Source organism: Stomoxys calcitrans, chromosome 5, assembly GCF_963082655.1.
Source record: "Stomoxys calcitrans chromosome 5, idStoCalc2.1, whole genome shotgun sequence".
Taxonomy (NCBI): domain Eukaryota; kingdom Metazoa; phylum Arthropoda; class Insecta; order Diptera; family Muscidae; genus Stomoxys; species Stomoxys calcitrans.
In genome coordinates, this window is record NC_081556.1 from 121,969,147 (window position 1) to 122,248,833 (window position 279,687).

The following is a 279,687-nucleotide window of genomic DNA, read 5'->3' on the forward strand; positions in this document are numbered from 1 at the left end:
GATCTTTCAGATGGCAATACTAGGGTTCCGTCAATCCAAGACTGTGCCGATGGCAGCAGTGCCTTGCACTCGACTCCAAGGTTCATCTCAGGTATCCGATCGGAAACCTCTTCCCTTCCCTCCAGGTTTACTATCGTAGCCTCGATTATACCGCGATGGTATGAGCTGCTCCCATCCTCAATCCATTCTCCCATCGCCTAAAGTGTCATAGCCACAATGGCTGCCTCACACTTAATCTGTATGTCAATGGGTCGGATATCTAGAATAGTCTCCAGTGCCCTAGTGGGCTTGGTCCTCATTGCCCCGCCTATGCCAAGACAACATGTTCTGTGAACCGGTTGTATGGTCCTTATGTTGCACTTTTTTTCATAGCAGTCCACCAAACTACTGAGGCGTAAGTAAGTATTGGTCTGATATATGTAAAAAACAGATTTAGCCCCCATATAAACCGATCCCTGCATTTGACTTTGTGAGCCCTTTGAGGCCTCAATTTTCATCCTATTTGGCTGGAATTGGGAATAATGACTTGAGTTATGACTTCCAACATCCATGCTAAGTATGATTTGAATCGTTCCAAAAACTGATATAGCCCCCATAAAAATCAATCCACGGATTTGACATCTTGAGCACTTAGAGGCCTCCATCTTTATCCGATTTGGCTGGAATTTGGAATAAAGACTTGGCTTATGACTTCCAATATCTATATAATCCGAATGGGTCTATAAACTGGTATAGCCCCCATATAAACCGATTGTCACGCAAAATTTCAGCCAAATCGGATAGGAATTGCGCCCTCTAGAGCCTCAAGAAGTCTAATCGGGAGATCGGTTTATATGACGGCTATATCAGGTTATGGACTGATTAAGATCATAGGCTTGGCAGAGTTTTTGAGAGTCATACCAGAGTAATTTCGAACAAATCGGATAAGAATTGCGCCCTCTCAAAGCTCGAGAAGTCAAGACCCAAGGTCGGTTTATAACCGATTTAGACCATACTTGGCACAGTTGTCAGAAGTGATACCAAAACACCACATGCAAAATTTCTATCAAATGGGATAAGAATTGCGCCCTCTAGAAGCTAGTAAAGTCAAGACCCAAAATCGGTTTATATGGCAGCTATCTCAAAACATGGACCGATTTGACCCATTTACAATCCCAACCGACCTACACTAATAAGAAGTATTTGTGCAAAATTTCAAGCGCCTAGCTTTACTCCTTCGAATGTTAGCGTGCTTTCGACAGACGGACGGACGGACTTAAAGTGTCATGACGATCAAGAATTTATATACTTTATGGGGTCTTAGACGCATATTTTGAGGAGTTACAAACGGAATGACGAAATTAGTATACCCCCCATTCTATGGTGGAGTGTATAAAAATTATTGATTTCTTCAGAATTTTCTAATTTCTTCAAGATTTTAAAGAAATATTTTCGTTTTAAAATTTTCTTTTGGATTTTTTCTTAATTTTCAGGTATTCTTTAACTTGTACTTACCAATAAGTAATTATTTAATTCGTTATAGGTAAGCCATTATTATGAGGTACTAGCCGAACCGGGCCCGCTCCGCTGCGCCTTCTTTAACTCTTTAATATCTTTTTAGGATGGGGACACTTCGCCCTGAATGCGGATATCGAATTCATGCCATTGTAGCCTATGACGCTGAACGCGTTCAAATCCTGGCGAGAACATCGGTCAAAGCGGTGTTTATCCCCTCTTAATGTTGACGACATTTGCGAGGTACAATACCATGCATGGTCATTTAAAAAATTTTTCCCAAAGAGGTGTCGCACTGCGGGACGCCGTTCGGACTCGGCTATAAAGAAGGTGCATTGTCATTGAGTTCAAACTTGAATCGGAAGCACTAATTGTTATGTGGTTCCTGGTGGTAATGTTCTTCTTTAGAGTAATGTTCTCATTAGGGGAGGGATGGCACCTCAGACATTTCGACTCAAATATGGATATCAAATACGTGCTGCACTTCCAAATACCTTTAATTTGAGCCCCATATTGCCATGGCCTGTAAATGTGAACCGTTTGGAGGGTATTTCGAGGTTGGGGCTGCCACCGGCGCTTTGCACTGAAATGAGATATCAAATTCGTTCTTTATTCCCAACGGAAATGAAGTTCAGATCAAGGGGTGCTTTAGGGCGTACCCCAAAACACTTGGCTCCTAAATTGGATATCAAATTCGTTTTCTACTCTCAAATACCTTTCATTTGAGTCCCATATTGTCATAATGGGTCAAATGGCCCATTTGACGTATCGTTAGGAGGAAAAGCGCCACCTAGACTTGAACGCAAATTTTAATGTCATATTCATAATCTACTTCCTAAAATCTTTCATTTGAGTTCCATATAGCCATGGTCGGCTTATATGCTCATATGGGTGTATTTAGGGGTGGGCGACCTCCTATTACTTGGACTAAATGTTTTATGCCATATTTGTAATCTACTGCAAAAAAACTTTTCATTTGAGTCCCCTATAGACATGAACTTCGAATATATCTGTTAAGAGTAGTTTTGGGGGGAGAGGGGTCCCGCCGGGACCATAATATTCCTTTTCTTTACTGGTCTCCAATACCTTTCATTTGGTACCCTTTTTGTGCCCATCGTACCACTTTCGGATGTGGGTGCCGTCTTTGGGGTAAAGGGGAGGGTCCGCCTCCATCCGATATCTAAAAATTATATAGCCTATGTTTCCTTCCAGACAAACGTATACAATCTATGAAAATCTAAAAAAAAAAATCGGTTCAGCCAAGTATCATATAGTCATAATGGGTCTAATGGCGTTTTTGAAGGGTGGCATTCGATCTGATTTTGTATGCCAGATTGGAAATCTACTCCCGCATACTATTCATTTGAGTCCCATATTGAAATCAAACGTCCAATATGTCTGTTTGGGGAGTTTTGGGGTTGGACGGCCCGATGGGTACTTAGACTCAAATTATAATACCATATTCGTATTCTACTCTCCACTACCTTTCATTTGATACCTATATTGTCTCGATCGGTCCACTTTTGATTTTGGGTGGTATATTTGGCATAGGGGGGAGGGTCCGTCCCCTTTCCGATACCGAAAAATTATATAGCCTATGTTTCATTCAAGACCAACCTACACAATATGCGAAAATTTCGAAAACATCGGTTCTGTTGTTTTTCAGTCTATACGGAACAAACAAACAAACCGACAAACAAACAAACAAACACAAATTGAATCTTATATTGGGTTGCCCAAAAAGTAATTGCGGATTTTTTAAAAGAAAGTAAATGCATTTTTAATAAAACTTAGAATGAACTTTAATCAAATATACTTTTTTTATTCTTTTTTTCTTAAGCAAGCTAAAAGTAACAGCTGATAACTGACAGAAGAAAGAATGCAATTACAGAGTCGCAAGCTGTGAAAAAATTTGTCAACGCCGACTATATGAAAAGTCCGCAATTACTTTTAGGGAAACCCAATATATAAAAATAAATGTGTGTGTTTGTTTGTTTCTTTGTTTGTTTGTTTGTTTGTTTGTTTGTTTGTTTGTTTGTTTGTTTTTTTGTTTGTTTGTTTGTTTGTTTGTTTGTTTGTTTGTTTGTTTGTTTGTTTGTTTGTTTGTTTGTTTGTTTGTTTGTTTGTTTGTTTGTTTGTTTGTTTGTTTGTTTGTTTGTTTGTTTGTTTGTTTGTTTGTTTGTTTGTTTGTTTGTTTGTTTCTTTGTTTGTTTCTTTGTTTGCGTGTTCCTTATAGACTCAGAAACGGCTGAACCGATTTTCTTGAAATTCACAGATGGTGCATAATGACTCCGTGGTGAAAATAAGGTACTACATATTTTCATATCTGAAGGGGGGGCGGACCTTACCCCTTACACTTATTTTCCGAAACGCCATATCTCGGAGATGGGTGGTGCGATTTAAGCTAAATTTTGTGTGCTCTCATATAGTATGGTATAAAAATTTCGGATGGGGTACCTAGGGGGGCTGCCCCACCCGAAAACCTACCAAATATATATTTAGACCAATCACGACAATATGGGACTCAAATGAAAGGTATTTAGGTTAAGAAAATGTATCTGATATCCAATTGTCGGACCAAGTTCTAGGGGGACCACCCCAAGCCTCAAAACATCCCTAAATCGGCAATATGGGACTCCAATGAAAGGTATTTGTGAGTAGAATACGAATCTCATATCCAAATGTGGGACCACATTTCTGGGGGGCCGCCTCTCACCAAAAATATCCCCCCAAAGGGGACAAATTTACGACCATAGCAATATGAGGCTCAAATGAAAGGTCTTTGGTAGAAAAGCACGAATTTGATATCAATATTCGGGAAAAGTGTCTATGTACACCCTACATCCAAACTTAAATTCGTGGACCAATAAAGATCATATGGGATTCAGATAAAGGCACTTATATTGTTAAAATGTTAGTCAAGCGCTGTAATATTTTCGAAGCATGGTATTTCATTTAATTGTCGAAAATAAATATTCCAAGGAAACTTTTGTTCCATATAAAGTAAAAGAAGGCGCAGCGGAGCGGGGCCGGGTCAGCTAGTTTTATATATAAGATTCCTACGAGTAACAAGAATTCGCTTACTGGTATGCATGTGTGTAATGACCTGTCCTTACCTAGTTTTTGCTAGGTAAGTTAACATATAGCCCAATATGATATTCAAATGTATGATATATGGCAGTAGGGTAAAATTTGGTTCCATCCACATGTAAAAGCTTAACAGCGTAAGTATGTTAAGCATCTGAAATGGTTATATTAAATCAAGTTTCTAGCGCTCGCCTCTCTTTCAATTCCTACCAAACGAACGAACATATAACCCGATAATAACAATATCGGGCATAAATTAAAGATGGGTACGAATCCTACAAATATTAAATAAAAACAAGTAAAAGCGTACTAAGTTCGGAAAGGATACAAGAAAAGATTTGCTCTGCTATTAGAGCGATATCAAGATATGGTCCGGTTCGGACTTTGGAGACTTGTGTAAAATGTCAGCCAATTCGAATAAAAATTGCGCCCTTTGAAGTAAAATAGAGAGATTGATTTAAATGGGAGCTGTATCAGGCTATAGACCGATTCAGACCATAATAAAAACGTATGTTGATGGTCATGAGAGCATCTGTCGTAGACAATTTCAGGCAATCGGATCAGTCAAGATCCCAGATCGGTTTATATCGCAGCTCTATCAGATTATGAACCGATTTGAAACTTATTTAGCACAGTTGTTAAAAGTCATAATAAAAAACGTCATGCAAAATTTCAGCCAAATCGGATAGGAATTACGCCCTCTAAAAACTCAAGAAGTCTAGTCCCCAGATCGGTTTATATGACAGCTATATCAGGTTATGAACCGATTTTAGCCATACTTGGAACAGTTGTTGGATATCATAACAAAATACCTCGTGCATTCATTCAAATCGGATAAGAATTGCGCCCTCTAGTGGCTCAAGAAGTCAAGATTCAAGATCGGTTTATATGGCAGCTATATCAGGTTATTGACCGATTTGAACCTAACTCAGCACAGTTATTGGAAGTCATAGCGAAACACATCGTGCACAATTTCATTCTAATCGGATAAGAATTGCACCCTCTAGAAGCTCAATAAGTCAAAACCCAAGATCGGTTTATATGGCAGCTATATGAAAACATGGATCGATATGGTCCATTTACAATCCCAACCGACCTACACTAATAAGAAGTAGTTGTGCAAAATTTCAAGCGGCTAGCTTTACTGTTTCGAAAGTTAGCGTGATTTCGATAGACTGACGGACGGACATGGCTAGATCGACATAAAATGTCACGACGATCATGAATATATATAAATATACTTTATGGGGTATCAGACGTTTATTTCGAGTAGTTACAAACAGAATGACGAAATTAGTATACCTCCATCCTATGGTGGAGGATATAGTGAAAACACACAAAAACATTTCGGTCAAGATACACCCATGAGACCCATAAAGTTTAGATTATATATAAGTACATTTTTATACCCTACACCAGTACTGTGGTACAGGGTATTATAACTTAGTGAATTAGTTTGTAACACCCAAAAGCAAGAGAGATAAGTGTACCGATCGACTCAGAATCACTTTCTGATTCGATTTAGCTATGTCCATCTGTCTGTCTGTCTGTCCGTCTGTCTGTCTGTCAGTCCGTCCGTCTGCCTGTCCGTCTGTCCATGTTAATTTGTGTACAAACTACAGGTCGCAATTTTCATCCGATCGTCTTCAAATTTGGTATGGGCATGTTTTTCGGCCTAGAGACGAAGCCTATAGAAATTGGAAAAAATCGGTTCAGATTTGGATATAGCTTCCATATATATGTTCGTCCGATTTCCAGAAATAATGAAATAAAATAGTCATTTATTAACCGATTCTTTCGAAATTTGGCAGAAAGACTTTTTTTATAACTATCAAAATTACTGGTAAATTTCATAGAAATCGGTTCAGATTTGGATATATCTCTCATATATATTTTCGTCCGATTTCCAGTAATACAGCAGTAAAATGGTCATTTGTCAACCGATTCTCTCGAAATTTGGCAGAAGGTATTTTCTTATGACTCTCAATATAACTGGTGACTTTCATAAAAATCGGTTCAGATATGGATATAGCTCCCATATATATGTTCGTCCGATTTGCAGTAATACAGCAATAAAATTGTCATTTGTTAACCGATTCTCTCGAAATTTGGCAGGAAGGATTTTCTTCTGACTCTCAATATAACTGGTGAATTTGATGAAAATCGGTTCAGATTTGGATATATCTCCCATATATATTTTCGTCCGATTTGGAGTAATACAGCAATAAAATGGTGATTTGTCAACCGATTCTCTCGAAATTTGGCAGAAAGTATTTTCTTATGACTCTCAGTTTTGTTGGTGAATTTCATAGAAATCGGTTCAGATTTGGATATAACTCCCATATATATGTTCGTCCGATTTGCAGTAATACAGCAATAAAATTGTCATTTGTTAACCGATTCTCTCGAAATTCGACAGGAAGGATTTTCTTATGACTCTCGATATTACTGGTGGATTTCATAGAAATCTGTTCAGATGTATATATATATATATCGCCCGATTTTCACTCCTAGACCCACTGCAAGCGCATTTATTGATCAATCTTGCCAAAATTTTGTACAACGCTTTCCTCGACGAATTGCACAATATCCATAAAGTTTGGTCGAAATCGGTTCAGATTTAGATATTGCTCCCATGTATTTGTTCGTCAGATTTTGGATAATTTGTTGTCATTTGTAAACCGCACTCATTGCATTTTGAACTTTGCTTTTGCTTTGCTCGAAATTTGATACAGGAATTTTAATAATCTATCTGGATACATCAAATTTGTTTCAGAATTAGATGTAGCCCCCCCTTTTGTGTTTATAGGGTAGGTGTAGACTTTTGCCTTCCCTTACTGGTTATTGAGTGTATTGTACAAGACACAGCACAGCCTGCTTGGGTGGTCTAGTGTTACTTAATTATCACCATATTCCACTTAAGATTATTTTGTACCTAGTATTTGAGGTTTATATACTTAATTATGCCAGTTTTTGATCCAATCTTTTTGATATGATATTCAACATCCGATTTGTATTTTGAAATCAAGTCCAAATTTGCAAATATTGAATAGCAAAAAGTGATTGCAAACAATAGTAATATTTGTTTTAATGCGATTACAATCAATTGATAGACAAAAAGAGTACCATAAATAACTTCATAGATCGCTATCTACACCCCACATACATAGCATAAAGTCAAAACATATCAAGGAAATTAGCAAAATCAAATGATTGTTATCTGATTTGGAAATTATGCATGTCCAAAAACCTGAAATTGTATTTAAACCATGAGAATGAATCACATATTAGTCATTATGTCTAGTTTGCGGTTTTCTTTCTTTTTTTAATTTTAAGTGTGTTTTTTGTTTGTTAAATAATAGAGAAACACCTTTAAAACGCTTACAAAAAAAAAATCGAAAAAAATCTAAATTGGTTAAGTGCTTGTGTTTGATAAGATATTTGGCGATTTAAAGAATTATTTGGATTGATATAATCGGTTGCCCAAAAAGTAATTGTCGGTAATATAATAGTAATATAGTCGGCGTTGACAATTTTTTTCAGCGGCTTGTGATTCTGTAATTGCATTCTTTCTTCTGTCAGTTATCAGCTGTCACTTTTAGTTTGCTTTAGAAAAAAAGTGCGCGAAATTTTGTTTACATTTGTTTGTTTGGCGTCAATTTTAATATGGGTACCACATGTATTGAAAGAAATTCATTTAACAAACCGAATGAACGCTTGTGATATGCACCTTAAACGCAATGAATTCGATCCGTTTTTAAAACGAATCATAACTGGAGATGAAAAATGGATTGTTTACAACAACGTTAGTCGAAAACGATCATGGTCCAAGCATGGTGAACCAGCTCAAACCACTTCAAAGGCTGATATCCACCAAAAGAAGGTTATGCTGTCTGTTTGGTGGGATTGGAAGAGTGTGGTATATTTTGAGCTGCTTCCAAGGAACCAAACGATTAATTCGGATGTTTACGGTCAACAATTGGACAAATTGAATACAGCCATCAAGGAGAAGCGACCAGAATTGGTCAATCGTAAAGGCGTCATATTCCACCAGGACAACGCTAGACCGCACACATCTTTGGTCACTCGCCAAAAACTAAGTGAGCTTGGCTGGGAACTTTTGATGAATCCACCATATAGCCCTGACCTTGCACCATCAGACTACCATTTATTTCGATCTTTGCAGAACTCCTTAAATGGTAAAACTTTCGGCAACGATGAGGCTATAAAATAGCACTTGGTTCAGTTTTTTGCATATAAAGGCCAGAAGTTCTATGAGCGTGGAATACTAAATTTGCCAGGAAGACGGCAAAAGGTTATCGAACAAAATGGCAATTATATATTGGATTAAAGTTCATTCTAAGTTTTATTAAAAATGCATTTAATTTTTTTTAAAAAAATCCGAAATTACTTTTTAGGCAACCCAATAGTTTAGTCATCGATGTTACACTGATCGAAGAAAGATGTTGCAAAATCATGTACCAATGGAACTCAAGCTCTAATATAGAGCTTGGTTTTATAGCTATGTTGTGTTAGTTTTCAAGCAAAAATCGAAGTTAACCAGTGTTGCCACTCAAGAAAATTATTTCCTACCAAAATTTAAGAAAAATCCTACCAAACCCTACCAAAACCTACCAAATGTTCAACAAATCAAAAATACATTGGCCATTTTGTCATTCTACAATATTTGCACCCTTTTTACACCCACCACCGAAGGATGGGAGTATATTCATTTCGTTTTGCAACACATCATTCCGTTTGGAAAACATCGAAATATCCATTTCCCACCCTATAAAGTATATATATTCATGATCAGCGTACAAATCTAAGACGATCTAGCCATATCCGTCCGTCTGTCTGTTGAAATCACGCTACAGTCTTTAAAAATAGAGATATTGAGCTGAAACTTTGCACAGATTCTTTTTTTTTTCCATAAGCAGATTAAGTTCGAAGATGATCTATATCAGACTATATCATCGTATAGCCCCCATATAGACCGATCCGCCGATTTAGGGTCTTAGGCCCATAAAAATCATATTTGTTATGCGATTTTGCTGTAATTTGGCACAGTGAATTAAATAAAGCCCCTCGACATCCTTATACAATTTGAATCAGATCGGTCCAGATTTGGATATAGCTGCCATATAGACCGATCTCTCGATTTAAGGTTTTGGGGCCATAAAAGGCGCATTTATTGTCCGATTTTGCCAAAATTTTAGACAGCGAGTTGTATTAAGCCCCTCGACAACCTTCTTCAGTTTCGCTTAGATCGGTCGAGATTTGGATATAGCTGCCGTATAGACCGATTTCCCGATTTAAGGTTTTGAGCCCATAAAAAGCGCATTTATTATCCGATTTCGCCGAAATTTGGGACAGTGAGTTGTGTTAATCCCTTCGACATTTTTCTGAAACTTGGCCCAAATCGGTCCATATTTGCATATAGCTGCCATATAGACCGATTTCCCGATTTAAGGAATTCACTGAAATTTTGTCCTTAGAGAAAATTTCAATGAAATTTTGTCTTTAGAGAAAATTTTATAGAAATTTTGTCTTTAGAGAAAATTTCACTGAAATTTTGTCTTTGGAGAAAATTTCAATGCAATTTTGTCTTTAGAGAAAATTTAATAGAAATTTTGTCTTTGCAGAAAATTTCATAGAAATTTTGTCTTTAGAGAAAATTTCACTGAAATTTTGTCTTTGGAGAAAATTTCAATGCAATTTTGTCTTTAGAGAAAATTTAATAGAAATTTTGTCTTTGCAGAAAATTTCATAGAAATTTTGTCTTTAGAGAAAATTTCATAGAAATTTTTGTCTTTAGAGAAAATTTTATAGAAATTTTGTCTTTAGAGAAAATTTCATAGAAATTTTATAGAAATTTTGTCTTTAGAGAAAATTTCATAGAAATTTTGTCTTTAGAGAAAATTTCATAGTAATTTTGTCTTTAGAGAAAATTTCATAGAAATTTTGTCTTTAGAGAAAATTTCATAGAAATTTTGTCTTTAGAGAAAATTTCATAGAAATTTTGTCTTTAGAGAAAATTTCATAGAAATTTTGTCTTTAGAGAAAATTTCATAGAAATTTTGTCTTTAGCGAAAATTTCATAGAAATTTTGTCTTTAGAGAAAATTTCATAGAAATTTTGTCTTTAGAGAAAATTTCATAGAAATTTTGTCTTTAGAGAAGATTAGAGAAGAATGCCGATCGACTTAGAATCATATCCTGATTTGATTTGGCTACGTCTGTCTGTCCATATATTCTTATGATCAAGGCATAGGTCGCATTTATTGTCCGATTGTCACAAAATTTTGCACATGCCATTTTTTTGGTTCAAGGACGTACGCTATTGATTTAGAACAAAATCGGTTCAGATTGAGATATAGCTCCCATATATATTAGTCATCCGATATGGCCTTTTGATGCTGTAGAAGCCACAATTATGGTCCAATCTTCCGAAAATTGTTCATGAGGTATTTTATTTGACGTCCTCAAATGTGTGCAAAATGTCATTAAAATCTGTTCAAATTTAGATATAGCTCCCATATATATGTATATCTTTCATCAGATATGGCTTTGTAAGGCTGTTGTGGTCACAATTTTATTTAACGTCCCAGTGCGTGCGCAAAATTTTATTAAAAACGGTTAAGATTTAGATATGGCTTCCATATATGATTTTTTTAACCGGTATAACGTCTAAGGCTGTAGAAGCCACAGTTTTGATCCGATCTTTACAAAATTTTGTTGAGATGTTTTATTTCCGATATGGGCTTTTAAGGCTGTAGAAGCCACAGTTTTTGTCTGATCTTTACAAAATGAGATGTTTTATGTAACATCCTAATAGGTGTGCAAAATTTCATTCAAATCGGTTTAAACATTTCTGTCCTTATTATACCCTCCACCATAGGATGGGGGTATACTAATTTCGTCATTCTGTTGGTAACTCCTCGAAATATTCGTCTAAGACCCCATAAAGTATGTATATTCTTGATTGTCATGACATTTTAAGTCGATCTAGACATTTCAGTCTGTCCGTACGTCCGCCGTCTGTCTGTCTGTCGAAAGCACGCTAAGATAGCTGGTTGAAATTTTGCACAAATACTTGTTATTAGGGTACGTCGGTTGGGATTGTAATTGGGCTAAATCCGTCCATGTTTTGATATGGCTGCCATATAAACCGATCTTGGATCATGACTTCTTGACCCACTAGAGGGCACAATTCTTTTCCGATTTGGCTGAAATTTTGCATAAGGCGTTTTATTATGACTTCCAACAACTGTTTTGAGTATGGTTAAAATTGGTCCATAACCTAATATAGCTGTCATATAAACCTATCTGGGGTCTTGACTTCTTGAGCCTCTAGAGGGTGCAATTCTTATCCTATTTGAATGAATTTTAACACGACGTGTTTTGTTATGATATCCAACAACTGTGCAAAGTATGGTTCAAATCGGTCTATAACCTGATATAGCTGCCATATAAACCGATCTTTGGTCTTGACTTCTTGAGCCTCTAGAGTGCGCAATTCTTATCCGATTCGAATGAAATTTTTCACGAAGTATTTTGTTATGATATCCAACAAATGTGCCAAATCGGTTCATAACCTGATATACCCGATCTTGGGTGTTGACTTCTTGAGCCTCTAGAGAGCGCAATTCATCTCCGATTTGGTTGAAATTTAGATTGACGTATTTAATTAAGGCTTTTAACAACTGTGCCAAAAAAGGTTCAAATCGGTTTATAACCTCATATAGCTGCCAAATAAACCGATCTAGGATCTTGGCTTCTTGAGCCTCTAGAGGTCGCAATTATTATCCGATTTACCTGAAATTACGGATCCCCTCATGACCATCAACATATATGTTTATTATGGTCTGAATCGGTCTGTAGCCTGATACAGCTCCCATATAAATCGATCTCTCTATTTTACTTCTTGAGCCCCTAAAGGGCGCAATTCTTATTCGAATTGGCTGACATTTGCTCTGCTATTTCTCTAATAGCAGAGCAAATCTTTTCTTTTATCCTTTTTTTGTCTAAAAAGAGATGCCGGGAAAAGAACTCGACAAATGCGATCCATAGTGGACGGTATATAAGATTCGACCCGGCCGAACTAAGCACGCTTTTACTTGTTCTTTATCTTCTACTCTTCGGCTTACTTCTAGGGTGAATTCAATGGGCCGAGTGAAGTCTACAAAAAAATTCACTGAAATTTGGGAACATTTTACTGAATTTTTGTCTTCAGAGAAAATAGTGCCGAAATTTTGCTTTCAAGGAAAATTTTACTGAATTTTGTTCTTAAAAAATTCACCGAAATTTTGTCTTTAAAGAAAATTTCACTGAGAAAATGTCTCTGATATTTTGTCTTTTGTCTTAAGAAAAAATTTCTTTAGAAATATCAGTTTATAGAACGTTTACTTGCTATAGGAACTAATTTATAATTCAAGCTTCCAGCTTATTTTAATTCGATTATCTTATTGATCCCATAAAGAAAAACAATTAAAAGAAGAAAACAGATCTTAGCCATTATCCACTCCATAAAATGGTAACCAATGCATCCCATCCCAAAATTTACGTTCCGGTCATTTCCATCGTTTAGAGTCTCCTTATATAAGAAAAGATCACAAGGTGGTAGCTGTTAACACCAACTTCATTTGAATGTCCACTTTCCTAATGCCAAATGTTGTCAGTTTATAAGACAAAAATCGTAGCGTCCAATAAAAGATTTGTGGAAATAAAAGCGTTATGCTGGTTGGTATTTAATTTGGATATCTTTGTGGGTCATTAATTTATGCACAGCATAATGTTCCATGGGATCATTTGAATGAACGAACGAACGATCGATCGAACGATCGATGGCTGGCTGCTGTGCTATGGCTTCTCTAATCATTTCACATGGCTTTTCTACCGTTAATCGTTAATGATTTTCGATTTATTTTCTTACAACCAGTTCTTGGTCTTTTGTTGTAGTTTTTTTTTTCATTAGAATTGAATTAATAGCACCAGTCAGTCATGGCATATGTTTTGTTTGTATTGTAGTTTGTATTTGTGCTTCATTTGATATTAAAAGTGTGCGTGTGAAGATATATTTTAAATTTAGCATAAAAATAGTCAAATTTAATTTAACGGTCTTTTTTGTGTTTAAAATTCATTGAATATCCCCATGTGGCTATTGTAGCAGACAAAACAGCACTTAATATTGCAAATTCTCTGATATGATAGTGATCCAAATTATGATGCCAACCAAGACAATGGCCAATCATTAGGAGGTCCCTTTTGTCATACATCAGAATGGAAATGGCATTAATCTGCTGTAGCACTCATTTGTGAACATATTGGTCATGGTTGCATAGAACCGTAAATTATACAGCGACAAAGGGTATTTGGGATTTCTACAAATGTGAAAACAGATCAATAAAAGTGATTATTTGCCAAAGATTAAAAAATTGTATTAACACTAAAACAAGGGAGAAAATCGCCACCGTCCCCAAAACGTTGGGGAAATTTCATGTTTGACCAAAACTCATCACCTTTAATCCTATGCTATTGTGCTGGTTCTAGTAGAAATAATCTTTTTAATGAGATTGAAAAGAAACAAGTAAAAGTGTGCCAAGTTCGACCGGGCCGAATTTTATATACCCTCCACCATGGATCGCGTTTGTAGAGTTCTTTTCCCGGTATCTCATTTTGGGCAAACAAAGGATAAAAGAAAAGAATTGCTACTCATATGCTATTGAAGCTATATCAAGTAGTGGTCCGATTCGGACCATAATTGAATTGAATATTGCAGAACATAGTAGAAGTCATTGTGTAAAGTTTCAGCCAATTCGAATAAGAATGGCGCCCTTTAGGTGCTCAAGAAGTAAAAATTCATACTATTGGTTGCCCAAAAAGTAATTGCGGATTTTTCATATAGTCGGCGTTCACAAATTTTTTCACAGCTTGTGACTCTGTAATTGCATTCTTTCTTCTGTCAGTTATCAGCTGTTACTTTTAGCTTGCTTTAGAAAAAAAGTGTAAACAAAGTATATTTGATTAAAGTTCATTCTAAGTTCTATTAAAAATGCATTTACATTCTTTTAAAAAATCCGCAATTACTTATTGAGCAACCCAATATATTTAACAGGTATGTTTTAGGTCATGGATAAAGTTGTTGTACAAAATTTCAGTCAAATGGGATAATACTTGCGCCCTCTATAGGCTCAAGAAGTCTAATCGGGAGATCGGTTTATATGGCAGCTTTATCAGGTTATGAACCGATTTGAACCATAATCGGCACAGTTGTTAAAAGTCATAACGAAACACATGGTACAAAATTTCAGCCAAATCGGATAGGAATTGCGCCCTCTAGAGGCTCAAGAAGTCAAGACCCTAGATCGGTTTATGATACAGCTATATCAGGTTATGAACCGATTTGAACCATACCGGGTAAACTTGTTGGAAATCATAACAAAACATCTCGTGCAAAATTTTAGCCAAATCTGATAAGAATTGCGCCCTCTAGTGGCTCAAGAAGTCAAGATTTAAGATCGCTTTATATGTCAGCTATATCAGGTTATGAACCGATTTCAACCATACCAGGTAAAGTTGTTGGAAATCATAACAAAACATCTCGTGCAAAATTTCAGCCAAATCTGATAAGAATTGCGCCCTCTAGTGGCTCAAGAAGTCAAGATTTAAGATCGCTTTATATGGCAGCTATATCAGGTTATGGACCGATTTTAACCATACTTAGCAAAATTGTTGGAAATCATAACAAAACATCTCGTGTAAAATTTCAGCCAAATCGGATAAGAATTGCGCCCTCTAGTGGCTCAAGAATTCAAGATTTAAAATCGCTTTATAATGGCTGCTATATCAGGTAATGGACCGATTAATACCATGCTAGGGAAATTTGTTGAAAGTCATAAAAAAAAACGTCACGCAAAATTTCAGCCAAATCGGATAGGAATTGAGCCCTCTAGAGGCTCAAGAGGTTAAGACCACAGATCGGTTTATATCACAGCTATATCAGGTTATGAACCAATTTCAACCATACTTGATAAAGTTGTTGCAAATCATAACAAAACACCACGTGCAAAGTGTCAACCAAATTGCGTAAGAATTGCGCCCTCTAGAAGCTTAAGAAGTCTAATCAGCAGGTCGATTTATAAGGCGGCTATATCAGGTTATAGTCTAATTTAGACCATAGGTTAGATTAAGTTTAAGTGGCAGTCTGCCATCAGACTCACTTAGACGTTTTCGTCCATGGTGATACCACAGGAACAGAAGAAGGAAAATGCTTTCTATTGGGTTGCCCAAAAAGTAATTGCGGATTTTTTAAAAGAAAGTAAATGCATTTTTAATAAAACTTAGAATAAACTTCAATCACATATACTTTTTTTACACTTTTTTTCTAAAGCAAGCTAAAATTAACAGCTGATAACTGACAGAAGAAAGAATGCAATTACAGAGTCACAAACTGTGAAAAAATTTGTCAAAGCCGACTATATGAAAAATCCGCAATTACTTTTTGGGCAACCAATAGTTCCTACCGTTCAACTATGCAGATGGCTTTAAAAAGTCCAATAATTTGCGAATGTTGACATCCAACAAATCAGACAGGTTCTCAAAGAAATGAGAACCTAAACTCCTTCTGACAGCCAGTGCAGGACACACACACAGATCTTCGATGTCTTCACAGCTTCTGCAAAAGTCGTTGCTGGCAACCTCCAATCTGTCAGCACGTTTTCCGATTAGACAGTGACCTTTCATGACGGACACATCGACTGAGACGTCTGTTCTGGCCAGTGACAGCAAAGCAGCAGACCTCTTCAAGTCTAGATTATGCCACATAATTTTGAAATGCTCACAGCGACCATCTATCATTCGTTGTCCCTCGGGCCTGCTCCTGAAAACTTAGCTTACATGTCGCTAGAGGCATACTCACAGATTCCAGTATCCCTGGAATGTGTAGGAACGTTCCTAGTCTAGCAAGCTCGTCCGCTTTGCAATTCCCTGGGATATCTCTGTGGCCCTGCACCCAGAACAGGTGAATTTTAAACTGTTCAGGAATCTCGTTAAGAGATCTGCGACAGTCGAGGGCGGTTTTTGTGTTCAGAAATACGTTTCCGGTGATTTAAGTACACCCCAAAGCCCACCTGGTCGTCTAGTTTGAAACCATCCGTATAGAAGTCTGTTACCAGGGATATCGTTGTTCCAATCGGCTCTGTCAGGAATAGTGGTACAGTTCTTTTTATCAAAAAACGGCTCAGGTAGGGTGTAATCCACACTGCCTGGAACATCGGATATTGTATCAAGGGTAACACAGTGTCCGAAGCCGCCACATGAACAAAGAGAAAATTCCCTTAGCCTTACGGCGGTGGTCGATGCAATTTGTCTGGCTACAATGTCCGGAGGCATTAGATGTAGCATTAAATTCAGTGCCCTAGATGGTGTCGTCCTCAGTGCGGCTGTGATGCACAAACAAGCCATCGTTTGAATCTGTTTGTCTATTGAACATTAAGTGGATTTTTGAAGCGCCGTCCACCGGACCACAACAACATATAGCATTATGGGTCTGACAACTGCAGTATATACCCAGTGCATAGAGCGCGGTCTAGACCCCCAACTTTTGCCAATGACTCTTTTCAGAGTTGATACCTAGAAACTCCAACTCCTTCATGGTTGACGTCGGTTTTACATTATTGAAAGCACCTTCAATGTCAAGAAATGCTATCCTTTTATATTCCTTGACAGCGAAAGAACCCTCTATGTAGCGGACTAGGTCATGAAGGGCTGTTGCAGTGGATTTGTCTTTACTATATTCATGTTGCTACCGCGACAGGCTATCTCCAGGGATTTTTGCCCTAAGATATGTTTCTATCAACCTCTTAAGAATCTTCAGCATAAAGGATGACAGACTAATAGGACTAAAATCTTTCGCCTTCTTGTGGTAGGGGTTTCCTGCTTTCGGAATGAAAAATACCTTCATGTCCCTCCAACCCACAGGTATATATGACATGCTGATACAAGCAGAGTATATCTCTCTACACCAAGGAACCAGTCTATCAGACACAGCTTGTAATCCAACCGGTGATACTTGTACATCATCTGGGCCCGACGACTTAAAGGAGTCGAAACTTTTTATCACCCAAAGGCTCAGACACAATTTCCCCAATATACTTCGACGAATGCATGCCAGTGACAACCTCCTCTGGCGCCACGTGGTCCGTTAGAGAATGTCCCGGTAAATGTGTAACAACGAATAGTTTTAGTGTTTCCTCACTAGACATTGTCCATACATTCTCTGACTTCTGAATATATCCCACCGTAATAGGCCTCGACCTTGAAGTTGAGTGTGAGGCACTTCTGCCATCGGCACGGAACCCCAGTATTGTCATCTGGAAGATCATGTTACACGGATGGATCAAAGCTGGAGGACAGAGTGGGCCTGGGGGTCTACATTGAGAACCCAGGGACTGAGATCTGTTTTAGACTGATTGACCACAAGACGCTCCTGCAGGCGGAGATCCAGGCGATCACGGAATACGTGAAGTGGTGAGGTGCTAACGCGAGGACGTCGAGTGTGAACATCTTTACCGACAGTAAAATTGCCATAAGGGCAGTAACAACCAGGACGTTAAGGTCACGAACAGTGTTGCAGTGTAAGGAGATTAACGCCTTCTCTGGGGATGGCAAAATCCGCATCGTATGGATGCCGGGCTATAACGGAGTAAAGGGGAATGAAAGGGCAGACGATTTGGCGGTGAAGGCCAGAGGACTGGTTAACCCGAAGCCTTTCGGGTCGACGCAGTCCGAGTTAAGGGAGTGCGCGATAAATGCGCATGCAGCATTGTGGAACAGCGAAACGGTCGGTAGGACAGCGAAAATCCTATGGGGGGATCCAGATCGTGAGAAGACGAAGCTATCACTGAAAGGAAATAAGAAGGAGGTCAGTATAGCTATTGGAATCATAATGGAACACATAGAACTACGAGCTCACTTATGTAAAATCGGTGTGGCAAGTGATAGCATGTTTAGGGCATGTGGGGAAGATGATGAGACGTTGGAGCATTTCCTTTGTCACTGCTCGGCTTTCGCGTCTAACAGATACCGGCACTTAGGTGGGGACACTACACCAGACATAAACCAACTTAGGGGAGTGGGAGTGGAAAACAATTAAGGATTTTGTAAGTAGAACGGAATTCCTAACTTAAAATTTTCTTTGTAGAGGTTACTGGATAGCCGATTACTGGCTGTGTGTGTATGTCCATAGTGGCATGGGACGAATTAATATCTGCACCCTCTTTTCAACCTAACCTAACCTGATAGGCCTCGAGGACAGAATCTTCCTTAGTATAGAGACTTCAGATGTATCCTCCACGTAGCTGCAGAATTCCACGCAGGATTTCTTCCTTATAGATGTCCCAATCGTGTGGTGCTCTTGTTGCTTTCGCTCTGTTGAAGGGTTTCTACAGTTCTTCCTTAGACCAACTAGCTCTGACGTCCACCATAGCGGTCGCTGTTTGCCCCTTGACACTAGGACATGTTGAGAGCGAGTGCACATAAAAATGATTCCTTTTTAACCACTGACATTCACACCTACACAAATTCACGTTATTTCCAAGCCCACTGGCACAATAATTTGGAACATTGTGTTTGTATTTGCCCATCGCTGATTTAGACTATTAACTCAATGCCTTTCAAGCCCTTTGCGAGTTATTTACACTGAATTCCACCAATACCCTACATGCACACATGCCCTTTGGACGATAGAAGTACGAATTGATATCCAGACAACCTACGAGGAACACGTGTAGACAACATTGCATCTGATGACTTTGAATCTAAGCTATGATTAAAATCAGCAGATTTTGTCTTGGTTTTATTAAACAATTGGGATGGTTGGATGATTCATTTCTATTGAAACTCTTCAAAAAAAAAAATAAAATAAAAAAACAAAACCACTGCGATGAGGACTTCACTAGGCACCTAAATAAATACCCATGACTGCAGGCAGCACACAAAAATACACCGAAACTCAAATGAATGTCCGGCGTTCATAATAATTTTCGCTACACCACGAAAGGAACGTGTTCTACATTTTTAATTTCCATGTGAGCTATTAAATAAGCGTTCAGAGTTTCACGAATGCTGCGGCACGGTGGACAATAGGCACGGTGTATGGTAAATGGATTAAAAGCACAAATTTATTTTAATATGGTCCAAGCTGAACCATAATTTGAACGGTTGTCGTAGGGTCGAATGCCACTCTTAGTGTCAAATGCCAACGAAATTAGGTATTAATTGCGCCTTCTATGGGCCCACGACCCTAAATTGGCAGAACGATATATATGGCAGCTGGAAGACTACGATGGAGGCCACCGTAGCGCAAAGGTTAGCATGTTCGCTGAATGCCTAAATTCGAATTCTGGCGGAGACCATGAGAAAAAAATTGCAGCGGTGGTTTCCCCCTTCTAATGGTGGCAACATTTGTGAGGACTATGTCATGTAAAACTTCTCTCCAAGGAGGCGTCGCACTGCGGCACGCCGTTCGGACTCGGCTGTAGAAAGAAGGCCCCCTTATCATTGAGCTTAAACTTGAACCGGACTGCACTAATTGATATGTGAGAAGTTTGCGCCTGTTCCTTAGTGGAATGTTCGTGGGCAAAATTTGCAATTTGGAAGACTAGGATAGGCAAAGACCCTAATATTGGAACATCAGGCAATGCAGGGACGGGAAACTCAATACAACCTAACGAACAGGGACCCGACGTTGGAATCATTACCGACTTTCTCAAGATTCGGAAGACTAGGATAGGCAAAGAACCTAATATTGAAACATTAGGCAGTGCAGTGACAGAAAAGTCAATGCAGCCTAAAGAACAAGGAGCGGACGATGAGATTATCACCCACTCCAAAGAAGCCCATTTAATGAAGGACCCATGATTGAGGTCATCCAAATAAACCTTCTCCGGAGCGAGACAGCTACACACACTCTGATGGAGAAAAACCGCAAGTGCAAGATTCATATTACCTTAATTAAGACCATGGACGACCCGGACTGGACTGAACAATATCAACTACCAATTATTCTACGCTAACACTGGTACTCGGTCGAGGACCTGCGTAAATTGTCATAAAAATTTTATTTATATATTTTCCCTAGAGTTGTCAACGTCGAATGCAACATTGGTGAGAGAGGAAGACGGTGGAGCATACTTGGAGTCACTATATTTGCCTTTCGACTCTGCGACACCGCCACCCATGTCGGAGTTGCAACGACTGGTGAGGAAAGCAAGGCAGACAGGAAACAAGGTACTAAGAGGATGCGATGCGAACTCTCACCACATTTCGTGGGGTAGTGCCAACACTAATAAGCGGGCCAAGCCCTGATGGAGTTCTTGAATACTAACGATCCAATAACACTTCATATTGGTAACACCGCTACCTTTGTTAATAGGATTAGGGAGGAGGTTTTAGATATGACAATATGTTCGGAAAATCTAATCGATGAGGTTCAGGGTTGGAGGGTTTCCATGGAATACTTTTTCTTTGAATCGCACGGCCAGTGCCGAATCCGTTAGGTTAGGTTAGGTTAGGTTGAAAAGAGGGTGCAGATATTAATCCGCCCCATGCCACTCTGGACATATACCTAAAGCCAGTAAAAAAAGAAAATTTTAAATTAGGAATTCCGTGCTACTTACAAAATCCTTAATTGTTTTTAATACCACTCCCCCTAAGTTGGTTCATGTCTGATATTGTGTCCCACCTAAGTACCGATATTTGTTGGAAGCGAAAGCTGGGCAATGACAAAGGAAATGCTCCAACATCTCATCATCTTCCCCGCATGCCCTACACATGCTATCACTTGCCGCACCGATTTTACATAAGTGTGCTCATAGTCCTATGAGTCCCGTTATGATACCAATAGCTATACTGACCACCTTTTTGCTTCCTTTCAGTAATAGCCTCGTCTTTTCACGATCTGAATTCCCCCCTAAGATTTTCGCCGTCCTACCGACCGTTTCGCTGTTCCACAATGTTGCATGCGCATTCGCCGCCCACTCCCTTGACTCGGCGAATCCGTTATGCTTCCGGAATAAGTTGAAACCCAACTGGACAATATTCGGAAGACTATTCAGAAGAAGACTTGGGCAAGATAATTTATACTGTCCAAGCATAGAAAACACAGAAGACTGCACTGGTGGGGTCTTTCGAAGATAGTTGTCCCCTTCGGAAAAGGAAATTAGCCCAAGAAAAACCCTGGATGACCGGGGAGATTCGCAATATTGGGTAAGAGGTCCGCAGACTTTTTAACAGAGCACATCGCAAAAAAGCGGAATTTTATTGGGATGTGTATTACACACGGCTCAAGGGATACAATAAAATTACTGACCACATAACGTCACAAGTTTGCATTAATAATCCTGACCCATAGCATATCCTTCGTGTACTGGGATATAATTGGGTGGTCTGCTCTTTGGTACAAGGCAATGTCTATCGACTCCACTTCCAAGTTGAAGAATGCCCTTTGGTATCCAAGAAGGCTGCTACGCAATCCTTCGGTTGGAGTGACGTCTTGGCCTCTCGTAAAACTTCATGGTAGACCGTTTCCACCCTTAAGATATGTGTATTGTGCCCCACTAAAGTTCTCCGGTATCAATTCCTCCCTTATTTGCCGCTTGTTTAGTCTTTTCACTGTTTTGAAAAAAAAACGATGTTAGCCCGATGGTTCAATAATCCTTTGTCGTGTTGTGGTTTATTTTTCCCCCCTTATGGATAAAGACCATCCGGAACACCTTGAAAATTCTTCTCTATCAGTTAAACTCTTTCTTGACCATCCCCGGTGAAAGCTCCACCTTGAGAGCTAATGTGCTCGGATCCTAAAGGAACGCTGGAGGCCTAAATTTCGCCCATGAATTCCTTTTCGATTATCTGGTCTCCTTCTTGAACCTGCCCATGGCTTCACGATATTGTCCCATTCCTTTGTCGTGCTCTTCTCTTTGCATTTAAAAGAGCCCTCCGCTTTCCTTCCTTGGTAAATTCAGTTCTAGTATCCACCATGACTGATTGATCTTACAGGGAAATACCCAAGCGGTGGTATTTGGTATACTTATAAAAATGCGGTGTTATTACGTATCGCCACCGCAATTGATGCGATGTTATGCTCAACACACTGATATGAGTGACGATTGTTTGAATACTCGTATATTCATTTTCGAGCTTCGTGTATCACTGATTTTAACATTGTCTTTATCCATAAGAAGTAAATATAAGAAAAAGGAATGGAAACACCGCATCAAGACTCAAATCATAATTATGGTGTTACTTTTACAACGTTGAGAAAGCTCATTTATTTTAGAAAAATATATTTTTCGTATTTTCCATAATTTTTTTGAGTTTTTTAAAAATTTTTTTAGGTTAAAAACAAAATTGCGATGTTTGCATTGTTTTTGGCACACACTCATCATATCACCACAAATACAAGAAACTCATGAGAATATGTATTTGTTTTGGTAAATTTAACTCGGATGTCGCTCGTAAGCTTCAACCGATACATACAAACGCATTAGCACTACCTCAAAATCATTTTTTGTTTTTATACATACCGTTTGCGTTGATTAGAGTTGAATGGTTGCATTGGTTGCGATGATTCAAAAAGACAGATATGTATGCGGTGCATCGCAAATGCGACACACCCCTGCAGATCTCTGTTCGGCATTCTGTAACAATTTCCACTTCTGCATATGTTACTTCAACTACTCCCAGTTGGCCTTTCATGGACTTCTATAGGGCCATATCCCTCCTATCTCGTGTTCAACCTGAAAACGTATGGGAGGTGAGTGAGGTGAGTTTGAGATTCGAACCAAGACATTAATCGTTACAAGCTTTATGTCTATATCTTGTTCATTAATCCGCTTGCAGATTACCAAGTTCGTCAAAAATTGGTTTTGATAAATAATTTCGCATAATGAAGACCCATGCTTCTCGGTGTAACCACACTGAGTTCTATAAAAGTTTTTGATTAAAAAAAATCAAAATTGTATTTTTATATAAAAATTTCCTCAAAACTTGATTTTTGTAATATTTTCTTATGAATGGGGAATTAAAATTTCGCAACACTGTTCCCTATTCAAGTTGTTATTCTTTGCTGTTGTAAAAATTCACAACGAACATTTGTGATTTTATTATGTGTTCGACCAACAAGTGACAGCGCCTGACTATTGAGGCACAAGAAAAAACACTGTGACTGCCTGTACACAATGCCTAGTTTTTGCGTTGCATTTTTTTTTTTGTCTCAAAACAAATATTTTTTTTGAGGTAATGCAACAATATCTCATTGGAAGGCAAAAAACCAAAAAAAAAGAAGCCAAAACTATTTAATGCACCCCAAATGTGTGTACAAAAGCAATGCATTTTGGTTTGGTTTTTTTGTGTTTTTGCCCCCATGGTACACTACTGCTCCATTTTTTAAACATTTTGTTCCAAAATCCCCTCCACTGGGGGAAAACATGGACAGTTGGTAGATTTTTCTTTGACTTGAAGTTTCTTTTGTATCGAACGTGGGTGTCTCTTGTCTATTCCGGCGACTGACTGGTTTCTTTATACCAGTGGTCGTACGTTTCTGTTTTTTTTTTTTTTTTTGGTTTACTACATGGACTTTAAAAAATGATGCATTTCAAAAAATCTTTGTTTTTGCTTCTCCACTAATTTTTTAAATCAGTTTGTGTTTTTTTGTCTTTAAAATTTTTTTTTGACTTGGGCACGGAGACACATATACTCCGCACACAGAGGAGGATTGTAATTTGTTAAACACTATAACACTATGCATAGTGGTAGGGGGTATGGTGTGGCTAAGTGAATCACCTGGTAATATTTTGAAGGAAGCATGGAATTTTTGTGGGAAGATTCAACATTTCTGCAAAATTAGCAAAATATGAATTTTTTTCAAAAGACAAAATTTTGATGAAATTTTTAAAGGAGAAAAATTTGTACAAAATTGTTGTAAGGAAAAAATTTCCCTTAAGGCAAAATTGCAGTGAAATTTTTTTAAAGTCAAATTTTAAATGAAATTTTCTCAAAAGACAAAATTGTAAATAATATTCTTCAAAAAAGAAATTTTAATAAAATTTTCTTTAAAGCCAAAATTTTAATAATTTTTTTTTTCTAAAATTAAGGGTGCCTTGGAATTCTGGGGAGCTACACACAAGCTGCTTTTGTGGTAAGAGATGACATTTACGTTTATACATACACCAGCTGTACTCGGCCCGCTCTGCTGTGCCTTCATTATAAGCACCACGCGAAAAATAAGTTTTTTACTTACTACCATATGTATCTCCCCAGAACAATTTGTTTATCTACTACCAAATTCCTTTTATTGAACTCCATATAACCAAGATTGACAAATTTTCACATTTTGGAAGGTGTTTTGAGGGGTAGACAACCTCCTATCACTTGCACCTAATTTTTAATACCATATTCGTAATCTACTCCCGAAAAACGTTCATTTGAGTCCCATATTGTCATGATGGTCTAATATGCTCACTTGAGACGGTTTTGTGGCGGACACCTTGGTAATTTCACCCAATTTTTAATATTCGATAATCATATTCGTACTCTACTATCAAATACCTTTCATTGGAGCCCCATTTGGTCTACGCTCGGTCTACTCTCGAATACCTTTCAGTGGGATCTTATATTATGGCGATCGGTCCAATTTTTATTTTAGGCGGTGCTCTTTGAACAACGCCCTAGGTACGTGGATCCAATTTTGACACCATATTTCTATTGCACTCCCGAAGAACTCTCATTTGAGTCCCATATTGTCCTGATCGTTCCACTTTTGATCTTGGTGGTACTTTGATGAGGTTTTAGGCTTCGAGAGGTAACCTAGGTACTTGGATACAATTTTTAACATCATATTCGTATTCCACTCCCGAATACCTTTCATTGGAGTCCCATATGTTCCCGATCTCTTCATACTTGATTTTGGGCGGTACTTTTGATGCGGGCATGGGCATGGGGTGGCGATTTAGGTACTTAATTCTCTTAACATCATATTCGTATTCCTTTCCCTTCCGAATACCTATCATTTGAGTCTCATATTGTCCCGATCGGTCCACTTTGATTTTGGGCGGTTTTGGGCTTGGGACGGCTCCCCAGATACTTGGATCCAATTTTTAATATCATATTCATACTCTACTCTCGAATACCTATCTTTGGAATCCTATATTGTCCCGATCGGTCCACTTTTTATTTTGGGCGGTACTCTTGGGGCGACTCCCTAGGTATTTGGATACAATTTTTGACACCATATTCATATTCTACTCCCGAAAAACTTTCATTTGAGTCCCATATATAACCTGATCGGTCCACTTTTATTTTGGGCGGTAATTTTGGCATGGTTTTGGGCTCGGGATAGCTCGCTAGGTACTTGGACCCAATTTTAAATACCATATTCATTATCTACTTCCAAATACCTTTCATTTGAATCCCACATTGTACCGATCTACTTTTACTGATCGCTACTTTTTGGGCGGTTTTAGGGCTGGGGCCGTTTTGGGACTGGGGCGGCCTCCTAGGTACTTGGTCCCAATTTTTAATACCACATTCCTATTAAACTTCGAAATAACTTTCATTTGAATCCCATATTGTCCCGATCGGTAAATATGTCCTGCTTTAGGGTTTTGGGGGCATGGAGGCCTCTCAGGCACCAAGGAATACATTTTTATGTCAGATTTGTACTCTAGTTTTTAATACCTTGCCCAAAGCGGTAAAAGTGTCTTGTTGGGTGGTGTTTTTGGGTGCATTTAGTGTAACATTTTTATACCAAGTTTGTACTCTACTCTCCCGGCCGATACGGGATAACTATGAGCACCACACAGGCTGGAACTTTGAGCTCCGACTTGTGTGGTGTCCATCGTTATCACGGGAAGCTTAGCTGAAAGCTACCGGGCGCGTCCACAGGTTGCGGATGGTGGAAAGCTCCGTTTTTATGCGGAGTAGCTGCAAATGCGGCCGCGTGCAGTCAGTGATTTTCGAGAGGAGAGACTCAGCGAGGAGTCAAGTGGCACTGGCTCCTAATTAAATACTGAGTGCCAATGATACTCGAGATGACAAGGCGAGTTATTGGCGCCTTTAAATAACCAATGGCCTACATCAGCGTCTGTTCCCGGCTAGGGGCGGCTGGCGGCGAGCGTCAGATCTTGGAGCAAGCGGCTCGCCACAACGAGGGATACGTGTGCAATCCCACAGAACCCATGCGGTTGGGGCGCTGGGCCAGTAACCCGCCCCCGGAAAACTAAGAACTACTATGAGAAACAAAGGAATAGTAAAAACGGACCCCCCCAACGTTGACGACCCACGCCAACGAAAAAAGGACCATGATTTGCGGATCTGCACCTGGAATGTCCGCACTCTTTATAGAGAAGGTCCAGTATACGCGTTGGCTGATTATTAGAGAAGTACAAGGCAGATATTACCGCCTTACAGGAAGTGCGATGGACTGTGACGGTGAAACGGTGACGAACTATACTATAGCTGTCATAACACGAGGCATGAATTTGGCTGTGGATTTGTGATTAGCCGAAGATTGAAACACCTTGTCTCCAGCTTTACTCCGGTGGATGAGAGGCTAGCCACAATCCGCATAAAAGCCAAATTCTTCAACATCAGCCTTATTTGTGCCCATGCCCCGACGGAAGACAAAGACGAGCAGACCAAGGATATTTTCTACGAGCGCCTAGAGAGAGAGTATGACCGCTGCCCCACCCATGATAGGAGATTTTAATGCGAAAATAGGGAAGGAAGACATTTTTGGTCCAACAGTCGGAAAGTTTAGCCTCCACGAGATAACGTCCAGTAATGGGTTGAGGCTGATAGATTTCGCCGCGGCAAAAAAACAAAAATAAAATAAAACAAAATAAAATTAAATTAAAATTATTATATCCTCCACCATTGTATGGGGGTTTATTAATTTCGTCTTTCTGTTTGTAACACCTCGAAATATGCGTCCGAGACCCCATGAGTATATATATTCTTGATCGTCATGTCATTATAAGTCGATCTAGCCATATCCGTCCGTCTGTTTGTCGAAAGCACCCTATCTATCGAAGGAGTAAAGCTAGCTTGAAATAATTTTTATTAGTGTAGGTCGGTTGGGATTGTAAATGGGCCAAATCGATCCATGTTTTCATATAGCTGCCATATAAACCGATCTTGGGTCTTGACTTCTTGAGCCTCTAGAGGGCGCAATACTCGTCCCATTTGACTGAAATTTTGCACGTGGTGTTATTGGTATCACTTCCAATAACTGCGTTAAGTATGATTCAAATCGGTTAAAAATCTGGTGTAGCTGTCACATAAACCGATCTTGGTTCTTCACTTCTTGAGCCAATAGAGCGCGCAATTCTCATCCGATTGTGCTGAAATTTTGCATGAGGTGTTTTGTTATGACTTCCAACAATTGTGCTAAGTATGGCGGAAATCGGTACATAACCTGATATAGCTGCCATATAAACCGATCTGGGATCTTGACTTCTTGAGCCTTTAGAGAGTGCAATTCTCATCCCATTTGGAAGAAATTTTGTACAACGGCTTCTCTCATGAGAATATCGTCTGAATCGATCAATAGCTTGATGCAGCTCCCATATAAACCTATCTCCCGATTTTGCTTCTTGAGCCCCTTCACGACGCAATTCTTATCCGAATGAACTAAAATATTACACAATGACTTCTACAATGTTCTGCATTCATTTATGGTCGGAATCGGACTATAACTTGATATAGCTCCCATAGCATAACAGTTCTTATTCAATAGTCTTTGTTTGACTTAAAAGAGATGACGCGCATAGAACTCGACAAATGCGATCCATGGTGGAGGGTATATAAGATTCGGCCCGGCCGAACTTAGCACGCTCTTACTTGTTTTTAATAGTTTTCTTTTTTTGGTCATTAGGGGGTAGAATAATCAATCACGGGTTGGTACTAAAACCAATAACTGGCTGGTGTTAAAACCAATAACAGATTGGTATTAAAACCAATACCATTTCGGTAATTAGGCTAGTGCCAAACGGTACTAAGCATTTTATGTTTCATCCATACCATCCGGTATTGTTTTTGTACCATACGTTGTTGCTTGCGGTAATTAGGCTAGTACCAAACGGTACTAATCATTTTATGTTTCATCCATACCATCCGGTATTGTTTTTGTACCATACGTTGTTGCTTTACTATCAATACCGTATGGCACTAAAATGAGCACGTTTGGTATCAACTTTTCTTTGGGTGTACAACCGTAGCCTCAAATTATAGATGCTGGGCGATATAGAAACTTCTTTTTTGCTTAAAGCGGCCTACCCATCTTTCTCAACCTAGGTGTTTAAGGGTATCTAAATGTCGACTTTGCTTGACTTCAAACGTTACATATTCGTTTTCCATGGCACACATGTGTGCGTGTGTGTCGATGTGATCGTATTTAAGTCTGATTGTATGACAATATCTGGAAAATTTGATAATATTTTTTAAAGTTTTATAATGCCAACAATAACAACAACAACAACAGATGCAGTGGCAGCACTAACAACAACAATAGCCTAAATGACAGTCACAACGACGATTGCCATTTGTCTAATTGGATTTGGTCACCACATAGGCCATGCATCATGACATCTTACAGCCTGGCGGCAACGACTTACGTATATTGAATCTTTCCTTTTGTCCGACCCCACATTCATCTATTCCAATCGACTGTGTCTATCCATGCCGACTGTGTCTATCTATGCATCGCATCGCGTCTCTTTAGCATTTAGCAGTAGTGGTCAATTGGAAATCATCTATGTATGTAACCGGTTGCTGTAACCGATACGACACTGCACTCCTCTATTATGCATAGCAGCATATTTAGCGCAACATTACGACGAAATTTGATATCTCTTGGAGACATTCATTCGACTAACATGATATAGACATTCATGTTGCATATTTAGCTAAAATAATCGGCGACACTAAAATTACATGGACAACTTTAAATGCAAATACATCCATTGAAGTTTTTTAATAAAATGAAAGAAGACTTGAAAAAAAATGAGATACCTACTGATAAAAATATTTTTGGGTAGGTTCGGGTGTCTCCTATGGATGGATACAAATGTATGGCTATTGAATTGAATGTTAGTTCATCTTGGGTGGGTTTGAACCTTTGAACCATTTCGGAGGGTGAGTAAGGTGGGCGAAGCCAACTCGGGATTGCCCAACAATGTTTCAGTAACAACTGTGAATGTTTGGGCTTGAACCTTTGAACCATTTTGGAGGGTGAGTAAGGTGGGTGAGGCCAACTCTAGATTGCCCAACAATATTTCAGTAACAACTGTGAATGTTGTTGGCCCCAGTCCATTATTAACATTTGCAACTGAGTTCAAATTCGGGGGCAATTAAAGAAATGGTGGAATGGCTATGAGGGTAGGTATATTCTAAGCCATGTAAGCCCCCATAAAAAATCTGGAGAACGGTTTTCATATATCATCTCCCTGACACATTGTCTTCTATGCCATTTTCTTCAAGTCATTCTGTGTGGACAACAACTTTCTTCTTCTTATGTTGATTTGGCCAGAGAAGAACAGAACACATCAACTGACAAATGAGTAGAGAACTTCCAATTATTTTCCTATCATTTGTTTTGATTCTATACCTCCCGACCCGGCGTTTTTGTTGATGATGCAGTTGAGAAACAATATAAAAATCATTAGAAACATATTTGAGAAAAACAGTAAACATTTTTTCTTACTTTTTAACTAAATTGGACACCAGAGAATCGTGTGAACATTTACTTGCCTCAAAGCTGAAGGTATTTCAGTCAAAAAAAAAATAAATCTAAAAGTGAATTTGTTGCCGAATGGCTGGTTATGGACAGACTGCCTGAAAAACTTCTTAAGCTTCCGTGTGTGTCAAATTCATTGGAAAAAGTAGAAAAAAAAAGATCCCCAACAGTACAGCTGATATTTTTAATGAACACACACGACCGATGAATGCTTCTAAAGCACTACCGGCAAGTCATCCACAAAAAAAAAAAAAATCACATAACTGACAAAAACTTCGTTGAAACAAACATCCGTAAAAAAATTCTTGTCATTTTGTTTGCTGTCTTCTAACAAGTTTTGTTATTTTTTGATCCACATTCAGAGAAACATTCATAACATCCCATTAGGCTGAGAGACTTACGAGGTCAGTTAAAAAATTATGGTGACCAAATTGCGTAAGGAAATAAAATTTTGACAAAATCTGTTAAAGAGCTAAAATTTGATATTGGAAACTCTCTAGAAATTGTGTGGAGAGTTGTAAGCCACAAAGAAGGCAGCATTGCTTCCTAAGGAGGGAGGTTGGGATTTAAGCCGACTTCAACCAGGAGACAGTTGAACTACATATGGCGACGCATTTTCCATGCAACCAGTTCAAGGTCGACAGTCTATACATCGCAGTAGCATAAGGATCGCCTGTCTAATCTCATCGGTAACCTTTTTGGTTGGCGATTCGAGCCATTTAAATCGGTCGAACAGGATGGACTTATACCAGCACTAATGCTTAGCATTAGTCTGACTTAGCAACAACGAATTTTGAAGGGAAACATGGCTTGGTCTATATACATGGCTTTTATCTCCAAGGTGTGAAAATTAAATCATAGCACTACAAAGTCTCTTATCAGAGACCATCAGGTGTCTTATTGTTTTATTAAAATCACTAGAAAGACTGATCAAACAGAACATGAAAGAGGGGCTGATAGATAAACTTTACTGATCACATTTTCGGTCACAGGATTGAAAGTAAGTTTTATTTTGAAAAATGACTGATAAACTCTTCCAAATTAACCCTTGTGTCTATTCATTGTTATGTTGGAGATGTTGTTGTTGCAACGTCAATCTGCAACTACTTTCGTGACGTCCACACAAAACGTGGCTAACGCTGAGTATAAAAGGGAGACACCCAAGCGAATATTGACAGTCCCCACATTTATATTAATGATGGTAGAAACCCCTTAACGCTAAGATTTTATTTCATAAAACGGACGAAGTTAGAGCGAACATAGGTACCGACTCCTGAATAGTAAATCGATGTAGCGGTCAAAGGAACTTAAAAACTTTGTAATAATATTTTGACAGCCAGTGCCCAGCAACGAAGCAACCAACATCAGACAACGGTGAGTACGAATGTTCCAATATATGCTTACTGGAGTATTTACCACGGTCTCCTGACTATCCTGTAGAATTCTAGCATAGCCTTACTGGAGTGCTTATCACGGTCTTCTCGCCATCTTGTAGTATCCTAGTATATCCTTACTGTCTCCTGGCTAAACTGTAAAATCCTAGCATATCCCTACGGGAGTACTTTCCACGGTATCCCGCGTATACTGTAGAATCCAAGCATATCCTTTCTGGAGTACTTTCCATGGTATCCCGGCTATCCTACAGAATCCTAGCATATCCTTACTGGAGTGCCTACCACGGTCTACAGGCTATCCTGTATAGTCCTAGTATATCCTTTCTGGAGTACTTAACTCGGTATCGTGGCTATCCCGTAGAATCCTAACAAATCCTTGCTGGAGTACTTTCTGCAGTCTCTTGCCTATCCTGTAGAATTCAAGCGTATCCTTACTGGAGTATTTTGCACGGTCTCCTGGGTATCCTATAGAATTCTTGTCATTGTTTGAATACTAAGATCTCTTGCCGTAGATTTCCTCCTCGTCCTTACTTGAGTACTTACTAATTAGGTCTCTTGCCGTTATTTTCCTCCTCATTCTGGCTTGAGTACTTACTAAGGTCTCTTGCCATAGTTTTCCTCCTCGTCCGTGCTTGAGTACTTACTTAGGTCTCTTGCCGTAGATTTCCTCCTCGTCCTTGCTTGAGTACATACTAAAGTCTCTTGCCGTAGATTTCCTCCTCGTCCTAGCTGGAGTACTTACTAAGGTCTCTTACCGTAGATTTCCTCCTCGACCTAGCTTGAGTATGTAATTAGGTCTCTTGCCGTAGTTTTTCTTCTCATCCTGGCTTGAGTACTTACTAAGGTCTCTTGCCGGAGTTTTCCTCCTCGTCCGTGCTTGAGTACTTACTTAGGTCTCTTGCCGTAGATTTCCTCCTCGTCCTTGCTTGAGTACTTACTTAGGTCTCTTACCGTAGCCTTCCTCCTCGTCCTTGCTTGAGTACTTAATTAGGTCTCTTGCCGTAGATTTCCTCCTCGTCCTTGCTTGAGTACTTACTAAGGTCTCTTGCAGTAGATTTCCTGCTCGTCTTTGCTTGAGTACTAACGAAGGTCTCTTGCGTAGGTTTCATCCTCGTCTTTGCTTAAGTACTTACAAAGATCTCTTGCCATAGATTTCCTCCTCGTTCTTGCTTGAGTACTTACTAAGGTATCTTGCCGTAGATTTCCTCCTCATCCTGGCTTGAATACTTGCTAAGATCTATTGCCGTAGTTTTCCTCATCATCCGTACTTGAGTACTTACTTAGGTCTCTTGCCGTAGATTTCCCCTCGTTCTTGCTTGAGTACTTACTTAGGCCTCTTGCCGTAGTTTTCCTCCTCGTCCTTGCTTGAGTACTTACTTAGGTTTGAGTACTAGGTACTAAGTACTAGGTTGAGTACCTACTAAGGTCTCTTGCAGTAGATTTCCTCCTCGGCCTTGCTTGAGTACTTACTAAGGTCTCTTGCTCTAGATTTCCCGCTTGAATCTTGCCGTAGATTTCCTTCTCGTCCTAACTTGAGTACTAACTAAGGTCTCTTGCACTAGATTTCCTCCTCGTCCTTGCTTGAGTACTTACTAAGGTCCCTTGCAGTATATTTCCTCCTCGGCGAAGCTTGAGTACTTACTAAGGTCTCTTGCTCTAGATTTCCTCCTCCTCCTTGCTTGAGTACTTACTTAGGTCTCTTGCCGTAGATTTCCTCCTCGTCCTTGCTTGAGTACTTACTAAGGTCTGGTGCGCTAGATTTTCTCCTCGTCCTTGCTTGAGTACTTACTTAGGTCTCTTGCCGTAGTTTTCCTCCTCGTCCTTGTTTGAGTTCTTACTTAGGTCTCTTGCCGTAGTTTTCCTCCTCGTCCTGTCTTGAGTACTTACTAAGATACCTTGCCGTAGTTTTCCTGCTCTTCCGTGCTTGAATACTTGCTAAGCTCCCGTGCCGTAGATTTACTCCCAGTCCTCTCATGAGTTCTTATTAAGATCTCACGTTGGAGCATCCAACCCCAATCCCAACAGTTCGACCACACGTCCTCATCTTGGTTTGCTATTGTGCTATTCCTTTCTAGATTAAGTTGCCTTAAGCCATCTCAGACACATAGCCAAGTTTAAAACGAGTACTCTCCCGTCTTTCTCTTTTTGTCTCAAAATCAACAAATTTCTGTGGCGAACCCCAGGTCACGGCATTCGACATTGGATATCAAATTGTCATCTGTGAACGTAACAACTCTGCAGGAATGTCAAGGAAAGAAGAAGAATGGCAATGGTCGGAGGGTCGATGATAAACTGATGTGGTGGATGATTTACTGGATGCACACAGCCATTCTGAGACAATGGTAAGGTGGAAGGTTGCTTTTAGGTGGACTCTTACCAGGGAGTTCAGGAGGACTCAAAGATTGTCCTCCGACGATATCACGCAAGAGTTAAGATCCACATCACAGATAAGAATGGAGGTGATGCTGAATATGCAGCTTATTGAGATCTATATTCGGATCTATGTAGCCAAGGTGGGCTCAGGCTGAGTTTGCTGGGCATGTTAAAGGAGGACAGTTATGTCCTTCATAAATTTCTGAATTCTTTATATTTTGGGAGTAGAGGGAAGTCTCAGACTACAGATTTGAGATAAGATCTTCAGAGATCGATTTGAGATAAGATCTTCAGAATTCACTTTGGGTGAACGAAAGATTCCGTTTGTATGCTGTGTTGGAAGACAATGGGACATCGGACTCCACTGATGTCTCCATTATGAAAACGGCAAGATCTATATTTGGAAGGAAGCTTGCGCTCAGTCTGAAAGCTGGACATGTGGAAGTAGGACCGGTACAGCCACAGTTCAATTCTAGATATAATTGGAAAGGGTAGAGGGAGACCTCAGACTGATAGCCACCGAAACCGATTCGAGATAAAATCTTGAAGATTCGTTTTCCCGAATGAGAAGATTGGTAGTTGAATTCTGTGTTTGAGAACGATAAAATATTGGGTAGGATTTTTTTCACTATCGAAACCCAAGGTTTATGTAGACAGTGTGGCGCCGCTCAAGCCACGGATTCGTCTATAAAGCTGAACGCCTGGGTTTGAATCCTGGCAAGAACACCAGAAAAAATTGTTGCGGTGATTATGCCCTCCCAATTCTGGTGGCATTTTTGAGGTACTATGCCATGTAAAAACTTCTCCATAAAGAGGTGTTGCATTGCGGCAGGCCGTTTGGACTTGGCTATAAAAAGAAAATCCCTTATCATTTAGCTAAGATTTGAATCGTACAGCACTCATTGAAATGTGAGAAGTTTGCCCCAGCTCAATAACAGAATTTTCATGGGCGAATTTGCATTGTATGAACTTCAGGCTCAAGACATACCGCTGATTTGGGTTCCATGACACGACGATATTCCAGGAAAGAAATGGTGGATGAATATGTTATAAAGAACAAATCCACGGCGAGCATACCGGATGTCTGCCCAGCATACGTGCTATTTGTTGAACTACTGAGCCTTGTACAATGATATGATCAGAGGAGCAATGTTAAGGTGGAAATCTATGCCGGGTGACCACTACTTCGTGGTTTGCCAACGAACGATTTTTTTCTATTTGCATAAGTCGCTGAGTAGTACAGCACAGCACACACACAGAGTAGACACTTAGCTGGAGTGGATCAGTGCTCCTTCGTGGGGAAGATTTGGAAGATACCAGGGAGATATGTTAGCTGCGCAAGGTTCTCTCTCAGAAGAAGGTGGATTCTCTTTACTTGGATAAAGAACTGTCCGGACTCCAAGGCCTGCCGTCAATCTAATGGGGGCGAAATATGTTGTTGCTGGCTTTCCATAATAGGTAACTGAGCATTATGATAGGAGTTATACGCCGACATTGGCGGCATATATGGGAATCCCGCATAGCCATTACTATAGGAGCCATTTTAATGAGGTTGAGAACGAAAAGTAGATGTCGAAAACTAGTTTTGTTTATAGCGAGGCTTAGGCACATCTTTGAAAGGTGATTTTACTCCTGGCTAACTTTGCCGACATATTTCTCTCTGACAAGAGAAGTCGAGATGATTCTGATAGTCGAGGATATGAGATCCTACACATGGTCATGTACATATGTGTAGACATAAAGATTGGCGAGGAATAGAGTTATTCCAGGGATGTACGTGTACGTGACCGAAAGGCTATTGCCTCCTATTTTTTATCTCTTTATCGACCTATTTTGCCTATGGGTCGGATCTGGGGACACTTTTCTAATTTCCTCAAATTCAAGGTTATGGTAATGGTCCAAGCTGGCCTACTAGTGACCTTTATGGTGGGCTATCCATTCAACTCTAGCCAAACCATTTCACACTAAATTTGGACAAAATTTCCCATAGAGATGAAATTGTGACAAAATTTCCTAAGATATGAATTTTTAACAAAATATCCTATAGAGATGAAATTTTGACAAAATAACCTATAAAAATATGTTGACGAAAATTCTCTTAGAAATGAAATTTTGACAAAATTTTCTATAAAACTTAAATTTTAACAAAATTTAGTATAGAAATGAAAATTCCCTATAGAAATGAAATTTTGACAAAATTCCCTATAATAATGAAATTTTGACAAAATTTTCTATAGAAATGAAATTTTGACAAAATTTCCTATAGAAATTAAATTTTGAAAAAAATTCCTATAGAAATGAAATTTTGACAAAATTTACTACAGAAATGAAATTTTGACAAAATTTTCCATGGAAATGAAATTTTGAGAAAATTTACCATGAAAATGAAATTTTCACAAAATTTTCCGCAGAAATCAAATTTTGACAAAATTTCCTATAGAAATGAAATTTTGACAAAATTTCCCATAGAAATGAAATTTTGACACAATTTCCTATAGAAATGAAATTTTGACAAAATTTCCAATAAAAATGAAATTTTGACAAAATTTGCTATAGAAATGAAGTTTTGACAAAATTTCCCATGGAAATGAAATGTTGACAAAATTTCCATAGAAATGAAATTTTGACAAAATTTCCTAAAGAAATTAAATTTTGACATAATTTCGTATAGAAATGAAATTTTGACAAAATTTCCCATGAAAATGAAATTTTGACAAAATTTCCTATAGAAATAAAATTTTGACCAAAGTTCTCATGAAAATGAAATTTTGAAAAAATTTCCCAGGAAAATGAAATTTTGACAAAATTTCTCATAGAAATGAAATTTTGACAAAATTTCCTATAGAAATGAAATTTTGACAAAAATTTTCTATAGAAATGAAATTTTGACAAAAATTTTCTATAGAAATGAAATTTTGACAAAATTTCCTATAGAAATGAAATTTTGACAAAATTTCCCATAGAAATGAAATTTTGACAAAATTTCCCATAGAAATGAAATTTTGACAAAATTTCCCATAGAAATGAAATTTTGACAAAATTTCCTATAGAAATGAAATTTTGACAAAATTTCCTATAGAAATGAAATTTTGACAAAATTTCCTATAGAAATGAAATTTTGACAAAATTTCCTATAGAAATGAAATTTTGACAAAATTTCCTATAGAAATGAAATTTTGACAAAATTTCCTATAGAAATGAAATTTTGACAAAATTTCCTATAGAAATTAAATTTTTGACAAAATTTCCCATAGAAATGAAATTTTGACAAAAATTTCCAATAGAAATGAAATTTTGACAAAAAGTTCCTATTGAAATGAAATTTTGACAAAATTTCCTATAGAAATGAATATAGAAATGAAATTTTGACAAAATTTACTTCAGAAATAATGTTCAGAAAATCTCTTACAAAAAAAAATAATTTGTGACAAATTTTGTCCTCTTAGCTTTCTGTTCCTTAACTTTTGTACCACACCTCGTTTATTTTCAAAAGTGTTCCAAGAAATGCGTTTTTCCATGGACTTCTGTTCTGTTTTTGTTTTTTGTACATTTAATGTGATCTTTTAACAATTTTCGGTAGTATTTCGTTTTTTTGTTGCTGTTATATTTTGATTATTCATCCGCATGTCTGTCCGTCCGTCCACCAGTTCGTCAGTTAGCCGCTTGATACGTTCATTTTTAATTTATGACAATCTGGCGTAATTTGATGTCATCGCTGGTGATTTATAGACGATAAAACAAGTTAGTAGTTGTCACTCGTTGTGGCCCAGTCTCTGGGGCCAACATCAGAGTTGGTGGTGGTCGCTTGGAGCAAGTTTTTGGGGCACAGTGTTTATTTTGTTTCCACTTCGGGAAGAGGTTGGCTGGATAGATAGTTTGGATAGATGGATGGTTGGATAGATGGATGCTTGATAAGCATCTGTTGGTGTTGTAGCAAACTTGTAAGCGAAAGTGGTGCAACCAATGTTACTTTGAGAGTGAGATTTTTGTTTTCTGTTTTTCGTTAATTTTGAAAAATCTTAGAAATTATCATAATTTTGTTGCAATTAAAATTCACTTTGAATTGTGGTTATTCCACTTAAAGTGGGGATTTGGGGATTTATACTAGCACACACTTTCAACTAACCATAAGCATTTACCCATGGGATACCGTGACATATTATAAATGTATCACTACTAATTTAGCGCTTCATTTGGGAAGAGAGAAGTATATTTAAAGTGTAGATTTGGAACTGATAGTATCTATCTCTAAGAGTGAAAGGAAAATGAAGCTTTTAATACATATGAAGTGTTGATCGCTTTGTTTGTTGTGTTCGTTGTTTCATGAGATGTTAAAATTCTAAGAAATTATGAAAAATTCAAAAGTTTGTTCTAATTTTGATTTTTTACATACTCAGCCAAATATTTTAATGCGATGGTTGAGATACATAGGTTAGGTTGAGGTGGTAATCTATTTTCGCTACCAACTCGGCTACTGGGGTGCCTATACATGAAGTAACACAGAGTAAAAAAAAAAAATTTATTTCAGAAATACTGTTGGTATCAACCACAAATGTTCATAAATCAACAAGAGGTTTTTGTGAAGGAAATGTTCGAACATGTTCCCAGACATCTACTTTCTGACATAGTCTAGTTCGTAATTACATTATATCTTAGCATTCTCCCACTTCCTTAATTGCAAGGATCTCTGCTTGATACACACTGCAGTGGTCGGGTAACATATTCGATATGACCAGTTCTAAAGGGTGATTTTTTTGAGGTTAGGATTTTCATGCATTAGTATTTGACAGATCACGTGGGATTTCAGACATGGTGTCAAAGAGAAAGATGCTCAGTATGCTTTGACATTTCATCATGAATAGACTTACTAACGAGCAACGCTTGCAAATCATTGAATTTTATTACCAAAATCAGTGTTCGGTTCGAAATGTGTTCATTCACCGTTCAGCGATGAGGCTCATTTCTGGTTGAATGGCTACGTAAATAAGCAAAATTGCCGCATTTGGAGTGAAGAGCAACCAGAAGCCGTTCAAGAACTGCCCATGCATCCCGAAAAATGCACTGTTTGGTGTGGTTTGTACGCTGGTGGAATCATTGGACCGTATTTTTTCAAAGATGCTGTTGGAGGCAACGTTACGGTGAATGAACACATTTCGAACCGAACACTGATTTTGGTAATAAAATTCAATGATTTGCAAGCGTTGCTCGTTAGTAAGTCTATTCATGATGAAATGTCAAAGCATACTGAGCATCTTTCTCTTTGACACCATGTCTGAAATCCCACGTGATCTGTCAAATACTAATGCATGAAAATCCTAACCTCAAAAAAATCACCCTTTATATCTTTAGAGTACACTCAAAGCCCACCTGGTCGTCTAGTTTGGAACCATCCGTATAGAAGTATATGTAACTTCTATTTCAAGGGAAATCGTAGTTCCAATCGGTTCTATCAGGAATAGTGGTACAGTAACGAATGCATACCAGTGACCACCTCTTCTGGCGCCACGTTGTCCGTTGGAGAATTTCCCGGGAAATGTGTAACAACGAGTAGTTCTAGTGTTTCCTCACTAGACACTGTCCATACATTCTCTGACTTCTGAATATACTCCACCGTAATAGGTCTCGAGGACAGAATCTTCCTTAGCCTTGAGGCCTCAGATGTTTCTTCCACGGAGCTTCAGAATTCTACCCAGGATTTGTTCTGAGCCTTTCTACGCTCGCTCTTATATTATCTCTCGTGGCTTTTGCTCTGGTGAAGAGTTTTCTACAGTCCTTCCTTAGACGAACCAGCTCTGGGGTCCACCATGGCGGTCGCTGTTTGCCCCTTGGCTTGGCACTAGGTCATGCTGACACATGCGAGTCATTCAGGGCCTTCATGATCCGCTTGACCACTATGTCTATATCCTCCGTAGTTTCCACTTTATTTTCTAGTCTAGAAGGAATAGACGTACAGAATTTGTGCCGAAATATATCCAATCCACCTGTCTTCTGTTTAGCCGAGGGACAACTACTTCACTATTTTCTCCAAGGCTGAAAGTAGTATAACGATGATCAGAGAAGCTGTGGTCATCCAACACTTCCCAGTCGCATATTCTTCCACTTAGATCTTCCGATACAAAGGTAATATTTAGTACCCCACGCCTGTTCCTGGTAATAAAGTTCGGTTTATCCCCTTTATTACAAATTGTCAGATTGCAACTCATAATATGATCAATAAGAAGCTCACCCCTTTCGTTGACATCCGAACTTCCCCATATCTGGTGATGTGCATTAGCATCACTTCCTACTAAAAAATCCTCTCTTAACATACAGAGGAAAGGAGTCAAAACATAATGTGGCAAACGGCATATTTTTTTTAGTTTTTTTTTCGATTTTATCCCACTGTGCGACGGTAGGCCAGAGAGTTATACGGCATCTATGAGCAGATTTACCGCCGCCTTCTCTCTGACCACCCCCTCTACTATGTACAGTAGTTCGACAAGTGGCACTTATGCAAGTCCGGCGACTGACTGGCTACCAGTGTAGTAGCCACTATCATTCCTGGACCTTCGTATCCGGGAACGCAAGTTAGCGCTATGTCGTGAGTTTATTCAGGGATTTTAAACACTCCGCCACGCACTTAGACCTCAATCTCCTTAAAACTATGGCCTTGTGGATCCACATTCATTAAATGGCTATGACAGAACATTTGTCCTACTAGCCAAAGGCCTCGACCTTCTGCTCTCCTTCTCCAATTTCTGACATATAGTTTCGAGATTTGTTTTCCCACTTGATCCTTCCATAGGAGATTTGGCCGAGATTTGTTGAACATCTAGTCTTTGGTGAATTTACCAGTTCAAAAGTCGCATTGATAGGGCCCAATTATCTCATTGACTTTAGATTTTAATCTGTAACACAGTACGTTCGAGAATATTTTATATGCGATTGGTAGGAGATATCATTGTCTCATAAAATATATCCTTGTTCTCTGTCGGGGCGCAGACAAAAATGCTTTTAAAGAATTTGGTTTTATGGGGATTGAGTCTAGTCTCTCATCCACCGTAGTAAATCTGAGGGCAAGATGTTGGAGTCTCCGAATAACCATAAATCCACAACCAAATTCATATCTTGTACCATGACAGCTGTAGTAAATCGTGTCACCCTACGGTGTTGTTGTGACGCTTCTCCTAATCCATCGCACTTCCTGTAGGGTGGTAATGTCGCCTTTGTACTTTTCCAACACATCCACCACTGCAACTTCTCTGTTAAGAGTTCAAACATCTTTAGCCACAAGAGGGCGCAATTATTTTTAAAGTTGTCTGAAATTTTGCATTTAGGGATTTGCTATTGTTTCAAATATCTCTTTGGGCGCAATTTTCATTTGATTTTACTGAAATTTTGCACTATGACTTCTATTACGACTTTCAACATTTATGCCGATTCTACGAGATCTGAAAGTCAGGTTTACATACAAAGAATACGAAATCATCAAAAATATTGGGGAAAATGTTTTTTATATCCAAGATATCGGCAAAATTATAAATACCCAGCTTTTGGGTATATATGGGAAAATACCCGGGTTTTTACCCAATTTACCGGGTAAACACCTTTTTAGGTATCTACCCATCGCCCATCTCTAATCATGACAGCTATAGCACATCGTGTCACCCTACGATGTTATTGTAACTCCTCTCCTAATCCATCGCACTTCCCGTAAGGCGGTAATGCCGCTCTTGTACTTTTCCAACACATCCGCCACTGCACCTTCTCTGTTAAGAGTTCAAACATCTTTAGCCACTAGATGGCGCAATTAATTTTTAAAGTTGCCTGCAATTTTGCATTTAGAGAATTTGCTATTGTTTCAAATATCTCTTTGGGCGCAATTTTCATCTGAATTAACTGCAATTTTGCACTATGACTTCTATTACGACTTTGAACATTTATGCCTATTATATTATGATCCAACTCGGTCTCTGATCTTATACAGCTCCCATATAAACCAATCTGAGCAAAAGTGCAGATTACGGGGAAAATGGCAAAAAAATCAAATTTTTTGCAAACCCCCTAAATTGAACCCAGGGACACTAAAATGAAGTCTGTTTTTGGGGCTCGGTCCTGAGGGTCACAAAACGGGCCTTCCCCCCCATCAAGTGAAAATGTACGGAATATAGGCAATATGGTACTCAAATTAAAGGAAATTTTTGAAAAAGATGTGTATATGTGAAAAACAGTTTACCCAGGGATTACCGATTGAGGTTGATAGTCAGATTTTAAACCCCCTTACGACTTTTATTATTGTGAGTTCCTTATAATCTGACAGAACTGGTTATTTTTGTATGAGTTATCACTTCTTATTGGTTTGGAAGACTCTAATTTGGAAAATTTAGTTTGCTGGACTTTTTTGAACTTTTTATACTCTCCACCATAGGATGGGGGGTATACTAAATTCGTCATTCTGTTTGTAACTACTCGAAATATTCGTCTGAGACCCCATAAAGTATATACATTCTTGATCGTTGCGACATTTTATGTCGAACCAGCCATGTCCGTCCGTCTGTCTGTCCGTCCGTCTGTCTGTCGAAAGCACGCTAATTTCCGAAGGAGTAAAGCTAGCCGCTTGAAATTTTGCACAAATACTTTTTATTAATATAGGTCGGTTGGTATTGTAAATGAGCCAAAACCGTCCATGTTTTGATATAGCTGCCGTATAAACCGATCTTGGGTCTTGACTTCTTGAGACTCTAGAGGGCGCAATTCTCATCCGATTTGACTGAACGACGACTGAAATTTTGCACATAGTGTTTTAGTATCACTTCTAACAACTGTGCAAATTATGGTTCAAATCGGTCCATAACCTGGTATAGCTGTCATATAAATCGATCTTGGGTCTTGACTTCTTGAGCCGCTAGAGTGCGCAATTCTTATCCGATTAGAATGAAATTTTGCACGACGTGTTTTGTTATGATATCCAACAACTGTGCTAAGTAAGGTTTAAATCGGTACATAACCTGATATAGCTGCCATATAAACCGATCTTGGGTCTTGACTTCTTGTTTGATATTCGTATTCCACGCGAAATTTACTTTGATACCAAATTGTCTATGTTCGGTGTCATTTCGCTTGATGAGGGGGGAAAGAAGGGGACCCCCCAATCCCGAGCCCCAAAAACAACTTCATATTCGTATTCTTAGGGAGATATGCAAAATTAGACTTTTTACGATTTCCCCCGTAAACTGTCCCAATCTGCATTTAGACTCTTTAAGCCCTTGGAGGGCCTTACTATTATTCCTGTATAAGATTCGGCCCCGCCGAAATTAATGCCCGTTTACTTATTTTCTTTGAAACATTAAAATTCATTATTGAAAAATTTCATATTCAAAAGCGTTTCACTTTCCTTAACCACCAAATATGGTGAAAAATGTTTGAAACAATAAATTTCAAATTTATTTCAATCTTTGTCGGAAATGTAGAGCGGTCACCAAACGTTTTTCAATATCTTCAAATAATAGATGTAACACAACAAAAACGTCTACATTCAGACAGACAGACAGACAATCGGACGGATGGACGGACAGAGGTGGCGGAAAAAACCCAACAATTCCAAACAGATTCCAATAATGATTAATTACATAATAAAATATGAATGCTGGCTTCCATAAATAAGGTAACATTTCTAGTCATTGTTGTTTGCTGGTGTTGTACTCGCTGTTGCTGTTGTATGTTGGCCATGGCGATGGTGGATTTGCTTGGATGAGTTGCGACGCTGTGCGATGCATCCGCGTCATATGTTTTCTTAAATGTTAACTACTGCTAGGCCAATGCGTGTGCCCCTCTGTGACAAAACTTTCCGGGCTGACAGCGACTTTAGCTGTGCTCTTTTCCAATGACAATGATTACATTATGGCCCATAACCGATTGTCGACCATGTCCATGTACAACAAACAAACACTGATACCGACCAACAGAGATCAGTGCTGGGCCATTGGCATGCGTGCAATAAGACTTATGCCAACAGTGCTGCCCCCTCTGTTGGCAGCTGTCTTCTACTGCAGCGACATTAGATGTCGATGGTAGGTAGGTAGGGAAGCCACCAGCATCAGACCATCCGCAAGAGAAATGGGAGCTACTGGCAACAGCACACATTTCACATTTGCTACATTTTTCGCCTTTTGAAGTGGGCCATTGGGGGGGGGGGGGGATTTTTGATATGCTTGCAGTCAGTGGCCGCCATTCCCGATATGCATTGGCCATTTAATAAATTGATGAAAATTACAACATTGTAACAACTACAAAAGTAACAACAACTGGGGGAGCAACAGCATCGAAAACAACGGAAAACAAAAAAGCAAAACATGTTATGGCAGCCTAAGATTAACAACGAATGTCGACTTATTTCCAATCAATAGTCAAGCATTCAAACCCCCAGCCAAACGAATTCAGAATAACAAGAGCAATGCGAGACACTAGTCACAAGAGGCTTTTGTTAAACAAAAACTAAATCCTTATAGTTTTGGAAATTTCAAATTACGGAAACCCAAGTAGTGAATGAATGGAACCCCACTGGCACATTGTAATCTCTACTATGGTATGGGGGTATACTAACTTCGTTATTCCGTTTGTAACAACTCGAAATATTGGTCGGATATCCCATGAAAAGTATGACCCCAATCGGTCTATAACCTGATATAGCTCCCCTATAAACCAATCTGCCACTTATACTTCTTGAGCCGCTAGAGGGCGCTTATCCAATTTGGCTAAAATTTTGAACGTTGTTTTATCTATGATAAATATGGTCCAAATAGATTTACAACCTTATATTGCTCCTATACAAACTCCCTAAGCTGCCTGTTTTGGACATTCCTCGATATTTGTGCTCGCTTGGCCTAAATCGGACTATATCCGATCAAAAAGTTTCTAGAGGCTGTTTTTCGTTTCTATGCCATTTTAACCACTGTGCCCATTATTAAAAATGTCAGCAAACAAATCTAACAACAGCAACAGACCAAAGTTGCAACAGTAACGACAACAACAACAACAACAGCAGCAGTAGAGCCCAAACAACCGGCAACAGTGCTCTCAGTGCGATAACAATGTCTGGACGCGCCATAGGTGACATACAACCCACATATATCCACACCGCATGAAATTAGGTGGTCAAATACTTCGTCTGACAATGATTTAAAGAAAACATTTTTGAAATTTTTTAAACTCAAGATTCCGGTTCGATGGGCATATAGATGTGAAGAGGTAGAGAGGAAGCCGGGAGTAGACGACCACGAGAGCAGTCTCAGCACTGTGGTATGGGCAGAATAACCCAAATGCCAGTCAGTCAGTAAGCCAGGGCGTTCAAATGCGACAAATACACCAACATGGCACCTAGAAGAGACCAGTGCGGCTGCATAAGCCATGGTGCGGCGAATTGCATGGCTGCCAAGCAAATGGGCGCATTTGTGAGTAAAATATGCATTTATGCAAAGCAACAGCGAAGGCAGCGTAGAAACATGAAATTATTATGCATATGGCCAAGTGTGCCGGTTAATGCATTCATTTTTCCCCACCATCGATTCCATGACGTACTAACCCAATATGCTGTGGCCATAAAACACTTTGTTGAGTCGCCTGGTTGTTGGTGGTGCCGCTTCTGATGATGATTGCACTCATTTTGATAACGACAATGAATTGACTTTTTGAACTTGAGCTTCCACATGCATTTCCCCCTTCCTGCTGGCAGGCATGTCGGGTAGAGAGGGAGGAAGGTAGGTCTTTTCTTGGGTGTCACACATGTTTCGCTTTGGCGAAAGGACGCACGTTGGTGGCCTCTGTGAATATTGGATTTCTGTCATTCGCCACGCATGGTTTCGTTTAAGGATGCGAAATTCGAAATCCGATATTGACGGCTTGGAAGGTGGGGAGTCGACATTGCCAACATTGCCTTAACGGTATTTGTGACAACATATGGGCCAATGTTAGTGTCGGTAGCAGAAATTCCAAAAAATCATTCAAGTTTTTCATGCGATATGTAAACAAGACAGGCGATAAGTCAACGATCGAGTGATCGTGGCTTGTTGTTCTTGAATCTCCAGTAGCAGTTGTTGCCTCCCCCCCCCCCCCCTTTTTTTCCCATGTGTCCATGTCACTGCAGGAGGGCTAAGAACCATTGTTGTGTGGATTTTTTTTTTTTGAAAGCTAATTAAATGTGATTATGGAACAAAGAAACTGACCTTCTCATCTCAACTGAAAGAATCAGGCAACATAATGTGGCATGGAATGCAACCATGATGTTTTCATAACACATTGCAAGGACAACACCATATTAGGTTACAAAATAAGATTTCAGAAAAAGGCCATTGGCATTCAACCTCGGTGCAATTTCGGATGGGGGGGAGGGGGCATTCCATAAATGAAAATTAAGGTTTGACGAACTATTTGTTCAATGAAAAAAAATTATATCTGTAAATTTCAAATGTAACCAAATTCAGAGCAAAATAAATTTTGAAAAATTCATAAAAATTAAAATTTTTGATGAATATCGAATGGGTAAGAATTTATATTGGGTTGCCCAAAAAGTAATTGCGGATTTTTCATATAGTCGGCGTTGACAAATTTTTTCACAGCTTGTGACTCTGTAATTGCATTCTTTCTTCTGTCAGTTACCAGCTGTTACGTTTAGCTTGCTTTAGAAAAAAGTGTAAAAAAAGTATATTTGATTAAAGTTCATTCTAAGTTTTATTAAAAATGCATTTACTTTCTTTTTAAAAATCCGCAATTACTTTTTGGGCAACCCAATATGATAACTAAATCTATGAATGGGCACCCCGGTAGCCGAGTTGGTAGCGTGCTTGGATCGTGGGTTCGATTCCCGCCAGAAGCCTTGGTCTGTCGCTGCTGTGGTATAACAATGGACTTGAAATTGTCTAAGTGAGTCTGTAAAGGACTGCCCCTCTTTCCTAACCTAAATCTATGAATGCACCACCCAGATGTTTTCTTCCGCACGAAGAGCTATCTGATTATATTTTCTTGAGAATATTTACGAGAGAACCATTTGTGGAAATTTCCAGCAGTTCACTACTACTGACTAGGGATTTAGTATTTCCTGATTTTGCTAACTTATATTCTGCCTAGAGGGATTAGCAAAAATGTAAATTTTGGATTAGCAAAAAATCGATTAAGGAACAGGGTGAAACTTCTCACACATCCATCAGTGCTGTCTAATTTAAGATTAAGAACAAGTAAAAGCGCGCTAAGTTCAGCCGGGCCGAATCTTGGGAACCCACCACCATGGATTCCGCCAAAATATGGGAGCTATATCTGGTTATTGACCGATTTGGACTGTACTTGGCACAGTTGTTGAGAGTTAAAAAAGAACACTATATGCAAAATGTTAGCCAATCGGATAAAAATCGCGGCTTGTAAGGGCTCAAGAAGTCAAATAGGGAGATTGGTTTATATGGGAGCTACATCATGTTCTTGACCGATTGGAACCGTACTTGGCACTTTTGTTGAGAGTCATAACAGAACAATACATGCAAAATTTATCCAATTTGTGGCTTCCAGGGGCTCAAGAAGTCAAATCGGGAGATCGGTTTATATGGGAGCAATATCAGGTTATATACCGATTTGGACCGTACTTGCCACAGTTGTTGAAAGTCATAACGGAACACCATATGCAAAATTTCAGCCAAATCGGACAAAAATTGCGGCTTCCAGGGACTCAAGAAGTTAAATCGGGAGATCGGTTTATATGGGAGCTATATCAGGTTATATACCGATTTGGACCGTACTTGGCACATTAGTTGAAAGTCATAACAGAACACCACATGCAAAAGTTTAGCCAAATCGGACGAAATTTGTGTCTTCCAGGGACTCAAGAAGTCAAATCGGGAGATCGGTTTATATGGGAGCTATATCAGGTTACATACCGATTGAGACCATACTTGGCACAGTTGTTGAAAGTCATAACGGAACACCACATACAAAATTTCAGCCAAATCGGACAAAAATTGCGGCTTCCAGGGGCTCCAGAAGTCAATCGGGAGATCGGATTATATGGGAGCTATATCAGGTTCTTGACCGATTTGAACCGTACTTGGCACAGTTGTTTGAAGTCATAACGGAACACCACATGCAAAAGTTTAGCCAAATTGGACAAAATTTGTGGCTTCCAGGGGCTCCAGAAGTCAAATCGGGAGATCGGATTATATGGGAGCTATATCAGGTTCTTGACCGATTTGAACCGTACTTGGCACAGTTGTTTGAAGTCATGACGGAACACCACATACAAAATTTCATACAAATCGGACAAAAATTGCGGCTTCCAAGGGCTCAAGAAATCAAATCGAGAGATCGGTTTATATGGAAGCTTTATCCAAATCTGAACCGATATGGCCCATTTGCAATCCCCAACGACCTACATCAATATAAAATATCTGTGCAAAATTTCAAGCGGTTAGTTATATGCGTTCGGCCGCTATCGTGATTTCGACAGACAGACGGACGGACATGGCTAGATCGTATCAGAATGTCGAGAGGATCCAGAATATATATACTTTATGGGGTCGCAGATCATTATTTCAAGGTGTTACAAACGGAATGACTAGGTTAGTATACAATGATAAGGGGCCTCTTTTCTATAGTTGAGTCCGAACGGCGTGCCGCTGTGCGATGTCTCTTTAGACAAGAACTTTTAACAATGCAAAGTACCTCACCAATGTAGCCAGCATTATGAGGGGATAACCGACGCTGAAATTTTGATACCTTCCATCATAGGATGGGGGTATAATTATTTCGTCATTCCGTTTGTAGCTCCTCGAAATATGCGTCTTAGAACCCATAAAGTAGCCATGTCCGTCCGTCCGTCTGTCTCTCGAAAGCACGCAAACTTTCGAAGGAGTAAAACTAGGCGCTTGAAATTTTACAAAAATACTTCTTATTAGCGTAGTTCGGTGTGGATTATAAATGGTCCAAATCGGTCCATGGTTTTATATAGCTACCATATAAACCGATCTCGCGATTAGACTTCTTGAGCTTCCAGAAGGCGTAATCCAATTCGGTTGAATTGAGTCATTGAGCTTAAACTTTAAACGGACTGCACTCATTGATATGAGAGAAGTATCCCCTGTTCCTTAGTGGAATGTTCATGGGAAATTCAATTTGTTTAGTACTCTGGTTTGCCGGGGGAGGGTTAATTTCTTCAGGTACAAATGGTCGTTCTCCTAGGATCACATTGTCCCGGTTGCTATTCACCGTGTCTGCATGAATGTTGTCAAGAACCGCTTGATTTAGAGGTTTTCTCTTGTAGCGCTGAACTTCTCGCTCTCGATCGTGTAGATCCACCTTAAGGCTTCTGGTCGGTAGGTACCTATCCACTAGATGATGATTTTGATGGTCCCTGCGATAAGAGCCCAAAGGGTTTTGCTTGCTAGTTTTGTCTTGTCTCCTGATGAAGGTGGTCCACATGAGAACTGAGGAGACAGTCCGTCTCAGTTCGAAGAGAGGCATTCTGACAGATCTGAAAATAATTCCACAACATGTCAACGTATGATACGATCTCTAAGCCGCCTGGAGTGGATGGAATGGAGGAGAGGTATAGGATGAACGGTGGCGCAGATATCATCTCGTCTTGGAGTACTCCCATTTTCTCTCTACGATGTTTGTTGTTGTTGTAGCCATATTGGCATGTGGAGGTGGCGTTTCTCGTTAAGCTCTTATAGGCGAGCAAGCTCGTTCCCGTCTATACGACGTACCAATCTTCAGCCTGTGGACTCGCCCGGTAGCTCTCAGCTAAGCTTTTCATGACAGCTATGGGATACCACCCAGATTGGAGCTCTAATTTCCAGACTGTGTGGTGCTCACAGCTATCCCGTGCAGATGTTTGTAATTTCACAAATGACCGACGACCACACAGCTAAATCGCTACCCAGCGTTTCAGGCCTGACTGGAGGCACGTGTTGGCGATGTACTTAAATAGTTTGGCATCAAATGCTTTCGATAGGTCCAGTGCCACGAGGACCATCATATCACATGGCCTGGGCTGATTAAACCCACGCATAATGTATGCGGTAATGGCATGTAAAGCAGTTGTGGTGGTATGCAATATTCGAAATCCATGCTGTTGCTCGACGAATGGAAATTCTCCAACGAGGCCCGGGAGAAGTACTTCCTCAAGCGTCTTGCCTACTAGTAAGAGAAGGGAGATTGGTCTGTACGACTTCCCCTTATTCGGGTCCTATCCAGGCTTCAGTAGCGGGATCATTCTATCCATCTTCCAAACATCGGGTACTATAAGAGTGTTCAAAAACATGTTGAGGATGGTTTAAGGTACTCGACTACAGGTAGATTCGGATTCGTCAGCATCAGTGTGGAGATTCCGTCGAGGTCGGATGACTTGGCGCCACGTATGACATTCACAACTTCGTCTACGGTAAATTGTGATGGCTGTCCATCGGCTCGGAGACCACGGATACGACAAATAGCCCTCCTCGTAACCTTATCATTCTCAGGATGCTCAATAAATTGACAGTTGAACAGCCCGGCGCAACTCTTCGGATCAATCACAGTTATGTCGAAAAAAGTTTCTGAGGTTCTGTCATCCCTTCTACCGGGAATGACTTAACAGTAGACCACAGCTTGCCTAAGCCGGTACCTAAGCTACATTGCTTCAAGTGTTCCAGCCACAAATTCCGCTTATGTGCGTTCACTACCCTGTTAATTTCCAGATTCAGCTCGCAGATTCTGAGGTAAGTTGGGTCCATGCAAATGATCCCATTACGCTCGTCTGCGAGTAACGCTGCATGCGCCAAAAAATTGGGCCGCACTTGGGGCATTCGGCCGGCTGGTATATAACGAGCGGCTACTGATGTCTCGGAATTTCCTTTCGGCAACTGGCACATTTGCGGGGGGTGTTAGCTCACTGAAGCAGCAATTGGTATACTCTGAAGTCGACACAATTGGCCTTCTTCTGATTGATAAACAGCCGGCGCTCAGAGGTTATGAAGTCGATTGGTCGGTTGATGGTGAGTATTATGGGGAGGTGGTCTGATCCTAAAGAAATAATGGCATGTCAGGGTACCAGGCGTTTATGGCCAGTCATTAGACCAATAATGTGGGACCTCTAAACTTGCCCATTAATTGGGTCACAACAACCAACCGGCGGTATGTAAACGTTGTATAGCTCTACTCGTATCTTGCTAGTGCCGGACGAAAGCGAGATGGCCAATTCCCACACCTTCACTCCTTAAGCGATCCTTATGCAGCACATTGTATCCGCGACAACTGTGCAGGCTGCAGGTGTTGGTCAACTTTGTCTCCTGGATCGCTGCAACCAATATGTCCTTCCGACTCATAAAATCCACAATCTCGTCAATCTTGCCACGGAGACCCTTACAGTTCAATTGCAAAAATGATATACTTCCCGGCACTGGCCTTGCAATATTGGGGCTGGAATGCTGCTGCTGCGTTTATTGCCGCATGGGAGAGGTCTTGTCGAAGATGACGACGTCTAGTGACCCACAGCTGTCTATGTTCCCACAGCATAGACAGCTGTAACATATTCAGCGCGACTTTACTCCCGTAGTGACGTAAGATCTGAGCAAGATCAGAAATGCACCCACTCCACCGGTTATAGCTTACCGATACCGACCGACGATGGAGGCGGTTCTGGCAAACCGAACAGAACCTGGATCCGGAGTTCTTCTCAATCCATGCACGGGCCAAAAGCGAGAAGGCACTCCGGGATGTATCTCTGCCATGATGAAAAATGTACGAACACGTACACTGAGGCGGCACTCCTTACTGATGGAGGACTACATCGGATCAATCCGGTACGTTAAACTGCCATGGTATTGTGATTGTGTGTGAGTGAAATCATGTTTACGACCCTAATCAGGAGACTTCTTAAGGAAAAAGTTACGACTCACGAACGTCATATTCGTTTTTATGAACGAATATGACGTTCGATCGACATTGTCTTCAGTGCTTGAAAGACGCTACAGCCGCCTAGAAGTTCATATGAATCCCAAGTTTGAAGGGAATTAATTTAGACTCCCTATCGCCGCATTCACGACACATCCTCCCAGCTCAGAGACCCGTTTCTGGGAAAACGACATTCAGCCCATCAATAGGAAGGACTTTTCTGGTAAAAAAAAATCCGTTGCTCCACATATAGCCTCCCGCCTCGACTCATCGCTGGTTCACATTACACATTCGATTATCATTGGTACAGTTGGCCAGAGCCTGATGACATACCAGACATCTAAAGGTGACAATCAGCTGAAACAATTGCACAGTGGCCGATATGCCCAATCTAGCGGTGCTATGCCACTAGAGGGCGCTATTCTTATCCAATTTGCCTGAAATTTTGCATCAAAACTTCTGTTATGACCTCTAACATATGTGCAAAAAATTATCCAAATCGGCCTATAACCTGGCTAGCTCCCATATAAATCAATCCCCGATTTGTGTTCCTTTGCCTCTTAAAGATGCAATTGTTATCCGATTTGGCTGAAATTTTGCGCATTATGTTTTATTATGACTTCCAGTAACCCTGCTAAGTATGGTCCAAATCGGTCCATAAACTGATATAGCTCCCATATAAACCGATCTCCCGATTTCTTGAGCCTCTAGAGGGCGCTGTTCTTAACCGATTTGGCTGAAATTTTGCGTGATGACTTCTGTTATGACCTCCCGACATCTAAAGAAGAGAATCAACCGAACCATTGCTCAGTGACCGGTATGCCCAATGTAATGGCGCTTTGCCTATAGAGGGCGCTATTGTTATCCGATTTGCCTAAAATTTTACATGATGACTTCTGTCATGATCAACATCCGTGCTAGCCGGTTATGTTTAATTGGCACTCTACCATTAGACTCACTTAGAAGTTTTTGTCCATTGTGATACCACAGAAACAGGAAAAGGAACATCCGTGCTAAAAATTATCCAAATCAGTCAGTGGAAGAGTTTTTTTGTTGGCACGGGTTCACATCCGTGCTTAATATGACCCAACTCTGTCACCATATTAAACAAGTAAGAGCCCGGCACGGGATAACTATGAGCACTACACAGGCTGAAGGCATTGTTATCACTAGAAGCTTAGCTGCGTCCACAGGTTGCTGATAGTGCAATGCTGCATAACGACGTATGGAGCTGCAATCAGTCGTGGACAATCAGCGGTATCGAGCGGAGAGTCTCAGTGAAAGCCCGGTTAGCACCGACTCTTAGATAAATACTGAGTGCCCATGATGCTCGGTATGACAAGGCGAGTTATTGGCGACTTTAAATAACCAATGGCCATCACGTTCCTGCGACGATCGGACTGGAACGAGCTTGCTCACCTATAAGAGTTAGACGAGGATCGCCACATTCACATATAAACATGTGGCTACAACAACAACAAAAAGCAAGTAAGAGCATGCTAAGTTCGGCCAGGCCGGATTTAATATACCCTTCATCATGGATAGCATTTGTCAAGTTCTTTGCCCGTTATCTTTTTATAGGCAAACAAGGGATAATAGACAAGAATAGCTATGCTACTGGACCTATATCAAGTAATGGACCGATTCGGGCTATACATGATTGGGATTATGATGGATATAGTAGAAATTATTGTCAGAATTTCAGGTTGGAGCTATAGGGCCAAATCGGATAAGAATTGCGCCCTCTAGAGGTTCAAGAAGTCAAGATCGGTGATCGGTTTATATGGCAGCTATACCAAAAGATGATCCAATGTGGCCCATTTACAATCCCAACCGACCTACACTAATAAAAAGTATTTGTGCAAAATTTCAAGCACCCCGCTTTACTCCTTCGAAAGTAAGCATGCTTTCGACGGACTGGCGGACATGACTTAGAACGTGAAGACGATCAAAAATGTATGTACTTTGTTGGGTCTCAGATCAATATTTCGATGCGTTGCAAACGGAATGTCAAAATTAGTATACCCCTATCCAATAGTGGAGGATATAAACAAGTAAAAGTGTGCTTGGGTCTGCTGGGCCGAATCTTGGGAACCCACCGCCATGGATTCTGCTAAAATATGGAAGCTATACCTGGTTATTGACCGATTTGAATCGGTCTATATGCAAAATTTCAGCCAAATCGAACAAAAATTGCGGTTCCCAGGGGCTCAAGAAGTCAAATCGGGAGATCGGTTTATATAGGGACTATATCATGTTCTTGACCGATTTAGACAACACTTGGCACCGATATTGAATGTCATGCGCAAAATTCCAGCAAAATCTGACGAATTCAAATTGGAAGACCGGTTTATATGGGAGCTATATCAGGTTCTTGACTGATTTGAACCGTACTTGACACAGTTTTTGGAAATCAAAAAAAAAATCAGACACAAATTGCGGCTTCCAGGGGCTCAAGAAGTAAAATCAAGAGATCGGTTTATAAGGGATCCATATCCAAATCTGAGCCGATATGGCCCATTTGCAATCCCCAACGACCTACATCAATATAAGGCATCTGTGCAAAATTTCAAGCAGTTAGGTTTACGCGTTCGACCGCTTTCGTGATTTCGACAGACAGACGGACGGACATAGCTAATTTGACTCAGAATGGCGAAACGATCAATAATATATACTTTATGGGATCCTTGATGAATATTTCGAGTTGTTACAAACAGAATGACTAGATTAGTATACCCCCATCCTATGGTGGTGAGTATAAAAAGGGGTGCGTTTATAAACATTCGTTGCGCCCAATAAATGGGCAAAAAACAGTAGATAATTTTGGACTTTTCATAACAATAAATAACCAAAGTAACAAACAAACCCCTATTTAGACCGAATCCAATTGAACTCAAAAGATGCACTCCACCAAACTATAGTATGTAACAGTTCACAGATCATAAACATATTTGGTTAGTTAACACATAAATTCGACTTTAAATAAAAATCTTTATTTATACAATTATTAATCAAATGATTTAATATTGCCAAAAACCATGCACTGTGTAATTTGGCGCCAAATTCTTTCAATGCACTTGCTTACTATGCGAACATTGAAAGCAATACATATGTAAAAACGTAAATTTGCGAGTATCGGTTATCGATACAATGCAAAACATTTATCGATTTTAAAGTTTGAAAATTGGAGATCAATGATTTCGACCACTGTGCATTGGCGTAAACATCCTGTGTATCACCTTTACTTAAATGCTTTCATACCTACTGCAGCGAGAGCACTCTTCATAACTCCGCCTGCATTTATGTTCAAAAATAACGGCTTTTGAATTCCCTGGTTTTAAAACACCCTGTGACCATTGTGACTTTGTGGTTATTGTGAATGAATATGCCTTTGATTGGCCACACATCTGGTCATCACCAACCTGTCATCGGTAATCGATAGTCTTTAGCAATTATTTTTATTATTTGCAATTGAGGGATCTAAAAATGGATGAATTAGTCGACTTTTTATGATGTTTGACTTTTTTGGCTAGTTCAAAAAGTCAACTTTTCCTATTTTATAGGCCTAACATAGCGGTATTTACCTTACTTGCATATGTGTGAGCCACATGCATATGTTTTGGATTGGCATTTGTGAGTTTAGTTGACTGATTTTATGAGAGGGAAAGAAATGTCTTTTGTGGCATCAACGTTTTCTTCTTGCAGCGTTTTAAAGCTATCTTCTTGCAGAGTTTTGCATTATTTGATGAGACAAAAGATATAATCTGGGAAGGCATACGGCGAATTCGGCAAAAGCGGTCCGTTTTTATTCAAGGATGGCATATCACTATGTAGATGACACTGGTCGGTAGTGTGTCCACCACTTTCAGTTTCTGTTTTTCCTATTCATGGATCCGACGTTCTTTCTACTAGTTTCTGGGTTTCTTCTTCTTTGTTTGTTGTTCCAGTTTGTTGATGAGTGGTGGAAGCCCCCTTTCACCCCTCAACTTACCCCTCTCATTTCATTCAAATGTTGACCGTGACTGCGTCTCAAATGGTCTATCCGCTTAGTCCAATTTTGACATACTGTTCTTAACATTTTGGCCGGTATCTCATGAACAAATGCTTCTACAATATGTTGTCTTCCAATGCGTCAAGGAAGCGGGCTTGTCTATATACACATGAGCTGTAACAGAGCCCCATAAAAAATAGCATAAAGCCGTTAAATCGCACGATCTAGGCGACCGATTGACCGATTCCGAACATAAAATAAAATGTTCACCGAACTTGCCACTCACTAAATCCGTTGTTCCGGGTGCTGTGTGGCACTTGTCTTGTTGAAACCACATGTCATGCAAATCAAGCTCTTGCATTTTGGTCAAAAAAAGTAGGATATCATCTCACGATATACTAAGAAATCACTCTTTACATAGTGCTGCGCCCGCTCGTTTAAAAACGGCCCGCTGTAAACCAATTCACCGTGTGCCTTCCTAGATTAAAAACCCCTCAGCAAACGAAAGAGGTTCCAATACAACCAGCAGTGGCACCGACTGTGACACATACGACTTGTAGTCATTACTTCACTTGTATTCATTATGTGGGTCGTTGTATTGCTACATAGGGAGAAGCTGCAACTGCAGTCGCGGACAATCAGCGGTATCGTGTGAAAAGACTCAGTAAGAGGCCGGGAGGCACCGGCTCTTATTTAAATACAGGGTGCCTTTGATGCTCAATATGACAAAGCGATTTTTTTTTGCGCCTTTAAATAACCCATGGCCATTACGTTCCCGCAGCGATCGGTCCTATGGACCGCAACGAGCTTACTCCTCCTTAGGAGTTTGACGAGTATCGCTAACACCACATGCAATGTGGCGACAAGAACAACATCAAAAAAATAAACAAAAAAAGTAATTTTAATAATAGTTTCTCGGAGTTCATAAACGCGATTTTATTAAATTCCTAGCAATTTGGCCATTCCAGAACGATTAGTCACTGAATAAACAGATTGCGTTCTTTTGTTGTTGATGTAGCCACATTTTCATGTGGAGGTGAAGATCCTCGTCAGGCTCCTGTGTAAGCAAGCCCCGGTTCAAAGGACCGATCGCCGCGGGAACAATGTGGCTATTGGTTATTTATAGGCGCCAATAACTCGCCTTGTTCTATCGAGCATCATAGGCACTCGGTATTTGTGCAACAGCCGGTGCCACCAGGCCTCTCTCTGAGACTCTCCGCTCGATACCGCTGATTGTCCGCGACTGCTGTTGCAGCTACTTCGAATGGAGCATTCCACTATCCGTAAACTTCTCGTGACAGCAATGAACACCACACAGATCGGACCTCAATGTTCCAGCCTGTGTGGTGCTTACAGTTATCCCATGCCGGGCTTGCGTTCTTTTGAATGGTGACATCATATCTTTTAATAAACGGCGCTTGTAAGCTGCGATAAGATTAGCCGCATAGCTAATCAGGGCCAACATTTTTCTCCTTAAAAACTAAGCGAGAAAACCCGCTTAATGTGTAAATAAACCACCTCTATTATATCAACAGTCTCATTAGCCTAGCACCCTACGGGATATATGCCGCCGGAACGGCAATCAGAAGTAAATTAATAAATCAAACCACAGCCCTTGCCTTCCGCGCAAAACAACGGATAATTTTATCTATGTTTGCGGTGGCCAACTTCATATGTCAGAAGAGTCTGGTTATGGAACAAAGTTTGTGTGGGACCTATGTAATAACAGCAGTGAAGGGGCTCTGGTCTTAAAGCTTAATCAGCTAGAATGTTGCCTACTGGCTGCCTGAAGGAATGTCATATTCAAGCAAAATTGAATATCTATCAAACAGATGTTGGACAGTATTGGATTCTTTGGGTCCAATTTATGGTGAAATCATTTTTTTCTGTGTTTAGATGCCATTATGACTGATTGGAGGGCAAGAATTTCGAAATCAAAAGACTATGACTAGACATGAGCTCTAAGATTGAAGCAGAGCACACCAAATGGGCTCAATTATCTTTCTATGAAAACATGAAGCGAAAAATATATTCAAATTTTTGTTTTCAATGAAAGCATGCTGACAAAATGTCTTTTGGTTTTTGTGTTAATCCAAAGAATCAAAAATGCTATGAAAACGTAAAATAAAAGTTTTTAAGTACTCACTTATTCTGTTTTTGTTAGAGGTTTGTTGGATTGCTGGATGATCAAAGGAAATACACAACACAAAAAATGCCCGGAAATCAACTTAACTTATCAGCGCCGAAGTGGAGAAACTATAACAAGACAGGATGCACTTAAAAGGTAATGCGAACAGCTGAGTACCATTTTTTGTAAACACCACTTACACTGCTCCTTAAAGCCGGATTTAAGACTCTAGGCAGCTGATTTTATAAAGGGAAAACAAATGATCGAACCATTAAATCCGGATTTAAAGGCAATGTAACGGGATTTTAGATTTTCCAATAAATCTGAATGTCAAATGCTTGTTAACACTGCTGTATATTTTTTTCTTGAATCGATGTTTTATATGATCCAATATTCCACACATAAGCAACAAAACAGTGTTCTTATGATGAAAATACTACTTTCACACTCATTTGAAGGAGATAAATTATAAAACAACGTTTATTTCTAAAACCACTTTCAAATTTGCATTTGCGGTATTTGCAAACCAAGGTAGTTTCTTTGGTGGTAGATTTTTATTGTTGTGCTAATGACACTACCTCTTATTTGTACCACGATAACAAGACATGAACGAGTCGGAAATTGTAAGTGGAAGTCCTACACTAGATAAAAAAATCAAGGAAAAGAAAATATCGGTGTACAGTTTCTGGCAAAATCTGTAACACTATGTGCCATGTAAAATCCCCATTACAAGCTATGATCGATATAATGGAAAAGTCGACTATTCGATTTTTTAGCCCCTTATAGTCGACTTTGGTTTATAAGTCGATTAATCGATTAGTCGAAAATCGACTTTTGGATCCCTATTCATTCATTCATTGCAGAAAGTCGATTTATTCCATTATTTCTCCTAGGTGTAAACGCGAAGTGCATTTATTTTAACAAGAAGAGTAAATGATTTAACAATTTTACGTATATTAATAATTAATCATGAAAATAGTATAAATTGCGTTGTATCCTAACAAATGTTGTGTTTTTCTTCATTTAAGGGATGGCTCAAAGTAAACTTAACGATTTGGCTGGTAAATTCGGCAAAGGAGGCCCACCCGGTCTGACCACTGGTCTTAAATTCTTGGCCGCCATAGGAGCTGCTGCCTATGGAATCAATCAATCACTCTATACCGGTATGTTGCAACTAAACAAAATACTTATGGTTAAACATAAAAGAAAACATGAAAACTAGAAAACAGTAAAAGGCAATACCCTAACCTCAAAAATAGTGCTTAGCGATAATTGTCGGCAAATTTCATAATGAAAACGTGATATTGCAAGACACAGTTTAAGGTGAATGTATTACCAAGAACTTCGCTGAAATTCTAAAAACTAACATTTTATCCTTAATACTTACGTTTGAATAAAGGATTATGTTTAAATTTTGTGTTTTTCCAAAGAAGACATTCAGATTGCATAACATTTAAACCATGTCTAACTGCTATCGCCGCTTTGAATTTCATATAGCATAGTGTTTGTGTGTGTGTGTTTGTTCTAACATTTTGTTTTGCTTTTAATGTTCTCTCTTCCAGTTGATGGTGGTCACCGTGCCATTATCTTTAGCCGACTTGGCGGCATTCAAAATGATATCTATTCTGAGGGTCTACATTTCCGCATTCCATGGTTCCAATACCCCATCATCTATGATATTCGTTCTCGCCCTCGCAAAATTTCATCACCCACTGGCTCCAAGGATTTGCAAATGATCAATATCTCATTGCGTGTACTTTCACGTCCCGACTCTTCGCGTTTACCCTCAGTGCATCGTCAATTGGGTTTGGACTATGATGAGAAAGTGTTGCCCTCCATTTGTAATGAAGTGCTCAAAGGTGTAGTGGCCAAATTCAATGCATCACAGTTAATTACCCAGCGTGCACAGGTGAGTTCTTTGTTTGTTGACTATAAAAGTGGCAGTGTTATTAAATTGATGTTTGTTTCCAGGTTTCCTTATTGATCCGCAAGGAATTGATGGAACGTGCTCGCGATTTTAACATTATCTTGGATGATGTCTCCTTGACCGAATTGAGTTTTGGCAAGGAATACACAGCTGCCGTTGAAGCCAAACAGGTTGCCCAACAAGAGGCCCAACGTGCTGTGTTCTTTGTTGAACGCGCCAAACAAGAGAAACAACAAAAGATTGTTCAAGCTGAGGGTGAAGCCGAAGCAGCTAAAATGATATCCTTTTTTAAAACAAAACTAACGAAAGAGTTTCAAAGGATCATGGTAAATTTTGATTTTAATCGTTGATAATACAACGAGAAATAATTCTCCACTTATAGTGGAGACCGAACGGGAATAGCAAAACGATATCAAATGTTGAAGAGTTTTTCATAACATAATGCCGAGGTTCTCACTCCACTAAGAGGTTGGTTATGGCTTTGTTTCAAATTAATCTATCCCTTCGAAGACAAAACAAGGAATACCAAGTAATTCTTCAAACACTTTGTTTATTTTGAATGCCCGAAAACCATTAGCACGTCAAAGAGCCAATAGGCCTAATTAGAATATTGAGTTTGTAGAAGTAAAAAACCAGACAATCCCATGGCAGCCGGTTGTATGTACCGGGTTGACCCGATGAATTCATTCGTCGGCAAGTGCTGCCGCCTCAATGTGCAACATACTGATACAACAACAACAACCAAACTTCCAACAAACTATGCCTATAATTTGTCTTACATAAAATTGATGCATGTTTTGTTGATAATTCTTTATGGAAATTCTTTCTACTGATTCTAAATTCATAGGTTAACACGTTTTTAGATCAAACAAAACTAAATTTATCGATAAGTATAGACGTTATGAGCATATGTGGATACACATTAAGCTGAAAACAAAATTTTTTGAAAACTCTTGGAGATGTGCGTTCATCCACTAATCGTTCGCTAAGTTCCTTTATAATATCCGGAACTAGTTAGCCTGTTACTTGGTTAAGGTGATTTCGGAGTGTTCTATTTGAAAAATGCGTAAACTGGTTGGAAAAAAAGCAAAAAGTGTACCACCGTAACTGAGGTTAGCATGTCCGTCTTTAACGTTGAAAACTTGGGCTCAAATCCTGGCGACAACGAACATCAGACAAATTTTTCAATGGTGGTTGTCCCCTCCTACTTACCTTACGTAATTAGTGTAAACTTCTATACAAAGTATTGTCGCTCTGCGGCAAACCTTTCGGACTCTGCTATAAAAATGAGGTCTCTTATCAATAAGCTTAAAAACTTCGGACATCACTCATTGATATGAGAAAAGTTTACTCGCTGTTCCTAAATGGAATGTTTATTGGCCAATTTGCAATTTGTGTGGTGTGGCACCATGTTACAAGCGAGATACATTTGAATAGTACAACTATGAGCACAACATAGTACAACTATGAGCACCACACAGGTTGCAACTTTGAGCTCGGATTTATCTTCACTCCTTCCGCAAAACACCCCCGAAAAAGAACTTATTTATTGGCCATGGCAATATAGGGCACATATAAAAGGTATTTGGGAGTAGAATACGAATCTGAAATCCAAATGTTAGACCAAATATTTGGTCACCGCCCCTCCCCCAAAGAGGACAAGTTTATCGACCATGACGATCTAGCCATGTCCGTCCGTCTGTCTGTTGAAATCACGCTACAGTCTTTAAAAATAGAGATATTGAGCAGAAACTTTGCACAGATTCTTTTTTTGTCCATGAGCAGGTTAAGTTCGAAGATGGGCTATATCGGACTATATCTTGATATAGCCCCCATATAGACCGATCCGCCGATTTAGGGTCTTAGGCCCATAAAAGCCACATTTGTTATCATATTTTGCTGAAATTTGGGACAGTGAGTTATGTTAGGCCCTTCGACATCCTTCTTCAATTTGGCCCAGATCGGTCAAGATTTGGATATAGCTGCCATATAGACCGATCCTCCGATTTGGGGTCTTAGGCCTATAAAAGCCTCATGTATTATCCTATTTTGCTGAAAATTGGAACAGTGAGTTAAGTTAAGCCCCTCAACATACTTCTGCAATATGGCACAGATCGGTCCAAATTTGGCTATAGCTGCCATATAGACCTATCTCTTGAATTGTTCCAAATCGCAAAATATTTCGATATAGCTGCTATGGGGCATAAGGTATGCATTTCCCACTGGATTTTGACGAAAGGTGGTTTACATATATACCCGAGGTGGTGGGTATCCAAAGTTTCTGGCAAAAATATTCTATAAAAATAAAATTTTGGCAAAATTTTCTATAAAATTAAAATTCTGGCAAAATTTTTTATAAAAATCAAATTTTGGCAACATTTTCTATAAAAATAAATTTTTGGCAAAATTTTTTATAAAAATAAAATTTTGGCTAGATTTTCTATAAAAATTAAATTTTCTATGAAAATAAATTTTTGACTAGTATTTCTAGAAAATTTGCCAAAATTTTCTATGAAAATTGAATGTTGAGAAAATTTTGACGTTTTTATACATTTAGCCATATTTTCTATGAAAAAAAAGTTAATGGAAATTTTCTATTAAATAATTTTTTTTTTTTTTTAAATTTTGAAAAAAAAAACAGGACTTTCAAGCAACAATGAACGTTTGTCGTTAGAGCAATAATGAAGATTGTCTGTGTACCCTGTCAGCAATTGTAGGTGTGTGGACAAGAAATCCATCGCTACAACAAACGTTTGCTAGTGAGACAAAGTGTCGAACTTGGTTAGTGTTGTTAAAATTCCGTAGAAGAACTTTCGCAATTTCTTGATAAACATGTGTAAATACAATCTACCATGGAAGACCTTTGAAGCCCCCACACGTTAAGATTTCTGATGATGACCAACTTGCCTAAAGGTCGAAACGCATCAAATCGTGCTTGGTGTAGTGTATCTCCTATTTCTTTCCCCTAGCATAGAAATTTTCGATAATTTACCTCATCTCGAAAGAGAAATGAATTCAAAATTTCAGCAAATTATTTTAAAAAATAAATTGTTGGAAATGTTTACTAGAAAATCAAATATGGTTATGATGCACAAACAAATCTCCTTTCGATGGAAGTGCGGTTTATCAGACCACAAAATTGTATACTGATATAGGTTTGAAGTATGCCGCCAGATGCTTGCAATAAATAAGCGATTAATCCCATGGCAGCCGGTTGTACGTATCGGATTGACCCGATGAAATCCTTCATCAGCATGGGCTGCCGCCTTCTACAACAACAACAACAACAAGCGATTGTTGCAATAAAATTGCAGGTTTATTGGGCTAGTAGAGATCGTTCCTTCCAAAATGTCGGATTTGAGTTTCCGGCCAAGAAAATCAATAAATGAACATTCTCTCCTGCCAAGGGAACAGGAGGCACTGTAATACCAATGTAAGACCATTCGAAGCCCCCACACCATTATAGGTTTAATAACTGGCGTGAACAGCCAGTTGCTGTCAATAATTAACGATTGCCAAACGTCCTCTTGCAAGTTTATTGGGTTAGTAGAGATCGTACTTTCCAAAATGTCGGATTTTAATTATCGAACAAGAAAATCAATAAATGAACATTCTCTCCTCCCAAGGGAACAGAAGGCATTGTAAGAACCTTAAAGCTATTGTTCAAGCTCAATGCAACTACTGTTTAGACATATTTAGGCCTAGACGATTTTCGAAAGCACGCTTCTCTGTCGAAGGAAGTGCTTCTTGAAGGGTGTGTAGTTAAGTTTCCCCTAAAAAAAACTTTAAACCTGTAAGAGAAGGGCTATGTTTGCAGATGGAGGCGGCTAGGAATTGCGAATGCATCTATGAAATTTAAATTTACCATGCGTCTTTACCTTTTATAATTGATTTTAAAATACATACTTCAAAATATTGGTTTTCCATAACTGCTAAGTTTACTTAGGTCTGGCTGTTAAACAGAATCCCGCTTACTTGAAACTGCGTAAATTGCGTGCTGCACAAAGTATAGCCAGAACCGTAAGTTGCAGACATTCTATTTTGATGTTCTTCTTCTATAATTTTTATGTTCTTCTTCCATACAGATTGCCACCTCACAGAACAAGGTCTACCTCTCGGCCGATAGCTTGATGTTGAACATCCAAGATTCCGGTTTCGATGATATGACTGAGAAAGTTTACAAAAGTAAATAAACGTTTCTAAAACTACATATGTAACAACAAACAAACAAACAAAAACTAAATCTTATCCAAAACACCATGTGTTATACTGTTAACAAAAAAGTTGAAGAAAAATTCATTATTTTAAAATGATATTGGCATCATTTGGCATTGGGCAGATTTCTCGAAATTTTACTTTGAGCAACTATATAAAAGAGATATACAAAATGAAAAAATTTTCTTGTATTTTCTTTATCTCTTCTTCTCTTTTTCTGATGTTTCCTTTTTTTTACCTCGACATTGCGATTTTTTTGGGTTTTAACTCAATAATTCTAGCTCTCCCGGATGATTTACTCACACATCAGCCCTATTAACAGCAAGAAAAGGGAAATGCATTTGATAAGCCATTTGATTTTTTTCATTTTGAATCACTTTTTTGTTAATGCATATATCTTTTTTTAATACTTTTAATTTTAAAATGGTTTTTTTTTATATATAACTGCTGAATCCATATATAGAGATATGTTATAAACCAATGGTAGCAGCTTCCTTATAATTCATGGATGTAAATTACTTTAATTTCATCATCATAGTTTTTAAGTTGAAAAGAGAAACTAAATTGTTAACCCAAAATTTAAGATGCTTTTGAAACAAAGGCTTTACACCGAACTGAATAATTTGTATTACCCTATTCGCATTTGAAAAGTGTCAGGCACTTAATACAAAAGCATACTTAATAAGATCTTATTGTTAAATACAAAAATCCTATAAACAAAAACAATAACCACAAAATGTCTTCTAGTTGTTTGATAGCGAAAAGGCGAATAAACGTAAAGCAACGATTGAATAAAAGTTTTAATTTCTGTTTAAAGTATCCTTGTCGAGATAACTTTTTTAATTTTGTTATTTTATTTCCCAACATTTTTCAGTTGGCGTCAATTGGTTTGGTGGCACCACGAATACGCTAATCAAGAATTCTTCGGCAGCGGGTTTAACGGTGGGGGCACTAGCTCACCATACCGCTGATCGTATGGTTTAGCAAGTTTCATTACTATACCAAGAGACCAGCCAGTGACTTTTTTAAACTGCTACAATGTGCCTTAAGTTAAAGTTAGAAAATAATTTTTACCAATTCGCATTACTGTTTTTGAACAATCAATCTGAGCGAACGATGTGTTCGTATGTTATTTTTGTATCGCTGCGCAATGAACACTTTGGAAAAATGTCAATCCCAGTCTTCAGTTGCAATAAAATTTTGTACCGCAAGAACTAGTACAAATAATAATAAAATGTAAGTGATTTTCGTTTTTCTTTCCAAATTAAACTTCAATTAATACAATACAATCTATATATTTTGATATAAATGATACTATTTGGGACATTTAGCCATCACAGTAATCTTCGCTTAAAGAAAGAATTCTTGTGTTCTAGAAATGAAATATAGGAATAAATAAATATTTCCTGCAAACTCTCTAGTACTCGTATTAGGGCTAATCTCTCCTTTTTATGGTCAAGTCCAAATGGCTCGTCTAACAACGGCGTCTTTAATAAGACATTTTTAACGGATGATATAGTTACAACTTTCGCCTTCGCTGAAAATGTATGCACAATGATGATCCTATCCCATTGGAGGTTTTGCTATTTATAGAATTTTAGTTGTAGCCATGAGTTATTCTGAATCGATCCCGGTACGTAAAGTGGAAAACAGTTACAAATTAATTTTTGTTCTCAATAAACGAAGTCGAATAGTAAGGAGTTGTGTTGGCTCCAAGAAACAACTAAAAATGCTGAATTCCCTGGCAGCCGGTTATACGCACCGGATTGACCCGAAGGAGTCCTTCATGGGCAAGGGCTGCCGCCTCAGTGTACAACTCATTGCTAAGACAACGACAACTAAAAATGCTTAAAGTTAAGGCAGGCTGAATCTTATTAGCCTTCAACTAGGGTTACCACTGTGACTTTTTTCATTTAGATTTCGTAAGGAGTAGCTGCAATAGCAACAGGAGCATTCCACTATCCGCAACCTGTGGACGGACCCGGAAGCTCAATCCTCAGCTTTTCGTGATATCAATGAACAACCCATAGATGTAGTTGTTGTAGCCACGTTTTCATGTGGAGGTGGCGATCCTTATCAAGTTGCTGTAGGTGAGCGTTCGCCGCTGGAGCTTCTCGTGATATCAATGAACACCCCACAGATGTTGTTGTTGTAGCCACTTTTTCATGTGGAGGTGGCGATCCTCATCCAAGTTCCTGCAGCTGAATGATCGCCGCTGGAACAGGGTGACCATTGGTTATTAAAAGACGCCAATAGCCTGCCTTATCATATCGAGCATCATAGGCACTCGGTATTTGTAAAAGAGCCGTTGCCTCCAGGCCTCTCACTGAGACTCTCCGATCGATACAGCAGTCCGCGACTGCCGTCGCAGCTACTCCGCAGGGAGCATTTCATTATCCGCAACCTGAGGACACGCCCGGTAGCTCGCAGCTAAGCTTCTCGTGACAGCACTAAACACCACACAGATAGAACTTAACTTTTCCAGTCTGTGTGGTGCTCACAGCTATCCCGTGCCGGACAGACACAGTTATAGTTATCCCGGGCCGGGAGATTTAGACTTTAGTTGGCATGTATGTTGAAGGTCCTAATAGAAGTCGCTGTGCAAAATATCAGCTAAATCAAACAAGAACTTCGCCCTCTATGGAATCAAGAAGTGCATTCGGGAGATCGGTTGATACGGGACCTAATCAGAGTTAAGATATACTTAGAACGTATGTTAAAGCTCATAGAAGAAGTCGCTGTGCAGCAAAATCGATAGAAATTGTGCCTTTAAGAGGCTCAAGAAGTTTAATTAGGAGGTCGGGTTATATGAGAGCTATATAAGGTTTTGGGCCGATTCAGACTAAACTTAGTACATCTGTTGAGTGCCATAGAAAACCTCATAGCCAAATCGGATAAGAATTGCGTTTTCTAGACAATCAAGAAATATAATCGGTAGATCGGTTTATATGGGAGCTATATCTAAAGATGGACCATATGGCCTATTTACAATCCTAACTGACCTCTACTAATTGGAGGTTTTTGTTCCAAGCGACTAGCTTTACTACTTCATTCTTCGTCCAACGAGGGAGGAGTAGTGCCTCAAGCGCCTTGGTTCCTGGTGAGAGAAGGAAGATGGGTCTTTTTTTTACTAGTTTTTATCGATTTTCTCCCACTGTGCGACGCAGCATTAATATGTGCAAGGCAGGTTCCAAACTATGCCGTGCGTAGCTCAAAATCACTCGATGTGCCGATTTCACTCGACTTCATTGGTTTCATTGCCTTGTGGTTGTGATCGGTCATCCGTGTCCGAAATGTTTTGCGTTGCTCTCATAGTAATGAGTGCAGTCCGAATAAAATGTAAGCTCAATGATAAGGGGCCTCATTTTTTATGCTGAGTCCAAACGGTAGAGAAGTTTTAACATGGCAGGATACCTCACAAATATCGCTAGCATTAGGAGGGGAAAACATTGCTGAAAATTTTTTCTGACGTTCTCGACAGGATTCGAACCAGCCGTTTAACGTCATTGAAGGGCATGCTGAACTCAGCGCTACGGTGGCCTGTGGAGAAAGGGTGTTCATTATAATTCTCCTCATGTTCTCCGTAGTTTCTGGTATTCATGTCATGTCTCGGTTTGAGTTTCCTAGAGAAACCTTCTTTTGCAACAATAGTAGTAGCAACAGAAGTGAAGTAGTAGCAACAATAGTATAGTAGTAGCAACAATAGTGTAGTAGTAGCAACAATAGTGTAGTAGTAGCAAAAATAGTGTAGTAGTAGCAATAATAGTGCGCGATTCTTGACAAGCTCTTGTAGGTGAGCAAGCTCGTTATGATCCATAGGACAGATTGCCGCTGGAAATTAGTGGCCATTAGTAATTTAAAGGCACCGGTGAGTCGCTTTGTCATATCGGGCATCATAGGCACTCCACTCGATACCGTAGATTGTCCACGACATCGCCCGCTAGCTCTCAGCTGAGCTTATCGTAATGACGATGAACATCATACAGTTCCAGCCTGTGTCGTGCTCATAGTTATTGCGTGTCGGGAGAAACACTTTTTATTCCCACCACCATAGGATGGGGGTGTACTAATCTTGTCATTCCGTGTTTAACACCTCGAAATATTGATGGGCGACAGCAGGAGGCCACCGTAGCGCAGAGGTTAGCTTTTCCGCCTATGACGCTGAACGCCTAGGTTCGAATCCTGGCGAGACCTGACTTTCCCTTCCTAATGCTGGCAACATTTGTGAGGTAATATGCGAGGTGTCGCACTGCGGCACGCCGTTCGGACTCGGCTATAAAAAGAGGGCCCCTTTAGTATTGAGCTTAAACTTGAATTGGACTGGACTCATTGATAGGGGAGAAGTTTGACCCTTATCCTTAGTGGAATATTTATTTGACCTCATAATGTATATATATATATATCGGTTCAGATTTGGGTATGACCTTCAAATTTCATCCGATTTGGCTAAAATTTGGAATGAAGACTTAAGTTGTGATTTCAAACATTCATGTCAAGAGTGGTTCGAATCGGTCGAATCGAAGTAATTGCTGATTTTTCATATAGTCGGCGTTGACAAATTTTAAGCAAATTTTAAGCATTAATCGAATTGGATCGTCATGTAACTGAGCGTGAGATAGGAGAGAAGTTAAATATACCAAAATCAACCGCTCATTATCACATAAAAAGTCTTGGACTGGTGAAAAAGCTTGATATTTGGGTACCACATGTATTGAAAGAAATTCATTTAACAAACCGAATCAACGCTTGTGCACCTTATGCACCTTAAACGCAATGAATTTGATCCGTTTTTAAAACGAATCATAACTGGAGATGAAAAATGGATTGTTTACAATAACGTTAGTCGAAAACGATCATGGTCCAAGCATGGTGAACCAGGTCAAACTACTTCAAAGGCTGATATCCACCAAAAGAAGGTTATGCTGTCTGTTTGGTGGGATTGGAAGGGTGTGGTATATTTTGAGCTGCTTCCAAGGAACCAAACGATTAATTCGGATGTTTACTGTCAACAATTGGACAAATTGAATACAGCCATCAAGGGGAAGCGACCAGAATTGGTCAATCGTAAAGGTGTCATATTCCACCAGGACAACGCTAGACCGCACACATCTTAGGTCACTCGCCAAAAACTGAGTGAGCTTTGCTGGGAACTTTTGATGCATCCACCATATAGCCCTGACCTTGCACCATCAGACTACCATTTATTTGGATCTTTGCAGAACTCCTTAAATGGTAAAACTTTCGGCAATGATGAGGCTATAAAATCGCACTTGGTTCATTTTTTTGCAGATAAAGGCCAGAAGTTCCATGAGCGTGGAATACTAAATTTGCCAGGAAGATGGCAAAAGGTTATCGAACAAAATGGCAATTATATATTTGATTAAAGTTCATTCTAAGTTTTATTAAAAATGCATTTACTTTTTTTTTGAAAAAATCCGCAATTACTTTTTGGGCAACCCATATATCCCCCATATAAAGCGATCCCCGGATTTGAATTCTTGAGCCCTTAGAAGACTCAATTTTCATTTTAATTAGGTGAAATTTGGAACAAAGACTTGAGTTATGACTTCCAAAATGCATGACAAGCATAATCCGTATCGGTCTATAAACATACATAGCCCCCATATAAAACGATTCCCAGATTTGGGTTCTTGAGCCCTTAGAAGCCTAAATTTTCATCCGATTTGGCTGAAATTTGGAACAAAGACTTGTGTTATGAATTCCAACATCCATGCCATGTATGATCCGAATCGGTCCATAAACAGATATAGCCCCATATAAACCGGTTCCCGGACATGACTTCTTCAGGCCTTAGAAACCTTTATGTTCTCCTGATTTGGTTGAAATTTTGCCCAAAAACCCATCATATAAGTTTATTCGAATCGGTCGATATGGTGTTATAGGCCACCCTAAGTAGAGGCTCCCCTAAGTATAGGATCCCCTAATTATAGGCTCCCCTAAGAATAGGCTCCCCTAAGTATAGGCTCCCCTAAGTATAGGCTCCCCTAAGTATAGGCTCCCCTAAGTATAGGCTCCCCTAAGTATAGGCTCCCCTAAGTATAGGCTCTCCTTAGTATAGGCTCCCCTAAGTACCGATATTCCGATATGACTTCTTGAGACCAAAATAATCCAAAATTCAAACTTAATTGTTAAGGTTAAATTTTTAGCGGAATCGATGGTGGTGGATACCCAAGATTCGACCCGTCCGAACTTAGAAAGCTTTTAGAGGAGGAGGAGGAGGAGGAGCCATGCCTTCCCGTTCTGGTTATCTTGCGGTTTTTTCCGTAGTATTCGTTCCTTTTCCTATGACATATCCCACGGACTCCTCTATGTTAAGTTAAACACATTTTTTTAATATTTGAAACACTTCGTTTTTTTATTTGAAATATCAATAAATTACGAATAAATTTTACTTAATACGTTATTACAATTAAGAGCAAATCTTAAGTATTTGCTGTTATTTAAATCAATTATTAATATAAGTTTTATATGAATTTCTATATGTGTATGTAATTAATGAATAATGTTGTTGTGTTTTTGGGCGTTTTTTTCTTCCAAAATTTTTATCAATTAATTTGTTTCCATTAAAAATATTGTAAAAAATTGTCATAAGAGCAAAAATTTATACTATTCAATATTCAATAAATTTTTTATGTGGGTTTGGTAGGTTAGGTTTTTTGTTGTTTTATAAATTCATTCATTTTATCATCATCATCATCATTCATTCAATAAGAGCCACGTAAGAAACAAACTCTAGAGCCACATCATTATACAATGTGCTGTCAAAGATATTTTCTTGCAAATACTTATTTTGTTGTAATGTAACTTTTGGTAAAACTATTTTCCATATTGTTTTTTGAATAATTGAATCAATTCCACAAATATGCAATTGTGTGTGTCTGTGTGGAGATAAGGTTTTTATGTGTGTGTGTGTTTGTGTGTGTGAGTATGGTGTTTATTATAGATATTCCCTAATAAGATACCAGTATTTAGCAGACTGCAACTTCAGACCAGAGTTTTTTTGGTATTGGCGGAGGACCTACAGCATAGAGAAAGGAAGATACGGGAGCCTTGAGGAGAATAAGTGGAGGCAGTGTTCACTTGGGGAATGTGTCAAAACTGTAGGTGAAATGGCGAATCTTATCTGAAGTACATGTATCAGGCAGTGGATGGCTTGCCCCCCTCATCGCTGTTGGGTCTTTCGGTGCGTGGACTGGGTTCCGGTGCTGGATTACGATCACGATGACGCCTCAATGTCGAGGTCGACGATGAGGGAGCCGAAGTACTTAGAGTGTAATTTGAAGGCAAGACAACATTCAGCAAATCTCCCGTCAACATGCTGCGTCCACTGACCGCCCGACCCGGCAAGATGGGATTTGTGTTGCTGCCATTACTTGCAGAGGCTGAGGTTGACGACGACGTTGAGGACACATTAAGGGAGGACAAGGCAGAGGTAACCGAATTCGAAGAGGTGGTGGCAGTGTTAGTCAAACCATTGGTGGCAGTAGGTGAAGCACTTTTCGATAGTGTTCCCCCGTTGGCGGCATTGGCAAAGGACTCAGCTATGGAATTCAGTGGGGGTCATAAGTTTGTAGTTTGCACCAGCCCCCTTTCCAAATGGAAACAATCGAGCACTGCAGCGCCCACAGAGCTACGGCGGGCCACCATTGAATTGACTATAGTCCATTTATTAAGGCGTATATCATAGCGTTCCACCGAATTCAAAGAGGACGAACCATCATTGCCTCCCAGGGCGAAGAGAGAACCTTCTACCTCCACCACTTCATGGGTGGAGCGCCGCGAATGCATGGCCGCTATGGGCTCCCAACTGTTGCGTCGCAAATTGAAGCGTTCACCACTGGACATGCACATTGTGCCATCATTGCCACCTATGCAATAGAGATAGCCATCCGAAGAGGCCACACCACAGCTGCTGCGTCTGGCTGTCATGCTGGGCACTGCATACCAGCGACCAACGCGTGGATCAAAACGCTCCACACTCGACTGATAGTTGGTGGAATCAAAGCCTCCCAAAGAATAAATGCAGTTGTCCAATACCGCCAAACGGCAATAGCGACGCCGCGTATTCATGGCCGGACAAGAGCTCCATATAGAGGTTAAGGGATCATAGCGCTCAGTACTGCTAAGACAGGAAGCTCCATCATAGCCACCACAAACATAAATGAGGCCATCAAACGAGCAAATACCCAGGCAAGAACGTTTGGTACCCATGGGGGTGATGTAGGTCCATTTGTTGGTCAGCGGATTGTAACATTCGGCAGTGGCCAAGTCATTGACCCCATCATAGCCTCCCACCACATAGAGACTTTTGTGTAGTGCAGTAACACCGGAACGTGAACGACGCCACAACATGGGTGCAATGCTGGACCAGACATTACCGCGAGGATTGTAGACTTCACATTCATTGTGTATGGCAAATAGGCTGCCACCACCCACCGCAAATACATAGGGTTTCATGCCATCTGGCCTACGTTCATGAGTCCGCTGGCTGCTCATTAAGCTTCTTTGCTCCGGCAAAAGATGATATTTCATGGCTTCCAGCAATAGCTCCTTGCATTGCGAATCTTCGCGTATAAGTGACTCTGTCTCCACACAGGTCATCAAGAAGTCGCGACTCACCAGCGGCAAGCGCACATGACTCATTAGCTCGGCTATGTGGATTTGTCGCTCATCCATGTCATGTTTAATCCAATTGAGCACAGCATGGAAAACTTTTTCCTCCGAAGAAATATTCAGCAAATTGTTGGATATTAAATCTTTCACCTGAAAGAAAAGGAAAATACATTTAAGTTTTATTGATCTACACAGAAAAAAATAAAAATCGGTTTCAATCATGAAATTAATCGATCCAATTAATTTTTTAATTGAAACTGCTTCAATCACGAAAATGGCAATATCAATCACAGTTTTTAAAAAAAGCAATTAAAAAAAAATATTTGAAATTTTCCATGAATTTTTTAATTGATCCAATTAAACAAATGATTGAAATTGTTAGAAATTTTTCATTAATTTTTTAATTGCGCCAATTTACAAAATGATTGACAATTTTTGAAACTTCTTTTTTTCAATTATGGTTCCTAGAATCGGCTTCTATGGGATTGTTATAAGTTTAACTAAATGTTGGACATATAGATCTTTGAAATCTCCTTACTGATATATGGTAGGGGACGACATGTAATATGGTGCTTAAATAAAATCAACTGAAGGCTACATTACAGCTTTTATAAAAGTAGGGATATGGAGTCTAACACCAATTTGTAGTTCAAACATTTTTCGATTCAATTGAAAAAATGATTGATTCAATTAGTTTTTTAATTGAAAATTAAGAAATTTTCAATCACGACCGTGATTATATTCAATTAAAACAATGATTGAATCAATTAATTTTTTAATTAAAAACGATTTTATTTTCAATTAAATTTTTGATTCAAAAAATTTTTATGGCTTTTTTTTCTGTGTAAAGGTTGAGATGTATTTGAGATGCTTTGTTTCAGATATGCCAGGCAAAACTATGAAAAATTTCAAGTAATTGCTCAGATGTGGAAAAGTATTGGTTTTTAAGGGTCAAGAATCTGAATGGCAAATTTTGCCCATGAACACTCCACTAAGGAACAGGGGCAAACTTCTCACATATCAATGAGTGCAGTCCGATTCAAGTTTAAACTCAATGATAAGGGGCCTCCTTTTTCTAGCCGAGTCCGAACGGCGTGCCGCAGTGCGACACCTCTTTGGAAAGAAGTTTTACATGGCAAAGTACCTCACATATGTTGCCAGCATTAGGAGGGAAAAACCACCGCTGAACATTTTTTCTGATGGTCTTGCCAGGATTCGAACCCAGGCGTTCAGCGTCATAGGCGGACATGCTAACCTCTGCGCTACGGTGGCCTCCGTCTGAATCTGAATTAGCTGTGCAAAAAGCCCAAAGGGTCTTGGAGATAGCATGCGACTGGGTTAGACCTAGGAGTCTGATTAATTCAGAGAAGACTGAAGCCTATTATTTATTAAGAGAGACGCCTCGCTTTCTCTCCAGATCGATTTCTATATCCGACAAGGCCGATACCTGAAAGTAATCTTGGAATGAACTGGAAGTTTAACAACGGTGGGCGTACGGAGACGGCTCACAAATTTTGGGCCCTATTCAGCTATTTATCCTTGGGGTTTGATTAGACCAATACTAACATACACCTATGTAGTATGGTAGACAGTGATGGAGAGGAAGTGCAACATAACGGAATTACAACAGGTTCAGGGAATGAGCTTTTAAATGCCCATTACAGAAAATGTATTCCTCTAGCCGAACATATAATAGAATAGACGTCCAAGCGTTTCGATCTACTGCGCTTTTTCTCCAATCTCTGACACCCAGTTTCGAGATGTCGCTCTCCAGTTGGTCACTCCATCGGAGTTTAGGTCTTCTATTATGGTTGCCTTCAATAGACTTATTTGCTGGAGATTCTTCATGCAGGCTGGTCCATATTTTTTACGAAGGATTTTTCTCTCAAACACTCCAAGTACCGCCTTATTTGCTTTCGCAAGTATCCAAGTTTCGGAAGCATATACCATCATGGGTATTATCAGTGTCTTGTAGAGTGTAATTCCGTCTGTCGAGATGTGGCTTTGCTCTTCATCTCCTTGCTCAATCTAATGTAGCATATGTTAGTCAATAATATCTTTCGTTTTATTTTAAAACTGGTGTCATTTGTTTCGGTTACGGCGGTGCCGAAGTAGATATAGTTGCTGACTATCTCAAGTTGTAGCTCCCAACATACTCCATTTTCTCTATCTGCTCGGGTTTACAGAACTTTGGGGGAGTTGGTTTGCTGGAGCTTCTTCATGCAGACTGGTCCATATATTTTACCAAGGATTTTTCTCTCAAACACTCCATCCTCCACCCTCATCTGCTTTCGCAAGTATCCACTTGGTTTTATTGCCATTTACTGCAAAATCCATTTTCGTTGATTCTCTTTCGACACTTTCGAAGACTGCAATGCTTCTTTCGGTGACCGATGTCGTCGGCATAGGTCAGTAGCATATGTTCTCTTGGGAGTCGTATGCCATGTCTATTCACACCTCGTATAATCTTCTCCAACAGGATATTAAAGAGATCACACGATTGGCTGCTTCTTTGTATCAAACCTCGTTGGGTACTGAGCGGTTCGGAGAGGTTTTCTCCTATTTTAAATGACGAGCGTGTATCAGTAAGCGTCATCCTGCCAAGTCGGACATGGCTTGAAATTAAAATTTAAACGTATAGGGCTGTCAAAGGCGGCTTTGTAGTCAACAAAAAGATGATGGGTGTTGATTTGTCCTTTTTGGGTCTTTTCTAGGATTTGGTGCAGTGTAAATATCTGGTCTGTGGTAGATTTACCAGTTCTAAAGCCACACTGATAGCACCCAATTATTTCGTTGACTTAAGACATTAATCTTTTACATAGTACGCTCGATAGTATCTTGTATGCGATGGGGAGGAGACTTATTCCTCTCTAGTTCTCACGGGTGTAGTTGGTCTTGTCCCCTTTCTTGTGTACGGGACATAGTGTGCAGAGGTTCTAATCATCGGGTATGCGTTCTCTACACTCAGAAAAATTTGTCTGCTGATATCAGCAAACACTGTCGGTGGATATTTAAAAAAAAAAAAATTTAAACTTTCAAATAAATTAATTCAAAATTTTTGAACTTCTAAACAACATTTGAGGCATTTACTACATAATAATAAAAAATTTTGCAAATTTTTAATTTTTTTTTTCAAAGTGTAAATATAATGGTGGTATTTATTTTGTCTGCTGTTATTTACATTCAATCAAAAATTAGCAAACTGTAAAAAATTAGAAAAAAAAATTACGTTATACGCTTGTAAAATGAAAGATTAGATGGGATATATAAATTTTTGAAATACTTATGACAAGTTGAAACTTTTTTTATTTTTTATCGTTTGAAAATAGTAGAAAATGTTTGCTGTTTTAGCAACAAATTACTGCTGTCCCATTTTCAGCAGACTTTCTGCTGTTACAGCAAACATTTTTCTCTGTTTTTACAAACAAATTTCTATGAGTGTAGCCAGATTGGGCAGACGATCTAATGCATACGCCTTATCAGCGTGTCGCATCCGGTCTTAAACAGTTCAGAAGGCAACCCATCGGCTCCTGCTGCCTTATTGGTTGTTTGCCGGATTACTGCTACGTGAACCTCGTGGTATACTCATAACCACCATCATCGGATACTAGCAGCTGGGAAAAGTGTTATTTCCATATCCTCAGAACACTTTCGGTATCAGTTACCAGGTTTTCTTCTTTGTCTCTGCAGGAGGACGTGTCTGTACCAAAGCCATCGGTTTGATTATTTCATATTTTATTATTTGATTCATTCTGGCTCCTGAACATCACGTTTCGCTCACACTCACGTCTTTCCATTTCCCTCTCCTTCCTGTGGAAGAGACGTTTGTCCTCTCTCCTTTCTACCGATACTTCTGCTTCATTTGCTACTAGCAGCAAAGTTCCCTTGTACGTCGCATTCTTAGCTTTTTGTCACTCCTGGTTGTACCATGGGTTCCTTGGGGGAGGCCTTTGGCGCCCAAGTACGGATGTTGCGGCACGTATACCGTTCCTGTATCTAGATTTCTTGAGCTTATAGAAGACGCAATTATTATCCAATTTGTCTGAAATTTTGCTTGAGATATTTTCTTATGACTTTCAACAACTATGCTAAGTATGGTCAAAATCGGTCCAAAAATCGTAGCCTGATAAAGCTGCCATATAAACCAATCTTGGAACTAGACTTCTTAAACCTCTAGAGGGCGCAATTATCCGATGGGTCTGACATTTTACATGAGAAGTTTTGTTTTAACTTTCAATAACTGTGCCAGGTATGGTCCGAATCGGTCAAAACCTAATATAGCTCCTATATAATCCGTTAATAATACTTGAACCTCTATAGCTCCCATCCAAACCTATCTTCCTGTTATACTTCTTGAGTCTCTTTTCACAGTGACTATTTTTATGACCTCTAACATACATGCCAAGTATGGGCTGAATCGGTCCATAATCTGATATATATAATAGCCCCCATATTAACAGATCTCCCGATTTAACTTCTTGAGTTTCTATAAGGCGCAATTTGAATCCAATTTGGTTGAAACTTTCCACAAAGGCATTTACTATAGTCTTCAACATCCTAGCCAAGTATGGCCCGAATCGGTTCATAATCTGATACAGCTCCAATAGCATAGCAATTCTTATCGAATATCCTTTGTTTGCCCATCAAGAGATACCGGGCAAAGAACTTGACATATGCTATCCATGTTGGAGGGTATACAAGATTCGGTCCGGCCGAACTTGGCACGTTTACAATTGTTTTTTGTTTATCAACTTACCTCTTCAAATGGTAAAAGCAAAAATTCCTCTGTACCAACAACCTGCTGAAAATTCTGCAAAGCATATTTGTGGGATCTCGTATGTAACTCCTTGCATGAATGGGCATCTGTAAAATTCCAAATTAAAAAAAAAAAACAAATCGATTTTAAATTGTTTTCATTTCCTGACTGCATTTCAACAGTTCAACTCACCCGCAAAACTTCGTATGCCCAAACAATTCGATGGATGCAATTGGCGAAGCAGAAATTTACAGCAGGCCTCTCTAACCGAATGCATTTGCAGGAGACTAGAGGCAGGCAATAGAACCTGAACATTCTGTTCGGTTATGGTTATCTCACCGGTATAAATGTAATCGATTAAATGTTTAATGGCAACCACATCGATGTCATGCAGACGCACTATGCCCTGGGTACGCTCCAACATGTCATCTGTAGGAGGGAAGCATAAATGGGCGGAAGGAAGGTCAGCAGCGTCAAGGTTCGATGGTAGCAAAATTTATGGTTGAAGGCATAAAATATAATGGAAGTTATTAAAAGCATTAGGTGGAGTGTGTCTGGCTGGGAATAGATAAGGATTTACATATGACACATACACACACACACACACATGAACACAGAGGGTATGCCATAGGCATACGCTAATGCCTACTATGTGTAAGGGCATGCAACCATTTGATGTGTATGCGTCTGTGTGTGGGAGTTTTTTTTTTGTTCTGTTCATTTTTAAGGACACTCCAATACACTTACCATTGAACATGGCATAGAAATAGGGTGAGACTGAAGCTAAAACCACTTTATGGGCATGCAAGGTTTCACCGCCAACTTCCAGTGTAACATCGCATAACTATAGACAGTTTAAATGGCGGATATACACATACGCCAAACGACAAGCGTGGGTGTGTTTGTATGCAGGAATGTGGTTGCATGGGACGAGCATTGCCAAAGGTTGTTGAATATGGAGTTTTGTCATAGACCGAACAAAAACAAGGCAGACAGAAAAAAAAAGAAAGAGAAAAATTAAATCTTGATTAATTTTATACATATCACAAAAACATTTGCTGTACAGTGACAAAAATAGAGATAAGAAATGCATATTTATTATTTTTGTATATCATAAAGTAATTAAATTACAAAAGGGGGGATATATTGGGCTGCCCAAAAAGTAATTGCGGATTTTTTAAAAGAAAGTAAATGCATTTTTAATAAAACTTTGAATGAACTTTAATCAAATATACTTTTTTTACACTTTTTTTCTAAAGCAAGCTAAAAGTAACAGCTGATAACTGACAGAAGAAAGAATGCAATTACAGAGTCACAAGCTGTGAAAAAATTTGTCAACGCCGACTATATGAAAAATCCGCAATTACTTTTTGGGCAACCCAATAGATATGTTTTGCTTGAAGCAGCGCTGCTGATTTTAATTTCTTAGGCTAGGTTGAAAAGAGGGTGCGGATATGAATCCGCCCCATGCCACTAAACCAGCAGTTGGCTTGTTGTGCGCTCAAAAACTAAAAAGTAACCTCGAAAAAGAAAGTTTTAAGTTAGGAATTCCCTGCTACTTACAAAATCCTTCATTGCTTTCCACACCACTCCAACTTGAACCAACTTGGTTCATGTCTGGTATTGTGTCCCCACCTAAGTACCGGTGTCTTTTAACCCCGAAAGCCGGCAATAGGAAATTCTTCAACGTCTAACCATCTTCCCCACATGCCCTACACATCCTATCACTTGCCGCACCAATTTCGCATAAGTGAGCTCGTAGTCTAAGGTCTTATTTCATTTCAGTAATAGTCTCTCTCCTCTCACGATCCGGATCAATCCACAGGATTTTCGCAGTACTACCAACTGTTTAGCTGTTCCACAGTGTTACGTTCGTCGCCTACGCCCTTAACTCGGTCTGCGTCGACCCGAAGGCTTCTGGTTAACCAAGTTTATTGACGGCAGTCCTCTGGCCTTCACTGCAAAATCGTCTGCCTTTTCATTCCACCTTACTCCGATATGGTTACGTTCGTCGCCTACGCCCTTAACTCGGTCTGCATCGACCCGAAAGGCTTCGGGTCAACCAAGTTTATTGACGGCAGTCCTCTGGCCTTCACTGCCAAATCGTCTGCCTTTTCATTCCACCTTACTCCGATATGGCCCGTCACCCAAACGATGCGGATTTTGCCATTCTCAGAGAAGGGGTTAATCTCCTTCTTACACTGCAAGACTGTCCGTGACCTCACCGTTCTGGTTGTTATTGCCCTAACGGCCTTTTGTTAAACACAAAAATCCCGGCACGGGATAGCTGTGAGCACCACACAGGCGGGAATAGTGAGGTCCGGTCTGTGTGGTGTTCATTGCTGTCACGAGAAGCTTAGCTGCGACCTAACCTACCGGGCGCGTCCACAGGTTGCGGATAGTGGAATGCTCTATACGCAGTATCTGCTATTGTAGCCGCGGAGAATCAGCGGTATCGAGCGGAGAATCTCAGTTAGAGGCCGTGTGGCACCGGCTCTTGCACAAATACTGAGTGCCTATGATGCTTGATATGACAAAATGAGTCATTGGCGCATTTAAATAGCCAATAGCCAACCTGTTCCCGTGGCGATCTGTCCTTTGGGCCGGAACGAGTTTGCTCACCTACGGGAGCTTGACGATGATTGCCATCTCCACATGAGAATGTGACTACAACAACAACAAAATTTTAATAAAAAAAATTCCTTAGCACAAAATTTCAATAAAATGTTTTCTTAAGGCAAAAATTTAAAAAAATTTCCTTAAGACAAAGTTTTAATAAATGTTTTTCTAAAGACAACTTTTTTATTTAACTCTTTATTTTTTTTTTTAATTTCAATGATATTTTTGTAAAAAAATTATTGAAAGTTTGTTTAAAAACAATATTCGATAGAAGTTTAAGAAAAATGTTCTTGAAATTTTGGCTCTTTTATTTCCTACACCAGAATAGGGGTATACTAATTTCGTCATTCTGTTTGTTACTTCTCGAAATATGCGTCCAAGACCCCATTAAGTATATAAAGGGTGATTTTTTAAGAGCTATAGCAAAGTTTTTTAAAAAAAACATAAAATTCGGAAAAACTCATGAAATCTTTATTTGAATCGAAAGTACGGCCCATATAATTAAATGTTTGAAGACTATTTCATGCAAATGTTGACCGTGACTACGCCTCAAATGGTCCATCCGCTTAGTCCAATTTTGGAATACACTTTCCAACTTTTCGGCCAGTATCTCACAAATAAATGCTTTAATGTTGTCTTCCAATGCGTCAATTCAAAGCGGGCTTGTCTGTATAGACATGAGGTTTAACATTGCCCTACAAAAAATAGTCTAAAGTCATTAAATCACATGATCTAGGCTGCCACATGACCGGTTCCGCACGAGAAATAAAATGTTCAACGAACTTGCCTCTCAATAAGTCTATTGTTACGCGTGCTGTACGACATGTGGCACCGTCTTGTTGAAACCACATGTCATGCAAGTTAAGCTCTTGCATTTTGGGCAAAAAAAGTTGGATATCATCAAACGTTAGCGCTCACTATTCACAGTTACGTTACGATTCGCATCATCTTTGAAGAAGTACAGTCCAATGATGGCACCAGCGCATAAACCACATCAAACTGTGACTTTTTCTGGATGCATTGATAGCTCTTGCAATGCTTCTGGCTGATCTTTACACCAAAATCGACAATTCTGCTTACCAACCTACCCATTGACCCAAAAATGAGCTTCGTCGCTCAATGGAAGAAGCGCGCGATGAACTTTCCTAACAGAGCACGCATTTTGATAATAAAATTCAATTATTTGCAAGCGTTTTTCGTTTGTAAAACGATTCATGGTTAAATTATAGACCAAATTGAAGATGTTTGACAGTGAAACAAAACACGAAAAGTGCGTGAGCTAAAAAATCACCCTTTATATTCTTGATCGTCATGACATTTTAAGTCGATCTTGTTATGTCCGTCCGTCTGTCTGCCGAAAGCAAGTAAACTTTCGAAGGAGCAAAGCTAGGCACTTGAAATTTCACACAAATACTTCATATTAGTGTAGGTCAGTTGGGATTGTAAATGAACCAAATCAGTTCATGTTTTTATATAGCTGCCATATAAACCGATCTTGGGTCTTGACTTCTTGAGTCTCTAAAGGGCGCAGTATTTATCCGATTTGGCTGAAATTTTGTTCGAAGTGTTTTGTTATGACTGAAAAACAGTGTTAAGAATGGTTTAAGTCGGTCCATAAGCCGATACAGCTGCCATATAAACCGATCTTTGATCTTGACTACTTGAGCCCGTAGAGGTCCCAATTCTCATCCGATTTGGCTGAAATTATGCATGAAGTGTTTGGTTATAACATTCAAAAACTGTGCAAAGTATGATTTAAATAGGTACATAACCAGATATAGCGGGCTTTGGTCTAGACTTCTAAAGCATCTAGAGGGCGCAATATTTTTCAAATTTGGGTGAAATTGTTTGTGTTTTGGTATCACTTCACTGGTATCACTTCACTCCAACAACTGTGCTTAGTACGGTTCATAACCTGATATAGCTGCCATATAAACCTATCTCCCGATTAGACTTCTTGAGCTTCTAGAGGGCGCAATTTGTATTCAATTGGTATAACATCCAACAACTGGGCCAAGTATGGTCTAAATCAGTTCAAATCCTGATACAGCTGCCATATAAACCGATCTCCCGATTAGACTTTTTGAGCTTCTAGAGGGCACAATTCTTATACGATTTGGCTGAAATTTTAAACATATCGTTTAAGAATGACTTCCAACAACTGTGCCAAGTATGGTCTAAATCAGTTCATAACCTGATAAAGCCACCATATAAACCTATCTCCCGATTAGACTTCTTGAGCTTCTAGAGGGCGCAATTTGTTTTTTTCGTTTTGGTATGACTTCCAACAACTGTGCTAAGTATGGTTCAAATCGGTTCATAACCTACTATAGCTGCCATATAAACCGATCTACCAATTAGACTTAGCTTCTAGCTTCTAGAGGGCGCAATTCTTATTCGGTTTGGCTGAAATTTTGCACAAGTCTTTGAGGAATCACTTCCAACAACTGTACCAAGTATGGTCTAAATCAGTCCATAGCCTGATAAAGCCGCCATATAAACCGATCTAGCGATTAGACTTCTTGAGCGTCTAGAGGGCGCAATTTTTATCCAATTTGGTTGAAATTTTGCATATGTCCGGACCTCGAGCTGGAGTCGAGATAATTTTCTCGACTCCGGGCAAAATTGCTTGACTTGGAACCCGCAGCCCCGGTTTGAAGTGATGGTTAGAAAGTATTGTATAAACCTCCATTGCAAATTGGAAATTTTGCCTATGAACATTCCATTAAGGAACCGGGACAAACTTCTCACATATCAATGAGGCAGTCCGATTTAAGTTTTTTAGCTCAATGATAAGGGATCTCCCCTTTATAGCCGAACGGCGTGCCGCAGTGCGACACCTCTTTGGAGAGAAGTTTTACATGGCATAGTACCTCACAAATGTGGCCAGCATTAGGAGGCGAAAGGTTAGGTTAGGTTGAAAAGAGGGTGCAGATATTAATCCGCCCCATGCCACTATGAACATACACCTAAGCCAGTAATCGGCTTGTTGTTGCTTAGGTGTATGTCTATAGTTGCATGGGGCGGACTAATATCTGCACCCTCTTTTCAATCTAACCTAATCTTTCCCCTCTTAATGCTGGCAACTTTTGTGAGGCCCTATGCCAAGTAAAACTTCTCTCCAAAGAGGTGTCGCACTGCGGCACGCCGTTCGGACTCGACTATAAAAAGGACCGTACCTAACACAACCTAGGAGGGGAAATCCACCTCTGAAAATTTTTTCTGATGGTCTCGCCAGGATTCGAACCCAGGCGTGTAGTGTTAGTGCTAACCTCTGCGCTATGGTTTCCTCTACCTTCATTATGAAACTATAAACGGACAGCGCTTATTGATATGAGAGAAATATCACCCTTGTTACTTAATGGGTTGTTTAAAGGCAAATTTGCAAATATCGCCTCTACTTGCATCTTTTCTTTGGTACGCCCTAATAATCTTGTAAATGCTACCTAACTATCGCTCAAACTACAAAAAATTTACAGTTTATTTAAAATGTGCCCATTTTTCAATTTGGTAAGAGCTGCCATTAAATGGACAACACGTTATCAATGTTGAAGGTATCTCTATTCCAACCTCAGTGAAATCATAGTACCTTGTCTGCAAATTTGCCTTTTATGCGTGTGTAATGAAAAAAGCATTATCAAAAGATTAATTTTTACATACTTTGTTAAACACTATTATGGGAGATCATGAGCCAGACAACCTTAATGCACACCTCCTAAAGCACCCATTAAATGTTAATACCATTCTGGGAGATCCTGTGGCCCATAACCTTAATACTCACATCCTAAAGTTCTCCCCATTAAATATATCCCAGTGCGTGCTCAAGGCAAAAAGAAGCCTTAAAAATTTCGTTTAAGATTTAAAAAGATTAAATTTCCATAAAAATAATTAAAGTTTTGCTGCTTTTTTTCTCATCGTCTTCCTCTTCTTTTTGGTCTATGCAGATAGCAATTAGTTGTGATTATGATGCAGGGTACATCATACCCGGATTAGATGGATTTGTAACAGAGCCTACTGGGAGCTCCAAATGAGCTTGGCCAACGTCAAACCACTGTTCGGTCCCTAAGTGCTAGACGGCAGGCATGGAGGCCTAAAAAAGTAATAAAAAAAATAAAACAAAACATTTAAGTCTCTCAAATGTGTTTGACTTTTGCATGACCCTAAAGCAATGAAGCAGCCAACCAGACCAGCCTAGGCCAGCACACAAGCCATGCAACCATAAACATTTTGTCAACCTCTTTGCCTAAAGAGTTGTAGGCATAGTCTTTTCTTGACTAACTAATGGTCTTAGGTTTTGTAGGCAGTGTTGCCATTGTAAAGAGAAATTTTCTTATGGGCAACATTTTCAACTTTTTTAAAGATCAGCGAAGAGGAACTTAAAATGACATCTAACGTTTTTTTTTTAATATTAAAAATTAAAAATTTTGTCGATTTAAATTTTTATGGAAAATTTTGCCAATATTTGATTTTTTTTCCAACCATCGAAGGGGTAACCCATTGTAACCCATCGAAATATCGATTTCCGACCCTATAAAGTATATATATTCTTTATCCTTGTAAAATTCTAAGACCATCTTGCTATGTCCTTCCGTCCGTCCCTCCCTCTGTTGAAATCACGCTACAGTGTTTAAAAAAAAGTCAATGAGCTGAAATTTGCACAGATTTATTTTTTTGTACATGTACAGAAAAGAAATATAAATCGGTTTTAATCACGAAATTAATTGATCCAAATAATTTTCTAATTGAAACTTATTCAATCACGAAAATTATAATATTTATCAACGTATTTAATTAAATAAATAATTGAAAGTTTTTAAAATTTCAATAAATTTTTTAATTGATCTAAATTTAAATTTTCAATTAATTTTTTAATTGAATCAATTTTTAATTTTTTGAAAATGTTTGACACCTGGATCATGAATTTGAGGTGTGTTGGTGGGAGAATCGATTAAAAAAAATGATAGAATTAATTAATTTTTTAATTGAAGATTACAAAATTAATTACGATTCTGATTGAAAAAATTTGCAGATTTAACTAAAAAATTAATTGAATCAATAAGTTTAATTGAAAATGGCAAAAATTTCAATCACGGCTGTAATTGAAAAAAATAATATTCAATTACAAAATGATTAAGTCAATTAAATTTTTTAATTAAAAATAATTTTATTTTCAATTAAATTTTAAATTGAAAATTTTATTTCGAAATATTTTTGTGTTAGATGGGTTAAATTTTTGTTCGAAGATGGGTTATGTCGGACTATATCTTGATATAGCCCCCATATGTATTGTAGAAGACGCATTCATTACTCAATTTCGCTGAAATTTGGCGCTGTGAGTTGTCTGAGGATCCTCGACATCTGTGTCGGGCATAGTCCAGATCGGGTTTTACTTGGATATAGCTGCATTATAAATCCATCTCCCGATCTAAGGTTTTGGGCCTTAAGAAGCCGCATGAAGCCGTTAGCATGTCTGCCTACGACGCCGAACGCCTAGGTTCAAATCTCGGCGTGAACGTTAGAATAATTTTCAGCGGTTTTCAGTTTTGTTCGAAGATGGGTTATATCGGACTATATCTTGATATAGCCCCCATATGTATTGTAGAAGACGCATTCATTACTCAATTTCGCTGAAATTTGGCGCTGTGAGTTGTCTGAGGATCCACGACATCCGTGTCGGGCATAGTGCAGATCGGGCTTTACTTGGATATAGCTGTATTATAAATCCATCTCCCGATCTAAGGGTTTGGGCCTTAAGAAGCCGCATGAAGCCGTTAGCATGTCTGCCTACGACGCCGAACGCCTAGGTTCAAATCTCGGCGTGAACGTTAGAATAATTTTCAGCGGTTTTCAGTTTTGTTCGAAGATGGGTTATATCGGACTATATCTTGATATAGCCCCCATATTTATTGTAGAAGACACATTTATTACTCAATTTCGCTGAAATTTGACGCTGTGAGTTGTCTGAGGATCCACGACATCCGTGTCGGGCATAGTGCAGATCGGGCTTTACTTGGATATAGCTGTATTATAAATCCATCTCCCGATCTAAGGGTTTGGGCCTTAAGAAGCCGCATGAAGCCGTTAGCATGTCTGCCTACAACGCCGAACGTCTAGGTTCAAATCCCTGCGTGAACGTTAGAAAAATTTTCAACGGTGTTTATCCCTTTTCTAATGCTGGCTACATTTGTGAGGTATCCTGCAATGTTAAAGCTTCTCTATCAAGTGGTGTCGCTATGTGGCATGCCGTTCGGGCTCGGCATTGAGAAGAGGCCTCTTATCACTGAGCTTAAACTTTAATCGGACTGCACTCATTGATATGAGGGAAGTATTCCTTGTTCCTTAGTGAAATGTTCCATAGTAGTGTTAGTAGTATGTTGTCTTAGGACCGCGACATCTGTTTCCAATATGGTCAGTTCGGACAATACTTTGATAGTCCCTAAACAGACTGATCTCCCGATTTAAGACATTAGGCCCATAGAAGCAGTATTTACAAACCGATTTCTCTATGAGTTTTGTTAGGTCCTTCGTCTTCCGTGCGGATTGGTCCATATTTGGATATGGATACCATAAATACCGATCTCCCGATTTTAAGTATTACAATATTTCACCCATAAAATGCGTATTTATTACCCTATTTTGCTGAAATTAACTACAGCGAGTTGTATTTGACCCCTACACATCCTTCTACATAGCTGCCACATACACCGGTCTCCCTATTTACGATCTTTCGCCCATAAAGGGTTTATTTATTACCCGATTTCGCTGAATTTTGAAACAATAAGCAGTTTAAGACCCTCCTCTAATAAAATTTTTTAAATAAAAAAAAATTTATAGAAATGTTTTTTCCATAGAAACTTTTGTATATTTTTTTCTAACAAAAATTCTATCCATGATACGTATAGAACACTAGCCGAATCGGGCCCGCTCCGCCTTCTTTAACGCTCTTATACATTTTAGTTGAGCCCTATATTGCTATGGTCGATTTAAAAGTCCTGTTTTGGTAGAGTTTTAAGATGGCGTCAATTTTTGCTCTACTCCCTTAAACCTTTCATTGGACTCCTATATTGTAGTGGGTAAAAAATATGTCCGGTTTGGGGTATATTTTTGGAGTGAGGTGGTCACCCAGACACTTGGCCCTTAAAGAAAATATAAGCTTCGTGCTAAACTCTCAAATACTTTTTATTTGAGCCTCATATTACCATAGTGGGTAAAAGAAAGTCCTGTTTCATTTTTGCCCTATAATGTAATTGGTCCGTATATGCATTTGACAGGCAGTGCTTTTTGGGAGATGGGATGGTACCTCAGACATTCCGCCTAAATATGGATGTCAAATCCGTGCTCTACTCCCAAATACCTTTCGTTTAAGCCCAACATTGCCACAGTTGATAAATATGTACGGATTGGAGGACATTTTGGGGCTGGAGCTGGCACTCCGCCACTTGGCCCTCAAAAATAGGTATCAAAATGGTTCTTTACTCCCAAAAACCTTTTATTTGAGTCCAATATAACTATGATCGGCTAATATGACCACTTGGGATTTTTGAGGGTGGGGACACCTCCCATTACATGGACTTACTTTTTTTTACATATTCGTAATCTACTGCCGAATACCTTTCAATTGAATCCCATATTGATATGAACATCCAATCTATCTGTTTGGGAGATTTTTGGTTGGATGGGCCCGCTGGGTACTTTGACAAATTCGTGCTCCACTATCCAATGCCTTTTATTTGATATCCAAATTGTTCCGATCGGTCCACTTTGAATTTTGGGTGGTGTTGGGAGGGTGGTAAGGAGGAGGGTGCGCCCCTCTTCTGATATCGAAAAATTATATGGCCTATGTTTCCTTCTAGTCTATAAAAATTTCAAGAGAAACGGTTCTACTGTTTTTGAGTCTATACGTAACAAACAAACAAACCGAGACCCATATAGTCGTGGTTTTCTAACACGCCCATTTAGAGCGTTTTTGGGGGTGGGGTGACCGCCTATACTGATTTTGTATGCTAGATTCGCAATCTACTCCTGAATACCTTTCATTGGAGCCCCATATTGATAAGAACGTTCAATTTGTCTGCTTGGCGGAATTTTGGGGTAAGGGCTACATGGGTCTAATTTTTAATACCATATTTGTATTCTACTCTTTAACTCCTTTCATTTGATACCCACATGGTCCTTGTCGGTCCACTTTTGATTTTGGGTGGTGTTTTTGAGCTAACGGGGGAGGATCCGCACCTTTCCGATATCAACAAACTATAAAGCCTATTCCTCCTTCCTGACCATATTCGTAATCTACTCCCGAATGCCTTGCATTTGAGTTTTGGGGTTTGGGCGGCGCCCCAGTAACTTGGACCCAATTTTTAATTTCGTACTCTACTCCTGAATACCTTTCATTTGAGTCCCATATTGTCCCTATCGGTCCACTTTTATTTTTGCTTAGTACTTCGACTCACTTGTCTCTTTGGGAGGGCGGCCTAACAGTTTGGACGTTTTTGAGGTAGGAGCGGCTACGAGAATTTTCCCGAATTTGAATATCGGATTTGTACTTTACACCAAAAGATCTTCCATTAAAGGCCCATGTAGTCCGATCGACCCACATGTCAGTTTAGGGTTGGAATGGGCCAGGCACTTGGCCCAAATTTTCATATCAAGGTTGTAACCAAGGACCTTTCTTTTGAGTCCCATATTGTACAGATTGATACACATGTCTGTTTTGAGGTACTTTTAGGGCGTTGATTCCTAGATACTTGATGCCGAATTTTAAATTCAAAGGCCCTTTATTGGAATCCCATATTGTCCCAATAGACCCACATGGCTGTTTTGGGGTTATTTTAGGGTGATGGCTCCTAGATACTAGGTGCAACAATTTGAAAATCAAAGACCCTTAATTTGAATCCTGTAGTGTCCCAATAGACCCACATATTCATTGTGAGAGTGGGGTAGCTCCCTGACCTTTGGCCCCAAATGGACATATCAAATTCGATCTCTACAACTAAAGACCATTCATTTGATACTCTATACGGGTCAAGATCGTGTAAAATGTCAATTTTGAAGGTAAGGAACTACCACCAGTGACTTGGCTTCAAATTTTTTAAATCAGTTGTGTTTTCATGTAAATGTGAGGAGGCAAACAAAAATTGGCTTCAATCGGTCCACACATCCCGGAGATCTGGCGTTTTTAAAAATATTAAGGGGGAGGGTCCGCTCCCCCTTCAGATATCAACAAATAAAGTACCCTACTTTAATCAACATTTTCCAGCAATTTCATCGCAATTTACTGTTATTGCGTGTGTATGGTAAAAACAAACAACAACACATTGACATTTATGGCTCTGGCGTTTTTAAAAATATTAAGGGGGAGCGTCCGCTCCCCCTTCAGATATCAACAAATAACGTACCTTACTCTAATCTGTCTTCTCCAGAAATTTCTTTGAAATCTACTGTTATTGAGTCTGTATGGTAAAAACAAACAACAACACTGACTTTTATGTATAACCAATTCTTAAATACAATCCTACATTTTTTAAATTTTACAGAAAACCACAAAGTATGGCAACACTGTTTAATCCATTCGTCGTCGATCTATGCTATGTGTTCTTCTATACTGATGATGTTAACATTTCCCATACTTGACGACGTATAAGGAAAACGAATCAACGAATGCTTGTGTTCTAATGGAATTATATGTGGATTTGGTTGTAGGTTTCTTAGTAATGCCTATAGAAACTCGGAAGCCATTGATGCACCCTGCCCTGCCTTCCCACCTGCCAAATGTTATGATAGGTGCTAAAAACAACATGGCAAGTTTCGACACTAGACTGTTCGTTCATACCATCCGTCCGTCGTCTGTCCATGTTTCCATGGATAGTGACAATTCCAGCCGTCACTGAAAAGTAAATGCCCCAAGGCATAGTCGTCAACATATGGAAGATGATACGAAAAAGGCTGGCAGTGAGCGGAATGAGTTGGGTAAGTGGAAATAAAGTCAATAAACCCTACATGTATATAGAGAAGTGGAGGTAGGGAGGAAGGGGGTATAGCAAGCAGAAAAGTCTTTAAATCTTGGCCTGCCACCCAGCCTGAATGGGACTATCACTCACCCACTTGCACACCCTAAAATGTTAAAAAAAATACAACTGACAACATAATATGTTACTTTCTATGAGTCCGTCCAACGTAGAACTGTCATGGGGGCTATGGGATTTTGGCTGGTTCCTACATGCATCGAATTCAATAAAAAAAAAACATTTGCCCCAAGAAACAAGCAGCCATTCGCGTCTTCATGTCTGGCACGTATTGCCGGCTATTCGATATCACGGCAGCATATGATGATGATGATGATGAGGTGTTGATGATGATGATGGCGGTGTCGATGAAGGTAATGTGTGTGTTTGAGCTTCCAAGTGTTTATATGAACTTTTTTTGCGATTAACTACAGATTACCAACAAATATGTTGTGGGAATTTTGCTTTTGAAGGGATTTATAACTCGCTCTGTGTTTCTTTTCATATGTTTCTATGTTTTGCTTGCAAAGGACACTCTGGGATTATCCTTTGCATTACAACTGTACTCGTGAGTGAGTTGTCAGTTTTTATTTTGCTCGTTTCGTTTGTTTTTTTTTTTTTTTTTTGGTATCTACATTACCTGAGCATTTGTTCGCATTTGGTTTATAGCTGCAAAGGAGGCCACACAATGTCCAGGATTTTGATGATGGGCCTGTGGTAGAATTTCTTCATTTGGTCCCGGTGGGCTAAGATCACTGGGTGTTTGTGTTGAATTATTGCTGGTGGTAGTGACATCTTCACTATTGGCAGTGTTGTCGGTGGAACTGAAAAGAGTATGATAGGAAATTATACAAGGAAATGCAAATGGATGATAATTAAAAAAAAATCGTTAATTACACTATGAAAAATTTTAAGCTGGAAACTAAATAATTGCCGTTTGTTTCTCTTTCGAGATCCAGGCGATCACGGAATGCGTGATGTGGTGTGGTGCTAACGCAAGGACATTGAGTGTGAACATCTTTACGGACAGTAAATTTGCCATAAGGGCAATAACAACCAGGACGGTGAGGTTATGTATGCCACAAAATTTGTATTGCGCCATCATTTTTTGAAATTTTGAAAACCGGACCACAAGTGAAGATTTGGCAGTCCGAACAATTTTCGAAATATTGAGGTGACCAAGTTTAGGGGCCTGCCAAGAGGCGCCCGATAGTGATGCGAGCAATTATTGCAGTCACAATGTCGAGAGGCAAAAAATGCTCCATTGAAATCAGAGCATTTGTGGTTTCGTCCACGGTGAGCATTAAACAGTAGGCGGATTTTGTAAGTACCGTCCACCTGTCTACAGCACCATACAGCTTTATAGGTGTGGCAACAGCCATACACAGCCAGTGCATGACATGCGGTTTAAACCCCCAATTCTTTGAACAACCTGTTCTGGTGTACACCATGGCGGTCTCTGTTTGTCCTCTGGTTTGGCTTTAGGGCATGCTTGCTTAAGCGAGACATTGAGATGATCCGCTGGACCAATATGTCCTTCTCCAGTTTCCACTTTCTTTTTAGGTCTAGAGGGGATAGCCATCAGCGCCGAAAAAGGATACATATCTAGATTACTCTATGCAAGAAAATAGGCTGTGTGTCTCCCATTCATATCCAGAGTTCTTAATCCACGAACCACTCCTCCACATTTATAAAGTTCTTGGAAAAGAACAATATAAAATCCGGTATTAGTGTCACCGAAACTGCTTTACAATGTTCGAGATTTATCTGCAGAAATGGGACCATTGTTAGGGGTCGGATTTTCCATCACTTGATCTGGCAAGCCATTTTGCATGTGGTGTTCTGATACGATTTTCTACATCATCGAAAAATTTTCATCCGTATATTTGACTTGAGGTCACGAAAAGTCTTGCAGTGTAAGAAGGAGATTAACGCCTTCTCTGAGGATGGCAAAATCCGCATCGTTTCGATGCCGGGCCATAACGGAGTAAGGGAGAATGAAAGGGCAGACGATTTAGCGATGATGGCCAGAGGACTTGGTTAACCCGAAGCCTTTAGGGTCGACGCAGTCCGAGTTAAGGGAGTGGGCGACGAATGCGCATGCAACTCTGTAGAACAGCGAAATGGTCGATAGGACGGCGAAAATCCTATGGGGTGACCCAGATCGTGAGAAGACGAGGCTATTACTGAATGGAAGTAAGAACGAGGTCAGTATACCCATTGGTATCATGATGAGAAATATAGAACTACGAGCAATGCAAATTTTGTCCATGAACATTCCACTTAGGAACAGGGACAAACTTCCCACATATCAATGAGTGCAGTCCGATTGAAGTTTTTTAAGCTCAATGATAAGGGGCCTCCTTTTTATAGCCGAGTCCGAACGGCATGCCGCAGTGCAATACCTCTTTGGAGAGAAGCTTTACATGGCATAGTAACTCACAAATGTTGCCAGCATTAGGAGGAGAAAACCACCGTTGAAAATGTTTTTGATGGTCTCGCCAGGATTCGAACCCAGGCATTCAGCGTCATAGGCGGACATGCTAACCTCTACGCTACGGTGGCCTCCACTTATTAAAATCGGTAAGGCAGGTGATATCATGTGTAGGGCATGCGGGGAAGATGATGAAACGTTGGAGCATTTCCTTTGTCATTGCCCGGCTTTTGCGCCTAACAGATACCGGCACTTAGGTGGGGACACTATACCAGACATGAACCAACTTAGGGGCGTTGCATGGAAAACAAGGATTTTGAAGGTAGCATGGAATTCTTAACTTAGATTTTCTTTGTCGAGGTTACTTTTTGTATTTAGAGCGCACAACAAGCCGTATGTCCATAGTGGCATGGAGCGGATTAATATCAGCAGCCTCTTTTCAATCTAACCTAACCTTACCTTCTCTTTCGAAACAATCTCAATGGTGGATGATTTTTTTTTGCAATGGAAAAGGAAAGCCAGAGATCACAGCACCCCAACCGCTTTGGTGGAACGCGTTTCGTCCTTGCTAAGGGGGCTTATTCAGCTACAATAGGTGTAGAGGATTCAAGAGCCATATATTGGCAGCTCGTACTCGTATCGCATGTACCACAAAAAGGCGTTTATGATGCAAGTACAACACTTACTTAGTTTGAGACCTTTCACTCTAGCTGTTCTTATACCCTACACCGCTGTTTATACCCTACACCACTACTGTGGTGCAGGGTATAATAATTTAGTAAATTTGTTTGTAACACCCAGAAGGAAGAGAGATAGGCCCATTGATAAGCATACCGATCGACTCAGAATCTCTTTCTGATTCGACTTAGCTATGTCTGTCTGTCCGTCTGTCTGTCCATATTAACTTGTATACAAAGTACAGGTCGCAATTTTCATCCGATCGTCTGCAAATTTGGCACAAGCATTTTCCTGGGTCTAGGTAAGGTTAGTTTAGGTTTAAGTGGCAGTCTGCCATCAGACTCACTTAGACTCACTTTTCGTCTATTGTTATACCTCAGGGACAGAAGAAGGAAGATGCCTTCTAGTGCCTACCGTTGAACCATCTAGATCGCTTTAAAAAGCCCAACAACTTGCGAATGTTCACATCTGCTAAATCAGACAGGTTCTCAAAGAAATGAGAACCTAAAATGGAACTCCTACTGACTGCTAGTGCTGGACACACACAAAGAAGGTATTCTATAGACTCTTCTTCTTCGATGTCCTTACAGCTTCTGCGAAAGTCGTTGCTGGCAACTTTCAGTCTGTCAGCATGTTTTTCGATTAGACAGTGACCTGTTATGACGGACACAATGACTGAGACTTCTGTTCTAGCTAATGATACCAAAGCGGTAGACCTCTTCAATTCTAGATAAGGCCACATAGTTTAGGAATGCTCACAATTCCCTCTTTGTGACCATACATCATTCGTTGTACTCGGACTTGGTCCTGAAAACTTAGGTTACATATCGCTAGAGGCATACCCGCAGATTTCAGTACCTCTGGAATGTGTAGGGTAGTTCCTAGTCTCGCAAGCTCGTCCGCTTTACAGTTCCCTGTGATATCTCAATGGCCCGGCACCCAGAACAGGTGAATTTTGAACTGTTCAGTCATCTCGTTGAGAGATCTCCGACCATCGAGGGATGTTGTTGTGTTCAGAAATACGTTTTCTTGGGCCTAGAAACAAAGCCTATTGAAATTGGAAAAAAATCGTTTCAAATTTGCATATAGCCCGTCCGATTTGGACTAAAATTCCATTTATATCGTCATTTGTAAACCGATTCTCACGAAATTTTGCACGAGTGATTCTCCTATGAGTTTCGAAATTATTAGGGAATTTGATAGAAATCGGTTCAGATTTAGATATAGCGCCCTTAGGACTTCGTCCGATTTGGAATAGTATTGCAATAATTTGGTCATTTGTTAACCGATTTACACGAATATTGGCTCTAAGGATTCCCTTATGACTCCCGGTATTGTTATTGAATTTAAAAGAAATCGGTTCAGTTTAAGATATAGCTCACATATATATGCATCTTCCGATTTTCACTTTTATGGCATTTGCCTTAATCTTCTCAAAAAAGCAAATTTAAGCAAATTTTAAATTCGCCAGCTTAGCCTGCATATCCAATGTGGTGTAGGGTATTTATAGGTCGGCTTCGCCCGACTTTAGCCCGTCCTTGCTTGTATTTAAGTGAAATATCATGCATCAAAATGGAAATCGAACCAGAATGCAATCTTGGGCAAAATTTCAAAAAAAAAAAAAAAAAAAAAACAAAAAGTCGACTATCCCCGAACCCGGTGGAGATTATGTATACCTCAAAATTTGTATTGCAGGGATTTATGAGCACTATCCATCAATTTTTGAAATATTGAAAACCGGACCACAAGTGAACATTTGGCAGTCCGAACAATTTTCGAAATATTGAGGTGACCAAGTTTAGGGGCCTGCCAAGAGGCGCCCGATAGTGATGCGAGCAATTATTGCAGTCACAATGCCAAGAGGGAACAAATGCTTCATTGAAATCAGTGCATTTGTGGTTTCGTCCAGGGTGTGTATTAAACAGTAGGCGGTTTTTTTAAGTGCCGTCCACCAGTCTACAGCACCATACAACTTTATAGGTGTGGCAACTGTCATACACAGCCACTGCATGACACGCGGTTCAAACCACCCATCCTTTGAACAACCAGTTGTGGTGTCCACCATGGCGGTCGCTGTTTGTCACTTGGTTTGGCTCTAGAGCAAACGCTGGACCCTTATGTCAATGTCCACCGCAGTTTCCACTTCCTTTTTAGGTCTAGAGGGGATAGTCTTCAGTGCCAAGCGACGAAAAAGGATACATATTTAGATTACTCTTTGCAAGAAAACAGACTGTATGTCTCCCATTCATATCCAGGAATTCTTAATCCACGAACCACTCCTCCACATAAATAAAATTCTTGGAAAAGAACAACATAAAATCCTGTATTAGAAAAACTTTTAGTGTCACCGAAACTGCTTTACAATGTTAGAGATTTATCTGCAGAAATGGGACCATAGTTAGGGGTCGGATTTTCCATCACTCGATCTGGTAAGCCATTTTGCATGTGGTGTTCTGATACGATTTCCTACATCATTGGTAAATTTTCATCCGAATATTTGACTTCCTATTAAATATTTCGGTTACCATTCATAAAAATTTATATTCAATCAACAGAGCTTGCACATGGTATATAAAATTCGGTCTCACTGATCTTAACGCGTTTTTATACCCAACACCATAGGATGGGGGTATAGTAATTTCGTCATTCTGTTTATAACTCCTCGAAATATTCGTCTCAGATCAATAAAGTCGAACTAGCCATGCCCGTCCGTCTGTCTGTCGAAAGCACGCTAACTTTCGAAAGAGTAAAGCTAGCCGATTGAAATTTTGCACAAATACTTCTTATTAGTGTAGGTCGGTTGGGATTGTAAATGGGCTATAGCGGTCCACGTTTTGATATAGCTGCCATATAAACCGATCGTGGGTCTTGACTTCTTGGGCCTCTAGAGGGCGCAATTCTCGTCCGATTTGACTGAAATTTTGCACGTGGTGTTTTGGTATCACTTCCAACAACTGCGCTAAGTATGGCTCAAATCGGTCCATGTTTTGATATAGCTGCCATATAAACCGATCTTGGGTCTTGACTTCTTGACCCGCTAGAGGGTGCCATTCTCGTCCGATTTGACTGAAATTTTGCACTTAGTGTTTTGGTATCACTTCCAATAACTGTGTTAAGTATAATTCAAATCGGTTCATAATCTGGTATAGCTGTTATATAAACCGATCTGGGATCTGGACTTCTTGAGCCTCTAGAGGGCACAATTCTTATCTGATTTCGCTGAAATTTTGCACGAGGTGTTTTATTATGAATTTCAACAATTGTGGCGAGTATGGTTGAAATCGGTCCATAATCTGATATAGCTGCCATTTAAACCGATCTGGGGTCTTGACTTCTTGAGCCGCTAGACGGCACAATTCTTATCTGATTTCGCTGAAATTTTGCACGAGGCGTTTTATTATGACTTTCAACAAATGTGCTGAGTATGGTTGAAATCGATTCATAGTCTGATATAGCTGCCATATAAACCGATCTGGGGTCTTGACTTCTTGAGCCACTAGAGGGCGCAATTATTACCCGATTTGGCTGAAATTTTGCTTGAGGTGTTTTGTTATGACTTCTGTATTAAAAATGGTTGAAATCGGTCCATAACCTGATATAGCTGCCATATAAACCGATCAGGGGTCTTGACTTCTTGAGCCACTAGAGGGCGCAATTATTATCCGATTTGGCTGAAATTTTGCATGAGGTGTTTTGTGATGATCCAACAACTGTATTAAGAATGGTTGAAATCGGTCCATAACCTGATATCCTTTGTTTGCCTAAAAAGAGATACCGTGGCAAGAGCTCGACAAATGCGATTGATGGTGGAGGGTATGTAAGATTCGGCCCGGCCGAACTTAGCACTCTTTTACTTTTACACGCTTTACCTTCTACAGTTGTTATTCAATTCTTTGCAGACACCATTTATAAAATAAAAACAAAAATTCCTTCATCAATCTACTCAAATTTCTTAAATTTGATTTTATCCTTGATTATTTCATAACGTCACATGTTTATTGATGGCTTCCATTTAGAGCAAGCTGTCAAATGTCCTTGCTAGAAGAACTTAGAATTTAATGCTTGCCCCATAAAAGTCTGCAAATTTATTTTGATGGCTGTCATAAATGTTTATTCGCCATTTCTAGCAACTCCACCCTTGAGCCACTTTTCCAATATCGTTTCATGTTACTTAAACAACAACAACAACAGTGTTTGCGTTTAGCCAAAGCTTAATAATCAATTGTGATTGCTTTCATTCTCAGCTTTTTATGTGGCAATTAACCCCATTTCCGGTGTATAAAGCGGGGGGGATGTTTTTGGGTTGTGTTGAGTTTTGATTTTTTATTTGTTTTGCATTGTAACCCCAAATTGCATTCATCCATTTTGCACTTATCTCGAAAATGGGGCCCAGAGAACTCGTAAACACATGGTCCAAAGTACTCCCCCCAAAATGGTCATTCGGAAAGTCATCATTTGTGGTAATGGCTGTCGCTGGCGATGATGAAATCACAACCATATCTGCTATGGCAAGGACGCACTACAGGAAATAAGCCCCCACCCCACCCGCTCATATACACAGGAATAGTGGTGGCGACTGAATGCGTAAATAAATGCATGAATGCTTTGTAATGACACCGAGTTGTTAGCTTGCTTGTCCTTGGTTCCCTTAACACTACTTCGGTAATGATGATGACGACATCAGAGACGCCAACAAGCCGGACAAATTGTCTGTCTGTTCCTGCAGGCTTCCGACTGTGGCTATGTCTGAGTTTCCATGTCCCTGTCGCGACAATGAATGTTGAATGGGGTCTCTGCTGCTGCAACTCCAGACTTTGTTGTGGGGCAAAAAGGATGTAGTGGTAGCTGTTAACATCATTGTATGGTGATAAGCATAACAAAGTTAGAAAGGCAACAGGGATATGATGCAACCCCCCTTTGGTTGATAAAATTCTTGTCTCCCTCAGAAGGGGGAATTTGGGAACTTGACCTCAATTTCTATACTGTCCATTACTCATGTAGTTAAGCATTTTAGAACTTTAAGCAATTGTTAGTAATGGTAAGAAGAAGAACAGCTAACAGAGAATAATACGCCTTAGCCATGCTCCATGCCCGTCCCATCTTGTCATTCATATCGCAATGGAGTGAACAGCTCCACAATTCTTGAAACTGAACAAAAAATTTAACTAAAATTTCATAAACAAAACCAGACTTGGTCATGCACATCAAGGGGGAAAATGGACAAAAGGGGCCGTAAATTGATGGCTGTAACCTCGAACTATTAGGTAGCAGAAGCTATGCAAGGTTGCTTAGCTTAGAAGACCGCATTGACTGATACTAGTCATGCAAAATGCAAATTTTTCCACTAAGAAACAGGGGCAAACTTCTCACATTTCAATGAGTGCAGTCCGATTCAAGTTTAAGCTCAATGATAAGGGGCCTCCTGTTTATATCCGAGTCCGAACGGCGTGCCGCAGTGCGACACCTCTGTGGAGAGAAGTTTTACATGGCATAGTACCTCACAAATATTGCCAGCGTTAGGAGGGGATAATCACCGCTTAAAATTTTTTCTGATGTTCTCGCCAGGATTCGAACCCAGGCGTTCAGCGTAATTGGCGGATATGCTAACCTAGGCATATAACTGTTAATTGTAATTCTCAGGGGACTTTAGTTTCAGGCGGGCTTTGAAAAGACCCCTTTTGAGTTTTGCCATTGAAACATAAATCGCAGTGTGCAGTAACGTTCTCACACATTTACCCTAACCCATGACGCATAGAAAGACTCTATCCTGGACCCAAGGACCAAGCATATATATATGTGCGAGTTCTACCCAAATTCTTAGTGTTTGGCTTTGAATTGATGTCGCTTAGTATTTGTTCAATAAGCAGTGTGGGTATCGCACAGTCGCTAAGGTCTGCCATTTACTCTTTCCACAAAGGACTTTATTTTAACGTCTGCTTTTCCTGCACTTTCAAGCGATTTATCAAATGTTTGTCATGTGTAAGGCCAAAAACATTTTCAAGGGTATTTTCTCCTTCGGCTTTCACCATGATGTCATGGCATCTCCCATAATCCATGTTAGCTGGAAAGTTTAAATGAAATTTATTTTCAAATACTCACAGATTCGATTTAACCGGCAAGAACATGATGGTGCTTAACTTTATTTGAATTTGTTTATCCAGGGTAGCAGATTTTTTTGTTTCCACCCTAATCTTTAGAAACACATTTGGTTAAGTTGGTGGTGGTGTTGTTAGTTGTTGTTCCAATTGAGGCTTCACACGTTGCGTCAGTCTTTAAAGCCAGTATGGAGAACTGTAAATGAAAAAAAAAATAATTTTTAATAAAAAATAAATTTTTCCCAAAATTTAAAAAAAAAAAAATGTTAAAAAATAAAATAAAGTAAAAGTAAAACAAAACAAGAATCGAATGGGAAGAAATGTTGACAACCATTTTTACAAAGTTAAATTTTGAAAAACTTTCTATACAAATAAAACTTTTTTTCTATAGAAATGAAATTTTTAAAATTTTTTTTAAAAATGACATTTTGACAATATCTTCCGATTCTTCTTCTATTATATAAAAATGAAGTTTTTGCGCTTTGTTTGTTTGTCTGTTTCGTATGGACACAGAAACGGCTGAACCAATTTTCATAAAATTTTCATAGATGGTAACTCCTTAAAACACCTCAAAATTGTAGTTTATTACACCCATCGTGACGACGTGGGACTCAAATGAATGGTATTTGAGGGTAGAAAAGGAATCCATTTTTGGGGTCAAGTGTTTGCGGGTGAGCCCCAAAGTTCTTATTTTCCGAAAATATCAATGTGGGGCTCAAATGAAAGGTTTTTGGGGGTAAAAAAAAACGATACCTATAATTAGGGCAAAGTGGCGAATTTCCAGACAAAGCCCCAAAACGCCCCCCAATCCGTACATATTTATTGACCATGGCAATTTTGGGCTTAAATGAAAGGTTTTTGGGAGTAGAGCAAGAATTTGACATCCATATTTTTGGGCGGAATGCTTGAGGTACCTTCCTATCTCCAAAAAACACTTCCCGTCAAATGGATATATAGATTAGTGATGACAGAAGGCAGAATTGAAGCATGACTTTTTTTCCAACTATGGTAATATGGGGCTTATATAAAAAGTATTTGAGAGTATAGCAAGAAGCTTATATTTACTTTAAGGGCCAAGTGTCTGGGTAGCCACCTCACTCCCAAACCGGACATATTGTTTACCCACTATAATATAGGAGTCCAATGAATGGTTTAAGGGAGTAGAGCGAAAATTTGCCCATAAACATTTCATTAAAGAACAGGGACAATGGGTCTTGCCTGATTCAAGTTTAAGCTCAGTCATAAGGGGCTCCTTTTTGCATAAGGGGGACATAGTACCTCACAAATGTCGCCAACATAAGGAGGGGATAACCACCACTTAAAAGTTTTCCCATGTTGTCGACATGATTTAAATTCGAGCGTTTAGCATCATTGGCGGACTTGCCTTAGAACTCTATCAAAACAGGACTTATATATCGACCATTGCAATATAGGGCTCAAATACGCTGCGGAGCGTCTTCTTTAACAAAAGTTCCTATGGAAATTAAGTTTTGAAAATATTTCCTATAGAAATGAACTTTTGACAAAATTTCCTAAAAAAATAAAATTTTGACAAAATTTCCTATAGAAATGATAATGCATTGAAATAAATTTTTGGAGAATTTTTTTTATAGAAATGAAATCTTGAAAAATGTTCTAAGAATGAAATTTAAAAAAAAAATTGCTATAAAAATGAAATTTTAAAAATTTTTTCGAAATGAAATTTCCGCTCTACAAATTCCAAAGTCACTGATTTCATTTGTCCGCCGCGAATATTGCGCGTTGACATAAGAACTTTACCAAAGTCTCGCTTCGCAAATTTCCATCACACATCCTCCTATATTAACGGTGTACACTCCGAAAGCCTTATTGATCTCTTTTTACACCCTCGCTCACTGTCAGGTGTTCCTGTTACTTTATGTGACATGAGCATACCAAATGTCGCATTGATTTCCTTTATTTTATCCTTTAGTATTCTCCCTACTTTATTCCGGTCTGGATCCCCGATAGGTTTTTCGCTGTGTGTAACCCGTGTAGACGCGGAAGGGCTTATTGATCTCCATCCTATTTTCTCATAGTATCGACCTTATCCGTTACCGGTCTCAATCCCACTTTATCCCGTGTAGGTGTACCTCTTATCCTAAGCACCCTGTGTACACGGCGAAAGTCGTACTGATATCCTTCCTACTTTCCGTAAGTCTTCGCTTCATCTTGTCCTGGTATGGATCCTCCCATTTTTTTTTTTTATTTTTTCCTATCGACAGCCCCTACGTTCCAACAAGTGACATGGGTGTTCCTCTTGTTGTTTTCACTGAGTCTACTAATACTAATATTTTGGCTATATTTTCCTAACCTTTTTCCTCATTTTCACCATGTGTCTTTGCTTTTGGCCATTTGAAGCTGTTTGTAACATTTTTGCCGACTATTTGTTTAATTTTTGTTCGTTTTGTTTTACTGTACCTTGGTTTGTGCAACCCAGCTCCGAGCAATATTTAGATAGCAAAGTAACAAAACCACTCTTTGATTTGTAGGTGTCTGTCAACCCAAGACCAAACACAAACAGACCATTGCACAATCTTCAAACCCATCACTCAGCGGTTAACAGCATTTTTACGTTACAAATTAAAGCGTAAACAAGCGTCAACCACAGGAAATTGACCGAAGGCCAATTTCAAAATATGTATGTGTGTAGGGCTGAGAGAAGTCCTTTTTGGTGAAATGGTCGCATGAATAACAAGATTGCCTGTGGCTGTTATTGTAATAACACCAAGCTGCAGAAAAAAGAAAAATTAAGGGGACTAGAAGGAAGTAACATATATTGTATGTTGGTATAATACATCTTTGTCCGAAACCTTTTAAAAGACATGTAGTCCTTGATGACCAAATAAATCAGATGTCATTCCAAAAGCTAACCTTAGACTCTTTGCCGTTAGTTTTGCCGGAAATAGCATCAAACTGATGGAAATGCCATCAATCTTAGACTCTCACTCTGAGCCGCCAAATTCTCAGTTTACAATAGAAGGGTGCCATCTGTTGTAAGCATTTCGTATAATTTCAAAATTAATAATTTAATTCTTATTTTTTACACTTTCTAACACCAATTGCTTTCAAAAGTTGAACTTGTTCTGGTTCAATGACTTTACTTCCAATTGTTCATATTTATTGGAAAGGGTTTGTTTCCAAGTGTTGTCAGTATTGGCCTCTCAGACGTACTCACACACACAATTAGCCATATACCTTGCCTTGAAAGTTATTTTGTTTGCAAGGCATGTCAAGGCTTATTAAAACGGAAGGGAATGCTCGTGAGAAACAGGTTGAGGGGTGGAGATTGTGGTGGCATGCTTTAATTTCACTTAAATTATTCTCACTCTCTTTCACAAATGTGTTTTCTTCTGCATTACAAAAACGATAGACTGTACGTGTGTATGTGTAGTTCTCCTTTGAGATGTTCAAGAGTGTGTGTGTGTGTTTGTTTGTGGTGAGCCAAGTCAATCACTTATCAAGCGGAACAACAAAAACACTTGGATACACTCGGTTACCTAAACTTTTGACATAATGAAATTATTGGCGTGGGATGGGCTCACGCACGTACTCAGGAATAAACGATCATCCAGACATACACGAACAACCTAATAATGAGGCAGACATCTGACACTTATACTGACGTGAGTTTATAAATTACTTTAAGAAGAAGAAGAATAAAAGTAAAGAGCAAATAGCATTGCCGTACTTGAGTAAAATTAAAATTAAATAAGGTAAAAAAATACAAAAAAATATGATAAAATAAATCAAATAAAATAAAAGAAAATAAAACAATATAAAATAAAATAAAATAAAATAAAATTAAATAAAATAAAATAAAATAAAATAAAATAAAATAAAATAAAATAAAATAAAATAAAATAAAATAAAATAAAATAAAATAAAATAAAATAAAATAAAATAAAATAAAATAAAATAAAATAAAATAAAATAAATAAAATAAATATAATAAAAGTAAAAATATAAAATAAAAATATATAATAAAAGAAAGTGTAATGGACATTTTGTCTGTGGTGAAAGTTTCAAGGACATTAAAATAAAATAAAATAAAATAAAAAAAAAATAAATATAATAAAAGTAAAAATATAAAATAAAAATATATAATAAAAGAAAGTGTAATGGACATTTTGTCTGTGGTGAAAGTTTCAAGGACATTTTGTTTTAAATAAAAATTCGTAGGAATTTCGTTTTTGAAGAAAATTTAAAGGAAACTTTGTCTTTAAAAAAATTTAATGGGAATTTGTCATTACAGAAAATTCCATAGAATTTTGCCTTCAAAAAAAATTTCAAACTAATTTTGTTTTAAGAAAATTTTTCGTACAAATTTTGTCTTAAAAAAATTCCATAGAATATATTTTGTGAAAATTTTGGTATGGAAAACAATTAGAGATTTTGTAAGTAGCCCGGAATTCCTGACTTAGATTTTCTTTTTCGAGGTTCCTTTTTATTATTTAGAGCGCACAACAAGCTTAGGTGTATGTCTTGTCTATGGCTGAGGTGTATGTCCATAATGCCATTGGCCGAATTAATATCCGCACCCTCTTTTCAACCTAACCTGGAAATTTTGTCTTTAGAGAAAATATCATGGAAATTTTGTCTTTAGAGATAATTTCATGGAAATTTTGTTTTTAGAGGAAATTTCATGGAAATTTTGTCTTTAGAGAAAATTTCATAGAAATTTTGTCTTTAGAGAAAATTTCATAAAAATTTTGTCTTTAGAGAAAATTTCATGGAAATTTTGTCTTTAGAAAAAATTTCATGGAAATTTTGTCTTTAGAGAAAATTTCATGGAAATTTTGTCTTTAGAGAAAATTTCATGGAAATTTTGTCTTAGAGAAAATTTCATGGAAATTTTGTCTTTAGAGAAAATTTCATGGAAATTTTGTCTTAGAGAAAATTTCATAGAAATTTTAAGAAAATTTCATAGACATTTTGTTTTTATTACTTTGTTGTTTCTAATTACTTTGATCGGGTTTCCAAAACATTCTATTGGAAACGCTGTTCGATTGTGCCAACACTGCTTCCTATTACCTTAGTACTTAAAATTCAATTGAAAAAAATTACGCCGCTTAAGTAGCTGTGTGTTCTTTGATGCGGCTGCATGTGTGAGTGTTTGTATTTGCAATATAATTGAGAAAGCTTTGCATAGAGGCAGCCCATTCGTAAACACAACAGCTATCAGGAAGGTGTGCGTGCGTGCATATTAAACTTGAAAAAAAAAACTTGAAATTTATAGCGTGAGTCGAGAGTGTAATTCAATGAAAGTATGAATGAATGAAAGGCGCCGAACAGTTTGAAACAGCCGATGAATGAATGAGTGAAGGCAGAGAGAACCTAACAAACAAACGCAATGCCAAACATACTACGGAATAATAGCAGCAAACACTGCTATGTCATGATGAATGACGTCGTAGAACATATTAAACATCGTTTGCTTTGTTCAAGGCGCTGTTGTTGTTTAATGTGCATCATAATCGCCGTCGTCATCGTCATTGTAATTACAGAGAGCATGGGAGAGGGCGGTTTTTGTAGGTGGGTGGTTGGTTGGTGTTGTTTTATTGCTGTTCTTGACATGGGGGGTGGGGGAAGTCTGAATTCAGAGGGTGTATGTACTACACAAAGACATAATTACTACTAAGTATACGATTAAGATAAGGAAGGTTACGATTTTTGTTTTTCGGTGGAGAACAAAAAGCAACAAAAACAATTAAAAATACACAATCACGAACATACAACTAACTAGTCTGTATGTACATACAACACACAAAAACATTCTTGTGATTAATTTTATTCGAAACAATAAAAGTGGGTGGTCTGAGAAATGCGATTAGCAAATTGAGATAAATTTCTAGACAGTTTTTGTTTGCTATGGCCAAGGTCTAGGGATATTAATAGGATCCAGGATTAAATTTACTTAATTTTTTCTTGACGTTTAAAAAAAAATGAAATTTTTGTAAAGACAAAGCCTTTATGATTTATACAATAAATACAAAATTTTCAAGATTTTTTTCTAGACAGAATACCCATGAAATTTTCTCTAAAGGCAAAATTTTTATGAAGTTTCCTTTAAAGGCAAATTTTCTATGAAGTTTTCTCTAAAGACAAAATTTCTATGAAGTTTTCTCTAAAGGCAAAATTTCTATGAAATTTTCTCTAAAAACAAAAAAATCGATGAAATTTGCTTTAAATACTATGGTAAATTAATTTTGGCATTCCGTTTCGCCGATTTCGCTAAAACTGGGAGTCTTAGAACCCATGACAGGTATCGAATATGGTCTAGGTGGGTCAATATCTTGATAAAGCCCCTATATAGACCGATCTAGAATCCCCGCTTGTATGTAACGGAGTCCTTAATCGGCAAGGGCTGTCGCCTTATGGGAGAGCCACATCTCGGAGTGCCTTCTACGCACGTTTCTGGTCCGTGCAGCGATTGAAAAGAACCCCAGACCCTGGTTCTGTTCGGTTTGCTAGAACCGCCTCCATCATCGGTCGATGTCGGTGAGTTGTGACCGGTTCATGGAATGGGTGCATTAGCGATTTTGCTCTGGCCTGACGTCACTGCGGGAGTATAGTCACACTGGCTGTGCGAACATAGCAGTGGGTCACAAGGGTTGTCCTCGTCGTCGGACTTTGTGACCCCTCCGACCTGTCCCGCGCGTTACTATTCGCAACTGCTGCACCCCAGCCACAATATATTCGGGCCAGTGCCGGGAAATGTATCATTCTTGCAATTGAACTGCAACGGTTTTCGGGGCAATATCCACGAGATAGTAAATTTTATGGGTCGCAAGAACATATTGGTTACAACGAGCTAGGACACAATGCACACACGGTATCAGATGAGGTGAATAGGTACAGGGTGAATGCGATCCTTGGAGAACCAACGCCTCCTGCACTTGAAAAAATAAACCTCCCCAGGCAAAACGGAGTAGTTCTGGCTCAATTACGATGCATGCAGCCGCTTCAATTCCTACAGAGCAAGGATTGATGGCAATTTGAAGAATGTGTATCCCAATTGTGACCTGGTAACATACGCTACCTGTTTAACTGCCCAGCCAGACGCTTTCGACTCAGACCCAGATCCCTCTGGAAGTATCCCCCTTATTCGCAGGGTTCTTGGATCTGGATCTGGATAACTTGGCTACAATTTTTGTCTTAGTATTGGATCGAAAATCTCAAAGGCTTGCCAGTTACAGAATATCAAAAAAAAAGTGACAAAAGTCTGAGTAGAAAGTCAAAATCTGGAGGCTCGATTTTCACCGCAGTCGTATGGTCTAGTGGACTTTTTTTGCTCAGTACAATCCCGAGAATGAGAAACGCGAAGGGTCCATTAAGATTTTTTTTCTTGCATACTAATCGCCCATCACTAATGAACACACAGCGTAAGAAATTAAATCGTCCAAAAAAGGATGGTATACACTGATCGGTTAACCATGTCCATCCGTTCGTCTGTTCATAGTAATGTCTGTCTGTCCAACATTCTCTCTATCCAACTTTCTGTTTGTCCGAAATTGTCCTCTATGGAAATTGTTAGGCTATTCTATGAAAATATTGACCTGCCTGTTTGGTTGAAATCTTTATGCTAGGTACGGATTAACTATTATGTTGATTACATATCCGCAGGTACTTCTTCGACAGTCGGAAATTGCCTAGCTGGATGGTTAAAATCTTTGACTTTTCTATGAACAACAGCTTTTCTGGTTTACACAGTATGCACATTACTATTGAGTCATTTACTCTAAAGGGTTACAAATAGGTTAAGGATTTACCTCGCTATGTTTTGGCCTTGCCAGCTCATAAAGCAAATGCTCCTAATGGAAAAATATGGCCAACTCTCACCTCAAATATCATAATATTTCTTAGTATAATGGCTTTATTTCCATTAAACACTTGTAGCCATGGAAAACGTATTTTACGTGATACCGGAAAAGAGCTCTTTAGTCTTTTAGAAACTTTTTAAAAATTTTTCCAATTTATTATCTTTAAAAACTTGAAAGTAAACATCATACAGATATATTCACATAATTCTTAATTAGCATAAAAGCCTTGTTTGCAAACTGTATCTACAACAAAATCTATGCTTGGGCAGTTCCCTTTGGAAAACACTTTCAGAAACACTCCCAAACGCACACACACACACCCTCTATCCCATCCTAACCCTTTTATGACTTACTTACCTCAAAATATATAGCCTCCCCATTAGCACTGAGAGAGTAGTAATTCTAAAAGCAAAAATGTTTGTTTGCCCCATTTAAAGCCTCTTAAAGGTTTTATAAAGACCCCAATTATGTTGGGTAATTTTCCATTAGGTTTGCATGTCTTCTTCCCTTTTATTTAAATACTCGATAGCTCTATTCACAGGCCAAGCCATGTATCTTCCTCACCTAACCCTACGCACCAACCCATCCAACTTACAACTACGCATTCACTTTTTCATTTTAGCCCCCACTTACTTGTCACTCACATTGTTCTACGCTGCCTTTTGTGGCTTCCTGTTTTTTTTTTGTTATTGCTTTCTGTGTTCCAACGGAGTAGGTTTCTAATTACCACCCTTAAGTAAGCAAGTAGCCGCTTTTTTTTGCCATCTCTTCTAAAGCCAAAGAGAAACACAAAACTGAACATATGTTTGAATTTCTTTGCCTGCATGAAACCCGACCCACACCTCATCCCCTGCGCACTATCATACATCAGGAGAATTTATGGTATACTTGTATTGCAGTCACTGATTGGGGAATAGAAGAAATTGGTAGGAAGTCTTCAATCTGATGTTCAAAAAAAAATTGTCCTCATTGATTTGCTTCTCCATTTTGGAGTCCCTTTAAAAGGCAAAGTGTCCCGAATAAACAACATTTGTTTGGATACTTTTATGGATGTTTAGATAGATAAAATTGAGAAGGAAGAGAGGGTAAAATAACAAAAAAAAAAGAAATTATCAGAAAAATCAGGTCAAGCCAAGAAAAAACTTTGTAGGATATATATGTGCGTATATATATAGTGCGTATGTTTAATGCTAAAGAAAAATAATTATCATACGCTCCAGAGTTCAACATATTTGGGAAACAAAGTAATAGCAACTACAGTCGAACTTCTCTATAACGAACTTCCCTACAAGGAATTGTTCTTCGTTGAATATAAAATTCAATTTGTGTTTGTTTGTTTATTTGTTTGTTTGTTCCGTATAGACTCAAAAACGGTTGAACCGATTACCTTGAAATTTTCACAGATTGTGTAGGTTGGTCGGGAAGGAAACATAGGCTTTATAATTTTTTGATATCAGGAGGGGGGCGAACCCTCCCCCTTACCCCAAAAGTACTACCCAAAAATAAAAGTGGACCGATGGGAACAATATGAGATTCAAATGAAAGCTATTCAAAATTAGAGTACAAATTTCATAATAAAAGTTGGGTCCATGTACCTGGGGGCTGCTCCAGCCCCAAAACCACTTAAAAAGGGGTTATTTGACGATCATGACAATATGGGACTCAAATGAAAGGTATTCGGGAGTAGATTACGAATATGATCAGGAATAAAGAATAGGCTTTATAATTTATTAATAACGGAAGGGGGCGGTTACCCCAAAAACACCACCCAAAATCAAAAGTGGACCGATAAGGACAATTTGGGTATCAAATGAAAAGTATGTGGGAGTAGATAGCGAATCTGGAATACAAATTCATGTAGAAGTATTGGGGGTCACCCCACCCCCACAAAAACGCCAAAAATGGGCACATTCGCCAATCAGGTATATATGGGACTCGGTTTGTTTGTAAAGCTATATAATTTTTCGATATCGGAAGGTGGACGGACCCTCCCCCTTATCTCAAAAACGCCACCCATATCCGTAAGTGGTCCGATGGGCACAATAAGGGTATCACATGAAAGGTATTGGGGACCAAAAAACGAATATGGTATTAAAATTTGGGTACAAGTACCGCCCCTTCTTTTACTTTATATGGAACAACATTATCCTTGAAATAATTATTTTCGACAATTAAAGAGTTAGTGAAATATCATCCTACGAAAATGGTATATGTATATCACTTGACTAACAGTATAACGCTATAAATGCCTTTATCTGAATACCATATGATTTTTATTGGTCTGTGAATTCGCTCGGCGGTTATAGGGCCATCTAAGTTAGGATGTTAGCTGTACTCCATTCTTAAAGACTTTATTCTAATTAGGATTTTGGCTGTGCGAGCCCTATATTGCCATGATCGTTAAATACGTTTGTCCGATTTAGGGGTGTTTTTGCGGCGTGAGGTGGTCCCCCAGATACTTGACCCTAAAAAAGTTATCAGAATCGTGCTCTTCTCTTAAATACCATTTATTTAAACTCCATATTGACATTGGTTTCAGAGGAGTTTATAGGATGGGGCGTTTCCCAAACGAATTGGTCCTCTACTCCCCAATACCTTTCATTTGAGCCCCACATCGACATGGTGAGTAGAAATGCCACTCCTGGTGGTCCCCCAATTGAATTGAATCACATATTCCCATTTGCCTCGAAATTGGATATCAAAGTCGTTTTCTAATCTCAAATACCTTTCATTTAAACCCCTTATAGCAAAAGTCAGCAAATATGTCCGGTTTGGGATATATACATATGCATATTTTGCCCATGAACATTCCACTAAGGAACAGGGGCAAACTTCTCACATATCAATGAGTGCAGTCCAATTCAAGTTTAAGCTCAATGATAAGGGGCCTCCTATTTATAGCCGAGTCCGAACGGCGTGCCGCAGTGCGACACCTCTTTGGAGAGAAGTTTTACATGGCATAGTACCTCACAAATGTTGCCAGCATTAGGAGGGGAAAACCACCGCTGAAAATTTTGTTGTGATGGTCTCGCCAGGATTCGAACCCAGGCGTTCAGCGCCATAGGTGGACATGCTAACCTCTGCGCTACGGTGGCCTCCTAAATGGGATATGGGCCCTAAAAACTATCAATATCGAGCTCCAGTGTCTTGAAGACTCAAATTGTCTTGGTGACAAAATTCATCCTATTTACATTTGGTCCCGAATGTTGATATCAGATTTGTGGTCTACTTCCAAATACCCCATATTTCCATAATCGTCAAACATGATCGGTTTGGGGGGTGTTTTGGGGGATCGGATGGCCATTGAGTGAGTTGGCCATGAAAATATATATCAGGTTCGTGTTCTACTCTAAAATACCTCTCATTTGAGCCCCATATTGCAATGGTCAGCAAACACTTCGTATTTGGGTTGTGTAATGGCGGTGGGTTGGCCCCATAGACACTTTTTTCCGAATATTGATATCAGATTCGTGCTTTACTCCCAAAGAACTTTAATTTGAGCCCCATATTGCCAGGGCCGTAATTTTTTCCTCTTTGGGCATGTTTTTGGGAAGGGGCGGCCCCCCAAACACTTGGTCCCACATTTGTATATCAGATTCGTATTCTACACTTAAATTCCTTTTATTTAAGCCCCATATTACCATGGTCAGTAAATAAGTTCTGTTTGGAGGATGTTTTGGGGATGGGGTGGACTCCCAGACTCCCTCATTTGGATATAAAATTCGTATTCTACTCGCAAATACCTTTTATTTGAGTCCCATATTGTCGTGATTTGTCTATAAAAATATTAGGTTGGTTTCATGGGTGGGGCGGCCCTCCTAGAGAGCATACAAGATTTCGCTTACATCGCACCACCCATCTCCGAGATCTGGCATTTCTGAAAATTGGGGTAAGAAGTGGACCGTTGGGGACAATATGGAACTAAAAACAACTATTTTGGAGAATTTGAAATGTGTATCAAAATATTCGGTCAGATCTCAGGGGGCAATCCTACCCCAATAACTGACCCCACAAACCCTTGGTCCGCCATTTGTATATCAGAATTCTGAACTCAAATGCCTTTTATTTAAGGCCCTTATTTCCATGGTCAGTAAATAAGTCCTGTTTGGGGGTGTTTTAGGGAAGGGGGGGGGGGGGACCCCCAGAAACTTGGTCCCAAATTTGGATATCAGGTTTGTATTCTACTCCCAAGTGTCTTTCATTTGAGTCCCATATTGGCATGGTCGGTAAATATGTCCGATTGAGGGGTGTTTTGGGGGGTCGGGGTGGTCCCCAAAAACCTTGGTCCCACATTTTTCAGATTCGTATTACACTCGCAAATACCTTTCATTTGAGTCCCATATGGTCGTGATTGGTCTATAAACAAATTTGGTTAGTTTCGTGGGTAGGTTGCCCCCCCTCGAGAGCACACAAGATTTCGCTTAAATCGCACCATCCATCTCCGAGATCTAACATTTCTGAAAATTGGAGTAAGAAGTGGACCATTGGGGACAATATGGAACTAAAACCAAGTATTTTGGAGAATTCGATATATGTAGCATAATATTCGGTCAGATCTCAAGGGGCCATCCCTCCCCAAAAAACCGCCCATCCCATCCCTCCAACAGGCATTTTAACCGACTGAGGCAATATGGGATTCAAATGAAAGAGAATTGGGAGTAGAATGAGAATTTTATATTAAATTTGTGCGGCCGCCCAACCCATAAATCACTCGTCAAACGTACTATGGAGACTGATCGGGACAATATGGGTAACAAATTAAAGGTATTTGGGAGTAGAACGCACAACAAGCCGATTACTGACTTAGGTACATGTCCATAGTGACATGGGGCGGATTAATATCTGCACCCTCTTTCCAACCTAACCTAACCTGGGAGTAGAACACGTCTCGGGAGAGCCACCCCTGCTCCAAAACGGAAAAGTAAACCGATAGGAAGGGAATGAGACTCAAAGAAGAGATATTTGGGAATAGAAAGTGATTTTGATATCAAAGTTTGGCACCAAATATAAGAGGTCACCACTTTCCTAATAATCCCTCGCTCCTAAGAAGTATGATTGGGGTAATTTTGATAATTCAATTAGAAGGTATTCAAGTTTAGGGTAAAAATTTGGATTCCAAATTCGAGATTATGCGAGGGATGGCCGCCGAATAATCCTCCAAAGAAACTTGTGAGCCTATCGAGACAATATGGGACTCATTCAAAAGTTCATTAAAAGTGGAGTACGAATCTAATATTAATTTTAGACACCCGACTCAGAAAAAAAAACCAAAACTGAAATTTAGATCGAGCGGGACAATATAGGATATTGAATTTTAAATAGCCTGGGGTGTTGCGAAGCACTCCGGGCCATCCAGTTAATTATAAAAACACAAACTGTACCCTGCACCGCAACTGGGGCTGTGGTTAAATGTAAAGTTCGTCTCATAAATTCCTCCTGATTCGGATCAGCATATCCTTTTTGCCAGCATATCCTTTCTGTGCCGTTTTTCCGTTCGGCGTTTTTTGTAATCAAGGTGAAGAGCGCATTTGTTACCCATTCAGCACAAAATTTTTCACATCTCACTTCTTAAGGCCAAAGGCAAACACTATGAATTTTGGTAAAAAACGGTTTAGATTTAGACATAGCTCCCATATAGACATTTCGTCCGATTTACACTGATAAGGGCTTAATTCCCATAGTTTTCTGTCGATTTAAAGGAAATTTGGTATAAAATGAAGTATTACTCGATTGCAACCCTCTGATAATTTTTATCAATTTGTCAATCATTCGAAGCCACTGACGCAACTATTGAAAGATACACAAAAACATTTGTATACCATGGAAGTCATTGTAGTCGCGTGGACAAAAAATCCATCACAGCACACAGACAGGGTGTAGCGCTTGGTTAGTGTCGTACTTACATTATGAAGGCGTTTTCGCAATGAATTCAATATGAGTACAACCTACCAGCGTATGGCCCTTAAAGCCTTCACACCTCAAAGTATTCGATGAGACTTACTTAACCAAGAAGTCGAACGCGTCATGCTATGGTTGGAGTTGTGTAGTCTTCTGGCTTTACATTTCTATTGCAAAAAATGTTTCGATCATTAAATTCATTTTTATTTCCCCAGGAATTCTCTACTTTTGTTCTACAAAATTTAATACTGCCATATCAAATCAAACTCAAGATTTTCAATTACCATGCACTCTTTTTTTTATTGAAAATTGAGTTGTATAGATGGACAAGATCAATAAAAGCAACCCAAATAAAAGTTAGAAAAACACAAAAATCATTGAGGGCAGTGTTTCACACGTTTTGTGTTTGCTTGTAAATTCGCACAATGACCACCGCATGAGAAATAAGTTAAGCAAGAAGTCACGTTTTTTCAAATAGCCCATATGTGCTTGGTTTTCTTTTCGGTGATGGGAAGGGGAATATTACTTTTGCTTGACGAGAACAGAAGGGGAACTTTATATTACTGGTCATGAGATGTCGGTGAAATCCAACATTGATTGTGTGATTTTAAGCAAGTTAAGCCAAGCACAATAATAAAAATTAAAAAATAATAGGCGTGTTTTTTCCAATCCATTGACCTTAGAATTCCCACTCAGACAGACGGACAGACCGACGGACAGACAGACGGACAGACAGACGGACAGACAGACGTATGAATGATCTTCAAATAGATTATACTATTCCCAGAAGAACCTCTATGATTCAACAAAGATTGTTCCTTGTTTTGTGCCATTCTTATTCTAATCTACCTTAAACTACTTTCCCAATTTTTGGTTTTTTGGTAAAACAGGTCTATTATAAGAAAAGTGCATGCGAAATGCAATCGAGTTGCTATAATCTTGTCTCGCCAACATGTTGCTGTGGTCTGCTCAAGCTTTTAATCGGGTTTTCCTCGATAGCATTGCTCGTGGCTTTGGCTACGCCCGTGGACAACCGTTTATTGTCCACATTTTACACTCCATTTCTTGATTTGTAATGCCCCGTTTCGTTTCATAGGCGATTTATGTTCCCTATCTCTGCCATGTGCCATGTGTTGCTTTGTGTGGTCGTTTTGGTTGACCCGAGTGAATTTGTTCGTTGGCTACAATTACTCGACTCACTCGTCTGGGGAATGCGGTAATGAATGGGAATTATTTTTTTTTTGTCCCCACTCTTCTTTGTCTATTGGAAACAGCTATGCAAAAATCTTTGCCATTAATTTGCATATGGAAATGTTAGAGTTAAGTATCACTGCTACTGCTGATGAACGACTTTCCCTTTTAATGGTCCCATAAACACTGGCGGCGACCTGATAATAGTCACAATTGTCATGTGCGCTTTTGCCCGTGCTACAAGCCACAATCGTCCACATTTGTTTGCCAATAAAAGAGCATTGAAACATAACCCTAACCGAAAGACAAAACCACTGCGTTATAAAAATAACATGACGCGCATTTAGTGGATTGTTTCATTTGGTCAGAATGGTCATGTAAAGAATGTTGAAAATCTCTGGGTTTTTGTATTTCGTTTTGGGTTTCAACGAAAATGAACAAAAAATTGGACAAACTGTTGAAATTTCAAGTGATACTTGAGCTGATATGGGGGCGTTTTGGGAAACAAACTATGACTCAAGCCACTTTAAGCGACAAGAAGATTTTCGCCCTTATAGGTGTTGTTGGTAGTGTTTTTTTTTATGGTACAACAATTGTTTATTTTGGCGAAAGTTGAAGTCAGTATGGGATTTCTAAAAGAAATTTGGAAAAAGATAAAATTTTTGTAGGAAAAATTTTGCTAACATTTCATTGCTATGAGAAATTTTGTAAAAATTTAATTTATGTAGGAAATTTTGTCAAAATTTCATTTTCATGTCTTGCGCTAAATTTATCCGATTGTATGAAATTTTTCATTTTTATAAGAAACTAGCTGTAACCGTCGGTTAATCCGTCTGTCTGTCTGTCCATTGGTCCGTCTGTCTGTCTTACCGTCGGTCTATCCGTCTGTCTGTCTGTCCGTTGGTCCGTCTGTCTGTCTGTCCACCTGTCTGTCCGTCGGTCTGTCTGTCCGCCTGTTTGTCCATTTGTATGTCCGTCGGTCTGTACGTCTGTCTGTCCGTCTGTTTGTCTGATAATCTGTCCGTCGGGATGTCCGCCTGTCTGTCTGACCTTCCATCTGTCCGTCCGTCTGTCTATCCGTCCGTCTGTCTGTCTGACCTTCCGTCTGTCTGTCTGTCTGTCCGTCTGTCCGTCTGTCTGTCTGTCTGTCCGTCTGTCTGTCCGTCTGTCTGTCCGTTTGTCTGTCCGTCTGTCTGTCTGTCCGTCCTTCTGTCTGTCTATCTGTTGAAATCGCGCTACTGTCTTAATAAATAGTGATATTGAGCTGAAACTTAGCACATATTCTATTTTTGTTAATAGGTAGGTTTAGTTCGAAGATGGGCTATATCGGACAATATCGGAACCCCATATAGACCGATCCGTCGATTTAAGGTCTTAGGCCCATAAAAACCACATTAAGTATCCAGTTTTGCTGATATTTGAAACAGAGAGTTGTGTTGGGCCACTCGATATCCTTCTTCAATTTGGCTCAGATCGGTCCAGATTTGGATATAGCTGTCATTTAGACCGATCTCTCGTTTTAGCCGATTAAGGGTCTTAGACCCTTAAAAGCCACATATATTGTCCGGTTTCGCCGAAATTTAGGACAGTGAGTTGTATTTGGCTCTCCGATATCCCTCTTCAATTTGGGCCAGATCAGTCCAGATTTGGATATAGCTGCCATATAGACGAATCTCACGATTTAAGGTCTTGGGCCCATGAAAGGATCATTTAGTGTCCGATTTCGCCTTAATTTGGGACAGTGAGTTGTGTGAGGCCCTTTGACATCCTTTTTTAATTTGGCTCAGATCGGTCTAGATTTGGATATATCTGCCATTTAGACAGATCTCTCGATTTAAGGTTTTGGGCCCATAAAAGACCCATTTATTGTCTGATTTCGCGGAAATTTGGGACAGTGAGTTGTATGATGCCCTTTGACATCCTTATTCAATTTGGCCTGGACCGGTCCAGATTTTGATATAGAACGATTTCTCGATTTAATGTCTTGGGGCAATAAAATGAGCATTTATTGTCCGATTTCGCCGCAATTTGGAACAGTGAGTTGTGTTAGGCCCTTCGACATCTTTTTTTCAATTTGGTCCAGATTGGTCGAGATTTGGATATAGCTGCTATATATACCGATCTGCCGATTTAAAGTTTTGGGCCCATAAATGGCGCATTAGTGTCGAATTTTGCTGAAATTTGGGAAAATGAGCTGCTATATATACCGATCTGCCAATTTAAGGTTTTGGGCCCATTAATGGCGCATTAGTGTCCGATTTCGCTGAAATTTGGGACAGTAAGTTGAGTTAAGCCCTTCGACATCCCTTTTTAATTTGGCCCAGATCGGTCCAGATGTGGATATAGCTGCCATATAGACCTATCTCTCGATTTAAAGTATTGGTCCCAAAAAAGACGCATTTATTATCCGATTTTGCGGAAATTTGACACAGTGGCTAATGTAAGGCTTTTCGACATCCGTGTCCTATATGGTTAAGACCGGTCTATATTTGGATAAAGCTGAACAATATTGAACAGTGACTTGTATTTAGTAGACCATTCAATGTCCATGCCGCATTTGGTCCAAATCGGATCATATTTCGATATAGCTGCTATGGGTGCATACATTATGCATTTGTCACCGGATTATGACGAAAGGTTGTTTACATATATACCCAAGGTGGTGGGTATCCATAGTTCAGTCCGGCCGAACTTAAAGCATTTTTACCTGTTAGTGCCATATTCGCAATCTACTCCCGAATAACTTTTATTTGAGTCCCATATTATCATGATCGTCTAATATGCCCACTTGGCAATTACACCCAATTTGTAATATTCGATAATAATATTCGTACTCTACTCTCGAATACCTTTCATTGGAGTCCCATATTGTCCTGAACGGTCCACTTTTGATTTGGGGCGGTACTTTTGGTTCGGGTTTGGGTTTGGGGCGGCGTCCTAGGTACTTGGATTAGATTTTTGACATTATATTCATACTCTACTCCAAAATACCTTTCATTAGAGCCCTATATCGTCCCGTACTTTTGGGGCGGTTTTGGGCTTGGGACGGCTTGGACCCAATTTTGAATATCATATTCATACTTTACTCCCAAATATCAAGTTGGTATACAAAATTTCGCTTAAATCGGTGCATCCATCTCTAAAATCTGGCGTTTTCGAAAATGGATTAAGGAGATGAGAAAATTCGCCTTTTGTGGGCTCAAACCCTTAAATCGGGAGATCGGTCTATATGGTAGTTATATCCAAATAAAGAGAGATTAGGGGCAATATTGAACACGAATATTGAAGCTCCTAGCCTCACTTCTCTGTACCAAATTTCAGCAAAATCGTATAAAAAACATGTCTTTAATGGGTCCAAGGCCTTAAATAGGGAGTTCGGTATATATGACAGCTGTATCCAAATATATACCGATTTAAACTTTATAGTGTCCGATATCGACCCAATATCTTAAATCAGGGGATCGATCTTTATGACAGCTATATCCAAATATAGCCCGATTTGGACCATACTCGGTACGAACATCGACCAGTCTAACGTGTTATTAGTGTGGTTCGATTTGGATTGCAAATTGTCCAAATCGGTTCATATTTTAATACAGCTGCCATAAAAACCTATCATCCAATTATACTTCTTGAGCCTCTAGAGAGCGCAATTGTTACCCGATTTGGATGCAATTTTGCATGAAATGTTTTGCTTGATCGGTTCATAACGTGTGGCTAAAATTGTGCACATATTGTTTTGGTATGAATTCACACAACTGTGCCAAGTAGGGTTTAAATTAGTCTATAACCTAATATATTGGTTTGCCCAAAAAGTAATTGCGTATTTTTTATATAGTCGGCGTTGACAAATTTTTACACAGCTTGTGACTCTGTAATTGCATTCTTTCTTCTGTCAGTTATCAGCTGTTACTTTTAGCTTGCTTTAGAAAAAAGTGTAAAAAAAGTATATTTGATTAAAGTTCATTCTAAGTTTTATTAAAAATGCATTTACTTTCTTTTAAAAAATCCGCAATTACTTTTTGGGCAACCCAATAGCTGCCATATAAGCTGTTCCAAATTGACTTTATAAGCCTCCGAAGGGCGCAATTGTTACTCGATTTGCTTGAAATTTTGTAGGTGGCATAAAGACCATGATATCCGAATTCAGGTATTTTCATTTTTGAACCCCATTTTTTTCCGGATTTTTTTCTGCACGTACCTTTGAAGGGTTTTGCTGGGCCTTAGACTTTTGGTCCCCAAATACAACTATCAGATTCGTACTCTTCCACCTCCAACGACTTTTCATTTGAGTCCCACATTGTATCTGTCAACTTTCATATGTAGGACAACCAGTATTATTAGGGTCTCGAATAAATAAAGTGATTTTAAAATCAAATTTGCAAATGCGAATTTGTCTACGAACATTTCTTTAAGGAACAGGGGCAAACTTCTCAAATATCAATGAGAGGAAGCTTCTTTTTACAGCCGAGTTCAAATGGCGAATCCCAGTGCGACAACCCTAAGGGGATGGGCATAACCACCATTGAATATGTTGTTGATGTTCTCGTCAGGATTCGAACCCAGGTGTTCAGCGACATAGGCGGTCATGCTAACCTCTGCGCTACTGTGGCCTCCGAATTCAATTTTGATTGAAGTTTAATTGTAAAAGGATCTTAAGCTAAAAGCACGTCGAGAAAGTTTGGTGTTACCTTTTGTTCATATAGCTGCATATACTGATTTGTCACACATTATCTGAAAAAAGCAAAAAAGAATTGCAATTAGTCTTAAAAGTATATTTCATCAAATAGTTATTTCATTCTATATAAATAAAATTTGAAATTTTGCCATATTGCAATAAGATGATTAGTAGTAAATTCATATGCCATGGGTTCGTATGAGTATCGGATAGTTATTGAAATAAAATTACGTATACGGTACTATGTGGTAGCACAAGTATTTATCTATTTGCTAAACCTCAAGAGGTTTGAAATACCCAAAGAGTGAGATTAATGCAGTGTATACCAAAAAACACCCCAACAATATACAGAAAATATTCTTGATAGTCTTGACATTCTATGTCGATCTATCCATGTCCGTCTATAGCGGTAGAACAAACAAAATTGATTATAGATCGTCAGGGAAGAGGTTTCCGATCGAATACCTGAGGCGACAATTGAGGTTGAGTGCGAGGCACTTCTGCCAGTCTTGGATTGACGGAACCCTAGTATTGCCATCTAGAAGATTGTGTTACACGGATGGATCAAAGCTAGAGGACTGAGTGGGCCTGGGGTTCTACATTGAGAACCTAGGGACTGAGATCTGTTTTAGACTGCCTGAACATAATACGGTTCTGCAGGCGAAGACTCGGGCGATTACGAAATGCGTGACGTGGTGTGGTACTAACGCGAGGACGTCGAGTGTGAACATCCCTTCGGACAGTAAATTGGCCATAACGGTAATAACAACCAAGATGGTAAAGTCACGAACAGTCTTGGTGTGTAAGAAAGAGATTAACGCCTTCTCTAAGGATTGCACAATCCGCATCGTTTGTGTCCCGGGCCATAACGGAGTAAGAGGGAATAAAAGGGCAGACAATTTGGCAGTGAAGGCCAGAGAACTACTGTCAATAAACTTGGTTAACCCGAAGCCTTTCGGGTCAACGCAGTCCGATTTTAAGATCGTGGGTGGCGAACGCCACGCCATGGAACGGCGAAACAGTTGGTAGGACGGCGAAAATCCTATTGGTTGACCTGGATAGTGAGAAAACGAGGCTATTACTGAAAGGAAATACGAAGAGGGTCAGTATAGTTATTGGTATCATAACGGGACACATAGCACTACGAGCTCACTTATGCAAAATAGCTGCGGCAAGTGATAGCATGTGTAGGGCATGTGGGGAAGATGATGAGACGTTGGAGTATTTTCTTTGTTATTGCCCAGCTTTCGCGGCTAAAAGGCACCGGTATTAAGTTGGGGTCACAATACCAGACATGAACCAACTTAGGAGAGTGTTATGGAAAACTATTAAGGATTTTGTAAGTAGCCAGCAATTCCTAGCTTAAAATTTTCTTCTTAGAGGTTACTTTATAGTATTGAGAGCGCACAACAAGCCGTTTTTTGGCTTAGGTGTATGTCCATAGTGGCATGGGGCGGATTAATATCTGCACCCTCTTTTCAACCTAACCTTACCTAACCTATGGTCAAGATCGATAAAGATAGATAAAGCTGTCATATAAACCGATCTATTTCGCTGAAATATTGCACTGTGACCTATGTTAGGCTTCTCGACACCCATGCCTTATATTGTTTCGATCGGTTTATAATTGGATGTAGCGGTCATGTAGATCGATATCCTGATTTAAGGTTTTGGGCCCATAAAAGCCGCATTTTTTTTATCCCATTCCGCTGAAATTTGCCACAATGACCTGTGGTAGGCTTCTCGATATCCGCGCCTTATATAGTTCCGATCGGTTTATAATTGGATGTAGCGGTCATATAGATCGACCTCCTGATTTAAGGTTTTGGACTCATAAAAGCCGCATTTTTTATACCCTACAACATAGGATGGGGTATACTAATTTCGTTATTCTGTTTGTAACACCTCGAAATATGCGTCTAAGACCCCATAAAGTATATATATTCTTGATCGTCATGGCATTTTTAGTCGATCTAGTCGTGTCCGTCCGTCCATCTGTCGAAAGCACGCTAACTTTCGAAGGAGTAAAGCTAGCCGCTTGAATTTTTGCACAAATACTTTTTATTAATGTAGGTCGGTTGGGATTGTAAATGGTCCATATCGGTCCATGTTTTGATATAGCTGCCATATAAACCGATCTTGGGTCTTGACTTCTTGAGCCTCTAGAGGGCGCAATTCTTATGCGATTTTATTGAAATTTTGCACGTAATGTTTTGGTAGCACTTCCAACAACTACGCTAAGTATGGTTTAAACCGGTCCATGTTTTGAAGTAGCTGCCATATAAACCGATCTTGGGTCTTGACTTATTGAGCCTCTAGAGAGCGCAATTCTCGTCCGATTTAAGTGAAATTTTGCACGTAGGGTTTTGGTATCACTTCCAACAACTTTGTTAAGTATGATTCAAATCGGTTTATAATCTGGTATTGCTGTCATATAAACCGATCTTGGATCTTGACTTCGTGAGCCAATAGAGCGCGCAATTCTCATCCGATTTGGCTGAAAATTTGCATGAGGTGTTTTGTTATGACTTCCAATAATTGTGCTAAGTATGGCGTTATTCGGTATAGAACCTGATATAGCTGCCATATAAACCGATCTGGGATTTTGACTTCTTGCGCCTCTAGTGGGCGGAATTCTCACCCGATTTGGCATATATTTTGTACAACGGCTTCTCACATGACTTCCAACATACGTGTCTAATATGGTCGGAATCGATCAATAGCTTGATACAGCTCCCATATAAACTTATCTCTCGATTTTGCTTCTTGAGCCCCTACAAGGCGCAATTCTTATACGAATGATCTGAAATATTACACAATGACTTCTACAATGTTCACCATTCATTTATGGTCCGAATCGGACTACAACTTGATATAGCTCCAACAGCATAACAGTTCTTATTCAATATTCTATGTTTGTCTAAAAAGAGATACCGCGCATAGAACTCGACAAATGCGATCAATGGTGGGGGGTATATAAGATTCAGCCCGGCCGAATTTAGCATGCTCGTACTTTTTTATCCTATTTTGCAGAAATTTGGCGCAGTGCCCTATGTTAGGCTTTTTGAAGTCTGTTCCTTTATGTTCCGATTAGTTTATATTTGCATATAGCTGCCATATAGACCGATCTCCCGATTTAAGATCTTGGGCCAATTTCGCTGAAATTTGACACAATTGCCTTAGGCATTAGCAATTAAGTTTAGCCCGGTCGAACTTAATGCCTTTTTACTTATTATGTGGAAATATTTGTTACTGATTCAAATGAGAAAAATGTGTTGAGGTATTCTTAATTTAAAAATCCATTCTCTTTTGCTCGATACGACTTTGGCCGTGACTGCATGAATATAATCTGCCGGTATTTTGGCCCATTTCCATATAAAGGCTCTTTTTAGCGCTTTCATACCTTGCTGTCTAAAATGGTCCAAATAGAAAAGTCCATCTGATAGATATCTGACGAATTGAACAGCCACTGTGAAGACCAAGTATGGTTCAAGATTTTAAAGCCATTCTTGGTTTACACGTGCTTTATTTGACGGTGTCGAGTCTTGTTGGTACGCCTTTGGTCTACGACTGAAAAGTTTGCGTACCCAAGGCTCAAAATCCACTTTCGAAATGTTGTCACGATAAACAGTCACATTTACTTTTATGCCATGCTCGACCGGAGAGCGGCCATTAGCGGTCACAGCTGTCCATACTTTCACTTGTGTTGGAAAATTACTTTAGATGGCCGTTTGTAGGCTGAAATTCTTGTTCGTGCGCTTAGTTGAGTTAACGAATTGCTCAATTGATAAGACTTCCAGCAACCGTGTCAAGTACGATCCGCATAATATAGCTCCCATCTAAACCGATCTCCCGATTTTATCTTTGAGCACATGGAAGCCTCAATTATTGTTCGATTTGGCAGAAATTTTTAACAAATTGTGATGTTTTAACTTGCACCATCCATGCTGGGTATGTGGCAGGCCTCATACCTAATATAACTCCCATATAAACCGATCTCCTTGTTTGTCTTCTACCGCCCCAAGGACCTTTAATTTTTGACTGATTTGACAGACATTTTGTACTTAACGTACACATGTGCCCATCATTTAAGTTAATTTGTGAACATTTCTTGGTATAAACCATAGTGGAGGGTTCCCAAAAGTTTTCACGGGCATAGTTCTTTAATTATTACCTTTCACTTTGTTTTTTTTTCTTGTGCTGATGCAGTGTCGTAAAATAAAAAAAAAATATATTTTCCTGTTATACACAAGAAATTCTGAAATTTTCCGTTTTCAAGATTTTCCGACTAGTTTGACCTTTCATGAATTTGAAATATAAAATTTTGCTGATTAAATCACAAATCACACAAGCTCTTACATTTTGTGTGTGTATAATTCTCCCATAAATAGTCGATTTCATTTCACTTTCAAATGATTTACAAGTGCAATGCAGCTGCAAGCCTTTTAGTTTTGCCCATTTTCCACAAGTCCACAAGTGGGCCAAAGCAACACCTACTGCTATGAAATAAGCGACTTTTAACGAGTACAAGCCCTTACACAGCAGTAAACATATTTAGTTTCCTCTTCATATGAGAGGACTTAACAGTGTTACAGAACGAGGGGAAGGGGGCCTCCCGTACCGTATGTTGTGGTTTAAAGAAAGGGGGAGGCACTCCAACTGTGCTGTGCCATTTTCTCACACATTTCGTGTGTTTGGATCTAAAAAAAAAAAAATACAAAAACACCAACAGATGTCCATAAATTTGTAAAAAAAAGTGGGTAAGTAGGTATATACACTGAAAAAATAAGTTTTTCATAAGTTGTTGATGCAAATGCAAATTGGAAATTTTGCCCATGAACATTCCAAAACTTCTCACATATCAATGAGTGCAGTCCGATTCAAGTTTAAGATCAATGATAAGGGGCCTCCTTTTAATAGCCGAGTCCGAACGGCGTGCCGCAGTGGCACCCCTTTGGAAGGAAGTTTTATATGGCATACTACCTCACAAATGTTGCCAGCATTAGGAGGGGAAAACCACCGCTGAAATTTTTTTTTGATTAGAATCCAGGCGTTTGGCATCCTAGGCGGACATGCTAACCTCTGCGCTACGGTGGCCGGTGGTCGGAATATACGCCGGTCGGCCACCGTAGCGCAGAGGTTAGCATGTCCGCCTATGACGCTGAACGCCTCGGTTCGAATCCTGGCGAGACCATCAGAAAAAATTTTCAGCGGTGGTTTTCCCTTCCTAATGCTGGCAACATTTGTGAGGTACTCTCCAAAGAGGTGTCGCACTGCGGCACGCCGTTCGGACTCGGCTATAAACAGGAGGCCCCTTATCACTGAGCTTAAAAAAAAATTGAATCGGACTGCACTCATTAATATGTGAGAAGTTTGCCCCTGTTCCTTAGTGGAATGTTTATGGGTATTGACACAGTCGTTGAAAGTCAAAATTAAACACTTCATGCACAATTTCGGCCAAATCGGATAAGAAATCAAGAAATCAAGACCCAAGATCGGTTTATATGGCAGCTATGTTAGGTTATGGACCGATTTTAACCATACTTAGCACAGATCTTGGAAGTCATAACGAAACATGTAATGCAAAATATCAGCCAAATCGGATAGGAATTGCGCCCTCTAGAGGCTCAAGGAGTCTCTAGAGGGGAGAATGGTTTATTTGGTGGCTATATCAGTTAATGGACTATACTTGACACAGGGGTCAATAAGTCAAATCGGGATCTCGGTTAATATGGGAGCTATATCAGGTTTTTGACTGATTTGAACCGTACTTAGCACATTTGTTGAACGGAACACTATGTGTAAAATTTCTGCCAAATCGGACAAAAATGGCGTTTTCACGGAGCTCACGAAGTCAAATCGGGAGATCGGTTTACAAAGAAGCTATATCAGGTTATCGACCGATTTAGACCGTACTTAGCATAGTTGTTGGAAGTCATAACAGCACACTACATGCAAAATTTCAGCCAAATCCACCAAAAAAATTGAGGCTTGTAAGGGCTCAAGATGTCAAATCGGGAGATCGGTTTACGTGGAAGCTATATTAGGTTATACGGCGATTCGGACCGTACTTGGCGCAGTTGTTGGAAGTCGTAACAAAACACTACATGTTCAATTTCAGCCAAATCGGATGAAAATTGCGGCTTCCAAGGGCTCAAGAAATCAAATCGGGATATCGCTTGATATTGGAGCTATATCGAAATCTGAACCGTTATGGCCCATTTGCAATCACCAATGACCTACATCAATATTTAGGATCTGTGCAAAATTTCAAGCGGCTAGCTTTACGTTTTCGACCGCTATCGTGATTTCGACAGACGGACGGACGGACCTGGCTGAATCGATTCAGGATATCGAGTCAATCAAGAATATATATACTTTATGGCGTCCTAGATAAATAATTCGAGGTGTTACAAACGGAATGATAAGATTAGTATACCCCCATGCTATGGTGGTGGATATAAAAACAGTGGTTTTTCATCGATTCGTCACAGAGCAAAAATGTTCATAATAAATTTCAACGATTTTTAGTCGTTGCACATTTGTGAGTTTCTTCATGATGAAATGGCAGAGTATACTGAACACTTTTCACTTTCACAGATGACGTTTGGACACAATTGACAACCAGTGCTGCCATCCCGAAAATTTAAACTCAAAAAATCTATACCTTTCCCTGGGACAATGATGGTCGAAAAAGCCAGCATAATGAAAGAAAATGGATAGATTATAACGGCCGATACTCAAAACCTGATCCTCCTAGGGTATATAGAACAAAAGCCTTATCAACAGCAATTTTTTATAACTCATAATGACGAGTATGATTTTTCAAAGTGTATCCACTTCTATACTGGCATATTTCCATTTTTGTGGTCACACACACACACACACTCGTACTCATTTTGGGTGTTAGGGCTCACAGTCAAGGAATGACATTTTTTTGTGTACCCCACCACCAATGTGCTGTGTGTGTTGCAGTCGCATTAATTCATGTGTGGCACGTTTTTATGGTAATTTAAAAGGTTCCCAGTTTGCTTTTGTGTTCTACTATTATGCGAATAGTTTGTGTTTTGTTTTGGTTCTCTACGTCTTTTTGTGTGTTTTCTCAGTTGTTGTTGTTGTTTCATTATTTGTTCATTGTTGCTTTTGTAGAACAATAACAATAATGCTCCACATGTACAAATGAGTAAATAAATTTTTTTTTATATACTAATGGACATTAGGTTGGAATTCAGGAGCAACTTAAATTTAAGTTAATTTGAAGGTTCATTTTCTACTAAATCTTGTTGGCATTGTAGCGGAGTATTTAAACCGTTTATGGTTTAATGTTAAACCTTTCAGTTAATTAAAGTTGAAATTTTATGACCTACACCACCATTTTGGTGCAGGTCATAAAATTTGGGAAATATGTGGTAAATTTGTTTGTAATATCTAAAAGAGGAAGAGGTAGATATATTGTTAAACATACTGGCAGCCTCAGAAATACTTCATAATTCTGTCTGTCTGTTTGTCTTTCTATCTGCCCGTATTTGTTCGTGTCTGTCGGTCTGTCATTCCGCATACTTGATAAGAACATTTTGAAACTACTTTCAAGGCCATCATAGGGTTACCATATCACAGAAATGGGAGGGCCAATTTAAATTTGCCACCGAACATGCCATTTAGTTACAGCGGGAAGATTTTTCTCATATCATCGAGTGCTATCCGGTTTAGGTTTTAGCTAAATGATAAGAGACTTCTTTTTTAAAAGCAAATTCGAAATATCCAACAAATGTCGCCAGAAAGGCGATAAGCACCGCTATTAAACACAACTTGTCAACTTTTATAACTATTTTTATACCCACCACCGAAGGATGGGGGTATAGACATTTTGTCATTCAGTTTGCAACACATCGAAACATCCATTTCCGACCCTTTAAAGGCGGTCTAGACGATCTAGCCATGTCTTTAAAAATAAAGATATTGAGCTAAAAGATAAGCTATATCGGACTATATCTTGATATAGCCCCCATATAGACCGATCCGCCGATTTAAGGTTTTAGGCCCATAAAAGCCATATTTATTATCCGATTTTGCTGAAATTTGGGACAGTGAGTTGTTTTGGGGCCCTCAACATCCTTTTTCAACTTGGCTCCGATCGGTCCAGACCGATCTCTTGATTTTAGGTCTTGGGCGCATAAAAGGCGCATTAATTGTCCGATTGTGCCAAAATTTGGGTCAATTCGTTGCGTTAGGCCCTTCGACATCCCCCCTGAATTTGACCCAGATCGGTCCAGATTTAGATATAGATGCTATATAGACCGATCACTCGAATTAAGATTTTGGGTCCATAAAAGGCGCATTTATTGGCCCTATGTCGCCGAAATTTGGGACAGTGAGCTCTGTTACTCGCCTCGACATTTTTCTGCAATTTGGCTCAGATCGTTCCAGATTTGGATATATATGCCATATAGATCGATTTCTCGATTTAAGGTCTTGGGTTCATAAAAGGCGCATTTTTTGTCAAATTTCGCCGAAATTTGGGACAGTGAGTACTGTTAGGCCCTTCAATATTCTTTAATTTGGCCCAGATCGGTTAAGATTTGGATATAGCCGCCATACAGACCGATCTCTCGATTTAAAGTTTTGGCCCCTACAAGCCGCATTTATTATACGATTTCACCGAAATTGGGACAGTGAGTTAGGCTCTTCGATTTGGCCCAGATCGGTCGAGAATTGAATAAAGCTGCCATATAGACCAATCTCTCGATTTAAAGTCTTGGCGTCATAAAAGGCGCGTTTATAATCCGATTTTGCTGATATTTGACACAGTGACATATGTTAGGCTTTATAAAATTGGTTTATATTTGGATATATCTGCAATGGGAAGCGGTCGTTCCCTAAGGACCACATTATACCGGTAGCTGTTTACCGCATCTGCTACCGTGTCTGCATGACTGTTGTCAAGACCTGCTTGATCCCCCACTTGATCTAGAGGTTCTATCTTGTAGCGCTGAACCTCACGCTCTAGATCATGTAGATCTACCTTAAGGCTTCTGGGCGGTGAATACCTATCCTCAAGATGATGATTTTGATGTTCTCTGCGATAACAGCCCAGAAAGTATTGCTTAGACAGCATGTAGTTATGTATTCGCTCAGGTAGAATCTTTGTCTCTTAGTGGAGGTAGTCCAAGTGAGAACTGAGGAGACAGCCCGTCGCAGTTCGAAGAGCGGCATTCTGACAGATCTAAATATTATTCCACTGCGTGCCACAGAGAGATCACAATGGCGCTGCATAACTTACCACAGACCGACCAATTGCTTTGTACGTGGTAAACAAGGTTTCTTTGTCAGCAACCCAGGTGCTGCCGGCAAGTGACTTGAGGACCTTGTTTCTACTTTTGAGAATTTGTAAAAGGCCAGCATTCTAACAGATCTGAATATTATTCCACCGTGTCTCACAGAGCTGACGAGATTACACTGGCGCTGCATAACTTACCACAGACTAGCCAATTGCTTTGTACGTGGTAAACAAAGTTTCTTTGTCAGCACCCCATGTGCTGTTGGCAAGTGACTTTAGGATCTTGTTTCTACTTTTGACATTATCACAAATTGCTTTGGCATGTGAAGAGAATTTGTAAGAGCTGTCAAATGTGACACCAAATATTTTGGGTCACTCGATGGTCGGAATTGTCACGCCGTCGACCACCACCTCATGCGTGTATCTAGTGAACAATGTGGCTGAAGTTTTGGCGGCAGCTATCTTCAGATTTCTTGCAGAGAAATAAGAGGCAAGTTCGTTGAGGAAGACGCTTAACTTATCGCAGATGCCATCAATGGGGTGGGTGGCCTGATACCATGATAGTACAATTTTCCACATATGATACTATCTCTATGCCGTCCACATGTTGCGGATACTGGAATGCTTCATATTGAGTAGCTGCAACGGCAGTCGCGGACATTCAGCGGTATCGAGCGGAGAGTCTCAGTGAGAGGCCGGGCGGCACCGGGTCTTGCACAAATACTGAGTGCCTATGATGTTCGATATGATAAGGCGGGTTATTGGCGGATAACCAGTTGCCACCCTGTTCCCGTGGCGGTTGGTCCTTTGGACCGGAACGAACTTGCCGGCCTACAGAAGCTTGACGAGCCACCTCCAGATAAAAATGTTACTACAACAACAACAACACTGCTGTCTATATTCGCACAGCACCTTGCAAAATATTGAGTATGACTACGTTCCCGTAGTGACGTAAAGCCAGAGCAATATCGGAGATGTACCCACTCCATGCACCGGTTCCACCTCACTGACACCGACCAATGATTGAGGCAGTTCTGGCAAACCGAGCAGAACCAGGGTCCGGGGTTCTTTTCAATCCCGGCACGGGCCAGAAGGGCTGCCATATCTTCATTGTGGTATGTAACTAAGGGTCCTTTCTTGTAAATCCACCTTAATGTGGCGGTTTTGTGCAATTCTGCATTTATAACTGAACATTTACAAATATCGTAGTGGTTATTGTTTTTTATATGTATTATTCCTTCATAGCAGTTATTCCTTCGCCATTGTGCTTTATGGCTTGTAATGAGACTGACATATACTACAATCAAAAGGACTGCAGCAAACATTGCTAGAGGATACATTTCAATACTCGTAAAGCTTTTAAGGCTCGACTAAATGAACGAGGGGATATTATTTTTTTTTTTGTGTTTACAATTTCCCCATGGTCATTACCTTGTTTCTGCATGACAATCATGTGAAAACCTTTCAAATTAAGTGGTTGATAAGTATAGGAACATGGAAATGGGTAATAGTCTAGCAAATCAAAGACAAAGGCTTTTGGCCATTGTTGTTTGATAATAAAAATGTCTTTTTTTTGAAGAAAAATGTTTTTTTTTTTTTTAATTTAACATTTAAAATTTCTATTGGACTAACCCAAATAATAATCACAAATATTGGTGAGGGGTGAACAAGTTTTGGTTTTGACCGGTATAAAGGGTTCTTCAATAAGAACTTGACTCATCAAACTTACTTTTCAATCAATCGATAAGAAAGTGTGCTGTGTGGCTTGTGGCAGGTTCATATCCTTTAATTCAGACCAAAAATAATCAGTGAGCAATGGTGCGGTAGCGTTGTCCATTGACGGTAATGTCACGCAGCCGACGAAGAAGTATGGCCCAATGGTGCCGCCGGCATGCGAACCGCACCAAACAGTTATATTTTGTGGATGAAGTGTTGATTCGTAAAGTACATGTGAATTTTCACTTGACCAATAAAGCATATATTGCTTATTGACGAACCCATAGAGCCAAAACAAGGTAGAGTTCACACTCTTAAAGCAGCGATCACCGGTTCGGTAGTAAATACTTATGATTTGTAGAACTTCCACAATGCTGCCAAATCGAAAAATCTTGGAAATAGTATTGTAAATTTTGAACGGGTAGAGATATAGACACGAAACTTAACGCCGTCAATGTTGAGGTGTTTTCCAACAAGTGTCACTTATTGGTCCTCTAGTGGTCCATAGGCTGATCCATGGGGTTTGGAAGTTGGTTCCCTCGAGCATGTCAAGTTTTGAATTGCTTGGTAAACAGTCATTTATGGGCTGATCAGATTGATTTTTTTTGTTTATAAGTCCCTAGATAAAAAATGCTGAATTGTTAAGTATATCTCTTAAGGTTTATGAGTTATTGGACTTGCAACAATTTTTTTTTTGAAAACTTGGTATTTTCGGTATTTCTGAAATTATGGGACTATTTGTAAACCGATTGAAAATTTTTTACATCGTTAGAAAGGTTAAAGTTTTACGAGAATAACAAACAAGTTTGGCAAATTGTGTGCTCCTTTTCTAGGAGTTATTCGCTTCAGAATCTACAATTTCCGAACATCACTATTTCCTTCATAACTTTTTTATACCCTTCACCTCCACAAACGTTATTTCGTTTGTAACACGTGGAAATATTTCGTCATTCTGTTTGTAACTCCTCGAAATATTCGTCTAAGAACCCATGAAGTATATATATTCTTGATAGTCATGACATTTCAAGTCGATCTAGCCATGCTCGTCCGTCTGTCCGTCCGCCTGTCTGCCGAAAGCACGCTACCTTTCGTAGGAGTAAAGCTAGGTGTTTGAAATTTTGCACAAATACTTCTTATTAGTGTAAGTAGGGTGGGATTGTTAATGGGCCATATCGGTCCATGTTTTAATACAGCTGCCCCATAAACCGATCTTGGATTTTGACTTTTTGAGCCACCGGAGGTCGGAATTCTTATCCGATATTGATGAAATTTGACATAAGGTGTTTTGTTATGATTCCAAAAACTGTGCTAAGTATGGGTGAAGTCAGTCCATAACCTGATATAGCTGTCATATAAAGCTATCTGGGGTCTTGACTTCTTGGGCGTCTAGAAGGCGTAATTCCTAACCGATTTAGCTGGAATTTGGCACGACGTGTTACGTTAAGTCTTCCAACAACTGTGCTTAGTATGGTTTAAATCGGTCCATCACCTGATATAGCTGCCATACAAACCGATCCTGAATTTTGACTTCTTGAGCCACTAGAGGACGCAATTCTTATCCGATTTGGCTGAAATTTCGTATGACGCGTTTTGTTATAACTTCTAACAACGGTATCAAATGTGGTTCAAATCGATCCATAACCTGATATAGCTGCCATATAAACCGATCTGGGATTTTGACTTCTTGAGCCACTAGAGGGCGCAATTCTTGTCCAATTTGGATGAAATTTTGCACGACATATTTTGTTATGACTTCCAACAACTGTGCTAAGTATGGTTCAAATCGGTCTAAAATCTGATATAGCTGCTATATAAACCCATCTTGGATCTTGACTTCTTGAGCCAATAGAGGGCACAATTATTTTCCGATTTGGCTGAAATTTTGCATGAAGTGTGATGACTTGTGATGTGTTATGACTTCCAACAACTGTGCTAAGTATGGTTCAAATCAGTACATAAATTGGTAAGCTGTCATATAAACCGATCTTGGATCTTGACTTCTTGAGCCTCTAGAGGGCGCAATTCTCATCCGATTTGGCTGAAATTGTGCATGATAACCTGATATAGCTGCCATATAAACCCATCTTGGATCTTGACTTCTTGAGCCAAAAGAGGGCGCAATTCTTATCCGATATTTCTGAAATTGAGCATGAAGTGCTAAGTATGGTTCAAATCAATACATAAATTGGTATAGCTGCCATATAAATCGATCTGGAGTCTTGACTTCTTGAGCCACTAGAGGGCGCTATTCTTATCCGATTTGGCTCAAATTTTGCATGAAGTGTTTTGTTATGACTTCCAACATCTGTGCTAAGTATGGTTCAAATCGGCCCATAACCTGATATTGCTTCCATATAAACCGATCTGGGATCTTGACTTAAGCATTTTCTTATCCGGTTTGGCTGAAATTTTGTACAACGGCTTTTCCTATGACCTTCAACATACGTAGCTAATATGGTCTGAATCGATATATTGCCTGGTACAGCTCCCATATAAACCGATCTCCCGATTATGCTTCTTGAGTCGCTACAAATCGCAATTCTTACCCGAATGCAAATTTTGCCCATGAACATTCCACTAAGGAACAGGGCAAACTTCTTACATATTAATGAGTGCAGTTCGATTCAAGTTTTAAGCTCATTGAAAAGGGACCTCCTTTTTATAGCCGCGTCCGAACGGCAGGCCGCAGTGCGACACCTCTTGGGAGAGAAGGTTTTACATGACATAGTTCCTCACAAATGTTGCCAGCATTCGGAGGGGAAAACCACCGCTGACAATTTATTCTGATGGTCTCGCCAGAATTCGAACCCAGTCGTTCAGCGTCATAGGCGGACATGCCAACCTCTTCGCTTCGGTGGCTTTATCCGAATGGACTGACATATGACTTCTAGTTTGTTCGTCAACATTCAATTAATTTATGGTCTGAATGGGACTATAACTTGATACGGCTCCTATAGCATAACATTTCTTATCCATTATTCTGTGTTTGCCTAAAAAGAGATATCGCGCAAAAAACTCGACAAATGCCATCCATGGTGGAGATTCGGCCCGGCAGAACTTAGCACGCCCTTACTTGTTTTTTCTTCGAAAAGCTCTTACCGATTTGGTTTTTTGTTCCTGGAAACATCAATTGTTATCATGGTTCAAATTTTAGATAAATCGAAAGAAAATTGAGACCTCTAGGGCCTCACATCTGAACCTATAAAATTAATTTGCAATCCCGAACGAACTTCATCAAGTATCGTTGCAAAATGTCAATCAAATATCTTATATCGTGATTTCGACTAACGGATAGACAGACTGACGGACATTGCTTGATCGACTCCGAAAGTAAAAAAAAATTTGAATATATATACTTTACAGAAGAAAGAATTTTTATATCCTCCCCCATAGAAAGGGCGCATTTATCCCTCCGCTTGCAAAATAGTCTAAGAAAATCATCCTTTGTTAAATTTTTTTTTTCAATATTTCTAGTTTTTCAGATTTCATTTCCCTAAGCGATTCCATTGTATAACTCTTTGTCATCACATTTATCATTCTCTTGATGATTTAACATTTTCCAGTCACTTTGTCAGCTATTCAAGCATTCATTGCCACGCTCACCCACTCACCCGCTCACTTTGTCATTTCTTTGGCCATTCGACATTTGATAATCGTGTAATTATGCTTTAATTGTTTGTTGCTAACAACTTATTCTGCTTTTTTTCATTTTCTTTTTGTTGTTGCCATTGTTTGCTTGTTTGTTGGTTGGTTGGGTTCTTGCATTTGCTGCACCAACGAGTGTTGTCATCATTTTGCTACAGGCAGCCAGTCCGACCAACAGACTGACAGATAGACAGATAAATGCCAGCCTGCAGCAGTGATTGTGGCCTATCAGTCTCAAGCGTTTTGCAATGTGACAAATGTCTGTCCGATATGAGTTGCAATAATAGCATGATAAGCTGCGAGTATGAAATATATATGCATTTCATAGCTGAATGATTTTTAACAATGCCAACTGTGTAGGAAATCATGATTTCCTTCTAAATGCCTCAATGGATGAAAATTGTATGATATAAGTTTTCAATTTAATGCTAATTATCCATTTAAAATAATTAGTATTTTTAGTAAGTGAACTGAAAGCAATTATTATTAATCATATTGTTTTTGTTTGTGTGACCGCCTCTAATAAACACATCATAAATAAAAAAAATATTATAATGTGTTTCTGAATGTTCCCTAATGCATCTATGTGTACCTGTTTTAAAGTTTTTTTTTTGCTGCTATGCTTTTTGTTATGTATCTAAGATGTTATTAAAGTAAGATTTCAAGGTTTTTGCAATTTCATAAATTGTTTAATAGGGTGGAACGAAGAAAAACGCAGTATAAATTATAATAACAAACTAATGGTCATGCGCTGCAAAATATTCGTATAGCTCCTATATAAATCAATCTCCCTATCTGACTTCTGGGGCCCCTGAAGGTCGCAATTTTTTTACATTTTGCACATAGTATACTGTTATGACTTCCAACAACTGTGCCAAATATAGTCCAAATCGGCCTATAACCTGATATAGCTCTCATATAAAGCGATCTTACAATTTGACGTCTAGAGCCCTTACAAACCGTAATTCTTGACCGATTTGGCTGAAATTTTGCACTTAGTATTCCGTTATAACTTCCAACAACTGTGCTAAGTACAGTCCAAATTGGTCTATAACATGATATAGCTCCCATATAAAGCGATCTCACGATTTGACGTCTTGAGCCCTTACAAACCGTAATTTTTGGCAGATTTTGCTAAAATTATGTAGTTGTAGTTGTGGAGGTGGCGAACCACGTCAAGCTCCTGGGGTTGGCCATTGATTATTTAATGGCCCCATTAACTCGCCTTGTCATATCGAGCATCATAGGCACTCAGTATTTGTGCAAGTGCCGGTGCCGGTGGCGTCCGACCCCTCACTGAGACTCTCCGCTCGATACCGCTTATAATCCGCTACAGCCGTTGCAGCTACTCCGTATGGAGCATTCCACTATCCGCCACCTGTGGACGCGGCCGGTAGCTCGCAGCTAAGCTTCTCGTGAACACCACACAGATCGGACCTCAATGTTCCGGCCTGTGGTGCTCACAGCCATCTCGTGCCGGTATATAATGTAGTGTTCTGTTATGACTTTCAACAACTCAACTCTACTCCTTTCTACTTTACTCTACTCTACTCTACTCTACTCTACTCTACTCTACTCTACTCTACTCTACTCTACTCTACTCTACTCTACTCTACTCTACTCTACTCTACTCTACTCTACTCTACTCTACTCTACTCTACTCTACTCTACTCTACTCTACTCTACTCTACTCTACTCTACTCTACTCTACTCTACTCTACTCTACTCTACTCTACTCTACTCTACTCTACTCTACTCTACTCTACTCTACTCTACTCTACTCTACTCTACTCTACTCTACTCTACTCTACTCTGCTCTGCTCTACTCTACTCTACTCTGCTCTATTCTATTCTACTCTACTCTATGCCTATGTTCGAATCCTAGTGAGAACATCAGAAAAAATTTCAGCGGTGGTTATCCCTTATTAATGCTGGTAATATGTGAGGAACTATGGCATTTGAGAAAATGTTATGGCAGTCATGTTAAAACTTCTCTCCAAAGAGGTGTTGCACTGCGGCACGCCATTCGGACTCTTCTATAAAAAGGAGGAGGTGAATCGGACAACACTCATTGCCGCACCTGTACCTCAATGTTCACGGGCAAATTTTGCCGTGCATTTGTGGCCTTAATGGCTGCAAAACCTAATTTTTTTATAATAAAGAAGGTTAGGTTAGATATTAGACTGCGCCATGCCACTTTGGACATACATGTAAGCCAATAATCGGCTTTTTGTGCGCTCTAAAGCAAAAAAAAGTAACCTCGAAGAAAAAAATTTCAAATTAAGAATTCCGTACTATTTACAAAATCCTTTATTGTTTTCCATACCACTCCCTTTAGATGATTCATGTCTGGTATTGTGTCCCCACTCAGTACCGGTGTCTTTTGGACGTGAAAGCTGGGCAATGACAAAGCAAATGCTGCAACGTCTCATCATCATCCCCACATGCCCTATACATGCTACTTGCCGCACAGATTTGGCATAAGTGAGCTCGTAGTCCTATGTGTCCCGTTATGATACCAAAATCTATATTGACCTCCTTTTTACATCATTTCAGTAATACCCTCGCCCTCTCACGATTCGGAGTACCCCAATGGATTTTTGACGTCCTACCGACTTTTTCGCTGTTCCGTTTGTCGCCCACGCACTTAACTCGGACTGCGTCGACCCAAAGGCTTCGGATTAACCAAGTTATTGACGGCAGTCCTCTGGCCTTCACCGCCAAATATTCTATCCTTTCTTTTCCCCTACTGCGTTATAGAACGGAACCCAAACGCTGCGGATTGTGCCATCCTCAGAGAAGGCTTTAGTCTCCTTCTTACACTGCAAGACTGTTCGTAACCTTACCGTCCTGGTTTTTATTGCCCTTATGGCATTATTATTTCACTGTTAGTAAAGATGTTCACCCTCGACGTCTTCGCGTTAGCAACACACCACCTCACGCATTGCGTCATCGCCCGGATCTCCGTCAGCAGGACTGTATTATGGTGAGGCAGATCTCAGTCCCTGGGTTCTCAATGTAAACCCCCAGGCCCACTCTGTCCTTTAGCTTCGAACCATCCGCTTAACATGATCTTCCAGATGGCAATACTAGGTTTCGGTCAGTCCAAGACTGTGCCGCTGAAAGCAGTGCCTCGCACTCGACCTCAAGTTTCGTCTCAGGTATCCGATTGGGAACCTCTTCACTTCCTTCCAGTTTTCCTATAGTCGCCCCGATTATACCGCGATGGTAAGAGCTCCTACCCATCATCAATCCATTCTCCCATCGCCTTAAGTCTCATAACCGCAGTGGCTGTCTCACACTTAATCTGTATGTCAATGGGTCGGATATGTAGAATAGTCTCCAGTACCCGAGTGGGCGTGGTCCTCATTGCTCCGCCTGTTGTATGGTCCTTATGTTGCACTTTTTTTCCATAGCATTCCACCAAACTACTGAGGCGTAAGTAAGTATTGGGGTAATCACGCTCCTGTAGAGCCAGTGAATTATCCTTGTTGTCAGGCCCCATATTGAGCCTACGGCCTGTCTGCATATTGCCCAACATCTGTGAGCATTCATGGTGAGCATTCTTGATTGTGACACAATTAAATTTCCTGTCCAAGATCACTCCCAAGTTTTTAACCTTGTCAGATATCGAAATCGTTTTATTGAGGAAGACCTTCGTCTTCCTCGTGAACAGGACTATTTCAGTCTTCTCTGGGTTCAAATCCTTACCCCTAAGAAGTATTATAACATCGTCTGCATAGCAGACGGGTTCAAATCTCTCCTCAGTCAGCATCCATACTCGGTTATTTATGGTGGTCACCAAAGGATATGGCGATAAAATGTTGTTGTTGTTTTTGTAGCAGTGTATTATATACTGAGTCGGCAGCCCTTGCCGATGAAGGAATCCATCGGCTCAATCCGGTACGTACAACCGGCTACCATGGGATTGTGGCTATAAAATGCCCCTCCCCATGGCGTGCTTTGTGCTACTTTTTCCCCTATATTTATGTCATGGGATTCGTAGTTTATCCACCAATTCCTTAGCATATGGTTTATCCAGTCTCTAAAGACCGGTTCCACCCGGTACTGGTCTAAGGATAGGATTAAGTCGTACACATTGGCGGTTTGCAGACAATAGAATTTTTTTTTTATTTTTCTATTCGTTTGTTTTTTTTGTATTTTTTTCAAATTTGTTGACTAGTTTTTGTCTGGCTTTTTCTGACCTAACGCATTGATGATATTCTGCAGTTTGCCATTACTCATCCTATTGTGCTGCGGCTCATCTTATACGGCAAACAATCCAAACATAAACACCATTCAAATGTTGCATTATTTCAATTTCAGTTTCATTTTGCGGTTTTTTGTTCTCTATTCTAAATCATGCATTTGGCCGAGAGTACCTTTGTACACAAATATGGCAAACCATAAATCTACCTGAACTGAGTCTAATGAAGTTTTTTTTTTGTCTCTTCAATGTCTGCCCATTATTCTAGCCAAGTTTTGTAGTCACTTTTTTTTGTTTCGATTATTCATTGTTCTGTTTCTTTTTTGCTTTTGCTTGTGGCAATGATGAAGTTAACAGAATGCGAATGCCCGATAAAATCGAAAGTGTTGCGAAATGATGGCGCGTTTTTTTTTGTACTTTTGTTTTGTCTCTTGCCTTCTTTTGATGTGATGTTGATGATATGAGTCAAGAAAACTTAATGAGACCCTACCATTGATAATCGACGTTTTGTTGTTGTTCAATGGAATAAAATGAAATGATAATTAAATGGCAATGTTTTTGATTGTAAAAGAAATTTAACTTTCCATTAATCTTTTCACGTGTATCGAAAAACTTGGAAAAGTTTTGCAAAAGACAAGATGTTGGCAGCTTGCAAACTTGCTGGTTTTTAAGTTGATTGATGATAAATGTTTAGTCAAAATGTTTTATTGGAATTTAATTAACGAAGTGAATGAACTCATCATTTATAATCTTTGGATAAATACTTAATTCAGTAATCTAAGAATCTTTTAAAACTCAAATCGTTTAAGAGCTTGTCTGGCCATCCTAGCCAATATGCGGCAATATTTGAAGAATTCCTGGAAAAAATTAACCTTTTCTCGATAGGAAGGTGTGCTGCAGATTTGGTGATTATTGAATAGCGCTGATAAATGTTTAACATAATCTTTTCTTCGAATATTCAATGAATGATGCTTATGGTCTATAAATTAAATCTTTCGTTGATAAAATAGCAAGCTTAGTCATCTTGAAGCTGGGAATAAATTTTGCATATTTCAAAAAAAAAATCTATATAATATAGCATGGTTACAAATCCTAATAACTTCAACCGGTTGATGTTGGACACTTTTACACTCTGGACACAGAAGCTCGTTAGGCATTTAAGTTTGTCTACATAACGTCTATTGAAGATAGAGAATCCGCTATATTTTACCACAGGCTTTGCAATATTTAATTTCTAGCACCTTTGGTATTGGTTTCCGTATTCCACCATTTTAAAATCTGTTCTGAAACTGCACTCACTTTAGAAGTCAACATATAACAACAACCATGAGCGTCGAGATGCTACTGAAGCCAAGAATTCGGCATATAGAGCAACCATGCAATCAATAGCAACGCGCCACTCCATAGGAAATGGAGCAAAATCTGTACTTGGGTACCGGAAGCCTACTCCAAGAAACCCATGATACGACCAAGAGTGTCGAGATGCTACTGAAGCCAAGAAGATGAAGCAGATGAAGGACAGGTATCGGGAGAAAAACAGAGAGGAGAAACGTCTATTGCGCAGAAAGAAACAGGAAATGGAAAGACGTGAGAGTGAGCGAATTGAGATGTGCAGGAGTCGGAATGAAGTCCGGATTAAACATCCAATGAATTAAACATCAAACCGATGGCTTTGGTGCAGGCACATCCTTCTGTAGAGACAAAGAAGGAAATCTGGTAACTAACACAGATAACATGCTGAGGATATAGAAAGAACATTTTACCCAACTGCTAGAGTCCGACGTTGGCGGCGAAGAGGATACCGCAGACCCAATCTTTGATGACGGTATAGAATGTTTACCTCCCAGTCCAATCCCATGGCAGCCGGTTGTATGTACAGGATTGGATCGATAGAGTTTTTCATCGGCAAGGGCTGCCGCCGCAGTGTACAACAAACTGCTACAACCTGCTACAAACTGCTACAACAACAACAACCTCCTAGTCAGAATGAGCTACAAATAGGTGTGACCCGACTGAAGAACAACAGTGCAGCAGGAGCCGACAGTTACCCGATGAACTATTTTAGACCGTAGGCGACACGCTGATAAGGCATGTGCATCAGCTTGTCTGCGCAATCTGTCTAGAAGAACGCATATCCGATGATTGGATCTTCAGCATACTACGTCCCGCACACAAGAAAGGAAACAAGAAGAATTGCGCCAACTGCAGAGGATTAAGTCTCCTCCCCATCGCATACAAGATACTCTCGAGCGTACTGTGCGAAAGATTAAAACCTAAAGTCAATGAGATAATTAGGCCACCTTAGCGCAGAGGTTAGCATGTCCGCTTATGACGCTCAATGTCTGAGTTCGGATTCTGTCGAGACCATCAGAAAAAATTTTTAGCGGTGATTTTCCCCTCCTAATGCTGGCAACATTTGTGAGGTACTATGCCATGTAAAACTTCTCTCCAAAGAGGTGTCGCATTTCGGCACGCCTTCCGGACTCGGCTATAAAAAGGAGGTCCATTATCATTGAGCTTAACCTTGAATCGGACTGCACTCATTGATATGTCAGATGTTTGCCCCTATTTCTTAGTGAAATGTTCATTGGCAAATTTGCAATTTTGTGGGATGAGATAATTGGACCCTATCTATGCGGAAAATGCACCCTAGACCACATACTCACACTGCGCCAAATCCTGGAAAAGACCCGAGAAGGAAAAATCAACAACTACCATCTCTTTGTTGACTACAAAGCCGCTTTTAATACCCCTTTACGTTCAAAGGTATTTCAAGCCATGTCTGAGATTGGTTTCCCTGCTAAATTATTAAGACTTTGCAGGATGACACTTGCTAATACACGTTCCTCAGTAAGAATAGGAAAGAATCTCTCGAAACCATTTAATACCAAACAAGTTTTAAGATAAGGAGACAGCCTATCGTGTGATCTCTTTAATATCCTAATGGAGAAGATTATACGAGATGCAGATGTGAATAGATATGGCACACCAAGACAGCACATGCTACTCCTACCTATGCCGACGATATGGATATCATGGGTCGGTCACCGAAAGTAGTAACTGCAGCCTTTGAAAAAAGGAAGAGAGTCAGTGAAAATGGGTCTGGCAGTAAATGGACATAAGACGAAATGGAAAGTTTCAACTCCCAAGAAGCCTTGTACAACTGAGCAGATAGAGAAAATGGAGAAATTGGGGAACCACAACTTTGAGAAAATCAGCAACTTTATCTACATCGGTATAGCTGTAAGCGAAACGAATGGAACCAGTTTTGAGATAAAGCGAAGAATAATACTGGCAAACAGATGCTACTTTGGATTAAGTAAGCAGTTAAGAACAAAGGCCACCTCTCGACAGACGAAGATTACACTATACAAGACACTGATACTATCCGTGCTGTTATGTGGTTCTGAGCACGGGTACTTGTGAAAGCAGAAGAGGCAGTACTTGGAGTATTTGAGAGAAAGATTCTTCGTAAAATATATGGAACAGTTTGCGTTAATGGATATGAGCTGTATGTAGACGATAGCATAGTCACACGTATCAAAAATCAACGGCTGCGTTGGCTAGGTAATGTTGTCAGAATGGATGAAAATGCTCCAGTAAAGACGTCTTTTGAAGGCAAACGCGGTGTTACACGCAAACCGAGACGACCAAAAGCCAGATGGAATGAAATGTGGTGGGAGACACCTCGAAACTGGGTGTCAGAGATTATAAAATGAGCGCAGAAGATCGAAGGCGCTTGGAATGCTATTCTACGTTCGGCTAGAGGAACATATGTTCTGTCGTAGCTAATTAAATTAAAGTAGGTGGTTAAAGTGGGTTATATCAGATTATAGACCGATTTGAACCGTACTTGAAAGCGGATAAACATCACGACTTCCTAGATCTCAATAAGTAAAATCGGGAGAACGGTTTATATGTCAGCTTATACCCCGATGTGGACTTTACTTACCGCGAGCGTTGGAAGTCATAACGAAGCACTGGATGCAATCGATGCACCACTTTATATGGGAGCGATATCCAAATCCAGAGACCTACATATAGCAATAAAAAGTATTTGTGCATGGTCTAAAGCGGATATCTTTATTCGTTCGACCGCTATGATGATTTCGATATACATATGCTTTATGGGGTCGCAGATCAATATTTTGAGGTGTTACAAACGGAAATCACTGGATTATTATACTCTCCATCCTATGATGGTAAGTACACTCAACCAAATTTGTTATTCAAAACAGCAAAAATGTTAGCTAAAACAGCAGTGTTTGTCTGCTGAAAATTGGAAAGCAGACATTACTGCTGTTTCAGCAAACATAGGGCTGCTGCATTAGCAAACATCTCTTACTGCTATTTCAACTAACAAAATCTGCTGTTTTGAGTACATAAGTCTGTTGAAAAAAATTTGTATGCTACTTTTTATGGTTGTCTGTTACTTGTTTTGAATACTTTAGTCATTTTTCAGAAATTTTGTTGGAAGAGATGATTTTAATATATGGAATATTACTGTAAGGAAGCTACCTGATCCATTCATTGGCATACTTTTCGAAATGTGGCTGAGCTATCTGCATTTTTATACCTTCCACCATAGGATGGGGGTATACTAATTTCGTCATTCTGTTTGTAACTCCTCGAAATATTCGTCTAAGACGCCATAAAGTATATATATACTTGATCGTCATGACATTTTTAATCGAACTAGCCATGTCCGTCCGTCTGTCCGTCCGCTCGTCCGTCCGTCTGTCCGTCCGCTCGTCCGTCCGTCTGTCCGTCCGCTCGTCTGTCCGTCCGTCCGTCCATCTGTCTGTCGAAAGCACGCTAACTTTCGAAGGAGTAAAGCTAGCCGCTTGAAATTTTGCACAAATACTTCTTATTAGTGTAGGTCGGTTGGGATTGTAAATGATCTATATCGGTCCATGTTTTGATATAGCTGCCATATAAACTGATCTTGGATCTTGACTTCTTGAGCCACTAAAAGGCGCATTTGTTATCCCATTAAGCTGAAATTTTCCATGAGGTGTTTTGTTATGATTTCCAACAACTGTGATAAGTATGGTTCAAATCGGTATATAGCTTTATAAACCGATCTGAGGTCTTGACTTCTTGAGCCACTAGAGGGCGCATTTATTATCCAATTTAGCTGAAATTTTGCATGACGTGTTTTGTTTTGACTTCCAACAACTGTGTTAAGAATGATTCAATTCGGTCAATAACCTGATAAAGCTGCCATATAAACCGATCCGGGGTCTTGACTTCTTGAGTCTCTACAGGGAGTAATTCATATCCGATTTTGCTGAAATTTTGCATGACGTGTTTTGTTTCGACTGTCAACAACTGTGCCAAATATGGTTGGAATCAGTCCATATCCTGGTATAGCTGCCATATAAACCGATCTTGGGTCTTGACCTCTTAAGCCTCTACAGGGAGCAATTCATACCCGATTTTGCTGAAATTTTGCATGACGTGTTTTGTTTTGACTTCCAACAACTGTGTTGAGAATGGTTAAAATAGATCCATAACCTGATATAGCTGCCATATAAACCGATCTGGGGTCTTGACTTCTTGAGCCATTAGAGGGCGCATTTATTATCCAATTTAGCTGAAATTTTGCATGAGGTGTTTTGTTATGACTTCCAACAACTGCCTGCCAATAGCTGCCTTATAAACCGATCTGGGATCTTGACTTCTTGTGCCTCTAAAGTGCGCGATTATTATCCGATTTGGCTGAAATTTTTGTACAACGGCTTCTCCCATGACCTTTAACGTACCTGTCGAATATGGTCTGAATCGGTTTAAAGACTAATACAGCTTCCTTATAAACCGATCTCCCTATTTTACTTCTTCAGACCCTAAAGTGCGCAATTCTTACTAGATTTGGCTGAAATTTTACACAATGACTTCTACTATGGTCTCCAATATTCAGTTCAATTATGGTCCAAAATTAACAATAACTTGATATTGTTACAATAACATAGCAATTGTTTTCTTTTACTCTCTGTTTGCCTAAAAAGAGATACCTGGAATAGAGCTCGACAAATGGGATTCATGGTGAAGGGTTTATAAGATTCGGCCCTGCCGAACATAGCGCGCTTTTACTTGTTTGTTATTGCTCTACTCTAATGTGCACCAGACTGGCATGGTATCCAAATTTAAAGAAAAAAGGTTATGCAAAGTCTACATTCAGTGGTGATTAAAAACATCCACTGAGACACACATCAACATATGTGTTCTATTTTTCTTCTAACATCTGCTTCATAATTAAGCAGTAGTCATTTTCAGCAAACAACAGACTTTTCCGCAGTAAGCCTGCTACTATGGCATTGCAGTACTTCTGCTGTAATGGCAGAACTACTGCTACAATAGCAGCAAAATTAACTACTAAATATTCCAAAAAAAGCACTTTAGTTGTCGAAAATTTCGTTTATGACCAATGAATTATTTTTTTGCGTGTATGGGGAAGCAAAATGTTTATCGAAAGATATCACTTGTACAGCAGACAGACGGACATGGTTAGATTCATTTACAATGTTGCCATAGGAATGATAAAGATAGTATATCTCCATACTTGGCCGAAGAAATGCCTGTTTCTCGGTTATGCTGACTATATTGACCCAACCTATTTGTTATCATTGCAAAAACGATAAAAAATGTTGTTTTTCCAAATCTCTTCATTAAATGTTTAATAACCTTGCACTCGTTTAAACACAGTATAACAAATTACAACAATATTTTAAATAAATGGCCCAAAAGAGGAATAAAATAAATTGAGAAGTTTGAAAAGAGTTTGCCATAATTTCTTTTCCATTCAATTCGTATATAACTCAGTCGAATGGAAATTTCTTACAACTGTCACATTATTTCTTTATTATCTTTTCCCCATTCAATTTGGAAACGTTCAAGGCAAACATCGGTTGCATGTCTAACATCAATGTCTGCACGAAAACATGGTAATGAGAATGGTTTCCGTGATAAGCCAAGCTAGCGGACAGAACAATTTGGCCAAGTTGATGTGTCACAAAAATAACCCAGACCATCAATCAAGATTAGCTATAGAATAGAAGCAAACAAAAAAACAAACAGGGTGTCTCTCAATAAACCATATGGACATAGGCAACCATTTGAGGTGAATGATCAGGACATGGTGTCTGAGTTATGCAAAGGTGTCAAATAACATGTGCATATGTTAACTAGAATACTGCCAAATTAATTGTTATATCACAAAAGTTAATTAAATAACACCCACAAAAGGATCTGAAAACTTTAGGTTATTTTGAAAAGGGAGGTGGGACTTTAAAGGTAACAATTTGGTTTGCCGCTGTTCCTTAATGGAATGTTCTTGGACAAATTTGCATTTGCAACAATTCGGTACTCAACTTTTGTTTTGTTTGGGCAAATTTTTACTCTACTCCCAAATGCCTTTCTTTTGAGTCCTATATTACCGTATTGGAAAAATTTTCCGGTATAGGGGGTATTTCGGAGTAAGTCACTTGGCCATTAAAGTAAATATTTATAAGATTCGTGTTCTACTTCAAAAAACATTCCATATGAGCCCCATAATGGCATGATCGGTAAATAAGTTGTGTTTGAGGGTGGGGTGGACCCCAGGGTCTTTGTTCCGAAAATGAATATCAATTTCCCGAAAATCAATCAATTTCCGCCCCAAATAGCTTTTATATTGGGTTGCCCAAAAAGTAATTGCGGATTCTTTAAAAGAAAGTAAATGCATTTTTAATAAAACTTAGATTGAACTTTAATCAAATATACTTTTTTTACACTTTTTTTCTAAAGCAAGCTAAAAGTAACAGCTGTTAACTGACAGAAGAAAGAATGCAACTACAGAGTCACAAGCTGTGAAAAAATTTGTCAACGCCGAATATATGAAAAATCCGCAATTACTTTTTGGGCAACCCAATATAATTGGCAGGTATTTTTGGGGTGGGGCGGCTCCCCAATTCGTAGCTTTATGTTGTCGTGATTGGATTATATATACACTTGGCGGGATTTGGTCGGTCCCCGCTGCACCCGGCCCCAACAATAGAAGCCATGTTTTTTGTTTGGTGATTGTGCAAAAAAATTTCGAACGAATCAAACAACCAATCTTCCAGATCTGGTATTTTTATTCTCCACACCACTACTGTGCTACAGGGTATAATAATTTTGTGCATTTGTTTGCAACGCTAAGAAGGAGAAGAGCTAGACCCATTGATAAGTATACTGATCGACTCAGATTCACTTTCTGATTCGATTTAGACATGCCCGTCTGTCCTTCTGTGAGTCCATGTATTCTTGCAATCAAAGTCGTATTTGTTTTTCAATCATCACGAAATTTTGGACATATCACTTTTTTGGCCCAAGGGCGAACGCCATTGATTTTGGTAAAAATCGGTTCAGATTTATATATAGCTCCCATATATATGTTTCGCCCGATTTACACTTAAAAGCCCGTAGTAGTTAAAATTTTCAACCGATTTACACAAAATTTGGTGCACAAAATTTGTAGCCTTTTAGGAATTTTGATTAAATTCGGGGAAATTAAGAAACTGCGGGAATACTTCAAATGACTGCAGTTTTGCGGGAATAAAACCTTCCTAGAAGAGCAACGAGGGATGTCTTTTTTATTGACAGTGGTGGCAACCAGTGTTCGCCTTATAGACTCCGCCGTAAGTAAAACAAAAACAACACTTGTTAGTACAAGCAATGTGAAGTGTGGGAGGATTGAAACGAGGCTCACCGTTTGATTTCTGGAATGCAATTGAATTTTTATTCTTCTTTAAACTAGGTACGAACATCAATATGCTTGCCGAAAACCAGTTGCTCTCATTTATTTTGCCGCCCAATCTAAACGAAGGTATTATGAGAGAGTTTGGATAAAAACTACAAAGCTACAGATTGATGTTCGATAGCAGATAATAATTACATGTTGTTAGTTACTTAAATTCATTGATTGGCAACTATAATCCGTTATTAATTCAAATAGATACAATTTACATTATGAAGAATTCAATAAGATTAATGTAAATTTAAACATACTGGGGGGCCTTTGCATGTATGCAAATAATAGAGATTTAAACAAGTAAATTAGCTAAAGATTTAATGGCTGTGGTGATAATTTGTTGTTGATCGGATGGAGTGAGTTGGATTTGGTTGCTTGACCGTTGATTTGGTTGTGATGGAAGTTTTCTGTTACCCTTCAATTTGGTGCATCCAGCTTTCGTTTGTCGATGGGTATTTGGATGGGTTTTCGTTGGTTGTGATTTGGTTCGAGGATGCAACGCATAGTGCAGCAGCGTGTGATGGGATTCTCCACAGTTTCTGCAAGTAACTTGGGATGTACATCGTCGTAAAGTATGGCTCCGCGCTAAACAATTAGAACAATAATTGTGTTTGTCTACGACATGTTTCCGCTCGGCGGCTTTCATCTGCAAAAACTTCTTACAGAACCGGAGAGAGTGGTATCTCCAACAAACCTTGCATTGGTGAATTTTTGGATCTCGTTGGGCTCTTGAGGAAAGAAATAAGAAGTAATTAATAGCGAGGATTTTAGACTCAATTAAAAAAAGAATGCAGAGTTGAGAATCAGCATTAGGGGATTTCGAGTATTGGAAAACTTTTCTTCTGATTAGGTTGTGTTTTTAAAAGGCAAAAGGCATAGTTTGACGATTGGACGATTTATAATGCCAGACTCAGTACGAATGTCAGCGATCCGAACATTATTGTCGGTTCCCGTATAGACCTTTTGAACTCTACCCAACCTCCATTCACTGGGAGGGAGGAGATCATCAATAACTACGACCAAATCATCTTGGTTAATATTAGGAAAAGGAGCTTTCCATTTATATCTCTTCTGCAAGTTTCGCAAGTAATCTTCCTTCCAACGAACAGCAAATTGATGGTGAAGACCTTTAAGTTTTTCCCATCTATTTAATAATGACAGATTATCACAATGGAGTTCTGGCAACGCCATAATGGGCCCCCCTCGAAGGAAATGTCCTGGAGTCAGAGCAGATATATCATTGGGATCCTGAGACAGAGCTGAGATAGGCCTTGAGTTGAGTACGCCCTCGATGCGCGCTAGAATGGTGGCAAATTCCTCAAAGGTACAGCGGTGAGAACTCATTATTCGGCGGAAATGAAACTTAAAGCTTTTGACAGCCGCCTCCCACAGACCTCCCATATGAGGTGCGTGGGGCGGAATAAAAGACCATTCGAGACCATGGACCACATACTTCTGAGATGTCTCAGCGGAAGACTTCTTAATAAATTGTTTGAACTCCTTGAGAAGGGTTCTACTTGCGCCAATAAAATTTCGGCCGTTGTCTGAAACAACCTTTTTAGGCAAGCCCCGCCTACCGACAAATCTTGAAAAGGCTGCGAGAAATGCAGAAGCTGTGAGCTCTGAGCAAGGCTCTAAATGAATGGCTTTTGTTGAAAAGCATATAAATACGCTGGCATATCCTTTGATTATTGGAGCATTCCGAAGTTTTGAACTTTTCAGTTCAAAGGGACCAGCGAAATCAATCCCTGTCGTCTCAAAGGGCATTGAAAATGTGCATCGCTCTGCCGGTAAAGGTGCCATGATTTGAGTGCATGCACGCTTCTTGTAAATGGTACATATCTTGCAATGATGGATAATACGCTTAATGCCATACTTAAGACGTGAAATATGAAATTCGGTATTGACAATTCGACACATAAGAGAACACTCTCCGTGTAACAAAAGGATATGAATAAATTCCAAATAAAGTTTCGTAAAATGAGCTTGATGTGGTAAAATAATTGGAAACTTTTCGTTGTAAGGCAATTCGGAAGTAGCCAAGCGACCATTTACTCGTAGAAGTCCGTTTCCGTCCAGGAAAGGGTTAAGGGGACTTAACGGACTTTTTTTAGCCACAATCTTTGAATTAGCAATGTCACTATATTCTTGCGAATAATAACTTTTCTGAGATAAAAGTATAAACCTATTTCGGACAAACGAAATTTCCTGTTGGGATATCAAATCTTGAGTATGACGTCGTGCATAAATTTTAGAGCAATTATTGTAAAACCGGAAGACATAACAGAAGACACGTAAAGCTCTTGCATAGCAAGAGAAATTTTCTAGAGGGTCAGGAGAGCTGAGTACTGCTGGGAAACTTTCCACTTTTCTTCGTTCGACTTCCGGGGATCTCGGAAAGATCGGCTGGGGCCAGTCAGATAAGCCCTGTCCTAACCAGGTAGGACCTTGCCACCATAGTGTGTTGTCTTTCAGCTCACTTGCACGACAGCCTCTAGTTCCCAGATCTGCTGGATTCTGTTCGGTAGGGACATGTCTCCAATAGGAGTTGGGAAGGTTGTATCTAATTTGGGAAACTCTATTAGCGATATAAGTCTTCCACATATATGGGGGTTTACCTAACCAACCCAGCACTATTAATGAGTCACACCATAAGAACACCTCCGGATCTTTAAACGGCATAAACGAGAGAATGCGTTTAACCAATTTGGAAAGCAGTAGAGCACCGCAAAGTTCCAGGCGGGGTAGACTTATCGTTTCGAGAGGTGCTACTTTGGTCTTCGAGACCAATAAATTTGAGAAAATGCCAGCTGAATTTTGAACATGAACATATACCGCAGCACAATAAGCACGTTGTGATGAATCACAGAATCCGTGTATCTGTACGTTATCGGAAGGGCCAAAGTCTATCCACCGAGGAATTTGTATGTCCTGAATCAGAGGTAGCTGGGAAGCTATACATTGCCAACGAGTCTGGGAAGTTGGACTTACAGACTGGTCCCAACCAAGCCCTTCTAACCAAAGGCTTTGCATTAAAATTTTCGCCTGTATAACTATTGGGGAGAGCCAGCCTGCTGGGTCATATAGTTTTGCGACAGCAGAAAGAATTTCCCGCTTCGTGACAGCTGTTGACGCCGAATCGTTATTGAACGAATAAGAAAAACAATCAGTGAGAGCATTCCACTGGACGCCCAAGGTCTTTGTAGAACTTGCTTCATAGAACTGAAGAAAATTAGAGTCGTACAGATCTTGAGGGGGAAGATGGTCTAGAAGTTTGGCGTTGTTGGAAGTGATTTTCCGGAGGGGAAAACCGGCAGAATTAAGCACAGAAATTAGTTGAGATTGAGCAAGAAGTGCATCATTTAGGGAATGACCACCCGAGAGTATGTCATCGACATATGTTTCCCTACGGAGGATTGGGGCAGCTAAGGGATACTGCATTTCGGAGTCGTTGGCTAATTGTAACAGTGTCCTTATGGCCAGAAATGGCGCACAATTTATACCGAATGTAACCGTTTTAAGTTCGAAATCGGTTACTGGGGTGTCCTGATCCCTTCTAAAGAGAACACGTTGAAAAGGCCTATCATCCGGGTGAATCAAAATTTGGCGGTACATCTTTTGCACGTCGCCGCTAAAGACATATCGATAGGATCTCCAATACAATAAAATTGACATTAAATCTGACTGCAAAGTTGGGCCCGGATGGAGTACGTCATTAAGAGAGAGACCAGTGTTGGTCCTGCGAGATCCGTTAAATACAACACGTACCCTTGTCGTTCGACTCTCGGGTCTAATAACCGCATGGTGCGGCAAATAAAAAGACTGGTATTTCCCATCTCGTTGCCTTTCACATGAGGAGATTTCCTCCATATGATCAAGCGTCAGATACTCATTGAGAACTTGCCGGTAGTCTTCGAATAAGTCAGTATGTCTTGTGAGTGACTTTTCTATCCTGGAGTATTGTCGGAAAGCAATTGCCCTGGAAGGACCAAGTGTGAGAGTGGTATTGAACTCCTGTTTGAAAGGTAAGCGTACAATGTATCGTCCTTCAGGGGTCCTCCTAGTTGTCTCCTTATAATAATCCTCACAATAGGTATCCTGAGAAGATACCTTGGGAAAATTAGGAATTTCTTCCGTTTCCCAGAATTTGCGCAGCAAGTCGTTTAACGCAATATTATCGGAGGGGCTGACGGTGGCCGAAAAGGATTGAGTTGTTGGCACTGGACCGCTGATAACCCAGCCGAAGATAGTATTGTGGGCCGAGAGATGGCCGCATATATTCTTAATAATTCCTTCCATTTCGACGTGATGAGCGTTATCCTCACCTAATATAAGGTCAATTTGAGCTGACTTGAAAAAGAATGGGTCAGCCAACTGGATTTCAGAAAAAGCCTCGAGATTTGGAGGTTTTATTGTGAAAGAAGGGAGATAATTGGTGACCTTGGGTAAAATTATTGCTGACACGACAATTTTTCTTTTCATGTCTTTGGAGCACAAAGTTATATCGCACTCTTTATCAGAGCTTTGAGTCTTACAACCGATACCAGATATTATACAAGGAGAGCGCTTTGTAGGCAAACGAAGCCGGTTACGAATTCTTTCTGAGATGAAAGTTCGCTGCGAACCCGAATCGATTAGGGCTCTTATGGTGAATATCTCGCCTAAATATTCTACAGGAACTAAAGCAGTGCGCAAAAGGACATTTGTATAATTAGAAGATACGTGGGAATGCATATTTGGTTGAGAAGTAAATAGTGTAGGGGAACAAGCAATAAGATCATCCTCGGGAGAACTAGAAAGGAAAACTGCCTGATTGGAACAGCTAGGCTGATCCTGAGTATGAAGAGGTGTCTGTGGAGGGGCGTCATTACGCTTTAGTGGTGTCTTTTGTTTCTTTAAATGCAGCAGGGTGTGATGAAACTGCTTGCATTCTGCACACGAATGTTTACTTTTACATTCCTTTTTCATGTGTGAAGAGGATAAGCAATTATTGCAAATTTTATTTTCAAATACGAAATTTATTCTATCTGACACAGAGAGCTGTTTAAACCCAGGGCAGGCACGAATCGAATGACTGGCACTGCAAAATCTACAGTCCTTATCGCTTTTATCTTCGGTTATATATGAATGAACTGGTGAGACTTGGGCTCCAAAAAAAGTTTTAGTCTCTTTAATACTAGTAATTCTCTCAACAATTTCATATCTATTTATCAAAAAGGAGTTCATTTGAGACCATTTGGGCAAACTTCTGTGGGAATCAAGGGATTGTTCCCACAAGGCAAGGGTTTTCTCAGGAAGCTTAGTCGAAACGAGGTAGATTAGTAAAGGATCCCAATCGTCGGTGGAAACTCCTAATGTCTTGAGTCTGGCGAGGCAATCATTAACAGTTGCCTGTAAATTTTGAATAGATTGACTATCCTCAGAGCCTGCAATGGGAATATTGAAAAGTATTCTCAGTTGACAGTCGACCAATACGCGAGTATTCTCATATCTTAACTTTAAAGCCTCCCAAGCCAGGGGAAAAGTCTCGTCACATAGGGTATAACGCTTTACTATAGCCCCCGCCTCGCCTCTGGTCTTGTTCCTTAAATGGAATAACTTTTGTGCCGGCGTTAGTTTAGGGTGATTAACGTATATGGCGATAAACATATCGCGGAACGAGGGCCACTCCTCGTATCCGCCTTCAAAAATTTCCGTGTCACACGGTGGTAGCTTAATATTCAGCCCAGAAAAAGCGGAGGGACCGCTTGGTGGAAGAGGTGCCATGGGAGTGGTCATATCCAATTGCCTCATTCCGCCTCTTTTCAGTCGTAAGAGATCTAAAATTCTAGACTTGCAATCATAATAACTCTCTGAACAGGAGTGAAATTTACCACGAGCTGAATCCATAAATTCCTTATCCTGTCCGTCTAGCGAAATATTAAGAGTGGAATACGCAATCTGAAGTTTGTTCCATCGATCTTCTAAATCCATCATTTTAACTTCTAATATGGATTCGGTTTGGTCATCATCACGCCCATTACCGAAATTGGACGAAAATAACACAAGAAAGTCCGAGGCAAAAATAAAAACGTCTTTAGGAGAGGCGGACTTTTCCATCTCGAGCAATTTGAATAAAAAAGTCCACAACAAATCTCATTGAGTTGTCTCAAATGGCCGGCGAATAATTTGCTAGAGTGCTCACACGAAAAATAGTTCAAATTCCACTCCAATATATGGGTGCCAACAATAAAATCTAAACGTCCACGAGATCGATATTTTATAATGAGGTACAAATTCAGTTTGGGCTGAAATGATTTTGCAACGTGAGTACAAAATTTATTAACACCAAACTTGTTAGAAAATTATGTTTACTTGTTAGTTACAAGTAATTTCAAAGATGAAAATTCGGGTTATAATTGTAGCCGTGCAAAGGCACATAAACGAGTAAAAGTTTCACGTTGTAACGTAAGTACAACCGGTCAGAAATTTATTCCAAAAAAAAAGATTGAAGAGAAATTTCTCTTTCTCTTGCAGGTATATTCTCAAAAGTCCAATATTCCAATCTTAGCAACGGAATTGCTCATATATCTACAGAATGTATCTACATCTGCAGTAATATCTTTTCTACTTATTCCCTTTTGTCTTGCATTACATTCCCATCATACATCGTTGGTTTTGGGAGTGTTCTGATTTAAACATATGTATGTATGTATGTATGTCAGTTACGAATGTTCATAGACAGCAAATGTAAATCTCCAGAAGATAGAGGAAAGCTCAATGTGTAAAGGCTGTTATGTTAGTCGATGCTAACATTCTGCTTTAAGAGAACAAGGTGTTAAAAAAAACATACAACGTTGTTAGAAATGTTAATGGCTTCAATCAAGAGAAAAGAGAGATGATATTTTACATTCTCAGCTGCACTAACAACAGACAACGTTATCAACAAAACCGTGTTGCTAAACAAACTTGGGCAACATGTTTCAATTTTATTCGATATCACCAATGATCTGACCAACTTATCAACAAAATGTAAGACGACGTAATGCTAACACGATCAAGAGAATTTTCGGCATTCAAATGTTGCCATGTATTCTTTTTTAATCAATTTATGGTATTCTTATATTTCTTGCTTATAAAGCGTTTGGGGAAACGAGAGTTCACTATGTTGCTAAAAATTTTCTGCAACATATATTAAAGTTGGGTTCAAATTTAAATTCGGTGTGGTATTTACCGTTATTAACGGTTTCTTCCAATTTAATATTTGCTATCTTCTTTTGTACTCTTCACTTAGTTAAAACATATTTCATTTTTACTCACGATTCTCCTTGATCATGTTCTTTAGTTTTTAAAGGGTTACCTTGTAGTAGCTTTTACCAATTTTTAAACCATTCGTCTAGTCTTGCGCCACGTACCTCATTGCAATTATTTCTGATGATAGTTGTTTCCAATTCCAAATGCCAGCTCACTTGAGGCTCGAAGGACCATGCACAAAATTTGTAGCCTTTTAGGAATTTTGATTAAATTCGGGGAAATTAAGAAACTGCGGGAATACTTCAAATGACTGCAGTTTTGCGGGAATAAAACCTTCCTAGAAGAGCAACGAGGGATGTCTTTTTTATTGACAGTGGTGGCAACCAGTGTTCGCCTTATAGACTCCGCCGTAAGTAAAACAAAAACAACACTTGTTAGTACAAGCAATGTGAAGTGTGGGAGGATTGAAACGAGGCTCACCGTTTGATTTCTGGAATGCAATTGAATTTTTATTCTTCTTTAAACTAGGTACGAACATCAATATGCTTGCCGAAAACCAGTTGCTCTCATTTATTTTGCCGCCCAATCTAAACGAAGGTATTATGAGAGAGTTTGGATAAAAACTACAAAGCTACAGATTGATGTTCGATAGCAGATAATAATTACATGTTGTTAGTTACTTAAATTCATTGATTGGCAACTATAATCCGTTATTAATTCAAATAGATACAATTTACATTATGAAGAATTCAATAAGATTAATGTAAATTTAAACATTTGGCACGGAATGTTTTGTTACTTATCTTAACATATCTGCGAAATTTCATCAAAATCGGTTCAGATAAATGGCTGTAGTAGCTACAATTTTCAACTGATCTGCACAAAATTTGGCACGAATTTTTTTTTTACTGATCTTAACATATGTGAAAGATTTCATCAAAATCGGTTCAGCTTTGGGTATAGCTCCTATATAGCACTTATATGGCCGTAGTAACAACAATTTCTAAACGATCTGTTTGAAAGTCGGTTCAGATATAGATATAGCTTTCCTGTGCTCCATATTGCTATAGTCGGAAATGAGGTTCAGTTAAGGCGATGATTTAGGGCGTACCCCAAACACTTCGCTCCAAATTTGGATATCAAATTCGTTGTCTACTCTCAAATACCTTTAATTTTAATCCCATATTGCCATAATGGGTCAATTATTCGATGTATTTTTAGGAGGAAAAGCGCCACCTAGACTTAAACGCAAATTTTAATGTCATATTCGTAATCTGCTCCTAAATATCTTTCATTTGAATCCCATATAGCCATGGTCGGCTATGCCCCTTTGGGGTATTTGTGGGTGGGGCGACCTCCCATTACTTGAACCTAATTCTTTATGCCATATTTGGAATCTAGTGCCGACATTCTTATCAATATGAGTTCCATATTGATAAGAACGTCGAATATATCTATTTAGAGGAGTTTTGGGGTTGGGGCGGCCCGCTGGGTACCTGGACCCAAAATTTAACACAATATTTGTTTAGTAGTCACCAATAGCCTTCATTTGATACCCATATTGTGCCAATCAGTCCACTTTTAGTTTTGGGTGGTGGTAAGGGGGAGGGTCCGCCACCATCCGATATCTAGCAAGTAAAAAGGCGTTAAGTTCGGCTTAGCCGAACTTTGGATAGCCACCACCTCGGGAATATAGGCAAAACACCTTTCGTCATAATCCGGCGAAAAATGCATGATTTATGCCCTCACAGCAGCTATCGAAATATGGTCCAATTTAGACCAAATTCGGCACGGGCATTAAGGGGTCTAATAAGTACAAGTCATTGTTCAATTTGTAGAACAAAATATTGGTCTTTATGGTAGATATATCCAAATATAGACCGATCTAAACCACATACGACACGAATGTCGAAAAGCCTAACATAAGTCACTCTGTCAAATTTCAGCGAAATCGAATTATAAATGCGCTTTTTAGGGGGCCAAGACTTTAAATCGAGAGATCGGTCTATATGACAGCTATCTCCAAATCTGGACCGATCTGGGTCAAATTGAAGAGGGATGTCGAAGGTCTTAACACAACTTACTGTACCAAATTCCGGGACATTGGACAATAAAAGCGCCTTTTATTGGGCCAAGACCTTAAATCGAGAGATCGGTCTATATGGCAGCTATATCAAAATCTGGACTGATATGGGTCAAATTGCAGAAATATGTCGAAGAGCAAGAGAAATCCGACTATAAATCCACCTTTTATGGTCTCAAAATCTTAATTCGAGAGATCGGTCTATATGGCAGCTACAATATATCCAAATCTAAACCGATATTGGCCAACTTGCAGAATGATGTCGAGGGGCCTAACACAACATACTGTCCCAAATTTTGGCTAAATCGGATAATAAATGTGGCATTTGTGGGCCTAATACCTTAAATTGGCAGATCGGTATATATGGGGTCTTTATCAAGATATAGTCCGATATAGCCCATCTTCAAACTTAATCTGCTTATGGACAAAAAAAGGATCTGTGCAAAGTTTCAGCTCAATACCTCTATTTTTAAAGACTGTAGCGTGATTTCAACAGACAGACGGTCAGACGGACGGACGGACATGGCTAAATCGTCTTATATTTTACGACGATCAAGAATTTATATACTTTATAGGGTCGGAAATAGATATTTCGATGTATTGCAAACGGAATGACAAAATGAATATACCAACATCCTTCGATGGTGTGTATAAAAATTTTATTGGGTTGCCCAAAAAGTAATTGCGGATTTTTTAAAAGAAAATAAATGCATTTTTAATAAACCTTACAATGAACATTAATCAAATATACTTTTTTTACACTTTTTTTCTAAAGCAAGCAAAAAGTAATAGCTGATAACTGACAGAAGAAAGAATGCAATTGCAGAGTCACAAGCTGTGAAAAAATTTGTCAACGCCGACTATAAGAAAAATCCGCAATTACTTTTTGGGCAACCATATATAACCTATGTTTCCTTTCACAAAAATCTACACAATTTGTGAAAATTTTTAGCAAATCTGTTCAGCCGTTTTTGATTTTATGGAATAAACAAACAAACCGAGTCTCTTATAGTCATGGGGTAGAATGACCCCCTACACTTCGATCTGATTTTGTATGGTAGATTCGTGATCTACTCCCGAAAACCTTTCATTTGAGCGCCATATTGATATGGACCTTCAATTTGTCTGCTTTTAGAAATTTTGGGGTTAAGGCGACTTTCTGGATACTTGGTTCCAATTTTAAATACCATATTCGTATTTTACTCTTCAATACCTTTCCTTTGATACCCATATTGTTCCGATCGGTCTACTTTCGATCTTGGGTGGTGTTTTTGGGGTAACGGGGGAGGGTCCGCGCCCCCTTCCAATATCAACAAATTATAAAGCCTATTCCTTCCTTCTGACTATATTCGTAATATACTCCCGAATACCATTCATTTGAGTCCCATATTGTCATGCTCGTGCAATAAACCTATTTTAGGGTGTTTTGGGGTGAAGGAGGCCCCCTTGTTACTTGGACCCAATGTTTAATATGAAATTCGTAATCTACCCCTGAATACCTTTTATTTGAGTCCCATATTGTCCTGATCGGTACACTTTTATTTTTGGGTAGGACTTTTCGGATAAGGGGAAGGGTCCGCCCCCTTCCGATATCAAAAAATTATATAGCCTATGTTTCCTTCCAGACCAACCTACAAAATCTGCGAAAATTTCTAGGTTAACGGTTCAGCCGTTTTTGAGTCTAAACGGAACCCACAAACAAACCGACATACATAATCTCATGTTTATATATAAGAGAAGATATATTTAAATTTAAACATAAATTTCTTTGAAAATCTGTCAGTGAAATATGTTTGCCGATAATCACTTCCAACAATTACGCTTCAATATAATCATCATTGTCATCTCAACCTCCCTGCCTATTGGGAATTTATTAAAAATATTTCCAACAATATGAATACAAAATCAAGTGACCTGATTTCAATAAAATTCATGCTTGTTTTCGTCAATGTACGTATGCTAGGAAGAGGGCGAGAGAGTGAGAGAGAGAGACAAGAAAAGAAGTACTCAATAATCGGTAACATAACAAACGATGAATTATATATCCTTGTCACGTTCCAGTCATATTTCACAACGAGGATGCCAACCAAGGCTAAGGCGAAATATGCAAAACTCCGAGGAGGATATCAATGTGCCAAAACAAAAAAATAAAAGAACCTGACACGATGAAAATATTGTCAATTATTGTGCTGAAATAAAGGAACAACAGCGTAGGAAAGCCAGCAATAAAGTATGTAGGAGAATATGAGAAGCATAGACTGTAGTATATGTTCAGGGATTGGAATTGGAAAAAGAAGGGGGAGGAATGTAACCTCAATGATGGCTGATGTCTACTAAGGCGTTACTTGTGGTGGAATATTTTTTTTTTTGATTTTTGTTATTTTGGATATAAAATCGATATTTGCATATTTATTACAAACAAAAAGGAAGCCATAACATTCAAAGCAATTTAATATAGTTTTATAGAGTGCTTTTATTTTCACAAAACAACGCCAAATTATGACAGAATGAGAAATGATTTCAAATATTTTTTTCACTTTTTGGATTGGGAACAGGGGAGGCCACCGTAACGCAGAGGTTAGCATGCCCCCTATGATGCTGAACAACACGTTCTCCAAACTTGCAGAGGTTTCGACGCTAAACAACATGTTCAACTTGGTTTCCAATAAATTGATTGTGCCATTCGCTAAGTGGCTTGTGGCGCTGTCCGGGTGGAACCACATGTCCTCCTAGTGATTATCATCCAATTGGGACCGAAATGTTCTGTTATCATTGAACGGTAGCGATTCCCATTCACAGTAACGTACCGGTCTTGATCATCACGGCAGAAGTACGGGCCAATGACGCCGCCGGCCCATAAACCGCACCAAACTAAATTTTTCCGAATGCTATGATGAATCATGGAATACATGTGGATAGCTATTTGATCAATTACGCATATTTCGCTTATTGACGAAGCCATTCAGCCAGAAATGAGCTTCATCGCTGAAGCTCTTAACGTTCAGGCCACTGACTCCGAATTTCGGTAGTTAATTTTAATAATTTTCAGACGTTGTTGGCTTGTATATCATTCCATCATGAAATGGCAAACCTTACTGAAGAGAAATGTCAAAATAGCGGCAAAAATATGGCGTCGTCTGTCTACTTTAAAAGCGTCCCTAAAAAAACCCTGTACTAATCAAATTTCGTCAAAATTGGGTAACGAGGCCGTAACACATTTATCGAAATATGATTCTATCTGGACCAAACTTGGTACGGGCGTCGAGCCGTCTATTCACAATACACTGTTCATGACTGTCAAACAGGATACTGGTCCATATGGATGTTATATCCAGCATGTTACAGCGTGTTATGTTCGACCGGGCCGAGTCTTATTGCCCGGTATTTCTTTATAGGCAAATGGATAAAAGTTGCTATGCTATTAAAGCTATATCAGATTATGAAGCGATTCATGCAATACTTGGCTTGGATGTTGGAGATCATATTAGATGTCATTTTGCAAAATTTCAAACAACTCGTAAAAGAATTACGTCATCTATAGGCTCAAGAAGTAGAATCAGGGTATGGGTTTATATTGGAGCTACATCAGGTTATAGACCGATTCAGACCATATTTGACATGTATGTTAGAGGTCATGGAAAAAGTCACTATGCGAAATTTCAGCTAAAATGAATAAGAATTACGCCCCCTAGAGGCTAAAGAAGTAAATTCGGGAGATCGGTTTATATGGAAGCTATATCAGGTTATACACCGATTCAGACCATATTTGACACGTATTTTAGATGTTATAAAAATAGTCACTATGCGAAACTTCAGCCAAATCGGATAAGAATTACGCCCTCTAGAGGCTAAACATAGAGGGCGGATAAGTGTTACGACCTCTATAGGCTACATATAGAGGGCGTAATATGACCCCACACGTGGTGGCATTTTATCGTCACTATGCTAAATTTCAGCCAAATTGGATAATAATTACGCCCTCTAAAGGCTTAAGAAGTAAAATCGGGAGATCGGTTTATGTGAAAGCTATATTTGGCCCATTTAAATCCCTGCTGATCTACACTAACAGGAAGTAATTGTGGAAAATTCCAAGAGCTTAGCTTTACAGCTTCGAAAGTTAGCGTGATTACCACAGACGGACAAACATGGCTAGATCGACTTAAAATGTCATGGCGATCAAGAATATATATACTTTATGGGGTCTTAGACCAATATCTCGATGTATTACAAACGGAATGACGATTTTAGTATACACCTACCCTATGGTTGAGGGTATGAAAATAATCCAATCTTCAGGATATTCAGGAACATGTGGAACGTGTGGCGTCCTAATACAACTCACTGTAACAAATTTCAGCCAAATCGTGTAAAAAATTCGTCTTTACGGCCCCTAGACCTTATATTAGGTTAGGTTAGGCTAAACTGGCAGTAATCAAACTCTCTTAGATGTTTTCGTTTACACAGGAACAGAAGAGCGAAAATGCCATCTAGTTCCTGCCGTTGAACCATCCAGATCGCTTTAAAAAGCCCAACAACTTGCGAATGTTCACATCCGCTAAATCAGACAGGTTCTCAAGGAAATGAGAACCTAAAGTGGAACTCCAACTGACTACCAGTGCGGGACACACACACCGAAAGGTGTTCTATAGTCTCCTCTTCTTCGATGTCCACACAGCTTCTACAAAAGTCATTTCTGGCAACCTTCAGTCTATCAGCATGTTTTCCGATAAGAGAGTGACCTGTCATGACGGATACAATGACTGAGACCTCTGTTCTAGCCAGTGATAGCAAATCACAAATCGAACACTCATTGATATGTGAGAAGTTTACCCCTGTTCCTTAGTGGTATTTTCATGGGCAAATTTGCTATTGCATATTCAAATATAGACCGATCTGGACCATATTCGTCATGGATGTTGAAAGACCTAACACCACTTGTTGATCCAAATACCCCTTTTGAAGGCCCAAAACCTTAAATCGGGAGATTGGTTCATATGGTAATTATATCCAAATATTGTCCAATATCTACCAGACCCTGTTCGGATATTAAAGGGCCTAGCGCAATTTGCTGTGCAAATTTCACCGAAATACGGTTCCGTATTCATAAAGGTCCCTTTTTGGGGTTTTGCTCTACTGATCTCATACCATCACCCAAACTTAGAATTTCCCAACCCCCCCGATTGGCTATTGTGCAGTGATATAGCTGCTATAGATACAGATCTTCCGATTTACACTCTAGAGCACCAATGTAATACAAATTTGCCCATGAAAGTTCCATTGAGGAACAGGGGCTCAGATTTTATTCGATTTGTCTGAAAATGTTTTTTTTTTTTGGCATGTATAGGCCTAATTAAACCTAGTCATTGAGCTGTGGGCGATCCAAATAAATTCTAAATTCGGTTGGAATTCCTATGCGATACATAGTGAAGGATGTTTAATTGCGACATGGGCGAAGGACCTACTTTGTTTTTTTTTTAATTTTTCATAGAAAACTATGTCAATTTTGTTTTTTATGTCTGAAATCTTAAGCATACCATTTAAGAGTTTTTTTTTTTATTTATTTTAAGAAATATTTTTATTCACCTACACATTCCATTGAGTTTCTAAAAAGTTTGTTATTTTCCCAAACTACCTAAGAAAATGTCGGGTTTTCCTTGGTTGGATAGTTTTGGACAACATTTTTTTGTGGTTTTTCTTTCTAAAAAAACTTTTACACTTTTAGTCCAGTAAAGTAATCCCATTAAGTCATTATCACATAATGAACTTGCAACAAAGTTTTTCCATTATGCGAAACATAACAACTATCTGAAATTAGGTTTCCTTAGACCAGAGACACATGATAACAATAAGGAGTTCTTCAAATATTTTCTTGCTCTCCGAATATTTCATTTACTTTGGTATAGAGTGTACAAAAGCCATTCGGGCATAATGACAATAGATATGAAAAACTGGAATTTAGCACAATTTGAATAAAGCCAAAAGAAAAACACTTGGACGCATCATTCTTGAATATTCGGCAAAAGTTTTGTCATCTTTTCCTCATAAGTCTTTTGGATGAAATCACTTATCTGGCAAGGACATAAAGTGTATGTTCTATGCCATGTTTTTTGCCCAAGAGCTATGAGCTGAGAGCAAAGAGGACTGTTCACTTGTATAGTTGATGCAGTTGCTCTTGTCCTTAAATCATTCCCAAGAACCCTTAGAAGTCATTTTGACAACAAAAAAAATCTCTGAAAAAAACTAGAAACTGGCAACAATGGCTGCGATATGAACTAAACTGCAACAATTTTGTACATAATTTTATGTGGTTGGAGGCTTAAGGGGAACGAACACCACAATTGCAAGAAGTGAGTGGCAATTTTGTGCAACAAAATTCTACCCGCAAAAATACCTCAAATTAGGTCGTTACTACTTAGAGAAGTAGGAAAACGTTTGTGGCACTTACCCTCCCCCCATCCTTCGTGTCCTTTCAGAGAGAATTACCTTTGTTAAGTTTCCGCATCATTCTGCTGGTGTGCAGTGTGGCCAACCAACTGCGTAAAAAAGTTCAATTGACTTACAACATGAATGATAGACATTGCTATACAAGCCCTATTCTCTGCTTCATATGGTATGCAATTTTATTGTGCTAAGAGAAAGAGACATTTAAGTAAAAAAGTTATTTCTTCCTAAAAACTCTTCTTGGTAAAAGATATGACATTGACAACACTGTTCTTTTGATTTCATCTTCCGCGCAAAACAAGTAGAATAATAGTTACAAGTTGGGTGGAAAATCTCTTGGCCTAAAGCCGTCTTCCATCAGTCAACCGCAATTTGGCCAACAGCGCAACATTTGTATGACGATTCTGACACTTGAATGAATTTCATATAAAACTCATGACGATGGTAAACTGCGGCTAATGTTGCCTTGTTAGCCTCAAAATACAACCCACGGCGTTGTCTGCTTTATTGATAAAATTACAGTGCAAGAATTTGAAATGGAATACAACCTCAAAATATAGAGGGGGAATATAATTTTAAATTGAATTGAGCTTTAATGCCAACTACGTAATTGAATGAATGCTTGAATAAATCTCGCAAATGTGCTGTAATTGAAAATTATTATCTTTTGGATCAATGTATGACCAAAATGGGTATTTGAGATGTGATTCTTGACAGACTGTAAAGTGGCATGGAACAATGAGCTTTGAGGAATTTCAAAACAATAAAATATAGTAAAAAAAAAATAGATAATAAAAAAATAAAATAAAATTAAATTAAATAATTAAAAAAATAAAACAAAATAAACTTAACAAAAATAAAATAAATTAAAATAAAATGAAATACAATAAAAAAATTAAAAAAAAAAAATAAAAAAAAAAATTAAAAAAAAAAATTAAAAAAAAATTAAAAAAAAATAATATCTTATACATAAAATTGAATTTTTGTTTGAATTTAGGGGCGGACCCTCCCCCTTACCCCAAAAGTACTACCCAAAAATAAAAGTGGACCGATCGGAACAATATGGTACTCAAATGAAAGGTATTCAGGAGTAGAGTACGAATTTCATATTAAAAATTGCGTCCAAGTAACTGGGGGCCGCCCCAACCCCAAAACCCCCTAAAATAGGTTTATGGACGATCATGACAATATGGGACTCAAATGAAAGATATTCGGTAGTAGATTGCGAATATGGTCAGGAAAGAGAAATAGGCTTTATAATTTGTTGATTTTCATCCAAAAACACCACTCTAAATCAAAAGTGCACCGATTAGGACAATAGGAACGAATATGGTATTAAATTTTGGGTCTAAGTACCCATCGGGCCACCCCAACCTCGAAATTCCCCCAAACACACATATTGGGCGTTCATGTCAATATGGGCCTCAAATGAAAAGTATTCGGGAGTAGATTACGAATCTGGCATACAAAATCAGATCGAGGTATATGGGGTCACCCTACCCCCCAAAAACGCCTTAAATGGGCATATGACCCATCATGACTATATTGAACTCAGTTTTTGTTGTTTGTTCCGTAGAATTAAAAACGGCTAAGTCGATTTTCTTAAAATTTCCACAAATAGTGTAAGTTTCTCTGGAAGGAAACATAGGCTATATAATTTTAAGATATCGTTCAGCGTTATATGCGGACATAGGCGATGTGTCCCAACCCTAAAAAGATATTAGAGAGTTATAGAAGGCGCAGCGGAGCGGGCCCGTTTCTGATAGTTTAAATATATTAAAAAATTAAATAAATTCACAACGAAAGGAGTTTGTCATAGTTGATGTGTTGTTGTTCTTAGCATTGATGATTAGTTTGTGTCGGAATAAGGGGAAGTAAGGCTTTCTTCATTCTTACTGCGCTAAGGAGAGCCCTGTTTTAAAACAAAAGCGTGCTCTATACCGTACTCAATAAACGTTGGGTATGTAGAGCAACTTAATCAATTTGTCAAAGGTGTTTATGATTATACATGGCGTATCAGGAATCACGATCCACCATGCCAGTCAAAGTATTTTGAATAATAACACACACTTGCTCGACTTTTATAAGTTCTTTGCTGTGCTTTTCTTTGAAAATTAAATAAAATAAAATAAAATAAAATAAAATAAAATAAAATAAAATAAAATAAAATAAAATAAAATAAAATAAAATAAAATAAAATAAAATAAAATAAAATTAAATTAAATTAAATAAAATTAAATAAAATTAAATAAAATTAGATAAAATAAAATAAAATAAAATAAAATAAAATATGGAAGTTAATTGGAAGTAGAATACGAAGCTTATATACAAATATGGGGTCAACTTCCAGGGAGGCAGCCCCACCCCAAAAATCATCTCCAAACGGACATGGAGGCCGATCAGGACTATATGAAATTCAAACGAAAGGTACTTGATTGTGGTATACGAAACTGCAAAAGTTTGGTACAATTCACGGGGAGTCGCCCCATCCCAAAATTACGCCCCAAATGGACATGCGTACCAAACGGGACAATTTGGGACTCTAATGAAAGTTATTTGGGAGTGTAAAACGAATAAAATTTATTGTCAAATTGGGACCATGTCAATGTGTTCGGTGTGTTTCAAACGGAATGACAAAATTTTTATACGCACCACCGAAGGATGGATTGACGAAATTTCCTATAGAAACGAAATTTTGACAAAATTTCCAATAGAAACGAAATTTTGACAAAATTTCCTATAGAAATGAAATTTTGACAAAATTTCCTATAGAAATGAAATTTTGACATAATTTCCTATATAAATGAAATTTTGACAAAATTTCCTATAGAAACGAAATTTTGACAAAATTTCCTATAGAAACGAAATTTTGAAATTTGACAAAATTTCTAATATAAATGAAATTTTGACAAAATTTCCTATAGAAACGAAATTTTGACAAAATTTCCTTTAGAAACGAAATTTTGATAAAATTTCCCATAGAAACGAAATTTTGATAAAATTTCTTATAGAAACGAAATTTTGGCAAAATTTCCTATAGAAACGAAATTTTGACAAAATTTCCTATAGAAATGAAATTTTGACAAAATTTCCTATAGAAACGAAATTTTGACAAAATTTCCTATAGAAACGAAATTTTGACAAAATTTCCTATAGAAACGAAATTTTGACAAAATTTCTTATAGAAACGAAATTTTGACAACATTTCTTATAGAAACGAAATTGTGACAAAATTTCCTAAAGAAATGAAATTTTGTCAAAATTTCCTATAGTAACGAAATTTTGACAAAATTTCCTTAGGAATGAAATTTTGACAAAATTTCCTATAGAAATGAAATTTTGAAAAAATTTCCTATAGAAATGAAATTTTGACAAAATTTCCTATAGAAACGAAATTTTGACAAAATTTCCTATAGAAACGAAGTTTTGACAAAACTTCCTATAGAAGCGAAATTTTGAGAAAACTTCCTATAGCAACGAAATTTTGACAAAATTTCCTAAAGAAACGAAATTTTGACAAAATTTCTTATAGAAACGAAAATTTTGACAAAACTTCCTATAGAAACGAAATTTTGACATTTCCTATATAAACAAAACTTTTATAGAAATGCAATTTTGACAAAATTTCCATTAGAAACGAAATTTTTGGCGAAATTTTATTAGGAACGAAATTTTTACAAAATTTTCTGTAGAAACGAAATTTTGACCACATTTCCTATAGAAACGAAATTTTCACGAAATTTCCTTAGAAACGAAATTTCGACAAAAATTTCCTATAGAAACGAAATTTTGACAAAAATTTCCTATAGAATCGAAATTTTGACAAAATTTCCTAAACTCGGATAAAATTTTCCTATGGCTTTTTTTGTTAAAGAGACTTCTTCTTTTGCTTCTTTTGCTTTATCACAAAATGTGTTCACTATTGGACTTACGCCCAGTTTAGACTAATAGGTTTTTGTTTCTATTTTATTGGAAAAACAGTCTGATGAGGCTCCTGGTAAAGCCGAAATCACTATCACACCACATTTTGCCTTTACTTTTTAAATGGTTTTTGTTCTTTTGTTTTTCTATTCGAATTAGAACAAAAACAAAAACCCATAGGCCTAAGCTGGATGTAAATCAAATAACGAAATTAAATAATTTTGTGACCAAATAAAAAAAGTGCACGTACCTATGAAAGCACCAACAGTACATCGAAAAATATATGGCTGCAATATCCTCATATTGAAGGTTTTTATATGACAATTGATGATTATTAGTATAATTAGTTTTGGTTTTGTGTGTGCTGCTGATGCTCTATGTCTTTTTGAAGAGATGATGGCTGTTAGATTATAAGTCTTTCTTTCTGCGCAATAAGAAAAAGTTAACCAATAAGAACCAACATTTCATTCGAAAACCATGCTTCTATAATTGCTCCGTTCACTAATTATAAGTAAGTGGAAGCATATATCCTTTTAGGGGCAGAACAGTCTGATGAGGCCCCTGAGAAGGTCGAAATTTTGATCACTGTGGCCTGCTCAAAGTATTTTGCACACCACATTTTGCCTTGATTTTTAAATGGTTTTAGTTGTTTTGCTTTTCTATTCCAAAAAGAAACAGGAATCCGCTCACTAATTATAAGTAAGTTGAAGCATATATCCTTTTAGGGGCAGAACAGTCTGATGAGGCCCCTGAGAAGGTCGAAATTTTGATCACTGTTTCCTGCTCAAAGTATTTTGCACACCACATTTTGCCTTGATTTTTAATGGGTTTTTGTTGTGTTGCTTTTCTATTCCAAAAGGAAACAAGAATCCGCTCACTAATTATAAGTAAGTGGAAGCATATAATCTTTTAGGGGCTAAACATTTTGCCTTGAGTTTTAAAGGGTTTTCCTATGGAAACAAAATTTTGACAAAATTGTTAACAGATGCCAAATTTTGACAATATTTTGATAAAATTTTAAACAAAACTGAAATTTTGAAAAATTTACCAATTTTTGACTCAATTTCCAAATGAAACGAAATTTATGCAAATTTTCTATAGAAATAATTTTTTTTCAAATTTGACTTAGGATATTTTAAAGTCAATTCAAAGACATATAATCATTGACAATGTCAATAAATTTGCCAATATAAGATTTTTATCTTGTTTTAAATGTCACATTGCATAGCATCTTAAGTTCTTGTTTTTTTAATGGTTTCGAATTACGTCACGCATAGGTTGATTTTTTCAAAAATAAAAAAAAAAAAATGATGATAAAAATCATTTAATATTTTTTTCTTTAAATTAGCCAGACAATATAACCGAGACAACATAATATTAATATAAATTGTACTTGAACTTAATTTAATTAGAGCTGGTTTCCATTTCATCGCAGCACCATAGAAGCACATTTTTGTTTATAAAAATTATGAATGAACATGGAAATCAGACAGTGATTAAATCAATGAATGAATGAACGAGAGCACATTTAACAAATAACAATCTAATTCATATGAAAAATCCAAAAATGCCTTCATTTGCATAAAAGTCCATGTCACCCAAAGACATTCAAGGGTTGTTAACTTTCAAGTTGTTATATTCTTCGAATTTTATTTTTACTTATTAAGCTTCTTAATAATGTTGTTGTTGCTTTTTTCATCATTTACTTTTCTGATCATGTTCTTTTTCTTAGAGGTGCGGTTTTACGTAACAATATTTAACGATGGGTTTTTTTTTGCTGTTTGCTATCTTAACAAAAATATTTATATGTTTAAACAATCTCCCAAGACTGTTGGCATAACACACGCTAAGATTTTGGGATGTTTGTATAATAAATATAAACATTCATTTAGAGTTAATTAAGTTTAACAATAACTCCATCAATATCATTGGGGTGAAATTGAATGTAAAAAGACATGGGATGAATGAATTGTCACAAAAATTTGCAATCATCACGTTTATTACTTTGGTACTGCATTGATAAAGAATATAAAAAAAAATTGATAAATGGGATGTTGTTAAATAGTAAAAACAATTAAAAAAGTTTTGAGTTTGGCCGGGCCGAATTTTCGTCATAATCCGGTGAAATATGCATCATTTATAAACCCATAGCAACTATATCTTACATACCCTCCGAATCTTATATACCCTCCACCATGGATCGCATTTGTGGAGCTCTTGCCACGGTATCTCTTTTTAGGCAAAAAAAGGATAAAAGAAAAGAATTGATCTGTTATTGGAACAATATCCAGTTATAGTTCATTTCGGACCATAATTGAACTGAATATTGGAGACCATAGTAGAAGTCATTGTGTAAAATTTCAGCCAAATCTAGGGGCTGGAGAAATAAAATAGGGAGATCGGTTTATAAGGGAGTTGCATTAGGCTATAAACCGATTCATGCCATTTTAGACACGTATGCCAAAGTTCCTAAAAATAGCCGTTGTACAAAATTTCAGCTAAATCGAATAAACATTGCGCCCTCTAGTGGCTCAAGAAGTCAAGACCCCAGATCGGTTTATATGGCAGCTATATCAGGTTATGGACCGATTTGAACCATTTTTAATACTGTTGTTGCAAGTCATAAAAAAACACCTAATGCAAAATTTCAGGCAAATCGGATAATAATTGCGTCCTCTAGTGGCTCAAGAAATCAAGACCCCAGATCGGTTTATATGGCAGCTATATCAGTTTATGAACCGATTTCAACCATACTCAGCACAGTTGTTGAAAGTCTTAATAAAACACATAATACAAAATTTCAGCAAAATCGGATAATAATTGCGTCCTCTACTGGCTTAAGTAGTCAAGACCCCTGATCGGTTCATATGGCAGCTATATCAGGTTATAAACCGATATGAACCATACTCAGCACAGTTGTTGGAAGTCATAATAAAATATCTGATACGAAGTTTCAGCCAAATCGGATAAGAATTGTGCCCTCTAGCGGCTCAAGAAGTCAAGATCCCAGATCGGATTTATATGGCATCTATATTAAAACGTGGACCGATATAGCCCATTTACAATCCCAACCGACCTACACTAATAAGAAGTATTTGTGCAAAATTTCAAGCGGCTAGCTTTCCTCCTTCGAACGTTAGCATGTTTCGGCAGACAGACGGACGGGCGGAGAGACGGACGGACATGGCTAGTTCGACTTAAAATGCCATGACGATCAAGAATATATATACTTTATGGGGTCTTAGGCGAATATTTCGAGGATCAGCCATTGACCTTATTGGACTGTACTTAGCACAGTTGTTGGAGGTTACAACGGAACACTAAGTGCAAAATTTCAGCCAAATCGGGAAAAAATTGCGGCTTGTAAGGGCTCAGGAAGTCAAATCGGAAGATCGGTTTATATGGGAGCTATATCAGGTTAAAAACCGATTTAGACCGTACATGGCACAGTTGTTGAAAGTCCTAACAGAACACCGCATGCAAAATTCCAGCCAAATCGGAAGAAAATTTAGGCTTTCAGGGGCTCAAGATGTAGGGTCATGTTTCTTGGGGTCCAACACTTCCTTTTGTGTGCTCTCTTATAGTATGGCAAAAACAAAAATCTGGTATCCAAATTTCGGATAGGGGCTCCAAGGGGGCCGCTCCACCCCCAAATCTACCAAATATATATATGGACCAATCACAACAATATGGCACTCAAATGAAAGGTATTTAAAAGTAAATTACGAATCTGATACCCAAATGTGGGATCACGTTTCTGGGGGTCCACCTTTCACCAATAGAAAATTTTGACAAAATTTCCTAAAGAAATGAAATTTTGACAAAATTTCCCATAGAAATGAAATTTTGACAAAATTTCCCATAGAAATGAAATTTTGACAAAATTTCCTATAGAAATGAAATTTTGACAAAATTTCCTATAGAAATGAATTTTGGACAAAATTTCCTATAGAAATGAAATTTGGACAAAATTTCCTATAGAAATGAAATTTTGACAAAATTTCCTATAGAAATGAAATTTTGACAAAATTTCCTAATGAAATGAAATTTTGACAAAATTTCCTATTGAAATGAAATTCTGACAAAATTTCCTATAGAAATGGAATTTTGACCAAATTTGAGCGTAAATGTGTAAAATTTGCTATAGAAAAGAAATTTTGAAAAAATTTCCTATAGAAATGAAATTGGACAAAATTTCCTATAGAAATGAAATTTTGACAAAATTTCCTATAGAAATGAAATTTTGACAAAATTTCCTATAGAAATGAAATTTTGACAAAATTTCTTATAGAAATGAAATTTTGACAAAATTTCCTAATGAAATAAAATTTTGACAAAATTTCCTATTGAAATGAAATTTTGACAAAATTTCCTATTGAAATGAAATTGTGACAAAATTTCCTATAGAAATGGAATTTTGACCAAATTTGAGCGTAAATGTGTAAAATTTCCTATAGAAATGAAATTTTGAAAAATTTCCTATTGAAATGAAATTTGGACAAAATTTCCTATAGAAATGAAATTTGGACAAAATTTCCTATAGAAATGACAAAATTTACTATAGAAATGAAATTTTGACAAAATGTCTATAGAAATGAAATTTTGACAAAATTTCCTATAGAAATGAAATTTTGACAAAATTTCCTATAGAAATGAAATTTTGAAAAAATTTCCTATAGAAATGAAATTTTGACAAAATTTCCTATAGAAATGAAATTTTGACAAAATTTCCTATAGAAATGAAATTTTGACAAAATTTCCTATAGAAATGAAATTTTGACAAAATTTCCTATAGAAATGAAATTTTGACAAAATTTCCTATAGAAATGAAATTTTGACAAAATTTCCTATAGAAATGAAATTTTGAAAAAATTTCCTATAGAAATGAAATTGGACAAAATTTCCTATAGAAATGAAATTTTGACAAAATTTCCTATAGAAATGAAATTTTGACAAAATTTCCTATAGAAATGAAATTTTGACAAAATTTCTTATAGAAATGAAATTTTGACAAAATTTCCTAATGAAATAAAATTTTGACAAAATTTCCTATTGAAATGAAATTTTGACAAAATTTCCTATTGAAATGAAATTGTGACAAAATTTCCTATAGAAATGGAATTTTGACCAAATTTGAGCGTAAATGTGTAAAATTTCCTATAGAAATGAAATTTTGTCAAAATTTCATTTCAATAGGAAATTTTGTCAAAATTTTATTTCATTAGGAAATTTTGTCAAAATTTCATTTCTATAAGAAATTTTGTCAAAATTTCATTTCTATAGGAAATTTTGTCAAAATTTCATTTCTATAGGAAATTTTGTCAAAATTTCATTTCTATAGGAAATTTTGTCCAATTTCATTTCTATAGGAAATTTTTTCAAAATTTCATTTCTATAGGAAATTTTGTCAAAATTTCATTTCTATAGGAAATTTTGTCAAAATTTCATTTCTATAGGAAATTTTGTCAAAATTTCATTTCTATAGGAAATTTTGTCAAAATTTCATTTCTATAGAGAAATTTTGTCAAAATTTCATTTCTATAGGAAATTTTGTCAAAATTTCATTTCTATAGGAAATTTTTTCAAATTTCATTTCTATAGGAAATTTTGTCAAAATTTCATTTCTATAGGAAATTTTGTCAAAATTTCATTTCTATAGACATTTTGTCAAAATTTCATTTCTATAGTAAATTTTGTCATTTCTATAGGAAATTTTGTCCAAATTTCATTTCTATAGGAAATTTTGTCCAAATTTCATTTCAATAGGAAATTTTTCAAAATTTCATTTCTATAGGAAATTTTACACATTTACGCTCAAATTTGGTCAAAATTCCATTTCTATAGGAAATTTTGTCACAATTTCATTTCAATAGGAAATTTTGTCAAAATTTCATTTCAATAGGAAATTTTGTCAAAATTTTATTTCATTAGGAAATTTTGTCAAAATTTCATTTCTATAAGAAATTTTGTCAAAATTTCCATTTCTATAGGAAATTTTGTCAAAATTTCATTTCTATAGGAAATTTTGTCCAATTTCATTTCTATAGGAAATTTTTCAAAATTTCTTTTCTATAGCAAATTTTACACATTTACGCTCAAATTTGGTCAAAATTCCATTTCTATAGGAAATTTGTCAAAATTTCATTTCAATAGGAAATTTTGTCAAAATTTCATTTCATTAGGAAATTTTGTCAAAATTTCATTTCTATAGGAAATTTTGTCAAAATTCATTTCTATAGGAAATTTGTCCAAATTTCATTTCTATAGGAAATTTTGTCCAAAATTCATTTCTATAGGAAATTTTGTCAAAATTTCATTTCTATAGGAAATTTTGTCAAAATTTCATTTCTATGGGAAATTTTGTCAAAATTTCATTTCTATGGGAAATTTTGTCAAAATTTCATTTCTTTAGGAAATTTTGTCAAAATTTTCTATTGGTGAAAGGTGGACCCCCAGAAACGTGATCCCACATTTGGGTATCAGATCGTAATTACTTTTAAATACCTTTCATTTGAGTGCCATATTGTTGTGATTGGTCCATATATATATTTGGTAGATTTGGGGGTGGAGCGGCCCCCTTGGAGCCCCTATCCATCCGAAATTTGGATACCAGATTTTTGTTTTTGCCATACTATAAGAGAGCACACAAAAGGAAGTGTTGGACCCCAAGAAACATGACCCTACATCTTGAGCCCCTGAAAGCCTAAATTTTCTTCCGATTTGGCTGGAATTTTGCATGCGGTGTTCTGTTAGGACTTTCAACAACTGTGCCATGTACGGTCTAAATCGGTTTTTAACCTGATATAGCTCCCATATAAACCGATCTTCCGATTTGACTTCCTGAGCCCTTACAAGCCGCAATTTTTTCCCGATTTGGCTGAAATTTTGCACTTAGTGTTCCGTTGTAACCTCCAACAACTGTGCTAAGTACAGTCCAATAAGGTCAATGGCTGATCCTCGAAATATTCGCCTAAGACCCCATAAAGTATATATATTCTTGATCGTCATGGCATTTTAAGTCGAACTAGCCATGTCCGTCCGTCTCTCCGCCCGTCCGTCTGTCTGCCGAAACATGCTAACGTTCGAAGGAGGAAAGCTAGCCGCTTGAAAATTTTGCACAAATACTTCTTATTAGTGTAGGTCGGTTGGGATTGTAAATGGGCTATATCGGTCCACGTTTTAATATAGATGCCATATAAATCCGATCTGGGATCTTGACTTCTTGAGCCGCTAGAGGGCACAATTCTTATCCGATTTGGCTGAAACTTCGTATCAGATATTTTATTATGACTTCCAACAACTGTGCTGAGTATGGTTCATATCGGTTTATAACCTGATATAGCTGCCATATGAACCGATCAGGGGTCTTGACTACTTAAGCCAGTAGAGGACGCAATTATTATCCGATTTTGCTGAAATTTTGTATTATGTGTTTTATTAAGACTTTCAACAACTGTGCTGAGTATGGTTGAAATCGGTTCATAAACTGATATAGCTGCCATATAAACCGATCTGGGGTCTTGATTTCTTGAGCCACTAGAGGACGCAATTATTATCCGATTGTGCCTGATAATTTTGCATTAGGTGTTTTTTTATGACTTGCAACAACAGTATTAAAAATGGTTCAAATCGGTCCATAACCTGATATAGCTGCCATATAAACCGATCTGGGGTCTTGACTTCTTGAGCCACTAGAGGGCGCAATGTTTATTCGATTTAGCTGAAATTTTGTACAACGGCTATTTTTAGGAACTTTGGCATACGTGTCCTAAAATTGCATGAATCGGTTTATAGCCTAATGCAACTCCCTTATAAACCGATCTCCCTATTTTATTTCTCCAGCCCCTAGATTTGGCTGAAATTTTACACAATGACTTCTACTATGGTCTCCAATATTCAGTTCAATTATGGTCCGAAATGAACTATAACTGGATATTGTTCCAATAACAGATCAATTCTTTTCTTTTATCCTTTTTTTGCCTAAAAAGAGATACCGTGGCAAGAGCTCCACAAATGCGATCCATGGTGGAGGGTATATAAGATTCGGAGGGTATGTAAGATATAGTTGCTATGGGTTTATAAATGATGCATATTTCACCGGATTATGACGAAAATTCGGCCCGGCCAAACTCAAAACTTTTTTAATTGTTTTTACTATTTAACAACATCCCATTTATCAATTTTTTTTTATATTCTTTATCAATGCAGTACCAAAGTAATAAACGTGATGATTGCAAATTTTTGTGACAATTCATTCATCCCATGTCTTTTTACATTCAATTTCACCCCAATGATATTGATGGAGTTATTGTTAAACTTAATTAACTCTAAATGAATGTTTATATTTATTATACAAACATCCCAAAATCTTAGCGTGTGTTATGCCAACAGTCTTGGGAGATTGTTTAAACATATAAATATTTTTGTTAAGATAGCAAACAGCAAAAAAAAACCCATCGTTAAATATTGTTACGTAAAACCGCACCTCTAAGAAAAAGAACATGATCAGAAAAGTAAATGATGAAAAAAGCAACAACAACATTATTAAGAAGCTTAATAAGTAAAAATAAAATTCGAAGAATATAACAACTTGAAAGTTAACAACCCTTGAATGTCTTTGGGTGACATGGACTTTTATGCAAATGAAGGCATTTTTGGATTTTTCATATGAATTAGATTGTTATTTGTTAAATGTGCTCTCGTTCATTCATTCATTGATTTAATCACTGTCTGATTTCCATGTTCATTCATAATTTTTATAAACAAAAATGTGCTTCTATGGTGCTGCGATGAAATGGAAACCAGCTCTAATTAAATTAAGTTCAAGTACAATTTATATTAATATTATGTTGTCTCGGTTATATTGTCTGGCTAATTTAAAGAAAAAAATATTAAATGATTTTTATCATCATTTTTTTTTTTTATTTTTGAAAAAATCAACCTATGCGTGACGTAATTCGAAACCATTAAAAAAACAAGAACTTAAGATGCTATGCAATGTGACATTTAAAACAAGATAAAAATCTTAAATTTCCTATAGAAATGAAATTTTGACAAAATTTCTTATAGAAATGAAATTTTGACAAAATTTCCTAATGAAATAAAATTTTGACAAAATTTCCTATTGAAATGAAATTTTGACAAAATTTCCTATTGAAATGAAATTGTGACAAAATTTCCTATAGAAATGGAATTTTGACCAAATTTGAGCGTAAATGTGTAAAATTTCCTATAGAAATGAAATTTTGAAAAAATTTCCTATTGAAATGAAATTTGGACAAAATTTCCTATAGAAATGAAATTTGGACAAAATTTCCTATAGAAATGACAAAATTTACTATAGAAATGAAATTTTGACAAAATGTCTATAGAAATGAAATTTTGACAAAATTTCCTATAGAAATGAAATTTTGACAAAATTTCCTATAGAAATGAAATTTTGAAAAAATTTCCTATAGAAATGAAATTTTGACAAAATTTCCTATAGAAATGAAATTTTGACAAAATTTCCTATAGAAATGAAATTTTGACAAAATTTACTATAGAAATGAAATTTTGACAAAATGTCTATAGAAATGAAATTTTGACAAAATTTCCTATAGAAATGAAATTTTGACAAAATTTCCTATAGAAATGAAATTTTGACAAAATTTCCTATAGAAATGAAATTTTGAAAAAATTTCCTATAGAAATGAAATTTTGACAAAATTTCCTATAGAAATGAAATTTTGACAAAATTTCCTATAGAAATGAAATTTTGACAAAATTTCCTATAGAAATGAAATTTTGACAAAATTTCCTATAGAAATGAAATTTTGACAAAATTTCCTATAGAAATGAAATTTTGACAAAATTTCCTATAGAAATGAAATTTTGAAAAAATTTCCTATAGAAATGAAATTGGACAAAATTTCCTATAGAAATGAAATTTTGACAAAATTTCCTATAGAAATGAAATTTTGACAAAATTTCCTATAGAAATGAAATTTTGACAAAATTTCCTATAGAAATGAAATTTTGACAAAATTTCTTATAGAAATGAAATTTTGACAAAATTTCCTAATGAAATAAAATTTTGACAAAATTTCCTATTGAAATGAAATTTTGACAAAATTTCCTATTGAAATGAAATTGTGACAAAATTTCCTATAGAAATGGAATTTTGACCAAATTTGAGCGTAAATGTGTAAAATTTCCTATAGAAATGAAATTTTGAAAAAATTTCCTATTGAAATGAAATTTGGACAAAATTTCCTATAGAAATGAAATTTGGACAAAATTTCCTATAGAAATGACAAAATTTACTATAGAAATGAAATTTTGACAAAATGTCTATAGAAATGAAATTTTGACAAAATTTCCTATAGAAATGAAATTTTGACAAAATTTCCTATAGAAATGAAATTTTGAAAAAATTTCCTATAGAAATGAAATTTTGACAAAATTTCCTATAGAAATGAAATTTTGACAAAATTTCCTATAGAAATGAAATTTTGACAAAATTTCCTATAGAAATGAAATTTTGACAAAATTTCCTATAGAAATGAAATTTTGACAAAATTTCCTATAGAAATGAAATTTTGACAAAATTTCCTATAGAAATGAAATTTTGACAAAATTTCCTATAGAAATGAAATTATGACAAAATTTCCTATAGAAATGAAATTTTGACAAAATTTCCTATAGAAATGAAATTTTGAGAAAATTTCCTATAGAAATGAAATTATGACAAAATTTCCTATAGAAATGAAATTTTGACAAAATTTCCTTTAAAAATGAAATTTTGACAAAATTTCCTATAGAAATGAAATTTTGACAAAATTTCCTATAGAAATGAAATTTTGACAAAATTTCCTATAGAAATGAAATTTTGACAAAATTTCCTATAGAAATGAAATTTTGACAAAATTTCCTATAGAAATGAAATTTTGAAAAAATTTCCTATAGAAATGAAATTTTGAAAAAAATTTCTATAGAAATGAAATTTTGACAAAATTTCCTATAGAAATGAAATTTTGATAAATTTTCCGATCGAAATGAAATTTTGACAAAATTTTCTATGTCGGGCCCTTTTTTTCCAATGAAACTAAATTATGATAAATTTTTCTTTGTTAGATTTTGTTGAGCCACATTGTTTTTTGTTAACTTCATAAGATTATCTGTATTCATTTTGTATTCAATTTCCTACATATTAATTGACACTTTCATGCAATAGGAAAATCAATTTTTCTTTATTGCACTTTGTAACTCCCATATTTTAGTTTGTCAGTTAGTATTGGTACTGAAATCTAGTTTATTATAAACAATTCATAGAATTCATGCGACTCATTATATTTTTTTTTTTGTTGTGCCTGGCAGACATGTGCGTGTAATGACGACAGCCTACAGCGCACCAAGCCCCACAATGCGAGTACTTGAGAAAGAGTTGTTGGAGGAGGTGTCAATATTCATGAATTATTTATTTGATTAACTTGCTGCGAGAAAGCGAACAAGAAAACAAACAAAATACGCTCATAAATAGACAATGTGTATGCTCGTAGATACTACAAAATGTACGACTGACTATACTTAAAGAAAGACACTTAGATATGTATGATGTTTTTAGCATGAAAAGTAAAACAGATTAAGTAACAATTTATTAAAATTTCCAGTAATTGTGATTAAATAACATATTATTAGTTGGTTTAAAAAGCATTGAATTTTAATTAAAAACGCCTAAATTAACTTTAAATAATCAGTGATAAGTTTTACATTAGCGATGGGCACATGCACTCATTTGTACTTTATTTGCAACGTTGGGGGCTTATGTTGCTGTGGTATAGGATAATAATTTTTGATGGGCACACACACTCTTTTATACTCTATTTCCAAAGTTAAGGGCTAATGTTCCTGTGGCATAGGACAAAAATGTACAATAATGTGTGTGCCCACCGCTAATTATAATGACCATATTATTTCCTTTATTCTTATGAACTTGTTATGTAGTACAACTTCAAGTTTTTTGCAATTTTTTTAATATATTCAAATTTTATTCATTTCATGTATGGTTCATCTGGATGCTATTATTTTTTATGAACAATAAAATATTCATATTATGAATTTGTCTGCATTATTGACAGATAACAGCATAGAGGGAATTTTGGAAAATACAACAGGAGTGGCTGAAGTGACACTTGAATTAACAAAAATACATTTTATAATAGAAATGTTTGGCTTAGAATCTAATCAGGTTTCCAAAAAAGTATTATTAATTTAACAGGATGTAATCCAAACTTAGATCTAATGGTTTTTTATTTCTATTGAAAATAGAAAAGATTCCATAATCAAGTAACGGAGGAAATGTTCGAGAACTATGCAAACATCTGCAAGAACATCAAACCTTTTTCCTGTGCTGTATTTTTGACCATACTAATACTGGCAACGTTAGTCAGCTTCTCAAACTTGTCCACAAAAATGTATCGGTCAGCTGCAATTATTATTATTAGTAGCATCGCGGTGGTCCGCTTCGCTGCCCCCGCCCTACACCCCTATTTCATAGTTGTACCTACATGCCAAATTTCAGACCTCAAACTCCATCTGAATATAATGTACAAAATGGTACCAATTTTGGTACCAAAATGTACGAAATTTGAATAGATAATTTAGTCATCCATTATTTATTTCTTAGTTGTACCTAGATGCCAAATTTTGGACCTCTAGCTCCATTTATAAAACATTACCAAATGGTACTAATTTTAATACCAAAATGTTCGAATTGTGAAAAAATCATTTAGTCGTCCATCATATATTTCTAAGTTTTACCTACATGCTAAATTGCAAACCTATAGCTCAATCTGTACAGAAAATACCAAATAGTATTAATATTGGTACCTCAATGTACGAATTGTAAAAAAGATCATAGTCGCCCATCATATTTTTCCTAGTTGTATCTGAATACCAAATTTCATATCAAGATCTTCACCTTTAAAGAAAGTACCAAATGGTATCAATTTTGTACCACAATATACGAAATTTGAATAGATCATTTTGTCACCCATCATATATTCCTTAGTTGTAACTACATGCCAAATTTCAGACCTCAAACTCCATCTGAACAGAAAGTGAAAAATTGTACCAATTTTGGTACCAAAATGTGCGAATAATGAATGGACCAGTTAGTAGCCGACCATCATATATTTCTTAGCTGTACCTACATGCCAAATTTTAGACCTCTAGCTCCACCTGTAAAGAAAGTACCAAATGGTAACAATTTTGGTACCAAAATGTGTGAATAATCAATAGATCAGTTAGCCACCCATCATATATTTCTTAGTTGTACCTACATGCCAAATTTCAGATCTTAAGCTCCATCTGAACGGGAAGTACAAAATGGTACTAATATTGGTACCTAAATGTACGAATTGTAAAAAGATCATATACTTCCTAGTTGTATCTGAATGCCAAATTTCAGACCTACAGCTCCATCTTTAAATAAAGTACCAAATGGTATCAATTTGGTACAAAAATGTACGAATTTTGAATAGATCATTTTGTCACCCATCATATATTTCCTAGTTGTATCTACATGCCAAATTACAGATTTGTAGATCCACCTGTAATGAAAGTACCAAACGGTACCAAAATGTGCGAATAATGAACAGACCAGTTAGCCACCCATCATATATTTCTACATGTCAAATTTCGGACCTCATGCTCCATCCGAACAGGAAGTACAAAATGGTACCAATTTTGGTACCAAAGTGTACGAACTTTGAAAAGATATTTTTGTCACTCATCAAAAAAAGATAAAAGATAATTTTGTCACTCATCAAATTTTGTACTTTCTTTACATCTGTAAAAAAAGTACAATATTGTACCAATTGCGGTACATATCGTACGCTTTCTCTCGTTACTAGTACTATTTTTCCATTTTTTTGTACACCCTCATCCTTTTGCACCAGTTGTCTTTTAAGTCAAATTTCAAAATTCTACTTCTATAGCAAATATATACCATTTCGTACTTTTTAGTACCTAAACGTACGAATTTTACCAAATCCCATCTTATCCCGTGCCTATGACCCAAGACCAACATTTATGCAAATTTTCATGATTCTAACTTTAGCCGTTTGGGCTGGGCGTTGATCAGTCAGAGGCTGATTTGATTTATTATTATTTAATATATAAAATTTTTATCCAAGTTATTACATCGCATCCCTCGCCACCTTTTATCTGTTGCGAATAATTCATTAATTTATAATGCCCTAATTAAAATTAATCATTCGCAACAGTACATTAGCCACAGGCATTTATCATACGCCACCTGTATCCTTCATTTATTATTCATCATTATAGCATTATTAAAGCAGGCAAGATGAATGAATGCATTCATTAAGAGAGGCATTTTTCGAAGGGGGAAAATGACCATTAAAGCTGTGACCACACAGAGAGAGAGAGAGAGGCTGAGAGGTATCCTTGAAAGCACTGGATAATAAAATTAGATACAGACTTTGACAGCTTGAACAGCGTTGGATTTACATTTTTTGAAAAGTATTTTTGAAAAAGTAATTTCAATGATTCATTTAGACCAAGTTTGCTTCTCCCCCTTTGGCTAACACCTCTCTTAATGGACGCATTTATCCATTTCCCCTGCCTAAATATTGTTGAATGGTTGATTTAGTTGTACGCAGTAAGGAGGCGTAGCCAAATGAAATTAGAGGTAGCTTTTGGAAAATGGATTTTACAAGGCAGCTCACCGAGAAAGGCCAGAAGGTATTCCTTTGTTGTCATACTTAATCTGCTCACTATTTTTAGTTTTATAAAATTATTTTTCGCTAATACCAACCGCAGGAACATTTGTTGCGGCTAGGATTAAAATGACGTCCTGGATACTTGCGAAAGCGTTGGATAAGTAACCCTTTCTCGTTAAAAAGGAAAAAGACTATGGGAAAAAATGCAAATAGGAAACGGAATTTCTTCGAAATAAAGATCTCAAGGATTGTTTTTTATACCAATATTCATCAAGAATGTTTGAAGTTTCTATAAAGAAAGTGCATTTTATCCATTAGTGGTAAAACTGTTCAAAAGAAATATTTTTTACGAAAGTGCCATTAAAGAGCAGCGAAGAGACGTCTCACATATTAACGAGTGCTGTCCGATGTAGGTTTTAGCTAAATACAGCTCCTTCTATCTATAGTATATTACAAATGGACGCACAGGGGTCCAGGAGAGAAATTCATCGGTTAAAGTGGAGCTCGATTTTTGCAAAATAAAACCGGTGACGCACCAGGCCGAACTTTGAATACCCACCACCTGGAATATATATTTTACCCACTTTTCCATCATAGTGTGGTGAAAAATGAATCATTTAAGAGCCCATAGCAAAATATGGTCCCATTTGGACCAAACGCGGCGAAGACGACGAGGGGTCCAATACAATTCACTGATCAAAACGGTAAAACAGAATTTTGGTCTAAACGTCAGCTATATCTAAACATACTCCGATCTTCACCATATACTCGAACGATATGTAAGGGTCTAATATAATTGATTGTATGAAATTTCAGACCAGTCAGTTAATTAATGCGCCTTTTATGGTTCTACAAACTTAAATAAGGAGATTCGTACATATGGCAGCTGTATCCAAGTATGGACTAGCATTACGAGGAAGTGTAGCAGCTCGCCAGATATTTACATTGCATCCGTTGATCTATTGAGTGACGTAATCTGGTAAGCCGTTATTTCTTATGGATCGGACCATAATTCTCACCATCGACCGACCACCCTCTGAGCGCCAGAGCATCAATCAAAAGAAGGCCGATTGGGTCGGCTTCAGAGAGAACATCAATCGCCGCGTCAGCGAACTGACACGCACTTAAAATGTGCTAGTTGCCGGGAGGATATTCCGAGACATGATTAACGCAACAGCTGCTCGCTTTATACCAGCCGGTCGAAAGCCCCCAGTGGAACTTGCAGACGAACGTGATGGGATTCGTAGCACGCACCGCACTAGCCCCAGAACCAGCGAGCTGAATCTTGGAAAGGACCAGAGCAAGGGGGTGTCGTACAGACCAAACTTCTTACTCTCACCAGTAGCCGAGACGCTTGAGGGACTACTCTTCCCCAGCCTGGTTCGAAGACTTCATTGCACAACAACTGCTTTGCATGCTATCACCGCACACATTTGCCGTGGCTTCAATCAGCCCAGGCCATGTGACAGGGCGGTTCGCGTGGCACTGCACCTATAGGAAGGCATTCGTCAGTCATGTCATACGTCGCCAATACGTCCCTACAGCCAGGTCTGAAACTCTGGGTCGCGAAGTTTCTGTGTGGTCGCCAGTCATTTGTGGAATATAGGAATAAGAAATCGAAACACTGTAGAGTCAAACAGGAAGTTACGCAAGACGGGGTGATATCTCCGGCACTTTTCCACCTCTACCTATCATACATTTCAACGCCTCCAGACGTCATAGAGATCGTATCATATGCGGACGTTTGTATGATCATGGATCCCCTACTATTGATGACACCTGTGGTAGGTTAAACGTGCCTCTTATTTCACTGCAAGATATCTGCCAAATCTTCAGCCACATTGTTCCCTACATGCACACATAAGGTGCGTAGGAAGCTGAAAGAATTTTCACTCGATGGAGTGACAATTCTGACCATCAAGTGTCTTGGTGTCACATTTGACTTCTCTTACAAATGCTCCTCACATGCCACACCAATTTGTGATAGAGTCAAAAGTATTGTAAAAAGAAGGTCCTTAAGTCACTTGCCGGCAGCATTTGCAGTGCTGACGAAGAAACCTTGTTGACCACGTACAAAGCAATTGACCGGTCTGTGTTAAGCTATGCAGCGCCAGTGCGGTCGCGTCTGCTCTGTAACACGAAGTGGAATAAAATACAGATCTGTCAGAATGCCGCTCTTCGAACTACGACGGTGACCATAGACGTAAAAAAAATTGTAAAAAGAAACGTTTAATAACATATAAAAATAAGCTAAGGTCTAAGAACTGTTTGCAGTTTGGTCTTCTCCCAAAAATTGCAAATTTTGCCCATGAACATTCCACTAAGGAACAGGGGCAAACTTCTCACATATCAATGAGTGCAGTCCGATTCAAGTTTAAGCTCAATGATAAGGGGCCTCCTATTTATAGCCGAGTCCGAACGGCGTGCCGCAGTGCGACACCTCTTTGTAGAGAGAAGTTTTACATGGCATAGTACCTCACAAATGTTGGCAGCATTAGGAGGAGAAAACCACCGCTGAAATTTTTTGTTTTTTCTAATGGTCTCGCCAGGATTCGAACCCAGGTGTTCAGCGTCATAGGCGGACATGCTAACCTCTGCGCTACGGTCTTCTCCCAAACTTAATCTATTTATGAACATTGCTTGTCTTTGAAATTTTTGCAAGAATATATTTTTCCCATCCCAGTTGGTCTAATTTGCATTCGAACTAAATAATCAGAAGCATAGTTGGGTGTAAGCCACCCGCTGCTTCATTTTAAATAACATTATTTCATAAATATTTCAAATAATCCAGAAAATCTCGATAATGTCCTCAATTTTATGCACATCAATGATAGACAAATTAATTGTTGACTCCTCAATAAAGGTTGTTACGGTTTGGTTGTGGCCAGCAATGTGATAACGGTATTGCCTTGTTAGTTGTCACTTTAGTTTAATGGCCTTCCTTTCCCACTCGCTCTTTTTTACTCTGCCCTACTGTCGTCCCTCTCTAGCCCTCCCCATTTGGGGTTGCTTGGATGGATGGTTACACCAGAACGATTTTCAATTGAGATTGTTTTTTAGTTAACTGAAGCGTTAATTTAACACTTCACACATTCACTTCCGGACGGACAGAACATGTAGAACAAGCAAACAGCCGTTAGGTTGTTGCTTCGTTTGGAACTCGAATGATGTCGGGTAACCACTGTTGGTCGGTTGTTACTATTAATGCGAAAACAACATAAAATGCTTGTAAATGTGTGAATTCATGTTCAACGATAGGTGGTGGCATGTATCTTTATCCATCCAGAAGGGGGGAAAAGTGGTGGATAATGGCATGGTGGCCTGGTACAATGCCAGAATTATGCATAAACAAGACCCTTGTTATTGTTGTCAGCCATTCTGAATGTTGAGTCCGAAATTGGTAGGAAAAGCCGCTAGGCTAGACTAAACAAATGAACAAAAGTACGAAGTAACGAGTGAAAAGAATGAGGCTTACTGTTCGTAGCCGGTGATTGTTTGTGGGGGTGTTGGTGTGGTGTGTATTGTTTGCTTGGGCCACCACATAACACCCAAACACAGCCCACAGGTATTTAATGCAATTACTTTTGAACATGGGTCGTCAACCCGGTTGTGCGATACTACTTTACTTTGGCGTTAGTATTTGTTGCTGCTGTCGCTTGGTCTTGTTCCTGTTGTTGCGTTACTGCGCTGTCGCAGTCGCTGTAGCCGTCACTGCTATTGCCTCTGATGTCGTTACTCTTCTTCTGGTTCAAGTGATTACTGTCAGCTAAAATCAAAACAGAAAACGAAAAACTTCCTCTCCACACACTCTTGAGTGCGAGTACGTTGAGAAACGACTAAAAGAGCAATTTGTAGGCAACTGCATTCGCACACGAACTGAATTGAATTTTACTACAGTTATGTCCATAAAATTTCTTTACCCCCATGAAGTTGTGAGTTGGAAGAGCCTTTGCGAGAGAGGGAGAGAGAGAGCGAGTAGCAGTGAAAGTGAGAGCCTAAGGATGAGAGTTAAGATTTGTATTTGTTTTGATGAAGTTTGGTTGGTGGAGCAGTGTTGCCAATATAAGATTTCTCTAAAGACGTAAAATAGAAGAAATTTTCTCTAAAGAATACATTTTTGGGAAATTTCGATAAAATTTTTAAAAATTGAGGTCTCTAGGCACTCAAGAAATCAAAACGGGGAACGGTTTGTATGGGGGCTATATCAGATTATAAATTGATTCGGATCATACTCGGACTGATTTTGAAAGTCAAAAACCAAGTCCTTAAGCCAAATCGCATAAAAACTGAGGCTTGTAGAGGCTCAAGAGGTCAAATCGGCGAATCGGTTTATGAGGGGGCTATATAAGTTTATAAACCGATTCCTATCATACTCGGCACTGATATTGGAAGTCAAAATCCAAGTCCTTGTGCCAAGTTCCAGACAAATCGGATGAAAACTGAGGCTTGTAGAAGCTCAAGCACGCAAATCAGGGGATCGGTTAATATGGCGGCTATATCAGTTTTATAGACCGATCTGATCATACTCAGCACTGATTTTGGAAGTCATAACCCAAGTCTATGTGCCAAGTTTAAACCCAATGAAATCTAAACTCAGGCTTCTAGAGGCTCAAGATGTCAATTAGGCGGATTGGTTTATATGAGGGGCTATATAAGTTTATAAGCCGATTCGGATTATACTCGGCACTGATGTTGGAATTAAAAACAGAAGTTCTTGTGCCAAATCTCTGCAAAATTGGGTCTTCTAGGGGCTCAAGAAGTTAAATCAGGGAATCGGTTTATATAATGTGTATACCAGTTTATTGACACATTCGGACCATATTCGCCAATGATGTTGTAAGTCAGAACCCAAGTCCTTGTGACAAGTTTCAGCCAAATCGGATGAAAATGGGGGTTTCTCAAGAGGCTCAAGAAGTCAATTCGGCGGATCGGTTTGTATGAGACCGATTCGAATCATACTCAGCACTTATGTTGGAAGTCAGAACCCAAGTCCTTGTGCCAAGTTTCTACTAATTGAAATAAAAATTGAGGCTTTTAGAGGCTCAAGATGTCAATTAGGGGGATCGGTTTGTATGGGGGCTATATCAGTTTTACAGACCGATTCGGATCATACTTGTCACTAATAGTGGTCAAAAATGAAGTCTTTGTGCCAAGTTTCAACTAAAAAGAATAAAAATTGACGTCTCTAGGCGCTCAAGGCGTCAAAACTGGGAATCGGTTTACATGGGGGCTATATCCAAATTTGAAGCGATATGCCATATTTTAAACTCACGCCGATAAGGAATGAGGCTCATTTGATTGGGCTCGGAGATTCATAGTCTACGCCAAAAGGAAACGGCACAGCACTCAGTCCAAAGACTGTGGTCAGGCGGAGGGCATTCCATTCCCAAAAGAACTGAGGCGAATAATGGTAATATGTGTCCAAGAACCTTCGGTAACGTCGCAATGTTTTTAATGGTGGTTGTTGATAAGGGGGAAGAATATGGCTGCATAACTGAGTGTAATTGAGAGGAATAGTCAATGGCCTGACATCTGCATACTCCGACATATTTGTGGATCTGGTTCTCCTCCTCCTTTGTGACGATGCAGGCTATCGGAGCCTACACAAATTAGTTGCAATCGGGGATCAATGTTCGGTTGACTTGTATCGTTGCACCCTCTAGGGTTTTTAAGCAGGCAAAACTGAGAATCGGTTTATATGAGGGCTATATACAAATTTTAACCGATTTGTCCCAAAGGATACGGCACAGCAGTCAGTCATAAGACTTTTGTCACCCGGAGGGCATCCCATCTCCTAAAGAATTAAGGCGAACAATATCAATATGGGTCCAAGAGTCTTTGCATATGTTGCTAAGGACAGCTTGATGATGGTAGTTGTCGATAAGGGAGAAGAACAGGGCTGCATTTTTAGGAACAATTGGAGTGGAATAGTCAATAGCCTGACATCTGTATACTCCGACGTCCTTGCGGAATTGCCTGGGCCTCCTCCAATTTGTGACGATAGAGGCTAGTATTGGGCCCTATACAAACTAATTGCGTTCGGGGATCAACGTTTAGTTGACATGTATCGTTGCACCCTCAGAAAGATTGGTAAGATCTGGCCAGATGCAGCATTGTATTTAGTCAAGAAGGAAACTATTACTTATCTATCAATCGAACATGCATGTGTGTCAAGGAGTTTTTTAGATACTGTGTCCATACTTGGGAGACTAACGGTCTTTTAACCACCGACTGGAAGATTAGTAAATTGGATGAGGCTGATCGCAATCGGAGACATGCAGCATTCGTACAGGCTGTCTCCCAGACCTTTACTAGTAGTTGTATCCTACGGATTTAGCAAGATGCAGGTGTATAGAAGCGGTGGTGTTGGGGAGTCATGAGACCACTCAGAAGTTGTTGATGAAACTTGGCTGAGAAACTATCAACCTAATCTCTAAAGTCTGGCGGATTGCTGGAAATCACTGAAAATCACCCTGTCACCATCAAAATAGGAGGGGACGAGGTCCAGACAGGACCCAATATGGCCTGTGTGGGTGGTTCATCCGCTTAGATTGGGCTTAAGGTGTGCGCCAGCGGTGAAGAAAGGAACTTCGGCAGCAGCAGCTAATTAAGAATTTAAGGAGTAATCGTCCACACCCTGCATTCTTAACTGCACCTGGACCCTTACGCGTCCCTTACGGATGGTTCCAAACTACACAGCCAGGTAGGCTGTAGGGTGTACTCTAAAGAACTAGACCTGATCACCGTCCTGATACCCGTCCACCGTAGTGTGTAAGTTGCAAATTTTGCCCTTGCACATTCCGCTAAGAAACAGGGGCAAACTTCTCACATATCAAGGAGTGCAGTCCGATTCAAATGTAAGCTCAATGATAAGAAGCCTCCTTTTTATAGCCGAGTTCGAACTGTGTGCCGCAGTATGACACCTCTTTTGAGAAAAGTTCTCACATGGCATTGTACATCACAAATCTTGCCATCATTGGGAGGGGAAAACCACCGCTGACATTTTTTTTCGGTCTCGCCAGGATTCGAACCCCGACGTTCAGCGTCATAGGCGGATATGCTCACCTCTGCGCCACGGTGGCCTCCATGGTAGTGTGTACCAGGCGGAAATTCTTGCAACTAAAGAAGTAAGATTGGCACAAACATCTTCTAAGTCAGTTAAGTAGCCATTAAATATCTGGGGAGCATATTTCTGAATTTAAAAACCACCATCGAAATTCGCAGATCCTTTAACGAGATGGCCAAATAGTTCAAAATTCGCCTGTTCTAGGTGCTATGCCACAGATATATCTCAGGGAATTGTAGAGCACATGAGCTTGCAAGATTTGGAACTGTAGGTTCTTAGGTATACCTCTAGCGGCATGTAATCTACCGCTGGCTAAGATAGAGGTCTCAGTCATTGTGACCGTTATGACAGTCAGACATAACGACTTCTGCAGTAGCTTTGGGGACATCAAGGCAATGGAGACTGTAGAAAATCTGCTGTGTGGGTGGTTGGGTGCCGCACTGGCAGGCAGAAGGAGTTTCACTTAAGGTTTTCAGTTCTTTAATAACTTGTCTGAGTTAAGGGATGTCAATATTGGCAAGTGGTTGGGCTTTTTTAAAGCAATCTGGATGCTTCAACGGTAGGAACTGGAAGTCATCTTCTTCTTCCTGTGGTATAACAATAGACGAAAAAGTCTAAGTGAGTCACGGCCTCTCACAACTAACCTAGCTTTCTCTAAACGCACCTTGCCAAATTTTCCATTAGAATTGCCTTGGTTGAAATCTTTGAAATCTTGGTTAAAATCTCTCTCGTATAAAGGAATCTCTCATATTAAAGGAATTAAAGAAAATAATCTGCAGCAATTCACATTCATACCGTTAAAATAATTTTTTAATACGTATATGGAGTATAGTTAGGTGAAAGGTGCATCACATTTTTTTTTTTTTTTTTGGTCAAGGATATTAACATTTTCGGCCGAGCCTTAAAAAAACCTACAACCCATCCCAGTTATATAAGAATAGGGAAGACAGATGGTAACACTGATTTCAAACCAAAATAACTGTTAAAAAAAACTCAGTCCAACTACACGCCGGCTGTTTCAGGCTACTACAGGGAGCTCTTAACGTATTCACAATTCACGCAAGCATACACAACTGCCGAACTTTTAAACAAACACTGCCGCAGACACAGATTCACACAGACGAGCACACACAAATACGCCCAAGGAGAATAAATACAAAAAGGGATGGTAGATGGTGTTGCTCTACTGCCTTGTCTGTTGTATTTTGGGAAATTTTTCGTTTACACTTCCGGAATTTTTCATATTCTTGTTTTTTTTTGTCGCTGTAGTGGGTGGACGTTGTGGTGAATTTTCTCACAAATGCAGGGCAATTAGTAAAAAAAGCAGTTTGCCAAACAAGCGCTAATTAACTTTTTTAATTAAATAAAAAACTTGGAAAACACCCACCTTTAATTTATTTCATTTGAAAATTTGCAAAAGACTCGATCATGAACTCGCACAATTGGCAGATGATGCTGCTGCGGCTGTCTGCTCTATTTCGTTTGGCATTCATTTAACTGTTAAATAAATATTCAGCACATAATTTTAATTTCACTTTATTTTGTTGTTGTTGTTGTTGTTTTTCTTCTACTTATTTATTTATTCACTTAATTTTTTTATGACTCGACTCCAGCGTATGGGGAGACTTGGGCTTGAAAATTATTATCACACCGTACCGTATGTTGGGTTCTCCAATATAAAAAAAAATAACATTAACCACTCAGTTGTCAATGTTTAGTATATTTTTTGCTTGGTGGTTGTAGTTGTTGTTAATACCGGTTAATTCGCACACCACGCTAAAGACACTTTCCGACTAGCACAAGTACACAACACCGCCGCTTGAAAGCAACTGAACCGCTGCTGCAGATTCTAACTGAATTGTGAGTTGTGGTGATTCGTAACGTTCAATGTTTGCAAAGTGCTCATTTGCCACCCCTCTTGGGGCAGACCCAAACTGCAGCAGCACCAGCAGCAGCAGCAGCAGCAGAGAAGAGCATAAGAAAGAGCATTGTTGTGTGTAACTCTCTTTTGTTTAAGCCCCCTTCGTAAACAAGACTGTAAGTACTCCATTTCTCATGGTGCGTACTTGCGCTGCTCCAAATTATGCTAGAGACAAGTTTCAGTTAACACATGTTTTTGCGGCGTCTTTCATGATGACAGCTACGCTGTCCAAGACCATGATGGTGATGATGATGATGATGCGACGATAGTAAAGCTCAACCAGGTATTGTGAATAAAAGTTTTGAGCTTACAAACATGTGCTTTTACAAACAGCTGTTCACTACTGGCACACCGAGTGATACAATATGAGAATGAAACTTCAAAAAGCTTTTTATAAATGTGCGGGCACACATGACAGTTAAGTTTGAAAGCTTTTTTTTGTAATTTAATGAAAGTTGTCTAAATTTGATTTAGAAGAAATTTCATTTTAAAATTTGTTTTTGTAAAGAAGAGTGGTGTAGATTTTAATTTTTTTATGATAAGATTCTTTGATTTTAAGAGGTCATCGTCTACATTGTATGGTGACCTCTGTTACATAAGACGATACCAGAACAGGTATCAACCTTAACACTACCATGAAAACTGGTACAAACGATACAGACGAAACCAGGCCCAGAAAGGGACACAACTGTTAGGCCGAGGCCCTTCATTGCCAGGAAGAGTGATAAGGATGTTCCAGGCAGTGTGGATAACACTCTACCCGAGCCGCTTTTTGATAAAAATGTACTGTACCACTATTCCTGATAGAACCGATTGGAACTACCATATACCTGGAAACACAAGTTACATAAAAAAACTTAACGACTAGGTGGGCTTTGGGGTGTACTCTGAAGATCTAGAACTGGTCATATCGAAAAGATTACCCGACCATTGCAGTGTGCATCAAGCAGAGATCCTTGCAAGATATGATGTCGTGGCTAAGATATAATGTCATTACGACGATTGGCACAAAAATATTCTCAGACAGTCAGGCAGTCATTAAATCCCTGGAGAACGTATATCTGAACACAAAAACCGCCCTTGACTGTCGCAGATCACTCAACGAGATGATTGAACAGTTCAATATTCACCTGTTCTGTGTTCCAGGCCACAGAGAAATCCCAGGAAATTCTAAAGCAGACGAGTTTGCTAGACTAGGAACTACCTTACACATTCCAGGGATACTGGAATCTGTGGGTATGCCACTAGCGACATGTATGCTTAGTTTTCAGGACCAGGCCCGAAGGACAACAAATGATAGATGGTCACAAAGAGGGGTCTTTGAGCATTCCAAAACTATGTGGCCTGATCTGAACTTGAAGAGGTCTACTGCTTTGCTATCACTTCCTAGAACACACGTCTCAGTCATTGTGTCCATCATGACAGGTCACTGTCTAATCGGAAAACATGCTGACAGACTGAAGGTTGACGGCAACGACTTTGGCAGAAGCTGTGGGGATATCTAAGAATAAGAGACTATAGAACACCTTCTGTGTGTGTGTCCTACACTAGCAGTTAGAAGGAGTTCCACTTTAGGTTCTCATTTCTTTGAGAACCTGTCTGACTTAGCGGGTGTGAACACTGGCTGAAATGTTTGCAGGACATTCTTCCTTGCCGTTTAGCAATCAACCACTCCCCGTGTTCCTAGTTCGATGCCTCAGATATACTTTCGAACACTTGGAGTTAAAAGGTTCCTTGCGGATCTCGACGTTAATAAATCTCCGGGCCCGGACGGTATATCAACACTTGTGCTTTGTAAGTGTTCTTCGACGCTTGTTCGTCCACAATGCAAACTTTTCAACCTTGCTTAGCGTGCGGATGTTTTCCCAGCGCGTTCAAAGGTTGCAAACGTTCAGCCCATCCCCAAGAAAGGTGGGGCGAACAACCCTGCGAATTACCGGCTAATTGCGATATGCTCCGCGCTATCCAAGGCTATGGAGAGTATGGTTAATCATCATCTTGTCAGATACTTAGAGTTCAATGGCATTCTTAGCGACATACAGTATGGGTGGCGCAGAAATCGCTCTACGGGAGACCTAATGGCATTTTTATCGGAACGATGGAGTCGCTCTATCCACCAGTTTGGTGAGAGTAAGGTCGTGGCTCTGGATATCTCCAAGGCATTTGAAAGAGGTCTGGCACAGCGCACTTTTAACAAGCTTGTCGCTTTTGGTTCGATTTATATCGAGCTTTCTCAGAGATCGCACTATAGGAGTTGTTGTAGATGGGTTCTCATCAGATGAGTATACATTGACCACAGGTGTGCCACAAGGCTCTGTCCTTTCCCCTTCCAGTTTTCTTTTTTTCATTGACGATCTATTGGGTCAGACTTCGAATCCAGTCTACTCAATTGCCGATGACAGTAGTCTGTGTCATTCATATTAATTCGACCATAGGCCCAGTCCTCAAGAAATTGCGAACAGGAGGCGCATTATGGACGAGACGCCCTCCCAGGATTTGTTGGCCATTTCCGAGTGGGGTAGAATGAACAGAGTAGACTTCAACGCACTTCAATCGTCGATATTTATCGACGGTATAGATATTGAACAGTCAGATGCTCTGGATGTTCTGGGCACAAAGATACAATGTGATGTCCGTTGGTCAAAACACGTATTCGAAGTGTCGAAAGTAGCATTCAAGTGTTTGGGCTTTTTTCACCTCTTGTGATCTTCTCAATATCTATACTACCTACATCAGGCCGAGGATGGAATACAACTCTCATATATGGACAGGAGCTTCAAAATCATCCTTGGAGCTACTTGACCGGGTTCAACGGAGAGCGATGGTGTTGATTGGGGACAGTAGGGTATCCAACTCTTTTGCTTCCCTTGAACATCGTCGAAATGTGGGTAGCGTTGTATTGCTCTATCGTTATTTTCATGGCGTGTGTTCCAGGGATATTCGTCTTCTTATCCCTGACGTTAGGATGTTCATCACGAATTCAAGACTTGCCAGGAACTCACACCCGTTTGTAATCGATTGGCCAGTCGAGAAAATTCATTTTTGGCCCGAACCATTTGTATGTGGAATCGACTTCCGGCTAATGTCTTCCCACCGACATTGACGTTCAGAAATTGAAGACTAATATCAATAAACACTACACACTCTTTCCCCCATCCAACTCTTAAATTTCCTAATTGCCAACGCAATGCACCTCATATATAGGGGACATCCCCTGCGTGTTGGTTACATGAAAAAAGAAAATCACAATGGACGAAAACGTCTAAGTGAGTCTGATGGCAGACTGCCACATAAACCTAATCTCCCGGTAAGAATAATGCAAATTTGCGTATGGACATTACGGAACATTAGAGGAACAGAGGCAAACTTCTCACATATCAGTGAGTGCTGTCGGATTCAAGTTTAAGCTCAATTATAAGGGGCCTCTTATTTATGGCAGAGTCCGAACTGCGTGCCGTTGTGCGACACATCTTTGGAGAATACATTTTTACACGGCTTCTATCCATAGCATGATATCTCACAAATATCGTCAGCATCAGGAGGAGTTTACCACCGTTGAACATTTTTTATAATGTTTTCGCAAGGGTTCTAACTTAGACGTTGAGCTTCATAGGCGTATATGTTAACCTCTGCGCTACAGTGGGCGCCTCTCCGCTGACAGGCGTATCTCACCCAAATGACAGGCCCAATCCAGGGAATAAGCGGCAGCGATGTGGCGATACGAAAGCGGCTGATGGCAAACGTGCCAAGAAATCCACCAGTTTGCCATCAGCACCTGAACTACGAGCGGTTATCCTGGTCCGAAGCAATTCTGAAGGTCGGATGTCCTCGAAAAGATGGCTGATGATCGAAGAGAAGATTCTCCGTGCTCTATTGGAAGCTATTGGAAAAGGCGAGGACGATTTCTTCGCGGCTTTCGATGACGCCAAATAGCAGAAGGGCTCAAGGTCAAAAGTCGTTGAAATGAGAAAGTATTATATTTTCATCAGCGGCCTTGACCATCTTTGGCCTGGCATGAAGATATGGCTGTTCCCGATTGATCAAATCCCCCACTGGTTAACGTTGCGAGTCTGAATTCCTTCTACTGTTTGGTGGATGAAGCCTTACTAACTAACTTCCTTACTTAAATTGGATATGACAGAACATTTGTCCCATTAGCCGAACCCGTTTCAAACGCCTCGATCTTCTGCGCTCCTTCTAAAATCTATGACATAAAGTTTCGAGGTGTCTCCCACCACTTGATCTTCCCATCGGGCTTTTAGTCGTCGCGGTTTGCGTGAACCACCGTGATCGCCTATAAACGACTTCTATGCTGGAGGCTCTTCATCCATGTCGTAACCAATGAAACCGTAGTATTTTGATGCGTTTAAATATGCTATCGTCACTATAACTATGCTCATACAACTCGTGGCTTATACGACGCTTATATACTCCATTTCATATATTATGCGAAGAACTTTTCTCTCAAATACTCCAAGTACTGCCTCGTCTGCTTTTGCAAGTTCCCATGATTTGGAGCCATACAAAAGCACGGGTAGTATTAGTGTCTTGTATATTGTAATTTTTGTCCGTTGAGAAGTGGCTTTGCTCCTCAGTTGCTTGCTTATTCTAAAGTAGCATTTGTTAGCCAATATTACGTTAATTGGCAATGACAGAACATTTGTCCCATTAGCCGAGCGTAGAATAGCGTTCCAAGCGCCTTGATCTTCTGCGCTCCTTCTAAAATCTCTGACAAAGTTTCGAGGTGTCTCCCACCACTTGATCTTCCCATCGGGCTCTTAGTTGTCGCGGTTTGCGTGTACCACCGTGATCGCCTTTAACGAATTCTATGCTGGGGGTTCTTCTTTAATGACGTGGCCAATGAAATCGTTGTATTTAGATGCATTTAACTATGCTATTGTTGTCATGCAGCTCATACAACTCGTGGTTTATACGGCGCTTATATCCTCCATTAACTCAAACTGGTCCATATATTTTACGAAGGATTTTTCTCTCAAATACTCCAAGTACTCGCTCATCTGTTTTTGCAAGTTCCCATGATTTGGAGCCATACAACAGCAGGTGTAGTGTCAGTGTCTTGTATAATGTTAATTTCGTCTGTTGAGAGGTGGCTTTGCTCCTCAGCTGCTTGCTTATTCTAAAGTAGCATCTGTTAGCCAATATTACTTCCTTTTACTATATTTAACTATGACAGAACATTTATTCCACTTGCCGACCGTATAATAGCGTTCCAAGAGCCTCGATCTTCTGCGCTACTTCTAAAATATTTGACATATAGTTTCGAGGGATCTCCCACCACTTGATCTTTCCATCGAGCTCTTGGTAGTTCCAGTTTGCGTGTGCCACCATGTTTGCCTTCAAAAGACTTCTTTGCTGGAGCTTCTTCATCGATTCTGACAAAATGACCGAGCGAACGCAGCAGTTGTATTTAAATGCGTGTAACTATGCTATCGTCGTCATACAGTTCGTGGTTCATACGTCGCCTATATTCTCCATTAACGAAAACTGGTCAATATAAAGGGTGATTTTTTTGAGGTTAGGATTTTCATGCATTAGTATTTGAGAGATCACGTGGGATTTCAGACATGGTGTCAAAGAGAAAGATGCTCAGTATGCTTTGACATTTCATCATGAATAGACTTACTAACGAGCAACGCTTGCAAATCATTGAATTTTATTACCAAAATCAGTGTTCGGTTCGAAATGTGTTCAAATTTTGACAAATTTTGTTCAGCGATGAGGCTCATTTCTGGTTGAATGGCTACGTAAATAAGCAAAATTGCCGCATTTGGAGTGAAGAGCAACCAGAAGCCGTTCAAGAACTGCCCATGCATCCCGAAAAATGCACTGTTTGGTGTGGTTTGTACGCTGGTGGAATCATTGGACCGTATTTTTTCAAAGATGCTGTTGGACGCAACGTTACGGTGAATGAACACATTTCGAACCGAACACTGATTTTGGTAATAAAATTCAATGATTTGCAAGCGTTGCTCGTTAGTAAGTCTATTCATGATGAAATGTCAAAGCATACTGAGCATCTTTCTCTTTGACACCATGTCTGAAATCCCACGTGATCTGTCAAATACTAATGCATGAAAATCCTAACCTCAAAAAAATCACCCTTTATTTAACGAAGAATCTTTCTCTCAAATACTCCAAGCACTGCCTCTGCCTCTGCTTTCAGAAGTATCCATGCTTCAGAGCCATATAACAGCACGGGTAGTATAAGTGTCTTGTATTGTGTAATCTTCGTCTATCGAGAGGTGGCCTTGTTTCCAAACTATTCTTTGCTTTATCTCAAAACTGGTGTCATTCGTTTCGGTTACGGCGATGTCGAGGTAAATAAAGTAACTGACTAACTGAAAGTTCTGGTTCCCAACTTTCTCCATTTTCTTTATCTGCTCGGTTGTACAAGGCGTTTTGGGAGTTGAAACCATCCATATCGTCTTATCTCCATTTACTGCCAGACCCATTCTCACTGACACTGACTACTTCCGGTGACCGACCTATAATGTTGATGACGTCGGCTTAGCCGAGTAGCATGTGTTCTCTTGTGAGTAATGTGTCATGATAGTTCTCACCTGCATCTCGTATAATCTTCTACAGCAGGATATTAAAGGGATCACACTATAGGCTGTTTGCCTGTCTGAAACCTCCTTTGATATTGAACAGTTGGGAGAGGTCATTCCTTATTTTAAATGAGGAGCGTGTATCAGTAAGCGACATCGAGCAAAGTCGTATCAGTTTTGCAGGTATACCAAGCTCAGACATGACTTGAAATAACTTTTTACGTATGGGGCTGTCGATGGAGGTTATTCCCTGTTTTAAATGAGGAGCATGTATCAGCAAGCGTCATCGTGCAAAGTCGTATCAGTTTCGCAGGGACACCAAACTCAGGCATGACTTGAAAAAGCTTTAAACGTAGGTGGCTTTGTAGTTAACGCAAAGATGGTAGGTGTTGATTTGTCCTTCTCGGGACTTACCATGTCTAAAAGCACACTGATGGGGCCCAATTATTATATTATTAAATTTTTCAAACAGTATGCTCAATAGTATCTTGTATATGATGGGAAGGAGACTTTTTATTTTGTAGTTGGCACAAATCGTTTTGTCCCCTTTCTTGTGTACGGGACATAGTATGCTGATGTTCCAATAATCAGGTATGCGTTCTTCTAGCTAAATTGCGCAGACGAGCTGCTGCATACGTCTTATCAGCAGCTGCATATGCCTTATCCCCTCCGGTCTTAAATAGTTCAGTCAGCAACCCATCGTCTCCTGCTGCCTCATTGTTTTTTAGCCGGATTACTGCTACGTGGACATCGTTTTGACTAGTTGGTACACATCGTATATGTGGGCCACCGTAGCACAAAGGTTCAAATCCTTGCGAGAACTTCAGAAAAAATTTTCAGCGGTAGTTATCCCCTTCTAATGGGACATTTGAGGTACTGTACCATTTGGTATGGCAGCCATGTAAAAGTTTTCCCCAAAAGAGATGTTGCATTGCGGCACGCTATTTGGACTCGGCTATAAAAAGCTGGCCCCTTATCTTTGAGCTTAATCTTGAATCAGACAGCACTCATTGATATGTGAGAAGTTTGTCCCTGTTCCATAGTGGAATGTTTTTGGGCAAATTTGCAATTTTTGGTACACATTGTATATAATCATCAGAGATTGTCCCTGCGGTATACTCATGGCCACCATCATCGGATACCAGCAGCTGGAAAAAATGTTCTTTGCATATCCATATCCTTTCAGTGACCAGATGTCCTTCTTTGTCTCTGCAGGAGGATATGCCTGCATCAAATCCCTCCTCAGTCAGCATCCGTAATAGGACATACATGATGGTCACCCTTAGTAGTGGCGGTAAAATGCCCCCACTGTGGCTTTCCTTGTGCCACTTTCTCCCCTATATTTATGTCATGGGACACACAATTTATCCAACTTTTCCTTAGCATCTAGTTTATCCAGTCTCTAAGGACCGGGTCCATCGGGAACTGGTCTAAGGATTGGACCAGTGTGTCGGTCCGCACATTGTTAGAAACCTCCTCGATGTCAATGTATACCGCCAGTGTTTCCGTTTTGGCTTCAAAAGCAGTTCGCTTTGAGTCCTAATCTTTATAATGGTGTCCACAATACGTTCCATGGTTTTGAGTAGAAAGGACGTACGGCTTATAGGTCTGTAGGCAAAAAATCAAAATTAGTCAAAATTAATAAATATTAATCAAGAAAAGTTTACATAAAATCAAATTTCACTATATCGTCAATACTAGTCTTTATGGAGTTCAAATAGGAGTTAATTCCACGAAATAGATTAAGATTTCACCCAACTTTACTACACATATCCAAATTTATTAATTTGTTGTTTTTATTGTTGTTGTTGCAGCTGTGTGTTGTATACTGACACGGCAGCCCTTGTCGATGAAGGACTTCATCGGGTCAATCCGGTATGTACAACCGGCTTCCATAGAATTATCAATTTGTGCTCGAGCATCTCAAAACTGTTGACCCTAATTTGCCATACCTAACTACCATGTCAATAAAGATCGTCAACTGGCCAGATGACAGCGTGGGATAAAATGTGGTAAGTCAATGCTTGTTATTTTTATACCCTCCACCAAAGAATGGGGGTGTACTAATTTCGTCATTCTGTTTGCAACACCTCGAAATATGCGTCTAGGACTCCATAAAGTATATATATTCGTGATCGTAATGTCATTTCAAGTTGATTTAGCTTTCGAAGGAGAAAGGCCAGGTGCGCGAAATTTTACATAAATATTTTTTATTAATGTAGGTCGGTTGGGATTGTAAATGATCCATATCGGTCCATGTTTTGATATAGCTATCATATAAACCTTTCTGGGGTCTTGACTTCTTCAGCCTCTAGAGGGCGCAATTCTCATCAGATTTGGCTGAAATTGCGCATGAGGTGTTTTGTTATGACTTCCAATAACTATTCTAAGTATGGCGCAAATCGGTCCATAACCTGATATAGCTGCCATAAAAACCGATCTGGGATCATGACTTCTTGAGCCTCTAGAGGGCGCAATTATTTTCCGATGTGGCAGAAATTTTGTACAACGGTTTCTTCCATGACCTTCAACATACGTGTCCAATATGGTTGAAATCGATTTAGAGCTGGATACAGCTCGCGTATAACCCGATCTCCCGATTTTGCTTCTTGAGCCTCTACAAGGCGCAATTCTTATCCGAATTAACTGAAATATTACACAATGACTTCTGCAATGTTCAGCATTCAATTCGTTTATGGTCCGAATCGGACTATAACTTGATATAGCTCCAAAACCATAACAGTTCTTATTCATTATACTTTGTTTGCCTAAAAAGAGATACCGCGCAAAGAACTCGAAAAATGCGATCCATGGTGGAGGGTATATAAGATTCGGCTCGGCCGAACTTAAGCGATTTTGAATGCTCGGTTAGAAAAAACCAAATTTGTCATTTTATCTACATGTCCTATTTAGTAGTCATTTTTACTAAATTTTATTATGTCATTTTAATATAAGAAGTAGAAATAAGTTCAGGATAATAAGACATTTTCATTAATATTTTATAATCCTTTTGGTTTTTATTGCACCCTAATATAAATTTTTTTTATCTGTTAACATTGCAACACTGCATTTGAATTAATCTCATTTACTCTAACAATTCCATGTCATTATACCCTACACCCACCTTGTGGTACATGGTATTATAAGTTTGTGCATTTGTTTGCAACGCTAAGAAGGAGAAGAGCTAAACCCATTGATAAGAATACCGGTCGATTCAGAATTACTTTCGGATTCGATTTAGCCATGTCCGTCTGTGAGTCCTTGTATTCTTGAATCAAAGTTCAGGTCGTATTTGTTGTTCAAACGGTTCAGATTTGGATATAGCTCTCATATATATGTATCGCCTGATTTGCACTTATATGGCCGTAGAAACAACAAATTTCGAACGATTTGCATAAAATTGGGCACGCATTGTTTTGTTACTCATCTAAACATATATGCAAAATTTTATTATAATCGGATAAGATTTGAATATATAGCTCCTATGTTTATTTCGCCCGAATAACACTTAGATCTCATACCTTCTTATATATAAAATTAAATTTGTGTTTGTTTGTTTGGCGGTTTGTTCCGTATAGACTCAAAAACGGTTGAACCGATTACCTTGAAATTTTCATATATTGTGTAGGTTAGTCTGGAAGGAAACGTAGGCTATATAATTTTTTGATATCAGGAGGGGGCAGACCCTCCCCCTTACCCCAAAGGTACTACACACAACTATAAGTGGACCAATCGGGACAACATGGAATTCAAACGAAAGGTATTCAAGAGTAGAGTACGAATTTCATAATAAAAGTTGGGTCCAAGTACCTGGGGGCCGCCCCAGCCCCAAAACCCCTTAAAGTAGGTTTATTTGACGACCATGACAATATAAGACTCAAAAGAAAGGTATTCGGGAGTAGATTATGAATATGGTCAGGAAGTAGGAACTGGAGTTATAACTTGTTGATAACGGCAGGGAGCGCACCCTCCACCGTTACCCCAAAAACACCACCCAAAATCAAAAGTAGACCGGTAAGGACAATATGGGTATCAAATGAAAAGTATCCGGGAGTAGATAACGAATTTGGCATACAAATTCATGTCGAAGTATAGGGAGTCACTCCACCCCCCCAAAAACGCCCAAAATGGGCACTTTAGCCAATCACGTATATAGTGTTCCGTATAAACTGAAAAACGGCAGAACCGATTTTCTCGAAATTTTCGCGTATGGTGTAGGTTGGTTTGGAAGGAAACATAGGCTACATAATTTTTTGGTATCGGAAGGGGGATGGACCCTCCTCCTTATGCCAAAAACACAACCCAAAATCAAAAGTGGACCCATCGGGACAATATAGGTATCAAATGAAAGTTATTTGAGTGTAGAATACGAAGATGATATTAAAATTTGAGTCTAAGTACCCATTGGGCCGCCCCAACACCAAAACTCCCCCAAACAGATATATTGGACGTTCATTTCAATATGGGGCTCAAATGGAAGGTATTCGGGAGTAGATTTCGAATCTGCATACAAAATCAAATAGAAATATAGGGTGTCACGCCACACCTCAAAAACTTCATTAGACCCATTATTACTATATGATACTTGGCTGAACCGATTTTCTTAAAATTTTTATAGATTGTGTGATGAGCACAATAAGGGTATTGGAGACCAGAAAACGAATATGGTATTACAATTTGGGTCCAATTACCCAGCGGGAAGCGCAACACGATTTTAATATCCATATTTGAGTCGAAATGTCGATGGTGCCATCCCTCCCCTTAGTGTGATATATAATGTGACCGATGACATCTAGTGTCACGCCTATTTATACTTTTTCTTTCCATCTGTCTGTCTTTTTGTCTACGACATTTCTGTTGGAGGAAGAACGCCCCCAAGACTGAGCATGGCACCAATAGGGCCATTATATGGTAGATCATTACAGCTTCAGTAGCTTTTTCGCACCACTTGTCGTATAATGGGTTCCAAGGGGAGACTTTTGGTACCCATGTACAGATGTTGCGGCTCTTGCCATGGAGTGGATAATAGTTTGCCATTGCGCTGCTATACTATCGGGACTGGTAGTGCTTTCTTCAAGCTATTGGGTCAGCCGAGTGGAGTATGCCCTTGCCACCTGTTGTGTCTTTTTGTCCTTCTAGGTGCTCGTAGAAATTATACTTGTTCTGTTCGTCCTTGTCTTCCGTCTGTATTTCTCCACATAAATTCGCCAGTTCGTATACTACACCCTCTCTGTAAAGAGTGCGCACATTCATCAATATAGTTGGAATCCGTTTTTATACCCACCACCATAGGATTGGGGCATTGATCTCATAACGTATATATATTCAGGATCCTCTCGACATTGTGACTCGATCTAGCCATGTCCATCCGTCCTTTTGTCGAAATCACGGTAGCGGTCGAACGCGTAAAACTAGCAGCTTGACATTTTTCGAAGTTACTTAATAATGATGTAGGTGTTTGGAGATTGTAAATGGGCCATATCGGTTAAGATTTGGATATAGCTCTCATATAAACCGATTTCCCGATTTGACTTCTTGAGCCCCTGTAAGCCACAATTTTCATCCGATTTGGTTTAAATGTTGCACATAGTGTTCTCTTATGACTTCTAACAACTGTACCAAGTACGTTTCAAATCGGTCTATAACCTGATATAGCTCCCATATAAACGGATGTCCCGATTTGACTTCTTGAGCCCCTGGGAGCGGCAATTTTCAATCAATTTTGGATAAAGTTTTGCACGTAGCATTCTGCTATGACTTCTAAAAACTGTGTCCAGTGCGGTCCAAATCGGTCTATAACCTGTTATAGCTCCCATATAAACCGATTTCGCGATTTGACTTCTTGAGTCCCTGGAAGCCGCAATTTTCATTAGATTTGGCTGAAATTTTTGCAAATAGTGTTCTCTTATGACTTCGAACAACTGTGTCAAATCGGTCTATAACCTGATATAGCTACCAACTAACATAAAAAATCATTCCAACCATCGGAATAGTATTTGCTCATAATTCAGAATTACATGGCAACAATTATCACATATATTCCCATTCTTGCTGCCATATTGTGTCTAAAATATGGAACATGAAAATCGAAAATTTAGTGACATTGTCCCAAATTGCCACCATATGACTTTCGTGAAGACCATCAGAAAGCGGTGGGTGGTTTTTAACCCAAGGGTCATTTTTTCACCATCCGCCCTTTCTATGAAAAAAGCAGCACAACTCCTGGCACAAAAGCTAAAGCAAAAAATGTTTGCTTAAAACAAAAGCGACGCGACACTACAAAGTGCCCTAGGCATACAAGAAAAGGATGAAAATCTAATTAACCCACAAACAGTGACGGGGTTATTTAGTTTATAGCCAGCAATGCCTAACTTTCTCTCTCCTTTGCTTTGTCTCTAATGCGTGCACTCGAACTAAGGCAACACCTGTAACCACACTTTGTCTTCCTTTCATAGACTTTTATCCAGACAATGATGAGAGGCTGATGACAATGGTAACAAAGATTGTTGTGAATGAGAGCCAGTGAACAACATGAATGCCCCTAAGGACGCTATTCCGCATGCAATGCTCGACACCCAAGAAAACCATACTAAAGAGGTGTTAAAATTGGTCCAGAGAACTAGATAGCATGCGGAGAATAACTTGTAACCATCATCACTTTATGTTTGCAAGAGAAGGCAACATAGCTTCTGGGGAGTGACACAATGCCTGCACTAGTGGATCGTCCTCCTGCATGTGGTGTAGTGTGAAATGGACCCGTACTCTGATTGGCCTAACCATGACTTACTAAGTGTCCCATAATTTCATTACAAAACTTTTAGCAAATCCCTGAGATTGTTTCTTTAATATCCGCTAAACAGTTGCTGGAGGTGGGAGATGGGGTGACCACCTTCCACAGGTATGCTACATGCTTTATGTAACATTTTTTATGTGCAATTATTGTGCCATAACATTTCGCAATTTGTTATGTGTGGGGTTTAAGGTTAATGTCAAATGTGCCCGGAGAAGAGTAGTAAATCAATTCTGTGACATTTGATAGACATTTGGTATTGATATCAGTGAACAATTGATTATGTGGGGTTTACAAAATTATATACAATAGAGTCTGAATGAAGGCTATTTAAATACTTCGCTTCAAATCGTTGATTGCACCTGAGATTTTTGTTATAAAATCTAAAATTATTATTGCGACTCGTTATCCCATCTGTAATCATATGTTCAAAGACTTTATGTTTGACTTTGAAGCACACTCGAGAAAAAGTGACTGTTGATTATCTTAAATACATACGGCACGGGTTAACCAAGAGCACCACACGGTCTGGATCTTTGATCTCCGATCTGTATACTGCTCATCTTTATCACAAGAAGCTTAGCCGGGACTACTGGGTGCGTCCACAGGTGCCGGATGGTGGAATGCTCCATACGGAGTAACAGTTATTGCTGTCCTGGACAATCAGCGGTATCGAGTGGAGAGTCTCAGTGTCAGACCAAGTTTTGCTATATACTGAATGCCAATGATAGTCGATATGACAAGGCGAGCTATTGGCGCTTTTATTGGGTTGCCCAAAAAGTAATTGCGGATTTTGTAAAAGAAATTAAATGCATTTTTAATAAAACTTAGAATGAACTTTAATCAAATACACTTTTTTTCTAAACCAAGCTAAAAGTAACAGCTGATAACTGACAGAAGAAAGAATGCAATTACAGTGTCACAAGCTGTGAAAAAATTTGTCAACGCCGACTATATGAAAAATCCGCAATTACTTTTTGGGCAACCCAATAAATAAACAATGTCTAATGTTGTTGTTGTTGTACATTGAGGAGGCCGATGAAGGACTTCATTGAGCACAATCCGGTACGTTTCCGCGGCGATCGGTCCTCTGGATCGATGAACTGCTGCGCAAGCAGGCAATATCTTCGTGTGCCAATGTGCTTAGGGGCGAAAAATTTCTTTACGAACAGCGTCGGCGTACTAAGGTTCCTGCTTCTACACGAGGAAGAAAGAGCTTTTGGTCGTTCGTGAAAAGGGTAAAGGGTAGTTCTTCATCTATTCCAAATCTTGTTGAGGATGACCAAACTTCACTGACCCGGTTGATGAGGCTAACCTGTAGGCTGATATATTTGCAGGGAACTCTTCCCTGCCGGATAGCAATCAACCACTCCCTTCAATTGAAAATTTGTCTGGCGCCATGCCCCAAATTTTTTTTTCGAACTCGTGGAGTTAAAAGGGTTCTTGAGAATCTTACGTAAATAAATCCCGGGGTCCGGATGGCATATCAATAATTGTCATGCGCAGTTGTTCTTCGACGCTTGCTCGTCCATTACACAACCTTTTCAACCTTGCCTATGGTGCGGCAGTCTTTCCGCTCAATCGAAAATGTATCTGGCGTCATGCCCCAGATATTTTTTCGAACTCGTGGAGTTAAAAGGGTTCTTGAGAATCTAAACGTAAATTAATTCCCGGGCCCGGATGGCAATTGTCAACAATTGTCTTGCGCAGGTGTTCTTCGACGCTTGTTTGTTCATTACACAACCTTTTCAACCTTGCCTATCGTGTGGGAGTCTTCCCGCTCAATCAAAAATGTATCTGGCGTCATTCCCCAGATATTTTTTTGAACTCGTGGAGTTTAAAGGTTTCTTGAGAATCTAAACGTAAATAAATCCCCGGGCCCGGATGGCAATTGTCTTGCGCACGTGTTCTTTGACGGTTGCTCGTCCATTACGCAACCTATTCAACCTTGCCGCACGGTAGGCAGAAGTTTTCCAGGCCCGTTGGAAGGTTGGGAACGTTCAGCCAGTACCCAAGAAGTTGAAGCAAATAACCCTGCAAATTATCGGCCAAATGCGATATGCTCCGCTCTCTCCAAGGTAATGGAGAGGATGGTTAATCACCATCTTGTGAGGTATTTAGAGTCTTACGGCCTTCTTAGCGACCAACAGTATGGGTTCCGTAGAAATCGCTCTACGGGCGACTTCATGGTGCTTCTGTCGGAACGTTGGAGTCGCTCAATCCCACCAGTTTGGTAATAGTAAGGTTTTGGCTCTGAAGATCTCCACGTCATTTGATAGGGTCTGGCACGGTGCACTACTGTCAAAGCTTGTCGCCTTTTGTGTCGGTAAGGGCTTCGTTCGATTTACTTCGAGCTTTTTCAGTGATCGCACTATTCGAGTCGTTTTTGATGGGTTCTCACCCAATGAACATAAATTGACCGCAGGTGTACCCCAGGGCTCTGCTCTTTGTCCTTCTCTTTTTCTTATTTTCATCAACGATCTGTTGAGTTAGACTCTAGATCTCAAGATGTCAAAACGGGAGATCGGTTTATTTGGGAACTATATCAGGTTATATTGGGATGTGTATTACACACGGCTCAAGGAATACAATAAGATTACCAGAGCGGCAAAACGTGCCTCCTGGAAGCTTTTCTGCGATCAGGTCGATAGCGTTAATAACGCCGCCAAGATGAAAAAGTTTCGCTCAAAAACCCATGTCCAAACTGAAACGTTAGTAAATGACATGGGAGTGAGAGCAGAAACAACGGAGGACATGTTGAGGCTTTTGATGAAAACGCATATTCCACAGGATACGGCGGGACTCACGAAGACACCGGAATCTTGGAATAATGACGTTGATCGAAGGTTTATCATAATGGAATTTATGATTAATGATGTCTTGAGGAGCTTCAAACAATTTAGGTCACCTGAGGTTCAGAACCAGCTTTGCAGAAGGCTCGCAAAGGTCTTGCATATGCATATGACTGGACTAGACCCAGGGGTCTCAATGTTCACACAGAGAAGACAAAAATATGCCTGTTCACGAGGAAGACGAAGGTGGACCAATTTGACGCACCATGTTTCCTCAATAAAACCATTTCGATATCTGACAAGGTCAAATACTTATGAGTGATCTTGGACAGGAAATTGAATTGGAAGTGTCACATTCAGGAGCATACCGAGAAGGCTCACAGATGTTGGACACTATGTAAACGGGCCGTAGGATCGAAATGGTTCATGAATCCGAAGGTAATCCAATGGCTCAGCAGGAGTGTGATTAGACCAATACTTGCATACGCCTCAGTAGTTTGGTGGGCTGCAATGGAGAAAAAGTGCAACATAAGGATAATATAACAGGTTCAGAGAATGTTGTCTTGACATAGGCAGTGCGATGAGGACCACGCCCAGCCACTGCTGCTATGAGACTTAAGGTGAAGGAAGAATAGATTGAGAATGGGATCAGCTAATACCATTGCGGTGTAATCGAGGCGACGATAGGAATCCTGGAAGGAAGGACAGAGGTTTCCAATCGGATACCTGAGATGAACCTTGAAGTCGAGTGAGAGGCACTGCTGCCATCGGCACAGTCTTGGATTGACGGAATCCTAGTATTGTCATCTGGAAGATCATGTTACACGGATGGATCAAAGCTAGGGGACATAGTGGGCCTGGGGATCTACTTTGAGAAACCAGGGAATGAGATCTGTTTTAGACTGCCTGACCATAATAAGGCCCTGCAGGTTGAGACCCGGGCGATCACGGAATGCGTGCAGTGGTGTGGAACTAACGAGCGGACGTCGAGTGTGAACATCTTTATGGCCAGTAAAATGAAAGGAAGGAAAGTAATAAGGAGCTCAGTATAGATATTGATATCATAACGGGTCACATAGCATTGCGAGCTCACGCACAAAATAGGTGCGGCAAGTGTTAGCATGTTTAGCGCATGTGGGGAAGATGATGAGATGTTAGAGCATTTCTTATGTCATTGCCCAGCTTTCGCGGCTAACAGATGCCGGCACTTAGGTGGGGACACGATACCAGACATGAACCATCTTAGAGGAGTGGTATGGAAAACAATTAAGGATTTTGTAAGTAGAACGGGATTCCTTATATAATTTTTTTTTCGAGGTTACTTTTTTGTTTTTAGAGCGCACAACAAGCCGATTACTTGTTTAGTTGTATGTCCATAGTGCAATGGAACGGATTAATATCTGCACCCTCTTTTCAACCTTACCTAAGTCGATCTAGCCATGTCCGTCTGCCTGTCTGACGGAAGCACGCAAACTTTCGAAGCTAGCCGCTTAAAATTTTGCACTAATAGGATTGCCCAAAAAGTAATTGCGGATTTTTTAAAAGAAAGTAAATGCATTTTTAATAAAACTTGAAAAAGAATGAACTTTAATCAAATATACTTTTTTACACTTTTTTCTAAAGCAAGCTAAAAGTAACAGCTGATAACTGACAGAAGAAAGAATGCAATTACAGAGTCACAAGCTGTGAACAAATTTGTCAACGCCGACTATATGAAAAATCCGCAATTACTTTTTGGGCAACCAATACTTCTTATTAGTGTGGTCGGTCGGTTGGGATAAATGGGCCATATCGGTCCATATTTGGATATAGCTGCCGTATAAACCGATCTTGGATCTTAACTTCTTGAGCCACTAGAGGGCGCAATTCTCATGCGATTTGGGTGAAATTTTGCATGAGGAGTTTTTTTATATTCATAACCAGATATAGCTGTCATATAAACCGTTCCTGGATCTTGACTTCTTGAGCTTCTAGAGGGAGCAATTCTTATCCGATTTGGCTGAAAATTTGTATCAGTTGTTTAATTGTGATTTCCAACAACTGTGCTAAGTATGACCCAAATCGGTTGATAACCTGATATAGCTGCCATATAAACTGATTTCGGATTTTGACTTCTGAGCTTCTAGGGGGCTCAATTCTTATCCGATTTGATTGAAATTTTTAACATATCGCTAAGGAAAAACTTGCAACAACTGTGCGAAGTATGAGCTGAATCTGTCCATAAACTAAGCGAATTTTTGTCATCAGATAATTCCTTCCATTTTCTTTCTTTGTAAATACTCGAATCGATAAGAATTCAGCATCGATGGGGGACTAGCCCAACGATACCTATTTCGGTGATAGGGCTGCTTTTATAAAGTTTAAACATTTCACATTTGTAGGTCTCAGAAACTGCCATCAGCTGTGTAGTATTTTTAAACATTTCCTCATAAGAACCGCTGTTTTGGTTATACCGCCAATAGTCTGACACCAGAGCCTCATCTGCGTAAAACTGGTTCCACCACTAGCCGGCGCGGTTGACAGTTATATAGGAGCGGTTTTTTATTACGCTTCACTACAGCTTGGAACCCTTTACATCTTAGGGAGGTGGTTTTTGTTCGATCTCGGCGATCTTGCAGATGTGTTTCTGAGAAGTCTCCTCAAGTATGTGGATAAGTCGGGATGATTTCAGCAGGGGACGCGATGAAATCCTTTCTTATGTATGCATAGACCAGCAGGAACACTGAAAGCCACTCACCCAATAGATTCTCAGATGAGAGCCAACCGATGCTCCAGGGATGCACATACGTGTGGGCGTGCCGGTTTGGCGTGTGGCCTCGAATCTATTCTTGTAAGTTCTTCTTATATTTTGACGAAGTTCTCAACTGTTCTTTTCCTTTTTGTCAACACTCATCTTTTATGAACCTATTCTTATTAAAATAAAATATTAAGTTGCTATTTTATTTGAGTGTAGTATCATTTTCCATGTTGGCTTTATTTCTTAGGACAATGCTGTCTTTCGACATCATTGTGCGTCATAAATGAGAAAAAATGTATATATGAATGAAGTAAATTTCTTGTATTCTATATGTGTCCAGCAACCTTTTTAACAACCCCAAGCATAATATTTGTCTCAGAGTATTGCAATAAATTTTAATTCATATCCTAATAATGTCACCCTGTAATATTTGTGCTTCGCAAATGCTTTGGATAAGAACAAGCACAACGACAAGAACACAATGCCAAACCGTTACAAAGGTAACTCTTTTTATTCAATTTGAATACAAGGATGCTAATAGCACTACTCTACATTGGTGTGAGTGTTGAGTGTCACAGTGACTGTTATCACACCTTTGCGTACGCACTCCACCATACTCTTTGTGTTACAGCAGCTGCCCTATAAAAGGCTTTGCTTTGCTGCCTAACTGCCAAACAGTTGAAGGCTGTTAAACGTTTCGCTTGGTCCATTGACTACCACGGAGTTTGTAGAGCGGGCCAAAGGTCTAATCAACAAGTGGTTTTTTTTGGCTGACATTTTAAGTGTTTGTTATATTTTGGAAAACTTTCAACTATGCTGCGGATTTAACAGTGAAGTGAAATACTCAAATTGTCTTTGTGAAGGTGAATCCATTGTGAATGGATTCATAAAATGCTAATTATGCTTAAATTGTGCAATTTTGGAACAATATACTTGTGGATATTTGTGTTGAAAGGTAAGAACTTTTGCAGTTTACAGAGTGTTTAAAAAAAAACCAAATTTGTGATTGAAATCAAAATATTTGTAAAAATGTGCCTAAATCTAATCAAATGAAGACAGATATTAGAAATGAAACAATTTATCCTTAAAAAAAACTAAACAAGTAAAAACGTGTTAAATTCGGCCGGGCCGAATTTTGAGTACCGTCCACCATGGATTCCTCAAAAAATTTGCCTTTATTAACTCAGTTCGTATTTGAATTATTTTACAACTATCAACTCGGAAATTATTTACGACTGCTATGGTCTCAAGTAGTCATATCGAGGAATCGGTATTTAAGGGGTCTATGCCGAGGAGGCCACCGTAGCGCAGAGGTTAGCATTTCGCCTGGGTTGAAATCCCGTCGTGAACTTGAAAAAAATGTTCAGCTCTGGTTATCACCTTACAAATGTTGGCTACCTTGGTAAGGTATCTTGCCATGTTAAAACTTCTCTACCAAGTGGTGTAGCTATGCGGCACGCCGTTCGGACTCGGCATAATAAAGAAGGCCCTTTATCATTGAGCTGAAACTTTTATCGGTCTGCACTCATTAATATGAGATAAGTATCCCCTTTTCCCTTAATGGAATGTTCATGGGAAATTTAGTTGTTAGTATATCAGTTTATTTCGAGGCCACCGTAGCGCAGAGGTTAGCATGTCCGCCTATGACGCTGAACGCCTGGGTTCGAATCCTGGCGAGACCATCAGACAAATTTTCGGCGGTGGTTTTTCCCTCCTAATGTACTATGTTATGTAAAACCTCTCTCCAAAGAGGTGTCGCACCACTCTCCAAAGTGGTGTTGAAGTCTTTGTACCACATTTAAGCCGAATTAGAGGAAAATTTAAAATTCGCTTCTAGGGGCTCAAGAAGTCAAATCCAGGAATTTGTTTATAAGGGGGTATACCAGTTTTTGGGCCGATTTAAATCATACTCGGCATAAAAGCTGGAAGTCAAGACAGAAGTTCTTGTTTCAAGTTTCAATCAAATTGGATGGAATCTGTGGCTTTTAGGGCCTCAATAAATCAAATCCAGAGATCGGAGTCAAATCCGGGGATCGGAGTCAAATCCGGGCATCGGATTTGACTTCTTGACTCTAGTCGATCAGGAATATATATGTAGTTTATAGGGTCTCGGGATGACTAGATGACCATTAGGGGTTATTTATGACAGAACATTCCACTAGCCGAACATAAAATAGCTTACCAAGCGCCTCGAACTTCTGCGCTCATTTTATAATCTTTCACACCAAGTTTCGAGGTGTCTCCAACCACTTGTCTTTCCATCGGGCTTTTGGTAGTCTTGGTATGCGTGTGCCACCGTATTTGCTTTCTTTGCTATCGTCGTTATACAGTTCGTGGTTCATACGATGCTTATATTCTCTTATAACGCAAACTGGTCCATATATTGGTTGCCCAAAAAGTAGTTGCGGATTTTTCAAATAGTCGGCGTTGACAAATTTGTTCACAGCTTTCGACTCTGTAATTGCATTCTTTCTTCTGTCAGTTATCAGCTGTTAGAAAAAAGTGTAAAAAAAGTATATTTGATTAAAGTTCATTCTAAGTTCTATTAAAAATGCATTTACTTTCTTTTAAAAAATCCGCAATTACTTTTTGGGCAACCCAATATTTTACGAAGAATCTTTCTCTCAAATACTCCAAGCACCGTTTCATCTGCTTTCACAAGTACCCATGCTTCAGAACCATATAACAACATAGGTAGTATCAGTCTTGTGTAGTATAATCTTCGCCTGTCGAGAGGTGGCCTTATTTCTAAACTGCTTATTTAGTCCAAAGTAGCACCTGTTTGTCAGTAATGTTCTTCGCTTTATCTCAAACTGGTGTCATTCGTTTCGGTTACGGTGGTGCCGAGGTAGATGAAGATCTCAAAGTTGTGATTCCCAACTTTCTCCATTTTCTTTATCTGCTCGGTTGGAGGCCACTGTAGCGCAGAGGTTAGCATGTCAGCCTATAACGCTAAACTCCTGGATTCGAATCCTGGCTAGACCATCAGAAAAAATTTTCAGTGGTGGTTATCCCCTCCTAATGCTGCCAACATTTATGAAGTACAATGCCATGTAAAACTTCTCTCCAAAGAGGTGTCGCACTGTGGCACGCCGTTCGGACTCGGCCATAAAAAGGAACTTAAAAACATGAATCAGACTGCACTCATTGATATGTGACAAGTTTGCCCCTTTGAACCTGTCTGATTTAACGGATGTGAACATTCGCAAGTTATTGGGCTTTTTAAAGCAATATGGATGGTTCAACGGTAGGAACTAGATGGCATCTTCCTCTTCTGTTCCTGTGGTATCACAATGGACGAAAACGTCTAAGTGAGCCTTATAGCAGACTGCCACTTTAACCTAACCTATCCTATCGCAGCACAATTTTTATATTATGTGCAGGACAGCGGTCATATTCTCTTTCTGGGCGCTTGTAGAAAATATCTTTGGTCTGTTTGTCCTTGACTTCCATCATGGCATGGGGCAAATAAGGCTGATGTTGAAGAATTTGGCCTTTATGCGGATTGTGGCTAGGGTGCTTCAGTCTTCCACTAACCACAAATCCTCAGTCAAATTCATTGTGTCATGGCAGCTATAGTAGAGGCACGGAAAGAGATTTTCATCCATTAATCTGTGACTTTTCCTAGCAATTGCCTCCTCAGACCCAGTATAAGCGAAGTCCTGCCTCGCGAAATACTCGGCCACGGTGACTTCATCAACCTGCAACCATCCAACAACTTATTCGTGCGGTCATCGAAGAAGGCGTCTTATCTTTTAAGAAACTCGGACTGGGGAAGGCTCAATGATTCCGTAGCACAATCCGCGTCAATCAGCGATTCAATCCTGGCCAGCTCGTTGGCCACTTCATTACCCGCCATCCTTGACTACCCCGAAACTCATTAGATCCCGCAAACTTTTCCCATGGACAAAAGAAACAATATTCATCATCCAACCAGTCTCGACTTTACATGGTCGGACGCCAGAGCCTTCAGTGCTACCTGATTGTAGACAAAACTCGTGACAGTTTGATCGAGCCGCCTCTCCCGCGTAGGCATTGTCTGCAGTGCCTTCAGGAGAGCGAAGACCTCCGCCTGAATGACGCTGCATCCGTCCATAGCCTATATTATTCGCTGATTTTAAGAAAATCAATGAAGACTCATTCACTGGTGCTCCCATCCAATTAAGACCTATCGGTACTGAAGGTCCTTTTAAAAGCGGCTTGACAGTTTGATCGAGCCGCCTCTCCCGCCTAGGCATTGTCTGCAGTGCCTTCAGGATAGAGAAGACATGCACCTGAAAGACGCTGCATCCGTACATAGCCTATATTATTCCCTGATTCCAAGGAATTCAATGAAGACTCCTACAATGGTGCTTCCACTCATTAAGACCCATCGATACTGAAGGTCCTCTTAAGGGCGGCGTACCCTCAGCCCAGTGATCCCTTTGCGTTAAAACGACGTTTAAGTAAGGACTCGCAAGGTATATAATCAGTAGTGTCGCCTATAGCATACCGCCACGCCGTAAACCCTAACAGAGCAGGAGAATGCGAAAGTTTAGGGAGCGCCAGTTACCAGACTTCCTCAGTCTTATGGCGATCACCCGATGCACCCAACATTCATATGCAAAGGCATAAGATGAAGAATGACCTACAGCTTTAGGGGCACTCCTCCTTGCTCTAGAGATCGGCAACCCAGCTGGAAATCTTTAAAAGTCTTTAGAGTGATTACAACACTTTGCAGGGAAGAACATTTCAATCTCTTGCAAACATAATGACCGAATAGATACAACCTTTCTTTCGGTGGTGGGTATTACTTATCATCCATAAGATTCATTTGGCACCCGAAAGATTGTCCATGTTTTTCAACGCCATAATCAGATGTAAAATCCCACCGAAATAGATTTTGCAAAGGTCTAAGATCCTGCATAGCATTTTTATTCTTCATCGCCATGCCATTTTTCGTCGGTCTAACCATGTCCGTCCATCCGTACTTTCGTTTATCTGTCGAAAGCGCACAATCTTTCGAATGAGTAAATGTAGCCGCTTCATATTTTGCCCAAATACTTTTTATACCCTCCACCATAGGATGGGGGTATGCTAATTTCGTCATTATGTTTGTAACTCCTAGAAATATTCATCTAAGACCCCATAAAGTGTATATATTGGGTTGCCCAAAAAGTAATTGCTGATTTTTCATATAGTCGGCGTTGACAAATTTTTTCACAGCTTGTGACTCTGTAATTGCATTCTTTCTTCTGTCAGTTATCAGCTGTTACTTTTAGCTTGCTTTAGAAAAAAAGTGTAAAAAAAGTATATTTGATTAAAGTCCATTCTAAGTTTTATTAAAAATGCATTTACTTCCTTTTAAAAAATCCGCAATTACTTTTTGGGCAACTTATTATTGATCGTCATGAAATTTTAAGTCGATCTAGCCATGTTCGTCCGTCTGTCTGTCTGTCGAAAGCACGCTAACTTTCAAAGGAGTAGAACTAGCCGCTTGAAATTGGGCACAAATACTTCTTATTAGTGTAGATCGGTTGGGATTGTAAATGGGCTATATTGGTCCATGTTTTGATATAGCTGTCATATAAACCGATCATGGATCTTGACTTCTTGAGCCACTAGAGGGCACCATACCTATCCGATTTGGCTGTAATTTAGCATGAGGTGTTTTATTATTACTTCCAACAACTGTGCTGAGTATGATTGCAATCGATCAATAACCTGATATAGCTGTCATATAAACCCATCTGGGGTCTTGACTTCTTGAGCCTCTAGATGACGCAATTCCTATCCGATTTGGCTGAAATTTTACACGACGTGTTTTGTTATGGCTTCCAACAACTTTGCTGAGTATGGTCTAAATCGGTCCATAACCTGATATAACTGCCATATAAACCGATCTTGAATCTTGATTTCTTAAGGCACTAAATGGCGCAATTCTTATCCGATTTGGCTAAAATTTCGCACGACGTGTTTTGTTAAGACTTTTAATAACTGTGCTAAGTATGGTCTAAATCGGTACATAACCTGATATAGCTGCCATATAAACCGATCTTGAATCTTGACTTCTTAAGCCACTAGAGGGCGCAATTCTTATCCGATTTGGCAATTCTTATCCGCAATTCTTATCCGATTTTGTACAACGGCTTCTCCCATGATCTCCAACATACCTGTCAAATATGTTCTGAATCGGCCTATAGACTGATATAGCTCCCATATAAACCCTTCTCTCTATTTTACTTCATGGGCCCCTAAAGGGCGGAATTCTTACTCGAATTAGCTGACATTTTACACAATGACTTCAACTATGGTCAGAATAGGACCATAACTTGATATAGCTCCAACATTATAGCAATTCTTTTCTTTTGCCCTTTGTTTGCTTAAAAAGAGATATCGGGAAAAGAACCCGACAAATGCGATCTACGGTGGAGGGTATATAAGATTCGGCCCGGTCGAACTTATCACGCTTTTACTTGTTGTTACCTTAGAAAGATTGGGATTGTAAATGGGCAAACTGGTCCATGTTTAGATAAAGCTTCCATATAAACCAAATTGATATTTCGCATTGAATTCATTGTTTGCTGAAGCTTTCTCTATTTTAAGCCTATCAAAAACGTGCTGCACTTAAACTTGTGTTTCTATGTTCAAGCTCTTACTCAACTCTCGCAGGAGCCCCATATATTCTACACAGTTTTGAACCTCATTCCACTCTTTTTTTTCTATCAATTTGAATGTGTTTTACATATTTTATCTTAATTTGTTATCTGTGAACAGGATAATGTTAATGGCCGCGTCCAAAGCAAAAACAAAAACTAATTAAAATTTCAAATGGTCCATGGGCAAACAAAATGAAAAAAAAAGGACATTCAACAATTAGACAGGAAGTAAAGGTGTCAAGGACACTATGTTCCCGCATATGAGTGTGTGTGTTTGTGCATGTGTATGTGTATAAAAGAAAATGAAACAAAGGATAAAAATGTTCTTTATCCGAAATGATAAATGTTTGCAAAATTATCTGTTAATTACATTTTTCTATTTTCTATTGTTTGCTCCCCTTGTTGTTGTGAACACATTTTACAACAGTGTTGCAAGCATGCGATGGCCAAAGGATACAGGAAAATGAGGGCAATGTAGTAGATGAGGGCGGGCGAAAAGAGCTGACAGCCATGCTAAGCCCCTATCAAAGGCTTCATTACACGGATGACTTGTTGCATGAACGTGATGGCGTTTGGTGGCAAATACCGGCAAAATATAAACAACATCCGGTGGTCTATGAGAGTTTAACATTCGCACCTTTGCCAACAACAACAACCACAGCAACTACAACCGGAAGTTCCGGCGTAAGTGGCAAGACCCCCAGCAACGACATTAGTTTTGAAAATTCCAAAGATTTTGATTTATATCAAATGGCAAAACTTGTTGCGAACGCTGACAAGAGGACATCGCATCAACTACGTCATAGATTTCCATTATTGACATTTCTAACGCCTCCTGCAAATATCCTTTACGAAAAGGATAATGAAAGGTCGCCGCCAGATAAATATGCAAAGGATAAGACCAAAAGGACATTATGGCTCAATGAGTTGCATGAAATTGATAATGGCGGTAACACTATCGACCCCGTTGCCGCTGACCATGCCACGAATCTGTTGAAAAAGTTAATATTTCCCTTGCCAAGCTTAAGCAAGAGTAACGGATACCCTCTCAATGACATGGTCGGGCCTTTTAATTCCAACAATGGCCCAGGAAATGAGAATTTAAATGATTTCTATGATATGAAGCATGCAATGTACACTAATTATCGCAATACACCCATTGGAGATGAGAGTGGAATGGCTTCTTTAAATACGCAACAGAAGAGAAATGGACCGCCTAGGGATAAGAAACCGAAACCCGAAACAATTACACCCTATTTGCCGGCTATAAGTGCAGGTAAGTCAAAAGTGGTGGCAACTGCCTGAATTCAAAATGGGGGGAAAAAAAGGAGAAGTAATGGATGAGTATGAAAATCGGGTAACAAAGTGCCTTTTATGGCCCAAGACCTTTAATAGGGAAATCGGTATATATGGAAGCTATATTCAAATAAAGTCCGATCTAGATCATACTCAGCGAGAATGGTGGACCAAACGCGACACGGAAGTCGAGGTATCTAACACAGCTCATTGTACCAAAATTTCAACAAAATCGGGTAATAAAGTGCCTTTTATGGCCCCAAGACCTCTAATAGGGAAATCGGTATGGAAGCTATTTTCGAATAAAGTCCGATCTAGATCATACTCAGCGCGAATGTTAAAAGGGACCAAACGCGACACGGACATCTAGGCATCCAACACAACTCATTGTACCAACATTTCAATAAAAATCGGGTAATAATGTGCCTTTTATGATCCCTAGGCCTCTAATAGGGAAATCGGTATATATGGTAACTATATTCAAAAAAAGTCCAATCAAGATCATACTCAACGAGAATGTTAAAAGGCTAAATACAAACCGTCGTTTCAAATATCGGCGAAATCAGATAATAAATGCGCCTTTTATGGACCAATCGACTTAAATCGGGAAATTGGCATATAGATCAGCAATATCCAAATATGGTCTAATTTAGACCATACCCGGATTGAACGTCGACGGGCCTATCACAACTCGTTGTGTCAAATTACAGCGAAATCGGGTAATAAATACGCCTTTGATGGCCCCAATGCCTTAAATTAGGTGACCTCCCAGTAAATCTCCGCTTTTTTGCGACACACAGTGGGAGAAAATCGAAAAAAAAATTAATAGAAAATATGCTGTGTGAGAACGGGTAGAGATAAAATTCAACAAATAAAAATTAAAACTCGTATATCCCCGAAACCAGTGAAGATATTCCATTCCTCAAGTGGACTTTTTTGTAGGGAATTTCGAGCACTATCCAGCAAAAAAGATTTTCAAAAATCGGACCACAAATTAAAATTTGGCCGCCCGAACAATTTTTCGAAATGCTGAGGTGACCCGTTCAACCAGGGTTTTTCTTGGGATGATTTCCTTTCTCGTAGCGGACAACTATCTTCGAAAAAACCCACTATTGCAGTCGTAATCCTGTTGACATTCAACCAGGGTTTTTCTTGGGATGATTTCCTTTCTCGAAGAGGACAACTATCTTCGAAAAACCCCACTATAGCAGTCGTAATCCTGTTGACATTGTCTTAAATATCTCCTATGCTTGGACAATCTAAAGTATCTTGGCCAAGTCTTCTTCTGATAAGGCTGCCGGATTTTGACCAATTGGGTTTAAAATTATTACGGAAGCTTATTCGGCGCTGGCCATGCTATTCTAAACCTTAAGTAGTGATGGTCTGAGAAGGATTGCTTCGTGGAGACCCTCCAATCTTGAACCTCATCGATCAAATTTTCCGAACATTCCTTCGTCAGGTCCCTGGTCGTTAGACTGTGTTGAGTGTCTCATCCCTGTACTGGCTGTTGTTTTAGTATTAGGATCTTTGCTTATCCTAATCTTACCTATAGAGAGAAAGTCAGTTATTGTCTTGTCTTCGGTCCCCAGTTCGTTAGGTGGCATTGAGTGTCCTGCCACTGTACTGACCGATGGCTCAATATGAGGATATTTTTCCTATCCTAGTCTTCCAAATCTTAAAAAAGTCGTCCTTGGTCCCCCACGCCATGCCTTCGGTCTTAGTCACAAGGAGAATTGCTTCCTCCTTCTCCTCCCTGTGGAAGACCTCCCATATCTCCACGACCAAATCTAGGTTTTGTTTGTTTAAGACTACCATCATGCGTTCCGTTGCGAATTTGCCGCCCTCACCCTTGACGAAGACCGTCGCACTTGTGAGCCGATGATCTGGAGTCTGGATGCACTGCCGATTTCGGAGACTTGGTCAATGCCCACCACAAGGAGTGTTCCTCCCTCTTCCCCTCGATGCGCCCTCAGCCTTGATGAAGACCGTCGCCTTTGTGAGCTGGGGAATTTCCATTTTCTCACAAGGGCGAGCTTTGGGAGTGCAGATACTTCCAACGAGGCTTTTGGCGGTATCAATACAATCCGCAGACGCAAAGTGCAGCATTAAGATGTCCCCTTTATACTCGCAGATCATAATTCGTATGTGTGGACCCCCTTCAAAGTTCAACACATACTCGAAAACCCGTTCGTTTACCAAAAGCTCCACTTAGAACCGATGATCTGGAGTAATCCTACCGGATGCACTGCCGTTTTCGGAGACTTGGTCAATGCCCACCACAAGGAGTGTTCCTCCCTCTTCCCCTCCCTGTGGAAGACTTCCACGGCCAATCTAGGTTTTGCTTGTTTAAGACTTCCATCATGCGTTCCATTGCGAATTTGCGCCCTCAGCCCTGATGAAGACCGTCGCCTTTGTGAGCTGGGGAATTTCCATTTTCTCACAAGGGCGAGCTTTGGGAGTGCAGATACTTCCAATGAGCTTTTTGGCGGTATCAATACATTCTGCTAACGCAAAACGCAGCGTTAAGATGTCCCCTCTCTACTCGCAGCTCATAATTTGTATGGGTGGACCCCCTCCAGAGTTCAAACCATTTTAAATAACCCGTTCGTTTACCAGAAGCTTCACTTGGGCCTGATGATGTGGTGTAATCCTTCCTGATGCACAGCCGATATTGGAAACTTGGTCATTGCTCACCACAAGGAGTGTTCCTTCCTCCTTTCCCTCCCTGTGGAAGACCTCCCATATCTTAACGTCCAAATCTAGGTTTTGCTTCCATCATGCGTTCCGTTGCGAATTTGCCGCCCTCACCCTTGATGAAGACCGTTGCCTAATGAGCTGGGGAAGATGTCTGTGCCTATGTGAGCACAGGCATCTTCCACTTCCGTGATGTCTGTGGCATCCTTTTGGAAGTCACCGTCCTCCAACAAGAGTCAGGGGCCGTGCGCACCTCTTCGTTCCTGTTTCCCCATCTTTCACTTCCGTGATGTCTGTGGCATCATTTTGGAAGTCACCGTCCTCCAATAAGAGTCAGGGGCCATGCGCACCTCTTCGTTCCTGTTCCCAGAGTACTTGAAAGCTGGGAGCCCTGTTTCTTCTTCTTCAGCATTTTAGCAGTGTTATGCTCTTCGAAAGATCTGATTTTCTTTCCCCAGCTTCCGCAGAAGTGCCTGAAATGTCAGTTGTATCCCTTCCAGCATCCTGCACTTTCACCAGATTGCGCTGCCGGTGCATACTCTTCTCCTTCGTTGTGTCCCGGATTGCTTTCTCGATCTTCTTGTGAGCTCTCTCACTTCTGCCGTCATCCCGCTGCCTTCACCTCTCGATTCGGCTGCGACGACCGTTTCATTGACAATGTCGCTGTCTGAATATGAATCGGAAACACCACCTTTACTTAAAGGCTGGGACCGAACTGTGCATACCTCTGGCTTATCAGTCTCTTCCTCAATTGCTAGTCTGACAACTTGTTGTGCGCTTGAAGCATTTCGACTACAGGTGCTAAGGCACCCACAACTATGGAATGGCCGGACTACACGCTAAGATCTGATGCCACCACCGCAGCTGTTGGGTCTTTGGAGTCCATTTTGAGCCTACTCCTGAAACGCTTTAAAAATTTTCGTAATAGGTACCTATTCCGGATATGAATATTTGTCTTCGAGGACGGAAATGAAAGCACGTCCGCTCCACTCTACGGTTACTATTAAAGCCTCCAGGATAATCGACGTCCTGTTTCGCTAAATACTAGCCCACAGGTCCTTTGAAACCTTATAACCTACAACACCAGACCACGTCTTGTTCGCGCAGTCATCGTAGAATGCGTCCACTCTACCAAGAAGCTCCCACAGAGGAGGTCTCTCTAATACCATAGCAAAATCTGCGACAATCGTCTGCGGCTTCGTTCCCCGCCACCCCCTGATGACCTGGGGCCCAGCAGATCCTGATAGTCTTTGCCATGGTTCGCAGAAGCTCTTTGCGTCTTCTAACCAGTTTCGACTTCATGCGGCCCAGAGCCTTCAGCACTCACACGGCATATTTTTACCAGTTTTTTTCGGTTATATCTCACTGTGGATCGTTCCAGATTTTTAGCCCATTCGAGAATATGTATGTGTAGGATCGAAAATGGATATTTCGATGTGTTGCAAATGAAATGAATGACAAGAGGAATACGCATCCATTCTTCCGTTTTTTTATTGAGTTATTTAATTGTTTATTTAATTTTTCTTTTACTCATTGCAGGTTCCATGGTTAATTTGGGAAAATTCTTTCGTGATCTCTCGAAAAATGTCCAATTCAGCGAGAAATATCAATGGTCGGCCGATGATCAGAAACTTCTCGAAGGTGATCCTCATTTTGGCAATCTACAACATCACTTCTCCGAACCTGAGGTCACCACCGATCGCACCGGCGAATGGATAAAGGCCATACGCTTCTATAGGCCATCACAGAAAATCCGCTCACTTGTCGAAATGAATCCACATGGTCAGTGGGCTCATGGATCGAATTTCATTGATCCCAATTACATGTGGATGGGTTTGGGTAAATAGCAACTGCTTCTAGCCATTACAGTGTTCACACTGTTCTGGAAAAAACGCATTCCCACACGCTAAATGGAATGCGATAAATTGGCGAAACTATTGTTGACAACGAATGCCTTGATGTCATTTCCTCTCCCGCCCTTCTGTGTAACTGTTACTAAGTAGTCCTTACGGAAACTCTGGCGATCATTTCTTCCATCTACATACGTATTTACAATATATACATACATATTTATTGAATAAAGTGTGCTGTTTTACTTGTTTCATTTCGTTTTATTAGATATATAAATGTACAATCGACTATTTTAATGTTTAAGATTCCAAAAATATCAATAAAACTTATTTGTGAAGTGTAATGGCAACAAAAAAAAAAAAAAGATTTGTTTTTATAGTCGCTTTTAAAAGACAAGCAACAACGATGTAGCTTGGGACACCCTCTGACATAATTTTAATGCTGATCCATCGGCTCTTGCTGCCTTATGTTCCTTCAGCTGGCTTGAGTAAGGATAGGTTGGATGGCAAACGTCCAGCAACCTCGGTTACTAGTCCCTTCACTCGGAGACCTTGAGTCCATTGTGTTCGTTCTATGAAGAAGGTAGAAAAGAGGACGAATACTGAGAAACACCGAGCGCCAAGAAATTCTCAACGGCAAGAGTATGGTCCAGTCAGCCAGTTCAAGCCTCTGCAAAACTCAATAATGACAATAGCAATAAGGAATACCTTGAAGGAATACAGGCACAGAAAGAGGGTTCATCCATAAGCATGTGCCTATTGCTTGCAATTGCAGTGGTACAAAATACAAAACGTATATGACCGTCTCTTACTTCTCCATGTCAGTCATTGCACAGCCTGCAGAAGTCCGTCGCCCCGTGAGTCCAAAGCAAAATCAACTACCTGATGTTGTTATGAGCAATCAGGACTGCTATTAGCAGTCAGAAGTCATGCTTTCTCAGCTCAAAAATAAGCGACGTTCGGTTACCATGTAACCAACAGCACCTACCTATTCCTCATATGCGCTGTCATAGTAGATGGTGCCCAGCCCAAAAAAAAAGGTTACTTTGGATAGGGCTCATAGATTTCCTAGCATGTTCTGCACCAATTAGGGGTCCATTCCTGGACAGCACGTTGGCGGCTTCGTTCCCCGCCTTGCGTCAACGATTCCAAAGAGCCAGAAGTTCCAATGCTGAGGATCTTGTCTCACGCGACTACCTTAGCAATTTGAGGACATACAAGCAACTGTTGATTATGAGCAAGGAAGATTACTTTAGGAGATTTGTACAGGACAACAGAGATGATCCATTGGGCAAGGTATACCGCGTGTGCCGGCGCAGTGGGCAACAGGGTTCTAGTCAGGGTGACCTGGGTGGTTTTAGAGTGGGGGACAATGTATTGACTTCTTTGAACGAGTGTGCTAGGGTGTTAAGGGGAACGTTCTTTCTCGATAAGGATGAGTACGAACAGACTCCCAGTGTGGAGATGATCGTGCTTCCTACAAGTCTGGAAAGGGTCGTCATAGTGGACAGTGTTTGCCGGCTTAGAAGCGGAATGTTATCTGTCATGAACGGTATGACTGGACAGATGTGTAAAAGCATCTGGTAGGCTATATCTGACCATGTCGATTTGATCCCCCACACGATGTGTCGAAGTAGGCTATTTCCCTCGTACGTGCAAATGTGCTCGAGTCGTAGTCCTTCTAAAATCGCCCGATCGATTGAGGAGCAAGCCAAGATCGTATCGGGGCATCAGTCTCCTCCCTGTGTATGCAAAAGTATTGGAGAGGATCATGGTGATAAGATTTAGGGAGGCCGACGAGGAGGGTACTTCTCCGTACCAGTTCGACTTTCGGGAGGAAAAGAGCACTGTGGATGCCTGGATCCACGAGTAAAACTGTGTGAGAGAATCGAGTGCCAAATATGTCCTTGGTATATTTGTCAACTTCAAAGACGAGTTTGATTACCTTTCATGGCGTAGTATACTCACGAGATTAGGCGAAATAGGTTGTCGGGAACTTTCTCTCTGGCGTAGTTACTTCTGTGATTGAAGAGCTTGCGTGGTTGGTGCTAGCGATACGATTTGGAAGGATATTCAGCGTGGTTGCCCTCAGGGGCCCATCTGTGCTCCATACATATGGAACCTCATGATGGATCGCCTGCTGGGACGTTTAGCTGAGTCCTTCAAAATCAGGGCACATGCGGATGACCTGCTCATTCTGGTTGAAGGAGATTTCAGACTTGCTCCGGAAACTCGCGGTGAGCTTGCCATGCGCATTGTGCGCGAATTGAGCGATCGTGTTGGTGTTGACGTCGCGGAGGACGGAACCGTGACAATGTTGCTCAAGGGCATCTTGTCGCGGAATCGTCCACCCACGATTCGATCTAGTGGAACTAGCATCAGGAATGTAGCGCTTGTAAAATATCTGGGAGTGACTGTTTCGGAGAGAATTGGTTTCCTGGTCCATTTAGATCGGGTGAAAGAGAGGGTGACTGGAGTAGCCGGTATGGTTAAGCGTGTTCTCAGAAGCGATTGGGGTCTTAGTCGTCGCGTTGTTCAGTCCATATATGGTGGTCTATTTGTTGCTTGCGCAACTTATGGAGCGTCTGTATGGCACGGAATTGCTGCGATAGTCTCAGGACGAAAGAAGATCCTCTCTTGTCAGAGGGTGGCAATGCTTGGCTTGCTTGCCTAGGTGTAGGACTGTTTCGACAGATGCACTACAGGTATTGTTTGGCGCGCCCCTTTCTTAACAGAGCACATTTTTATACCCTACACCACTACTGTGGTACAGGGTAACATTGCATTTGTTTGTAACACCCAACAGGAAGAGAGAAAGACCCATTTATAAGTATACCGATCGACTCAGAATCACTTTCTGATTCGATTTAGCTATGTCCGCCTGTCTGTCTGTCCATATTAAATAATTTGTGTACAAACTACAGGTCGCAATTTTCATCCGCTCGTCTTCAAATTGTGTATGGGAATGTTTTTCGGCCTAGAGACGAAGCCTATTGAAATTGGAAAAAATCGGTTCAGATTTGGATATAGCTTCCATAACTATGTTCGTCTGATTTGCAGTACTACAGCAAAAAAATGGTCATTTGTTGACCGATTCTCTTGAAATTTGGTAGGAAGGATTTTCTTATGACTCTCAATATTAATGGTAAATTTGATAAAAATTGGTTCAGATTTGGATATAGCTCCCATATATATACTCGTCCGATTTGAAGTAATACAGCAATAAAATGGCCATTGGTTACCGGATTCTCTCGAAATTCGCCAGGAAGGATTTTCTTATGACTCTCAATGTTAATGGTGAATTTCATAGAAATCGGTTCAGATTTGGATATAGCTCCCATATATATGTTCGTCCGATTTCCAGTAATACAGCAATAAAATGGTCATTTGTTAACCGATTATCTCAAAGTTTGGCAGGAAGGATTTTCGCTCTCATATATATATATATATATATATATATATATATATATATATATATATATATATATCGCCCGATTTTCACTCCTTGACCCACTGCAAGCGTATTAATTGACCAATCTTCCCAAAATTTTGTACAACGCTTTCCTCGACGAATCCCACAATTTCCATAAAGTTTGGTCGAAATCGGTTCAGATTTAGATATAGCTCCAATGTATATGGTCTACAGATTTTGGGTAATTTGTTGTCATTTGTCAAGCGTATTTATTACATTTTGAACATATTTGCTTTGCTCGAAATTTGATACAGGAATTTTAATAATCTATCTGGATACATCCGCCGAGGGTCATCAAAATTGGTTCAGAATTAGATGTATCCCCCTTTTGTGTTTATAAGATAGGTGTAGGGTATTATAAAGTCGGCACCGCCCGACTTTTCCCTTTCCTTACTGGTTTAATAATAAATATCAATAATTTGCAAGCGTTGCTCGTTTGTAGGACAATTCACGGTTTAATATGCGTCAGCTGTTTAAAACAGTGTTGCCAATAAGATAATATCTAAAAAAATCGCTCTTTTTAAGCTATGAGAGGATCCCTAATGAGAGAATACAAAATCTTAGCATTGTCAAAATAAATTGCCAAATAAAATAGTTTAATTTGGTAAATATGTGTTTATTTATATGTAAAATGAATATAAATTTAATAATATATCAAGTTCACAATACTTCATATGTTATATACATAAATATATGTAGGCTCACTACGATGGCTCAGAAATCACATTTTTCTTTTTTCAAACTAAAAAATATCTGTTTTCGTTTAAGGTAAATATAGATGGGAATTTTTATTTATTGTAGGAAAAAAAAAACAGAAAGCTAGTTTACTAAATACTAATACAATAGAAATTAGTTGGGTTTCAAAATACTTCAAATTTGAGATTGTTTAGTGGTCCTATTGTTCGGGTAAAATAGACAATCAGATCATAGATACTCGTACATGGAAAGGCTTCAGGGCAGTCTTTGTCTATTCCATAGTTGGTGGCATCTTGGTATAGTTGGGATACTGAGAGCCCGAAGAGGTGGGCAAAAGGCGTTGTTGCAAATCACGAGAGGCACGGATCTGCTTGAACAGCGAATATATGGCATTCCAGATGATCAATTGAATGACTAGAAAAAGAGACGAGAAAAATAGTTAAATAAGTAAACATTTTTTTTACATTTTATTACTTATTGTTAAAAATTTCCCTTAAACTTTCAAGTTAACAAAAAAATTTTCGAAACGAAATACCCTGTCAGCAAATGTGTTAATAATCACCATAAACAAAGATAAGATTACTATTAGTCATGCAAGTGCAGTACAAAACAAATGTTTAAAAATAAATGGGGGATTTTCTTTCTCCCTATTGGAATTTCACAATTCATTTATTTCCCTTTTGAGTTGAGTTGAAAACAAAAAGTCCAGTACATTTGCAAAAAAGTAGCCTAGATTTAATTGTTTGAATGATTAAAATAATCGCTTGGAGTTCAAGCCACTGTGACAGTTATCAGTCCATGTAACCTTGAATTGGCTTTTAGATGAGTTGCACTAAAACAAATGACTGAAGTGAAATTGGAAAAACGAAAATTTATATATGAAACAATTAAAAAAAAACCAAAAATCAAACAAAAAAAAAAAAAACAAGTAAAAGCGTACTAAGTTCGGCCGGGCCGAATCTTATATACCCCCCCACCATGGATCGCATTTGTCGAGCTCTTGCCATGGTATCTCTTTTTAGGCAAACAAATAAAAGAAATGAATTATTATGTTATTTGAACAATATCAAGTATTATCAAGTTAATTGAACTGAATATTGGAGACCATAGTAGAAGTCATTGTGTAAAATGTCAGTCAAATCTAGTAAGAATTACACCCTTTAGGAGCTGAAGAAGTAAAATGGGAAGATTGGTTTATAAGGGAGCTGTATTATGCTATAAACCGATTCATGCCATATTCGACACGTATGTTAAAGGTCATGAGAGAAACCGTTGTACAAAATTTCAGCCAAATTGGACAATAACTGCGCCCTCTAGAGGCTCACGAAGTCAAGATCCCAGATCGGTTTATAAGGCAGCTATATCAGGTTATGTACCGATTTGCGCCATACTTAGCTCAATTATTGAAAGTCATAACAAAACACCTCCTACAAAATTTCAGCCGAATCAGATGAGAATTGTTGCCTTAAGTTCTGAATATGTATAAAATTTTCCTTTTCTTTAGCTTGGTCTGCTTAGAATGTAAAAAAAAAAAACTTAGCTCGCCGGATAGGGGAGGGTCCTTTGACCTTGCTGAAAGAGCTTCTGAGACAACAATAAGAACTAAAAATCGGTACATCCTAAGACTTTAAAACAAATGAACATAAAAGGGATCTGAAACTATGGCAATAAAATTTAAGAATACTATTTAGCTTGTTCTATGAGGACGAAAGATGTTGTTATCGCCCAGGACACTTTACAAATGATAACCCACCCTCTACTCTTAATGAATTTCGTGTCCGTTGAATGCTAATATCCATTTCCCTAAATCGGTCTATAACCACGAAATTACTTTACCACATTACCATTTATCTTGCAACGCACCATTCCCATATCGGAAAATATTTATCTCATGTTTCAATTCATTATTATTTTATTAAAAAAAATCAAGTATAACTGTTAAATCTATTGCTAATTTAAGCTTAGAAAATATAAATCGACCGTATACTTCTGTATACGAAATAATAAGAAACTAATATCAAATTTGGCTCATTCGAAGGTTCCTCTAAGTACAAAAAAAATCGAAAACATAAAGGCTTGACTTACGTTTTTAGATCCTCATATTAGGATAACGATAATCTGTAATAAATGGAAATTGTTGGACCAAAAATGTTTCCACGGCCGTAGTATTCTGCAACGATGCATTGAGCTCAATCCATACGTATTCTGCAATATATTCCAAATAAAAATTTCATTAAAATATTCCAACAGAATCAATCATCGTTTAGCATTAACAAGAGAAAATAAATACTTAACTAGCATGCCCCCATAATCCAAACAGATTTTTGGGCTATATAAAGAATTTACATAGCAAATTCTCTCAAGCACTTTATGTTGTTATTCTTTTTATCTTTTTTTTTGTAATTAGGAATATAAAGTGAAGCCTGGCTTATGCCATTAAAATTAGAACTGTTATACTACGAATAAAAAAAAAACAATGCAATAAAAAAAAGCTTTATGTTAAATACTTCATTATTCTATGTTATTAACATTCCTTAAGCAAAAGTGAGTGACTTAACAGGGCTGCTCTCAATCTTTTAGTCCGGAAGTGTGCGGAACTATCAAATTACAAAGATCCCTAGGCCTGCAATTGTTATTGGTTTGTTGTTGATGAGAAAAAAACTGGTATGCGGGGGATCATAAAAAGTCGTTGCTTGTTGTTGTAAACGCAGTGTTTTTTTTTTCTTGTCTCCGCTTTAGGCAAGACAAAATTTGAAATTTGGTGTTGAGTGGAATGTAATGACTTTTATGATTTTTCTGGACATATGCTTCTTTGCGACCCTTTTTACCATGTGTTGCTATGCTATATTTTTTTTATAAAGCGTAAGATCACAAAACACTTTTTCGTAACCCATAGGCGGCCGCAAAGTCAAAGGTGATTTGAATGATTGCAAATTTTTTTTTCTGGTGCCTTGGCGTAATTTCTTTCCACAGATTGTAGTAACTCTCGGTCATCTATTTTAAAGCTTCAATCCACATTCATCACAGTACCGGTTAAATTAATTTAGTTAGCCAAAGATAATAATCTTTGGCTAACTGCCTATTTGTATCAAAAAAAGTCTATTAGCAAAGATTCACTTATTCTTCACAATTTCTCTGTAAAAAAAAATACCTTTACACCTTCCTCACTAGTCGTGTAGATCGGGTAAATTTTAAACACTTTAAAAGATATTTCAGAGCGATCAACTGATTATTCCAAATTAATATTTTTTTTCAATTCCAAAACTTTATGGTATAATTGACTGGCAGCGGAGGTGCACGTTTACTTCGAGGTCGAGGAAAGGAAAGAAAGAATCGAAGCACGCTGATTGGCATAAAAAACGATTGAGTGTTGCCGTTTTAATCGAATACACATGGACATATTTCTGTTCCCATTTGAAATTAAATCATGCCACTCTTGCTCAATCAACCACCTGTGGTTGCTGACGAAGTCGTTAGTTTTAAACTTAAAATGTACCATCTCTCGTAGGATATTTGTATAAAAAAAATAAGTGTATCTTAGGCCAAATTTTAAATAAAATAAATCCTTAATCTTTTGGAGAAGTAAAAAAGAAAAATCTTACAAACAAAAAAAAAACTGCAACAAACCTTCTTTGAAAACCTAGCACAGAGGTTGGAAATAAGGAAATCAGTTTTTCTTTTTTTTTTTCCTTCGTGGGGGTCGACTACACCCTGAGATAATAGCCGGGCAAACAAAAAGTATCTAGTTAAAAGGCTTTTATATCCTTAGCATGGAAAAGTCCTATATATTTGCCATTTAACGTCTCTAAATGGTAAAGTGAAGAACCCTGTTTCCTTAGAATCCTACATTTTAGGAAAGGAGGCAAAAGTTTGGCATTAATCCCTTTGCTGAACTCACTTTGGGATCTATTCCTACGAAAAACTTCTTGTCCTACTTTATACTGGACATCCTTGCAACGGTTATTGTACGTCTTGGAGGCCTTCTCATGGGCTACTGCTAAATTCTCCCTGATCTTATCGTGTATAATGGCGACTTTACTATCGTTAGGAACAAAATTCAATTGGCTATCTTGTATTGAGGCTATACGATCTAAAATAGGATAAGCTGTGCCATGCTGCACCATATTAGTACCGAATAGGCCAAAATATGGTGAGCATTTTAAAGCCTCATGGTAGTCACTACGTAAAATACTTGCTATTTGAGAAACATATCTATCCCATTGATCTTGTTTTTCCTTTATCAAGATTCTCAGTTTCACCAAGAACTCTCGGTTCGTTCGTTCAGAACAATTAGCTTGGGGAGCATACAAGGCAGTTTTGATATGTATTATGCCGTAGGCCTTTAGAAAATCTTCCATTTGTGAAGAAACAAATTGCTTCCCATTGTCGGTATGTATGTACTGTGGGACCCCGAATTGGTGAAAGATATTTTCTTCTACAAAAGAAATTATAGCAGCGGATGTCGCCTTCTTAAGTGGTTTGAGGAAAATGTACTTGGTGAAATGATCTAGAGCTACAAAAACCATGTTATTGCCAAACTTAGTTCGAGGGTAGGGTCCCAGAAGGTCCATATAAACGCGTTGAAATGGTCTTTCGGTTCTCATTTGTTGACCCATAGGTGGCCTTAGTATCTGATTCGTGGGCTTACAAGTTTTACAAATATCACAATTAGATACAAACATTTTAATATCTTTTGCCATTCTTGGCCAGAAATATTTCTCTCTTACCCGGTTTAGTGTTTTAGCAAAGCCACCGTGGCAAGAACTTAAATTATGTGAATTCCTTATGACTTCGTCCCTCATACCACTTGGCAACCAAAGCCTCCATAACGAATCCTCTTCTTCATATTCGCCTTTTCTAAACTTAACCCTCTGGTACACGTATCCATCTGATACACAAGTATCTGGAAAATTGTCCTTATATTGTTCTATTTTATCTTTAAGGTCGTTATACTCTGTCGAGGAAAATTGATCCGACTTTAAATCTATATCAAATGCGAGATCTATCGCGACCATCTCCTCTACATCATATGCCCGTGACAAAGCGTCAGGAACTATGGTGCTGAACCTTTCCTATATTCGATATCAAAATCGAAAGACTGTAGTTTAAGACTCCAACGACCTAATCTACCAGACAAGTCCTTCTGTGACATCAACCAACGTAAGCTGCTATGGTCGGTTATAATTTTAAACTGCAGTCCCTCTACGTATGGTCTAAATCGTTTGAGACACACTATCGCCGCGAGACATTCAAGTTCTGTAACCGTATAATTCTTTTGGGCCTTATTAAGTTTCTGGGATACATACGCTATAGGGTGTTCCTTTCCACTTATATCGGTTTGAACCAAAACTCCACCAACTCCTACTCTTGAGGCATCACATTGGATAATGAAAGGTCGTGAGAAATCCGGCTGACGCAAAACTGGAGCCGTCGTAAGAGCCTCTTTTAATCTGGTAAATGCCAATTCGGCCTCTGGTGTCACTTCAAACTTTGAACATTTGCGCAAACAATCTGTCAAGGGCGCAGATAATTCTGCATAATTGGAAATGAATTGACGGTACCAACCAGTCATACCGATAAATCTTCTAATTTGTCTGGCCGTTTTAGGCAAAGGAAAATTGGTAATAGCCTCTACTTTCTCCTGATTCGTCCGAAGAGTACCCTGACCAACAATGTATCCTAGGTATTTTATTTGCCTTTGGCAAAATCGACTCTTCTCGACGTTTATTGTCAATTTAGCTTCACTCAAACATTTTGCAACCTCCCTTAACACACTAACGTGACTGCTAAAATCTGGGGTGCAGACCAACAAGTCATCTAGATAAATGAATACCTTTTCACGTAAGCGACTAGGTATTACTTTATCCATTAATCTACTCATTCTTTGTGCGGCGTTGCAGAGCCCGAAAGGCATTACTGTGTATTGGTACAGTGGCCGACCAGGTACTGCAAATGCCGTTTTTTCTTTGGATCTCTCATCTAAAGGTATTTGCCAATAGGCATCTTTAAGATCAATACCTGAGATGTAATGCGTGTCCTGTAATCTACTAAGCAGTCCATTTATATGTGGTAATGGGTATGCGTCCTTTTTTGTTATTTCGTTAAGTTTTCGCGAGTCGAGACAGAGTCTTATTTTACCAGGCTTCCTTACTAATACAATAGGACTACAATACGGGCTATTACTCTCTTCTATAACTCCCAAAGAAAGCATTCGATCAAGCTCTGCATACGCTACCTGCTGACGAGGCGGCGACATAGGGTAATGCTTGATCTTGAATGGAGGAAAATCTCCCGTATCGATACTGTGAGTCTCCACGCTAGTACGCCCTAAGCCTAGCTTGGTAAATGATGAAAATTCTGCAATAGCACTAGCCAATTGGGTGCTCTCTTGCGAATTCAAAGTATGAAAAATACCAGTTTCCTCAGAATCCCTATCATCTACCCCTACAGAAAGCTCTGAAAGGAAAAGTTGTGGAGCAATATTGAAAATCTTCCAAAAATTAATACCAAGGTATACCTTTTGTCTCAAAGAAGGAGCTATGTAAAATAAAATATTTTCCGTTGAATTCCCATAGGTGACCGGAATCTCAGCATAGCCGATAATGGGCTGACGTTTACCGTCTGCTGTCCTAAGGGTACTAGTAAACGTAGACACTTTTGCCTTACATTTTTCAACAATCTCCTGACAATCCATACCCAGTACGCTAATAGAGGCTCCAGAGTCCAATAAACCATACACCTCCACTGAACCGAGTGATACCTTAGCATAGGGTCTTTCATCGGAACCGTCGTCAATAATTGTAGACTCTACTAATTTTGCGAACATTCTACGTTTCTGGAACCGCTCTCTACATTTCTTTATACGTCTGCAAATTTTACCTCCGAATATTCTATTTCTAGCCTCTATGTACCTAATTTTTCTCTCATGTAACGATAAATTATGTCGGCTCTCGCCTTTTTTTGAATCCAACATTTCATCTTGTAAGTCATCTCTTTGCAATAATTTCAGTGATTGTGGTTCGTCAAAATATGAGGGAATTAGGGCTTCGAACGAGTTTCCCTCTAGTTCTCGTTCTTGAGATTGTTTCCCGCATGTTTCTTGCACTGAGGCGTGGTAACATTTTTCTCGCCGCAACGGAAACAAAACAAGTTGCGTTTATCAGACGGACAATCAAAAAACGAATGGCCCATTAAATCACAGTTCCAGCATTGAAACTTCGAAAAATCTATTGGCTTCTTAGGGGAATAATTTTTATGGCTTAGAAAGGCTACCTCACCTGCTGTATCTCCCCCAACTGCTTCATCGGAACATTCAACTTCGGCCACAAATCGTTTTGGCTGCCGAACACAGTGAGTCTGACGACCTAAAAATGCCTCAGCCTTTCTGGCTGCCTCTCGGAGATGATCCAAATTAAAGATGTCGTAAGAAAAGAGCAAGGATCCAATAGACTCTTTGGCATTGTTCTTCAAAAGCTCTATCAACTTCTGCTCCTTCATTGGTTCATGTAGCCTACTGTTCATGTCTAACATCTCTGAATAAAAATCATCAAAACTCTCTCTATTTCCTTGCTGTCTTTGAACCATTCTGACTATTTTATCGCAATCATTCTCAGATTTTGAAAATTCTTTTACTAACGCTTTTGTTAGCTCATCATATGTAGAGTCTGGATGTTGTCTTGAGTAAAACCAAAACCATGATTCCGCTTTTCCTTTTAAAAGTACATTAAAACAACCTAATATCTGCTCTGACGTGTGCCTATTCCTCTTGCGCAGTGTGTCTACCTTAAAGAGAAAGTCTCCTACGTCCTGTGTACCATCAAAATAAACATTCCATTTATCTATGGAAATGGGTTTCATAACATTCGAACTATCCAACGGTTCTTTTAATATGGACGGCTGAGAAACGTCCTCCTCTCTTCCATCCAAGTGTATCTGACGATTTGGTGTTGCATGTAAAATCCGCGAAATATTAGCATTAAGATTAGTGGACTGGTGACCACCTAGTGCGTCAACTAAGGTCCTTCGCAAATTGTTCATCTCTTCTACTAATGACCGCTGATTAATTGACAGTATCCTTTCTAACATTGCCTCCAACCCACCTAAAGAGCCTGCGTTCCCGCCAACCGCCCCTTGCTGTTGATTAAGACTTGGATCGTCCGGCATTATGTCTACCGTGCTTTGCTGATCTATATCTTCGATGTGATTCGTTTTACTCCTAGTTCTATTTGCAATCGAAGCTATGTCCAATCTAGGTCTAATAACAGAAGGATTTTGAAAACCCTCTTCGTCTATTGTGTAATTTATTTCGGTGTCACTTAACGAATCTTCTCCCTTATTTAATCTTTTAGATTTACGTCTTCTAACTGACATACCCGTGTAACAATAATAGTGTTATTAAATAAAGTCATAAAAAAAAACGGGAATGGTGCATTGCTTTTTCAAGATGATCAGTAATGGGGTGTATGAAAACTAATATTTTATAGAAATTCACCAAATAGTATCTCCCTCCAGCAGAATAAATAAAAATTAATTGGAATATGTAAAATAAAATTTTCTAAATGTCGCTAAAGCCAACTCCTAAGTAATCAGAATTGAAGCTTGACTGACACCATCGAAAACAAAACAAAACTATTGACTCTAATTTGAATTTCAGATGTGGCCATCGCAAATCTGTTGCAGGATAAAAAACTTTTGAGTTCTACAAACAGACTAACAAACTTTCGATGTCCGTAGACTTTTTGGTTACAGCTGATTGAAGTTATTATCCCTCAATAGGTATACACGAAAAGTAAAAAAAATATAGGGAGTGTAAATTGCTTCATAAAGGTCAAGGTATTAATACATTGATCCTAGACTAATCTACAAGAAAAATTACTAAAATCGAATTCGTCTTAATGCGAACCTCGTTGGGCGCCATCTCTTTTGTTGCCTTAAGTTCTGAATATGTATAAAATTTTCCTTTTCTTTAGCTTGGTCTGCTTAGAATGTAAAAAAAAAAAACTTAGCTCGCCGGATAGGGGAGGGTCCTTTGACCTTGCTGAAAGAGCTTCTGAGACAACAATAAGAACTAAAAATCGGTACATCCTAAGACTTTAAAACAAATGAACATAAAAGGGATCTGAAACTATGGCAATAAAATTTAAGAATACTATTTAGCTTGTTCTATGAGGACGAAAGATGTTGTTATCGCCCAGGACACTTTACAAATGATAACCCACCCTCTACTCTTAATGAATTTCGTGTCCGTTGAATGCTAATATCCATTTCCCTAAATCGGTCTATAACCACGAAATTACTTTACCACATTACCATTTATCTTGCAACGCACCATTCCCATATCGGAAAATATTTATCTCATGTTTCAATTCATTATTATTTTATTAAAAAAAATCAAGTATAACTGTTAAATCTATTGCTAATTTAAGCTTAGAAAATATAAATCGACCGTATACTTCTGTATACGAAATAATAAGAAACTAATATCAAATTTGGCTCATTCGAAGGTTCCTCTAAGTACAAAAAAAATCGAAAACATAAAGGCTTGACTTACGTTTTTAGATCCTCATATTAGGATAACGATAATCTGTAATAAATGGAAATTGTTGGACCAAAAATGTTTCCACGGCCGTAGTATTCTGCAACGATGCATTGAGCTCAATCCATACGTATTCTGCAATATATTCCAAATAAAAATTTCATTAAAATATTCCAACAGAATCAATCATCGTTTAGCATTAACAAGAGAAAATAAATACTTAACTAGCATGCCCCCATAATCCAAACAGATTTTTGGGCTATATAAAGAATTTACATAGCAAATTCTCTCAAGCACTTTATGTTGTTATTCTTTTTATCTTTTTTTTTGTAATTAGGAATATAAAGTGAAGCCTGGCTTATGCCATTAAAATTAGAACTGTTATACTACGAATAAAAAAAAAACAATGCAATAAAAAAAAGCTTTATGTTAAATACTTCATTATTCTATGTTATTAACATTCCTTAAGCAAAAGTGAGTGACTTAACAGGGCTGCTCTCAATCTTTTAGTCCGGAAGTGTGCGGAACTATCAAATTACAAAGATCCCTAGGCCTGCAATTGTTATTGGTTTGTTGTTGATGAGAAAAAAACTGGTATGCGGGGGATCATAAAAAGTCGTTGCTTGTTGTTGTAAACGCAGTGTTTTTTTTTTCTTGTCTCCGCTTTAGGCAAGACAAAATTTGAAATTTGGTGTTGAGTGGAATGTAATGACTTTTATGATTTTTCTGGACATATGCTTCTTTGCGACCCTTTTTACCATGTGTTGCTATGCTATATTTTTTTTATAAAGCGTAAGATCACAAAACACTTTTTCGTAACCCATAGGCGGCCGCAAAGTCAAAGGTGATTTGAATGATTGCAAATTTTTTTTTCTGGTGCCTTGGCGTAATTTCTTTCCACAGATTGTAGTAACTCTCGGTCATCTATTTTAAAGCTTCAATCCACATTCATCACAGTACCGGTTAAATTAATTTAGTTAGCCAAAGATAATAATCTTTGGCTAACTGCCTATTTGTATCAAAAAAAGTCTATTAGCAAAGATTCACTTATTCTTCACAATTTCTCTGTAAAAAAAAATACCTTTACACCTTCCTCACTAGTCGTGTAGATCGGGTAAATTTTAAACACTTTAAAAGATATTTCAGAGCGATCAACTGATTATTCCAAATTAATATTTTTTTTCAATTCCAAAACTTTATGGTATAATTGACTGGCAGCGGAGGTGCACGTTTACTTCGAGGTCGAGGAAAGGAAAGAAAGAATCGAAGCACGCTGATTGGCATAAAAAACGATTGAGTGTTGCCGTTTTAATCGAATACACATGGACATATTTCTGTTCCCATTTGAAATTAAATCATGCCACTCTTGCTCAATCAACCACCTGTGGTTGCTGACGAAGTCGTTAGTTTTAAACTTAAAATGTACCATCTCTCGTAGGATATTTGTATAAAAAAAATAAGTGTATCTTAGGCCAAATTTTAAATAAAATAAATCCTTAATCTTTTGGAGAAGTAAAAAAGAAAAATCTTACAAACAAAAAAAAAACTGCAACAGAATTGCGCCCTCCAGATGCTCAAGAAGTCAAGATCCAAGATCGGTTAACATGGCAGCTATATCAGGTTATGGACCGATTTGAATCATACTTAGCACAGTTGTTGAAAGTGATACCAAAACACCATGTGCAAAGTTTCAGCAAAATCGTATAAGAATTGCGCCCTCTAGAGGCTCAAAAAGTCAAGACCCCAGATCGGTTTATATGGCAGCTATATCAACACATGCACCGATTCAGCACAGTTGTTGAAAGTCATTATAAAACACCTCATGCAAAATTTCAGCCAAATCGGATTAGAATTGTGCATTCTAGAGGCTCAAAAAGTCAAAGCCCGCGATCGGTTTATATGGCAGCTATATCAAAGCATGGACCGATTGGTCCATTTACAATCCCAACCGACCTACACTAATAAGAAATATTTGTGCAAAATTTCAAGCGGCTAGCTCTCCTCCTTCAAAAGCTAGCGTGCTTTCGACAGACAGACGGATGGACGGACATTGCTAGTTCGATTTAAAATGACATGACGATCAAGAATATATATAATTTATGGGGTCTTAGATGCATATTTCGAAATGTTACAAACAGAATGACAAAAATTAGTATACCCCCATCCTATGGTGGAGGGTATAAAAATTGGGAGCTGTATTTTATTTTGAACCAAATTTAATGGACTTCGATGGAAGTTTTCAGATGGATTATAAACGGACATTGTACTAAAAAATGGCAATTTTGCAAACATCTTTCCCTAGTGTGGGGATTTTGGGTGTTTTCATTAAGAAATGTTGCCAAAATTTGTACTCATTTTTTTTTTAAAGATATTCATCTACAAATTTGTGAGAAATTAGAACGATGTCTTGAGTAGTTTTGGTTTTATGATATTTTCAATTTGAATTTTATTTTTCACCATTTTGTAGGGCCGAGGTGGCCCTACTAGTGGGCCCCTGGGACTTCTAGGGCCCTGAAATTTTGCATATAACTGAATAACACCTCAGCTATAACCCTGTTATTTTCATGAAGATATTCTCTATCCGCTTCCAAATGGCAAACTTATTTCCATTTATTTTTTCCCATCCCACTGTGCGGCGTTTTAAATAATTGTCCTAAAAATAAAATAAAGCATTCTAATTTTTTACTTACACAAACTTAAGGAAGCTCCAATAATTGGCACGACCACATTACTTGCTGGTAGTCCTTTAGCAATGGCCACATATATCATATACACTAGGTTAAGTACATTGTAGAATATAAAGATGTAGGTAGTAACCAACCAAGGTGTCAGCAGTAGATGGCGTTCCTATAAAGAGAACAGAATATATTAAACACTTGTTAATTAATGATAAGAATAAAATGAATCATAGACTAAACCATACCAAATGGGTCAACAAAGAATATGTTGAGCAAACAATTGTTTTATCAATAAAGTGCCCATTTGTGAATCTACAAATACTTAAAACAATAAAGAAAATAGAGCAGGGAAAAATAAAATAAAAAATAAAGTAAAATAAAATCAAAAAAAAAATAAAATAATAAAAAAAATAAAATAAAATAAAACAAAACAAAACAAAACAAAATAAAATAAAATAAAATAAAATAAAATAAAATAAAATAAAATAAAATAAAATAAAATAAAATAAAATAAAATAAAATAAAATAAAATAAAATAAAATAAAATAAAATAAAAAAAATAAAATAAAATAAAATAAAATAAAATAAAATAAAATAAAATAAAACAAAATAAAATGAAATCTTATATATACAAATCAATTTCGATTTATCCAAATTTCGAATGAGATACCTAGGGGGGCCACCCCACACCCAAAACCTACCAAATAAATATTTAGACCCATTACGACAATATGTGACTCAAATGAAAGGTATTTGCGAGTAGAATACGAATCTGATATCCAAATGTGGAACCAAGTTTCTGGGAGACCACCCCTTCCCCAAAACACCCCCAAAAAGGAATTATTTACTAACCATGTCAATATGGGGCTTAAATAGAAGGTATTTGAGTGTAGAAGACGAATCTGATATGTTGGGTGTTTGTGGAGCCGCCCGTCCCAAAACACCCCCCAAAGAGGACAAATTTACGACCATATCAATATGGGGTTCAAATGAATGGTCTTTGGCAGTAAAGCACGAATTTGATATCAATATTCGGGAAAAAGTGTCTATGGGGCCACCCCACCCCCATAACACAACCATATGGGACGTATTTGCTGACCATTCAATATGATGTTGTAATAAGAGATATTTTGGAGTAGAACACGAATCTGATATATATTTTCAGGATCACTGAACGTCCGCCCAAAACCGGTCATCTTGGCCGACTACGGAAGTATGGGGCTCAAATGAAAGGTATTTGTCAGGAACAACGAATGATAGATGGTCACAAAGAGGGGCTGTGAGCAATCCAAAACTATATGGCCTAATCTAGACTAAGAGGTCTACCGCTTTGCTGTCTTTGGCTAGAACAGACGTCTCAGTTATTGTGTCCGTCATGACAGGTCACTGTCTAATCGGAAAACATGCCGACAGACTGAAGGTTGCCCGTAACGACTTTTGCTGAAGCTGTGAGAACATCGAAGAAGAAGAGACTATAGAACACCTTCTGTGTGTGTCTCCCGCACTAGCAGCCAAAAGGAGTTCAACTTAAGGTTCTCATTTCTTTGAGAACATTTCTGATTTAGCGGATGTGAACATTCGCAAGTTATTGGGCTTCTTAAAGCGATCTGGATGGTTCAACAGTAGGAACTAGAAGGCATCTTCCTTATTCTGCTCCTGTGGTATCACAATGGACGAAAATGTCTAAATGAGTTTGATAGCAGACTGCCACTTAAACCTAACCTAACCTAACTTATTTGTGAGTAAATTACGAATATGACATTAAAATTTGTGTGGTGGCGCTTTATCTCCTAAAAATGCCTCAAATAGGTTAATTGACCTATTAAGACAGTAGGGGATTAAGTGACATTAGTTCGATATAAAAATTTGTCCTTGTGGCAGAAGTAGTGCGGCGCACAACCCACTTATAGACGCCCCCCACCAAATGGTTGTACCGACCTATCTTAACAATATGCGGTTCAAATGGTAATACTTGGGGTTCGGGGGTGATACTTGGGCCTGAAAAAATATAAGCATCGTGCTCTTCTCTCAAATACCATTTATTTAAACCCCATATTACCATTGGTTTTGAGGGGAGTCTGCACGATGAGGCGTCCCCCAAACACATGGCTACAAATTGTTTATCTAATCTCAAATACCTTTCATTTGAGCCACATATTGGCATGGTCGAAAAATGTTTACCCTTTGGGGGTTGTTTTGGGGAAGGGGTGATGCCCTAAATACATGGTCCTATATTTGGATATCAAATTCGTATTCTACACCCAAATAACTTTATTTGAGCCACATATTGCGATGGTCAGTAAAAAATTACTGTTTGTGGGGTATTTTGGAAAAGTGGTAGACCCTTAGAAAATTGGTCCCCAAAATGGGTATCAATTCTTGCTCTACCCCCCAAATCCTTGCATTTAAGCCCCACATTGAACTGGTCGGAAAATATGCCCGATTTAGGGGTGTTTTGGGGAGTGGGGTGGTCCCCCAAACACTAAGCCCTGAAAATATATCAGCAATGTGCTCTATGCTCATATATCTATATATCATTTATTTGAACCCCATATTGCCATTGCCCTCAAAATTGGATATCAAATTCGTTTTCTAATCTCATTTAAACTCCTTATTGCAAAAGTCAGCAAATATGTCCCATTTGGGGTATTGGCCCTAAAAACTATGAGTACTTAGTTCCACTCTCTTTAAGACCCAAATTGTCTTGGTGAGCAAATACGTCCTATTTGGGGGTTGTTATGGTGGTGGGACGTCCGCTAGACAGTTGGCTCCTAATGTTGATATCAGATACGTGGTTTACTCCCACTTGCCTTTAATTTGAGCCCCATATTTCTATAGTCGACAAACATGACCGTCTTGGGGGTGTTTTGGGAGATGGGCTGCCACTCAGTGAGTTGGCCTTGAAAATATATATCGGATTCGTGTTCCACTTTAAAACCCCTCTTATTTGAGCCTCATATTGCAATGGTCTGCAAATACTTCCTATTTGGGTGGTGTTATGGGGGTGGGGTGGCCCCATAGACACTTTTCGCGAACATTGATAATGAACTCGTGCTTTACCTCCAAAGAACTTTCATTTGAGCCCCATATTGCTATGGTCGTAAATTTGTCTTCTTTGTGGGTTGTTTTTGGTGAGAGGCGGCCCCCCAAACTCTTGGTCCCATTTCAGATTCGTATTCTGCATTCAAATATCTTTTATTTAAGCCCCATATTCCCATAGTCAGTAAATAAGTCCTGTTTGGGGGGTGTTTTGGGAAAGGGGTGGACCCCCAGAAACGTGGTCCCACATGTGGATATCAGATTCGTATTTTACTCACCAATACCTTTAATTTGAGTCCCATATTGCCATGGTCGGTAAATATTCCCGATTTAGGGTTGTTTTGGGGCTTGGGGTGGTCCCCCTAGCACTTGGTCCGACAATTGGATATCACATACGTTTTCTTATCCTAAATACCTTTCATTGGATTCCCATATTGTCGTGATTGGTCTAAATATATGTTTGGTAAGTTTCAGGGTGGGGCAGTCCCCCTAGGTACCCGATCCGAAATTTGGATACCAAATTTTTATTTTTAGGGTACTATATGAGAGCACAAAATTTCGCTTAAATCGCACCACCCATCTCCGAGATCTGGCGTTTCTGAAAATTAGAGTAAGGGGGAGGGTCCGCTCCCCCTTAAGATATCAAAAAATGCAGTACCCTATTTTTACCAGGGGATTATTATGCACCATCTGTGAAAATTTCAAGAAAATCGGCTCAGCCATTTCTGAGTCTGTAAGGAACGCACAAACAAACAAACAAACACAAATTGATTTTTATATAATGGGTTGCCCAAAAAGTAATTGCGGATTTTTTAAAAGAAAGTAAATGCATTTTTAATAAAACTTAGAATGAACTTTAATCAAATATACTTTTTTTACACTTTTTTCTAAAGCAAGCTAAAAGTAACAGCTGATAACTGACAGAAGAAAGAATGCAATTACAGAGTCACAAGCTGTGAAAAAATTTGTCAACGCCGACTACATGAAAAATCCGCAATTACTTTTTGGGCAACCCAATATAAGAAGATTACTTTGTGGCAACAGGTGAAACAACAAATTATTATTAAAGGTTTAGAAAATTACAAGGTCCGATCAAAATCTAACCGCTGTTCTAAATCTTTTCTAAAAGTAATAATTTATTCTTCAAAATTTATCGCGTCCCCTTTAAAGTAATGCTAACATCGCCCTTCCGTTTGTAAATCATCGAATAAATGATCTGAGATCCAACAAAGTATATATGAGGAAATTGTTAGTATTATGAAATTAAGATTCAATACAACATTTTTGAGTGTAAACAATCCATTGCTATTGTTACACATCACACAGTGGGCCAAATGGCAAAAAAATTGGAAATAAGTCTACAACTTTTTATCTGTTGATTTTAGCCATACAAAATGTTCTAGACATTTGTAGAGGAGGACATAGGCTTTCAGAAAAGTGCTGTTGTTGGTCCATATCTTTAATACAGGGTGAGCTACAGGGTGTCAAAGTTGACCACTTTTGACTTCTCCAAGCTTCTGGGGGCCATAACTTTTGATCTACTCAACCGATTTACATGATTTAGGACTCTAGAGAAAGAGCTTGACAAGATCTAAAAAACTTATGCATAAAGTACCATGCCATCGTGTACTGTTAAGGAGTTATGAATTGTTTAATTTTAAAATATGAAAATTTGGCCTTGGTTTTTTTCAGTGTTTTTTAAATAACTCCGTCAATTTTAAAGCTATAAACTTCATACTTCACACAAATTATGCCAGCATATGTGTGCATAAAATACAAAAGGAATCACGTGAATATCTTTGGCGGTTTAAAAATGGCATCGTTTTCAATATGAAAAATATTTTTTTTGTCAAAAAATTGCAAAATTTTTCAAAAAAGATACTCCCATTTCCTTTAAGTTTTCGCAAACTTTGGCCATCAAAGCATTATCATTTCTTTCCATTTTCACAAAGTCGAGGTATTAAGAAAAGTTTTAAGTGCTAATTTGGCTAATTTCGATATCAAACAACACCGTTATCTTAAGACCAAAATGGCCAATTTTTTTACTAAACTTCAAAAGTTTCTCACTGGAAAAAAAGTTCCACGGGGATTTTTTCGCTTTTTTTGAACTTAAATGAAAGCTTAAAATGTTCCCAACATTTTAAGGTATGTCTCGCCATATCCTAGCCATAAATGAGATCGTAGCGATCAAAATACTGAAAAAAGTCAATTTTCAAGTAGTGCTATATTCATTGCTAAAAAACAAGTATTACGTCACATTTTATTGCAAAGATGTTAAATAAACTTTTATTTGGTAACACTTCTTCTACAAAACACAAAAAGAATCATGGAAATATCTCTATTCTATTCCATTTTATGGAACCGGCAATAAAAAAGTCAATTTTTCAAAAAAGTCGAATTTCCCAAATTTTGTTTTTGTTGTCCTAATTGCACATGACACACTATAGCCATATTTACGCAACATACCTTATCGTAAAGGAAATTTTCATACCTTTCCAACGATGTATAAAACATTTCTCAACTCGGATTCTATCTACTCTAAAATTCATTTACACTTCATTAAACTCTATATAAAAATGTCTATTTGTGAAATGGAACCTTATATGGGGCCTACACTAAAACATTGATAGATTTGCCCAGGGTTTACAATACAAATGTGTTAGAATAAAAAAAGGTCTCCTGCCAAAGTTTAAAAAAATTGGAATAAAAATATGTGTTTTAGAGCGAAAACACTTCGCATCGGCGTGCGTTTGTATAGTACCTACATCTATTTTTAATGTAAGCTGATGATTTTTGAATAAAAAGTAACCTAGAAATATACCTGCATATATATATATATTTGTGTTAAGATTTGATGCAGACAAATGTTACCTGTTTCGCTATGTCGAATTCCCAGGAAATCCACCGTATCAATGAATGTGAAAAAACCTACCCATAAAAAATTCATTGTCATTTTTTTTAACCAAATTCGAGTCCAGGTAAATAATTATAGAAGAGTAAGTAAAAAGAGGCACTTTGGACCCCTTTTTACGATTGCGTCTGATACCTGAAATGGGTCATTAATTGTGAATATATTGCATAAATATTTGAACAAAATCCAAATTTTCTTCATTATATTTTGTAGAGGCGTAAAGGACATTTATAAGTTATGGAAGTCATACTGAAGTATTCCACTCTTTCGAAAATTGTATGGGACATCAAAAATGATTCCAAATCATACACGGAGTCATTTAAGGAACTTGTTTACACTTTGGACCACATATATGGAATAAGGCTAAATAAAGACGCTTTAGACAAACTTGAAAAATTCTACAAATCATTTGAGAGAAGGTTGCCAGAATGTTCATTCGCAAAAATCAAGTTTTTCAAAATGTATGAGAAGTGGCTGAAATCGGATCTACTTATTGAAATTAAACCGCTGATTCCCGGCCGGCCTAGCAAAGCATACGACGAAGTTACGGAGAAAACCAAAAAGAAAAAACAAGAGGAACTATTGGCGGCACATCCGCCAAATTTAATAAAAGATACGTTCAAAACAGCATTGTTAAAAACACAACCAAAAAATGTTGGACGAATTGTCGATGTTTTACCATTAGCATCTCCGAAAAGGGTAAAGAGAATGGTAGAAAGTATTCCAACTCCAAAATCGACTACAGAATTCACGGAGGAAGATGCACTGGCCCTGATTTTGAACCTAGGCCTCTCAAGAAACAAATACTCAACAATGAGGAAGGCTCTTCGTGAAAAAGGATGGGGTTGTTTACCCTCAAAACATAAATTGTACAACACCAGGACGAAAATGGTGCCATCAAATATATACGTGGACGAATTAAAAGCAAGAGTGAAACTTGCTGATCTTGTTGAAAATACAGCTGTTAGAATTATTTCTAATTTTACTGAAGAACAGTTGAACACATGTAATAATTCCGAAGTGGTTTTGATCAGCAAATGGGGTTGTGATGGATCATCTGGATTTTCCGAATATAAGCAACAAACAGAAATAGATACCAACTTCGCATCAATTTTCATGGCATCATTAGTACCATTGAGAATGAGATTGTACAAGGACCAATCTTCATCGTCGAAAGAAAATGCATTTCAAGATATATGGATAAATAGAACACCTGGGTCAAAATATTTATGTCGCCCAATTCGGTTTGAGTATACAAAGGAAGACCGGAACACAACACGATCTTTGGTGAACGAAATAAAGGAAGAAATTGCTGCATTACCCATGATTGTTATAAACCAATTGGGAAGAAATATAAAAGTTTCGTTTCAACTACAACTCACTATGATCGATGGAAAGGTGGCAAACGCATTAACTGGCGTTATGTCCAATTGGAGATGCAATATTTGTGGCAAGAAGAATGGGCAATTCGAGGACAAGTCTGATGAAAATTTAGTAAACGAAAATGCGCTCAATTTCGGTATTTCGCCCCTGCACTGTAGAATTCGATTCATGGAGTATTGTTTGCATTTATCGTATGACCTTAAATATCGGACTAGCCCTGGAAACCGCGATGTCTCTGCTAGAAACAACCAAGATCTTCACAAAATGAGGCAGGAAGAGAAGAATCGAATCCAGTTGGAGTTTAAACAAAAGGGACTTATAATAGATAAACCTCTTTACGGATACGGAAGCACAAATGATGGCAACTCGGCAAGGCGGTTTTTTGAGGACCCCGTATCGACATCTAAAATAACCGGTCTTGATGAACACTTGCTAAGACGATTCAAAGTGATTTTGGCTGTAATCAATAGCAAAAAGATGATAAATTCAACCAAATTTGAAGCTTATAGTAATGACACAAAAAACATTTTATCTGATTTATATTCGTGGAAAGCTTTAACACCGACAGTACATAAAGTCTTACATCATGGCAAGGAAATTGTGGAATACAACATACTTCCGTTAGGAGAACTTACAGAAGAAGCTCAGGAATCCCGTAATAGAGATGTTAAACAGTTCCGGCTTTTCAATACCCGAAAGAGCACCAAATTTAACCAAAATTATGATTTACTTCAATATTTATTGTTATCGTCTGATCCGGTACTATACAGCATCAGAACTAAATGGCTACCAAAAATATGTGACGATATAGATAAGGACGATCCCGATGCCATTCAAATTAAAGAGCTTTTAAATTTTGATACCTTAGATTATTTGGTAGAGAATAAAATCAAATAATACAAAACTAAAATGCTTTTTTATTTTGGGAGTAGCTAATATACATATAAACGCACGCCGATGCGAAGTGTTTTCGCTCTAAAACACATATTTTTATTCCAATTTTTTTAAACTTTGGCAGGAGACCTTTTTTTATTCTAACACATTTGTATTGTAAACCCTGGGCAAATCTATCAATGTTTTAGTGTAGGCCCCATATAAGGTTCCATTTCACAAATAGACATTTTTATATAGAGTTTAATGAAGTGTAAATGAATTTTAGAGTAGATAGAATCCGAGTTGAGAAATGTTTTATACATCGTTGGAAAGGTATGAAAATTTCCTTTACGATAAGGTATGTTGCGTAAATATGGCTATAGTGTGTCATGTGCAATTAGGACAACAAAAACAAAATTTGGGAAATTCGACTTTTTTGAAAAATTGACTTTTTTATTGCCGGTTCCATAAAATGGAATAGAATAGAGATATTTCCATGATTCTTTTTGTGTTTTGTAGAAGAAGTGTTACCAAATAAAAGTTTATTTAACATCTTTGCAATAAAATGTGACGTAATACTTGTTTTTTAGCAATGAATATAGCACTACTTGAAAATTGACTTTTTTCAGTATTTTGATCGCTACGATCTCATTTATGGCTAGGATATGGCGAGACATACCTTAAAATGTTGGGAACATTTTAAGCTTTCATTTAAGTTCAAAAAAAGCGAAAAAATCCCCGTGGAACTTTTTTTCCAGTGAGAAACTTTTGAAGTTTAGTAAAAAAATTGGCCATTTTGGTCTTAAGATAACGGTGTTGTTTGATATCGAAATTAGCCAAATTAGCACTTAAAACTTTTCTTAATACCTCGACTTTGTGAAAATGGAAAGAAATGATAATGCTTTGACGGCCAAAGTTTGCGAAAACTTAAAGGAAATGGGAGTATCTTTTTTGAAAAATTTTGCAATTTTTTGACAAAAAAAATATTTTTCATATTGAAAACGATGCCATTTTTAAACCGCCAAAACCGCCTTTTGTATTTTATGCACACATATGCTGGCATAATTTGTGTGAAGTATGAAGTTTATAGCTTTAAAATTGACGGAGTTATTTAAAAAACACTGAAAAAAACCAAGGCCAAATTTTCATATTTTAAAATTAAACAATTCATAACTCCTTAACAGTACACGATGGCATGGTACTTTATGCATAAGTTTTTTAGATCTTGTCAAGCTCTTTCTCTAGAGTCCTAAATCATGTAAATCGGTTGAGTAGATCAAAAGTTATGGCCCCCAGAAGCTTGGAGAAGTCAAAAGTGGTCAACTTTGACACCCTGTAGCTCACCCTGTATTAAAGATATGGACCAACAACAGCACTTTTCTGAAAGCCTATGTCCTCCTCTACAAATGTCTAGAACATTTTGTATGGCTAAAATCAACAGATAAAAAGTTGTAGACTTATTTCCAATTTTTTTGCCATTTGGCCCACTGTGCATCATCAGTAAAATTATTTGCATGCTACGTTGGCGAGAATGGATTACAAGAAGAAAACAGAAAAATCTTAAGATGAAGAGTACAATAACAAACAAAGCATTAAATACTGCACGACTTTTGGTGTTTCCTATCTTTGACTTTAAGAACACCATAAAAGCAGCTCCAATTCATTACCCCCTTTCCCACTGCCACGCGTACTTACCTTAACAGTGCCCACAATAAGCAAAGACGATGCAATGACATTTGTCACATTGACAGTCAAGTAAACACTGAGGGCGATGATAACAGCTGCAACAGCAAATGAAAAGCAAAAGAAAACCAGAGAAAAATCGAGATAAAGGAATTTTGAAAAACAAACATATGGTGGAATTTCGTGAGACTTCCTCTGGATGGGAGGAAGTTTTTACGCTTTTATACTTACCGGTCTTGAGGCCCACATCATCCACGGTATCAGTGTCAATTTGTTCTTGAACAATTTTTATCACATCATCCAAACGCGTAAAGGCCACAATCAATATGATGGTGGAGAAAATCGAGCCCACCAAATTGATCCACCCGATCACAATGCCCACTGTGGACAAACGGAAGCCACACAAACTATTCATTGTTCACCGCACGAGACAAACAGTCCAAGAGAGCAAAACAAAATTCTCGAATTTCACAATGTTAGCAATGGGTTTTAGTATTGACTGTCAAAAGGGTATTATTTTTAATTATTTTTTTTTATCTAGTTATTAACGTATTTATTTTTTTATCTGTAAATCGATAGCGGCTCTTGCGCTTAAAACGTCCGTTTCGAATTGTACGAAAATGTCAACTAATTGAAATGTCGTAGTTGTTATTGAATCGAGCCACAAATGAAAGCTTTTGAAATAAACACCCTACTCTGGGGTGGCACATATTTTTAATTGGATGGCCAATACGTCATTAACTTGAAGGTGTAAAAAGCAAGTATACTACTTAATAATAAAATTTTGAGAAACTGTTGCAAATAGTTAGGAAAGGAAAATAAAAACAAGAACATATATTGGATTGCCCAAAAAGTAATTGCGGATTTTTTAAAAGAAAGTAAATGTATTTTTAATAAAACTTAGAATGAACTTTAATAAAATATACTTTTTTACACTTTTTTTCTAAAGCAAGCTAAAAGTAACAGCTGATAAATGACAGAAGAAAATATGCAATTATAGAGTCACAAGCTCTGAAAAATTTGTCAACGCCGACTATATGAAAAATCCGCAATTACTTTTTGGGCAACCAAATATATACACTCAACGAAATTTGCTATTCAAAATAGAAACAAGTTAAAAGGCGTTAAGACCTCGGTTATATATGTAAACCACCTTTCGTCATAATCCGGTAAAAAATGCATACTATATGCCCCCATAGCAGCTATATCGAAATATGGTCCGATTTAAGCTAAATTCGACACGGACATTGCGTGGTCTATTAAGTACAAATCATTGTTCAATTTTGTAAAACAAAATATTGGTCTTTTTCGTAGCCATATACAAATATAGACCTATCGGAACCATATACGACACAGATGTCGAAATGCCTAACATAAGGCACTGTGTCAAATTTCAGCGAAATCGGAATGTGTCTTTTATGGGACCAAGACCTTAAATCGAGAGATGGGTTATATGGCAGCTACATCCAAATCTGGACCGATCTGGGCCAAACTGAAGAGGGATGTCGAAGGGCTTAACACAACTCACAATCCGAAATTTCGGTGAAATCGTACAATAAATGCTCCTTTTATTGGCTCAAAATCTTAAATCGAGAGATCGGTGTATATGGCAGCTATATCCAAATCTGGACCGATCTGGGCCAAATTGCAGAAAATTGTCGAAGAACCTAACGCAATTCACTGTCCCAAATTTTGCCGAAATCGTACAATAAATGCGCCTTTTATTGGCTCAAAATCTTAAATCGAGAGATCGGTGTATATGGCAGATATATTCAAATCTGGACCGATTTGGACCAAATTGAAGAAGAATGTTGAAGGGCCTAACACAATTCACTGTCCCAAATTTCGGCGAAAAAAAAAACGGACAGTAAATGCGCCTTTTATGGGCCCAAGACCTTAAACCGAGAGATAGGTCTATATGGCAGTTATATCCAAATCTTGACCGATCTGGGCCATATTACAGAACGCTGTCGAGGGGCCTAATTCAACTCAGTGTTCCAAATTTCTGCGACATTGGACAATAAATGCGCCATTTATGGGTCCAAAACCTTAAATCGAGAGATCGGTCTATATGGTAGCTATATCCAAAACTGGACCGATCTGGAGAAGCAAATTTCAGAAAATCGGATAATAAATGTTGTTTTTATGGGCCTTATACCCTAAATCGGCGGATCAGTCTATATGGGGACATAGTCTGACCATCTGACCAAACCATCTTCGAACTTAACCTGCTTATGGATAAGAAAGTAATCTGTGCAAAGTTTCAGCTCAATATCTCTATTTTTAAAGACTGTAGCGTGATTACGACAGACAGACGGACGGACATGACTATATAGTCTTAGATTTTTACGCTGATCAAGAATATATATATTTTATGGGGTCTTAGACATATATTTCGAGGTGTTACAAACGGAATTACTCGATTAGTATACCCCCCTCCTAAGGTGGTGGATATAAAAAAAACTACTATCCCATTGTCGGTAGTCTTTTTGTTGGGATAACAAAAATTTTTGACTTCTCCACACATTGACTTGTCACTGCTCAATGTTAGCGTCACTGCAGGTCGATGATGCTTTATTTTATTTAGATTGAGTTCATTTTACTCGTTACTTTACTCTGCAGCTTTTTGAAAGCTTTCAAAGTTTTCAATTTACTCGTTGAGCTTTTTTTCGAATATTTGTTTTATTATGGCTCGTTGTTTCAAAGAAGAAAACAAAATACAATTGGAGGCAATGGTAATCTGCTACATGGTACATACTGCAGTAATGCATCGCTTATGGCAATGCACTTATATTAATACTTTTGAGTGAGAGGGGAGTATAGGTTAAGGGTGAGTCACATGGTAAACAAACAAACGAGAGAATATACCCTGTAGGAAATGTCAATGTTTATTTGCTTAAAATTTATATTTAGTAAAGAAAAAACTTTTATAAAAGGACATTCTTTGGAAAGCTAAATAATGATTCGGCAAAAGTTGCTGTGTCCAAATTCCTGAGGTCGGTTGAAGAAGACAATTCTTGGTGATAATGCTCACCAAGAATTGTCTTCTTCTGTCGTGTCAATTAAGTACAAACAAGAAGTTTAAAATATTTTCTTGAATTTGTACTGTAATAAAGTAATAAACTTATACTAGGCCACCGTAGCGCAGAGGTTAGCCTGTCCGCCTATGACGATGAATGCCTTGGTTCGAATCCTGTCGAGACCATCAGAAAAAATTTTCAGTGGTGGTTTTCCTCTCCTAATGATGGCAACATTTGTGAGGTACTATGCCATGTAAAACTTCTCTCCAAAGAGGTGTCGCACTGTGTCACTGTGCCCCTTATCATTGAGCTTAAACTTGAGTCGGACTGCACACATTGCTATGTGAGAAGTTTGCCCTGTTCCTTTGTAGAATGTTCATGGGCAAATTTTGCAATTTTTATCACAGCATCACTTGGTAAATTTGCATTTGTTATTTTCACAAAATCAATTGAGAAAACGATTTAAAAATAAAATAAATTATAGTTTGTCACCTGTCAATGAAAACAACGTAGACAAGATTGTAGACAATTTGTTGACAATTTCACATACATAGTAGACAAAAGTGGTGACTTGGGGACACTTAACTTCAGACTTCCTACAGGGTACCGATAGGCTAAGATGAAGGAAACTAAACAGAAAGCGATAGTGATTTCTGATAATGCATCTCACAAAAGGAACCGAACTGTGTGAGAAACATACGCAGGCATGTGCATCGTTCTAGTGTTTATGACTAAACAGGGGAGAAGAGAAAATGCAGTGGAGGTGAAGTAAAGAACACTCTAAAAGTTCAAAGGCCTTTGAATGTTTTGTGAATTGAAGTGTGTTGTTTCATTTTCCATGATTTATATATGGACACAAACATAGAATAGGACAATATTAATTATTTTCTCATTCGTTGCGTAAAACTAAAACCATAATTGATAGAAAAATATGGGGAAAATCTTGAGAACAGCCCTAAATGGTTAAATGGGGACAATTTGTGAAATATGGCAACTTTACTTCAAATAAGTTTTGTATGGAAAACTTGAAAAAGTAGGTTTATCTTCACCAATAGGGACATATAGAGGCTATTCGAAAACGGTTTTAAAAACTTGCTGTTAAATAATCTTCGCCCTTATAGGCAAAACAAAATTAGAAAACGAGAAAGGGCGCGTTTAGTTCGGCCGGTCCGAATCTTATATACCCTCCATCGCATTTGTCAAGTTCTTTGCCCGGTGTTTCCTAATAGGCAAACAAAGGATAACGGATACGATTTGCCATATTATTAAAGCTATATCAGGTAATGGACCGATTCAGGCCGATCTTGGTTTGGATGTTGGAGTGAAAGTTATTGAGCAAAATTTCAGCCAAATCGGATATGAATCGAGAGATTGGTGTATTTGGGAGCTATATCAGGTTAAAGACCGATTTAGACCATACATGGAATAGTTTTTGGAAGACGAAACAAAACACTTCATTCAAAATTTCAGGTAAATCGGATAATAATTGCGCAAGTCAAGAAGTCACTATCCCAGATTGACTTCTATGGCAGTTTTATTAGGTTATGAACCGATTTAGATCATACTTGGCACAGTTGTTGAGAGTCATAACAAAACGCTACGTAGAAAATGTCAGCCAAAAGGGGTTACAATAGAGCTCTCTAAAAGCTGAAGAAGTCAAGATCCGAGATCGGTTTATATGGCAGCTATACTAAAACATTGATCGATTTGGTCCATTTTCAATACCAACCGAACTGAACTAGTGATAAGTTATTGTGCAAAATTTTAAGCACCCAGCTTTACTCTTTCGTGAAGACGATCAAGAATATATATACTTTGTTAAGTCTCATATCAATATTTAGCTGAGTTACAAACGGAATGATGAAATAGGTAATAGGTGAAACAATGTAATAAAAACAGTTTTGCAATTACTAAGAACAAAAAATCAGAGTTTCAACTACATCAGGTGGAGGATATGACCTAAACCTTCTGAATTCTTAAAATCGGGTGGTACTTCGTTATAAAGGCTTCGCTGATAAATCATTTGGTCGATTTACTATGTAACGTTATTCAAGAAACAAAACAAAATTATTTTTGCTTTAAGTACAATACTATGAACCAGACAACCGCAAGCGATGGCCTTTTCAGTGGTTTGCGGTGTACTCGTAATATCTATCTCCACCGCAATAGCTGCGGTGTTATGTTCATCACATTGATATGAGTGGCGTTCGTATAAACACTCGTACATTCATTTCTATACTTCGTGTACCACCTCATTTAACACGGTCTTTGTCCATGGCGGTGTTATGAGTGGATAGAAAACGACAATGGAAACACCGCTTTAACACAATACATTGAATCGAATCATTATTGCGGTATTGCTCTTGCAACTGTGAGATAGCCTTTTTATTTTATAAAAAAAAGTATTTTAATATTGCTTATATTTGAGTCGTTCCTGAATGCTAATTTCAACATATATTTTTTTTAATTTTTTTAAAACTTTTATGCTAAAAATAAAATTGCGGTATTTGCTTTGGTTTTGGCAAACACTCATCATGCCATCGCACATACAAGAGGGACATGAGCATGAGTATTTGCGGTGGTAGTCAAAACTCGGGCGCCGCTAGTTTTGCTTCATAGTGCTACATACACATACCCTTCAGCACCACTGCAAAATCATTTGTGTTTTTGTACAAACGTTAGATGCGTTCATTTAAAAAGGAAAGTATTATTGCGTGTCAATGCAGATGCAATATTCCGCTGCAGATCTCTGCTACGTGCACTAGCGCTAAATACTGCAGATATTCAATACAATGGCAGCCAGTTGTATTAAAATTTGGGTCAAAGTACCAATCGGGCCGTCCCAACCCCAAAACTCCCACAAACAGACATATTGGAAGTTAATGTCAATATGGAGCTCAAAGGAAAGGTATTTGGGAGAAGATTCCGAATCTGGCATACAAAACCAGATCGAAGTATAAGGGGTCACCTAACCCCCAACAACGCCTCAAATGGACTCGTTTTTTTTTGTTCCGTAGAATCAAAAAGGTTGAACCGGTTTTCTTAAAATGTTCACAGATTGTGTAAGTATGTCTGGAAGGTAACATCTTAGGCTATATAATTTTTAGATACCGGATGAGGGCGGTCCCGCTCCTTTACCCCAAAAACGCTAATTCAAAACCAAAAGTGAACCGATAGGCACAATATGGGTATCATATGAATGGTATTGGAGACTAGAAAACGAATACCGTATTAAAACTTAGGTCCGAGTATCCAGGCCGTCCCAATCAAAAAACTCCTCTGAACAGGTATATATGACGTTCATGTCAAAATGGATCTCATATAAAAAGTATTCGGCAGTAGGTTACATTTGGCATACAAAATTAGGTCCATTAATGGGAGGTCGCCCCACCGTGATTCGAAATGTCTGAGGTACCATCCCTCCCCTAAAAAGCACCTTTCATTACCCAAATTTTTCAAAAATACCAGATCTCGAAGATGAGTAATGCGATTCCTTCGACATTTTTTTTTTGTACTCTCGCAGTCAAAACAAAACATGGTTTCTATTGTTGGGGTCGGTGTCTCGGGGCCATCTAAAACACTGGTATATACACTAATCACGACAATATAGTGCTCAAACTAAAGGTGCTTTAGAAAAAAAGAAATTGATATCCAATTGAAGAGTCTTGTGTTTGGGGAACTTGATTGATTTTCGGGTAATTGATACTCATTTTCTAGACAAAGACCCTATGGTCCACCTCACCTTCAAACAGAACTTATTTACCGATCATGCCATTATGTATTTGAAAGTAGAGCACGAAGAGTATATTTACTTTAAGGGCCAAGTGTCTGGATGGCCACCCCACCCCCCGAAATACCCCCCAAACCGGAAATATTTACCAAAGCGGTAATATGGGAAAGGCAAAAGAAAGGCATTTGGGAGTGGAGTGAAAATTTACCCAGGAACCGAGAAGGGGCAAATTTCTCACACATCAATGAAAGTTTTCCGATTCAAGTTAAAACTCAATGATAAGGGTCTTTTTTATATCAGAGTTCAAATGGCGTGCCGAAGTGCGACACCTCGGCTAGTATACATAAAAAATGTAGACCTATAAGGCCCATCTACTTCGATGCCCGGCTATCGCAGCTAACAGGCTCAGGCACTTTAGTGGGGACACAATATAAGACTTGCACCAACTTAGGACCATGGAATGGATAATATTTAGGGATTTTGTGAGCAGCACGGAGTTTCTGACTTTGATTTCTTATTTACTTTTTAGTATTTAGAGTACGCAACAAGCCCATGACGGCCTAAATATGTGTGTATATAGGGACATGGGGTGAATTAATATCCGCACCCTTATTGTTCCCGCCATCGTAGAATGGAGGGTACTATAATCTCTTTATTCCGTTTGTAACCTCTGGAAATATTGATCTGCGACACCATATTCTTGATCGTCTCGGCATTCTGAATCGATCTACCCATGTCCGTCCGTGTGTCCATCCGTATGTCAAAACCTTTATAGTGCTCAAACGCTTAAAGTTAGTCGCTTGAAATTTTGCACAGATACTTCTTATTGATGTAGGTCGTTAGGGATTGCAAATGGACCACGTCGGTCCAGATTCGATAACAACAGAACGATCTTCCGATTCGAAATCTTGAGCCTTTACAAGCCACAATTTTTTTCTGATTTGGCACGAGTTGTTCTGTTACGAAATTCAACAATTTCTTCCAGTATGGTCCAAATCGGTCTGTAACCTGTTATAGCCCCATATAAACCGATCTCTCGATTTCCTGTCCAGAGCTCTTTGGAGCCGCAATTTTTGTCCGATTTGGATAAAATTTGGCATGACTTTTAACAACTGTGCCAAATACGGTCTAAACCGGTCTATAACATGATAAAGCTCCCATATAAGCCGATCTTCCGATTTGACATTATGAGCCATTGAAAGCCGCAATTCTTGTCCGATTTCGCTAAAATTTCGCATGTAGTGTTCTCTTACGATTTTCAACATTTGAGTCAAGTACGGCTGAAATAGGTTTTTAACCTGATATTGCTCCCATATAAACCAATCTCTCGGTTTCATGTCAGGAGCCCCTGGAAGCCGCAATTGTCCGGTCTGTAGCCGGACATTATCCGATTGTTGACCGATTTGTTTAAAATTTTGCAAGTAGTGTTCTGTTGCGACTTCCAACAACTGTGACAAGTACAGTTCGGTCTATAGCCTTTCTCCCGATTTGACATCTTGAGCCCATGAAAGCTGCAATATGTAGTCTTCTGTTATGACTTCCAAAAGCTGTGCCGAGTGCGATCCAAGTAGGTTTATAACCTTTTATAGCTCCCATAGAAACCAATCTCTCAATTTCATGTCCAGATCCCCCGGAAGCCACAGTTTTGTCCTATTTGGCTAAAACTTGGCACATAGTGTTCTGTTGAGACATTTAACAACTGTGTCAAGTCTGGTCCAAAGCGGTTTATAATTCTATAAACCGATCCCTCAATTATGCTTGTTTGGTTTCTAGGACGGGCCGAACTAAGCAGGTTTTAACTTATTTCAACTTTACCTAGCCATCTACATATAAAATGTAGACCCATGAAGCCCAAACATTTTTAAAGTTTTGCTACGTTATACTGTCGTAGTATCTTCCTCACTCTAGCTTGGAATTTCCCAATTTCTTAGACATATCATTTTATTATAAATTGTTACTTTAATTAAAAATGTAATGCAAAACCAATTTTTAAAAACATATTTTTGTGATATATTTTTGAAAACATTAAACAACTATCGCCACGTATAATCTGACGCTTGACTGCCGTTATAGATTGTTTGCAGCATTTCATCACCTGCAGCTCTTATCTTTCTGTAGAGGTTGAAGATTAGAATCCACAGAATACATTGAATAACTGTAAAAGAGTACATAAAAAAAATTAAAAGATTTAATTAAAGTAGGTATAACAAATTTTTATTTCTATACGTCTAAATATTTTAAATTGATATAGCCATGTACTTTTATCGAAATCACGATAGAGGGAGAACGAATAAAAATATTCACATGCAATTTTGCTCAGATACCATAAATAAATGGACCATAACGGTTCAGATTTTGATAAAGCTCTCATACAAAGCGGTCCTTCGACTTAACTCCTTAAGCCTCTAGTAGCCTCAATTTTTAAGTGATTGAGCTTAAATGTGATATGTGAAATGCGTTTTTGCCTTCCAATACCCACACCAATTTTATGTCTGACTAGGCTGAAATATGGTACGTGAAGTAGGATTTGAGTCTTTGGACGTTCCATTTGAAGTTAAAACAAAACTGGACTATAAGTGTTATAACAGATGTTGGACTTTTTAAATAAAAGAGCCGTAGGCTTGAAATGGGGTCTGAATCTGTGGATAGTCTTGGCTCTAAAGGACCGTGATTAGACCAATACCTACTTCGTTTCAGCAGGATAATGCCACAGGTTTAGAGCACATGTTGTCTTGGCATGGGCAGGCCTATGAGGACCACGCCGACAAGGACACTGTAGACTATTCTAAATATCAGACATACAAATTAAGTTTGAGGCAGCTTATGATCAAGGAGACTTAATGCGATGAAAGTGTGGATAGAGGACCATCGCGCTTTAATCGAAGCGACGATAGGAAACCTGATAGGATTGGAAGAGATTTCCGATCGGATACATGAGAAGACACTTGAGATCTAGTGCGAGACACAGTCTTGGATTAACGGAACTCTGGTGCTACAATGATGGATCAAAGCAAGAGGACATAGTGGGTCTGGACATTGAGAACCCAGGGACTGAGATCTGTTTCCGACTGCCTGACCATAATACGATCCTGCAGGCGCAGATTCAGAAAATCACTAAATGCGTGAAGTGGTATGGTGTTAACGCGAAAACGTCGTGTGTGCACATCTTTACAGACCAGGAGTGTAAGAAGGAGATAAACGCCTTCTCGGAGGTTGGCAAGATCCGCATTGTTTGGTGCCAGGCCATAGCGGAGTAAGTGTTAACGTCGTGGGCGATGAACTGTGGAACAGCGATACTGTCGGTAAAAAAGGCAAATTTGAACATGAACATTCCGTTAGGGAACAGGGTCATCAATGAGTGCTGTCCGATTTAACAACAAAAAAAAAACAAATTTTGCCCATAAACATTCCACTAAGGAACAGGGGCAAACTTCTCACATATCAATGAGTGCTGTCCGATTTAAGTTTTAAGCTCAATGATAAGGGGCCTCCTTTTTATAACCGAGTCCGAACGAAGTGCCGCAGTGCGACACCTCTTTGGAGAGAAGTTTTACATGGCATAGTACCTCACAAATGTTGCCAGCATTAGGAGGGGAATACCACCGCTGAATATTTTTCTGATGGTCTTGCCAGGATTCGAACCCAGGTGTTCAGCGTCATAGGCGGACATGCTAACCTCTACGCTACGGTATAGCCATGTACTTTTATCGAAATCACGATAGAAGGCGAACGAATAAAACTATTCTCTTGCAATTTTGCTCAGATACCATAAATAAATGGACCATAACGGTTCAGATTTTGATAAAGCTCTCATATAAAGCGGTCCTTCGACTTAACTCCTTAAGCCTCTTGTAGCCTCAATTTTTAGGTGATTGAGCTTAAATTTGATATATGAAATGCGTTTTTGCCTTCCAATACCCACACCAATTTTCTGTCCGATTAGGCTGAAATATGGTACGTGAAGTAGGATTTGAGTCTTTGGACATTCCATTTGAAGTTGAAACAAAACTGGACTATAAGTGTTATAACAGATGTTGGACTTTTTAAATAAAAGAGCCGTAGGCTTGAAATGGGGTCTGAATCTGTGGATAGTCTTGGCTCTAAAGGACCGTGATTAGACCAATACCTACTTCGTTTCAGCAGGATAATGCCACAGGTTTAGAGCACATGTTGTCTTGGCATGGGCAGGCCTATGAGGACCACGCCGACAAGGACACTGTAGACTATTCTAAATATCAGACATACAAATTAAGTTTGAGGCAGCTTATGATCAAGGAGACTTAATGCGATGAAAGTGTGGATAGAGGACCATCGCGCTTTACTCGAAGCGACGATAGGAAACCTGATAGGATTGGAAGAGATTTCCGATCGGATACATGAGAAGACACTTGAGATCTAGTGCGAGACACAGTCTTGGATTAACGGAACTCTGGTGCTACAATGATGGATCAAAGCAAGAGGACATAGTGGGTCTGGACATTGAGAACCCAGGGACTGAGATCTGTTTCCGACTGCCTGACCATAATACGATCCTGCAGGCGCAGATTCAGAAAATCACTAAATGCGTGAAGTGGTATGGTGTTAACGCGAAAACGTCGTGTGTGCACATCTTTACAGACCAGGAGTGTAAGAAGGAGATAAACGCCTTCTCGGAGGTTGGCAAGATCCGCATTGTTTGGTGCCAGGCCATAGCGGAGTAAGTGTTAACGTCGTGGGCGATGAACTGTGGAACAGCGATACTGTCGGTAAAAAAGGCAAATTTGAACATGAACATTCCGTTAGGGAACAGGGTCATCAATGAGTGCTGTCCGATTTAACAACAAAAAAAAAACAAATTTTGCCCATAAACATTCCACTAAGGAACAGGGGCAAACTTCTCACATATCAATGAGTGCTGTCCGATTTAAGTTTTAAGCTCAATGATAAGGGGCCTCCTTTTTATAACCGAGTCCGAACGAAGTGCCGCAGTGCGACACCTCTTTGGAGAGAAGTTTTACATGGCATAGTACCTCACAAATGTTGCCAGCATTAGGAGGGGAATACCACCGCTGAATATTTTTCTGATGGTCTTGCCAGGATTCGAACCCAGGTGTTCAGCGTCATAGGCGGACATGCTAACCTCTACGCTACGGTATAGCCATGTACTTTTATCGAAATCACGATAGAAGGCGAACGAATAAAACTATTCTCTTGCAATTTTGCTCAGATACCATAAATAAATGGACCATAACGGTTCAGATTTTGATAAAGCTCTCATATAAAGCGGTCCTTCGACTTAACTCCTTAAGCCTCTTGTAGCCTCAATTTTTAGGTGATTGAGCTTAAATTTGATATATGAAATGCGTTTTTGCCTTCCAATACCCACACCAATTTTCTGTCCGATTAGGCTGAAATATGGTACGTGAAGTAGGATTTGAGTCTTTGGACATTCCATTTGAAGTTGAAACAAAACTGAACTAGAATTGTTTCATTCAGGAGCTACAGAGAAGGCTAACTGATGTTGGGCATTTTAAACAACAGAGCCGTAGGCTTGAAATGGGGCCTGAATCTGTGGATAGTCTTGGTTCTAAAGGACCGTGATTAGATCAATACCTACATACGCTTCAGTAGGATAATGTCACAGCCGACGAGGACACGAGTGATTAATTGTGAGGCAGCCTATGATCATTGAGACTTAATGCGATGGAAGAATGGATAGAGGATAGGGGCAGGTCACACCATCGCGGTTTAATCGAAACGACGATAGGAATCCTGAAAGGATTGGAAGAGATTTCCGATCAGATACCTGAGAAGACACTTGAGATCAAGAGCGAGACACAGTCTTGTATTGACGGAACTCTGGTATTACCACGTCATGCTACAATGATGGAACAAAGCTAGAGGACATAGTGGGACTGGGTGTCTACATTGAGAACCCAGAGACTGAGATCTGTTTCCGACTGCCTGACCGTAATACGATCCTGCAGGCGCAGATTGAGAAAATCACGATATGCGTGAAGTGGTATGGTGTTACGCAATGCATGAAGTGGTATGGTCGTGTGTGCACATCTTTACGGACAGCAAACTAGTAATCAGGGTTCTAACAACGGTAAGACCAGTCTGGGAGTGTAAGAAGGAGATTAACGCCTTCTCGGAGGGTGGCACGATCCGCATTGTTTGGTGCCGGGCCATAGCGGAGTAAGTGGTAATTAAGGAGCAGACGATAACTGTCAACGATAAGTTTTGTTAACCTGAATACTTTCGGGTCGACGCAGTCTGCGTTAATATCGTAGGCGATGAACTGTAGAATAGCGATACTGTGTCGGTAAAAAAGGACAAATTTACCCATGAACTTTCCATTTAAGAACAGGGACATTAATGTGGCTCTCTATGAATCTTTCTCTATAGACAACATTTTTATGAAATTTTCATGAAACGTTCCCTAAATAGAATTTCCATGAAATTTTCTCTAACGATACAACTTTCATGAAAGTTTCTTTAAAGATAAAATTGAAATTTTATCCAAAGTCAATATTTTAAAGAAAAGTTTCTCCTTAGCCATATATAATCTGATCTGTACGAAGTAAAAAGGCGTTAAGTTCGGCCCGGCCGAACTTTGGATACCCACCACCTCGGGTATATATGTAAACCATATACTGTTTTTTTTTTGCTAGCTATTTTGCTAGCCACCCTAGCGCAGAGGTTAGCACGTCCGCCTATGGCGCTGGGTTCGAATCCTGACGAGACCATCAGAAAAAATTTTCAGCGGTGGTTTTCCCCTTCTAATGCTGGCAACATTTGTGAGGTTCTATGCCGTACAAAACTTCTTTCCACAGAGGTGTCGCACTGCGGCACGCCGTTCGGACTCGGTTATAAAAAGGAGGCCCCTTATCATTGAGCTCAAACTTGAATGGGACTGCACTCATTTGAGAAGTTTGCCTCTGTTCCTTAGTGGAATGTTCATAGGCAAAATTTGCTTTTGCTTCTCCAAGTTTAGACACGGATGTCGAAGAGCCTAACATAAGTTACTGTGTCAAATTTCAGCGAAATCGGATTATAAATGCGCCTTTTATGGGACCAAGACCTTAAATCGAGAGATCGGTGTATATGGCAGCTATATCCAAATCTGGACCGATCAAGGCCAAATTGCAGAAAACTGTTGAGGGGCGTGATTCAACAGATAGACAGACAGACGGACGGGCAGACAGACGAACGTACAGACAGACGGAAATGGCTAGATCGTCTTAGATTTTTACGACGATCAAAAATATATATATTTTATAGGGTCGGAAATGGATATTTCCATGTGTAGCAAAAGGAATGACAAAATGAATATACCCCCCAAACTTCGGTGATGGATGTAAAAAAACATACAGTATCACTGATATGTCTACATATGTTTGCATTGTTAGGTTAAGATTTTACCCCACAAATTTTAACCATGGGAAACATATTTAGCAACAATAGATCTTTGACCGAAAACCTTTTTACTACAAAAAGTTCGATTTGTAAAACATGATTTTTCAGTGGTGTATGTTGACTTTTCTGTGCAATTGTATATACTTTCCAGGCTCGGAAATGAATATGTCCATGTGTTGCCAACGGATTGACAACATTTATTCTTGCAGTTTTTATCACCAAAAAATCTTCGGCGAATCTTCTAAATGAAGATAACGTTCGCGGACGAACTCGTCTAAGAGTCGTAAACAATTCCCCAGTCCTGAGGAGTCGTGTCTTCAAGACTAATCTTCTGGAAGAGTGTTTGGCGAATCTTCTACATGAGTTACTAAAGAGTAAGTCAGAAGAATCTTGGAAGATCTTAGAATCGCGTAAGAATGGTGTGGAAGAGTAACAAATGAGTGTTTTGTAAGATTTATAAAAATACTCTTCTGGAAGAGTTAGGCATTACTCTCCTGGACGAGTAACAAATAAGTGTTTTAGAATGGTTATTAAATATTGTTCTAAATTAGTTGCGTCATTCGGAAGCATATCAGGATTTGTTGTTCATCAAAAACGAAACAACTTCGAAATAAACTAAAAAAAACAAGTAAGAGCGTGCTAAGTTCGGCCGGGCCGAATCTTATAATACCCTCCACCATTGATCGCATTTGTCGAGTTCTATGCGCGGTATCTCATTTTAGACAAACGAAGAATATTGAATAAGAACTGTTATGCTATTGGAGCTAATATCAAGTTATAGTCCCATTCGGACCATAAATGAATGCTGAACATTGTATAAGTCATTGTGTAATATTCAAACCATTTTAGACACGTATATTGAAGGTCATGAGCGAAGCCGTTGTACAAAATTTCAGCTAAATCGGATAAGAATTGCGCCCTCTTGAGGATCAAGAAATCAAGATCCCAGATCGGTTTATATGGCAGCTATACCAGATTATGGACCGATTTAAATCATACTTAGCACAGTTGTTGGAAGTGATTCCAAAACACCACGTGCAAAATTTCAATAAAATGGGGGTATACTAATCGTGGAGGGTATAAAAATGTTGTATTAGTCGTCATATTCGTCATACTAAGTACCAATCGTCATAGAAACCAAGTGAGAATTCTGATTGGCGTTGTGGTAGATGTCCATTTAAAAGAAAACATCGAATAACATGATTCAATACAACTCCTAAGCGCACCAGGTATGAAAATAATCTCTAGAAAAAATCTTCTGGACGATCATAAAGTAATGGTTTGCGCAATAGTGGTTGTGAAGAGTTGCTATAATTTCCGCACATGCAATAGATTGTCCAATGATAACCCAGAAGAGTGTTTCACGACTCATACGGACGATAATAACGCAATGGGTTGTAAGAGAATCGTGACGTAAAGTTGCCAAAACATCCTCATAGGCAATAAATTGCCCAATGGCATCGTAGAAAAGTGTTTCGCGACTCATGCAGAAGAAAAATCTCATAAAGATCTTCCAGAAGATTGTTTTTTTTTTTTCATCACGGGGAGGAATGCTCTTCCAAAATAATGAAAAATGTTTGCAGGGATGTACCCCTTTGTCCTTCGGTAATGGGTATAAAATGAAATACTTACATAAACATATGCCAATCATCAACAGCGCAATAGTCGGTGGAGTTGTGCTTATTTTGAAAGTAGCAGCTAGACGGACATATAAAATATAAATAAATAAAGCCACATTGAGGAGCATATATGTAATGAAGCTAATTAACAAGGGCATTAAAAGTCGATGAAGTTCCTGCAAATTAAACAATTTTATTAATTTGTTCTTTAAAATTTTCGTTACTTACCCTTGTAATACCAAGAATAAGAAAGAACGAAGTAATCACATGTACCACGCTAAGGACGAAGTATGAACAAATGGCAGCAATCACAACTGGGGAAATAATGAAATAAATTTTAATCAAAATCGAATTTTGGGGAAGTATCTAAAGGTTAATTAAAAGTTATTGTCTACAACAGCAATGGGCAAACAAACATATTGTTTTATATTAAGGTGTAATAGAAAACCCCGCGGGCTTAAAAGAAATTTTCAAATATGTAATTCTATCCATCATTGTAACGACCTTAAATTCCAGTGCCTTATTCTGATGAGTAGCAACTGGAAAAATTAGTAATCCAAAAATTCTAAGAATGTCGTTTTCTTTTTTTATCTGGTAATTGTGATTAAGTGGAGTTCACTTTTACACATTTACAAGAAATTCACATAAATATACGATGAATAATTCTGTGTATGGACTAAATTTCAAAATGTCTTTCCAAGTATTTATAGAAATAACGATCACAAACCAACAGAAACTTACTTACCTTCTCTAATGCCAAAATCTTTTTCTGAGATTTGTATTTGCTCTTCCACAAATTGCACGAGATAATCCAAACGTTCAAAGGCCACGGACATAAGAATGCCAAAAAGTAGGGCAACTATTAAGGAGAACCAGCCAATGACTAGGCACACTTTGTGCAAGCGACAACCACAAGGATCATTCATTTTTCTCCAAAAACTTAGATATGATTTTTGTTTTTTTTTTTTATGTAAATTAGAAATGATGCACTATTTAAAAATGTAACTCCAAATGAAAATTTAATTCACAATTTGAAAAAAATAATTAACTTGACTTTTGCGTAGCCTACGCATCACTTGAGAGTTGATTTGCCACTGAAATGATTTTAAAATTCCTCTTGAAGCAGAATCAAAAATAATTTTCTCTTTACTCTTAATGCTGAGAGTCCTCTTCCAAGTTGTTTTCAAATATACCTTTGATGAGGAGATAACAAACCAAGTACCTGAGAGATGAGTACATTATTTAAAGCTTTAAAGCAAAGTATCAACGCATAAGATCTCAAAATAAATGCAACTGCTTAATACTCGGAGATTGTGTTTGGATTTGAAAAATTATCTGATTTTATTTTGTTTTGCATGAAAAATTATAAGAGTAAATTAAAATTTTTTTAAATGTTTTTTTTTTGTGAAGTTTTAGTTTTGTGTCAAAACTTTATAAAATAATCATACTACAAGTTGCCAAAAAATGATCAAACTTTAAGTTGTCAATTCCTTAAGTTTAAAGTTGAATCTGAGCTATAGCAGAGATATGGGCTGGACTGATATTTTCGGCAAAAAGTCGACGGAATCGGGTAATAAATGCTAATTTTATGACTTCGAGACCTTAAATAGGAAGATTCGAATATGTACGGTTCTAATACAATAAGAACTAAATCCAGCAACAATTGCTCCTTTTATAGACTTAAAATCTTTATCCAGGTCATATTAAAGCTTTATCAAAATATGGACCAAACCTACCATATTCGGTCTTCATTTGCTCCAGCAGTAGGAAATTTGTCAATAAATAGTCATCACATATCTGACACTTGAACGTGTAGTTTGTATTCAGTTTAACATTCGGCAGGGATATGATGGGACATAATAATACAACTCTCCGTAACAAGTTTCAACGAAATCTGGTAATAAATGTGCATGATTTTTGGGCCTATACCTCAAATAGGTTGTTCAGTCAGAATGGCAATGATAGATATCCAAATATGGTTTCCTCTCGATCATAGGTTAGGTTTAAGTGGCAGTCTGCAATTAGACTCACTCAGACGTTTTCGTCCATTGCGATACCAGAGGAACAGAAGAAGAACAGAAAATGCCTTCTAGTTATTACCGTTGAACCATCCAGCTGGCTTTAAAAGCCCCATAACTTGCGAATGTTCACAGTCGCTAAATCAGACAGGATCTCAAAGTAATGGGAACCTAAAGTGGAACTCCTTCTGAATGCTAGTGTGGGAAACACACACAGAAGGTGTTCTATGGTCTCCTCTTCTTCGATGTCCTCACAGCTTCTGCAAAAATCGTTGCTGACAACCTTCAGTCTGTCAGCATGTTTTCCAATTAGACGGTGACCTGTTATGACGGACACAATGACTAAGACGTCTGATCTAGCCAATGACAGCAAAGCAGTAGACCTCTTCAAGTCTAGATTAGGCCACAGAGTTTTGAAATGCTAACAGCCCCCTCTTTGTGATCATCTATCATTCGTTTTCCTTCGGGCCTGGTCCAGAAAACTTAGCTAACATGTCGCTAGAGGCATACCCACAGATTACAGTATCCATGGGATGAGTAAGGTAATTCCTAGTCTCGCAAGCTAGTCCGCTTTACAATTCCTTGGGATATCTCTGTGCCCGGGCACCTAGAAAAGGTGAATTTTGAACTGTTCAGCCATCTCGTTGGTAGATATGCGACAGTTGAGGGCGGTTTTTGTGTTCAGAAATATGTTCTCCAGGGATTTAATGGCTGCCTGGCTGTCTGAGAAGATATTTATGTCAATCGTCATAATGACATTATATCTTAGCCATTCCACCACCTCCTTAATTGCCATGATCTCCTCTTGATACATACTGCAGTGGTCGGATAACCTTTTCGATATGACTAGTTCTAGATTTTCAGAGTACATCCCAAAGCCCATCTGGTCGTTTACTTTGGAGCCCCGGTAACAGAAATCACATAGACTTCTATACGGTCTATATAACTACTCTTACCAGGGGTATCGTAGTTCCATTCGGTTCTATCATGAAAAGGGGTACAGTACTTTTTATCAAAAAGCGGCTCAGGTAGGGTGTAATACACAGTGCCTGAAACATAAGATATTGTATCAAGGATAACACAGTGTCCGTAGCCGCCACATGGCCAATGAGAAAGCTCCCTTAACTTCACGGCTGTGGTCGGTGCAATTTGTTTAATTTAATGCTTAATCTTATGCCCAGAGGCATAAGTTGTAGCATTAAATTCAGTGCATCAGATGGTGTCGTCCTCAGTGCGGCTGTAATGCACAAATAAGCCATCCATAAGTGGACTTTTGAAGCGCCGTCCACCAGACCACAAAACCATATAGCATTATATTTAGGTATGACAACTGCAGTATATACCTAATGCATGACACGCGGTCTAAACACCCAATGGCTCTCTTGCAGGTGTATAGGGCAAGAGTTGCCTTTTTTCCCTTTCCATAATGTTGTATTTGAAGTTCAATTTCCTATCCAGCAAAACACCCAGGTATTTTGCGCTTTCTGTAAATGGAACAATCTCTCCTCCCAAGGAGACAGGTTCCAATGTAGGCAACTTGTATCTTCTGTTAAATAGAACTACTTCTGTCTTGCATGGATTTATACCTAGACCACTTTCGGTAGCCCACTTTGCTGATGCACGTAGAGCTTCCTGAAGTATATCTCTTAGAATGCTGGGAAACTTTTCCCTAACCGCAACTGCCACGTCATTAACATATGCGATCATTTCACACCTTTTTCTTCCAGAGACAATAATATATTGTTAATGACTATATTCCAAAGTAGAGGAGACAGTACACCTCCTTGAGGTGTTCCTCTGCTGACTCATCTTTTTAGATACACAGATCCCAAGCCCGCCGAAATGCATCTTTTAGTAAGTTAGTTATTAATAAACTTTCTTATAAACTAGAAACTCCAACTCCCACATAATTGACGACGGTTTTACATTATTGAAAACACCTTCAATGTCAAGAAATGCTACCATTGTATATTCCTTGACAGCGAGAGAATTCTCTATGTAGCCGACTAGGTCGTGAAGGGCTGTTTAGGGGGATATGCCTTTACTATATGCATGCTGCTGCCGCGGCAGGCGATCTCCAGGGATCTTTGCCCTTAGATATGTTTCTATCAACCTCTCAAGAGTCTTCAGCATAAAGAATGGCAGACTAAGAGGACGAAAATCTTTCGCCTTCCTGTTGTAGGGTTTCCTCTCGGTCAAACTCGACATGCAAGTCAAAGGACGAAAAACATATTGCTGTATCAAACCACTGTACCAAATCGGTTAATAAATGCCAAATGCCTGTACCAAATCGGGAGATCTGTCTTTATGGCAGCTTTATATATATCCAAATGTGGTCCGATCTGGATCATACTTAGTTCGGATGTCAAAGGGTGGGATATCAAAGGCCTTTAATCGGGTTGCTACTGATTGCAACTTTGCTCTATATGCCGCATTCTTGGCTTCTGTAGCATCTCGACGCCCTTGGTCGTACCATGGGTTTCTTGGAGGAGGCTTCCGGCACCCAAGTACGGATTTCGGGGCATTTTCCATGGAGTGGGCAATAATTTGCCATGGGTTTTTTGGAGGAGGCTTCCGGCACCCAAGTACGGATTTCGGGCCATTTTCCATGGAGTGGGCAATAATTTGCCACTGCGCCCTTACATCATCGGAACAAGGAGTGCTTTCATCAAGCAGTTAGGTCAGTCGAGTATGCCGTTGCCATCTGTTTGCAGCTTTTCAATGTCCAACTTCCGTTCAGTGTCAGATCGTACTTTCCTCGCCATGTTCAAACGGGTGCGAACCTTTGCTGCAACAAGGTAATGACCCGAATCTATATTCATTCCACGGATCGAGCTAGAGGTATGCTCGATCCGTGGAGCGCCTGAATGAATGCCTTCTATCTACCACAACGTGGTCAATTTGTTTGCTGGTGTTTTGATCGGGTGACAGCCATATGTGGCTTTGTGAATATTCTATTTATGTTGAAATCTGGTGCTACTAACTACCATGTTTTTTGCCGCTTCGAAATCTATCAGCCTCCACGCATTACTGGACGTTATCTCGTAGAGGCTAAACTCTCCGACTATTGAACCAAAGATGTCTTCCTTCCCTATCTTCGCATTGAAATCTCCCAGAACAATTTTAATATCATGGACGGGGCAGCGGTCATATTCTCTATCTAGGCGCTCGTATTAAATATGCTTGGTCTGCTCGTCTTTATCTTCCGTCGGAGCATGGGCTTGTGCCTTAGGCTGATGTTGAAGAATTTGGCTTTTATGCGGATTGTAGCTAGCCTCTCATCAACCGAAGTAAAGCTGGAGACAATGTGTTTCAGTCTCCGACTAACCACCGCTAGAAGTTTTTGTTCCGACAGTTCCGATGGAGTTCGGAACGAATCCGGGACTCTGTGTGGGTCTTCTATTGTGTTATTTTTATACCCACCACCATAGAATGGGGGTATACTAATCTAGTCGTTCCGTTTGTAACACCTCGAAATATTCGTCGGAGACCCCATAAATTATACATATTCTTGATCGTCTCGAAGCTCTGAGAGTCGATCTAGACATGTCCGTCCGTCCGTCTGTCGAAATCACGATAGCGGTCGAACGCGTAAACCTAGCAGCATGAAATTTTGCTCAGATGCTTAATATTGATGCAGGTCCTTGGGGATTGCCAATGGACCATATCGGCTCAGATTTGGATATAGGTCCCATATAAACCGATCTGCCGATTTGACTTCTTGAGCCCCTGGAAGCCGCAATTTTTTGTTCGATTTGGTTGAATTTTAGCATGCGGCGCTCCGTTACGACTTCCAACAACTGTGATATAGCCTCCATATAAACCGATCTCCCGATTTGATTTCTTGAGCCCCTGGAAGCCGCAATTTTGTCCGATTTAGCTGAAATTTTGCACATAGTGTTCTGTTATGACTTTCAATAATTGTGCTAGGTTCGGTTTAAATCGGTCAAGAACCTGATATAGCTCCCATATAAACCGGTCTCCCGATTTGACTTCTTGAGCCCCTAGAAGCCTCAATTTTGTCCGATTTAGCTATAATTTTGCACATGGTGTTCTGTTATGACTCCCAACATCGGAGCCAAATACGGTCTAAATCGGTCAAGAACCTGATATAGCTCCTATATAAACCGGTCTCCCGATTTGACTTCTTGAGCGTCTGGAAATCCAATTTTTTTTCATAGTGTTCTTTTATGACTCCCAACATCGGAGCCAAATACGGTCTAAATCGGTCAAGAACCTGATATAGCTCCCATATAAACCGGTCTCCCGATTTGACTTTTTGAGCCCCTAGAAACCTCAATTTTCATCCGATTTGTCTGAAATTTTGCACATAGTAATCTGTTATGACTCCCAACATCGGAGCCAAATACGGTCTAAATCGGTCTCTTACCTGATATAGATCCCATATAAACCGATCTCCCGATTTGAGTTCTTGAGCCCCTAGAAGCCGCAATTTTCATCCGATTTGGCTGAAATTTTGCACATAATGTTCTGTTATGAATTCAATCAACTGTGCCAAGTACGGTCCAAATCGGTCTCTAACCTGATATAGCTCCCATATATACCGATCTCCTGATTTGATTTCTTGAGCCTCTGGAAGCCACAATTTTTCTCCGATGTGGCTGAAATTTTGCACATAATGTTCTGTTATGAATTCAATCAACTGTGCCAAGTACGGTCCAAATCGGTCAAGAACCTGATATAGCTCCCATATAAACCAATCTCCCGATTTGACTTCTTGAGCCCAAGAAAGCCATAATTTTTGTCCGATTTGACTGAAATTTTGCTCATAGTAATCTGTTATGACTCCCAACATCGGAGCCAAGTTCAGTCTAAATCGGTCAAGAACCTGATACAGCTCCCATGTAAACCGGTCTCCCGATTTGACTTCTTGAGCTCCTAGAAGCCTCAATTTTCATCCGATTTGGCTGAAATTTTGCACATAGTAGTCTGTTATGACTCCCAACATCGGAGCCAAATACGGTCTAAATCGGTCTCTAACCTGATATAGATCCCATATAAACCGATTTCCCGATTTGACTTCTTGAGCCCCTGGAAGCCGCAATTTTCATCCGATTTGGCTGAAATTTTTTACATGGTGTTCCGTTATGACTCTCAACAACTGCGCCAAGTACGGCTCAATTCGGTCTATAACTAGATATAGCTCCCATATTTTAGCAGAATCCATGGTAGTGGGTTCCCAAGATTCGGACCGGCCGAAGTTAGCACGCTTTTATTTCTTTTTATATTTATTTTGTTATTATTTTTTTTTTTTTTTTTTTGAAAATAAAGTTATAAATCAAATCGTAGAGAATTATTAGTTTTCTACTTATTAACTTTTATACGATTTGTGGGGGAGGAGGAAGATTACCTCCCTTTCGCATTGCCTTGTATAGCGTGTATATGGGATAGAATATGGCAGTTAGAACAGCTGAAAATTAGAAAAAAAAATTTGTCATGGAGTCATAATCTGGGTGAAGGCTAAACTCAACTTACCGACACACGTCATGCCAATAATAAAGTCGACAGCTGGACTGGAGGATGTAAGTAAAACCACAAGATTGTAAACTAAACCGCCAATAATGTGCACAAACATTATAAGCAACCATGGTATCATATGCATGGGTCGATGCTGGAATAAATTAGTAGTTACAGAAATAATAAAGCAAGAGAAACAACTAGACATGACGAATCATATTCAGATAGGCTGGCAATGGGACGGTCAGGCCTCAAAATGGAGTTAATATGTTATGACGCCTTAGTGTGTTTCAGTACATTAACAACGATATTACGATAAGGCAAAGTTACAACACCAATCATCATTCCATACTGAAGACCATACAACAGTATCTCGCATTAGCATCCCATTTAAAAATCTAAAACTCAGTTTGCTAGCCATACTCACCTTGTGGATGCCTTTAATAAGGAAGTATGATACAATGACCATGACTATGCCGACAATCAGTAATAGGATTATGGCTAAACGAATGCCAAGTGAAGCTACAAATGACCAAATGGAATCATTAACAGAAAAACCTTCAAAACAGTTTTGTACTTACTGGCGTATACAGCAAGATCAGCATCCTGCTCCACAGTAAGCTCTGTGATGACTTCTTGAAGCAGATTTTTGTCCGCCAATAGACCTATGGCAGCTATCAAAAGAATTGAAAAGATGGCGAGAGTTGTGTAGGCAATAAACAGGCTATAACCAGCGTGGCTACACATCTTGAAAATACTCCTTTAAAGCTCACTCCTTCAGAGAGAATAAGTTTATAATTATTCTTATTATGATCCAATGTGATGATATATAAAAGCTCAACTGATTTATTCACCCCTATGCGTCCGTGGTTGGATGTTGGTTGACTATATGAGTTTTTACACTGAACAACACATTTAATATTTTTCAAAAAAAAAAAAAAATTATCTCATTTTTTAAAAAAAAAATTGTTTTAAAATAGTTTTTATATAGTTAATGAGCAAAAGGAAAACAAATATAAGAAAAGGCTGATTTTTTAATACCCATCATCTTGAATATATTTTTACTCCACCATAGAGTTTGATTGCCAAATATCTTATATTGGGTTGCCCAAAAAGTAATTGCGGATTTTTTAAAAGAAAGTAAATGCATTTTTAATAAAACTTAGAATGGACTTTAATCAAATATATTTTTTTTTTACACTTTTTTTCTAAAGCAAGCTAAAAGTAACAGCTGATAACTGACCGAAGAAAGAATGCAACTACAGAGTCACAAGCTGTGAACAACGCCGACTATATGAAAAATCCGCAATAACTTTTTGGGCAACCCAATATATAAAATTCAACTTGTGTTTGTTTGTTTCGTGTAGACTCAACAACGGGTGAACCGATTACAAAGGCTTAATTTTTTGATATTGGGAGGGGGGGCGGACCCTCCCCTTTATACCCAAACACAACCCAAAATCAAAAGTGGACCGATCGGGACAATCTGGGATTCAAATCAAAGGTATTCAAGGGTAGAATACAAAGTTCATCAAAAACGTTAGGTCCAAGCACATGGGGGGCCGCCCCAAACCCCTTAAAATAGGTTTATTTGATAATCATAACAATATGGGACTCAAATGAAAGGTATTCGGGAATAGATTACGAATATGGTCAGGAAGTAGGAATAGGCTTTATAGTTTATTGATAACGGAAGGGGGCGGACCCTCCACCGTTACACTAAAAACACCATAAAAAATTAAAAGTGGACCGATAATCACAATATGGGTATCAAATGAAAAGAACGCGAGAGTAGATAACAAACCTTCCATACAAATTCATGTCGAAGTATAGGGGGTCACCCCAACCCCACAAAAACGCCCAAAATGGGCACATTAGCCAATCACGGATATATGGGACTCGGTTGGTTTGTTCTGTATAGACTGAAAAACAGCAGAACCGATTTTCTCGAAATTTTCTCATATTGTGTAGGTTGGTCTGGAAGGAAACATAGGCTATATAATTTTTCGGTTTCGGAAGGGGGACGGACCCTCCTCCTTATGCCAAAAACACAACCCAAAATCAAAAGTGGCCCGATCGGGACAATATAGGTATCAAATAAAAGGTATTGGACTGTAGAATACGAATATGGTATTAAAATTTGAGTCTAAGAACCCCACCCAACCACAAAACTCCCCAAAACAGACATATTGGACGTTAATTTCAATATGGAGTTCAAATGGAAGGTATTCGGGAGTAGATTTCGAATCTGCATACAAAATCAGATCGAAATATAGGGGGTCACGCCACACCTAAAAAACTCCATTAGACCCTTTATTATTATATGATGCTTGGCTGAACCGATTTCCTTAAAATGTTTATAGATTGTGAACGTTTGTCTGGAAGGAAACATGGGCTATATAAAATCAGGTGGAGGCGGACCCTTCCCCTTACCTCAAAAACGCCACCCATATCCGAAAGTGATCCGATGGGCACAATAAGGGTATCAAATGAAAGGTATTGAAGACCACAAGACGAATATGATATTAAAATGTGGGTCCAAGTACCCAGAACTTCTCTAAGCAGATATATTCGAAGTTCATGTCAATATGGGACTCAAATGAAAAGTATTAGCCAGTAGATTACAAATATGGCATAAAACATTAGGTCCAAGTAATGGGAGGTCGCCCATCGCCAAATACCCCCAAATGGGTATATTAGCCGACCATGGCTATATGGGACTCAAATGAAAGGTATTAGGGAGTAAATTACGAATATGGCATTAAAATTTGCGTTCAAGTCTAGGTGCCGCTTTTCCTTCTGTGCCGTCAAATAAGTTATTTGACCCATTATGACATTATGGGACTCAAATGAAAGGCATTTGAGAGTAGAAAACGAATTTGATATCCAATTTTGGAGCAAAGTGTTTTGGGGTACGCCCTAAAGCACCCCCTAAACTGAACTTCATTTCTGTTGGGAATAAAAAACGAATTTGATATCTATTTTTAGTGCAAAGTTCCGGCCCCAGCCCCAGAACCCCCTCCAAACGGCCATGGCAATATGGTGTCACATAAAAGGGATGTGAAAGTGTAGCCCGAATTTGGTATCCATATTCGAGTCGATATGTCATAGGTGCCTTCCTAATGAGAACATTGCCCTAAGGAAGAACATTACCACCAGGAATCGAGAAGGGCCAAATTCTCCAAATGAGTGTTTTCCGATTCAAGTTTAAACTCAATGATAAGGGACCTTTTTTTTTAGCCGAATTCGAACGGCGTCCCGCAGTGCGACAACTCTTTGGGGAAAATTTTTTAAATGACCATGCATAGCATTGTACCTCGCAAATGTCGCCAACGTTAAGAGGAGATAAACACCGGTTTGTCCGATGTTCTCGCCAGGATTCGAACGCGTTCAGCATCATAGGCTACAATGATACGAATTCGATATCCGCATCCAGGGCGAAGTGTCCCCACCCTAAAAGGATTTGAGAGAGTTAAAGAAGGCGCAGCGGAGCGGGCCCGGTTCGGCTAGTATTCACATAAAAATGCTTTTAGGAGCTTCAGAAGATCACTTGTGTCATGGGTAGAAATCTTATAGCTTAAGAAGTTTACTTGGAAGATCAATCCATATAGAAATGGTACCCACATTTGAATTGTTTTGAAAGTCTTTGAAAACCCGTGTCAAGTGGTGTTATGGATATCTTACATGAGATTCAAATGATTATAGACTTTGGTTGCTGCTAAATATAGAACAATTTTATTCTGCCATACATAGTAATGACAATGAAATCATTCGTCATTCAATTCTTAGGGTTTGTCATAAAAGGCCACAAAAATATCTATTTAGATAGACCGGATTCTTGGGGAACATGGTTCAAGGGGAGACAGCGCGTGCGATTTCGCTGATGACCAGGTTATTCTTGCAACGGGCAAGTTTGTATCTATGGTGTATCTACAGTGTCGGTGAATTGAGCGTGAACGCTAGGAAGACAGAGTTTGTATTTTTCATACGAAGATGGAGAAATCCCGAGTTTGAGCTTCCCTGTTTGCAGGGTGAGATATCAGTATCAGCCAAATTCCTTTGTGTTGTTCTGGGCAGTAAGTTGAACTGAAATCTTAATAAGGAAGGCGTTTGCGTCCCTTAATTCCTGTCAGGGACTCGTGGGTTGTGGGTGGGGTTTGAAATTTGATTGATGTATTGGTTGTACTTGACGGAAGTAAGGCCGATACTGATAGCGTTAATCGAATGGTCCTAAAATCATTGGATGTCTTGTTGGGGATCCAGCCCATATATCTGTACATTACGGAACAGACTGAGAGATCATTGTTTAGGCTATTGCAGCTAGGGCTACTCAGGGGCCTGCCGTCGATATTTATTCGTATATTAGATAATGACATGATGGACCGGAGGTCACCGTGCACAGAGGTTAGCATGCCCGCCTTTGATAACGAACGCATGGTTTCAAATCCCAAAAAAAATTGTTCAGCTATGGTTATCCCTTTACAAATGCTGGCGATATTTGAAAGGTATCCAATCATGTTAAGAAGTGGTGACGCAAAGCTGCACGCCGCTCGGAATCGTCGTAAAAAAGGAGGCCCCCATAATTAAGCTAAAACTCGAATAGGACTGTACTCTTTGATATGAGAGAACTATTCACTTTTTATTAATGCAGTGTTCATCGGAAAATATGCATGTGTATGTATATGACATGATGGACCGTAGGGATCTCCAGATGGAGAAGGTTATAGTTGATATAAGATTGGTTGTTCAGGCGCCTGATATAGAGGAGTGGTATAAAGAAGAATAAGGCTCGCAGACGTTAATATATTTAATGATGGATGGAAAATGATGAACGCCAACGGATGTGGTGTCCATTGCCTCGAGCTCAGTATTGACGTCTCTCTTCGTAAGCGCAATAAAAGCAGTATTTTCCTGGTGGAAGTCTATGCAATGGCAGGCTCACTTAGTCAATTTTAAGTTCATTATGATACCACAATAGCGACAGACCAAGGCTTCTGGCGGGAATCGAACCCACGACCCCTGCACTGGAAATCCAAGCACGCTACCAACTCGGCTACCGAGGGCCCAAGCGCAAATGCAATGGCAAGTTTGGCCAAAATCATTTTGGCTGTAGATACCAGCCGAAGGAATGTCTGTATAAACATTCCACTAAGGAACAGGGACAAACTTTTCACATATCAATGAGTGCAGTCCGATGCAAGTTGTAAGCTCCATGATAAGGGGCTTCCTTTTTTTAAGCCCAGTCCGAACGGCGTGCCACAGTGGTCAGCTTGTTTCTTATAGCGGCTGAACGGATTACATTGAAATGTTCACAGATTGTGTAGGTTGGTCTGGAAGGAAACATATGCTATATAATTTTTTGATATCAGAAAGGGACAGACCCTGCCTCTTATCCCAAAAAAGTGAACCGAAGAGTAGAATCCGCATATGGTATATTAAAAGTTGGGTCCAAGTATCCATGAAGTCGACCTTACCCCAAAACTCCTCCAAGCAGACAAATTGAACTTTCATATCAATATGGGGCTCAAATGAAAGGTATTCGGGAGTCATGAATTACTATATGGAACTTGGTTTATTTGTTTGTTTCGTATAGACTCAAAAACGGGAAAACCTATCTCTCGACATTTTCACAGATTATGAAGGTTGGTCAGAAAGGAAACATAGGCTATATAATTTTTCAATATCGGAAGGGGACGCACCCTCCCCCTTACCCCAATAAGACCATCAAAATCAAAAGTGGACCTATCGGAACAATATGGGTATCAAATGAAAGGTATTGGAGAGTAAAATAAGAATATGTTATAAAAATGCGTCTTAGGTGGACACGGTAACCTCTGCATTACGGTGGCCTCCGACTCTACCAAGACAGGACTTATATATCAACCATTGCAATAAAGAACTCAAATAAAAGTATAAGAGCTTTAAAGAAGGTGTTGCGGAGCGAACCCGGATCCGCTGGTCTTATATATAGCAAGAAAGAGCGTGGTAAGTTCGGCCGGGCCGAATCTTTTATACCCTCCACCATAGATCGCATTTATCGAGTTCTATGCGCAGTTTCTCTTTTTAGGCAAACAAATAATATTAAATAAGAACTGTTATGCTATTGGAACTATATCAAGCTATAGTTCGATTCGAACCATAAATGAATGCTGAAAATTGTAGAAGTCATTTTGTAATATTTTAGTTCATTCGGATAAGAATTGCGCCTTGTAGGGGCTCAAGAAGTAAAATCGTTAGATCGGTTTATATGGGAGCTGTATCAAGTTATTGATCGATTCAGACTATATTAGACGCGAATGTTGAAAGTCATGAGAGAAGCCGTTGTACAAAATTTCTTCCAAATCGGATTAGAATTGCAGCCTTTAGAGGCCCAAGAAGTCAAGGTCCCAGATCGGTTTATATGGCAGCTATGCCAGATTATATACCGATTTGCGCCATACTTAGCACAGTTATTGGAAGTCATAGCAAAACACCTCATTGCACGCTCCATTGCTCAAGAAGTCAAGGTCCAAGATTGGTTTATATGACAGCTATACCAAATTATGAACCGATTTGAATCATACTAAACACAATTGTTGGCAGTGATACCAAAACACTACGTGCGAAATTTCAGTCAAATCGGATAAGAATTGCGCCCTCAAGAAACTCAAAAAGTCAAGTTCCAAGATCAAATTTGGACCGATTTGGCCCATTTACAATCCTAACCGTCCTGCACTAATAAAAAGTATTTATGCAAAATTTCAAGCGGCTAGCTTTACTCCTTCGGAAGTTAGCGTGCTTTCGACAGACAGACGGACGGACATGGCTGGATCGACTTAAAAAGACATGACGATCAATAATATATACAAACAGAATGACGAATTAAGTATAGCCCCATCCTATGGTGGAGGGTATAAAAATTTATTTGTGTTTGTTTGTTCCGTATAGACTCAAAAATGGCTGAATCGGTTTTCTAGAAATTTTTACAGATAGAGCATTTTGATCCCGTGGTAAAAATAGGATACTAAATTTTTTGATATCTGATATTCTTATTTTCAAAAACGCCAGATCTTGTAGATGGGTGGTGCGATTTCGCAAAATTTTGTGTGGTCTCTTATAGTAGCCAAAAAACAGAAAATTGCTACCCTATGTACGTAGGCGGGCCCCCTCCCCCTCAAAATCTACCAAATATATATATATATAGAGCAATTATGACAATATGGAACTCATTTGAAAGGTATTTACGAGTAGAATATGAATTTGATATTCAAATGTGGGGCCAAGTGTTTAGGGGGCCTCCCCTCCCCAAAGAGGACCAATTTACGGCCAAAGCAATATGGTTGTCAAATGAACGGTCTTTGGGAGTGAAGCATGAATCTGATGTAAATAGTAGTGAAAAAGTATCTATGGTTGTCAAATGAAAGGTCTTTGGGAGTGAAGCATGAATCTGATATAAATAGTAGTGAAAAAGTATCTATGGAACCACCCAACCTCGATAACACCACCCAAAATGGGTCATATATGCTGACCATTGCAAATGGGGCTTTCATAAGAGGTATTTTAGAGTGCAACATGAATCTGATACAAATTTTTAGGGCTAAGTCTTTGAGTGGCCGCCTCATCCCTCAAAACACCCCCAAACCGGACATGTTTGCCGACTATAGAAATATGGGGCTCAAGTGAAAGGTGTTTGGGAGTTGACCCCCTATCTAATATCAACATTCGGGCCAGCTAGTATCACATAAATGTTCACTTTGATTACGAAGTTATGGTAGGACCGTGACGAAACTGCAAGGTAGAGTCATTTTTAACTAACGATATTTGACACCCAAAAGTTGCAATTCAAATTTAACATCTTTATATATTGTGTATCTTTTAATTCTTCATTGTGGCTATATCTGAATTGTAATTGGCAATGATGTCAAGGGATTTAATACAACTCCCTTTTTCATATTTCAGCGAATGCAGGTAATAAATGCGCTTGTTAAGGACTTAAGACCCGAAATCCGTAGATCGGTCTATATGGCAGCTCAATCGAAATATAGTCCGATTGAGACTATATTTCGCAACGACATCAAAGGGCTTAGTACAATCCGCATAATAATTTCAACGAATTTGGATAATAACTGTGAGGTAAGTAATTAATCATTTTAATATTTTAAACCCAAATTAGTATATTTTGTTTTAAAGGTTGATTTTTTAAGGGCTATTGGAAAGTTTTTCAAACACATAAATATTCAGAAAAATTCATTAAATCTTTATGTTTGAAGATTGTTTCATGCAAATGTTTACCGTGATTGAGTCTCAAATGGTCCATCCGCTTAGTCCACTTTTGGCATATTCTTTCCAACATTTCGGATGGTAACTCACGAATAAATACTTCAATGTTGTCTTCCAATGCGTCAATTGAAGCTGGCTTGACTGTATAGACATGATCTTTAACATAGCCCCACAAAAAATAGTAGTCCAAAGGCTTTAAATCGCACGATCTAGGCGGCCAATTGACTATGACTATGACTTATTCTGGATGTGTTTGTAGATCTTCCAATGCTTCTGGTTGATCTTCACTACAAAATCGACAATTCTGCTTATTTACGTACCTATTGAGCCAAAAATGTGCTTCGCCGCTGAAGAAGAAGATGCGCGCGATGAAAATTCTTAACAGAGCACGCATTTAAAAAAAAAAAAC

The 279,687-nt window shown here is 38.7% G+C and overlaps 6 protein-coding genes across 8 annotated transcripts; 2 read left to right on the top strand and 4 right to left on the bottom strand.

Moving 5' to 3' along the window:
* The first annotated feature begins 59,001 nt into the window (after positions 1–59,001).
* Positions 59,002–65,709, top strand: LOC106088269 (prohibitin-2). Of its 3 annotated transcripts, XR_009398338.1 has the most exons (8): positions 59,002–59,076; positions 59,176–59,310; positions 59,710–60,056; positions 60,119–60,352; positions 64,017–64,094; positions 64,160–64,259; positions 65,164–65,525; positions 65,621–65,709. XR_009398338.1 is itself a non-coding variant. In XM_013253696.2 (7 exons), exons 2-7 carry the CDS (start codon positions 59,178–59,180, stop codon positions 65,271–65,273), a joined length of 1,002 nt encoding a protein of 333 aa, XP_013109150.2. In that variant the 5' UTR covers positions 59,002–59,076; positions 59,176–59,177; the 3' UTR covers positions 65,274–65,529. The 3 variants fall into 3 exon arrangements, 2 of the variants coding, with proteins under 2 accessions (XP_013109150.2, XP_059224907.1); XM_013253696.2 differs by lacking the exon at positions 65,621–65,709 and having other exon boundaries at positions 65,164–65,529; XM_059368924.1 differs by lacking the exons at positions 65,164–65,525; positions 65,621–65,709 and adding an exon at positions 64,571–65,108.
* Positions 65,710–70,803: 5,094 nt separating this feature from the next.
* LOC106088270 (kelch-like protein 17) lies at positions 70,804–190,089 on the bottom strand. The gene is made up of 8 exons (XM_059368923.1): positions 189,587–190,089; positions 119,128–119,170; positions 99,511–99,702; positions 90,940–91,123; positions 78,427–78,523; positions 77,872–78,108; positions 77,680–77,786; positions 70,804–73,073 (listed from the first exon to the last, which is right to left on the bottom strand). The coding sequence occupies exons 3-8, from the start codon at positions 99,534–99,536 to the stop codon at positions 71,871–71,873; spliced, it is 1,854 nt and encodes a 617-aa protein (XP_059224906.1). The 5' UTR covers positions 99,537–99,702; positions 119,128–119,170; positions 189,587–190,089; the 3' UTR covers positions 70,804–71,870.
* Positions 190,090–209,691: 19,602 nt separating this feature from the next.
* On the top strand, positions 209,692–221,735 carry LOC106088039 (uncharacterized). The gene is made up of 3 exons (XM_013253326.2): positions 209,692–209,963; positions 216,074–216,922; positions 221,176–221,735. The coding sequence occupies exons 1-3, from the start codon at positions 209,900–209,902 to the stop codon at positions 221,481–221,483; spliced, it is 1,221 nt and encodes a 406-aa protein (XP_013108780.2). The 5' UTR covers positions 209,692–209,899; the 3' UTR covers positions 221,484–221,735.
* A 3,979-nt stretch (positions 221,736–225,714) lies between these two features.
* Positions 225,715–248,386, bottom strand: LOC106088037 (uncharacterized). Its single transcript, XM_013253323.2, has 4 exons — positions 247,988–248,386; positions 247,769–247,854; positions 237,880–238,036; positions 225,715–226,068 (listed from the first exon to the last, which is right to left on the bottom strand). Exons 1-4 carry the CDS (start codon positions 248,169–248,171, stop codon positions 225,926–225,928), a joined length of 570 nt encoding a protein of 189 aa, XP_013108777.1. The 5' UTR covers positions 248,172–248,386; the 3' UTR covers positions 225,715–225,925.
* Positions 248,387–256,429: 8,043 nt separating this feature from the next.
* On the bottom strand, positions 256,430–264,625 carry LOC106088041 (uncharacterized). Its single transcript, XM_013253328.2, has 4 exons — positions 264,269–264,625; positions 263,752–263,837; positions 263,537–263,699; positions 256,430–256,661 (listed from the first exon to the last, which is right to left on the bottom strand). Exons 1-4 carry the CDS (start codon positions 264,447–264,449, stop codon positions 256,540–256,542), a joined length of 552 nt encoding a protein of 183 aa, XP_013108782.2. The 5' UTR covers positions 264,450–264,625; the 3' UTR covers positions 256,430–256,539.
* A 6,195-nt stretch (positions 264,626–270,820) lies between these two features.
* On the bottom strand, positions 270,821–271,873 carry LOC106088040 (uncharacterized). Its single transcript, XM_013253327.2, has 4 exons — positions 271,601–271,873; positions 271,447–271,541; positions 271,038–271,173; positions 270,821–270,972 (listed from the first exon to the last, which is right to left on the bottom strand). The coding sequence occupies exons 1-4, from the start codon at positions 271,764–271,766 to the stop codon at positions 270,881–270,883; spliced, it is 489 nt and encodes a 162-aa protein (XP_013108781.1). The 5' UTR covers positions 271,767–271,873; the 3' UTR covers positions 270,821–270,880.
* Positions 271,874–279,687: the final 7,814 nt, after the last annotated feature.

What these genes read in the sequence shown, in the direction of transcription:
- LOC106088040 (XM_013253327.2), bottom strand. Translation starts at nt 271,766, where the DNA reads ATGTGTAGCCACGCTGGTTATAGCCTGTTTATTGCCTACACAACTCTC. An exon ending in TTATTAAAGGCATCCACAAG is followed by an intron (nt 271,174 to 271,446) that starts GTGAGTATGGCT and finishes AATTTATTCCAG; the next exon opens with CATCGACCCATGCATATGAT. An exon ending in TATTGGCATGACGTGTGTCG is followed by an intron (nt 270,973 to 271,037) that starts GTAAGTTGAGTT and finishes TCTAATTTTCAG; the next exon opens with CTGTTCTAACTGCCATATTC.
- LOC106088037 (XM_013253323.2), bottom strand. Translation starts at nt 248,171, where the DNA reads ATGAATAGTTTGTGTGGCTTCCGTTTGTCCACAGTGGGCATTGTGATC. An exon ending in TGATGTGGGCCTCAAGACCG is followed by an intron (nt 247,855 to 247,987) that starts GTAAGTATAAAA and finishes TTGCTGTTGCAG; the next exon opens with CTGTTATCATCGCCCTCAGT. An exon ending in TGGAGCTTCCTTAAGTTTGT is followed by an intron (nt 226,069 to 237,879) that starts GTAAGTAAAAAA and finishes CTCTTTTTCTAG; the next exon opens with TCATTCAATTGATCATCTGG.
- LOC106088041 (XM_013253328.2), bottom strand. Translation starts at nt 264,449, where the DNA reads ATGAATGATCCTTGTGGTTGTCGCTTGCACAAAGTGTGCCTAGTCATT. An exon ending in TTATTCTTGGTATTACAAGG is followed by an intron (nt 263,700 to 263,751) that starts GTAAGTAACGAA and finishes TTTAATTTGCAG; the next exon opens with GAACTTCATCGACTTTTAAT. An exon ending in GATGATTGGCATATGTTTAT is followed by an intron (nt 256,662 to 263,536) that starts GTAAGTATTTCA and finishes ACTCTTTTACAG; the next exon opens with TTATTCAATGTATTCTGTGG.
- LOC106088269 (XM_013253696.2), top strand. Translation starts at nt 59,178, where the DNA reads ATGGCTCAAAGTAAACTTAACGATTTGGCTGGTAAATTCGGCAAAGGA. An exon ending in AAGCCGAAGCAGCTAAAATG is followed by an intron (nt 60,353 to 64,016) that starts ATATCCTTTTTT and finishes TGCTAAGTTTAC; the next exon opens with TTAGGTCTGGCTGTTAAACA. An exon ending in CACAAAGTATAGCCAGAACC is followed by an intron (nt 64,095 to 64,159) that starts GTAAGTTGCAGA and finishes TCTTCCATACAG; the next exon opens with ATTGCCACCTCACAGAACAA.
- LOC106088039 (XM_013253326.2), top strand. Translation starts at nt 209,900, where the DNA reads ATGCTAATTATGCTTAAATTGTGCAATTTTGGAACAATATACTTGTGG. An exon ending in GTGGATATTTGTGTTGAAAG is followed by an intron (nt 209,964 to 216,073) that starts GTAAGAACTTTT and finishes ATTTTACAACAG; the next exon opens with TGTTGCAAGCATGCGATGGC. An exon ending in TTTGCCGGCTATAAGTGCAG is followed by an intron (nt 216,923 to 221,175) that starts GTAAGTCAAAAG and finishes TACTCATTGCAG; the next exon opens with GTTCCATGGTTAATTTGGGA.
- LOC106088270 (XM_059368923.1), bottom strand. Translation starts at nt 99,536, where the DNA reads ATGTTCTTGCCGGTTAAATCGAATCT. An exon ending in TTGCCGGTTAAATCGAATCT is followed by an intron (nt 91,124 to 99,510) that starts GTGAGTATTTGA and finishes TACTCTTTTCAG; the next exon opens with TTCCACCGACAACACTGCCA. An exon ending in TGCTTTTACCATTTGAAGAG is followed by an intron (nt 73,074 to 77,679) that starts GTAAGTTGATAA and finishes CTTTTCTTTCAG; the next exon opens with GTGAAAGATTTAATATCCAA.